Genomic DNA, 243,793 nt, shown 5'->3' on the forward strand with positions numbered 1-243,793 from the left:
TTGGTAAATTGGTTTATTATTGTCACATATACTGCAGTACAGTGAAAGACTTTGTTTTGCACGCTATCCATACAGATCACTTCATCACATCAGTATGTCGAGGTAGTAGAAGAGAAAACAATAACAGAATGCAGAATAAAGTGTTACAGTTACAGAGAAAGTGCAGGCAGACAATAAGGTGCAAGGCCATAACGAGATAGATTGTGAGATCAAGCGTCCATCTCATCGTGCTAGGGGACTGTTCAATAGTCTTATAACAGTGGGATAGAAGCTGTCCTTGAGCCTGGTGGTATGTGCTTTCAGGCTTTTGTATCTTCTGCCTGATGGGAAAGGGGAGAAGAATTAGTCTTGTGGTGTTTTTCTGAATTGTGCACAACTTTGACATTGTGATGGGACAGATCTTGTAACCTGTCATACAGAGAGCAGCTGAGGAACAGGGACATAAGGAAGCAGTTGAACAGGTAGAGGAGATGAGCACATTTCTTACCCATCCGTAAAGAATTCATCTGAATGAGATGTTGGTAACCACAATGACATCTCCCCATTTGGCAAAATTACCTTTCCTCCAATATTGACCTGTGTCTGCTTGGCAGGATTGCAAAAATAAAAGCTATCTCAAAATAAATACTCCAAACCCAATTTAGAAATGAAAATCTGTCACATTTCATTTAAATGTCAATTTTTCATCCTTCAGCATTGCCTTTATGTTTGCACTTTTGCTGCTATGCATGGTCACTCAGTAAACACAGCATAACCGCTGTAAGGCTGCTGACTTTCAGTAAGGCACAGGTGCAAATGTTGATGGTGCAGACAAACCAAGTTTAAAAGATGTTGGAACACATAGGTAATCACTATAGGTATTTTTTTTTACCTACAGCATTATAGGCTGACCACTATAGGTAATTTTTTTTTTCTTTTTCTATATTAGTACAGTGCTGCCAGAAATTTCTGCCTGATCTAACTGCATCTGCCTTAGGAGACCATAGATTTAACAAGCCGGAAAGAATTCTTTTCAAAATTTAACGCATCATTGCATAATGGTAGGTGGCCAAAGAAATCCTTGTCTTCAGGTAGAACGTCTTCAAGCTTTAAACCTAATGTTTCAACATTCAGAATCTCTTCTTGGAAAGGTTATGAAACTTAGAAACTGAACCGTTAAAGAAAGCATGGCTTTTGCAAGTAAACAAGATGCTAATTTTTAAAATATATACTGTTGTTCACTTGGCATACAGACAGAGCAATTTAATATTCACACTATATGGAGGTGTTGGGTTTGATTTACTGAGATTGTGTCTTGGGCATTGGGTTTTTTGAATACTCTTGCAACAGCCCTGTTTTCACCCCATGGTTTTACATACAACTCTTCATTTAAATGAGAGGTGTTTTCATAATAAAGTACTTCAAATTTTCATGGCTATAATGGAAATTAACCAGTAGATTGGATGGTATTGTTGGATGTGAGGATATGTGGGGCATGGGAACACAGCAAAAGAGGGTGGGTGCAACAACATTGCTGTACTTTTCCTGATACTAGGCCTGACTATGGGAATGACATGGTAAGGTAAATATGATGGTGCTGCTCTTTCCTTAGGTGAGAAAGAACCATTAAGAAGAGGTAGTTGGCTTTCTCCACGTGCAAGTTCACTTGCCCAGTGGTGCATTGAAAGATGGAAAGGCTGAATATTGAGCCTACCCATACAGACTGCTGTTGTAGTTTCCATCCCTGCCTATAGAAGAAGATCCATCAGTTAGAATTACATTTCCAATTCAGTCAATTGTGGTTGTACCAACTGTGCAAACATAGTCTTTGCACAGACATATGGATTCAACACACAGCATGACTGGCAGAGTTCTGAGCACCAGAAGAAAAAATTCTTTCCATTATTGCTTGAGGTAGCTCTACTCTAACAACACAGCAGGGGTATATTAATTAAACAAACTTTACCCTGAAAACATGGGTCTCCATAGTTCCTTAAATATGTCTATCATCTGCTTCTCAGGGCTACCTTTACTGTTTTACTGTTTATCTATCAAATTCACACCCGCTTCCGTGTGTAAATTGTGATTCTAATCTTTAGGATTAGAAAAGAAACATAACATTCAAAAAATGTTCAGAAACAAAAACTTCTCAGTTAGTGGCACATTTGGAAATTCAGGTCTGTGCTAAAAAACTCATTGCTAACAGCACAAACTTAGAAAGTGTCCCATTTAGTGTGCAGCCAGCAGTTGTGTAGCTTATATAAATTGTAATGTCTTTCTTGCAGTTTATAGCCCTTTTACAATGCTGGAGCCTAGAAATTTATCTGTGCTATTTTTCTGGCAGTAAAATGGTGTTAGTGTGGCGACTCACCGTCTAGTCGGGCGAACCGGCTCGGCAGTCGGGTCGCGCGGTGTCGGAGCGACGAGGCCCAAGATGGCGGCGGGCCTCGTCTTTCCGAGCGACGGGGAGAACCCGCGCGCGGGAAAGTCCTGATGACGTAGGACTTACGTCATTGCCGGTTTTTTGGGCGGGAGTTTTCTCCCTGAAAGGGCCCGCGCAAGGCGGGAAAATAAACCAGTTCTGTTTGGCAATCCTCCGAGTGAGTCTTGTTTTATTCCGCGGTAGCAACCGCTACATTGGTGACCCCGACGGTCCAAACGGCTTTTGGACCCGCGAAATGGATGACAGCGCAGCAGCCAACGCAGTGGCCCTCAAGCTGCCCACCTTTTGGACACTTCGGCCCAGCGTCTGGTTTGACCAGGCCGAAGCGCAATTCCACCTTCGGCAGATCACCTCCGACTCCACGAAGTACTACCATGTGGTTAGCTCTCTGGACCAAGAGACAGCTGCCCAGGTTGGAGACTTCATCCAGTCGCCTCCGGAGGAAGATAAGTACCCGGCTTTCAAAGACCTTTTGATCCGGACCTTCGGCCTCTCCCGTCGTGAGCGCGCCACCTGCCTGCTTCATCTGGATGGCCTGGGGGACAGATCCCCATCCGCCCTAATGAATGAGATGCTGGCATTGGCCAAGGGACACAAGCCATGCCTGATGTTCGAACAGGCCTTCCTCGAACAGCTCCCCGATGACATCCACTTGTTGTTAGCTGACGCCGACTTCAGCAACCCCCATGAGGTGGCCACCCGGGCAGATGTCCTGTGGAGGGCCAAGCGCGAGAGCGGTTCGTCCATCAGTCAAATCACCAGGCCGCGAGCCCAACGCCCGCCTCACCCGGCCCCAGCAACCGAGCAGCCACGCCCCAGGAACGCAGATGACGACACGGGTGACCAGCTGTGCTTCTACCATCAGAGGTGGGGTGCGGAGGCCCGTCGATGCCGCCCACCCTGCAAGTTTCAGGGAAACGCCAGGGCCAGCCGCCGCTGATGGCTACGGCGGCTGGCCGCCGACAGAGCCTCCTCTTCATTCAGGACAAGAAATCTGGACGGCGTTTCCTCGTTGATACTGGAGCGGAGGTCAGTATTTTGCCCCCGACAGGCCGCGACACTCGTGACAGGCCACCAGGTCCTCTACTCAATGCCGCCAACGGTACAACGATATGGTCTTTCGGCACCCGTACCCTTCAATTACACTTTGGCGGCAGCCGTTTTACCTGGACCTTTACCCTTGCCACCGTCGCCCGACCACTCCTAGGAGCCGATTTCCTTCGGGCCCACAACCTGTTAGTTGACCTGCGAAGGAAGCGGTTAGTTCACTCTAGCACTCTCCGGACCTATCCCCTGGGAGAAATCAGCCCACCAGCCCCACGCCTGGACTCCATTTCCCTTTCTGGCGACGATTTCGCCAATCTCCTAGCCGAATTCCCATCGATTTTGGCACCTTCGTTTACAAATTCTAGGCCCACACATGGGGTACGACACCACATCATTACCACAGGGCCACCCCTTCATGCCCGAGCACGGCGATTACCTCCAGACAAGCTCCGCCTGACAAAGGAAGAGTTCCGTCACATGGAGGAGCTGGGGATTGTTCGCAGGTCAGACAGCCCCTGGGCCTCCCCCCTGCACATGGTCCCCAAAGCCACCGGAGGGTGGAGGCCCTGCGGCGACTACCGCAGGCTGAATGACGCCACGATGCTGGTACACCCCAGGACTGACGTCCCGACTGCCCTCACGGTAGACGCGTCCAACACCGCGGTGGGTGGGGTACTGGAACAGCTACTCGAAGGCCGCTGGCAACCCTTGGCATTTTTCAGCAAACACCTTAGACCGCCCGAACTGAAGTACAGCGCTTTTGATCGGGAACTTCTAGCGCTGTATCTGGCGGTCCGGCATTTCTGATACTTTCTAGAAGGCAGGCCTTTCACCGCTTTCACCGATCATAAGCCTCTGTCCTTTGCCTTCTCCAAAGTCTCCGATCCCTGGTCAGCTCGTCAGCAGAGACAATTATCCTACATTTCCGAGTTCACAACTGACATCCAACATGTCTCCGGAAAGGATAATGTCGTTGCTGATGCACTTTCCAGACCAACCATCCACAACCTATCCTTGGGTGTCGACTACACGGCCCTGGCTGACGCACAGCAAGCCGACGACGAACTGCCCAGCTACAGAACTGCAGTCTCGGGTCTACAGCTCCGAGATTTCTTGGTTGGTCCAGGTCAGCGGACCCTACTTTGCGACGTTGCGACTGGTCAGCCCCGCCCTATAGTCCCTGCAGCCTGGCGGAGACGCGTTTTTGACTCAGTACATGGGTTGGCGCACCCGTCCATCAGATCTACTGTCCGACTGGTCGCCAGCAAGTTTGTCTGGCATGGCCTGCGCAAACAGGTCAGTGAGTGGGCCAGGACTTGTCTGCACTGCCAGACGTCAAAAATCCAGCGACACACCAAGGTCCCACCACAGCAGTTCGAGCCTACCCGTAGGAGGTTCGACCACATACACGTCGACCTCGTGGGCCCTCTGCCGGTTTCAAGAGGAGCCCGGTACCTCCGTACTATCGTGGACCGGTTCACGAGGTGGCCTGAGGCAACCCCCCTGACTGACATCACAACTGATTCCTGCGCCCGAGCGCTGCTCACAACTTGGGTCTCACGTTTTGGCGTTCCGGCCCACATCACTTCAGACAGAGGCACCCAATTCACTTCCAGTCTCTGGGCTGCATTAGCGAACCTGCTAGGGACGCAGCTGCACACCACCACGGCCTACCATCCTCAATCAAACGGGTTGGTGGAACGTTTTCACCGCCATCTAAAATCAGCCTTGATGGCCTGCCTGAAGGGTCCTAACTGGGTTGACGAGCTGCCTTGGGTCCTGCTCGGCATACGCACTGCCCCCAAAGAAGACCTCCGCACTTCGTCAGCTGAGCTTGTATACGGGGTGCCACTAGTTGTCCCCGGGGATTTCATACCTGCCCTTCGGGACCAAGGGGAACAACCCCCAGCAGTCCTGCAAAGACTGCGCGAGAAGCTTGGCGCCTTGGCCCTGATTCCCACCTCATGGCACGGTCAAGCCCCATCCTGCCAGCCCAAGGAACTACGGGACTGTAAGTTTGTTTTCGTTCGCAGGGGCACACCTCGGGCGCCATTGCAACGACCATATGAGGGACCGTTCCGAGTCATACGGAATAACGGATCCACTTTTATTTTGGACATTGGAGGCAGGGAACAGGTTTTCACGGCGGACCGCCTCAAACCGGCCCATTTGGATCTGCAACAGCCTGTTGAGGTTGCCACGCCGCGACGCAGAGGCCGCCCCCCTAAGCGGCAGCTGGCACAGCCCACGAACCTTGGGGACTGTCCCGCCGGTTCTGGGGGGGGTTGTGTGGCGACTCACCGTCTAGTCGGGCGAACTGGCTCGGCAGTTGGGTCGCATGGTGTCGGAGCGACGAGGCCCAAGATGGCGGCGGGCCTCGTCTTTCCGAGCGACGGGGAGAACCCGCGCGCAGGAAAGTCCTGATGATGTAGGACTTACGTCATTGCCGGTTTTTTGGGCGGGAGTTTTCTCCCTGAAAGGGCCCGCGCAAGGCGGGAAAATAAACCAGTTCTGTTTGGCAATCCTCCGAGTGAGTCTTGTTTTATTCCGCGGTAGCAACCGCTACATTAGCAATCTTCAAATGCTGTTTCAGAAAGCTCTTTAAAAATTTATGTAATACATTAGCAACAGCCCCAAAACCATGCTATAGGGGTGCACAGCCCTGACCTCAGAAAATAGTTGTTAGAGGTTATACCACAATACAGCCAGCATACCTCCTAGGCAACAGTGGAACTTGCACAAGCTTCTGCAGAACAATTATGCAGAAGGGGCAGCTTTCCTGAGCAGTGAAAGGGTGAGTGCAGGGTGTTCAAAATTTCTAGTATTCATAGAGGACACTCATGGTCTTATGGCGATCTCATGGCAACTTCCTTTCATGATTCGTGAATGCCATTTATTTCTTCAGCTGGCTTTCTCCTTTTTTAAAAACTCATTTCTGATGAGATGAACACGAAAATATTCCTTCTTGTGCAGGGTTTTTTTTGCTGGCATTTCTGGCTACTGATTATTGAGGGGCAACCTTTTATGTGCTATCTAGTGGTCTGGTAACTGGGATCCCAGTTTGGGTTAGTCTATGTGGAATTTGTTTGATAGAGAGTTGTGCAGCACTCTATGACTGCAGGAGAGTTATAGTGTCATAGAGTCATACAGCACACAAAAATATTTCAGATAAACTCACCCCCTGCCCCGTGTTTCTTTTCTGCTCCTACCAGCTGAACAATGTTCTCTCTTCCTTTGTTCACCTTTTCTATTCCTCCCCCCATCCCATTATACTAGATCCATTACCCTCACCCACCTGGTTCTGTCTGCCCATCACCCATACACCTATCCACCTGGGTTCCTTTCTCCATTGGCCTACCCTTCCTATCCCCTCCTCCCACCAGGCTCCATCTGGCTAATTGTTTTTTTGTTATCTTATTCTACCTCTCACCTACCAGCCTCTTGTCTCTACCTTCCCCCTCCCCTCCCCCCTACCTGGCTCCATCTGCCTAATTTTTTTCTTGTATCTGTTTCTACCTATCACCTGCCAGCCTCTGTCTCTGAACTCCCACTTCTCCCCCTCCCCCACCCCCCCCCCCCACCTGGCTCTATCTGCCCATCATCCCCCACCTCAGCTGATTCCACCTATCACCTACCAGTCCTGATGGCAGGGTCTCAAGCTGAAACGTTGACCATCCCTTTGCCTCCACAAATGCTGCCTTGACCCTCTGAGTTCCTGCAGCATAAAAAGGCCTTTTGGCCCACTATTTTCATGCTGGCCATCAAGCACGCACTTAAACTAATCCCATTTTATTCCCCCATATTTCCACCTACTCACTCTAGATTCTGTCACTCACCTATACACTGCAGGCAATTTATAGTGGCCAACTAATTTACCAACCTGTATGTCTTTGCGATGTGGTAGGTAGACAGAGCACTCTGAGGAAACCCACACAGTCACAGGGAGAACATGCAAATTCCACACAGTAAGCACACAAAAGTCAGGATTGAACCCAGGTCACTGGAGCTGTGAGGCAGCAGATCCACAAGCTGCACACTGTGCTTCTCGCTGGTGGCTGTGCCTTCAATTCCCTTGGCCCAAAGTTCTGAAATTCACTCTCTGAATCTCTCTGCACCACTTCCTGTCACTCTTTAACAGCTCTTTCTTTGACTGAGTTTTTGGTGGCTTCATGCTAATGTTATCTGGTGAAGCACCTTGAGACATTTTGTTGTGTTAAGGCTTCTTTAGACTGCAAGCTGCTGGATGGACAGGTGGCATTTATTTCTCCTATACACTGATCTGTAGAAATACAAAGGTAAGTGGGAAATTAAGCTGGGAGAGAGGAATCAAAATGTCTGAAATTGGATATGGATGGGTTAAGTGAGCAGGTAAAAAAAAGATGGCAGGAGGATTATAGGAAGACTTATCCACTAGGAAGAATAGAAAAGCAGAGTATTATTTAAATGGTGCAAGGCTATGACATTTTTGTGTTCAGAGTGATCTAGGAGTGCTTGTATAAGAAACACAAGTAAATAGCATGCAGGTACACAATGTAATTAAGATAGCACATGTTTGGTGGATTTTATTGCAAAGGCAAGAAGGAGGAAACTTTGCTGAAAGATTACTATCCTGTGCTGAGACCATTCCTGGAGAGCTGCATATAATCTTATTCTCCTTATTTAAGGAAGGATATACTTGCCTTAGAAGCAGCACAACAGAGTTCAACTAGATTGTTTCTTGGGATGAAATGGTGGAATGTTTGAACAGAATGGGCCTGTACTGTCTAGAGAGAAAAAAAGGTGAAATCATTGAGAAGTACAAGATTCTGAGGGGGCCTTTCTGAGAGGGCTTTGCAGGGTGGATGTTGCATGGATGTTTCCCTGGCAAGGGAGTTTTAGAACTTGACTATAAACTCATGATAAGAGGTCAGTTATTTTAGACATGAAGAGAAATCTCTTCTGTCAAAAGCTAGTGAATCTTTGGACCTCTATTTCAGAGGGCCATGGATAGTTGGTTGCTAATTACTGTATATTCAAGGCAGAGGCAGGTACATTTTTAGACCACAAAGGAATCCAGGTTTATTGCCCAAGCAAATGGAGTTGAAGGCAGAAATAAGACCAGCTATGATCTCATTACATTTTACTCTGTACTGTTATTGTTTTTACCTGTACTACCTCAAGGCACTCTGTATAACTCAATGTAACTGCACAGTGTAGTGAATTGACCTGTACAATCAGTATGCAAGACAAGTTTTTCACTGCACCTCAGTACAATTGACAATAATAAACCAATACCAATAATTGGTGGACCAGTACCAAAGGACCAAATGGCCGCCTCCTTTTCTTGTTGCATTCTCTGACCTTAAGGGTTTTTCTCATTTTCTTTAAACCTTTAGCTGTTGTGCTACTGCTAGGAATTTACTTCAGCTACATGACTCCCATTAGAGCCTGCTGGGTGCTTACAATGATTCTGACTCAGGGTAATGGGTTAGGGCAGAGACAATATTGGAGGAAAATCCCAATGTATACTTTAAGGACACATCAATAGTAGTGTGCAGATTAGCAAAGGAAAGAAAAGAAAATGATGTGGGGATGACAAAGATTACAGTTATTATTTTAAAAGGCTCTGTAAGTACAAACAAGACACCAGAGCTTTAGTCTGGAACTTTGGTGTAGAGGCTCTTTGCCAGAACAAGGTATTACATACTTGCAGTAATTGTGACTGATCCTTTAAATAATGCTTAAAACACTCAGCAGGTCAAGTATCACCAATAGAAAGAAAGAGAGAGTTAACATTTTAGGTCTCTTTCCATCATACCAGCATTTTCTATTTTCATTTCAGATTTCCATCATCTGCAGCTTTTTTTAAAATTTTAAATAACATGCAGTTTCAGCCCTCAGCATTATTAAATGTTTTTTTTTCCTGCAGGTGAAGACTGCCAGTTGTAATTTAGACTAACGTAGTTAGAAATCTTGCCAGAAATTAATTTGGAACATTACAATACTATGGATGTTAGTTGGGCAAGCAACAAGAAACTGCAAGTGTACACTAATTTCTTGCACCAAAAAGTTCATCCATATTAATGACTGGCATGAACTCAGTCAGAAATGTGCACAAAATTGGCTTATGCAGTATCAGCACATTTTTTATGTGAATGATAAAATTAATTAGGGGTTTGTGCAAATGAACTTCCAGGACTTTCCAAAGCATCTTTCAGCCAAAGGAGGATTTTTTGGAAGTATGGTCTCTGGAAATACATTAGCCTTAATATGTAAAACAAGCTCCTTCAGACACATACGTAGTCTGATAATCTTTTTTTAATGATCACAGTGAGATAAACATTAAACAAAAAGTGTACCATTGGATCTTTTGAGTCCAGCTCGGGTAAAAGGACCCTGATGGCAGTTATATACAGGCCTCCAAACAGCTGCCGTGATGTGGACTACAAATTACAACAGGAAATAGAAAAGGCTTGTCAGAAGGGCAATGTCATGATAATCGTGGGGGATTTTAACATGCGAGTGGATTGGGAAAATCAGGTTGGTACTGGATCTCGAGAGAATTTGTAGAATGTCTACAAGGTGGCTTTTTAGAACAGCTTGTTGTTGAGCCCACTAGGGGATCAGCTGTACTGGATTGGGTATTGTGTAATGAACCAGAGGTGATTAGAGAGCTTAAGGTGAAGGAACCCTTAGGAGGCAGTGATCACAACATGATTGAGTTCACTTTGAAATTTGAGAAGGAGAAGCTGAAATCCGATGTGTCGGTATTTCGGTGGAGTAAAGGAAATTACAGTGGCATGAGAGAGGAACTGGCCAAAGTTGACTGGAAAGGGACACTAGCGGGAAGGACGGCAGAGGAGAAATGGCTGGAGTTTCTGTGAGAAGTGAGGAAAGTGCAAGACAGATATATTCCAAAAAAGAAGAAATTTTCAAATGGAAAAAGGACACAACTGTGGCTGACAAGAGAAGTCAAAGCCAAAGTAAAAGCAAAGGAGAGGGCATACAAGGAAGCAAAAATTAGTGGGAAGATAGAGGATTGGGAAGCTTTTATAAACTTACAAAAGGTCATTAGGAAGGAAAAGATGAACTATGAAAGGAAGCTAGCAAATAATATCAAAGAGGATACTAAAAGCTTTTTCAAGTATATAAAGAGTAAAGAACAGGCAAGAGTAGATATAGGACCGATAGAAAACGATGCTGGAGAAATTGTAATGGGAGACAAGGAGATGGCAGAGGAACTGAATGAGTATTTTGCATCAGTCTTCACTGAGGAAGACATCAGCAGTATACCGGACACTCAAGGGTGTCAGGGAAGAGAAGTGTGTACAGTCACAATTACAACAGTGAAGGTACTCAGGAAGGTGAATGGTCAAAGGGTAGATAAATCTGTATTTATATAGTAGATAAAGGGTGCGAGGCAGCAAAAAGGAAATTAGAGACCTGTTAGCCTGACATCAGTGGTTGGGAAGTTGTTGGAGTCGATTGTCAAGGATGAGGTTACAGAGTACCTGGAGGCACATGACAAGATAGGCTGAACTCAGTATGGTTTCCTTCAAGGAAAATCCTGCCTGACAAACCTATTGCAATTTTTTGAGGAAATTACAAGCAGGCTAGACAAAGGAGATGCAGTGGATGTTGTTTATTTGGATTTTCAGAAGGCCTTTGACAAGGTGCCGCACATGAGGCCGCTAAACAAGATAAGAGCCCATGGAATTACAGGAAAGTTACGAGCATGGATAGAGCATTGGCTGATTGGCAGGAAACAGAGAGTGGGAATAAAGGGATCCCATTCTGGTTGGCTGCCAGCTACCAGTGGTGTTCCACAGGGGTCTGCGTTGTGGCCGCTTCTTTTTACGTTGTATATCAATGATTTGGATTATGGAATAAATGGCTTTGTGGCTAAGTTTGCCGATGATACAAAGATAGGTGGAGGGGCGGGTAGTGTTGTGGAAACAGAGTCTGCAGAGAGACTTGGATAGACTAGGAGAATAGGTAAAGAAGTGGCAAATGAAATACAATGTTGGAAAGTGTATGGTCATGCACTTTGGTAGAAGAAATAAATGGGCAGACTATTATTTAAATGGGGAGAAAATTCAAAATTCAGAGATGCAAAGGGACTTGGGAGTCCTCATGCAGGATACCCTAAATGTTAACCTCCAGATTGAGTCGATGGTGAAGAAGGTGAGTGCAATGTTGGCATTCATTTCTAGAGGAATAGAATATAAGAGCAGGGATGTGATGTTGAGGCTCTATAAGGCATTGGTGAGACCTCACTTGGAGTACTGTGTGCAGTTTTGGGCTCCTTATTTAAGAAAGGATGTGCTGATGTTGGCAAGGGTTCAGAGAAAACTCACTAGAATGATTCCAGGAATGAGAGGGTTAACATATGAGGAATGTTTGAAGGCTCTTGGGATGTACTCCTTGGAGTTCAGAAGAATGGGGGGGACCTCATAGAAACACTTTGAATGTTAAAAGGCCTGGACAGAGTAGATGTGGCAAAGTTGTTTCCCATGGTAGGGGAGTCCAGTACAAGAGGGCACAACTTCAGGATTGAAGGGCACCCATTCAGAACAGAGATGCGGAGATATTTCTTTAGCCAGAGAGTGGTGAATCTGTCGAATTTGTTGCCACAGGCGGCTGTAGAGGCAAAGTCATTCGGTGCATTTAAGGCAGAGTAGCCAGGGCATCAAAGGTTATGGTGAGAAGGCAGGGGAGTGGGGCTAAATGGGAGAATGGATCAGCTCATGATAGAATGGCGGAGCAGACTTGATGGGTCGAATGGCCAACTTCTGCTCCTTTGTCTTATGGTGTTATGGTATTGGAGTAGATTATGTGCTCAAGCCTCTGGACTAGGCTGAAGGGCCTGTTCCTGTGAGGTACTGTTGTATGTTCTGCGTTCTAGTTCTCTTGAAGTGCTTGTTCAGTAGATGCTGCCTGCTATTCTGTCCTTAATAAGCTCTCAAGATATCTACTCTTCATTGAATAGTGCCAATTTTAAAGACAGCACTTCCAATAATGCAGCACACCTTTGATAATGTGCTGTCATTTTGGCTCAGCTTCCTAGAATAGTGTTTGCCTTTTAAGTTACGAACAGAGTCAAATGGCACTCAGGAGGGGCTGATGTTTTAAGGTACAAATCTCAACTTTGAGTGGATCAGAAAACTGGGGATGAGCGGGCCATAAAGATGGGCTCCCCTGTGTGGACAAACCAGGGTTGGTCGGCATTGAGCTTTTATGACAGTGTCTTCAGAGTACAAACCCCTGCATATTGAAAGTACATTTGTGGAATTTTACAGTACCTGGTCGTTTTGTTTCCAAATTGGAAAAGCTACCACATTTCTTAAAATGAGTGGTAAAATGCCAGTAGATCCTCTGGATCACAGCAAACTTAAAAAAATTGCATAAAAATGAGCTAAATTTGGGAATCAGTTTAAGAGGTTGAGTACAGGAGCTCAATATCAATTTTTAGACTAACCCTGAGTGATTTTCCCTCCTCCTCTACTTAGAAAGATTCCTGTATGATTACTCCCCCCAGCCCTCTCTCACCACCACCTTATTTAATTTGAATAAGTTGTTAGTGCATGCAAAGCCTTTCTTGAGAGTGGCACTTTTGACTAGGTAGTGTGAAATCTGGAGGGTCAGTTCCTTCTGAAACTCTCTGTATGTGACATCCATCAATCCCTTCTCAGCAAAGGTCTCTTAGGTTAGTTAAATAGGACAAACCACTCAGAAAACCAGAGTAAGGATTAAGCAGACTTATATCCAGATATTGGTAAGGTTAGGTATCTAACTTGCTGGTAAAGCCTGACTTGCTTTTCATTCCTCCATTAATTCTCTTCCCCCTCCCCCAACTCCATCCACCCTCCAAAAAAAAAATTCAGATATATGGGAAAATTTGCCACAGTCTCTTCTTAAATACAAAGAGTATTGGGTGAAATATGATGGAAAATAATAGAGATGAGTATGAGATTGATCCTCATTCAGACTGTTGAACTACCTTTCTTATACAGCTTATTGTAATGGCCTTTGCTATCCATCATGTATGGGCATGTGACATTTCATAATACATACTGGAATTTTTTGGGAATTCTAAGAAATTGAAATGATGTCACTCAGTCTGACTTATAGATTTTCAATAAGACTCACTCCTGTTAAATGATGAAGAGATCTTGCAGCTGTATTCTTGTGTGAGAAGGAAATATGCATAGAATGCAAACTCAACAGAAATCAAACACCTGCCAAACATTGGCACACAAAGTTTAACTCAAACATTGACTTTTCATGTGTTGTATCTATAAAGTTATTGGCGAAACCTGATATACCACTGTCCTAAATATTTTGCAGAGTTCAAAGAACAGGAACTCGTACACCGCAGGAAGGACACACCTTTCTCACTCTTCAGGATATTTACTTTTAATTTTCTGATTTGCTAAATCAAAATTTCTCCCCTACTAAACCCAGCGGTTATTTTACATAGTGGGAGGTCTAGGCTCGTATTGTAGTGATATGTGGTGATATGGGCCCCCTTCTGATGACAGTATAGTTGTGGAATTTAATAGTACCTAGCTGTTTTTTCCATACTGGAAGAATTATCATATTTCTTAGAATGTAAGAGGGTGTTGAAATGTCAATAGCCCTTAAAGTTCACAGCAAACATGAGAACTTTTGAGGGTCAGTTTGAGTAAAGAAATTCAATATCAATTTTAAAACTAATTCCGAATAATTTTCCTTCATCCTCTGCTTAGGGGAATTCCTACATATACCCACCTGACCACTGAAAAGGTGGGCCAGTGTGAGGCATTACTCTTTTTCTTTACATTCTGGTTTTGTAATGAAAGTACCAGGACACAGATGTGATCCATTTTGCCACCGGTTCACAGACCCATCACATTGACTATAATGTGGAGAATTTCAAGGTGTTCTGTGTTACAAGTTTCAGGTAGCTTCATTAGTGGAGTTCCTATAGAATATGAAAATAATCTACCTAATTGCATGTGAAGGCAGGTTTACAAAATCAGTGTGTTTCACAACAGGGTATCTTGCTCTGCTGGAAAACACATTACAGTGTGCCCAGATTCTGCTCTAACTCCATCTACAAATTTGCAGATGATACCACCATTGTAGGCCGTATCTCAAACAGCGATGAGTCGGAGTACAGGAAGGAGATAGAGAGCTTAGTGGAATGGTGTCATGAGAACAACCTTTCCCTCAATGTCAACAAACAAAAGAGCTGGTCATTGACTTCAGGAAAGGTGGCGGTGTACATGCACCTGTCTACATCAATGGTGCTGAAGTTGAGAGGGTTGAGAGCTTCAAGTTCCTAGCAGTGAACATCACCAACAGCCTGTCCTGGTCAAATCACGTAGATGCCACAGCCAAGAAAGCTCACCAGTACCTCTAATTCCTCAGGAGGCTAAAGAAATTTGGTTTGTCCCCTTTGACTTTCACCAACTTTTACCGATGCACCATAGAAAGCATCCTATCTGGATGTACTATGGCTTGGTACGACAACTGCTCTGCCCAGGACCGCAAGAAACTGCAGAGAGTTGTGGACACAGCCCAGCGCATTACGGACACCAGCCTCCCCTCCTTGGACTCTGTCTTTACCTCTCGTTGTCTTGGCGAAGCAGCCAGCATAATCAAAGACCCCACCCACCCGGGACATTCTCTCTTCTCTCCTCTTCCATCGGGTAGAAGATACAGGAGCCTGAGGGCATGTACCACCAGACTTAAGGACAGCTTCTACCCCACTGTGATAAGACTATTGAACGGTTCCTTTATACAATGAGATGGACTATGACCTCATGACCTACCTTGTAGTGACCTTGCACCTTATTGCACTGCACTTTCTCTGTAGCTTTGATACTTTACTCTGTACTGTTATTGTTTTTACCTGTACTACATCAATGGACTCTGTACTGACTCAATGTAACTGCACTGTGTAATGAATTGACCTGTACGATCAGTATGCAAGACAAGTTTTTCACTGTACCTTCGTACAAGTGACAATAATAAACCAATACCATACTTTTCAGTCAGTTTGTTAAATTAACTGCAAAAATCTTCCAAGCTTACTTGGCAGTTTTGATACATTTTCTTACTTGGCCAAGTTCCTTGTTGGAAGAGTGCTTTGTAAAGTCTGCTATTTGTTTAGTCACTGGAAAAAAAAACCTTTTGAAAGATACAGGCGCCAAGCAATTTGAGCTTGAGCTTCTATTTGCACATTAAACCACATTATTATTGTTTTATTTTTCTCTGTTATCTTAACCCCAAAACATAATTATGTCAATAGTTTTATATAAATAGCAATATTTTAAGTGTTACTTATGTTCTGCAGAAAATTATTACAAAATATATGCCAGTTGAGTTATTGTCATTATTCATGGCATTGTTCGTACTTCTGTGTTAAATACAGCATTTTAATTCTTCCCAACTGTTCAGTTACCTCAGTGGAAATTGTAGGATTAATTGAGAAGTACAGATCAATTCACTGAGGGCTTCATGTCACTAGGAAAGCACCAAATATGAGTCCTGGTTTTTGATTTCAGTCAAAGTGATAATAGTGGAGCAATGTAATTGCCCAACTTTTAGGGTGCAGGGATATTCATTCAGGGTTCCAGTCTTTGCCACTATCCTACTGGAAACTGCACAAAGTGAAGAAAATAGCCTGGACGCTTTCAAGTTGTAATGTGAGTGGAAGTGAGACTGGGCAAGTGTTTCCCCCAACACCACAGCGTTTAGGAAGCTTCAGGATATGGTTACTTAATTCTCCAGAGCAGACCATCCTTGAACTGCACATAATTATATCATAGAAACAAAAAAGTGACTGAAAACACTGAAAATCTGAAATAGAATGTTGAAGGTTGGAAGAAATTCTCTTTAAAAATAATTCCTCATGGTTCAGGTCCAGGCTTGCTGCTCTGAAGCAGGCATTTTGCTCCAACACCAAAAAACAGAAAATACAGTTATACAATAGACTCTTACAGCCTGATTTCTTGCTGATCCAAGGTGGTCAAGCTTGACTTGTGTGGTCCTGTAAATTCTGCCCATTCCTGAAGCTTCCACCTCCAAGACTGCACCCTATTATCAAGCAATCCCTACTTGCATCTTCTCCAGCAAAGTACAGAATGACCACCTTTGATGTCAAATCAGTTCACATCATGCTTATAAATGGGTAGTAAAATGAGATTTCTCTGTCTGAACCACTAACCTATGATACTGCAAACACTTCTGTGTAGTAAAGGAAAAGGAGATAAAAAAAAACACGATGGTGCTGGAGGAACTCAGCAGGTCAGGCAGCATCCGTGGAGAAAAGCAGGTGGCCAATGTTTCGGGTCAGGACCCTTCTTCAGTTCTGAAGATAGGAAAAGGGGAAGCCCAATATATAGGAGGGAAAAGCAGAGCAGTGATAGGTGGACAAAAGAGGGGAGGCAGGGTGGGCACAAGGTGGTGATAGGTAGATGTAGGTAAGGGATAGGGATAGGCAGGTGCGGGGGAGGTGGGGAAGAGCAGATCCACTGGGGGATGGGTCAAAGGTGAGGAGAGAAAGGAAAAAAAGGTGGAAAAAAAGGGAGAAAAAAATCCTCACAACCCCCGCCACCATGCTACTTCTCTTCGTCCCTTTCCTAGCCTCTTTTTGTTTTCTACCTTCTTTTCCTTTCTCTCCTTACCTTTGACTTGTGTGGTCATATTCCTTATTCTTGAATTAATAAGAACCTAAGGGATAGGAGCAGAAATTGACCTTACTCTGCCATTTAATAAGATCATGTTTGAACTGATCGTTGGCCTCAGCTCCTCATCCTTATAACTCCTGATTCTCTTATAGTTCAAAACTTGATCTTTTTCAATTTTGTATATAATTACACAGCATCCACAGCTCTCTGTAGAAGATAATTCCAAAGACTGCCAACAATGAAAGAGGAAATTCGTCTCATTCTCAATTTCAAATGGGCGAACTTTTGTCCTGACACTTTTCCCCAATTCTAGATTCTCCCACCAATACAAAATCCTCATTGAGTGTCATCTCAGAGTTTTGCATGTTTCTATAAGATCACTTCTCACTCTTGTAAACTCCTAAGGTTATTGGCACAATCTACTCAGTCTTTCATCATAAGGCAAGACCTTCATCCAGCAATCAACGTAGTAAACCTTCTTTGTACTGCCTTCAGGGCAAATCTATCCTTCCTGAAACAATAAAGCCAAAGGTTTTTCCGGTATTTTAGGTGTGGTTTCACTTAAGCCCTGTACAGCTACGGCAAAGCATCCCTTTCGCACTCCACCCCTCTTGCAATAAAGGTCAACATTCCATTTGCCTTCCTAATTACGTGTTCTACCTGCATGATAACTTTCATGAACTAGGATTCCCAGATCTCTGACTCCCAGAATTTGTTGGTATCCTATCATTTAACTTATATTGTGCTTTTCACTAGGTTCACCAGGATGATGCTGAGTATGGAGGGGTTGGCCTATGAGGAAAGGAAAAAGAGGTTATGAATTCTACTCATTGGACTGTAGAAGGATGAGAGACCATATTATTGAAACATAAGACTCATAGTGGCTAGATAGGGTAAATGCTGAGAGGATGTTTGCTCTTGTGCGAGAGTCCAGAACCAGAGGGCATGGCCTATCAATAAAGGGGAGTCCATTTAAGACTATGATGTGGAAGAATTTCTTCACTCAGAAGGTTGTGAGTTTTTGGAACACCTCGGCAGAGAGTTGTGGGAGCAAAGTCCTTGCGTATATTTGAGGCTGTGATAGATTTCTAATCAATAAGGGAATCAAAGATTGTGGGGAAAAGGCAGGAATGTGGATGAAGAAAGCCACATCAGCAATGTTTCTATTGAAGGGCCTTGTAGACGTGATGTGCTGAATGGCCTACTCCTGGTCCTACATCTTATGGTCTTAGCAACCTATTTACCATCCTATTGGTTGCTTGTTTAACCTATTGATTTATAATAGGTTTACCATATAGATGGTAAATAGCTGTAACCATTGCTTACCAACCAGAAAATGACCCATTTATTAAGGCCTCTTATTTTAAATTAATGTTTTATTGTTAAAAACTTCCAGAACATTCAAAACATGCTGGAGAAATGAAAAATATATCCAATACCCAAAGCCTGGTGATTTTTCACAGGATCCTTAATAGTTTCTCATGTGTAATTCTGTTCTTGTGTCTATAATCAATGCTCTTATCTTTTGAAACTAAACCCATTGCAATCCTGTAATGGTTTTCACCCACTGTGAACATGTAACTACTTGCCTATCTTGAGGTGCATATTCACAGGGACTTACTTTCATTTGTATTCTGGACAGGCTTCATCTAGTTTTACCAGGTTGGTTTACAGCAATTCATAAATGTCTTCATACAGCATATCTAGATGTAAAGCGCTGACTCCAGTGTCTGCTGTCTAACTAATTTTCTGGGCTTGAAAATTATATGAAGCTAACAGTGTTCTTTAAGGCATCTGCATCAAGAGAAATGTTGTTTCCTATAAATTGTACAGATTCTAAGTTTGGAAGGTATGTCACATGGCAATGATAATTTCTGTGAACTTATTACAGAATGTGGATTCATTAATGTAATGTTATTCTGGAGTACCCAGTTAATGGTAAGTTCTATGGAATTCTATGCTTGATTATAATCTACATAAAGTACAGATGCAGGAAATTTAAAAATAGTAGTTCATGTTGTTATATCTAAAGGTTATCTAGCATACCACCCACCACCCTTTGGTGGCTATGCTGTGAACTATGGACATATAAGTAATCTAAAAAATTAACATATTGCACAAAGAATGATAACATGTTATCAGGGAAATACACTGCTCAATTATTACTGAATTACAGCTGTTCAATGAACAAAACCTTTGCTGTGTTAAGTCTGCCCTGGAACCAAGACTGCCAGTGATGCTGAAGTGCATGTGAGATACTTCATCTCATGTATACATACTTATGGAATTTCATAATTTTCCACTGAACCAAGGTGTGGCCAGTAAAATGCAGGGTTGTTGAATGACAGTTGAGAAGGTTTGGGTTTTTTGAAGAATAGCACTTGACAGATGCTTTCTATCTGAAATTGTATGCAGCACTTGTTGACAGCTTTTGTGATACTATTAGTGTCTTGCATGTTGACAACAATAATTTTCTTAACATCAACCAAACAAAACAAAACCTATGGAGATTAAGTACAGAATCTCACCAAAAAAAAATTGATAAGTCTTCTTGGTGAATTGGATGAGTATTGCTTAATTCAGGGATTTCAAGAAATAGGGTATGCAAGATAAAGTCTGTATAAGGTTAGCAGAATCACCCTCCAGCTTATTGGGAAGAAAAGGAAAACCAGAATTCCCAATGAAATAAATGACGACCAAACTTTAAAGTGCATAAGCTTGTAAAAGGCTGATGGTTGAGTTATGGGAACAATTCCATTCATGAATAACATGGTGTCTCTTGTGTGATAGTACACCAGTGTGCTGCAACTGACTTGCAACTTAGAGCTTTATTTGTTCACCCTTGATTAAATTGTTTGAGCACTAATGGACTAATATTTGTTTTAACAGAAGAACTGAAAATTATTTTGACTTTTTATAAATGCAGTGACTTGCCACTTACCAGAATCTAGTGGTCTATACAGTTGGTCATACCTGCTTCAACATCTGGTAGGTGATTGGACCAGCTAAGCTGCAATTTAATAACATCCAAGATGATTTTTTTTCTGCCTGGTCTCTGCTCTGAGCACATTCATCTTGTACTTGTGCAGCTAAGTCCAGGAGTGGAGATATGCCTTTAGGTGCCATTTAGAAAAAGAAGTGTAAAGGAAGATGATTTAAAGGAAACGCTGGTCTCTTAACCAGAGAGCTATTGCAGCTTTTTGGTACAATTATGACAGAAGGTAAGGATTATGGATAGAACTAAGTAAACCATCAGCAGAGAAGCAGGCCATTGGACTTAACTAGTCTATGCTGCCTTTTATATGTGTCACACCACCTATCCATCCATCCCATTTCAGTCTTCTGGTATATCTTTCTATTCTCTTTTCATTCATTTACTTGACCAGTTTCCTTTTGAATATTCTAAGTCTTTACCTTCAACCACTTCTAGTGGTAGCAAGTTCCACTTTGTAATCAAGCTGAATTTAGTGAACCCTACATTATGTCTAGTTAAGTTAGTCATGTTGTTTGGCACATGGTGATGGTGGATTTCAATTTCTCTGGAGGAACAGCACCTTATTTTCCGTCTTCGAATCTTGCAGCTTAACGGCATGAATATTGAATTCTCCCACTTTCAGTAATCCCCCCCTACTTTAGGTAATTCCACCCCCCCCCCCCAATTTTGTTACAAACCAGCAACAAAAGAAACACACTGAGTCATGATTCAGTGTTTAAAAACTGCTTTATTAATAGCTACTTATGATAATAAGAAAAATAAAAGTAAAAATGTTAGAATGTTAGAAATAAAAATGTTAAACATTAACCCCAAAAACTAAACTCGTAACGTGTGTGTGGCAAATTCCCAAACTCCAAGTCCAGGAATGGTTCTCAAAGTTCAGTTCAGCAGGCCATAAGGTGAAACGTGGTCAAAGGCTTCTTCAACAACCACCGTTGACTGAAGACAAAATGTAGATGTAGAGAGAAAAAGAGAGTAATTACGAAATCCAAATGTTCCACGATGGGACCCATATGACACTTCAGTGTCTACTCAGCAGTGACTACTCCCCACCCCCCCGCCCCCAACATGCTTCTTCTCTTCTTCCCTTTCTTAGCCTCTTTTTTTTCTACCTTTTTTTTCCTCTCTCTCCTTACCTTTGACCCATCCCCCGGTGGATCTGCTCTCCCCTCCTCTCCCCTCCCCTCCTCTCCCCTCCCCTCCTCTCCTCTCCTCTCCTCTCCTCTCCTCTCCAGCACCTGCCTATCACTATCTCTTACCTGCATCTACCTTTCATCACCCTGCCTCCCCTCTTTTGTCCACCTATCACTGCTCTGCTTTTTCCTCCTATATATTGGGCTTCTCCTTTTCCTATCTTCAGTCCTGAAGAAGGGTCCTGACCCGAAACGTTGACGGCCTGCTTTTCTCCACGGATGCTGCCTGGCCTGCTGAGTTCCTCCAGCGTCATCGTGTTTTTCATCTATTTTCCTTGAAGACCAAGAGGATATGGAATTGATAACTATGATTAGAACTAATTATTTGCATGGAGAGCAAGTAAGATAAGCAAATCAGATTCTTGATAAGCAAAGGGGTGAAAGTTTACCAGAGGCAGGAAGAAATACAAAGATGAGATTGCAATTAAATCAGTCCCAATGGTATTGAATGGTGGAGTAGGCTTGGTAGGCTGAGTTGTCTACTGCTGGTCCTGCATTCTATGTTCATGTATGGTTAATTATATGGAAAATAATCCAATATATATATTTAAGTTAGAGAAGGTTCCCTGAAATGTGAGCTTGGGGAACATTCTGGACTCTTGGAGATTTATACCTCGCATTAATTCCCTCTTCCCGTTGTCTGGAGATGTCCATCATTTAATCAATGCCTTCCACTTCTCTGTTATCACATTACCCCAATATACTTGAAGCTACAGCGCTGTTGTGATTTCCAATGGCTTGTGTAAAGTAGGATATCAATTTCTAAAAATTGTCAAATTGCCCTGGAGATAAGAAAATGCACTCCCGGGTTTCCCTAAATCATGTTCCTGGGAAGTATATATCTGTTGTTGGCTGTGGTAGCATTCGTTGCAACCAAACATGATATAAAGCTCTGAGGAGAACTGTTTAGATGTCTGGATGGATTTCTCAACATTGAAGCACTCATTAGCCAGTCAACAACAATGGAAGTATAGCACGACTAAAGGTACGTGCCAATAATGGAGAGGTAGGAGAATGCAGATAGGGTCAAATGAGCACTGTGCTTCAACAGTCCAGTAATAGGTCCTGAGGAGGTTTCCACAATGTTGATGCATGGCCATGTGAAAACCCACTTCTGTTGTGTCTGGCCACTCTTCTGTTTGATTGATCTGAGATAACTTGAACTAAAACCTGTGCACCTATGTGCTCATAGCATGTTTATGGAAGGGCTGATTTGTGGTCTCCTAGGTGAGTAGGTTTTTTATCCTTTGATGATTGGATTCGATGGAAGGCTGTCGCTGTTGGCCATTATTGTGTTTAGATACTTAAGATGGATCAGACTGAACCATTTGTTGTAAGTACAGTGGACTGGTTTAAGTGGATAAAAGGGACCCAAGTAATAATATCTATGAACCACATCCTAAGATAAGATATCTTTATTAGTCACATGTACATCAAAACACACAGTGAAATGCATCTTTTGCGTAGAGTGTTCTGGGGATAGCCCACAAGTGTGGCCACTCTTCCAGCGCCAACATAGCATGTCCACAACTTCCTAACCTGTACGTCTTTGGAATGTGGGAGGAAACTGGAGCACCCGGAGGAAACCCACGCAGACACGGGGAGAACATACAAACTTCTTACAGGCAGTGGCCAGAATTGAACCTGGGTCGCTGACGCTGTAATAGCGTTATGCTAACCACTAACACTACTGTTGCCTGCCCCAAAAACGGAGATTTCGGTATGTTTCTACCTGGTTTCGAACCAGGGGCCTATGAATCACATCCTTCTATGAACCACATCCTTCAGTCATCGCTAGCTAGATGTTAATACAATCATGTAATTCTTTCTTTGATCCATAGTGGTGTGCTGGTAGTTATTGATAGATATAGTATACAGAACTATGTTTATCATATGGTATGACTTTATCTTTGTTATGTTATTGTATTAGCCATTGCTTTGAGTCTTGTTTGTATCAATAAAGTTTACTTCTTGAGAACTTCTTTCCTGCTACTTATCTTACTAAAGAGCAAAATAGAAGAAGCTATAGTTGTTACAGTAGGTGGGTCGGGCTACTGTAATCATGTTACCATATAGAACTCACTGAACTTTGGCAGTGAGTTCTATATGGTAGCAAGCTTGAATATCAGTGATAGATCTACAGCTGAGTCCACAAAACAAAGGATCAGGATGTTCTTCTGTAGGGGTCTAATGATGTTGTAGATAGAACATTGCTGAGGTTTTCCTGTTAATGCCACAGTCCAACACCATCTCTTCCACCTTGACTTCCATTAAAGAACTTGTTCAGTAGGAGGCTGAATCATTATTCTGTGTCCAGGAAAAGAGTTGGGCCTGCATGTATCTGACACCTCTGCATTCTTCCAATTCTGACATCATTGGCATCGCAGGTCGACAGGGTGGTGAAGAAAGCTTTTGGCATGCTGGCTTTCATCGCTTAAGGCATTGAGTATAGAAGTTGGGATGCTATGCTGCAGTTGTACAAGACGTTGGTGAGGCTTCATTTGGAATACTGTGTTCAGTTTTGCGCCTGCTATAGGAAAGATGCCATTAAGCTGGAAAGAGTGCAGAGGAGATTTACAAGGATGGTGCTGGGACTCGAGGGACTGTGTTATGGAGAGAGGTTAAGCAAGTAGGGACTTCTTTCAGTATTGGTATTGGTTTATTATTGTCACTTGTACCGAGGTACAGTGAAAAGCTTGTCTTACAAACTGATCGTACAGGTCAATTCATTACACAGTGCAGAACATAGGAGAATGAGGGGTGATCTTATGGACATGTATAGAATCATGAGGGGCATAAATAGGGTTATCGCACACAGCCTTTTTTCTAGGGTTGGGGAATCAAGAACTAGAGGGCATAGGTTTAAGGTGAGAGGAGAGAGATTTAGTACAAACCTGAGGGGCAACTTTTTCACCCAGGATATGGAATGAGCTGCCAGAGGAAGTGGTCGAGGCAGGTACATTAACAACATTTAAAAGGTACTTGGACAGGTGCATGGATAGGAAAGGTTTAGGGGGATATGGGCCAAATGCAGGCAAATGGGACTAGCTTAGATGGGAATCTTGGTCAGCATGGACCAGTTGGGCTGAAGGGCCTGGTTCTGTGCTGTATGACTCTGTGATTCTATGTATATTCCTGATAGCCTTTGCTCTATTGTTGTTCACTGAACTGAACTCTGAGCTCTGGGATTCCTTCCTCCCTTCCTAAACTTTTCCATCTCTCTACCTTACTCCCCTCACTTTATTTAATATTTAAAGCCTTTCTCAAATCTTTTGGTCACCTGTCCTAAAGCCTAATTGTGTGGCTTGATGGTAATCAATTTTCTAATATCGCTCCTGTGATATGAATGCAAATTAAAAACCATTGCAGATGCTGCAAACATGAAAGAAAAATAGAAGATGCTGGAAACAGCTCAGCAGAGAAACACTGTGAAAGTTTTAGGTCTGACGAAGGTTCTTCAATATGAATGCAAGTTGTTGTTGTCCTTTGAGACGGGCAGTGACATGTATTTGCGACCAGGGTGACCACCCATCGTTCCTTGGGGCAATCCAGCCCTAATTACAGTCCTTCACTGTATTCCAGCAGAACAGCATTTGTCCATTGACTCCAACCCACAGACTTTTCCCTCCAAATGCTCCTTAGATGTCTCACTGACGAAGACAGTGGCTCTTTCTGTATTCTAACCTCTAACAAGTTTTGCACTTCGTCTGGACTGCCATCAATTATTCACATAGCTGGCTCTCCTTCAACCCTACTCAGCACTGCTGATGCCAACAAGGTAGACACTGGTTAACATTGTGGCAGGAAAACAAAACTTGTGAGGCTGACAGTGGTAAAAGTGGGATGTTGGAAGTAGTAGCAGTGAAGATGAGATACTGGGGGAAATGGTGGAAGTGTTGGGAACAGGATGCTGGAGGCTGTGCCTGTGCAGGAGTGAGTTGACGGAACTAGAGGCAAATTATGAAATGTGGTCATCTGTAAAATTACATCTCAGTGGCCCAACACCATCATTCAGCAAGTAGATTTCTGCTGCTGGAAAATATAGTAAAGTTATGCCTTAATACAGCAGTTAGATTATTTCTGTCTTCACGTTACAGCTACTTGAGCTGGAATTTATTAGAAACCTTGTTATCAATACAGAGTGATCAATGAGTCAGTTTATTTTTATCAGTGGAAATTTGTCTCCTCTCTTTCTGCAGGCATTAGCTTCTTTACTGGGTGCAATTCCACAGATATGATTGCATTCTGGAACAAGTCTGGTCAGCAATCTCACACAGTTAGTTCTTGCAAGCTAGTGAAGAAGTAAGGAAGTTGTTTAAATTTTAATCATAATCAGAACCAGGAACAGTGGGCTGCATAGTTTTACATTTTTGAACTGGTGTTTGTCATATAATTATCTATTGAACACTAGGTATTTGGATATTGGATTAAAAAATGCATCAGTTTTCTTGGCGTATGGTGAATATAACCAGTTTGTGGTTGTTTTGAAGTGTTTGTGCCAGTTTCTGGTGGAAGTCTTGCCTCTTGGAAAATTGGGATTGGCACATGCTGGCATGGTGTCATTTCCCTGATGTATTCCATGCAAGTGGTGATCCCATAATGTACCCAGGACAACTGACAGAAATGGGATCAAAATGTCATGACCTACAATGTTTCTCACACACAGTAAAACAAATTGCACAGTAGGAACCATCTGTAATTTAAATGGTCTTGGCTGGGATATCGATTTTTATTGTCATTGGGTCCCTCATATTGGTTTCCATGTGCTGCTCTTTTGCACTGACAAAGATCACCTCAGGGCAAGATACTGCAATCTGTGGTCTCAGTGTTATCAGGCTGCTCCATAGCCTGGAGGCCCATCACACACAACTGTCCTGTTTAATCCTTCCCTCCCTCCGGCCCACTTTCTTCCCTCTCTTGCCGTTTTTTGTGACCTCCCCCCATGCCCTTCCAAGCGACCACAGCATTCACTTGAGCAGCACTGACCTGCTTCCCAGCAGGCAGTGCACAGATGAGACAGCATCTGTAAGCTCAACAAGCAGCTGCTGTCTGTCAGTGTGCAGTTCATGTTCTGTTGCTCCTAAATGGGGGGGGGGGGGGGGGGGGGGGGGGGGGGGGGGGGGGGGGGGGGGGGGGGGGGGGGGGGGGGGGGGGGAGTGATTTCTTCCAGCAAAGACATCCAGATTTCTTGATTTTTGTTTGGTGACACTCTATTTGGCATCAGGGCATCATGCCCCAGTTTTCTAACTTTGTTTGGGGTCTAAAAACAGCAGCCGGAGTGCAGAGGCCAGAGCATTGAACCCACCTGAGCCTGTGATCACTTTAGACTTTGACTGAGTGTTCCACCAGCTTTGATTATGTGCTGTAGTGAGAGACTGGACATTTAGGATAACTAGCACTGGCAGAATCATTCCCGCTGCCCGATCTACAGGTACCTGCCCACCAGCAGCATCAGAAGCCTGTCCGTGATTCAATGTGACCACCTGCTTCCACCCTGCCAGTTTTAATCATCATTGCCTCTAGTGTCTGAGGAACACAAACACATTTGCTAAAACACATTAATACTTTTGCAGCTTATGGGCTACAACTGACTCAGTTCCTTGGCAGTGAGGCCCAGTTTGTTGACAGGCATTCCCATTTAGTGGGTATGGGAAATGACAAGTCTCACGTACGAAATTAGTAAACACGCAAACACTCTTCCTCCTGCCAGCACTCCCCCCCCCCCCCCCCCCACCTCCACCACTTATCCTACTTAAACATTTTGAAAAGATGGTCTTTCTATTCATTACCCCACAAAGGGAAATATCATTCAGCTACCCATTCAATTAGATATTTACTCATGGTGACATGGTGACTACACCAACAGTCACATTTGTGCTTATTGTGCATTCCCCAACTTGCATCCTTACATAAAACCTGGCCCTGTTATGTCAGTTCTGCCCTTGTATGACAAAAATGCTTTCAATTTATGAGGGACATATTAACGTGAAACGGCCATTTTATTTCCATTGAAAGTGACTCAGGAAACATGATGTAGCAAGGATTAGTACGTGTTGACAGGGTAAAATGAAGAGGGTAGATGGAGCTCATCTGTAGCACGAATATCAACGTACACAAGTTGGGCTCAACGACCTATTTTGTTGCTGTACGCTTAATCTAATTCTATGCAAATGTGCATGTACAAAATAAGCTAAAGTGAAACTTTAGTTCTGGCATTTTTAAAGATGCAGTTGTGTAAGGACTGCTTGTGATCTTGCTTCCCAAAGCAAAACAGACTTTGTTTTATTTATGTTCCCATTAACTCTAGGCCGGAAGCATTAAATGGGTGTGTTATAAACAATTTCACTGCCCGGATCAGGCATTCTAATAACTTCAGCTGGGTGGCCCTTAAAGTAGCTTTTCTTCTAACCTAGAGGGCGAGCTGTATTTTTCTTGAGAGACTGGATGCTGATTGATATAAGATGGGAGGAAGCAACAGAAGGGGGAGGGCGATTAATGGAAATGAACGGTAGAAAAAAACATCTCATGTATCCGGGCAGGCATAGGGGACCTCCTCTCTTCAGCACGTGATGAGCAAGAAAACAGTCAAGTGCGAATAAGATTGCAGCACCCAGCAGCCAAGCACATGCAGGCAGATGCCAGAGAAAATAGAAAACAGTGCTTGTCGAGGAGCTGAGTGTGACAGCACGCTCCAGTTAGTCAGCAGCTGGGCTGCACACTTCAGACAGCAGTTACCCGTGCTGCTTCCTCCACCCCCTGCAGTAAAAGCCAATAGGTGATTACACTAATTAACAGCCATGCGGGAATGATAACCTTCTCAGAGAGGATTAGCTGAGGGCACCAGCTGCCCTGGACAGAGATTCTAAGGAAGCAGTCAATGCCGAAGTGAATTGAGAGAAAAACAGCCATGAGGTTCCGGGAAAAACAGCAGGTACAAGGAAAACTTTTTAGACTGCGTGAAATACTTGGACAGCAGACTACGTTGCTCTAAGCATGAGTGAGTGCCTTGTTTTGCCTGTATTTAAAGGGTTCTTATCATTCCTAGCTTATGACTGAGTGTGGAACAATATTACCTCAATTAAACCTTCAGTTTCCTCAGCTGTTTAACTGCAGAGGGAAAATAAATTTGTGTAATCGATATTTTCCATGCTTAAGCAATATTGGTTGGCATTAATTGATTTCCGTCCAGTCCCTTTTTTTATTAATGATGATTTTAACCTTGCCCATTTGGCAACAACCTGGCAGTGACCCTCTGATCCTACTGCCATCTTACATAAAGTATTCTTAACCTGTTGTTGCAGGCTTATGGAAAACCCCTACAAAGGTTCCTGATTTTAATATGCATTATCAGACTCTGAATTCATAGGGGCTTCAATGTGATCATTGCCTGGACCTGCACAGAGAATAAAACCCCAGCTTCATCAATGGACCAAACAGGGGAAAACCTGATCCAGAACTGGCAGAGGCTTCAGAGGTTATTTACATTTGTTTGGATTTTTTGAAACAGTTCAAAAGTTCCTTCACTCCCATACACTGATGCTCTCTTGGCTGATTTCCTCCTCCATTCTATGCTTTTAGCTTACTGTTGGTAACTGTTCTGCTTCCTGAAGTTGTTCTCCCAGCTATCAGCCTGCTGAGGCTCCTTGCTCAGATCAGATAGAAGCTGACAGCCAGACTCTCAGGCTGTACACTGCAATGTTGAAATCACTTGATCCTTCAGAATTAAAATCTGATGTCCTGTGTCTTAAAAAGGCTGTGGACGTTCAGATGTTGGAGTAGTTGTGAGGCAGCAGAGTGGTGGAAGTGGTAGAACTGCTTCCCCACAGCTCCAGTGACCCAGGTTCAATCCTGACCTCTGATGCTGTCTGTGTGGAGCTTGCATGTTCTCCCTGTGACCACAGTTTTCCTCTGCATGCTCCAGTTTCCTCCCACATCCCAAAAAAGATGCAGGTTGGTAGATTAATTGGCCACAATTGCCCCTAGTGTGCAGATAAGAAAGAGAATCTGGGAAGGAGAGTTGAAGGGAACGTGGGAAGAATAAAATCGATTAGGGTAAGGTTATGTAACATTGATGCTCGGTGGTTGGCACAGACTCAGTGGACCAAAGGGCCTGTTTCCTGCTGTATATCTCTATGACTTTATGAATAGTTGACTACATATTCAGGGCTGGGATCGACAGTTGTTTGGACCAGAGACGATATAAGGATGAGACAGGAAAGTGGGCAAGGCACAGAATCAGCCATTATCTTAGTAACTGGTGGAGCAGATGTTTGGCCAGCTCCTATTTCTTATGTTCTTGTAAAACAAAATGGTGTTTGGGTTTGAGGGTGGAAGGTGCTTGGCATGGCTCAGACTGACAAAATTCAGTGGTCAAGGTGTTAAGAATAGTTGAGTTAATCAGAACTTGGGATCGAGAATTATGTTTAACTGTGACTGGGATTGTACTTTCATGAGGCTTTATATATGGGGAGGAAACGGAAAGTGAACAAGTTCATGGAATTCCATTGTCGGAACCTTATCAGGAGTTAACTTTACTGATTTCTTCCAGTGGTGTTACATAATAGTAAAAGGAGCCCTCCCAAAGGTATATTTAATCACATCTCAAGAAGTGTTGATTTCAAACTGAAATGCCATGTTAATGCCTTATTTTTGATTTCTAAAGTGAGTTTAGGAATAGTGTTTGTCAATTTTATGAATTTGCTATATTTAAGTGTTGAAGAAATTGAGTAATTTTATGTATAATCAGAGAGAGTGCACATTCTTTGATTTCCATTCTCTGCCAGGAATAAGGAGTGACTTCTATGAATTGTTTGTATGATGAAGAGGCTTAGTGCTCAAACTCATGCAAGAAGGTTGTGAACTTAAGCTGCAAAATAATCTCCTTGCTACAGTTGGGTGGGATTTGGCAGCTAATGGTCAGGTTTGTTAGCCAGTCAGTGTCACTGATAATAACCATGGAAAGGTTGCTGATATTAATTTGCTTTCCTTAAATGTATGAATAATCCAGGTACTAGGTACTATTACTAGGAAGGGACAATTCTAATTACTGCAATAAAGTGTTTGCTGTTTGGCTTAAATGCCGTGCAAAGTATATTACCTAGTGTCCTGGTTAATGTATGTTGCTAATGCTGATCTTTATTACCTCTGGATTTGAGTATGCTAGCACACTCTTCTGATGGGTTCTCTTGTTCCACCTTTCATAAACCTGACATTTAACACACATCTACCCACATCCCTCCTTCTCTCTATAATCTCACCTACCCCTACATCCTCCAAGGGAGGTCCATTTTTTGTCAATTCTGCCTTCTTGATTATGCCATCATTGACAAATGTGCCTTAAAGTGCCTAGTTCCTAATCTCTGGAATTCCTACTTAAACCTCAACACCTCTCTTTCCACTCTACAAATTCCCTTAAAAGCTGCCTCTTTGACCAAGTTTTTGGCCATCTGACCTATAATCTCCTTGTATTTCTTGGTGTCAAATTTTGTTTGATTAATGTCCCTTCATGCACCTTGAGATGTTTTCCTCCATTATATTTTCCTCTATTATAAATTTAAATTATTGCTGTTTCAAGGACACACAGGATGACATTATTTTCAGTACAAAGCTCCTTTTAGAGCATTGGTCATCTTTGTGATACCTAAAATCCCCGAAGGATGACTCAATCTGTAATTTTCCTCCTTCCCCATCACTTACCTCATAGCTGTCTCTAATTGTTGTCACTGTTCAAGGCCCCCATCCCCACTCTGTGATCCTTTGTTCTCCCCATTCTTCCCCAATCCAAGCAGAGCACAATGTCAGATCCCTTTTTCACCTCCCTCTGACCAAGCCCTGGCCCAATCTCTTCCCCTACAACTCAGCTCAAACCCAATCAGACCTACCACTGCCTGTCACCCTGAAGCCAGCTTCAGATCTGATTTCAGGGCTTCAAATTTTCATTCCCAATAGTTGGATGCACTAGAATCTCTTGGCCTGCATGTGGTTCAGGTATAATGCCTTTAATAATCAAAGAGATGGCCAAAACTTTATCCAGAAACAAACTTTGATCTTGTCAGCCCTCGGTGTAATCAATCCAAGGATTATATCAAGCAGTCTTAAGGAAATGGAATATGGTACCATTGAAAGTTCAAGAGAATTTAAAATAATTGTTTTTATATTAACAAATATTTATGTAAGTTCTAGGAGACCAATCTAGGACTCCTGGTGTATGACAGATTATTTTGGATGGGAATAAAAATATTTTTTGGAGAGGAAATGTTATTATGATAGTTGTCTGCAATTTTAACTTTAGTGCTGGAATGTTCTGAATCCTTAATGTTCAGCTTATTGATGGTACTGTATCAGGATCTCTCTCTGAGAAACCAGAGGATATCTCTATAATTTACTGGAGGATAGTTGATAATTTAAACTAACAAAGTACTTAATTAAATAAAAGAATTTACAGAGAGAGACAGAGCATTTCCATTTCTATGTGGCTACTCCCAGATAGGAACCATTTCAAACTGGTTCACCACTAATGACATAATGACTAAGGGCGGCACGGTAGTGTAGCAGTTAGTGTAATGCTATTACAGTGCCAGCGACTCGGGTTCAATTCCTGCCGTTGTTTGTAAGGAGTTTGTATGTTCTCCCCGTGTCTGCGTGGGTTTCCTCTGGGTGATCCGGTTTCCTCCCACATTCTAAAGACGTACAGGTTAGGAGTTGAGGGCATGCTATGTTGGTGCCGGAAGCATGGTGACACTTGCAGGCTGCCCCCAGAACACTTTCAGTTACGCAAAAAGATGCATTTCACTGTGTGTTTTGATGTACATGTGACTAATAAATAAATATCTTGTAACAATGGAAGAACAGATGTTTCAGTTTTTTAGCAGTCACACCAGTATCATATAAGCCAGATATGCTAAATCACTCCTTTAATAATGAAAAACAAACATCCATGATAAGTCCCTAACAAGTATACAGGTTTGGATACTGTTAGGGGAGAATGGCTTCTCAGGGAAAAGCAATAGCAGCAGCCAGATCAGTGGCACCATGACTGGCTTGTTGTACAGCACGGAGAGTCAAAGTGTAGGTGATAGGGGACTCAATAGTTAGGGACACAGACATGTGTTTCTGTGGCCATGAGTGAGACTCCAGGATGGTGTGTTGCCTCCCTGGAGCCCAGTTCAAGGATGTCTCTGAGGAAGCACAGATCATTCTGAAAGGGGAGGGTGAGCAGCCAGATGTTGTGGTCCATATTGGTACTAACGACATAGGCAGGAAGTGGGATGAGGTCCTGCAAAGGGAATTTAGGGAGTTAGGTAGAAAATTACAAAGCAGGGCCTCAAGGTTGTAATCTTGAGATTACTCCCTGTGCTACATGCTAGTGAGGCAAGAAATAGGAAGATGGTATGATTGAATGCTTGGCTAAAGAGCTGGTGTAGGTCGGAGGGCTCCAAATACCTGGATCGTTGGGCTCTCTTCCAGGGCAAGTGGGACCTATTCAAGAAGGACAGGTTACAGCTGAACTGGAATGGCACCAATATCCTTGCAGGGAGGTTTGCTAGTGCTACTCAAGAGGGTTTAAAGTAGTGTGGCGGGGGGGGGGAACCAGAACAGCAGGTCAGCAGGTAGATTGAGGAGAAGGTAGAGGTTAAGTCAAGTAAGTCGAAGAGGAAGAACACACAGGGCTAGGTTAATGAATACAACAGGATTGATGGTCTAAAGTGTCGCAAGGAATATAATGGGTGAGGCAGATAAGCTTAGAGCCTTGATTAGTATAAGGAACTACAATGTTGTAGCCGTTACAGAGAGGGACAGGACTGGCAGCTCAACATTCTCGGTTCAGATGTATCAAACGTGATAGAGAGGAATGAAAAAGAGATGGGGTAGTTGCATAACTGATGAGGGAGAATGTCACAGCTGCACTTGGGGAGGGCATCTTGGAGTTCTCATGCAGCAAGGTCATATGGGTATAGCACAGGAATAGTAAGGTGTAATCACAATGATGGGGTTATACTATGTGCCTCCCAATAGCCAATGGGACATAGAGGTAAATGGTCAGAGTCTTTTTTCCAGGGTGGAAATGTCAAATGCTAGAAGGCATCGGTTTAAGGTGAGAGTGGGGAATTTTAAGGGAGATGTGTGAAGCAAGTTTTTCATAAAGAGACTGGTAGTGCCTGGAATGTACTGCCAGGAGAGGTGGTAGAAGCAGATATGATAGCAATATTTAAGAACATTTAGACAGACACATGAACAGGCAGGAAATAGATGGGTATGGACCATGTGCAGAGAGATGGAATTAGTTGGATTGGCATTATGGTCAGTGCATATGTGGTGGGCCGAAGGGCCTGTCCCTGTGCTGTACCTTTCTCTGTTCTATGTTCTAATTGTCCAGTGAAGTACTTCAAAGTAGGGCTTGTGGTAATGTAGGGAAACATGGCAGCCAGTTAGCATATTCTCCAATAATTCTACAAGCAGAAGTGTCATTAACTGCTTTACAACTGTTAATTCAGGGATATGTGTCTCCAGAAACATTGCAAGAGCTCCCTTTATCTTCAGCAGAAAGCTTCATGGGATCTTCTACCTCAGTAGAGCAACACTATGACCACTTTGCACCATGATAGACTTTTTTTAATTCTAATTGTTTTCTTTCATGTAAAATTTTGTATGATTTATAACTTGTTGTGAATGTGTTTCTGATGCTATGTGCCTGTGATGCTGCTCTTGACTTTGACTTTAACCTGTGAAGATTGAATGTCAGTTCAATATTTTATGCAAAAATTGCAGTTCAGGTTATGACATTCCTTAAGCTTTGTACTGGACTTTTGATCTAGATTGTGCACTGAACTCTTAGAATTTTAAATCAATAGGCCACTTGCAATTTCAGGAATGCATGGGCAGACTGTGTACCTTAAAGGCCACCACTAGCTAAACAATCGAACATCAGACTTAGTTTGAGAATGGAAAGTGGCTGGTGTCAGTGAAACCCTTGGGGGAAAAATGGATTAAAAAAAGTAGTAGTTGTAATTCAATTTTCAACTATTTTATTATATCCCTAAGTTCTAAGACAACATACAAGCAATAAAGAATTCTAGAGCGCTATCGGGAGTTATCAGGACCTGGTAGTTGTAACAGCGCACATAACAAATATTGAAGCATTTGATGGTTCTTGCACAGTGAGGTCAAGAACCCAAGATAATGATTTGTGCAACTGTGCTTCAGCTCAAGTGCTTAGCAGCTCTATGGTACCTCACGTGAGTGGCATTTCTACATCAGCCTGTTGCACAGTGAATGTTAGCAACTCATCTGCTGAGGGAGACCCCACTTACTCTTGCATGAGCTTCCAGAGGTTGCTGGAAAATTTTCTATTATTAACAAAAAAAACTCATTGAGACGAGAGATTTTAGACTATTGATCAACTTTCATTTATTTGCTGGTGTTAGCAGAAAAGCAAATATGAGTACGTCAGTGCACTGGATAATGAAGAATGCAGTGTTTCTGGCAATAATATGAGAAATACTGGCCTGTCAAGTGTGAGATTCAGTAGTAGTGTGTGAGCCATGTAACATAGCCAGGCTTTCTCCTCTCCAAACCCCAGGCTAAACAAAAGCAACAGTGATAATTTTAATTACTGTGGTATGCAAAATCCATTTTCATGTGGCATGTGAGCAAGAAACAGCATTCTTCATTTAGCTAGAAGTATAATAAGTTCCAAGAAACATGTATTTTAAATTCTAAAACATGTGACTTGGTTTACAAAAATCATACTGCATTTGCTTCAGTTTTGTAAGCATATATATAATTGTGAGGACAACTGAGTTGTGCCCCTGGCTAACGTAGCAGTAGTGTCAGGTTGATTATTAGTGACCTTGGCTGACATGGCGGTGATGTTAAACGGCAGCTATATTCTTAATGTTGCAAAAAGAGCATCTTAAAATGAGGCACTGCTTGGGTTATGATAATGTTTGGGGGATATTTAGGAACAATCCGAATAACATGCTATGCACCAAGGACTTGGGGACATTTTGTGCTACTTAGTTTTCTTTCAGTTTATGTAAACAGGAAATTCAATCAGCAAGATTAAGTACTTGTATCAGGGTTACCAATCAAATAGCCAGGCTCAGTGGAGTCCTATCAGTAACGCCAACAAAATCTGGTTCCAACAAAAGGGAAAAAAAGGTTTACAGAAAGAAAACTGCAAAAAGCAGTGGCAACAGATTGCTTTCTGTGTTTCTCTGAGGATACTATGCAGCCTTAGGCCAGGTTGGTTCTGAAAGTATAAACACATGGTATTCAGCACAACCAATGGTGCTATGAATTAATAGATTTATTATGGCTCTTGCTTTGCAAAGTTAAAGAGAAAATTTCCATTATACCAGTATCAGTTTAGTAGAAGCTGGTTGTTGAAATTAGTCCTCATTCGCTTACACTAAACGTCCATATAAAGTAGCAGTTGTGAGTTGTACTTATATTGAAATGAGTGTGACCAAAGTTTGGAAGCGGGAAACAAAGAGCAGTTGCTGCTTTTTAAAAGCATTTAGTAAATGTCTGGGGACAACTTTTGTTAGTTATATCAAGGAAAATGTACCCCTTTCTCTACTTGGCTGCATCAAAAGAAATTTCATTCAATAACACCCACCAAAAGGGCAGCTAATACTTCCTGCTGAATTTAATGTGAATTAAAGAAAAACAAAGTGCATCAAGATTTCTGGAGCTGCTCAACTCTGATGTAAACAATTATGGAATAATCTGCTACAGGCCTGTGAACTTCTGAGGACTTTGTGTTCCTCAATTACTGGCATCTTACACTCACTGATTATCTTTACCTCATTTTTGGCGGCTGTCCAGGCCCAAAACTCTGGAATTCCCTCTCTAAACTTCTCCACCTATGTCTCCTTTTTTATTAGCTGTTCCTTAAAACTTACCTCAAGATTTTGGATTTCTTTTCCATTGGGCTGTTCCATTCTCTATGCTGCACTTATCTTTGTGATCCCATGGTTCTGGTTGTCATCATTGTTGCCATGACACTAGGAGGGCTGTGAATGACAACTCGGGCAAAATATACAAAGGTCCTGCCTGCACTCTACACTTTTGACTGCTATTGTCAAAGCCCTTCAAACACACTTTAAATATGTCTGATAATCAGGGATATTTATAAACTTTTTAAATATATATAAGTCATTTAAAAAGATTTAAAATGTATATGATACATTTACTGTAAATTACCTTTGTGCTAGAAAATTAATTAAAAATATTAATTTAAAAAAGGAAAACGAAAACAAACCACTTAGTTATGGTTACCTTTTCAATGAAGGTCTTTGACCCAATTCAAAATGATGCCACAAATGGCAGCCATACCTGACCTAAAATTGAGGAGCCAGATGCAGCAGCATCTGTCCTCCAGCTCATTTCTCACTGCCATATTGCAGTGCTTAGAAACAGAAGTCAAGAATGAACTGGCCTTTGCACTGCAGTTGACTGGAGTTTCTCTCTGGAACCTTGTCTGAAAATCAGTACAGTCTGGTTCAATGTCTCCTTTGACTCAGTCACAACTTTTGTCTGCATACGCTCCATTTGAAGAACCTTAGGATATATTATTACGTTAAAGGCAATATATTGTCAAGTTAAATTCAAATTTGTTTCTAACAAAGGATCACATTCCATTCTTAATCAAGTAACAGAAAATGCCTGTTTTCCCTTAATTAATAATCTATGAATTAAACTATAGGCTACAACTTCAATGCGTATGATTATCTGCAATATTGATTGTGCTAGAAGTTCCTGAATTAGAGGAGAAATTGCGGACGATTCTTATGGCATTGGTTTATTGCTTCAGTTCAGCAAGAGACCAATCCATAATAGTAAATTGTAAATCAGGTGTATTGGAAAAATTAAAAATAACTTCAATGATGAAAAACTGAAATAACAATGGAAAATACTGAAGTAAGTCCAATCTTTTACATCAGGCAATTGTCATCTTGCAGATCCTGCCTGGCTTGCGCATTTCCATATCATCCTGTTTTTATTCCAACTGTCTTTTATGTTGGCCTCAAGACTGCAAAAGCCCCAAGCCACTGGTGTTCTCAAATGATAAATTTGTGATTTCAATGCAAACCTACACTTATCACATGCTTTTCAATGTCCAGTGACATTACCAGATTACAGCTTCCAGAACCAGCTCCTTTATGGGCGATGGAACCTTCATTTGCAACCAATCAATCTTATGATGGACCCTTCATTTGTAACCCCAATGCTTATGGCTAGCAGACATCGGGACACTGGTAACTGGAGGAAACCTGAAAATTCTGGGAATACAGACGTATTGTTCACTTTAACAGCAGGACTGCATTATGAGTTCCTTATTTTCCACACAGCAGGGGTCAGATTGATTATCTACCGATGAGGAAAAACTAACAACAGGAGGCTGCATCTAAGGGTTATTGCGGCCAGGTTCTATCAGGAGAGTTTGGTGCTTAAAGAAGGAAGGAAGGGATGAATCAAGGCTTGATGATGGTAAAGGAATATCAGCCAGCTGCTTCCATTCACACTCTGCACCCATGTTTCTTTACCTTTGGTGAACATGATCTTCAGCGTTTAAATTTAATTCAAGTTTCCATTTATATTGTGAGAAGCTGCTTTATATATTATAATAGGGTCCCATTGGGTGCACTCATGCTATTCTGCCAAACACCATGTGATTGGTTTGATATATACTCCCAATCCAACAAACAATCTCTTGCTCATTGTGAGGGTTTATAAATAACCCTTATTTATCCTGCCCCAGATCACCTTTGATATTGAGAAAGGTACATTCAGTGTGATAATATATTACTGCCCCACCCAGGATATCTCATCAGATGCACTGTCTTACAGACTTGAAAGCTCATGGCATTGGGGAAATACATGGCCTACTCCTGTACGCAGTTCTTATATTGACATGTTGTTGTGTGCCTCCTCTAACATATCCCAGGGATATCTACAAAAGCATTGCAATAACATCTGTGTTTTTTTTAAGGATTGCTTTAATCTTCTGAAGCAATGAAGATGTAAACTAACACTTGCTGACTGTATTTGAAAAAGCTTCTGCATTTTGAAGGGTCAGTGCACAGCTGTTAATAACAGCAGCAAATTATTTACCTTTGGTTACGTCAGTTTGGAAATGTCAGATTAAATCGCAGAGACTGTGTCCAAGCATTAATTGTGTGAGACAGGTATCCAAAACCCTGAATCTACTGTAGTAAGATAAAATAGCTTTCTTCCTTACCTTAGTGAATTTTCTAGCAATACCAGCTACAGTAATCTCACAGCCAACTAAAATCCCTTCCATTGTAAATACAGATAGTGACTGTTGAAGGAATTGATAAAGAGTACATCACCACTGTATGTCCTATTCAAGGAATTGTTGTCTATTTTATCAAGGCTTTTGGCAGCTAAACAGACACATAATCCCTTGAAAAGGAGAAAAGCAATGGTGTAATATCTTAAAGGCTCATCACCATTCTACATGATTTGGAGTTGTATAGTGCCGAGTCCCAACGTACACACTGGCATCACTACTACTCCCCTATTAAAAGCTCCTACTGAGGAAGATGGCAAGAAAAATACTACCGTTCTTTATTGTTACACTTCATTTAAAATGTTTGTGTCCTGACTTTGGGTAAAATATTGTGTAGTTTGTGTCCAGTGCCTTCAGGACAGGCATCCAGGGTCTATGCTGGATGGTCACTTGGATGATGTAATAGAAGATTACTGACCCATTGGAATCTTCTTGTGGTTTGGGAGGGAGGGACAAAAATAGGACAAAATACAAACTTATGGAGGAAGTTATAGTTGGAAACTTCCTTCGACCCTCACAAACAGTTGCAGGGCAGCCAATATAACAGGAAGGAGTGAGCACCAGATAACTAGCTAGTCCTGGCTTGTGTCCAAATGTCCACACCCAACGGAATAGGGCCTATGGTATGTCCAAACCTAGATTTTGACCTAGAACTTCGCTGAAGGCTGTTAATTTCTCATTTCTGCACTTTACAGTCAGTTGCATTAGTTTATTCTTTTTGGGGAACCTTGCAACTGCAACCCCAGCTCCCTGAGGTGCCTCAAGAGAGACTGCAGATGCTGGAAATCTGGAGCAACACACACGAAATGCTGGAGGAACTCAGCAGGTCAGGTTGCAGCTATAGAGGGAAATGAACAGTCAACGTTTCGGACCGAGACCCTTCATCAGGACACTCGATAAAGGGTCCTGATGAAGGGTCTCAGCCTGAAACGTCGACTGTTCATTTCCCTCCTTAGATGCTGCCTGACCTGCTGAATTCCTCCAGCACTTCGTGTATGTTGTTCCTGAGGTGCTCATTCTGAGATGAGCTCCCGTCTGATTTATTGCAATATCAATCACCTGGTGTTGGTCACTTCAGCAAAAGCAGGAAAGCTGTGTTAATCCTTAGCAGAGTGGGTTTCCACTTCATTGCTATGCAAACAGCAGATTGTTATTAAGAAATTGTAGCACCTATATTTTCAGATACAAAACTGGCTTTAGCCTCAGTGAGTTACAAATGTAATTTGAGAATTCAAATGCATTTGATGAGAGTGAAAAGAGCTGAATTTCTATGAGGTATAGCAAACCTGTGCATCAAACTTTATCAAAAATGTCCAATAAACTTTTCTATCAAGATGTACAACTGGATTTTGAACAATGAATTGGATGATGTAAGAATGGATTGCTGAGACTTCTATGAATGAAACTTTGTATCTGTTTGAATATCCAAGCTTATATGAACAGAGTTACTGAGAGACTGGTCAATGTAATAGGAAATGCAACAACCTCGAATCTGAGGGGCCACTGAGCAAGCGGAAGCTGTTAGCATTGGCAGCTGATTCATTGCAAACAATTTAATAGATCAATTCAGTGCACAAGGGTCAGTGTACCTGAATCTATTCCCACGCATTACGTTTTAATTGCTGTTAGTCACTTGTAGAGAGTATAAAGCTCATTCACCAAGCTTTCACTGCAATTCAGATTTGTGTGGAAGGATTTAACTTTATTAACTTTGGCTATATTGAGCTTAATACTTGAACAACCATCTCGTCTGAAAAATTAAACAAAATCAACCATATGAAGTTTTACCTCATGGGTTACTAATGAATTCTGTTTGAATAGCTTTTGTCTTGAATACATCCTGGCTCTTTAATCAGTAGAAAATTACATGCTAGAATAGAGAAGGAGGACGATGTATAATGGTCAAATTTTCTGGACAGAATTAATGTTCCTTTCAGGAGCACCGAAGGCACAGGCTGTCATCCTTCCTGCCTTTTTCTGTTTTGTCTTTTTGACTTGATTCAGCTAATGTGCGTATTAAGGTTGATGTGGACTCAGTGGGTTGAAGGGGCTGTTTCTGCTCTGTATGATTCTATGACTTTAATGTTTTTTGAGTTTTGGCACATTTTGGCCTGAACTGCTGGGAGGACAACTGGAGGAGTTGTGATAATTTATCTGTGAAAGGACATCCTGTTACCATTTCCCCCAAAAGGAATGCATTTCCCAGTTGTTGTACTGATGTACTGCCATTCCCAAGTGCAGTGCTGCTGGCTGTGAATGACTTTAACATCATTGATATTGCATTCGTTGAACATTCCTGTGAACTTGTTCCTTCTTGTATCACTTTGATGCGAATGAAAAAGACTGAAAAGTAAGGAAGCCTGGCCATATTTTAAGAGGATTGTTTGAAAATTGTACATTTTGTTGATAAGTAGGTTAAGATGAGACTTTCTCAGCCTAGCTATTAGCAGGTGAGGGCACTTAACTGTTGTATCAGCAAAATGGGACTGAAATCATTGAATTTTTCCTAGCATTTTATAGGGTCTTCAACTGGGATCTGCAGAACTTAGAGAAGTAGTATGCTGTAGTTGCAACCAGCTCCTTCAAATGGATTGCTTTGAATCAAATCAGCCTGTAACCTCTATAGATGAGTAGAAATTTAACATGTACACTTATTAAAAAAACAGAAATGACAATTGCTAGGTTTGAGCTGGAGTTGTTGATCCTAACAGGGTAGGTGCTAGCTCCACCAACTTTCCAGTTCTCTCCCGTCACCTGTCTCCAAGCTCAGAGCTGATTCAAATGATCGGAAGACAGCAGACGAGCCAGGTCTACACTTGCTCAAGTAGATTTCCAAAGGAATGAAGGAGGGAAAATAGAACCATAGAACACTACAGCGCAGAAAACAGGCCGTTTGGCCCTTCTAGTCTGTGCCAAAACTTTATTCTGCTAGTCCCATTTACTGCACCCTGTCCATAACCCTCCAGACCTCTCCCATCCATGTGTCTATCCAATTTATTCTTAAAACTTGAGTGAGCCTGCATTTACCACATCACATGGCAGCCCGTTCCACACTCCCACCACTCTCTGAGTGAAGAAGTTCCCCCTAATGTTCCCCCTAAATCTTTTCCCTTTCACCCTAAAGCCATGTCCTCTCATACTTAACTCTCCTATTCTAGGTGGAAAGAGCCTACTCGCATTTACTCTGTCTATACTCCTCATAATTTTGTAAACCTCTATCAAATTTCCCCTTATTCTTCTACTCTCCAAGGAATAAAGTCCTAACCTGTTCAATCTTTCCCTGTAACTCAACTCCTGAAGACCCGGCAACATTCTAGTAAATCTTCCCTGCACTCTCAATTTTACTGATATCCTTCCTGTAGTTAGGTGACCAGAACTGCACACAATACTCCAAATTTGGCCTCACCAATGTCTTATACAACCTCACCATAACACCCCAACTCCTATACTCAATACTTTGATTTATGAATGCCAGGTTGCCAAAAGCCTTCTTTACAATCCTGTCTGTGACACCATTTTCAGGGAATTATGTATCTGAACTCCCAGATCCCCTTGTTTCTCCGCACTCCTTAGTGCCCTACCATTTACTGTGTATGTCCTACCTTGATTTGTCCTTCCAAAGTGCAACACCTCACACTTGTCTGCATTATATTCCATCTGCCATTTTCTGGACCATTTTTTGTCCATTTGGTCCAGATCCCTCTGCAAGCTTTGAAAGCCTTCCTCGCTGTCCGCAATGCCTCCAATCTTAGTGTCATCAGCAAACTTGCTGATCCAATTTACCACATTATCATCTAGGTCATTGATATAGACAACAAACAACAATGGTCCCACCAAGGTCCCTGAGGCCTTCAGTCTGAGAAACAATCATCCACTACCACTCTCTGTCTTCTCCCACACAGCCAATTTTGAATCCAGTTTACAACCTTTCCATGGATACCTAGTGTCTGAACCTTCTGAACTAGCCTCCCGTGCGAGACCTTGTCAAAGGCCTTACTAACGTCCATGTAGACAAAATCCACAGCCTTTCCTTCATCTACTTTCTTGGTAACCTCCTTGAAAAACTCAAAAGATTAATTAAACATGATCTACCATGCACAGAGCCATGCTGACTATCCTTAATCAGCCCTTGGCTGTCCAAGTACTTGTATATCCGATCTCTCAGAACACCTTCCAATAATTTACCCACTACTGATGTCAGGCTCACCAGCCTGTAATTAACTGGTTTACTTTTAGAGACTTTTTTAAACAACGGAACAACATAAGCTACCCTCCAGTCCTCTGGCACCGCACCTGTGGCTAAGGACATTTTAAATATATCTGCCAGGGCCCCTGCCATTTCTACACTAGTCTCTCTCAAGGTCCGAGGAAATATCTTGTCAGGCCCGGGGGATTTATCTACCTTTATTCGCTGTAAGGCAGCAAGCACCTCCTCCTCTTTAATCTCTATATGTTCCATGACACTAGTGCTTGTTTCCCTTCCTTCCATATACACTATGCCAGTTTCCTGAGTAAATAATGATGCAAAAAAACTGTTTAAGATCTCCCCCATCTCCTGAGGCTGCACACACAGACGACCACTCTGATCTTCTAGGGGACCAATTTTGTCCCTTACTATCTTTCTTACTCTTAATATACTCGTAGAAACCCTTCGGGTTTACCTTCACATTATCTGCCAAAGCAACATCATGTCTTCTTTTTGCCTTCCTTTCTTAATCTTGATAAGATTATCTTAATAAGAGCTTAAAGGAAAATTGGGCAGTGCTATAAATTTAAACTAAAACAAGAAGCTGCTGGAAATACTCAGCAAGTCAGACCATATCTGTGGGAAGAGAAACGGGGTTAACGTTTCAGGTTGAAGACCCGTCATACAAATTTAAACACTGCTCTTAGTCAGCTATCACATGGATGTGAGTGGGGTTTGTTTTGATTATTGTGATTCCCAGAACTGCACCATGCTGCATACCCAATTGAATTGAGAACTTACTGTATGGCAAGAACATTGTGGGCCGAAGGGCCTATACTGTGCTGTAGTGTTCTGTGTTCTATGTAAAATGACTGGGGTTGCTGCTGCTGTTCATTGTCACTGTGGAACTTTGATACCTGTAATGTGTACTTTATCTTTTCCATGGTATTTTTGTCCACTTGAACACTCATCTCTAGGTCAGGATTTTACATTTATCTGCACCGTGTGAATGTTATTAACAAGGGCAGTGTTTATCCCTCACTCCAGCATTGATTTGTTAAGGGAAGGTAGATCTGAACAACTTGATTAAGTTATTTTAAGGAGAAATCACACAGGGTTGACAAGGGCAATGTATTTAGTGTCGTGAACATAGATTTTAGCAGGGATTTCCACAGGATCCCATGTGATGGGCTGATTAAAAAAATAAAACCCCACAGGATGCAAAGGAGAGTGGCAAATTGGATCCAGAATTGACTCAGTGGCAGGAAGCAAAGGGTAATACATGACAGGTGTTTTTGTGACTGGGTAGCTGCTACCAGTGGAGTTCCATAGGTCTCAGTACTCAGTCACTTGCTTTTTGTATTATATATTAATGTATTAGACCTGATTGTAAGGTGGGGATATGATCAAGAAGTTTGCAGATGATGCAAAGTCTGGCCATGTGACAGTGGGGAGGAAAGCTTTATTCTGCAGGAAAGATGTGAATGGGATAGTCAGTTAGGCAGAAAATTGACAGATGGCATTTAATAGAGTGAAATGTATTTGGAGAGGTGATATATAACAAATAGAAGGATATTTAGGAATGTTGAGTAACAGAGAGACCTTGGAGCCTATATCCTTATGGGTAGCAGAGCGGGTCAAAAAGGTGGTTAAAAAGACATACAAGATGCAGAGACATAAAATATTAATGCAAGGAGGTTATGGTAGGATTGTATACCACATCAGTTTTGACACTACTTGAATATTATATGCAATTCTGGTCATGGCTCTACAGGAAAGATGTAATTATGCTTGAAAGAGGGTTGCTTTCTTTGGAACTGACAAGGTTGACTTAACTGAGGTGCATAAAATTATGAGGGGCCTGGAAGAGTACTCAGGAAGAACCCATTTTCCATCAGAGAGGGGACTAAAACTGGGTGACCCAGATTTAAAGTAAGTGGTAGTAGGATTAGAAGGGGATCAAGAAATACTTTTTCACTCTGAGGGTGGTAGGGCTCAAGAATTCGCTGCTTGAGAGAATGGTGAGATAGATATGCTCATCACATTTAAACAGTACTTTGATGTGTACTTGAAGAGGTGTGACCTGTAGGACTACAGACTGTGCTGCAAAATGGGATTAAGCTGGAGACGATGGGTCAAATGGTCTCTCACCGAATCGTATAATTCTATGATTTTTAACAGACTTCAAGGCCTCAGGAACTCTGCAATGATAGCTTTTCTTAGACAGGGCCTCACAGATAACCTGATAACTTCCAGCCAACAAGAGCTGGAGAGTGTTCATAGTGCGTCTGGACTACTCTGAAGTTCACCATGCTTAGGGTCCAGGAAGAAACTCTTGGCTTCTCTTTGGGAAAATACCAGGTCTGGTTTGATGAGAATGTCCAGGGGCTAATCAACCACAAACATAATGGATTGGAAACTACACCAGGTTTCAGCAAAATAAACAGCTCTGCAAGCACCTGAAGTTTGAGTTCAGACAGAAAAACTGTGAGTTAAAGAATAGATGGTGGATAAAAAGAGTGGAGAGGTCCAGCAACTTGCTGATGTCTATGACACTGTGTATTTTTCAGTGGTGCTCGAACATCCAAGGCCCATCCCCTCAAGAGCGTGGATAGAAGAGCAGTCAGTGCCTGCTGGAAGGAACACTTTGAAGGACCCCTCAGCCTTGACTCTACGTTTGATTTGAGCTTGCTTGATTCCAGCCTTGACTGATAAGAAGGCAAAAGGGCCACATGCCAATGGACTACCAACCATCTGGTCCAGCCTTGCTGCCATCCTAATTTGACAGGAAATTGAAAGGGCATATGAAGTTGAAAAGGCCTAGGGAGCAGTTGGTATTCCTGCTGAAATTCTAAAGCTGCTTAGGAAGAGGAGGACATGCCAGGAGACCTCAGAGATGCTGTGACCATCTTCAAGGAAGGAGACAAATTGAATTACAGTAATGATGAAGGGATCTCTGCTGTCTGCCACAGTCAAAATCTTTCCCATCATCTTAAAGTATCTTCTTCCAGTGGCTGAAGAGATGCTTCCCAAATCACGGTGTGGATTCCATCCATCTAGAGGCACAATCACATGATCTTCATTGCACATCAACTCCAAGAAAAATGCAGGAAGCAGCATCAACTGCCATATATGGCATGTGTTGACCTCATAAAAACCTTTGACCCTGTCGGTCAGAAGGGTCTGTGGAGCATCCTCAAATTTGGCTACCCACAGAATTTCATCTCCATCTTATATCTGCTACATAATGGTGTGGAAGGTGTGACCTTAACAAATTGGTCCACAACAGACTCACCTCAGTACAGACTAGTAAGCAAGGCAGTGTCGTTGCCCCAATCTTTCTTTTTGCACGGCTGCACCTCACTGTCGGCAGGCTTCCATCTGGAATGGAGATAATCTGCAGGACACTGCAAGTGCTGTAGATCTGAAATGAAAACAAAAAAGTGCTGGAAGCATTCAGCAGATCAGGCAGCATCTGTGGAAAGGGAAAGCAATTTAGTGTTTCAGGTTCAACACCCTTTGCCAAAATTGGGAAGCAGAGATCAAAATTAGGCAATTTTAAATTGCAGAGAAGGTGATAGAGGGACTGGGTAAGGCAAAAGAAAATATTTGTGATAGAATGAGACCAAGTCAAAAGAGTTAATGAGACAGTTAGAGGCTAATTGTTATTCTTTTTCTTGTAAAGTGTTGCTAATAGCATGGCTGTGGGAAATGTCCAGCAGGTCAGGCTATGTAGATGGAGAGAAAAACCATGCCAAAATCACAAATGGATGACTGGTAGAAATGATCACTTCTGTCACAGAACAAGAAAGTTACCTTAAGTTGGAGAATTTGATATTGAATCTGGAGGGCTGCAATGTGCCCATACAGAAGATGAGGTGTTGTTCTATAAGCTTGTGTTGGGTCTCATTATAACAGTGCAGGAAGCCACAGGTGGGTAGCTCAAAGTGGGATGAAGAATTAAAGAGGCCGGCAACAGGAAGTTCAGGGTCACTGCAGTGAATTGAACGCAGGTGCTCTGCAAAGTGGTCACCTAATCTATATTTGGTTGCTCCAATGTACAGGAGATAACATGGTGAATACCAAATACAGTACACTAAATGGAGGAAGTGCAAGTGAACTGCTGCTTTACCTCAAAAGACTGATTGGGGCTCTAGATGGTGGGAAGGGAAGAGATGAATGGACAGGTGTTCACCTCCTGCAGTTGCATGGAGTTACAAAAATAAATAAATGAATAGTGTAAAAAAAGGAATAATGAGGTAGAGTTCATGGGTTCATTGATCATTAAGAAATCTGATGGTGGAGGGGAAGAAGCTGTTCCTGAATCATTGAGTTTGGGTCTTCAGGCTCCTGTACCTCCTCCCTGATGGTAGTAATGAGAAGAGGGCATGTCCTGGATGGTGAGGGTCCTTAATGATGGATGCTGCCTTCTTGAGGCACCATCTCTTGAAGATGTCCTCGATGGTGAGGTTGTTCACTGTGAAGTCAAGTTCAGCCAGGCAAAAGGCTGTCATGCTGGAGCGGAATTGGTTGGCCCACATCAGTAGGGTATGAGGGCCCTTCACTTCTTTAATAAAGAAGTGGAGGGCCCTCATACCCTACTGATGTGGAATAGAGACATAGGGAGATTGTATGTCCATAGTGAAGATAAGCTGGTTGGGACCAGGAAATTGGAAATTATCAAAGCGGCAGAGGGCATCTAAAGTATCATGGGTGGTAGTGGGAAAGGATAGAGTTGGACTGCAGGACAAATGAAAAACTTTTCAACCTTAGTTGCCTTCACTCCATTAACCACCCCAACTTCAGTCAGTGAATTGCAGTATGAAAAGCATGTTTGAAGTTCAAGACTTCAAACTTGGCACAAACCTAATGACCTTCTGTTCCGTGCCCACCTATATGCGCAAACTGCAGTCTGACGATCACAAGATAATTACGTATAATTTCTTTTGTGCAGTGTTTAGGTTGCTAAGGATGAAAGTAGCGTGTGATGTGGAAGTTGCCACTGTGAAAATTCTGTCTTGCCTGATATCATGAGCCATGTTTGGGGTAGGCTGGGAGTAAAGGTTCCAGTCAGAACAAACCTTGCCAGAAGTTAGAAACTAATTTTCACACAATACTAGTAGTTTTTCGCTGCTTCCCACAGCCTTTTGAGTTCTGCTAATTTCTTAGCTTTTAATAGGTCTTGTTGTAGTTATCAAACTACGACTTTGACCAACTAGTGACATTTCTAACCAGGATATTGATGTTAATCTCCTTAATAAATTGAGTCCTGCAGCTAAATCTCTGGTGTCAAAGAAAATAATTGTTCAACCTCCTTATCTAATTTGTAGTTTGCCTGAATAGCTTCCTGCAGTTTTGTTATTCCTACTGCTTTTTTGCAATTCTTTTCAAATAACAAAAAAATTAAGTAAGACCAGAAATAGCAGAGGAAGAAAATGAATATGAAGTAACTAAATTATTTGACTCCAGAACATTTAAAAACTTTGAATTGAATTTTAGTCTAATTTCTCAATGAAGTTAGTTATTTGTGGATACAGACTGGGAAGGGCTATTTAAAGTAACTTGGAAGGGTAGTATTTCACTGTGACTCGGGAGTACTCTGGGAACTGATTAACCACAATGTTCACATGATTGAGAACATTCCTGTGGAACCATCTGAATTGTCCATAAGAGCTACAGATACATTGCTTTTGCCTGAGGGGCCAATGAAACATAGTTGATTGTAATCGGTTTGATGATTGTTAGCTTCTCCATAATATTCTCAGGAGGGAAATAGAGTGTTTTTTTAGAAATGGTTTGGCCACTAACTCTGTTTTTGTTCCTTATGCAGCTGCTTAATGTTGTAGTAAAGCTGAAGTACTGGTAGCTGAATACATTTGGCTACTTGTCATATTTTGAAGAAATATTGGAAATAAATGGTTAAATAATATTGTTGCCGTTGGGGAGGCTTGTGCTGTATGTGACAAAAGTTGCATCTACAGTGCAGAAAATTACTTTTGTTCTTTGTATCTGTGTGATTTGCACCATTGACATTGATTGTGGTCAGCTTGTGTGGATCAAGTAGGAACACTCAATTAGAACACACATGGGAGCAGGCTTGGGAAGAGGAACATGAACTTATCTAGTGAATGCTTAATATGGAATATGTATTTATTTGAATGAAGGCTCATAGGCAACAAATAACTTGGGTATGGTATTACATCCTCCACCATCTCACTGAATTTAATACTCCTGTTATGTAGTGAAATACTCTGACACCTGCAATTGTCACTCAGACAGCAGAGAGATTTACTCCTTTATTGAAGTGAGTTACTCCTGCAGAGACCAGAGCTTACTAAATAACTGACTATAATTGGACAGGACTTTTCAATCATAGTGAGGGCAGGATTATCTTGAATGCACACCCAAAACAATAGCAAAGTGAGGAGTGATCAGATCAGTTAGAATTTGAAATGCAGTGAAAGTTTGATTGGCATCCAATTGTGAATGGTGGTTGACAATTAAGCAACTCGCAGAGAAAGGAGGTTTTGAGTACATGGGCTCAGCATGTAAGTGCTAAGGACAAGGTTGAAGCATTTGTAACCACGTTTAGGTGGAAATGCCAAGTGACAGTACATCGCTGCTTACTCCTGAGATTCACACTGTCTTTGGCCAAATTGATTCATTCCATGTGATAGCTAATATGGATGCTGAATTTATGAATATAAATTCACATGAATGCTATAGGACCAGAAAACATTGGGCTGTGGAACTGAAGACTTGTGCTCCAGAACAAACCATGCCTCAACCAAGCTGCTCCAATACAGTTATAACATTGATATCCAGCCAACAATCTGGAAAATTGACCTGCATGTTCTGTCCACAAAATGCAGGACAAATCTAATCAAACCAGCCCACTTGATTGACACTGCTTCTATCTTCCTAAACATTCATGGGCTGTGCCACCTTTGCAACATATCTGGTACTAAATACTAGGTTGGCATCCACCAGGGTGCTTGAATTCACCAGGCATCCACCAGGGTGCTTGGGTGTTTGGGTGGTCCTTTCAAACAGCAATGGAGCTCCATACCCTGGGTTTTGTAGCCCTTTCAGGAGATAATGCTGCAGAGTTCTATTTTTTAAAAAAAGTGAGAGACAACTTGGCTCCCCTTCGATGGTAAGTGGCTTACAAATCTTGTGTGAATCTGCTCTAAAGTGGACATATAGGGGGACAAACACATTTGTTTCAGGGTAACAGACATGACTTATGATCTACTGCATGTTTGTCTTAATTCTGAGTGTCAGAAGGAAAGATCTTGCAATCTACCAGCACTTAAAGGGTAAAGTGCTACCTTGATATTCCAAAACTGTAAATCAAGTCTCTTTGATGTCCTTTTCCAGTCACCACCACAACAGTTCTGTCAGCCACTTTTTGGATGACACACAGGCAGGTGCACTTCATGGAACTGCTGCCTCACATCTCCAGCAACGCTGATATAAGAACATAAGAAATAGGAGCAGCAGTAGGCCACCTGGCCTGTCGAGCCTGCTCCGCCATTCAATAAGATCATGGCTGATCTGGTCATGAGCATAACTCTTTACCCCATAACCCTTAATTCCCCTACAATGCAAAAATCTATCTAACTGTGTCTTAAATATATTTGTGCTGTCTGTGTGGAGTTGGGACACTCTCCCTGTGACTGCATGGGTTCCCTGATGCAGAGTCTCAACCCAACCCTTTGTCTCCGTAGATGCTGCTCAACCCACTGAGTTCTTCCAGCAGATTATTTTTAACTAGGAGAATTACTCCCTGGTGCCTGGGTAGATATAGCCTCCTGCTTAGAGCCTAGCTACCAGACACGAGCCCATCTGGACCTGACTGGAAGTGTTGGATTTAGGTCAGGTGTATATTCTGATAAAACGTTTGGGTTTGGATGAAATCAGGCCATTCTGTGTTGACTTGGCTCCATGTTTGATCTGGGTCAGGATGATTTGCTTTGGAAGAAAGATGAGAATTCCAGGTGTGTAGTGCACCTTTAAGGACTGGTCCATATCATGTGGTATGACTCTGGTACGTGATTGTACATAGACACTGCTATTTGGTTGAGATTGGGTCAGATATGGGAAAAAAAGTACTCTGGATAGGTTGGTTCTGAATTGACTGTGGTCTTGTTGAGCAAGGGTCAGGTTTTAATTTTACACCTAAGCAGACTTCCACTCCTGCTGCAAGTCCTCCTTCTCTCCTTACTTGTGTTTGGTAGGTTCTCCTGTTCTGTGTAGCCTCTGCTCATTCTCCAAGTCCTCCTGGATTCCAAGGACAATGCTGATTGATTTATCCAAGTCCAGGAGCAACTAGTGCTTGCAGAAGTATTGTAGTCAGCAAAAAGTTCTTAAGTATCTGCCACATCGCACCTGTACCTTATTGAATTGGCAAAGAATGTTAATAAACACTATACATGTGCATAATCCTAGCAACAAGCAGAAGAAATCAGACAGTAACTTTAAATTGATGATCCTTCCATGCTATAGGGCTCACCTGTAGATGTATGGGATTAAGAAAGGGTGTTAGCTGGAACACAGTTCTGAAATGACAGTGATTAACAGTGTAATTTGCCTACTGTACATCCAATGGATTTTAGCTGTGTGTAGAGCAGGATCTTAATGGTTATTTAATTATACCCATGCATTTCATCATTAGTGAATCAGGATGATCCCTTCTCCTGACAGAGGTTGATAGTTTTATCGCATAGCAAAAATGCAGAGTTGTTTTTCCCTGTCAGCAAACACTTCCAAACAAAAAACTGGCAACTATGCAATGTGATGTAAAAGCTTGGTTATCCAGCATATGCTGGATTTGTCAGGTGCCAATCAAACATATATGCTAGTTAATCTGACGTCAGCATGGAGGATCCCTCAGCACTGCCCTGTTGTTGGCTCAAGGGTTCCCCTGGCACCGAGCCAATGTCCACTCTGTGGGGGTGAGGGTGGTGGTGGGGGGCAGGCAGGGGGACCCCACTCAGTGCCACCCAGAAATTGGCTTTGGGAGCTGTCTCTTACGCGTTGCTTGCCAAAGCATGCTGTTTAGTGAAGGTTTTTTTTTCCGTAATTGCACTTAACAGTGATGGAAATTTCTTGCTTCCTTTTGTTATCACATCCAAATGTATGAGAATATTTACTGAAATCATTAAAATGACTTTTCCAAAGAAAGTGGGGTTAAGTAAACATTATTCACTGTCCTCATGAGAAGTCTCTAATTTGTTTACATGTTATGGTAAAGAGCATGGTTGTTGAAAATCGTGCAATGCTCCTCATCCATATCCCTTCCTAAACAAAGGAAAATTTCCCAGACATTTTCCATGAATAGTCTGTCTCTTTAAAGGTTTATGTCTGGCCACGTATTAGCTTGAAATCTGGCTTTTTGCGTACTTTAGGATCTCCTATGTGCCAGGGCTTGCTTTGTCAGAATGCCAGATATCTATGCATCATCCAGTAACTAGTTACTAATACTTCTGCCCCACCTAGCCCACCCCTGCTGCACCTTCCTCTTTCTTCCTGCCTTTAAGCAGCTGTAAATCTACCTCCTGCCAGATCTTCTCACCATTAGTCTCTTATGCCTTCACTTTGCCCTCCAGGTTTTATCCCTTACCTTTTTCCTGATGAAGTAGAAGGATGGAGCATCTCAGAGCATTCCCATTGGTGCATTCCCCCACTTATTTACCAATACCTATTCTCTCACACATGTTCGTCAAGTTTACCTTGATTCTCCTGCCACCTAGCAACACTTACACACCCCAACCACCCTCTGGGTGAAAAATATTTTCCTCATCTCCCCTCTAATCTTTATACCAATTACTTAAAAACTATGCCTCCTAGCTTTTGATCCCTGTGCTAAGGGGAATATGTCCTTCCTATTTACTATAATTACTATTCACTGTACTGCTGCCACAAAACAGGAAATTTCACGACATATGTCAGTGATAATAAACCTGATTCTGATTTATTTAGTCTCCTTATAATTTCATACACCTCAATTAAGTCTCTCCTCAATCTCCTCTTTTCCAGAATGTAAGTCTATCCTAATAAAGGAGAATATTCAATATGACTCCTTTAATCACTTTATTGACTTGTCCTGCTGCCTTTAGTGATCTGTGGAATCTCCAAAGGTTCTCTGTTCCTCCACACACTCGATATCCTCCTATTTATTGTGTTCTTCCTTGTCCTGTTCTACCTCTCCAAATGCATTACCTCATACTTCACTAGATTAAATCCCATTTGCTACTACTGTCGTAGTCCTTTTGAAGTTTGCTCTGTATTTTAATTCTTTTATAATTCTACTGGCTCCAGGAGCTTTTGTACTTTGGCCAGTTGACCATTCTTCATGCTGGAATTCAGTAACTGTTGACAAACTGTTTGGCCATGATTTAAGGAGCAAGAAAGGTAGGTGCAGGATTAAGAATCATAATTAGAATCTATTTGGACTTTGGCCTGTTTGATCAGTTTTCTTGGTATAGAACAGTACAGCAAAGGAGCAGGCCCTTTGGCCTGTTGTGCCAAACTAATTGAACTAGTAATTAAGTGCCTAACTAAACTAATCCCTTCTGCCTGCACAATATCCATATTCCTCCATTTTCCGCGCATTCATGTGCCTATCTAAGAGCCTCTTAAACACCTCTATCATATTTCCCTCCACCACCGCCCCTGGCATTATATTCCAGGCACACACCACTCTGAGTAAAAAAAAACTTGCCCTGCACATCTCCTTTGAACTTAGCCCCTCTCACCTTAAATGCATGCCCTCTGGTTTTAGACACTTCTACCTTGGGGAAAAGATGTTGGCTGTCTACTCTATCTATGCCTCTCATAATCTCATAAACCTCTAACAGGTTTCCCCTCAGACTCCACTGCTCCAGAGAAAACAACCCAAGTTTGTCCAACCTCTTCTTATAGCATGTACCCTCTAATCCAGGCAGCATCCTGGTAAACCTCTTCTGCACCCTCCCCAATGCCTCCACATTCTTCCTATAATGGGGTGACCAGAATTGAATGCAGTACTCCAGATGCGGCCTAACTAGAGTTTTGTAAAGCTGCAATGTAACTTCCTGACTCTTGAACTCAAAGCCTTGACTAATAAAGGCAAGCATGCCATATGCCTTCTTTACCACCCTATCAACCTATGCAGCCACTTTCAGGGAGCTATGGACTTGGGCTCAATATCCCTCTGCACATCAACACTGTTAAGGGTCCTACCATTAACAGTGTACTGTCCCTTTACATTTGATCTCCCGAAGTGCAACACCTCACATTTGGCCAGAATAAACTCCACCTGGTATTTCTCCACCCATATCTGTAACTGATCTATATCCTGCCGTATCCTTCGGCAATCTTCTACATTATCCACAGCGCCACCAATCTTTGTATCATCTGCGACCTTACTAACCCACCCAGCTATATTTGCATCCAGTTCATTTATATATATCACAAACAGCAGAGGTCCCAGTACAGATCCCTGCGGAACACCATTAGTCACGGACCTCCAGCCAGAATAAGTCCCATCGACCACTACCCTCTGTCTTCTATGGGCAAACCAATTCTGAATCCAAACAGCCAAGTCACCATGGATCCTATGCATTTTAATCTTCTGGATGAACCTCCCATGAAGGAGTTTGTCAACACCTTACTAAAATCCATGTAGACAACATCCACAGCTCTACCTTCATCAATCACCTTTGTCACCTCCTTGTATCATTTCAGAAATCACAGGACTTTGAGATGGGTAGCTAATTGTCTGCCTCCTCTATTTCTGAAATTTCTCCTCTTAATCTTAATTAAATGGAGTGAATCTTACAAAATTAGGACCTGTTGTTTATTTTGCTGGTAGGCCTTCTTTTGAATTAACTTTCTGATAGTTTCCCTGTTAATACAGTTCCCTGTTACTGAGATTTGTCCCCTTTAAGACTTTTGAGCTGAAGGTGACACAAGGTTGCCTGAAACTTGAAAGAAATTAGTGAAATTTTTACTTATAATGGGCACTCTCAATATTGCAGCATTGTAATAAATGGAGGAGTTATGCAGACAAAAAAATTGCTCACTCAGCCTTTGCAGAAAACTGAAAGGAATCTGCTTAATTAAGGCAGCACAGCAATTAACTGCAATTTTAAAACTTCGAGGAGTGGTTGCAGTAATAATCCCTCTCTTGGAGGAGCAGTCAGTCTATAGTTAAATCTATTTTTGTTGATACAAATTAGCCTTGACTTTGCATTAACACAAACTGCATGATATAAATCAGGATTACAAGGCTGACATGAGATCAGCTCCAGGAGGTCTGTGCAGCCACATACACCTGTACTTTGGCTGTTACAGCTCTGCAAATAATGAGATGAGTCTGGTTGACTAATTCTAAACCATAATTCTTCTTCCCTTTGGAATGCCACGGTTTAATCCTATCACTTGCTTAGGAGCTACAACTGGGAATATTTGTACATATGTCTTTGTCCACATTTTCACCTCTCTTGACTTCTGTCATGCTTTTGCAAGACCATCACTAAAGTTGTACTTTAATAGAGCAACTTCACTCTATGCAATCCTATGGATACAGCATTATTATCCAAATGAAGAAGAGGACTGAAATTGCTGAGCTCTGAAGGAAACTGAATTTATGCCAAAGAAAAAAGGTGCTGAGCATGGTAAGTGTGGACAGTGCAGGTACTGGACACATACTGAACTCATGCATTACCAGGCCCGAATGTGGCATGATCAGGGAGCCCCCTAACTTTGATTCCCCACTTCTACCACCCCAAATTTCCACCACGTGCCTGATTTTCCCCCCTTTTGGTTCTGCCTCCCCTCTCTGAGAACCTCCTTTACTCCTGAGTCTCTCCAAACTCCCTCGCGCCTTTCTGCTGGAATCCTCTGCGGTGTACCCCCACCCCCACCCCTCCACTTCCCCTCTGAGATCTCTTTATTAGTAGTAATCCATTTTCCATGGACAAGCATTCAAATGCTGTTGTTGCTGCCTCTCTAACAAACAGCAGTCTGTGTAAAATGTGGTCAGGTTTAATGTCTCCTAAACTTTGCAAATCTGAATAACACCTTCTTAAAGCAGGGATGCCCCACTGTTGGGATTATTTTTGATGACTCAAGATTTGACATTAGTACTAACTTTAGCACACAATGTGTGTAATTTCTAGGCAGCTGTCTCGATGCCTAGAGAACAACTACATCCATATCTCGAATCATAGTTGCTGTTTTGTGTGCTTTCAAACATCCATTGATCTTTGTCCAATTATGATGCTTTTATATAAATATTTGCATTCTTTTCGCCTATTAACTAAAACTATCCCTCATTGATTCTGGGATATATATTGCAGGAGAAAACAATCCTGCACATATTTGAGAAATTTACGATCCTTCTGATGAGAGTTTGTCTAGTTATCCCAATCTCTCTTGTCAGCCAAAACTCCATTAAAAGCATCTGAATTTTGGGCTTGTTTGTCCCTTTTATGCATTTTGCAACTTCACGTCTGAAGTCAGGGAGCCTATAAATTATTCTCACTTGATCTTTTTTTCTTACCAAAGTAAAATGTCTGCGAAGTCTTACTTTTAACAAAGCTTGAATAATTCTGCATTCTACAGAACCCTTTAAGGAATTCCATTTAACATTGATTGAAAGTCACTGGCTTTTGTATGAGTTGAATAATGTCCGAAGAAAAAAATATGCATATGTTGTAACATTTGCAAATTGCACTCTCTTGAGAATTCCAAGACATAGAGAGCTATACATTTGTTCTTGAGTTTTCTCCTGACATGATATTTCCAGTCACTTCAGGAAAGCTGAATTATAAGCTCAACTGAAAAATATATTACCTGGTCTCCCATGTTAGCTGATTTGACTTGGGACAATATTTGAAGCACTGCTTTCAGCCTCATTTTAACAGGGCTATGGAAGATTCACACTGCTGATTGCTAGTCAATAACATTTGGTTTGGTAATTGGATGTTAAGTGAAGAAAGGTTTGAATGACTGTGCAGTAGAGGAACTTCTTGATCATTGAAAAACTTCATTACAGTATCTGTCTAGGCTGCAAACTTATGGGGAATTTTGTTTTTATATTAAAAATGTAAATGAAAATTGTGTGGTGAGTGAATATGGTTTACAGTAAAATACTGTGGGGTTTGATCTCAGCCCCCATCTAATTCCTTGGTCCGTGTGGGCCAAATGTGACACTTGCTTACCTGGCTCAAGGAATAAAAGGATGCCTACTGTCCATAGAGTTGTCCATCAGCACAGAAAGCACCTTCAGGATCGTAGGCAAGGAAGAAAAAAATAATGGAAATGATTGTTCTGGAGGAAAATAGCCACAGCTTTACTGCCATGACCTGAATCAAACATCCACATTGGAAGCTATCAGGCAATTTCCTGAGCTATATTAGAAGGAGCAGGTCACATTTCTAAAGATTTAAGATACAGAAAATCTCTTACTGGTAGAAAATAGAGGATCATGTGTATGCAGCACCAGTTATCACTGTAAATAGCCTGCTTAAAATTTTCCTGGAATAGAAAGCTGTTAAAGTAATTAATGGTTCATGATAAGTATAGAAGTAAGGTGGTGAGTGATTCAATTTAAGTTGACCATGTTTGATAGTTTTAGTTTCTATAGAATTGATGGTAGAAAGATATCAGTGTGGTATTGCAAGTAGCACAAATAATGTGTCAGCTATATAACATTTTGCAAGGGTCTGATGAAAGGTCAGCAAGCTGAAACTTCATCTCTGTACAAAAGTTGTCTAATCTGTTGAAAACTTCCAGCATTTTCTGTTTTTATTGTAAGGTTATTCCTGATTCTCCAATGACACAATTGTATTTACAAAGCATAAGAAATTATCAAAATAATGCAGTTGTCATTTTGAAAACATTTGTCCCATCTTCAACCTTGTGCAAAACAGTTATTTATGTTTTTCACTAAAGAAAATGGATGTAAACAATCAGTAAATTATTTCTTGGTGTTATAAAAATTGTGTGACAGGATTATAATTGAATAAATCAGAAGAGTTTCCCTTGTTTAATGACAACAAGTAAAAATAAAATTAAATTGATTAGAACATAGAACAGTACAGCACAATACAGGCCCTTCAGCCCACAATGATTGATGTATTAAATTGCTTACTGTTCTTTTGAAACGGCTCTAGCTTAGAAATTTAATCACATGGTAACTACTCAAAAGGGGGGTTCTGTCTGAGCTGTGACACACATGCTTAGAAATCATGGTAAGGCATTAAATGTTTGCTTTGTGATTGTTGCATGCCATTGCAACAACTGTTTTGTTTAAGGACCTGCAGCCCTGCTGAACCAGCATTGCACTTCCATCAGGCATTGCAGAGCACATGAAGTAAAATGGATTATTTGGATCAAGGCCAGATTTGGGGGGGGGGGGGGTTGTACGGGGGTGAAGTGGAGGACATTGAGGGGCAATGGTGCTTCAGTTTGGGCCAGGATGGGGTAGTTTGGTTTGGATCAATGATCAGAGGGGATTGTGGGAGGGAAGAGAGAGGGAGGTCATAATCAGATGATTAGGTCTGGAGTTTGTTGAAGGGAGCTAAAGGGAAGAGCAGAGATTTTGTCCACTGGGGAAATGGGTGGGGGGAGGAGGGGAATGAGATCAGTGGTTGTGGGGGGGGGGGGGGGGAAGGGGTTGATACCCTAAGTGCGGCCAAATGAGAGAAGATATGTCTGGGACCTGCCTTAGTTGGGTCTCAGTCTGACAGTGTGCAACAGAAACATGGTTATCCCTGAAGTAACCAATAATGCTAAGACAATATAGACTGACTTTCCCTACAACATTCCAAATGGAGCATTGCATAGGTAACACCATCATTTGATGGACAAGCGTGATTTATGTCCAGTCCAATTTCCAGAGTGACAGAAACCAAAATGGTTGCTATCACTTGTCATCTCCTTCAAATTGTATTTTCAGCTTGTTGAAAGTAACACCAGCATGTGATTGAATTTCTAGGCCATGTCCAACTCTAATGAACAGTAGTCAATTTAAATGTGCATTGGAAATGGATTTTTCATTGAAAACCAACATCGGATAAATATTACTGTCCAGTGATAATCAATATAAATGATTGTTATGCTTATGATCATTCTGATGATACTCTCCATATCTTTGTGAAATTTTGGTAATAGGAAGAGTTCACCATATCTGGATACAATTTTCCTCTTCATGGTAAATTAGCCATGGAAATAGCCTTTTTTCCTTTAATTGACATGCTTTAGGGACATTTGTGAGGCAGTCCTGGATGACCTGGGATTAGGATATATGTCCAAACAGCCCCTCCATGTCACTTTTCAATCCTGTGTGGGCAAATGTGACATTAGAGTTGAAATTCTCAGAAATTCTAATCTAAATTCTCACTTATTGCACAAACATACATTCAAATTGACTCCAAAGTTGCAGCTGTATCGAATCAATCCGCAGACAACAAATGGAAGAAATTCAGTGTTGATAAAAGTGAAAAATGTCTCCCTCCATCTTTGATGCCGAATTCACACAGGCCGGGAACAAATAATTGTCAATTAAATCCAGTCAAAGAGAATCTATTTTTATTGGTCTCCCGTAAGGCAAACAATTCCGTTCTGTTTAAGGGATGTCATGTCTTATGATAGATGTGAATCTGTACATCAGGAACACTTAATTCAGAGTAAATTAGCAACCAAAAAATTGATATTGAATTGTAAACAGGATGTGCAACTGCATTGGTTTATGCTGACTAAATAAATTGATGAGAAAAATAAAGTTTAGGGTGGAAAAGATGACTTTTTAATGCAGAAGATTCTGACATTTTCAATTGTGCTCTGGAGATTATATTCTATAATTATGTGAAACTAATGTTTTATGTATCTGGGGCTAGCCATGTTTTAATTACATCGGATCCCTTAACTTTGTTTAAAAAATTGCAATTATAATGCATATTTCACAATGTGCCAAAGCACTTCACAGTTGATGAAATACTTTTTAAGTGAAGTAACTTTTGCAAATGGCAACCATAAATGACAAATGATACAGTTGTTAATAACACAGAAGGTCATGGGAACTATCTTTGGCTTTGGTGTGCTGTTAAAGGGTTCATTTATTTGTTCCATTGTTTGGGTTAGAGGAAAATAATCGGCCTCTATTCCTGTAAATGTTTTGCAGCTTTCTGAAGTTTTAATATTCTTTTGGTATTGTCCTCCCATTTTGTATTTATTTTCTACTCTTACACTTTCCCCCTATTATTTGTAATTTGCTTTTTGAAAAAATTTGGTCTTTGAGCCTTTTTCTTTGTTGTCTGTGATTTCAGCAACTGGTTACTTCTTTTCATGCAAACAAGGTAGGAGTGTCATGTTTTGTTTTGGAGGATAGTGCATTAATGCTTGCGGGTGCAAAGACACAGTAAGTTGCCAATTTGTTATTGCAGAGAGCCAACTGATTCTATTTTAATTTTCAGGCTTTACTTCTGTACTATTGTACCACAAAAAAGGGGGAAAAACATATGTCGCCTAGAGACCACCCATCAACACAAGAAGGAGGGGTGCAAGGCAGGCAGAGTCAGGTTGCATTCAAAGCAGTGTCTCAGGGGCATGGAACTGGAGTCTTCCCCTGGTCTCTATGTTTACTATCTGCTGATAATGCATTTACTGCTGGCTGTGCAGAAGTCCTGATTAGGGATTTTTTTGTATAAATGTCAGCAAACCACAATTCCTTATTCTGTAAGGAAATGCACTTGAGACCTGAGAGATTAGAGTCTCCTTTTTAGGTAGGATCCAGGATGACTTGCTGACTGCAGTAACTATGGCTGAGACATCCCACTTTTAAGATATAATCCCAATGCCACAGCTAGCAGAAACAGCAGAATTCCATTTGATCCTTGCCTGAGCAAACATTACTTCAGCTCTTTCCCCTCTCATGTCTATTACCTGTATCAGCTGATCAATACAATGTAATATTTCACTGGAAAATGCTCCCAGTGTAGGAGATAAAAGCTTCTAAACTTCTTAGCACCTGTTTTTTGTTGTTGAATCATGTCAAGCCAATGCCAGGCTTCTCAGGACAAAATTCAGAACGGCATGGTAGTGGTTAGCATAACGTTATTACAGTACCAGTGACCTGGGTTCAATTCCCGCCGCTATCTGTAAGGAGTTTGTATGTTCTCCCTATGTGTCTGCATGGGTTTCCTCCAGGTGCTCTGGTTTCCTCCCACATTCCAAAGATGTAGGGGTTAGGAGCTGTGGGCATGCTATATTGGTGCCGGAAGCGTGGCAACACTTGCAGGCTGCCCCTCAGCACATTCTCAGTAACACAAAAAGACACATTTCACTGTGTGTTTCAATGTACATGTGACTAATAAATAAATACCTTATTTTGCAGCAGAGTCATTAAGGCTAGCTCATTGGATACACAAACACTCCAGGTGTCCAGACTTGCTGATTGCACCCTGTCACATAGCTCTTCTGTTTCTCACATCCCAGAGCCTTCTAGAAGTTTGCTTCCCTCAAGTATAATGGGAAATTGCACTTTTTGGTTGGTTTCTGATTTTTGAATAAACTGCTTTTTACTACACTGTGCTTCCACAGCCTTCCACCCCCAAAAATGTAGGTATAGTCAGCTACTCTATCTGCAGGTGGCTGTATGGGGGTCATGCAGCTAGAGTGAGCTTGTAGTGCTTGGAGTAGCACTTCTGTTCTTCATGGTCTGACATTTTTAATTTTTTTCCTGTGTCTTTACCATTTCTCACCGAACTTGCCAAGTGTGAAAACCACATGGGTCTCCAGGGTATCATTGGGTTCAAGTATCCAGATGTGAAAGGAGACCTGAGTGAAAATTTTAAAAAATGCAAATGCTGGAAATCTGAAATAAAAATGAAAATGCCAGAAACACCCAACAGGTTAGGCAGCATCTGTGGAGAGAGATATACAAATCTTAATTCCTCAGGTTGAAGACCCAAAAGGATCCTGCTCTTAGTCTCCTGTGGTTGATTGTGTTGGTGGAATCCTGGATTTCACTGGATGTGTGGGGTTAAAATCATATTCTGCAATTCCATTTTGACATTCAGAGTGAATAAATATTTATTTTTGTGCTTGAAGTAGGCATGTCTCATCTCAGCTTGCTCTCTTTGTGTTCTCCAGTTGTCTCTAATTTCTTCCCGAAGGCAGTGATTCATGCTCAGGTACGGTTTCACAAAAATTGGCAGCCCACAAGTTTTTTGAAAGTTTCTGTTTTTCATGCATGAAAAGCTAGACAATAGCTATCACAGATAATTTAACAACAGGAGATGTTAAAGCCAGGCCTGATTGTGTCCCTGCACAACCCAAACAGCAGGGATTACTGGATAGCAGTCAAAAGTAAAGCTCTGGCTCAAGGTTTCCCTGTCTGGCCAGGAATGTTGAAGCTAGTTTCAGTTCTTTTTCAGTATTTGCTGTCTGAGACTGGTGACTTCAGTTTGTGTCCAACTGTTCAGCACCTGGTTTATATTGTCTGACTGGAACTACAGTACTGCCTGACAAATACTAAGCTCATCTACCAGAGGTTGCAACTTACATTCCTACGGTACCGCAGTGTCCAGGCCTCCCAGTTCGGCTCCAGCCTGGATCTCTGGTATGTTCACTCTGTCCACCGTTGCTCTCTCTGGTTCACTCCACAGATGCTGCCTGGCTTGCTGAGTTCGTCCAGCATCAAAGTGTTTTTCATCTGCTTTGTCCTTTCCTTATATAACAACCCAGTTCCTATTGCAAGATGCCCTCTCTTTAGTGTAATTCTTCGGACTATTGACTGGGATTCTCACCTCCCTACATCGCAGGTAACAGCTTCAGCTCTTGTGATAGCTTCTGCCCACAATATAGTGCTCATGACAACGAAATGATTTTCAAAAGGAGGTACAGTTGCAATAACATAATGTGTAAATATAGAAACGGTGGAAAGTAATTCTGCCTGCATTGACATTTGCCCTAGAAATCCCTCATGGCCTGTTGGTAGTTCTCCACTGTCAAAGGTCTTTGTATTTTTTTTTGTGTCACAGGTGATCAAAGGCATTTAAATGCTTTTCAAATTGATTTGAATAGGCAAAAAAAGATGATTTAAAAGTGAAAAATAAATACATAATACAAATTTCCAAGCCTCCAAGTACAGTTCTTGTATCCACATTATAAAAAGGAGATAGAGGAACATTGGTATTGGTTTATTATTGTCACTTGTACCAAGGTACAGTGGAAAAACTTGTCTTGCATACCGATCGTACAGGTCAATTCATTACACAGTGCAGTTACTTTGAGTTAGTACGGAGTGCATTGAGGTAGTACAGGTAAAAACAATAACAGTACAGAGTTAAGTGTCACAACTACAGAGAAAGTGCAGTGCAGGTAGACAATAAGGTGCAAGGTCACAACAAGGTAGATTGTGAGGTCAGAGTCCATCTCATCATACAAGGGAACCTTTCAATATTCTTATCACAGTGGGATAGAAGCTGTCCTTAAGCCTCATGGTATGTGTCCTCAGGCTCCTGTATCTTCTACCTGATGGGAGAGGAGAGAAGAGAGAATGACCCAGGTGGGTGGGGTCTTTGATTATGCTGGCTGCTTCACCAAGGTAGTGAGAGATAAAGACAAGAGTCCAGGGAAGGGAGACTGGTTTCCATGATGCGCTGGGCTGTGTCCACAACTCTCTGCAGTTTCTTGCGGTCCTGGGCAGAGCAGTTGCCATACCAAGCCGTGATGCATCCAGATAGGATGCTTTCTATGGTGCATTGATAAAAATTGCTGAGTGTCAAAGGGGACATACAGAATTTCTTTAGCCTCCTGAGGAAGTAGAGGCGCTGGTGAGCTTTCTTAGCTGTGGCATCTACGTGATTTGATCAGGACAGGCTATTGGTAATGTTCACTCCTAGGAACTTGAAGCTCTCAACCCTCTCGACCTCAGTACCATTGATGTAGACAGGTGCATGTACACTGCCCCCTTTCCTGAAGTCAATGACCAGCTCTTTTGTTGACATTGAGGGAAAGGTTGTTGTCATGACACCATGCCACTAAGCCACTAAGCAAATAAATCCAAAAGAGTGAATTCAGGAGAAACTTCTTTACATAGATTGATGAAAATGTAGAATTTGCTACCGCGGGGAGTAACTGTGGCAATGTCAAAGGCATCTTTAAGGTAAAGTTAGAGAAAAGAATAAAGAAATATTTTGATGGATTGGAAAGGAAGGCAGGAGGAGGATCATTTGGAACATAAATACCATCATTGGACTTTTGGGCTGAATGTCTTGTTTCTGTGCTTTAAATGCTCTATAACAGTATCACAGAGGGCAGAATCTTGGAAAACAACTGACTTCCTCACATTTCTGCTGCAGTATTGCTGATCCCTTTAAGAACAGAATAGGGATAATATTTGAATTATGGTGGAAAGCTTATGAAGGACCTTCCTTGTTGACCATCTCCCAGGCAAAACCTTCTTCCTGTTAATTGTCTTTATATGGGATTTCTTCTGATCATCAGGAACCTTGTTTCAGCATCTTCCCTCTCCTGCAGTGATTAGTACCTCTGGATTTTATAGCTGGTTCCATCTGTGGAGCTTCCCCTGCATGTATAATTAAACACAGTGCAGCATAATGAGTTGAGTTTGAAATTATTGTGGCAGTGCTTCCTCTGGTGTCAAAATCATTAAGGAGGAAAATTTAGTGATCTTTCTTCAAATAATAACATTGTTCTATCAAAGCTCTGAAAAGGCAACAACTTATCTGCATCTAGTGCTAATATCTTTATTTTCCTACATCATTCATATTTTGGTTTCAAATAGCTTCCAGCCTCAGTCTGGCCCATGCCTACATTCAATATCTTCAAGTATGGGTTTGCCTGCCACATGAAACCACAAAACACAGAACTGAAGGTTGACCCACCCTAGCCTGTTCTGTTTAGTTTGTTAGATATGTAAGTGCTTTCAATATGGGGAAACTAGTGGTGCCAGAGTTAGTGATGCTTTTAATGAGAGATGAATTCCATTCACAGATGTTCTGATTTGTGTTTATTCAGTGCTGCAGACAATGTTTAACAACCTTTTCCTATTGCTGTGACAATATGACTGGGGCTTTGAAAATCTGACATTAGGAAATGAGTGTTATTTATGGCATTGCCAATGCTTTTACACTGATTTTTAACACTGCATTTAACAACTGTTCATTTGTGTGTTGACATTAGGGGTGTTCTCACTCCCTGCTGCTTTTCTAATCATTAAATGGATAGAAGGTTGTTGCTGAGGTCCTGACAGAATATTGTTAATTACTCGGTTCAGAGTGCATTGTCATTGGATGATGTAGATGGGAACCCAAGGCAGAAGAAGATCAAGGTTTCCTCCTCTTCCCTGGCTTGTCTCGATGTGGTTTCCATTTTGGTTTCCCTTGGCAGGAGTCACATTAAAATTGCAGTTCAAGCCTCGGTAATATAAATGGCAGGATGCTTAGGAGCATTGATGTACAGAGGGATCTTGGGGTGCAAGTTCACAGCTCCTTGAAAGTGGTAACAGAAGTGGACATGGTGGTAAAGAAGGCATACAGCATGCTTGTCTTGATCAGTTGGCACATTAAATATAAAAGTTGGGAAGTCATGTTGCAGCTGTACAAGACTTTGGTTAGGTTATATTTGGAGTATGTGTGCAGTTCTCATTGCCACAATATAGGAAGGAATTGGAGGCTTTGAAGAGGGTGCAGAAGAGGTTTACCAGAATGTAGCCTGGATCAAAAGCTGCGGGTAATCTGATAGAAGGATATAAAGTTATGAGAGGCATAGATAGGGTAGATGGTCAGAGTCTTTTTCTCAGGGTGGAAATTTCAAATACTATAGAGGGCATAGATTTAAGGTGAGAGGGGGAATGTGAGGCAAGATTTTTACACAGGGAATGGTAAGTGTCTGGAGTGTGCTGCCAGGGGAGGTAGTAGCAGCAGATGTGATAGTAACTTTTCAGAGACATTTAGACAGACACACGAACAGGTTGGAAATAGAGGGAGATGGGATCAGTTTAGAATAGCATCATGGTCAGCGCAGACATGGTGGGCTGAAGGTCTGTTCCTGTACTGCACTGTTCCACGTTCTGTGTTCTAAATGCACATACTTTAAGAGGATCCATGTTGTTGTCAAATGCTTGTACCTGATATCTGTTCAAAAGATTAGCTTAAAATTGAAATTTGCAGAATCAGTGGAGAAAAATCAGTTTTGCCATATTTAAAGTGGTCGGCATTAAAATACTCACCTAATCTATCTGCATCTGAAGAGAAGAAAACTGTGTTGATTGGCCAAATCATGCATTACATAGAACATAGGACATAGAATGTAATGCATTACTTGGCCTATGTCTCACATTTGCCACCCCCAATCTCTGTTACCTTCCAATTGCCCCGCCACACACAAAGTTCCCCATGACTGTGTGAACTAGTGCAACTGACCTGATTCCCAACTCGGACCTGAGACTCAGCTAGCAGGTCACTTTGAAGGCCTGTTGACAGCTTGTGCTTTCGAAGATCTGTTCAAGTATTTCTAAAAACAGTTGAAATATATTTAAACTTTTTTAATGAGATTTTTTTTTAGAAAACTGTTATATTTATTTAAAAACATTTAACGTGGATATTTTGTTTGGGAAGATTAATTTAAATTAGAAATAAAGAAAAAAGTCAAACCATTTACCTTCATGTATCTTTTCCATCCAGGTTGATGACCCCCTTTCAAATGAATGGAGTTGCATGAGCTATACCATCCATGGCATAGAGCTGAGGAGCCAGATACGAAGTGTATCCTGCCCCTCAGTTCAGTTGACTGAGCTCTTGCCTGGATTCAGAGCAGGAGTTCAGATGAACTAGGATCTGATCTCTCGCACATTCTGTACTTCTGCAGTGAGGTGCATTGGCTTGAAAGCTGAAGATGCCCTGTACAGCAGGGAGCACTTTGCTGGAAGTCTTCTTAGGAATTGCCAGCAAAAGGTGACCAATGCTCTGACAGTAGTCTTTCCAAATAACACTGATGTATCTTTTCAGTCTTCAGTTCTTGCTAGAGCTCTTGTTCATTTTCAGTTCTTTCTGGTGTTTGTTCCACATGTTGGGTTGGACATCGGTCTTTATTTATACCGGTAGCTGTTTCTTCTAGTTTGTGGTTAAATTTGAAATGAGTAAATATTTGTTCATAAAAAAACCATCATTCAGCTTGAATTGGATTTGTCCATGTATTCTGCTTTTTCATTCAGTTGCTCCTTCACGGTCAAATCATATTTTTATGGCAGGAAATTCTTCACATTTTTTTCTGAACCGCAGGCTTCAGACCAAAATAAATTAGTCTTCTGATAAACAGATTTTGAAATCGTGTGTTTTTCTTAAGCTTAAATGGTCTGTTCTGGCTTCTTTGGATAAAGTGAAGGTCTCATTACCAGCATGTCACAGTGATGTCCAGGACCACCTCCGCTCATTTTAGATTTTGTAAAATAATTCATCCACCACCCCCACTGCTCCTTAACTGTAGGGTCCAATGTGGCTTGAAGCATTTTTAAGAACTTTGAATTGAGAATATAGGAAATTGTTATACTCTATATTCTCTATAATTTCCAACTTTCTGCTCTGAGTGTGAAGATATGTGATTCTCAGCTGGGTAAAGCTTGATACGAGGTCAACATCAGTCGGCTACAGATAAGGATGATGTTCATGTGTGATTACACATGGTAATAGCTGACCTGAAGTAAATGCTTGAGGGATTACAGATTATTAATCGGAGTGGCTGGTTTCAACCATTCCACCCCACGTCCTTTCCAATCCAAGAGCACAGAGGGTAATCATGCCCGCTAAGCCAACACCTGAACAGACAACGGCTAACCTGGCACACATCACACTGGTAACTTTGACCTCCTTTGATCAGAAAGGAATTTAAATTTCAGGTAAAATGTTGAACCTAATCCCAATGCATTTCAGTGGCAGAAAAGTAGATTGGGCGAGCAGTCCACTCTTGAGAACTGGGTTGGTTGAAAGCAGCTGAGGAGATTGTCTTCATTTTAACAAGATTTCTAGTTTTAACTCATGTTGGTAGGGTTTCCCCGACTTTGGGAAACCTGGCAACTGCAAAGAGCGAGCAGGACTAATCTCCTGGGAAGTACCTTGCATACCATGTGAGGGTAGAGGTTGCATGACTGTGTTTCTCCAGGCCAAGGATGATAACCTGCAATCTCAGTATACGCCCCCCCACCCACTTCCCCATTGGAAGTGGGTTCAGGAAGGTTTCTAAAGATGTATGGGTAGGTTAATGTGGGTTTAAAATGGGCAGAGTAGACTTGTTGGGCTGGAAGGGCCTGTTACCGTGCTGTATAAATAAAATTTTAAAGTTTTAAATCTGTCTAATACCTGTAACGTTACCATATCGCCTCCATGACATCTGACCCTCATCTTCCTCGAAACCACTGCAATCACTGAGCAATTCCTGATCTTAGCTCACCGCAACCAGTATCTCACCGTCCAACTGTGCATTGGATGTTACATCCTGCCTCGAATCTCTTCCCCTGCCACCCCTCACCACCATTCTCCCAAACCACTACAACCTTGCCCCCCTGCCCCCCCCCCCCCCCCCCACCTTTGCACTGTTTTACTGCATAACTGCTGCATGTTTGTGTTTTAGGCAGAATGATTGGTTATCAGATAGGAAAACTAATGAAAAATTTAAAAAACATTCTGCAGTTCAAAAAAATGTCCAGCTTTCAGGAACACACACTTTAGGCCTCATCGTCAGTTCTGAAGAAGTAACCCTATAAATGTGGTGCCATGAAACCAGTTTGAGGAGCTGAATTCTTTCAGCCACTGCATTGTATCTTAAGATGAGAGGCTATAGTTTATCTTAAATTAGGGCCATGCACCGTCCTAGCTAATAATATTCAATGTTTTTTCAGTTGCTTTGGTGGTACTCGAGCAAAAATACTTGGAAGAATTTAACAGGGGCCTAAAACAACCGACATTTTTCAGATCAAACAAACAAAGCACTCTGTTCAACAAGACTTTCCCCTGGGTGCTTATTAGTGTTGTTTGCTGAAACAGAATCAGTTATTTGGCCACAGATCTGTCATTTCGCTTTTTCTGTTTTGAGAATTGCATATTTCATCTCACAAGTGTGAAATTATTGGCGTACTTAGTGGCTACAATTACCCATCAGGCATCACAAAAGAATGAAGTGGACCAATTAAGATTATGGTGGTAATATTACTGGCTTTTAAAAAATATATATATTTTTGTCAGTTTTTTCCCCACCACCCAAAGACATTGACTTCCTCTGGGTTACAGTCTCATGGATACCAGTTACAAACTGATGCTGAAGTACCAAAAGAGAGAAGTTTTTCTGCAACTGTTCAGGGCTTTGATGAGATTGCAGCTGAAGTACTGTGTACAGTTTTGGCCTCCTTATTTCAAGGTCGTGCAAAGAAGTTTCATTGGATTGATTCCTATGACAAAGTGAATTATCTTATGAGGAAAATTAAGCATATTGGGCTGTACATATCGATGTTTTCAGAGATGATTTCATTGAAATTTACAAGATTCTAACAGGGATTCTGAGGGGGATGACGGAAAAAAATGAGAAAATGTTTGCCCCAGTAATGGGAGATCTTAGAGCTATGAGGATTGCACTCCGGATAAATGGTTACCCATTTAAGATAGAAATGAGGAGGAATTTCTCTTAAAAGGTTGTAAATCTTTGGACTCCTCTACCCCAGAGAGTTGAGGAGGCTGAGTCATTAAATATATTCAAGGTTTTGACAGATAGACTCGAGGGAAATCAAGGGTTGTGGGAGTCTGGTAGGAAAATGGAGGAAACTGCAGTCAACAAGCAATTAGGTAGGCATATGGTGTGTTGGCGTTTATTTATAAAGGCTTTAAGTACAGGTGTAAAGAACTCCTACTGCAATAATATAGGGCCTTGGTAAGACTGCACTCAAAGTACTGTGGTGGTTTTACCTAAAAAAAAGGTATAGCTGCAAAATAAGGGGCCAGTTATTTAAAATTGAGTTATATTGAAACTGGCAAACTTCTTAAAAGGTTTGACATTCTAGGTGCAGGGAAGCTCTTTCACAATATTCAACCAGCAGAGGCTAATCTTTCTCTCACCTTTAGTAGCCATTGGCCATCACATTCAATGTAGCAAAAAAGGATTACAGCTTCTGCAGTCTCTTATGTCTTCACAATCAATAGTTGAACTGATTTTTATTTCTCTTACAATTGTGGCTAGTTCTGGTGGGCCTAATGGCTTGGCAGGCTGGATGCAGAAAAAATAATTCCTCTGGCTGAGGAGATCAGAACTAAGGGTCACAGTCTGAGAACAGCGGGGTTAAATGAGGAGAAAATTTCTTCACACAAGGGGTGGTGAATCAATTAACTCAATGCAGATTGTGGATTGATCTTTGGATTTTGCTGACTCTTATGGCTGAGTTACTTGATGGATAAACTTCGTGAGCTGTTTGCTGGATAATCCGAAACAGTTCACTTTGGATTCAAGTTATGCAGTTAAGAAATGCAGATTATGAAGGCTTTAATTTTTATGAAAAATGAATGACTAATTCCTGTGAAGCCTGACTCATTCCCCTTTATACAGATTCCCAGTGCCTAATTCTCCAGGTTGGGAAAGTGAATTAGTGAAAACTGAAGTATATTTTCTGAAACTTTTGTTTCCCACCGAATATAATTTGTACCAAGTCTGCAGAGAGCTAATCTGCTCCTAGCTCTGTTAATACCATGGTGTAATTGGCTAATCAGAAGTTTAGGTGAATGGACTTTTCAACCCACTGCTAACCTTTGGACTCCAACTGTTGCTCCCTTCCTGCTTCCACAGAACTCCTGTTCAGCATATTCTTTCAGAGGTGCAGGGAATTCACTAAGTAGGGAAATCTCTGGCAGGAACTAATAGCCTCCTGTTCTGTGTTGCAATTTGTTCCTGCAAAGTACAGGTTGATATTAAATATTGCACAGATTGGTGTAACTGATGTAGAACTGCAATACCCCACTGCCTTTTCACACATGGGAACTATCAGACTCTTTTTCTAGCAGTACTCATTAAAGCAACACCTTTAAGTTTTATTTGCAGTTGAGGACTGTTTCAAAAAATCTGTGGTATTTGGACCTGAGGAAATTTCAACACTATCTATCTGCTCAAGGGCTCTGTTCAGCATGGTTTGTGGTGAATTGGTCAATCTCAGCCAGAGCACCACCACAATTCAGAGCAAGGGAGTCCTTTCTTTTGACCCTTAGATCACCTTTATATTTTGAGACTTAAGTGAGTCACATCTGGCTTCAACAGAACATTGGGAGAGTATAATTCATTATTTTCAGCCACCTTCTTTAACATTGCTCATCATTGCTGTTCATTCATCTCCTTACCCGCCTTAGCCACAGACCCAAATGGGCTAACTTAAAGCATTTTAAAACATTTTTACCAAACGTCTTAACAGTTCACTTCTACTGCCTCAACAAGATAAGATCTTTATTAATCACAGGTACATCGAAACACACAGCAAAATGCATCTTTTTGCATAGAGTGTTCTGAGGGCAGCCCGCAAGTGTTGCCACGCTTCTGGTGCCAACAATTCATGCCCACAACTTCCTAACCTGTACATCTTTGGAATGTGGGATGAAACCGGAGCACCCAGAGGAAACTCACACAGACACAGAGAGACCATAGGAACTCCTTACAGACTGGCTGGAATTGAACCCGGGTCGCTGATGCTGTAATAACGTTACGCTAACCACTACACTACCGTGCTCTACCCAACCTCGTGCTACCTGCCACAGAAAGTCTTATCTTTACTTTTATGATCTTTGGTCTCCATTCTTTCCACAAGTTCCTCCTGCAACTCTTCTGCCTTGCCACTGTTTATCCACCTTTAGAAACTTTCACAAACCATATCTTTCCAACCCAAACTTTCTGTCACTACCCTATCCTATTTACTTGTCAGCCATCCTTCGCTGCTGAATCTTTCAACCTGTCTAAAGTGCAATGCTAATTTTCTATCCTGACTATCTTACATTGACTACCTGCCACCAACAAATTAACTTTTAAACCTTTATTCTCACTTTCAAATCTTTCCTCTGCCTCATCCCACTCTAACTCTGCATCCTCCTCCAATCTTGCATCCTCTCATCTTCAGTATCCATTTCTATCTCTGACTCATGTCATTTGTCTTGTTTGCTTGCCTTCAGCCTACTATTAATGGTAAAGCCTTCGGCTACCTCAATCACTCTCTGGAACTCGCTCCCCACCCCACCTCCACCATTTCCTCCAGATCTCCTCTGCCTTACCAATGTTTATCCACCTATTGAAATGTTCACAAACCATTTCTTTCCAACCAAAGCTTGCTGCACTTCTCCTAACCTTCTCTATTTACAATTTATGAACAACTATCACTATGGCTTTATTTGGGGCAGAGGCACTTTAAGTTTTTAAGTAAATCAAATTTGTTCTAATTTTGTAATAATTTCACACACCTCAGTGTTAAGAAATGGAAACGTTGCCCGCCTGCTTTTCTCCACAGGCGCTGTCTGGCCTGCTGAGTTCCTCCAGCATCACGGTGTTTTTTTATCTAGATTCCAGCATCTGCAGTCCTTTGCTGTTCTTAAGAACTGGAACATTTTGTGAGTCTCAAACTACTCCCAGAGGCTGGAGAAGAGTAGAATAGAGAGTGTCTCACTGGTTGGTATGGATTTGCATTCTCATAAGGGACTTTGAAGTCAAGCCATTCCATACTACCAGTGAAGGAAAGCATGTGACCGGCATCAGATACATTGCCTCTTTCTTTTATTACAGCATGACTACACCTCAAATTTAAGGCATTTTTGTGCATTTTGACAGGAATGTAGAAAGCGCAATATAAATGCAAGTGTTTCTTGCTTGGACTTGAACAGTTAGCTGTTCTGTTTGAGTAGAGCAAAACATTTGAAATTATTTCAGTTTATTTAAGGGGAATTCAGAGAGGATTTCTCCTGAAAAGTATTTCAAAGAATCAAATGTAAATTCCTAGCTGCCAACAGAACCAAAAGAAGTATGCTTTAAGTCAAATATCAAATTCTTAATTGCCCTCGGGAAGAGAAGTAGAATAAAATCATTTTATTTATTTCCACTGGAAAAGAACAGGTGATGCAAGTCAAAGCAGACGGTTGTGTCACTCCCTTCATTGTTCCATTGAATGCTGTTTCATGTTCAACTTGTAGTGTTCCCTCCAGGCTAACAGCTTCGTGTTCCTTACATTGTGAGTGTTCACATTCACCAAACATTTCATGCAGTGTGCCCTTATAGAGCCACATATGCTTTTGCCAATCACCTGATTTCGTACCATGACTAACTGTGGCATGTGATGCCCTCAGCACTAACTGAACATCTGCCTTGATCAAGTGAAGTCGCTGGGATCGATTTTGATTTTGTGTGAAAGTGCAAACTAGGCGAGAGTGATTTGTTCACCTGTTTTACAGCTCTCCCATTTTTACTTTATTTACATTGACTTAATTGTTCATTAAAATAAGAAGAGAAGTGGAAAATAAACAGTGTAGTTGGGCCTCTTAGTCTGACATCAGTAACAGGGAAAATGCTACCATCTATTATTAGAGCCATGCTAACAGGACACATTGAAAAGCATGAGATGTCTGGGAAGAGTCGATGTGGATTTATAAAAGAAATTGTTTTTGACAAGGCTTTGAGTTTTGATGTGTATGTATGGGTGAACTAGTGAAAGTAATGGATGTGGAGTTTCATTAAGCATTTGATAAGGTGCTATAGAATTAGGGTTCATGAGAGAGGAATAATATATGCCAAAATTGAGGGTTGGTTAAAGAGAAGGAATAAATATTTTCAACAACCAAAATTGTCTTTCTTTACGACAGGTATGAACACAGCTTGTGGAGAGTTTTTTGCCTTTATTATCTTTGCCAAGGCTTCTTGATGGGACAGTAGCTGCTGATATAAGCAGTTGAAGTGACCGGGCAGGAATGTGATGGGTGGAATGTAATATGGAGAAATGTAGAATTATCCTCTTTTATTGGCAACACTGAAAAGAAGAATATTTACACATTGTTCAGAGATTAGTAAATGTTGATTTCCCTGTACAAGGAAGTTAACAAGTGGGTGTATTGACCAATTAGGAAAGTAAATAAAATATTAACCTTTATTACAAGGAGGTTGCAGTATAAAAGTAAAGCAGTCCTATTATAATTATATGGGGTCTTGATGTGGACAGTTTTTGGGCTCCTGACCAGAGAACAGAAATGTGCGGCTTGGACTGTTTGATGCTTATGCTTCATTAGATTAATCTGTGTGCTGGGTGGAGTAGGATAGATCTTGTCCCATGAGAAGAGAATGATAAGAATGTTGACTTGGTCCACATCCTTGAGAGAAATAAGAAATTATTGAAGAATATAACATTTCCTTAAAGTGCTTCATGGAATGGATGCACAAAGGGTGTTTACTCTGACCAATGGGTCCAGAACTATCTTTGAGTTAAGATGTCGGCCTTTGATAACTGTAGTGAGGAAGAATTTCTTTACTTAAGTGGATGTGAGTCTTTAAGATTCTCTGCACTGGTGGGCTGGGGATGCTCAGTCGTTAAGTAAATCAAGCTATTGACAGAGTTAAGGGAATTGGAGGATGCAAGGATAGTGTAGGTAAGTGAAATTGAGGTGTATGACCTTGCTGACTGGCAGAGTGAGCATTAGAAGATGAAGGCCCAACTCTCAATCCTGTTGCTTATACAAAATGTGCTTTGATTCACTTATCCATTTTCTACTGATGAACAATGTCATAACTTTTTGCACCAACAAACAACCTGCCGGAGGAACTCAGCAGGTCGAGCAGCATCTGTGGGGGGAAAGGAATTGTCAGTGTTTTGGCTTGAAATCCTGCCATCAGGACTGTCCTGAAAAATCACAATTTTTGTGTGCTGTTCTCTCACTATACATTAAAATTTAAAAGAAGAAAATCATGGGATGCAAATGTATAGCTTCATTGCAGGTAATTCTGATGTAGCATGAGTTTGCTCAATGAATCTCTTACTGTGACCCCTCCTTCCTGACCCTCATCCAGGTGGCCTTAAAGGTTACTGGGGAAAATTTCCCTTATCTTTAGTTTCTGATAAGTATGAAACCTTGGGGCAAAAGCCACTGGGATATTGAAGTGACTCATTTTCAATTCCAGAGTCTGGACCATGGGAACCTGTGCTGCTGATTCTCACCAAAGCATCTGAAATATTGAGAGGGATAGACTCTTTCTTTGACAGGCACTAACAAGTCCTCAGCAGTCCCAACTACAGATTTGAATGGCTTACCGGCAGATTCTTTTTCTTAAGGTTAGGCCATGTCTTGAGCCTAATCCTCAATTGACCTCCTCCATAGAGGGATGTTCCTTAAATTAACGGTGGAAGCTTTACATCTCATCCATTTTGGCATATGGACTGCCATTGCTGTTCCAGGTTCTGATGTAGAACCAGGATTAGGAATTCCTGGTTAAGGAATTTGCTGTCCAATTCTTTCTGTACAATCCATTATTTCATAGCAGGTGTATGGAAGTTGCAATTCCAATCACAAACTGAGAGAAATGGCAGAGCCCCTATGTAACTGGGTCTCCATCTGTTTTTTTTTACTCTTTCATGTTCCACTGGTATCCTGAAGAGCTGGTCATTGTCTTCAGGAAAGGGGGCGGTGCACATGCACCTGTCTACATCAATGGTGCTGAGGTCGAGAGGGTTGAGAGCTTCAAGTTCCTAGGAGTGAACATTACCAATAGCCTGTCCTGGTCCAACCACGCAGATGCTATGGCCAAGAAAGCTCACCAGCGCCTTTACTTCCTCAGGAGGCTGAAGGAATTTGTCACGTCCCCTTTGACACTCGCCAACTTTTATCGATGCACCATAGAAAGCATCCTATCTGGATGCATCACGGCTTGGTATGGCAACTGCTCTGCCAAGGAACGTAAGAAACTGCAGAGAGTTGTTGACACAGCCCAGCACATCACGGAAACCAGCCTCCCCTGCATAGACTCTGTCTATACCTCTCGCTGCTTTGGTGAAGCAGCCAGCATAATCAAAGACCACACCCACTCGGGTTATTCTCTCTTCTCTCCCATCAGACAGAAGATACAAGAGCCTGAGGGCACATACACCAGACTCAAAGACAGCTTCTATCCACAGTGTTAAGACTATTGAACGGTTTCCTTATACGATGAGATGGACTCTTGATCTCGCAATCTACCTTGTTTGACCTTGCACCTTATTGTCTACCTGCAATGCACTGTGACAGTTTACTCTTTATTCTGTTATTGTTTTCACCCTGTACTACCTCAATGCACTGTGTAATGAACTGATCTGTACGAATGGTATGCAAGACAAGTTTTTCACTGTACCTCGGTACAAATGACAATGATAAACCAATACCAATAATAGGAGAGCTGTAGACTCCATGAAATTTTAGATTGCTTACATCTAAATGTTCACCATTGTATGGAAAATGATATAACACTCAGATCCTCATTCATATACCAGATTTTAATAATCCACAATCCCACTTGATAATTTAAGGGATGAAACTTTCTTTCACATAGACGCAACTGCTTGATTTTTTTTATTGTAGCTGCTTCATTGGTACTTCAATTGCAAAATGAAATGTCTCCTTTGGGAAAAAAAGTTGATGAGTTTTATCTCACAAGGCTGGGAAAATCCTTTGCTGAGCATATTCAGCTGTTCCCAATGTAACTTCTAGCTAGGTAATGCTTGTTTCTCTCTCTCTCTCTCTCTCTCTCTCTCCCTCTCTCTCTCTCTCTCTCTCACTCTCTCTCTCTCTCACTCTCTCACTCTCTCTCTCTCTCTCTCTCTCTCTCTCTCACTCTCACACACACACGTTATTTGGATATTTCCAGCTCTTGACATTGCATCTGAATAGATTCTTGTGATTTATGTTGTAGCTGACAGAAACTTGGAGGTGGCTTCAATGTCAGCGGATTGTCTCTGGTTTTTAAAGTCTTCAAAGATTCAGGGACTTAACAGTTTCTCCATCTGGGTTCTTTCTTTTTACATTACCTGAGTCCCTTTCTTTCCTATTCATAAAACATTGAAGGCACTTGCCCACTTGATCTCAGTGGAAGGTCATTTGATTACAATTGAGAGTTACCATTTTTTTAAAGCCAAAAACCAAAAAATAAACAGAAAATGCTGGTGATGCTTAACAAGTCAGGTAGTGTTTTTGGAGAAGGAAACAGAGTTAACATTTCAGATCAATAACCTTTTGTAAGAATGAAAAATTGAGAAAAAATCTTCTGTGCATTAGAGAAACTAAATACAGATTGGGTGACTGCTTCGCAAAACATCTCCATTCAGCCCGCAAGGGTGACCTTGAGCTTCCAGCTGTCTGTCATTTTAATGCTCCATCTCACTTTCATTCGCCCTCTGATCTTTGTGTCTTCGCCTTCCTACACTGTTCCAATGATGCCCAATGTGAGCCCAGGGAACTGCACCTCATCTTCTTTCCAGGCTCATTGCAGCCCTCAGGATTGATATTGAATTCAACAATTCTGGATTACCAGCCTTTCCTGTTTGTGTAAGAACTGGCCCAACAGATGTAAGGCCTTCCACCTTTAATGTTAACTCAGCTTTTCTCTCTTCACAGATGCAACCTGATCTGCTGACCTCTTCCTGCATTCTCTTTTATTTCATATTTCCAGGAACTGCTACGTTCTGCATCTTATAGATCCAGCAATTTTTCTCGACCATCCTCATTTGTACACCTCCAGATAGATCAGTTATGATTAACAAGTATTCATCATCCTTTCTTAGGTAGAACCAACAGCTTTTGGGAATCTTGGAAAACCTTGGTCTCAATCCTATCATAAACATTCCCTTTCTCCTGTCCACACTTCCACCCTCTGCAACTTAAAGCTCACTTGTCTTTCCTGTTCTGATAAAAGGTCATTGATCTGAACTGTTAACCCTGTTGCCTGACCTGCTGAGAGTCTCCAGCGTTATCCATGTTTACACCAGTTTTAGTGATTTTATTTCTCTCTCTCCCTTTTCCCTTTCTTCCCCTTACCCTTCCAAAACCTGAGCTGCTGTAGGACTTTGTCCATGCGCCTTTCCTTCTTGTATGAGACAAGATAGACAAAGGAAGAGCATCAATCCTGTTTGCTTGTTTTGGAGTTTAAAACAAGTTTAAAACTTGTCGAAGTAGTTTTTTCAGTCTTCCTTTCTTGATCTGCACCCAGTATTTTGATCATATGAAATAGAGCTTTGTGTGTACTAATTAGGGCCCAAGCACTAGTGTCAGCATCTGTTGTTAAAGTAGTCAGAAACACTTTATGCTTGGTTTTCCTGGTCTTGCCAGTACTCTATAAGATCCAGTGGAAGGCCACTGAACCAGAGGGATATTTCTAGTTTCTATATGTGTTACTGTGGATATAGGACCACCATTAGTAAAGCTTGGGCTAGTAAAGATCATTGGACTAATTCATTAGTACCAGCAATTCACCTTTATTGTAGAAGTGAGACACAAAGAACAATTAGGGGCAAGATTTAGAATTTCTTCCTTTGATGTGTATTTTCAGTTCTGCCAGTTTCAGTCAGTTTTCCAGTGAAAATGCCATTTCTTTACCAGTGTTTTAGCAGCCTGATCAGCTTAGCTGTCTTTCCTGTCTGTATGGATCACTGTCATAGTTAAGACAAAGAATGGGTTACTGGGGCTAATCCACAGTTCATTGCACAACCAAATCATTTCACTGGATGACAATAGGTTGCTGGTGGGATAACACCTGGAATACAATGTATGGTTTTGGTCTCCTTATTCAAGGAGGAATATACTTTGGGGACAGTTCAGAGGAGGTTCACTAGCCTGATTTCTGCGATGAAGTGGTTGTCTTATAAGGAAAGGTTGAGCAGGTTGGAGCAAGGATTCCAAAGAATAAAAGTAAAAATATAAATTCTTCTCTGAGGTTATGAATGTTCAACATTCTCTAAATTAGAGAACTGGGTCACTGAAAATGTTTAGGCCTGAAATAGACAGGTTTTTTGAACTACAGGGAATTGAAAATAATGGGGAAAAGGAAAGTAAATTGGTGGCAAGACCTGATCAGCCATGATCATATTGAATAGTGGAACAGGCTCAGGGATCTATGTGGCCTGATCCTCCTATTTTTTATGTTCCAGTTACCAACACTGAGGCTGGCTCCATTTCCCTCTGGGCCATGGTTATGGTAGAGTACTGGTTATCTTACTTTTAGTCTGGAGGCCTGGGCTTCCAGAGCCTGGGCTGGGCCTGGGCTAATAGTCTAGTCAGAATGTGGGTATAACCCCTACCTTGACAATTGGGGAATAATAATTTAAGTTCAATTTCTTTTAAAAATAAATGGGAATAAATAGCTAATAGTTATTTGATAAGTGGTTGATCTTCAGTGTCCTTGAATCTGTCCAAATTTTGGCAGTGGCACAGTCACCTACTTCAACAAATAGGAACGAGCTGTAAATGCTGACCATGTCAGCAATGTCCACATTCAGAGAGCCATCTAAAAAAAATAGTAAGGACATCTGGTGAACTTGAGCATTTTCTTAAGACATCTGGATCCACTATGATGATCTGCCAATCCAATGACATATCTGTACTGAAAGAGGTGTCTTTTCTGAACCCGATATACATTACTCTCATCCATCAATTATGAGAGTTACAACATTACAACTTAATTTAAGTATTCGTGTTCACTTTCACCAAATTTGCCACATTGATGTCTTCCAATAAATGGTTGTTTTTTTAGCTCCCATTCTGATTTTAAAAATTTGACAGAAGAGGAGATATTGGTACAGAAATTCGGGTTCTCTCATTTTATAGCAGCCCATACACAAGGCCTGTGTCACTTTTGACAGGCTGAGTAAACCCTTATTGTGTTCATATGAAAGTACCTGACTGGTCCTTTCTTTGCCCCATTAGAGTGGAGAAGATTTAAATAAACCTCATACAATTTTGGTTACATAAGTGGCACATGCATATGACACAATATGATGTTATGTATTTTTATGTGGTTGTAAACCTAACACATTGTGCAACATTTAAAATTTCAGCAGAATAATGCTCTTGAATAGATGCAATAGCGACATTCTAATGCATCCTCTCTTTGTAGACTCTTCTTCAGCTCACTGCCTCAGACTGGTGTGTAATTCTGCACCGTTGTTCCAGGATAAATGCTTTTCCAACTGAGATGCAGGCTATTTCTGTAAATGTTGTAACTATAGAGGAGAGTTTCAGGTTTAGATGGAATTAATGGATGAAGAACCACAGGCAGGGGCTAGAATTCCTTGATTTATGTGCTCCTAACAGTTGGCAGAAGTATCAAAGCTGAAATTCTCTTGTGTTCAGGCTTTACATAGTTATGAATCTGGTGAATAACATTTTGAAAGGATGATGTTTGTAACTTATCCTTTCGTTAATTTTAATGTTTACATTTTAGGGACGTGATTAAAAATAAATCACACCCTTTGGGGATTTGGATTGACGTGCTTCAAAGGATAAAATATTACACAATTGTAGCCTCCAATTAGTTTCCGTACTGTTATGTTTAAACAAGTTTTATATGTTAGTTTACTTTATCTTAATTGCTGTAATTAGAAAACAGTGGTCACTTACTTTTAAACTGAGCAATTTGTCTTCTTAATGTTTTTCTCCTTTCCTGTACTGAGGATACTGATGTATTTTGTGCAATTCCTCAACTGCCCTCTAGTCCCTCATTCAAATGATAATTCCTTCTGGTTGCCAATCATTGACATTAGAACCAGTTTTATTCTTGTGTATGTGCATGCATTCGTTCATGCCCCCTCTCCCTCAGGGTTTGAATTGCAGAGTGGAAATTATGGCTGAGTGTTCCCTTGGATTCCAGTGCCCCCATCCATTTTGACCATTGATACTCATCTGCAGTGGGCAGGAATCATGGGCTCAGCACTGCTCACCAAGTCCAGACTGCCACAATATTGAGGGAAAGAAAGTAGCTCCCAAATGTAGTGTTGATCACAAAGGACAAGGGAGTGGGGTTGGGGCTTCTATGGAAACTGTGTGATCGATCCCTTCACACTTGACCTCAGAAAAGTAATGTGAAACCTACTTGTTAACTCTTTGTCAACTCTGTCCCAGCTCATTGGACAGAGTGAACATGGAGATTTTAATCCTGAAATAGCATCAAGATTCCAGTGACATTATAGAACAACTCACATGTGTAAATCAGTTGCACACTCTCTTCAGGCAGCTGCCCAGAGCCCTGGTGGAAAGAGTTCTTCCATGCTGCTTGATCCATTATACCAGCAAGTTCAATAGTTAACTCATTCTGTTTGTACTTTATTAGTGCTGAGTTCTGAAAACTGTACATGGACCTTCTGACATCGCGCAGAAAATCAGCATACCAATTAAGTTTGAATACATCTCCTGCCCTATTTCTGCTGGAGTAAAAGGCAGTCAGTGGGAAGTAACCCTATTCAGGGGGACACACCAGTTGCCCATATCACCACCACGGGACACCTGCTCGCCTGTGCTGGTTGGAAACTTTAGTGCTTGCTAGTTCTGGTTGGAAGGTAGATAGTCTTTTGGAAAAATGAGTTTTTATTTCCCTGCAGCCAATATATTCCTTTACTTTGGTGCCTTGGCAACTTCCTTTGCCTAAACTATCTCCTTCCTCCTGATTGGGCCCCCTTGTGCACTTCTTCAGGTAGAAGGGATGCCTGTTTATCTCGCCAGCTTCTAATTTATTCCTGGTGCTACTGAGGTTAGTGAAGCAGATGCTCCCAGCATAAGGCATACTGTGAGACTTCCTACTAGCTAATGAAATGGGAAGGGTACATTTAGGCTGGGCAGTAAAGTCCAGAAACAATTATGCTCAAGTCTATTTTTTCAAAGGTTGTTGAGTAAGATCAATATTTAACCTCTGTGACTAATTCTCCTTGTGGAGATTCTGTGCTGACCTACTGCAGATTTTCTGGTGTAAGAAATTGTGGGGTCAATACTTCCAAGATTTAGACCCAGTAGAGATAAAGGAGTGGGAATATATTTCAAAGTCAGGATAGGCATGTGACTTGGAGGGGTGCTTGCAGGTGGTGGTATTCCCAAACACCTGTTATCCTTGTCTCAGTGGATTAAAGTTGTCAGCTTGGGAGGTACGAGCCTTCAGATTCATTCACTCTGGTAACATGACGAGAGAGTACCAGTAGGCCTATGGGATTTGCATGTAGTAAACAGTGGAGAAGAAATGCATCTTTGTAGGCTCAGTAGGCTCTGTTACAGGTGTGGTTGCTAAATTTGCAAATGATGCATAGATAGGTAGGAAAGTAAGCTGTGAAGACAAAATAAGAAGGCTACAATGGATAATGGGAAACAACAAGATGAGCCAGATGCCGAACCATCAGGTTTTCTGAAAAATCAGATAATGGATTATCAGGATTTTACTGTACAATGAATTTAAAATAGAAACAAAAACTCTCAAGCACCTGTGCTCTGCCATCAGTCAACAATGCCTTTTGGATGAATGACTTCTATGTTTTAGCTTGTCACAACAAGCTTGGTTTGCTTTTGATTTACTGTATCCTTACTGGGAAGAGATTGACTAGTTTCTGACTTTTCTTACCATCCTCAATAAAGTTAAGGGTTTGCTGTATCTCCACCTATATTTATTTTCAGGCATTGCAGGAGATATAGTACATAACAAAAGATTTCTTAGAAATCTAACCCCCTCATTAACTGGGGGAAGATCTTTATAGCAAGTAATTAGGAAAGCTAACAATGTTATTATTTATTGCAAAGGGAGTTGAATACAAACATAGGGAGGTTATGCTTCAGTTATCTGGTACGCTGCTGAGACCACGTCTGGAGTACTGTGTACTGTACTGGTCTCCTTATTTAAGGAAGGATGTTAATGCATTTGAAGCAGTTCACAGGTGTTTACTAGACTAAGACCTACACCTGGAGTAGGTGAGTTGTGCAAGATGAAAGGTTGGGATGGCTAGGATTGTGACTGCTGGAATTTTGAAGAATGAGAGGCAATTAATTGAAGCAGATAAGATTCTGAGAGGTCTTGACAGGATGGACGTGGAGAATATGTTTCTTCTTGCAGAAGAATCTAAAAGGAGACATCTCTGTTTAAAAATAAGGGGTTACCCACTTAAGAGAGAGATGAAGTGAAATTCTTTGTCTCCGGGTGTCAAGAGTCTTAAAGGGCAATGGAAGCAGTGCCTTTGAATGTTTTTAAGACACAGGTAAATGGATTCTTGATAAGTAATGTGGTGAAAGGTGCCAGTAGCTAGGGGTGCAGAGTTGGAATTACGTTCATACCAGCCACGATCATATTAAATGATGAAACAGGCTCAAGGGGCTGGGTGACATACTCCTGCTCCCAATTTTTTTTTATGTTTGTTAATTCTATAATCATGTTGTCTGTTTCTATCTGATGTTCAGTTTCATATCCTGGATGTGACTGTGCTAGAGAGTGCAAAGGAGAATCACTAGGATGTTGTCTGGATTGGAGGACTTCAGTTATGGGGAGAGATTGGATAGGCTGGGCTTGTTTTCGCAGAGCGAAGGGGCTATGGGATGACCTAATAGAAGTATACAAGATTATGAGAGGCATAGATAGGGTAGAAAGTCAAAATCCTTTTCCTGTGTTAGGGGCATCAAAAACAAGAGGACATGGGTTTAAGGTGAGAGGAGAGAGTTTTAATGGGGATCTGAGGTGTAAGTTTTTTATGTAGAGAATGGTTGCTAGAGGAGATGGTGGTATCACATACAATTACTATGTTTAAAAGGCGTTTAGACAGACACAAATATGGTCCTAATGTGGGCAACTGGGACTAGCGTAGCTGGGCATAAAGGTCAGCATGAACTTGGTGGGCTGAAGGGCCCATTTCTGTGTTGTATGATGCTATGACTCTTCATAACTTCAGTACACCTGAACCTCAAATGTATGGAAATAGATGAAGACTGATTTTTTTTTTACCCATTAATTACTTAACAAATGGTGAAATCTGATTGGCTAAAATCAAATGAAGCTCCATATTTGGCTGCAAATTGCATGAAAGGCAACTTTCTGGGTCAGGTTTACCTGAGCCTATTTCTCTCTGTTCCCTGGGTGCTGGGGAAAGGAAGGGTGATGGAATCAGTTCTCTGTCCAGTTTGTACTTGACTTGTGCTTCTCCTAGGCATTCACGGAAGACCTTGCCTGAACCAGGTTGAGGGCCTTTAAGTGAAATGTAAATGGTGCCTTGACACTATAACACCTGCCAAGGCCTTTTCTGGGATTGTACCTGGCAAGCAACTGTGCTCAGAATCACTCAAACAACTGGCTTTTAAGAGCTGTAGGGTGTCTCTTCTTTCCCATCCAAGAATTGGCATAATCAGCAGTTTCTACTTGCCTCTCGTAAGTATGTACTTTAATTTTATGGGACCGGGAATTCACTGAATGGACAGAGGCTACCAGGCTGCTATTTCTAACATCAACCAACAGGCTGAAAAAATGTTGGGAATTTCTTTTGCTCGTGGCTTTTAAAATCTGGATGCTGTACCAGCACTTGTGATAGGAGTGGATACACAGTCTGCTGAGAAACATGGCTCTCAATATAAATGGCTGCCCCCGGCTTTGACAGGAATGTTTATATTGTTGCCGGCAAAGGCATTGCTTGTGAAGGCAGCTGCAGAAACTGCTTCTTTTGATGGGTATTAGATCCTGCTGAATCAGCAAACCATCTCATTTATCTTGCTGTGCTGCTGGCATAATCCATGTGGTAAAGAATTTAAAATATAAATTTGGCCACTGAATGGTATATTGATTCTGGTAAATTAGCTTTCCCTACTCTTATAAGTTCTTCCTGCACAGAATGGAAAGAAGTTCTGTACCAATAGCAACGTCTCTAACTAATTAAAGTATGATGAAACAACAGTAGATCTCTATTAAGAAAAATAATTCATTCCGACTTAATACTGCTGGCAAATACTTACAGACATTATGCCATAACCTACCCTACAAAGTCAGCATAGAATGTCCAACTTCTGCCCTGAACTTGTCTGAATGTGCTTGGTCAGAGATTATTATGTATTCATGCTGCTTTCTGATGGGATTTCTGCTTGCTTTTTAGCACCCGCAGAATTATCCAAGTGATGTGGTAGCATGGTTATCACCAAAGCATCAAGAAAAACAGCAGACAACTTTAAAGTGGTAACAGAAAGCTGAAGACTGGACAAACTTATCCGGTTAGGTTTAAGCATTCACTAATTAAGCCACTGGAGGCCAGATCACACCCTTTGTAGTGCTGGTAATACTGGGGATTGGTAGGGAAGGCAATGGTCTCATCCTGCTTGATAGCATTTGCAAAAGTTTTACAGCTGAGCCCAATCTTCATCCAACAGTATGGGGGTAACTGGATTGCAGTCAGGGGTGAAACCCTCAATTAGTTTGCTTTTTCCCTCTTCCTAATCAGTATGTGTCAAACAAGTTGTTGCCAAATTATGGTGGTGTCCCAGCCAAAATCAAATAACTCAAGGCAGATCGGAGATAAAAAAAAACAAAAGTGTTTTCTGGTCTAGTTGTGCACTGGCCACAGCCTTTACTGAACATGCATTTGGGGGAGCTTCCAGGCCATTGGATAACCCACTCCTTTGCTGAGCAAGCCTTGGCCATCTGCTGATGCATGGTGCCCTCCCCTGGCAGTTCATTCCAATTATGAAACACTTTGTGGAAAATCACATGTCGAATGCTGACCCAACTCAATTATTGTTGGCGCATCTGTGACCGTCACTGAAATCAGTGGGATTTTACTCTTGCTGTGTTCAGTCTGTGACAACAGTGGGTTTAGCTCTGCATGGAATGACTCAACTCTGTTGCAGTTAGAAAGAATGGCAGCTGATGCAGTGCTAATAGGAAGTGCCTAGTGACAAGCCAGGAATGTCTGCTGTGAATACCTGTTGAAATTATGAAATACTCACCAGTGGTTTGCAGAATAAATCTTCCTGGTGAGTGAATTCAACCTGTCAGACTACACAAGGGAGTTCTGTGCAAACTAAATAGAAAGGACGTGGAGTTTTATTTTGGTTCAGTTATAAAATCGATAGAGGCAGACATTTAATAAAGGCTTTGTCATCAATGGCGACCATACAGATAAAAAAAATCTGAATAGTCAGTAGCACTGAACGGCTTTTGACGTCCACAATTGAATTAATAGTTTCTTAGTTCAATGAAAGTGCTATGCAATAGTGACCTCATACAAGAGGAAGGATTTTTCAAGCAAACTTCCTCTTCACCTACCCATTATCACCCCACCAACCCCCAACTGAGTGATGGGCTGTGAAATTCTTTATTGCTGTTTGGTGTAAATGCTGATGTGCTGCCCCTAATCCTGACCTCTCCACTTCAAAAATGTCTTGCAGCTGACATGTAAGAGCACTGCCATAAAATCATTATATCAAAAAAAAATTTAACCTTCTGATCCTGGTAGGAGTCAAAATCATCCAAGCTGGTATACTTAATCTCATTTGTGCTGATTACATGCTGGCCTTTATAAAGGGGTAGCTGACATCCGCTACTGTGGAACTCCTCTCCTTGATTGCCTCCCAGGGGTCACATCTCAGAAGGTTAACTGTCATTTCTTAATTCCTGGATATTCTGGCATTTTTCTGTGGTGTTTGGTTCACAACCTTCTGAGAATCATTTGTGATCAAGAATGGAAGTGTATATATTTTTTATTGTTTCTTTAACTTTTTCTATCTATTATCACAAGATCACAAGATAAGGGAGCAGAAGTAGGCCATTCAGCTCATCGAGTCTGCTCCAAGGAAAAGGGAAAAAAGAAAAAGAAATGAGAAATTAGGGGGGGGGGGGGCCGCAAAAAAAAACACACTATTCTAACCCCAATTTCCGGCCTTATTCCCATATCCCTTGATACCCCGACTATTTAGATATCTATCTATCTCTTCCTTAAATGCCTCCAATGATCTGGCCTCCACTGCTGTATGTGGCAAGGAATTCCACAAATTCACCACCCTCTGGCTAAAGAAATTTCTCCTCATCTCTGTTTTAAACCTGTACCCTCTAATTCTAAGATTGTGCCCCTCTGGTCCTGGACTCACCCACCAAGGGAAACAGCCTAGCCATATCTACTCTGTCCAGTCCTTTCAACATTTTAAATGTCTCTATGAGGTCCCCTCTCATTCTTCTGTACTCCAGTGAGTACAGTCCAAGAGCCAACAAACGCTTATCATACGTAAGCCCTTTCATTCCGGGAATCATCCTCGTAAATCTCCTCTGAACCCTCTCCAACATCAGCACATCTTTCCTAAGATATGGGGCCCAAAACTGTGCACAGTATTCCAAATGAGGCCTCACTAGTGCCCCGTAGAGCCTCATCAACACTTCCTTACTTTTATACACTATACCTCTTGAAATGAATGCCAACATAGCATTCGCCTTCTTTACCACCGATCCGACCTGGTGGTTAACCTTTAAGGTATCCTGCACAAGTACCCCCAAGTCCCTTTGTACTTCTATACTTTGAATTTTCTCTCCTTCTAGATAATAATCTGCCTGTTTATTTCTGTTTCCAAAGTGTACAACTGCACATTTCTCAACATTGAATCTCATCTGCCATTTCCTTGCCCATTCTCCTAAACTATCTAAGTCTCTCTGCAACCTTCCTGTCTCATCAATACTCCCTACTCCTCCGCCTATCTTGGTGTCATCCGCAAACTTAGCCACAAAACCATTTATTCCATCATCCAAATCATTAATGTACAAGGTAAAAAGAAGCGGCCCCAACACCGACCCCTGCAGAACACCACTAGTAACCGGTAGCCAACCAGAACGAGATCCTTTTATTCCCACCCTTTGCTTCCTGCCAACCAGCCAATGCTCCACCCATTCTGTTATCCTACCTGTAATTCCATTACCTCGCGTCTTATTAATCAGCGTCTTACGCGGCACCATGTCGAAGGCCTTTTGAAAGTCTAAATATACAACATCTACCGCCTCTCCCTTATCCACCCTACCTGTGATTTCTTCAAAAAACTCCAATAGGTTGGACAGGCAGGACCTTCCCTTCACAAAACCATGTTGGCCAGGACCTATCTTGCCTTGCGCCTCTAGGTATTCCGTAACCCCATCCTTGAGGTTCGATCCCAATAACTTTCCCACCACTGACATCAGACTAATAGGTCTGTAATTTCCTTTATGCTGCCTCCCACCTTTCTTATACAGCGGAACTACATTTGCGACCCTCCAGTCCTCCGGAACCATGCCGGAGTCTATCGATTCCTGAAAAATTATCACCAATGCCTCCGCTATCTCTAAAGCCACCTCCTCCAGAACCCTGGGATGCACCTCATCCGGTCCGGGAGACTTATCAGTCTTTAGCCCACTTAGTTTTCCTAGCACCTTCTCTCTAGTAATCTTAACTGAACTCAGTTCCATTCCGTGAGACCCCTTACTAACCGGTATATTGCTGATGTCCTCCACAGTGAAGACTGATGCAAAATACTCATTTAGTTCTTCTGCCATCTCTTTATCATCCATTATAATCTCTCCTGCACTGTTATCAATTGGTCCTATATGAACCCGTGTCTGTCTTTTAGTCCTTATATAGTATCCTTTCGAATGTTATCCCATCGTGATGGTGCCTAATGTGGTGGCATTGATGCTAATGTATTTCTGTGCCATTTAGTTGTGTATTGTTTGTTACGCATTAAGAAAAAAATCTGCCTTCTCCCTGTATTGTGACATATAAAAATTTTACTAGTTGTGATAGGGTTAAAAAAACTTTGTCATTCGAAGTACAATATTAGCACTGCCTCTTGCACAGTAATAATACACGTTAACATCAGCATCCTGAAGATAATATTGTGCTGAACATTGAGGCACAGTCCTAGCACACAGAGTTTGCTGCACAGAAGGGAAATATTGAGTTTTTTTTTAAGAATGATGGCAGGACAGTATTTATGTTCCTGTACCAGACAGCAGCACAAATTCCACCATGCAAGTTTTGAAATTTAAGTTTAAAGTAAGTCCAGGAAAATGATAATGAGAGCTGCTCGCTGCTTGTAAAAATCCAATAGATTTTCGCAACTGTTATCTTGTATCCAGCAGCTGATTTATAAAAGCACACTGTCTTATTATCTTCTTTCCAAGGAAATTAAATTTGGTTTAGGATGGAAGCAAAATATAAAGAGAGTAAATGACGATGTACTCAATAAATATAGTGGGGCTCAAGCATGAGGGTCACAATGCGCAATACATGGTGTTGCAACATAGTTTTAAATGCTCCCTTTCCCACCTGAGTAATTGCCACAACTGATACCAGAGGTCCACATTGACCAAAACAACAACTTGTGTTCATATGACCCCTTTATATACCTGGAAGGATAAATAGGGATCTATATTGTTACAGGCATAAGTATACTATTTGTACTTATTGTACCACATGACTCACTAGTGTATTGTGTTACTGAGCAGCACACAGTCTAAAGTTTGAAAGTGAACACAATGCAAGCCATGGATATGAAGTATGATCAAAACAGCATGATTGGGAGAATGGATCACAGAGGCAGTGGTCTGATGAGTAGAATTCCATCCCTCATGAATAAAGTGAATGCTGAATTTGACTAAAAAAGACACAATAATAACATGGTGATTATTGTACTGAGTGTATGAAGGATGGTGAAGAAGCTAACAATATTTTGAAAACCTTCAGAAAATTCAAGCAAAAATGTAATTATAGGTCACTTAGTTTACCTTTGATAGTGGAATCAAATTTTAGGGATAAACATTTGTTAAGAAAGTCACCGATTAATTGGGGATAGTCAATGTGTATTTATTAGGGGAAGAGGCTGATACGTTGGTCAAGTTCAGGAGATTGTTAGATAAGCATATGGAGGAATTTAAGATAGAGGGATATGTGGGAGGAAGGGGTTAGATAGTCTTAGGTGTGGTTTGAAGGGCAGCACTACATGGTGGGCCGAAGGGCCTGTATTGTGCTATAGTGTTCTATGGTAGATCATGTCTTAGTATCTTCAAATTTTTAAAGAAGTTGATAAGGAGGTTTGATCAAGCCAGGTGTAGTCTGTATGATCATGAATGGAAGGCTGTCACCAGTGGAGCTGTACAGGACTCCATAAGCAAAACAGCCCTTTGCTTTTGTAATTTATACTAATGACTAAGATATAGGGGGCATGATTAAGAACTATGCAGGTGATTCAAAAATTGGCCTTTTAGTTGACAGTGAGGAGGAAAGCTTTAGCATTCAGGATGTGTAAGTGGTCTAGTCATTTGGGCAGAAAAATAACAAATGGAATTTAATGGAACTCTGAGGAAATTTATTTGGGGAGGTGCAGCAAGATATACAATGAATATGCAACATAATAAATGCAGGGATAATGAGCACTGTGAACAAATAGAGGAATTTATGTCCACAGTTCTTTAAAAATAGTAGGACAGGTCAATAAGAAGGTTAAAAAGGATGGTGTCCTTTATTAGCTGAGGCATAGACTGTAGAGGTAGGGAGGTTATGCTAGAACCTCCCTGCTTAGGTTATGCTTGAGGACTGTATGCATGATCTGCTACACCATGCATACAGACCTGATCACAGCATTATAGGAAAGATGTGATTGTACTGGAGGCACTTGGAACAGAGGTGATTGATGGGAGGCTTAATTGAGATGTACAAAATTATGAGAGAAAGAGTAAAGAGAAAGGACCTATTTTCCTTGGCAGAGTAGTCAAAACAGAGAGTCAGAATAAAATCCTGACAAGATCTTCATAAAATTCAGGACACTCTTCAAATTGGAATTAAAGCATCAGTCCCACAGATATAAATTCCAAAGCAGGAACCAGGTGAACCTATTGAATTTTTTTTTACAAGACTTGGAAACAGAGCCAGTAAATGGAATATCCAGGAAATGGATAAAATATTAGTGGAGGAACTTGCATGGAGCTCCACATAACCAGATATGCTGAAAGCTTTAATCTGGATGGGGTTTGCGTGGGGAGGGGACTCACTACAGCATAGGCTGTGGGTATTGGCAGAACCCAGGACATTATAAGCAAATTAAGATGCCAACTACACAAACAAGCATCCTCCAGTAAGCCATGGAACTGGAAGCAGGATTAACACAGTTAAACAACAGAAACAAAAGAATGAAAACCTGACTGAAAAATTGCAGTGCATGAACTATGAGCAACTATATAAGTTCACAGAAAAAAATTCTCCCATATATGCATCAAGCTGAAGATTATGTGGTAAGCTCAACTATTGGGAGGTGTGCAAATGAAATGTGAAATTCAATAGAGGAAGTGCTGAAGGAAAATTAAAATGAGAAGGAAACAAGATCATAAGATTCATACAATATAAAAGGACAGAGTTTATGGACACACTAGAGATTGGAACCTTACATCTGCATAGATGTAGCAGATCATTGAGAAATGAAATTCACATCAATTTCAGAATAGGGAAGAGAAACAAAACCTGCAGCCTCATACTAAAACTGGATATGGATGTGCAAAGTAACATCATACCCTGAAAAAGAATGAATTTAGAAGGAAAAGGTCTTGAAACAAAGCAATGTAATGAAGACCATATGGTGGAGTTAAAATTCCAGTCAGAGGAATGCACATAGGGAAAGGTGTTAACTCCATGTTCCATGTCACTGAAACATAAGGACCTGAGTTTGAGAAGTTGTGAGGAGCTACAGCTGATCTCAGTGAACCACAAACCACATTGGAGGAGACAATACTGGCCAAAACGCTTTCTCTAATAAGAAGCAAGACAGATCTAATCCAAATGTACAAAAAATGTTTTAATGAAATGGTTGGGTACTATGAGAATTTTGGTTTTACTTAGGGATCACTGTTGAATCCCAAGTGAAACCAAAGATCCACCTCCATGTAGTTCCAATTGAATTGAGGAGAAGGCTTCAAAGGGAACTTGAGAGATGAAGCAGGAGGTGGTACTGGCCAAACCCACTAACTAGGTGAACTACATTGTGGTGAGAGAGTAGCCTAATGGAAGGCTAAGGATATCTGGTTCCAAAGATTTGAATCGGGTGATTAAGAATGACCACCACCTCAGTCCAAATTTGGAGGAAATCAGCAAAGTTTTCAGCAAAATTGATGCCTGAAGCAGGTACTGGAATCTTCACAGTTGACACCATTTTACAGACCATTTGGATTATGCAAGCTCGAAAGTCTACTTTCAGCTATAGGCTACACCAGGCTATGTTTTAACATAAAGTAGACAAGACTTACAAAGAAAGCAAGGGAACAGTTGGGAAAGTAGATGGCATCCAGGTCTATGGTGTGGATGAAATAGCAAATGACGCTCATCTCCTGAGGGTGATGGATAGAACCTGAAAGGCTGGGCTCAATCTTAATGCTGACAAGTACAGCATAAAGGAGAAAGAATGCCACTTCTTGGGAATGGTATACAGAGTTACAAAGCTAAGCCCTAAAAAAGTCATAGCAATCACTGAGATGAAAACACCATATGAGACGAAATAACTCAGAAGCTTTCTAGAGTTAATCCATTGTATGAATTCTTTCATTTCCTCACACAAGAGCCATAGGAATTACCACAGCATTTTGAATTCTGGTAACAAGACAAGGAATTCCTTTGAAAATGGTATGTGCCAATGGAATGCAACTCATCTTGAAAAAATTTAGAAAGTACACAGAGCCTTGTGGCTTTGTAATTATGACCACATCCTCGCAGCATCCAAGAGGATCTGGTTCATAAAGGTACTGTCATAAGGACCCTTACCAAATGGATAAAGATAAAGGAAGACACAAACCTAGCCTTAGTGTCATTCTGGGCTACACTTCTTAAAACTGGCATGCAATCTCCAGCTAAGCTACTAAATGGCAGAAAGTGTACGATAACTTTGCCAAAGTATATCCTCCGCCAGACCAAGAGAGAGTAAAACAAGAACGGATTGATGCACAGGCAGAGGAAAGCCAACATACAAAAACCATGATAACTCATTTCTCAAGTTGTCAGGAGGGCAATCAAATAATGTGCAGACTTTAGTTATGAAAACCTAATGAATCCAGCTACAGTTGTCAATAAGGTTGAGCATCATTTGAGATGAAACAGCAGCAGATAGGACAGAAGAGAATCCATCTCTGGCTTACAGTAGGAAAATAAAACAGGGCGAATCAGCTGCAACACCAGCAAATTTGAGTATAATTTCCCAGCCAACAGGAGTAACTGGCCCTTCATCATCAACATAATGCGCCATCTTATCACAGGGAGGGTTGCTTACATTCAAGTCCTTAAAATGTCAACTTGTCACACTTCTCAAATCATCATTCATGATACAAGTACTCCTGGAGTTTACTTTAACTTTTAAAATTGACAATCCAAGTTAAAATTGTACAAAAATACATTTTTAAAATCAAATGGATATATTATTGCAAGAATTAATGAACAATTAATATTGCTGTAAGTATTCTATTAGTACTTATCAATCACTGATGTAATATTTTCTACATAGAAAGTAGACACTCTATCTCTCATCGTGGCCCACAGTCTGAAAATGAATGCAATGTAAATCAGAGATTTGACTCAGAAAATGTGATTAAGAAACAGAGCTTTGTGGATAACAAGACCTAACTGTGCTTTTAAAACACTCCAATGGGCTTCACTTGAGTGCTGTTAAACAAGATTTCACAATTATAGAATGTTTGCTCAGGCCTTTACAAAGGACAGAGAAAGGTATTTCCATGCCCCTTACTGGGGAAATAGAAAAGAAAATACATCCTCCAAGGATTGTTTTGTCAGAACCACCAAGAATTATCTTAACAATCTCAGTTTCTGGATCAGTGACAAAGTGCGCAATGTGGACTTTGGCAGCTAATATCAAAATATTTCCAGGGCTCCATTCATTATTGTAAAGGGCATTTGTGAAATATCTTATTTATATCCTGCAATATATGATGGAAATCAAGACAGGGGAAAATTTTATTCTTATTACTAACACCAGATTTTGAGCAAGAGCTCCACATTGCACAATAAACCCTTTCTACTAAAGAAATCTATTATTGATGATATTGCTGTCAAATAATCTCACGCTTTCAGATTATAGAGAAGAATATTTTCTAAGACTGTGTTACACCTAATATAGCTACTGTATGTTATGTATGGTTTTACTTGGGTTTTTGTTTTACTTATTTTAACCGCAGTAAGAGTATGCTATGCCAGTGGATGTGGTGCTGAGCCATACCAATACTACACATCATCACGACTGAAGTGAATAAAAGAATATGTGAGGTCATTCATCAAATGACAGATGATCCTGTGCTGGAGTTTAGAAGTCTCTAGATTGTGTCGGGAGAAAGGGTCTATGACCCTCATTAGGAACAAAGCAGTTCTGAGGCTCTTTTGGGGCAACTAAGGAATCAGAATTGATCAGATGGCCATTGCACAGCTTAATTTGCAGAATTACTGACTTGAATAATAAGAAAATCCCTTCTAAAATTGCGTAAATGATGCCGTGCAAGTGTTGTTGTCTAATGCTTAAGTGAGAGAAAAAACAACCCTGCATGTGTTGTAATCATGAAAAGTTAATTTTATTGTACTGGGACCGACAATGAGCCATTTCCGAGCAGTTTGTGTGGAGCCAGATTGCTGGGCAACCATCCAGTGGCTTGATATCTCAGCATTAGTCAAGCCTTCCATTGCTGTAAAGTTCCTTTTGATAATAAGCAGTAACAACACATCAGTCAGAGAAAAACAGACCACAGAAGTTTGTTTACTGTTGTAAAACATAATATCCTGATAATTATCTGTAAAACTGTAGATTTCACCCTCCCCCAACCCTCAAGACATTCAAGATACCCCTTCCAGATATATTTAAGGTGGGGAAAGTAATGGGCAAATAAATGATCTTCAGCATAACCCTTGACATAAATCGTTCTTATTTCAGTCATTCCCACACTATCCCTTGTTAGAATTCTTTTGGAATGACAATGTACCTTTTTAAAAAAACTACTAATTTGCTGCTATAACAGTATGTTTTAAACCTTAACCTTAATTTATGATTGCTCCTTTCAAGACCAAGAGGGGTATGAAGCTCACATGACATTGCCATGTTAGGCCAATAGAGATTGCAGCTCCTGAGTCTTCAATTTATTTGCTTATTGCAGTCACTTCTGAACTTGCTGGGAATCACAACTGACCAGTAGGTGAGAGTATGGACTCTGAAAATTGCAAGCCAAGTTCAGCCAGCAAGTTTGGGACTTCACCGTTTGCATTGAGTTGTCTTGAAATGTATAAGGGCGGGATTGAGGATACATGCTTGCTTTTTGGCACAGAACTGCCAGTGCTTCCCAGGAAGTTCTGCCCAATGTTACCCAGTAGTCATAAAATTATGGGGTGGTGGCCATGAAAAAGTGGACAGCCAGAAAATAGTTTACCCATTAATGTGTAGTATAGTGAGGCAGGTACATTAACAACACTTAAAAAGTACTTTGACAGCTACGTGGATAGGAAAGGTTTAACGTGGGCAAGTGGGATTAGTTTAGATGGGCATCTTCGTTGGCATGGACCAGTTGGGCTGAAGGGCCTGTTTCCCTGCTTTAGAACTCTATGACTAGAATTGTTGAAGCAATATTTTACAGAAAACTTTAGCAGTCTGTAGTGGCTGATCTGCCACTGTGATTATTATCAATAAAAATCAGTGAATTAATTAGTGTTGAGGAATCTTTCTTGCCATCCCTTATTTTAATTCATCATAGGTAAAATATCCATTGTGGAGTAACCAAATCTATTAAGACATTTATCTGCATGTGTGCATATTGGTTGCTTCATTTTCTACATTAGAACTGAGACTGCACTTCAAAATAATACTTTGTTGTCTGTAAAGAGCTTTGGAATGTTGTGAAAGGCGCAATATAAATGTGAGTATTTCTTTCATTCATAAAGAAGTGTTCATAAATCTTTTAACTTTATAGAAAACGCAAACAATGCTTTTGAAAGCACCAGAAACAATTACATAAGAAAGTGAAAAAGCAGTAGCTGTTGGAAAAACACTGCAGGTCAGGCAACATTCTGTTGAGAGAGAAACAGAGTTAGAGAGGTTTAAGTTCTGAGGGAGGATCCTTGACCTGAGCCATTAACTCTCTTTCTCTTTCCATTGATGCTGCCTGAGCTGCTGAGCGTTTCTAGCATTTTCTGTTTATGTTCCAGATTTCCAGCATCTGCATTTTTTTAAATTTTCATCCATTTTAGAAAGTATTGTGCATATTTGATAGTGATTTTATTGCAGAATAAATTACCTTGAGCAAATGCCCAGAACTGTATCCTGGCAGAATTGCATCCTGCCACCTCAATTGTGTGACATTTTTGCCACAAATTGTATATCCCAGTAACAGCCATCTGTTACCATTTACTGTTCACATATTATTAGTGACTTTGTAAAAGCAATATGTCACTATAAATCTGCAAGAAGCTCAACAGGTTTTAAAATTCAGCTTGGGGCATAATGTTGCTCTGAGTTGCCATGGAAACTCATTGAATGCGAATGTGTATGAATATTAGTCTTTTGTTCCTGATGTGTAAAAGCTGGAAAAGTGGATTGTTCTCCTTGTATTCTATGGCAGCTCGCTTGAATTAGCAGCGTGACTGGCTCACTCTCTTTATCGCCACTGCAGGCAGCATTATGGTGGGTATTTTTAAGGCTTCTGTTGTTTGAAGTGTGGTTTCCTTTTCTTAGTGGCTTCTGTTTAGCAAGCATATCCTTTTCTCTTGTTGTGGTACATAGAGTGTCTGCAAATGTATATATAATGTTACATCACTGTAATTCAGACTAACCTACTTGGCAGTAAAAGGGCTTCTAGTATTAATCAGATCATGTTCTCAATAAAAAAAACAAAAACATTTCCTCTGCCTTCCCCCTCAGTCTCAGAGTACTTTAGCTACCGGATAGGGTTGGCATCCGTCTGGAAGTAATAAACCTATTTGTACTTAGGGAAGGTATAATCATTCTAAGTGATTGGCTGGCCAAAAATGTCTGTGAAATATAGTAGTAAGTATTCTTGGATTGAACTGCCACATGCAGGTAAGGGAAGTTCTAGTAAATAACATAGAGCAAATAACTTTGTTGTCATTGCCAAGGAGATTGGATATTTTTTATTCTTTTACAGTAGCAGTTGAACAAAGGGACACATACTTAGAAATTTGAATGGTACATAAAGTGGAATTTATCTTCATTTGAATTTTCGGTGCCATGTCTTCACTTGTTGTTAATCTCAAACTTTTTTATTGAGGATTACAATTGCAAGAAAGAATCATTTGAAGGATGTTTTAATATACTCTATCCCATGGCTGGAAGGCATTCAGCAGCTTTAGATCACTATTGGAACCTCTCAATGGATGAAAAGTTATATAGATCCTGATCTGTTCCTGCAATACCAAGCAAAATAACATACTTAGAACAATTCAAATATGGGAACATGAGTAGGCCAGTCAGCTCCTCAAGGCTGTTCTGCCAGACAATTTGATTGTGACCAATTTGTGCCTTGAGTCCTGAAAAATGTTGATTGTATCAGCATCAATTGTCTTTTGAAAGAATGAATCAAATTTCCACTACTTTAAGAGATTGCCTTTAAGAGTTAGGAAATAGGTCCCATAGATAGGGGGAGGTTACAAAGTTCTTTTAGTAAATGAGCTTTAACCATGAGTTGTAACACCAAATATGACAACCTGTTGTGTAGAATGATAACATTTTGAATTTGCTAAGCCTTTCTGCTCTATAAGGACCAATATCTGCTGTGGTATAAGGGGGAAAAAAACCCTTACAAATGACTTATTCAGATGGGTTTGTTAATTCTTTCAATTAAAAAGCAGCACTACTTGCATGTTGCTAATGGTTCCATTCTATACTCAGCATGTTGGTCACTTTACTGCTGGAGTGTTTAAGGGCTCCAGTAATGCGGGACACAAGGTAAGGCTGAGTAGGCTTATTTATGAGAGAAAATGATACAATTTGTGGATTGATACACTGTTAACCTGCACAGTGATTCCTCTTTCATGTAATAATTTACTGTAGTAATGGAGTTGAGGGATCCTTGATGCAGCCATATGGATTTTGTATTCAGCTCGATGAACCTAGATATGTTTGTTTCAATATTGCAATGAGTTTGTGTAAGCTAAAACCAACAAATAAGTAATATAGGTTTCTAATAAAACAGTAGAGCAGCAAAAAAAAGATTGTTTTTATCTCAAACTTTAGATTCAATGCTAGAAATATTCAGCGGGGCAGCTAGCATCTGTGGAGAGAGATACAGTCAACATTTCAGGTCAATGAACTTTCTGCTGAGTATTGCCAGTAGTTTGTGCTTTTATTTCAGATTCCCAGCATTTTCAGTTTTTGACTAGTTTGGTATGTTGTTTCCTAAGTGCAATCTGTGGCATGTAGAAAGTGAACGTTTACCATACTTAAATGGGCATGTCTTTTCTAGATAAACATTAAATAACTGAAGTCTAACAAGTAAAAAAAAGTGATATATATCTTGAAAAGAGTTTGAGATTTAAAAGTGAAAGGCATGAAATTTCTGTGTTGTCTCAATCTGTTATCTTTTAATGCATCGGACATGATGAATGGAATTGAGAAAAAATTTCCACTGTCACAAGAGGAATAACACTCAATGGGGTACTTCCTTTCTAGTTCATCTCCACAAATTTTCTTTCCCCTCCTGAGGCTGTTAGCACTCACCGGGATGTGATGCAATGGCCATTAAGTGTCTTCCAGTGTTTTGTAGAAATTGATTTAATTAATTTGTGCTCAGTGATAATGAGTGCTGGCAAACCATGCAAATATGGATTATTCAAAACCCAAGGCCAAATTTTCATTTAACATTCACACATTTTCTCAACAGTAGGAGATCATTGGTTAGTGTTAGAACTGACTCACATTCCTCCTTAACTAAACTGGACTTTTTGCATCTTCCCCAACCCAGTGGCATGTGGCTATTTGTCACAGTCCTAATGCTGACCTGGCTCAACTCAGAATAAGGGACTGAAGTTAAGAATCTTTCTGATCTATTTCACTGAGCTACTGACTAGATTAACTAATTGACATAATGCAGGAGATATTTATTGCAGTTCTAATTTCCATCACTGTGGGTTCCAGGTGCTGTGTCTGATATAATGATTAAGTTTGGTTTCTCCTAATAATTTAAGTTTGTGTCAAAGTAGGTCTGGTGTATTTCTCTGTTATGTTCAACCAGTGACTCTTTATTGGAGCCTGTTTTAAAAAAGTTTGACTGCTACATACATTTTGCAGATTGTATTTAAGTTTCAACGGCACTGTACCCAATTACCAGTGCCTTATACCTTGTCTCCCAGGGTACAGAAGTTTCCCAGTTATACATGTCGGTCTGAAAGGATCATTTCTGCAGAGAATATAGAAGAACCTACAAAATGTGAACTTTAGGCCACCACAAGACAGGAAGCACTTCTATCAAGTTTAGATTATAGGTTTTTTGTCAGAGTAGTTTAATCAGTGTTTATTTCACTTTTATTAGGCATATGGGGCCCGTATTCAATCCATTAAAAAGTGCATTGTACAAACCTCAAATGAAGAGAACTGATTCCTTTATAATTGTCAGTATTTCTTTTGATGATTAATGTTTTCAGTGGAATGGTGAATAATAATGAAGGGGCATTTTCCTTTGAGGAGAATACAGAATTAATGATTATTCTATCATTGCACCACTCCTTCCCTCAGGTATAGTGTATGACACAAAGGCAGTATCTCCAGGCAGATAGAGACAGGAGCAAGTATCAGGCAGCAGATTCAGCTTCAGTTAACCATCTGGTAGTTGGAAATTTTTAATCTGAGCTTTTGACTGGATATAGAAGATTTCTGGCTGTTGGAGGTGTCACAGTGGCTGGCATATTACGAATGTAATAGTGATTCAAAATTTATTTTTAAGTCTTTGTAGAAATATTTCCATAGCTAAGACATAAATAACCTACAAGGAGTATCCAGAAAATATCTTATCAAAATGTACAGTCAAACTTCTAGTGAACAGAATCTTTTGTGACCAGTCGATTGCTATATCATTGGGGCACACTGACCATTAACTATCACTTACGCTACACATGCTTATCATGGATAGTTGCCAATATTAGGTAAATGATTCTAAAATGCAATTGATTATTTTTGGAATGAACTTTATAATCTTTTCTATTAAACAATGTCCTAAACTGGTCTGTTGTCACTCAACTGTGGGAGTCTGCAGTATTGGCCAAAAATTGTGCTGGGACAAGATGCAGTGGGTCACAGACTGGTGCTAGAGTTTCTTGTGGCTCTGTTTGGAGGCATAACCTCTCACCACCACCAACAAAATGACACTGCATGCAAGGACATCCTACATCAGGAATTATTGCATCCTTAGTGTTGAAACATGGCAAACGTGTAGAATCTGATACATTATGTGAAATGAAGTACCCTGAGTCATATTGGTTTTCTGATGAGCAGAAGTTGGTGACAAAGGGGGTGGAGTGGAAAGGGAAAAGACAGAATCCAGATGGAAATTGTGGCTGGACTCAGAAATTTGGGCTAGTAGAGTGCATATGTGTGGATTTGATTGAGGAGTTGACCTCAGCTTTAATAAAGTGTGGTTGTATAGTGTGGACGCATTTCACTGTGTGTTTCGATGTACATGTGACTAATAAATATCTTAAAAAATGTCCACTGACATGGGACGTATCAGTGGACATGATCTTCATGATTCTTCAGAGATACATTGGAAGTCTCAGGGTCTGACCAGCAATCTTCATTTTAGACCTCAGAATTTCCAATAGCCTCAGCAGGCAAGTGCTACTTATACTGTAGGTGCCCTTCTATTGAGATAGGCCTCCCTCTCATTTGACAGAATTCTAACTTGTAGCTCAGCAAACTGAGTTGTGACTTCTGTTCAGTTAAACCTGCCAGATGTCCAAGCTCTATTTATTAAGTGTAAAACTTATTTTTATGGGACTCACTGTTGCTTTCTCAGTATTTCTTTAAATACTGGAAAATAGTTGGTAATTTAGACGGCAGTAAGGATAGCTTATTAAATAAAAGAAAAAACTGACAATGTCAAGATATTTCTTTCTGTGCCTTTTTTCACAGAAGCAGACAAACTCCAGAACTTTACACACTAAACATGGTTGGACTTACAAAGAGAGCAGCTTTTCCTCATACATTCAGTAAAGTGGTGCAGCTTTGAAACAGACATGGTTACATTCCTCCTTTAATAATAAAAGGCAAAGAAAAATAAGTATACAAAATAACTGACCAGTCTCTATGTGCTTGACTTTAACACAATGATTTCCAGAAACTTGGATTGACAGACAATCTGTCCAAATCTGGTTCTGACTGGTTGGGGTTCTCCAGGGGTCTCTGCAGAGTTAGTGGTGCACTGTCCAGTATTTCCATTAAGCAGGCCTATTAGGTTCCTCTGATATGGGACACCTTCCTCCTACATAACCTAATATGATGTGAAGTACTGTGTTTTGAGTCATCACTATTGTCTGGTGTCAGTACAATGTGAGGTTCAGCCCTATTGTTTCTCCAAATCATGATGTTGGTAGATCATTGGGATCTCTGTGTCAATGTGTGCCAGTCTTCTTTAGGACATCTCCAATTGTCTTTCTACACTTTTTTGAACTCTGCCCCATGAAAAATTTCAGCATTTTCATCAGTGAGTTGTGCTGCTGAACCAATTACGCACATTGAATCAGTACTCTTCAACCTGTTACAATGGATCTTTATCAGTCGCATCTGCTGTACTGTTCTTTATATGTTATCTTTCTAATCTGTTACAATGAAATCCATATCTTAGCTCTCTTGATTCTCTGGCTTCCTTCAGAGAAGCCCCTCCCAGCAGCCTTCAGTGTAGTATTACATGATTCAGTAAATGCTGGAAATACACCCAGCTGATCAGACAGCATCCATGGAGGGAGAAACAGAATTACTGTTTCAGGGCAGTGACCTTTTATTACAACTAGGAAAAGTTAGAAATCAAACATGAATTAACTTGCAGGGAAGGGGGAGGGGAGGAGAAAGCAAAGTAAATGAGTATCATAAAGTGGAGGTTACGCAATGGTGTGTACACACATGGTGGTGGTGTTGGCTGAGAGAGGCTTGTTGGTTTCAATGGGCTGTCTCAAAACTGATGTTTTGGTTTGTGAGAACATTACACATTACTCCCTAGTCAAGATGAAATGTCACTGGTTGATCTTGCACCAGCATCTTGGGATAGATACATCTAGGAGGTGCTCTTCTCACAAAATTGACCTTGTTTGGCACCAGGTATGTGGTATTTAATTGTTACACAGAATCTGATCCTGGCTCTGGCCCTGCATGGCTCATTTGACCCACTCTATGGACTTTCGATGTCCTCTTCACTGCGCACCGTTTGTAGAAATGGTTTTACAATCCACATTGCACACATATTTTTCCCCATGTGAAGGACATTACTTTTCAGTAACTCATTTTGTTATCCACAACACTTAAGCCATCTTGACAGTTCCTATCCTTTTCTGACTCTTGCCTAGCGTTTCACTTCATGTACTCCCTTACGTTGGCCATCAGACAATTCTAACTTGGTCTTAGCTGCAAAGTCATGCATGTGTGTATGCACTTTTTCAGAATTAACTCTGCCTGTCCAGCTGGACTACCAAATTCCATGAATAATCCAATCTCTGATGAGCGAGTCACTTCAAATCTTCAAGACTGAAATTTTCTGCTAATATCCTAAGCTTTGTCAAATAAGTATCAAAGGATTCTCCTGGCATTTGGTTGCATATTTGTTTCATTGCTTTATTTTTAGGTTGGTTGCAATATGGTTGTCATGCAAGAGATGCATTATCTAGGGCATTATGCCATAATAGTTTTCCCATATGACAATGAGCTACAATAACATTATTTTCATCTGTTTTAGTTTATCTACAGTAATCAGCTCAATATACAATATAAACACATCCCATGACTTTCTGCATTTTTTGGCAAATTACCTGTCTAGGAATCTAATGACTCAGGTATCTCTATTTCTTGAGTTGAATCACATAACTCACCTTCTCTCATTGGCATTCTGATTCAGAAACAGTGTAAATTTCATGTTTCATCAGCTGGCACTTCTATTACCACATCTCCCACATAAATTGGAAGCTAGTAGTTCTGGGTTTCCACCTAGATGGGGCAGTCCAATTCCCCACCAAAAGCTCACCGAGCCCCCTCTCCATTCATTGCATCATTCATCAATTCATTACACCATTCATCATTTATAATTGCTTGTGTTTCAATTGCTGTATTTGTTGATTGTGATTGGATAACTTCAGATGTCATAGAAAGTAAATCAATTACATATCAAAATTACCTTCAGACTATTTTATGAAAAGAAAATCAATTCTGATCAGTTTTAATGCTTCTCTCAATTTTTTTTAATTACAGAGTTGAGACTTACAAATGATAAGTCAGTGGAACTTGGTTGGATGAGTTCACAAATTGCAAGAGTTTTTTCCAGGGCACTTAATTTGTGCCATTAAAGCCTGGACATTAACCTAGTTGAGCAGATCAAACACCTATTATAGCAGCTTCTTAGCTATTATCCCACTGATTTCACCGGTATGGTCATTCTATCCAGTCTTCAAAATGTTGTCTAGGTGGTGGTCAGAAATTAAACATAGTATACAATTATCATGCAAATCGTCTTGTAGTCCAAATCAGAAACTATGAGATCTTGTGGCTGTTGTACAGAAAATGTAATTGTAATACATTTGGCTGTTCATTGGGAGCTTAAGGAAATGGGCAATAACAGAGGAAATAGCAAGGCAGGCTGGAGTATTTAGGCCTTTCAAAATAGTTGATTACAGATTTTAGTGAACATTAATTGGCATGGACAACCATCTGCTTCTTTCTGCTGGTGCAGGATTTCATTTATATACTCAATGAGTGGAATTTTATAAAGTGGTGGAAATTCTGGTGCACCAATCCAAAACATCACTGCTTTTGTTCTAATGTCTCAGCTGGTTGATAAATCGCTGAAGCGCAGACAAGAAAAGTCTCAAGTTTGAAATGTAGATCCAGCAATTCTACAGATGAAAAGGCAGGAGCAGTGCACAGTGGCCAGCAGGTGATTTTTTTTTGGGTGGAGGAAGAGCTCTTTGCTGAAAAATCCTATTAGACATGAGACTTCAAGTCTGACGCACAGTGGAACAGGCTTTATTTATCATATTCACTAGGCTTTTTCAGTACTTGTGGCACAAGTTGTTTGCTAAAGTAGACCTGCCTGAAGTGGTTTCCAAGCACTGTGGTCCATGGACTGGCACCTGTTTTAGTGATGGCAAAGCAGACTTTTCCATGGAGATCTGTTTCTGAATGAGTGGTTTTAGGCTGCATACACAGGAGTGAAAATTATGGATGTTACATCCAGATGTATGTTGTACGTCATTGATTGGCACTATGGACATCTGGGTGCCTCTGTGCATTAGCCCATCATAAGCTTGGAAGATCCAGAAGGAAAGTCAAATAATTTAAAATCCATGCAACAGATCCTTGATTTCAATTATTGATCATTTTATTTGCTGGAAATTCAGTCAACTAGCTACTTAAACATTGTGCTATTGATGAAATTTCCAAACCATGGCCTGTATGAAATTAATTGATTGTAGGGTCTGCAGCAGCAGGAGTTAATAGAAAGGAAATAAGGCAGTGTTCCCTGCTGGAAGTGTACACACTTGGACAATAGCTGAAAGCAGACTAGTGCATGACTTTGATCTCCATGTGGTTAAGATTTACAGTTTAGATTTACACCTGAAATTTGATCTCTTGGCTGAGAGACTGCAACAAGCCTCAGTACAAGTTGGTATCTTCAGGCTAGAAGTGACAAAAATTGGAACAGATGCAGCAGTTCATTCAAATGCAAACTGTATAACGACAGTCAGTTATTATAAAGACCACAGGTTGTATTTCATTAAAAGTCTGGATTTTCTCTCCCATCACCAGCTATTCTCATTTCATAGATTCATGGAGTTATACAGCATGGAAACGGGCCCCTTGGCCCAACTCATCCTTGCCGACCAAGATGCCCATCTAAACTAATCATATTTGCCTGTGTTTGGCCCATATTTCTCTAAGCTTTCCTATCCAAATACCTGTTGTAATTGTATACCTCTACCACCTCCTCTGACAGCTCATTCCATATACCCACCGCCCTCTGCTTGGAAAACCTGCCCCTCAGATCTCCTTTAAGTCTTTCTCCTCTCACCTTAAACTCATGCCCTCTAGTTTTAGTCTTTTTCCACAGGGTAGGGAAGTCTATGACCATCTACTCTATCTATGCCACTCAATCTTATAAGCTTCTATAACCTATCTGATTTCTCCTTACAGCTCAAGCCCTCCAGTCCAGGCAACATCCTTGTGAATCTTTTCTGCACCCTCTCCAGCTTAATCACATCCTTCCTATAGTGTGGTGACCAGAACTGCACAATATTCCAACTGTGGCCTAACCAACATTTTGTACAGTTGTAACATGACATCCCATTTCCTGAGATTCACCAACTTCTGCCTTAACTCTTTGATGATGCTTCTTATTTTTCCCCAATCACCTTTTCCCAATTCAGTGGTCGCCTATACTATCGTTCATTGTCTCCTCTATCAGACTGTACTCATTACTGTCCTTAAAAGTCTGAACTTGACTTTTCAGTTTTATAGTCTCTAATTTCTCTCCATCTAAGCCATCAAAGGTGGCACTTATCCTTGTATTACTCTTTACTTAACTGTCTTTGATTTCTAATGCTGCTCAGCACTACCACCATCTCTGTTCAGAAACCAATAACATTCAATGTGACTATAGTTGGAACATACTATATTCTCTTGATGGACTAATCAGAACTTAGAGTGACAGAGCACTACAGCACAGAAACAGGCCCTCCAGTCCATCTAGTCCATGCCAGCCTGGTCTTTTGCCTAGTACCATCTACCTGCACCTGGACCACAGCCCTCCATACCTCCCTCATTCTTGCACCTATCCAAACTTCTCTTAAATGTTACAATTGAACTCACATCCACCACTTACACTGGCAGCTCACCCCACATTCGCACCACTCTCTGAGTGAAAGTTCTCCCTCATTCCCCTTAAATATTTCACCTTTCACCCTAAACCTATGACCTCTCATTCTAGTCTCACCCAACCTGAGAGGAAAAAGCCTGCATGCATTCACCCTATCTATACACCTCATAATTTTGTATACCTCTACAAGATCTCGCCTCACTGCACTCCAGGGAATAAAGTCCCAACCTATTCAACCTAACCTTGTAACTCAGGTCCTCAAGTCCCGGCAACATCCACGTAAATTTTCTCTGCACTCTTTCAAGCTTAGATATCTTTCCTGCAGGTAGGTGACCAGAACTGCACACAATACTTTAAATTTGGCCTCACCGTATTATACAACTTCAACATAATATCCCAACTCCTGTACTCAGTGCCCTGATTTATGAAGGTCAATGTGCCAAAAGCTACTTTCAAGCCCAACTATCTGCAATGCCACTTTCAAGGAACTATGGATCTGTTTTCCCAGGTCCCTTTGTTCTACCACACACCTCAGTGCCCTACCATTCACTGTGCAAGTTTGTCCTCTAAAAGTGCATCACCTCACAATTTTCTGCCTTAAATTCCATCTGCCATTTTTCAGCCCATTTTCCCAGCTGATCCAGATCACTTTGCAAGCTTTGATAGCCTTCCTTGCTATCCCCTATGCCCCCAATCTTGGTGTCATCCACAAATTTGCTGATCCAGTTTACCACATTATCATGTAAATCATTAATATAGATGATAAACAACAGACCCAGCATTGATCCCTGTGGCACACTACTAGTCACAGGCCTCCAGTCGGAGAGGCAACCATCTACTACCACTCTCTGGCTTCTCCCACTAAGTCAACATTGAATCCAATTGACTACTTCATCCTGAATGTCAAGTAGCTTAATGTTCTGGAGCAGCCTCCCATGCAGGACTTGTCCAAGACCTTGCTAAAGTCCATGTAGACAATGTCTACTGCCTTCCCTTCATCAACCTTCCTGGTAACCTCTTTGAAAAACTAATAGATTGGTTAGATATGACCTGTCACACACAAAGCCATGTTGACTATCCCTAATCAGGTCCTGTCTATCCAAATAATTATACATCCTATCCCTCAGAATACCTTCCAATAATTAACTCACAACTGATGTCAGATTCACTGGCCTATAATTTCCAGGCTTATTCTTAGAGCCTTTCTTAAACAATGGAACAACCTTAGCTATCCTCCAGACATCCAGCACCTCACCTGTGGTTAAGGATGTTTTAAATATCTCTGCCAGGGCCCCTGCAATTTCTGCATTAGCTTCTGACAAGGGCTAAGGGGATTCTGTACCCTGAATATTTCACTCTTGAAGGCCTCCTACTTACCAAGCATTTCTTTGCAGGAAAACAACCCATCTCAATCCACGCCTGCCAGATCCTCTGTTGCCATCAAAATTGGCCTTCCTCCAGTTTAGAATCTTAACTCTAGGACCAGTCCTATTCCTTTCCATAATTGTCTTGAAACTAATGGAATTATGATCATTAGATCCAAAGTGTTCTCCTACACTCACTCTGTCACCTGCCCTTTCTCATTCCCCAAGAGGAGATCCAATATCACATTCTCTCTAGCTGGGACTTCTACATATTGATTAAGGAAACTTTCCTGAACACATTTGACAAACTCAATCCCATCCAGTCCTTTTACAGTATGGGAATCCCTGTCAATGTGGGAAGTTAAAATCACCTACTATCACAACTTTATATTTCCTGCAGTTTTCTGCTATCTCTCTACAACTTTGCTCCTCTAAATCCAGCTGACTATTGGATCTATAATATAGCCCCATTAACGTGGTCATCCCTTTTTTTATTCCTCAGTTCCACCCAAATTGCCTCAGTAGACAAGCCCTCCACTATGTTCTCTCTGAGCACTGCCGTGACATTTTCCCTGATGAGTAATGTCACCCCTCCCCTTTTAATACCTTCCCCGCTATCATGTCTAAAACAATGGAATCCCGGATCATCACGCTGCCAGTCCTGCCCTTCCTGCAACCAAGTCTCACTAATGACTACAACATCATAACTCCCATTTACAGATCCACACTACAATACTCCTTGTGTTGAAATAAACACAACTCAGAAAATTAGTCCCACCACATTCAAGCTTTCAGTTTCCACCTTTGCTTGAAGTTTTAACATCTACCACCCTGGTTCCCACCCCCCTGCAACTCTAGTTTAAACCCACCTGAGCAGCACTAGCAAACCTTCCCGCAAGGATATTGGTTCCCTCCAGTTCAGGTGTAAACCATACTGTTTGTACAGATTCCACCTGCCCTGGAAGAGAGCCCAATGATCTAAAAATCTGAAGCCTTCCCTCCTGCATTATCTGCTTAGCCACATGTTAAACTGCACTATCTTCCTATTTCTTGCCTCACTAGCATGTGGCGCAGGTAATAATCCTGAGATCACCACCCTGGACGTCCTGTCTTTTAATTTAGCAACTAACTCCCTGAATTCACTTTGCACAGCCTTGTCACTTTTCCTGCCTATCTCATTGGTACCAACATGTATCACAACCTCTGGATGCTCACTTTCCCCCTTAAGAATGCTTTGGACTCGATCCGAGACATCTGACCCCAGCACCTGGGAGGTAACATACCATCCAAGAGTCTTGTTCTCGTCCACAGAACCTCCTGTAAGCTCCCCTAACCAATGAATCCCCTGTCACTACAGCTTGCCTCTTTCCCCCCCACCCCTTCCCTTCTGAGCCAAAGAGCCAGAGTCAGTGCCTGAGACCTGTCCACTGTGGCTTTCCCCTGGTAGGTCATCCCCCCTACAGTATCTAAAATGATGTTATTGAGGGGAACAGCCATAGGGGTACCCTACACTGACTGCCTATTCCCATTCTCTCTCCTGACAATCACCCAGCTACCTGCCTCCTGCAACTTAGGTGTGACTGCCTCCCTGTAACTCCTGTCTATCAACCCCTCAGCCTCCCGAATGATCCGAAGGTCATCCAGCTCCAGTTCCCTAACACAGTCTGTAAGGAGACGCAGCCAGGTGCACTTCTCGCAGACGTAGTCATCAGGGACACTGGAGGTCTCCCTGACTTCCCACATCATGCAAGAGGAGCACACCACTGCACTGAGTGTCATTCCCACTGCTCTACCTGTGCAATAATAAAGAAAGAAAGAGAACTTAATAGAACCTCACCTTAGCCTCCACCTCTTCACACTTCACACCTAAGCCTCTTCACGCCAAAGCCTCAGCTCCCCACTCTTAGAATGGCTGCTCCACTTTACCCTACCTGCCTTTCATTGGCTGAGTTGCCACACACTTAGCCAATCAGAAATGACTTACTAAAAAAAACGCTGCTGGCTCCTCCCCTCTGCTGCTCTGGCTGCTGGAACTGCAAAAGAAAACAAGTCCCAACTGAAAAACAACTTTTAACTTCTGATGAATGAAACATAAACTCTGCTACTGCTTCCTCATATGATGAGTATTTAAGGATTTTCCATTTTTAATCACAGTTTCCACCCTCTAGCTTTAGTGTCCACTCCTTGTCCTTGCTGACATCTCTGTGGCTGTAGATTTAGTTACTCCAACTTTTTCTGCCAGCTTCCCTCTGCAGCCCACAGCTGTATCCCTGCCTCTTCTGCTCAGATCATTTCATCTGCTCCAGTGATGGGTCCATCTATGCCTAGTTAATCAGCAAGGCATATTCCATCTTCTCCCCTTATGCTGATATCTTTAAACATGGAGCCATTGTCAAACATAGTTCAGTGACCCTCAACATATTTCACCACCTCCAATCTTGCTCCCTTAATCATCACTGTGCTATCCAATATCTGCCTCATTCCCTCCTGGACAACTCAGAAAGTTCTTCATATTATTAGCAGCAATATGAAGCCACCTTCATCAGTTCCAGTCAAAAGCTGCAAAATTGCTTAATTCCACTTTTTAATCTGTTCCACAATTCACTCTACCACTGTTGAAACTTTCAGCAACCTTGAAACTTTCCTCCAGTGCTTTCCTGACAAGCTTCTGCAGTTTAGTACTACACTAACTCTTATTATTGTGGAGTTTGCTGGCCTGATAATCCAGTTCTCCACAGGTCTTGCAATCATGTCAGTGGGGTCCTTTGGCTCTTTCCTCCCCAGCTGTTGCAGTTGGTTCCAGCCCAGTGCCCAAACTTATGCCCTTTGCTCTTCAGAATTGGGTATACCGTGCTTGCTCATCCTCTACTGCTAAATCAGTAGTAGTGGGTTGCATTCTGAAATTCTCTTCCAAAATCCCTCTGCTTTGCTACTTCTTTGACTACCTTAGCTTAACCCATTAGTTTTTCTTCACTGTTCTTACTGTTTAGTATCCAGAAGCCCTGCTGCAAAAAATCTTGGGATGGTAAGGATATGAAAGATTTTCTGTGAATGTGTTATTGTTAAATGATGTGCAGTGGGAGCTACACCAGGATAAAGTCATGTAAAATTCTTGCAAAGTGCCACTTCTATAAATTTGTATTCTTGCTGTGAAAGTTTGACTTCAGGGAGCATACGCAGGAATCATTTTTGCCTGTGGCTGTTATTGGCGGAAGATGCAAGTGTTTTTTTTACATCCAGGGAACCATTGGATATCACAAAGAAGATTAATGACCTTAGTCATGCGCTGTTTATAGACCCCTCAGTGGGACCCTTCTTTGTTCTCAGAAGGGTGATAAGAGAGATAAGCTTGATAGAATTCCTTAATAAAACATTTAATTTCATGAATGTATTGCCAGATCATGAAAGAAAAAGGATGGAGCAAGCATCCAACCTTCTTTCTAGTTCAAACCAAAGAATTGAGTTCCATTTCAAATTCCAGACTCACTGCCACAACATCATAAGAATTCTGACCTCGTCTGGACTACACTCAGCTGCAACAGATTATACAACAATGAAAACAGAACACTGATAGCAGGTGCTCTTTTCTTGATGTGCCTAAGGAATGTCATGTTCTTCAATGCAGCAGAGTAAATGGAGAAAAAAGTTCTGAGTATAGGAGTTGTACAGCACGGAAACAGGCCCCTTGGTCCACTGAGTCCATTCTGGCCATCGTACATATCTATACTAATCCCATTTTCCCATACTCAGCCCATAGTCTTCTATGCTTTTAGGCTTCAAGTGCTCATCTAAATACTTAAATGTTGTGAAAAGAACTGTCTCCACCACCACCACAGAGTGTGCCACATTTCACCCATTCTCTGGATGAAAATATTCTACCTCAATTCCCTCTAAATCTCCTACCTCTTACCTTATAAACTATGCCCTCTGGTTATAGACCCTCTGCTAAGGGAAAATGTTTCTCATTATTTATCCCATCTATGCCCCTCATAATATTGTATACCTCAGGGAGGTCACCCCTCAGTCGCCTTCACTCTAAAGAAAGCAAACCCAACCTCTCCAGTCCCTCATTGCAGCTGGACTGCTCCATCCCAGGCAACATCCTGACGAATGAAAATCAAAAAACTGCAGATGCTGGAAATCTGAAATAAAAACAGAAAATACTGGAAATGCTCAGCAGGTCAGGCAACATCCATGGAAAAAGACACTCTTGCCTTTTCAGGTCTGGATCCATTCATCAGAACTGGGTTGAGATCCTCTCCCAGCTTCCCATTTTCTTTGTGCTCCCAGTTCTGTTGACCTGAAATGTTAGCTCTTCCTCCTTCCACAGAACGTCCTGATGAATCTCATTTACACCCTCTTTGATGTAATGAAATCCAATGAAATGTGGCAAACAGAACTACATGCAATACTCCAGCTCTGACCTAATTAATGATCCACAACCTCCTTGCTCTTATATTTTATGCCCCAGCTAATGACAGTAAGTTTCCCTTCTTCACCACCTTATCTACGTGCTCTGCTACATTCAGGACATAAATACCAATGTCCCTCTGTTCCTCAGTACTTCCTAGAGTCCAGCTATTCATTGTGAATATCATTGCCTTGTTAATTCTCCTAAAATGCATTATCTCACTTATTTCAAGATTAAATTCCATCTTTAATTTCTTTGCTCATCTTACTAATTCACCAGTCCCATTCTGTAGCTGAAGACATTCTTCTCTTTAATGAAAAGACCAATAACTTTCACAAGATCTGTGAACTTATTAATTATACATCCTGCATTCAGATCCAGATTGTTAATCTATAGACAAACAGCAAGGATCCCAGCAGCAATGGTTATAGGCTGCCAATCACAAAACAGCCATCTGCCTTCTATCACCAAGCCAACTTTAGATCCAAGGGCTCTTTTGGAGCAGTCTCCAATGTAGGACCTTGTCAAAAACCTTACTGAGTTCCATGTGGAATATGTCAACCGCAGTACTGATGTAGTCTACGTAGTTGTATCTCTCCCCAACCACCCCACCCCTTGACTACATGATATCAGGATCTCTAGGGGTTCCATTATTCCTTTCTATTGAGCCTGTATCTGCATTAGATTCAAGCATAGCACAACAATGAAAGTGAGGAAGGGAAGGCACTTTCCTGGACTCCTCCTCTTTTCTCTAATGGCTGGCCTTTGCACTGGAGTCTTTCGTAGACCAGTGGATGGTGTCCAGCAATCAGCAGTGAAGTAAGACTCCTTGTCACGGCAGCAGGGACACCAAACTACAATCAGGCGAGGCAGATGATCAGGCTGTGTTAGGAGTGGCGGATGGGTGGTGTATGGAAAGTTTCCTTGTGAGGAATAGTGCTGCTGTTCTCCTTGGTCCCCAAGATGATCTGTACTTATCCTTGTCAGTTAATTGCCTCCACCTCTAATCTGGGTCATGGGTAGAATTGGCCTCTCAGCGATTGGCAGATTTGTCATGGTGTTAACAATGGCTTTGGCCCATGGTTTTTGAATGTTACATTAGCCCTCGCCTGCTTTTGTAGGAATCTCAACTTAACAGGCTGAGTTTAGCTTTGTAAATGAATTAAGCACAGATGAATTATGCCATGCTGTGATCAGTTTGCTTAATCCTAATGGTTTGCTTCCAGCTAACCTATCTGGACCAGTGGGCTGGAGCCACAGCTTTATTAGTTATTCTGTTGGATGAACCTTAGACGTCAGGGTCTTCTGTACTATTGCTGTGCAGTAGCACCAGAAACCTCAACGCTGGGGCTAAGAGAGCAGCTGCAAACTCTGTCCCCCTGCCCCAGTATATGATTAAGAGGATGAACTGGAGAGGGAAATTGGTTATACTCCTCCCTCCAAAGGTGCAATGTGCCTCTGGTAGAAGGGGCTTGGAGAGTATAATCAGTCAGCCTAGTCAGTTTATAATTTTGTTAAAATGGTAAGATGTCCTTGCTGGGATTTGAGAGTGTGGATGAGAATTTTAACATTGAATGCAAAAGCAGAAGACATCTAATGGATGCCACTAATGGGTTCAGACTGGGCAAGACTCTGTGGAGAACAGGATATCAGCCAGTGAGCTCTGAATCAATGAGAGTTTGTGTGGTACGTGCTGAAAAAGCCAGTTAGGAAAGCATTGCAAATATTAAGCTTGGAGGTTACTAAAGGTTTCAACAATGGTGGGCGTGGTATCCGTTGAGTAAGGTTTATAATGGTAAACTAACTGTAAACGATGTTTATAATGGTGTGATGTCTACTAAGTCAGCTGTTACTAATGAAGCAAAATCCTTGAGCACAGCAGGGTTAGGGAACTGGACATTATGTCATTATTCACAGAGTACTTTTCAAGATTTTTGTCTGAATTAATTATTTTCATGTGATGGAAAGACCTGAAGGTCTATAGAGCTGTGCCAGGCCAATATTTGCACCCTGCAGTTGCTTTCACATTGTATTACTTTAAATTCTTGACATAATTATAGAGCTCCAGATTTGGAAAAGGTCCTTTTTAAAACAAATAACAGTTTTGTACTGCAGTTTTTGCAAGAGTCATCAAGAGCTTCTGATGGGGAGAATGTTGTGCTTTCATTCATGTTGTCTACAAACTGGAAACAAATATTCATAGTATAATGTGAAATTGGCTAAATATAATTGTGCAACAATGTTAGTGTGGTTTCTGTCTTTAAAAATATGTAGAATTGCGACCTGCACTAGTCTCAATGAGAGCAATACCATTGTAGTGCAGCTTCACCAATTTGCTGCACTGCACTCAATCCTTAAAGGCACAATTCCCTTGTATCCAGACTCCAGTAGCACCCAGATTACTTTGTTACAGATTTGCTTTACACAATGAAGCATAGAATTGCAATGCATTGTGTAACTTGCATTACATAGGAGGCTGAATGCAGATCATGACGGCGTGGTAGTGTATAGCGGTTAGCGTAATGCTATTACAGTTCCAGCGACCCAGGTTCAATTCCGCCACTGTCTGTAAGGAGTTTGTATGTTCTCCCCGTGACTGTGTGGGTTTCCTTCGGGTGCTCTGATTTCCTCCCACATTCCAAAAGACATACGGGTTAGGAAGTTGTGGGCATGCTACGTTGGAGCCATAAGCGTGGTGACACGTATGGGCTGCCCCCAGCACATTCTCGGACTGTGTTGGTTGTTAATGCAAAAAGACACATTTCACTGTGTGTTTCAATGTACATGTGTCTAATAAATAAATATTATTTTTATTAATTACAGTATTGAAATGAATTGATACTAGGTAGTTGCAGCAAAGGAGACAATGATAGTGCAAGGAGCTGTATTGGAATGTCAGGAAGTAACAAGTGAGGTGAGCCATGAATTGATGCTGGAAACCTGAAATTCACATTGATATCATTAATTTGGAAATATGAATTGTGACACAATTGTCAAAGTTTGCCACTAAATATAAAAGTAGACAGGGATTGCAGTTAAACAAGAACAATCTGAGCAAGTGAACAGGTAACAAGAAAAGTTGGAAGCTGGAATGAGAAATAATTAAATTAAGTGATGAGGCGAGGCATGGAGAAGAAATCTTTGTATTATGCACTAATTGGTGTTGACAAAATACAGGATACAGGACAGCAAACGGATTTTGAAAATTGGTAAACAATATCAATTAGTGTAGATCGATGGGCCTGTTATTTATCATTCGTTTCTTGTGGTTCAGAATCATTTGACTCTAGATTTCTTACTGAGTGGATTTCTTACTAACCAATTTCTTACTAACCAAGATTTCTTACTAACCAATAACGATAAATTTTTCAAAGCTTCCTTCATGCAAGTTGTCAATATTTCACAGCCATAATGACAAAACTGACACTAGCTAAGTCACATTCAGCAACTGGAACCCTTTCGTTTACCAACAGGTTGCTTTAGAAGTGAGAAATGGAAACTGATTGGCAGTCAGGGGAAACAAAGAGGGCAAATAAAAAGGAGAAATAAAAAGGAGAGAGGAAGGACCATAGGTGGGAAGATTTGGGTAGAAGCACCAGCAGGAACAATGTGTGGAGGAGCAGAGAGAAATGACACTGAACTAAAGTGTCAGGAAAGTGAAGAGAATACTAGTTTGAATTAGAAATAGTTCTGTGACAGCTTGAACTGAGAAGGGCAAAGAAGAGCAATCTGGAATGGAGAGGGAAATGACTAATTAAAATACAGGGAAGTGGAAGAAGAGTAGTGGTTGAGAAGGAGAGGAAGAAAGTGTCTGTTTAAATGTAACGATTAAAACAATAGAGTGCCTATTTCAGGGCCTTCACCTTGGCCATTTGTAGAGAGTGAATATGAGGGCATTTTGTTGCTAAGGTGCTTTCTAGCATGGCAATTGAACTCAGAACATTTGTAAACTGCTCATCTTCTTTGAGAGAAAATTCCAATATTATTTTACATGCAACCAGAAACATAATCAGGATAGGACACTACATTGACTTGTTCTTGAGGCATAGTTGACAGCTACATTGAGATTATACCAATGGATTACTTTAACAATTACTTTTCCAATAAATCTAACTATGTGGTGTTTCAAATCTAAGTGGTCTGCAGGCTTTTTATGTACTCCATTTGTTTAAGCATGTAAGCTTAGTACGTTCAGTACAGCTTTTTGAACACCGTCTTTCTTCTCCCCCTCTCTCTCCTTCTCTCATTCAGGGAGGGAAGCTGTTAATTTATTCATAAGCTGATTTCCTGTTTCCATTTCTTTGATACATCATTTTCTTAAGAGAATGTCTTTTCACAGAAATGCATTTACTTAACTGATGTTCAGGCAGATAAAGGCAAATCAATATTCTATCAGTGTTGACTGTACACTGTATGTTGACTCTACTGCCATTAGAATAATTGTGTGAATTATCTCTAAGGTAATATCGTAGTAATGGCTGGATAGAGCATCTGATTGTATGATCTTTCAGCAATGTATGCTACTGGGTGTTTAGTCCTGGGCTAGTTAGAGAACACACACACAACAGTACAGCACAGGAACAGCCCCTTCAGCTCTCGATGTCTATGCTGACCATAATGCCAATTTAAACTGCACATCTGCCTGCACATGGTCTACAATCCTCCACTCCCTGCCTGTTCCTGTGCATGTCTAAAGACATCTTAAATGTTGCTATCGAATCTGCTAAAGGTAATTGTTGTGGTAAAAGGAGATACTTTATTGCTGGTTAAATTAATGTTTTTATGTTCTTTTGTCAGTGAGAAATCTGCATGACATGTACCATATGAATTTTTATTTGCTGTAATCAAATTATATCGTGACACCTATTTTGTTACGTGAGGGGATGGTTCCCTCATGGCCACATCCACTTTATAATAATTTACTATTAGCAGAGTTAGGAAACTTATCAGGAGGTGAGAATTATCCTTGAGCAATACTACATAGGTTCTTTTAAGTACCCGAGATCCATTAATGGGAGTTGTTAATGACTCAATTCACATATGCGATTGAGTGGGTTATACAACTGAGCAATGTTCATTGGAGTGAACATCATCATTCCCATGGTATTAGACATTGGTGGTTCTGTGTTAGAGTGGTTAACCTAGAAGACAATACTGTAGAGACAGTTATTAACACTTAATATTAGTTATTAACTTATTTCTATATTATTAAGGTACTTTTAGGTCTCAAAGGGGTACATTCAGTTTCTGGCTGAAAAAAAATTCTGTGGAGTTCCAGCAATTCCAGGATCATTGGTTATTTTGGTTATAACAAGTACTTGAGGCATATAAAGACCAGATGCTGGTGTTTATCTGTGGAATATTTGTTTGTAAGAAAATGTAATTTCCAATCATATAGAGAGTGAAGAGTGAGAATAAATTAAAGGGCATGTCAGACCTTTAGCTGATTACAACTTAATGTATAGAGGCAAAAGAACTCTGGAATACACTTTGCACTTTGGGAGGACTAATGAGAGTAGGACATGCATCTTGAAAGGTGGGCACTAGGGAGTATTAAGGAACAGAGAGACCTTGATATATAAGTCTAAGGATTCTGAAGTTAGTAGCAGAGGTAGAGAAGGTGGTGAAGAAGGCATATGGAATACTAGCCTTCATTAGCCAGGCCTTAGACTATCAGAGCAAGGAGGTTATGGTACAGCTTTATAAAACATTGGCTAGGTCAATGTAGAGCTGGAATACTGTGCACATTTCTGGTCACCACACTATAGGAAGGATGTGATTGCACTGGAGAGGGTGCAGAGGAGATTCACCAGGAATGGATCTGTATGATTAAAGGAGGCTGAGTTTGTTTTCCTTGGAACAGAAGAAGCTGAGGGGGGCATCTGAACGAGGTATTAAAAACCACAGGTCGTGGGTTTAGGATAATGTAGAAGGAATCTGAGGAAGAACTTCTTCACCCAGAGGATGACTTGAATCTTAAACACCCTTTCTATGTGGGTGGTGGAGGCAGGTGCTCTCACAACATTTAAGAAGTATCCAGGTGAGCACTTGAATTGCCAGGGCATTAGAAGGCTACAGACTAAGTGCTTTAAATGGAATTAGTGTAGATGGGTAATTGATGGTCAGCACGGATGTGGTGTGCTGAAGGGCCTGCTTCTGTGTTCAATGACTCTGCTCCTGACTCTAAAGCTCATAGTATTACCATGCCAGAAATATTCATAGGGATGGGAGTCAATATGGCTTTGCAAATGCTCTGACAATGTAAAAGCAGAAGCATTTGCTCTTCCATATTTAACAAAATAATTTATGTCAAGTAATATTCAATTTTAATTAAAATTTATTTTTTGTTTCAATCATGCATATATTTTGTGGTTAGATGTATTTTTCTCAATTTTTCTCCATTTAATAGGTAAGCTATCAATTACAAGATAGATTCTCATTCGTTGTCCCAGTAGCATCCAGCTATATTTTTCCTTGAGCAAGATTTCACAATGCAAGGAATAAATTAATAACCATTAGTATTGAGGAATGGAAGTCAAACTATCAAGTGGAAATGGAAGCAATTCTTTCTTTATATAAACAGATTTTTCTTACAAGTGCTATTTAACAGATAACTTACGAGATCATTTCAAGAGATAAAAACATGGCTAGAAATTCCTGCAAAGCTGTTCATGCTTCAGAATCATGGTTTCTGCAGTGGAAACCACAGAACTGGATTTGTCACTTTTTCTGTCACGCAAAGATATGGCCAAATTCCAACTCCAGTCATCAATTGTACTATTCTTGAATAAGAAAGAAAAACTACCATCGCTTTTTGAATATTGATTGAGCAGCTTTCATGACTTCAGGATATTCTGAAACATTTCACACCTAATTGAATGCTTTTTGTAGTGCAGTCACTCATGGGAAACTTAGAAGCTAAATTGTACTCAGCAAGACTTCAATAACAGCAATGTGATCTGACTAAGTAACCTTCTTTGACCAAAATTTATAGAAGACAGTATGATTATCTCATATGACAAGCTAATGAATCTCCCAGTGATCTGTTTCTGGTTGTATTAGTTGAGCAAATTATTCTGCATAGGACACAGGAACACCCCTTGCTTTTCTTTCAATAATGCAGTACAGATATGGCCTCAGTTTAGTATCCCAGCTGAAAGTGGGCATGCTCAAAAAGGTAGTACTTCTTCAGTCTTTACCTGTAGCATGATTCCGGATCACACTTGAATGCACTTGCTTCTGGCTCAAAAGTGGTACTTCCAACAAATTGAGGCAGTAGTTCTATTTGATGAAAGATGGATTCTGAACTTACCATATGGATAAAGTTTAAGTTATTTCTTTTAAGTACTAATGGACCTCCTATTAGGCTGCTGATATAATGTCAGACAAAGTATGGAAGTTTCCATCTTTCTCCCTCAGTGACTTTGAGCTCTTCTGCCCACTTCCTAATTCGTGCTAAGCCCTTTTCACTCTACCCTGTGATTACTGACCTATTTTAACTTATGATTGAGCAATACCTTGAAATTGATTCTCTCATTCATGGGCTCAAATTCCTCTTGCCTCCCTCCTTTTCAACCCTGTGTCTGTAACTTTCTCCAGACCTATAACACTTTGGGAACTGAAAACTGAAAATGCTGGAAATATTCGGGAGGTCATCAACATCTGTGGTGAGAGAAACACAATTCTGTTTCAGGCTGATGTAGGAAAGTTTTCCGGTTCTGATGAAAGGTCACTCAACCTGAAGAATTAAATGTGTTCCTCTCAGTCTGATCTGCTGAGTATCTCCAGCATTTTCTGTTTGTATTTCAGACTTCCAACATCTGCAGCTTTTTGCTTTTCAATTAGTCTTTGAGAACTCTGTGTTCATAAATTGTGGCTGCTTATGCATCTAGGGTTTCCTTTCTCCAGTCACTGGCAATCATCAATTTGGCTGTGTCTATATTCTAAGCTCTAAACTTCCCTTCTTAATCCACACCACCATTCCACCTCTTAGCCTCCCTAAGATGCTCTGAAAAAAACTTCTTTAACCAAGGTTTTGCGAATATGTCATGTGCCTGTATGTCACTTTTTGTCAGATATTGCATTTCTGAAGTCACAGTGTCATCACTGAGCAATAAAGCACAGAAACAGGCCCTTTGGACCAACCTGACCAAGATGCCCATCTAAGTTAGTCCCATTTGCTCACTCTCTAAACCTGTCCTATCCATGTACCTGCCCAAGAGTCTTGAGTTATTTTACTATGTTAAAAGTCAACATAGTGCAATTTTGTTTGTTTTGGATGCACCTTTCTCACAACTGGGGAACATTAAACACTGTGGACCTGTGTCTCTTTAAGCACTTCTGTCCATAAGCAGCATAGGCACAGAATAGAACTTATTTGTGCAAGGAGGAATTTATTCTTCCTAAAATACAGAATGCTTCTTTGAATCTCTTCTAGATGCAGACACTTATTTCATGGAGGCAATCTGCTTTTATTACAGTTACCTGGCTGACCAGTGCTGGAATGGCGGATGTGTCTACCTGATCATGCTCCGTCGGATCAAACGCAAAGCTCCTCTTCCTCCTTCCAATGGCAGAAATGTTGAACCCAGGACAAGCGGCAGCACTTCTGATCCAAGCAGAAGTCCCGCACAAAATGGCAAACGGACTCGAAAGTTTGGTGTTGTCTCCCGTTCATCCCTCAACAGAGACAGCCGGGAGAGCCATGACTCTGAGCAAGAGAATGGATATCATATGTCTCTGGAGCACGAGTGTTCAAAAGTGGAAGCAATGGACCCAAATTGTGTCCCCAAAGACACTTGTACCACCGAGGAGCAGGATATAGAAAAGCAGCTTGCTAACGGGACTTCTACTCTATCAACAGTACATTATAAAACAAGATTTTCAGAAACTGGGAAAAGGGACTCTAAGCAGAGTGAACACTCCTCTCGGGTAAGATAGATTTCTATGCTCTCCTTTTGGGGAATATCCAAGGTGGAAATGGATTAAAATATTTCTTTGAATGCCCTCTTTTAATTTTAGTATTTTTGTTTTTATTTCTTAATTACTTCATTGCATAAACCAAATAATCAACAAATTAAACTTAAACTCTTGGTGCAGATCTTCTGCTACCCCGACATAACTACTGACTTAACCTGCAAGTTAACCTTGAGGAAATCCTGAACTAGGACTCCCAAGTCCCTTTGTGCCTCTGATTTCTGAATTTTCTCCCCATTTCGAAAATAGTCTATGCCTTTATTCTTCCTATCAAAGTGCATAACCCCACACTTCCCTACACTCTATTCCATCTGCAACTTCTTTGCGCACTCTCCCAACCAATCCAAGTTCTTCTGCAGACTCCCTGCCTCTGCGGCACTACCTGTTCCTCCACCTACCTTGGCATCATCTGCAAATTTGACCACAATGCCATCAGTTCCTTTATCCAGATCATTAATGCATAAAGTGAAAAGTTGCAGTCCCAACACTGACCCCTGCAGAACTCCGCTAGTCACTGGCAGCTGTCCTGAAAAGGACTCCTCTATCCCCACTCTCTGACTTCTGCCAGTCAGCCAGTCTTCTATCCATGCTAGTAATTTGCGTCTAACACCATGGGCTCTTATGTGGTTTAGCAGCCTCATGTGCAGCACCTTGTCAAAGGCCTTCTGAAAATCCAAGTAAATAACATCTACTGACTCTCCTTTGTTTAACCTGCTTGTTACCTCCTCAAAGAATTCTAACAGATTTGTCAGATAAGATGTTCCCTTAATGAAATCATGCTGACTTCATCCTATTTTATCATATACTGTACTTCCAACAACTCCAAAATTTCATCTTTAATAAAGGACTCTAAAATCTTGCGAATCACCGAGTCAGGCTAACTGGTCTATACAGTAATTTCCTATCTTTTGCCTCCCTGTCTTCTTAACATTCTCAATTAATCAGACCTATAAAAGTTAAAAATATTAAAAATCACTTAAAACTCTTAAAACATACAGTGAAAAAAGTTAAAAGATTAAAACACTTAAACTTCCTTAACAAATCAAGTATAAACTTTTACTTGCCTTTCTCCTGGCAACCAATTTCTCCCATTGATTTCAGAAGGTGCATGGTGTTTACACTGAAGAGTTGGAAAATCTGAGCAATCCCTGAGGAGCCCAGCTGGGTAGCACATAAGCCCCCACTGAGCAGAAAGTTGCATTACAGTTTCCACTTGGGAATTGCACAATTATGGATACAACCACCTACAAAACCATTGTGAATCTCAGTGGAAGATTTCACCCTTTATCTTCATCATTCAAGCTCCAGTCATAGATGGCATGTGGTCCCACATACCATTCAATATATTGCTTTCTTGACATGGCACTGAAGCAAAGTGCCTTTGGAGAAAAGTTAATCATATTTTATTAGGTGTGAAACTTCAGCTCATTTCGAGTAGCTTTGAATAGTGTTTAACATCTTTAGTAGACTTTTTTTTCTTTAAAACTCTTCTTTATAACTGTAGTTATTTATAATCATTGTAGAGATATAATGCCAAAGATAGACCTCCGCCTCTTCTGATTTTTGATGTTCTCCATTTCTATGCTAATTTTCTCAATGCATTCTGTTTCCCAAATCTGCAGTCCTGCATTACCCATTGAAATCAGTGGGACCTCAGATCCTGAGATCTTGAACCTTGATCAAGATCAAACCTGACACTGTAGTGGCTAGCTACATACTACGAAATGAAGGCACAGAGTCGCTGGTTTTGAAATCAGAGGTCGAATGCCGACCGGGGTGCAGTGCGCCTTTAATAGCCAAAGACTTCCCGCACTACAGTTCCCGGGCTGACGTCACATGCGGGTCACCTGACCTTCTCACGCGCAGGCTTTCCCAGCCCAACGCTGGGGAAGAAGGAGGACCCCGCGCCATCTTGGATCGGGGCCTCCGACGACGTCGCGATGTCGGGAGCCGGTTCAATGCCGGTGCGGTGAGTCGCTACATAACCCCCCCCCCCCCAAGAACCGGCAATACTGTCGCGAAAACCAGAATTAAATAAACTATGACTTGGGTGGCCTGCCCCTGCGCCGCGCTCGCTGTACCATGGGTTGGTCCAAGTCTAAATGAGCCGGCTTCAGCCAGTCAACCGTAAACACCTCCTCGCGCCCCCCAATGTCCAGCACGAATGTAGATCCATTGTTCCTGACGACCCGGAATGGCCCTTCATACGGCCATTGCAGCGGTGATCGGTGCGCGCCCCTCCTGATGAAGACAAACTTACAGTCTTGGAAGGAAGTCGGCATACGGGTCAGGACCTGTCTGTGTCGCAAGGTGGGAATCAGGGCCAGGCTTCCAAGCCGCTTGCGCAGCCGGTCGAGCGCCACGGCAGATCCTTCCTCTGGCCCCCGAGGGGCTGGTAGGAACTCACCCGGGACGACTAAGGGTGTTCCGTAGACCATCTCTGCGGACAAGGCATGCAGGTCCTCTTTTGGCGCAGCGCGTATCCCCAGCAGGACCCAGGGGAGTTTGTCTACCCAGTTGGGCCCCTTAAGGCGGGCCATGAGTGCTGACTTCAGGTGTCGATGGAACCTCTCCACCAGTCCATTGGATTGTGGGTGATAGGCGGTGGTGAGGTGGATCCGGGAACCCACAAGTCGGTGATGGCAGACCACAGGCCGGAGGTAAATTGAGCTCCCCTGTATGAAGTGATATGTGCTGGGACACTGAAACGGGCCACTCATGTTGACAAAAGGGCCCGTGCGCAGGACTGGGCGGAGGTATCTGTGAGGGGAATGGCTTCAGGCCAGCGGGTAAAACGGTCGACAATCGTGAGGAGGTACTGCGCTCCTCAGGAGACTGGAAGGGGGCCGACCAGGTCAACATGGATATGGTCGAACCTCCGGCGGGTAGGCTGAAAATCCTGCAAGGGGGTCTTGACGTGCTGCTGTACTTTCGAGGTCTGGCAGTGAGTGCAGGACCGGGCCCATTCGGAAACCTGTTTACGCAGGCCATACCAGACGAACTTCTCTGACGCCATCAGGACAGTAGTCCGGATGGATGGGTGTGCAAGGCCGTGGATGGCATCAAACACCCGTCTGTGCCAGGCAGCTAGGACGATGGGGCGGGGTCTACCCGTGGAGATATCGCAGAGCAGGGTGCGCTCACCGGGGCCTACCAGAAGGTCTTGCAGTTGCAGGCCCGAGACTGCGGTGTGATAGCTGGGCATCTCCATGTCCGTTCGCTGTGCCTCCGCTAAGGCGCCGAAATCCACCCCCTGGGACAAAACCTGGATGGTGGGCCGTGACAGTGCATCCACGACCACGTTCTCTTTCCCCGACAGATGGTGGACGTCAGTGGTGAACTCTGAGATGTACGACAAGTGCCGCTGTTGCCGTGCTGACCAGGGATCTGAGACCTTGTTGAAGGTGAAGGTCAACGGCTTGTGGTCAGTGAAAGCTGTAAACGGCCTGCCCTCCAAGAAGTAACAGAAGTGTCTGATGGCCAGGTACAACACCAACAGCTCGCGGTCGAAAGCGCTATATTTGAGCTCTGGTGGTGGAAGGTGCCTGCTGAAGAACGCCAGCGGTTGCCAATGCCCTTCGATAAGCTGTTCTAGCACGCCTCCGACTGCTGTGCTGGAGGCATCGACCGTAAAGGCAGTCGGGACGTCAGTACGAGGATGCACCAACATGACTGCGTCCGCCAAGGCCTGCTTGGTTTCGACGAATGCGGTGTGAGCCTCTTCCGACCAAACAATGTCCTTGCTTCCGCCTGACAGGAGAGCAAACAATGGGTGCATGATGCGGGCTGCGGATGGTATGAACCGGTGATAAAAGTTTACCATACCGAGGAATTCCTGTAGGCCCTTGATGGAGGTGGGTCTGGCGAAATGGTGGATGGCGTCGACCTTCGCAGGCAGGGGCGTGGCGCCGTGTTTGTCGATCCGATGACCCAGGAAATCGATTGTCTCCAGCCCGAATTGGCATTTGGCTGGGTTGATGGTCAGGCAGAAATCCCTCAGGCGGGAAATGAGTTGGCGGAGGTGCGTGAAATGTTCCTGGCGGCTCTTGCCGGCGATCAAGATGTCGTCGAGGTATATGAAGGCGAAGTCAAGGTCGCGCCCGACCGTGTCCATGAGCCGTTGGAAGGACTGAGCAGCATTCTTGAGACCAAAGGGCATCCAGACGAATTCAAAGAGGCCGAAGGGTATGATCAGCGCTGTCTTCGGAATGTTGTCTGGATGCACCGGGATCTGGTGATACCCGCGGACGAGGTCGACCTTGGAAAAAATGGACCGCCCATGTAGGTTGGCAGCAAAGTCCTGAATGTGTGGCACAGGGTGCTGGTCCGGGGTAGTAATGTCGTTGAGGTGTCGGTAATCGCCACAGGGCCGCCAGCCTCTGGCTGCCTTGGGGACCATGTGTAGCGGAGAGGCCCATGGGCTGTCCGACCTGCGGATGATCCCCAGCTCCTCCATTTTTTTGAATTCCTCCTTCGAGAGGCAGAGCTTGTCTGTGGGTAGCCGCCGGGCGCGGCATGGAGGGGAGGGCCCTGGGTGGGGATGTGATGCTGGACGCCGTGCTTGGGCAAGGTGGTGAAGAACGGGGGCGTTAGTATGGACGGGAACTCTGCCAGGACCCTGGCAAACTCATTGGTCAATGTGGTGACGGAGTCGAGGGGTGGAGCCGGCAGCTTGGCCTCACCCAACGAAAACGTTTGGAAGGTCCTGGCATGTACCAAACGCTTACCCTGCAGGTCAACCAGCAGACTGTTGGCACAAAGGAAGTCTGCCCCAAGGAGTGGTTGCGCGACGGCGGCCAGGATGAACCTCCAAGTAAAGTTGCAGGTGCCGAACCGGAGGTGTACCAACCGGGTGCCAAAGGTCCGAATGGCACTGCTGTTGGCAGCTCTGAGGGCGGGTCCTGGTGTGCAGTTGTGAGTCTCATGGCCGTTGGGAGGCATGACGCTGATTTTGGCTCCGGTGTCCACTAGAAACTGATGTCCGGAACGCCTGTCCCACACATGCAAGAGGCTATCCGGATGGCCAGCCACCGTAGCCATCAGCGGCGGCTGGCTCTGGCGTTTCCCGGAAAACTGCATGGTGGTCGGCATCTGCAGGCGTCAGCGCCCCACCGCTGGTGGTAGAAACACCATTGGTCGGTCGGTGTCTCAGACCTGGTGGTGGGTGGGGAGCATTCGATCGCCGGGTCTGGCCTGCTGGGCTGCTGGGTACGTGGCGTGGCAACACGCTCGACGGACGCCCCGATCTCCTTTTTCGCCTGCCAAAGGACATCCGCCCGGGCGGCCACCTTCCGGGGTTCACTGAAATCGGCATCCATAAGGAGCAGATGCATGTCATCGGGTAACTGCTCCAGGAAGATCTGCTCAAACAGCAGGCAGGGTTTATGCCCATCTGCCAGGGCCAACATCTCATTCATGAGCACAGAGAGGGGTCTGTCGCCCAACCCATCGAGGTGGAGTAGGCAGGAGGCTCGTTTGCGTCGGGAAAGGCCGAAAGTCTCGAGAAGGAGGGTCTTGAACTTATCGTACTTCTCCTCCTCCAGGGGCGCCTGGATGAAATCCTCGACCTGGGCGGTGGTGTCTTGGTCGAGGGCGCCCACCATGTAATAGTACTTGGTGTCGTCCCTGGTGATCTGGCGAACCTGGAACTGGGCCTCGGCCTGGTCGAACCAGACACTGGGCCGGAGGGTCCAGAAGGTGGGCAGTTTAAGGGCTACTGCCTGTACCTCTTGCTGTGCAGACATCATGGGTCCAAAAACGTTTGGGCCCGTCGGGGTCACCAATGTAGCGGCTAGCTACGCACTACGAAATGAAGACACAGAGTCGCTGGTTTCGAAATCAGAGGTCGAATGCTGACCGGGGCGCAGTGCACCTTTAATAGCCGAAAACTTCATGCGCTACAGTTCCCGCGCTGACGTCACGCGCGGGTCACCTGACCTTCCCACGCGCGGGCTTTCGCAGCCCAACGCTGGGGAAGAAGGAGGGCCCCGCGCCATCTTGGATCGGGGCCTCCGACAACGTCGCGATGTCGGGAGCCGGTTCGATGCCGGTGCGGTGAGTCGCTACAACACTACAATTTCTCAGTGGAAATGTTCAAGAATCTCAGCAAGACTGGGTTCCACCTCAGTAAATCTGAGACGTTCGTGATTACCTTCATGTGTGTGGAAGTCCCAGAATCAAAGCTGTTTGAATGTTAACTGCTAATGGTTTCATTTGGAATTGTTGGCAGTAGCCAAAGAGAGATAACTTAACAAAATAGCAGTGCAACTGGCTTCGTACCAGAAACTTAGTTTTCTTGTCCCCTACTGGAACTTCTGCTGGATTTGCTTCATATTGAATATTGAGTGAAGCAGGAATCAAACCCAAGTCTTCACACCCCGAGGCATTGATTAAATATTGTCCTGACACCATAGCGCCTGCAAATGAAATTCTTGTTGCTTTTTGTAGGGTGTATTCTATAAGATTAGGTCTAAGTGACAAGTAATAGCTGAGGGCAGTCTAAGAAGCAAAAGAACAGAGTACAATTTGTTCAGTTCAGTGAAGGATTAAGCCTGGTATGTAAGCACCCAAGGATATATTTTGTTGCTGTGTATTACAGAGAGAAAGTGCCATTTTGTATTTTTAGAATTATTCAGAGAATTTATTTGTATATTTATGGCATGTTGATATATTACTGCACTGGGGTTTTAAATACAGAGGAGAGAAGAGCCTCCTTTTACAATGGATGTCTATGAAAATAATTTTGTTCCTGTTTACTGATAACATGATTTATTCTTTGTAGGAGAATTTAAAGCAACTCAAGGCATGTATTTTGCAGTTGATGACTGATAGCATGCGCTGTGCCCAGTCCTGGGTGCCAATTCATTATTGTGATAAAAAGCTGCTAATTAATTTTATGTTTTTCTGGAGGTTAGATCCATGACCAACCATCTCAAAATGACCTACCTTGTCAAATAGCTTTTTAAATCCCTTGCACCTCCAATATTCTTATAACTAGGAAATGTAAGTTTCAGAGAAAATGAGAAACACATGCATATTTTTAATTTCCTTCCGATTTTTCAATTGGGTATGTTTAATCCATAATTCCTGGGAATTCCCAGATATTACCAAGAACTGAACTTCAGAAAAGGTGGAAATATACTGGAAAATTGGAACATCAAATGTAATTTATCCTAGACTGTATTCTAAAGTGTTTAATTGTCATATAAAGCACAGCATAAATGGAAGTAGTGTCTTGGCATTTGTTTAAATAGTAATGATAGTAATGTGATTTAAGCCCCAGTAGCACACATCTGTTTCCCACTATTTACCAAGATCAGCTGTGGTCAATATGTACTGTATTAGCACATTGTAAGTGGTTGGCATTTGCTACAGGATGTAAGCTGATTAATCTTAAGTGGAAGAAATGCACTCGTTTCAATTTCCAAGCCATTTTGATTACCTTTTCTGTGTCATTGGTATTTGGTTATAAGCTATTTTCTAGAGTCATAGCATACTACAGCACAGAAACAGGCCCTTTGGCCCATCTAGTCCATGCTAACCTGATCTTCTGCCTAGTCCCATCTACCTGCAAACGTACCATATGCCTCCAAATCGCTCTCATTCATGTACCTCTCCAAACTTCCCTTAAATGTTACAATTGAACCAGCATCTACCACTTCCGCTGGAAGCTCATTCCACACTCACACCACCCTCTGAGTGAAGAAGTTTCCCCTCAGATTCCCCTTAAATATTTCACCTTCCACCCTAAACCTATGTCCTCCAGTTCTAGTCTCACCCAACCTGAGGGGGAAAAAGTCTGCATGCATTCACCCTATCTCTACCCTTCATAATTTTGTATACCTCTATAACATCTCCCCTCATTACCCTGCACTCCAAGGAATGAAGTCCTAACCTATTCAACCTTTCCCTATAATGCAGGTGCTCAAGTCCCAGAAATATCCTTGTAAATTTTCTCTGCATTCTTTCAAGCTTATTGATATCTTTCCTGTAGGTAGGTGACCAGAACTGCACACAATACTCTAAATTTGGCCTCACCAATGTCTTGCACAACTTCAACATAACATTCTAACTCCTGTACTCAATACCCTGATCTATGAAGGCCAAAGTGCCAAAAGCTCTCCCCATGACCCTATCTACCTGTGACGCCACTTTCAAGGATCTATGGACCTGTATTCTCAGGTCCCTTGGTTCTACCACACACCTCAGAGCCCTACCATTCACTGTGTAAGTCCTATCCTGGTTTGTCTTCCTAAAGTGCATCACCTCACACTTGTCTGCATTAAATTCCATCTGCCATTTTTCAGCCCGTTTTCCTAGCTGGTCAAGATCATGCTGCAAGCTTTGATAGCCTTCCTCACTGTCCACAACGCCCCCAAACTTGGTGTCATCCACAAATTTGCTGATCTAGTTTACCAGTTTAGCATCTAAATCATTAAAATAGATGAAGAACAATAATGGACCCAGCACCAATCCCTGCAGCACACCACTAGTCACAGGCCTCCAATCAGAGAGTCCACCATCTACTACCACTTTCTGGCTTCTTCCACAAATCCAGTGTTGAATCCTATTGGTTACTTCATCCTGAATGCCAAGCGATTTAATCTTCTGGAGCAGCCTCCTATGCCGGACTTTGTCAAAGGCCTTGCTAAAGTCCATGTAGACAATGTCCACTGCCTTTCTCTCATCGACCTTCTTGGTAACCTCCTCGAAAAACTCCATAAGATTGATTAGACATGATCTACCACGCACAAAGTCATGTTGACTATCAGGCCCTGTCTATTCAAATACTTGTATATCCTGTACCTTAAAATACCTTACAATAATTTACCAACGACTGAAGCCAGGCTCGCCAGCCTATAATTCCCCATCTTATTCTTAGAGCCTTTCTTGAACAATGGAACAACATTAGCTATCCTCCAGTCCTCCAGCATCTCACCCGTTGCTAAGGATGTTTTAAGTATCTCCGCCAGGGCCCCTGCAATTTCTGCACTAGCCTCCCACAAGGTCCGAGGGGACACCTTGTCAGGCACTGGGGATTTATCCACCTTCATTTGCCTCAAGACAGCCAGCACCTGCTCTTCTGTAATCTGGATACGGTCCATGACCCCACTACTCTTTTGCCTCAGTTCTATGGTCTCTGTGTCTGTCTCCAGAGTAAATATGGATACAAAAACTTCATTTAAGATGTCCCCCATCTCTTTTGGCTCCATGCATAGATGACCACGCTGATCTTTAAGAGGACCAATTTTGTCCCTTGCTACCTTTTTGTTCTTAATCTATCTATAGAAACCCTTGGGATTCTCTTTCACCTTGTCTACCAGAGCAACCTCATGTCCTCCTTTTGCCCTCCTGATTTCTCTCTTAAATCTTCTCTTACATTCTTTATAGTTCTCAAGTGCCTCATTTGATCCTAACTGCCTATACCTGATATGTACCTCCTTTTGTTTTCTTTATCAGGGCCTTAATATCCATTGATAACCAAGGTTCCCTAAACCTCTTAGCCTTGCCTTTTATTCCAACAGGAACATACAGATTCTGTACTCTCAATATTTCTCTTTTGAAAGCCTCCCACTTACCAAGCATCGCTTTGCCGGAAAACAGCCTATCCCAATCCACGCCTGCCAGATCCCTTCTGATGCCATCAAAATTGGCCTTACTCCAATTTAGAACCAGATCCCTTCTGATGCCATCAAAATTGGCCTTACTCCAATTTAGAACCTCAACCTGAGGATCATTCCTATTCTTCTCCATAATTATCTTGAAACTAATGGAATTATACTCACTAGATCCAAAGTGTTCCACTACACACACTGCTGTCACCTGCCCTGTCTCGTTCCCTACAAGGAGATCCAGTATCATGCTCTCTTGAGTTGGAACCTCTACATATTGATTAAGGAAACTTTCCTGAACACATCCAATCCCTTTCCGATGTGGGAGCCCCAACCAATAGGTGGAAAGTTAAAATCACCTACTATCACAACCTTATTTTTTTTGCAACTGTCCACTAGCTCTCTACAAATTTGTTCCTCTAAATCCTGCTGACTGTCAGAGGTCTATAATATAGTCCCATTAACGTGGTCATCCCTTTCTTATTCCTCAGTTCCACCCAAATTGCCTCAGTAGACGAGCCCTCCAATATATCCTCTCTGAGCACTGCCTTGCCATTTTCCCTGATGAGTAATGTCACCCCTCCCCCTTTAATACCTCCCTCTCTATCATGCCTAAAACATCAGAACCCCGGAACATTGAGCTGCCAGTCCTGCCCCTCCTGCAACCAAGTCTCACTTATGGCCACAGTGTCATAATTCCATGTGCTGATCCATACTTCAAGTTCATCTGCCTCGCCTACAATACTCCTCATATTGAAATAGATGCATCTCAGAACGTAAGTCCCACCATACTCATCAACCAGTCGATTTCTGTTTTTGCTTATAGGCTTAACATCGGTTTTCCCCACAGCCACTCCACTTGCTGCCCTGCCACTCTGGTTCCCACTCCCCTGCAAATCTAGTTTAAAACCACCCCTGAGCAGCACTAGCAAATCTTCCTGCAAGGATATTGGTCCCCCTCCAGTTCAGGTGCAAACCGTCCCATTTGTACAGGTCCTACTTGCCCTGGAAGGGAGCCCAATGATCCAAAAATCTGAAGCCTTCCCTCCTGCACCATCTGCTTAGCCACATGTTAAACTGCACCATCTTCCTATTTCTTGCCTCACTAGCATGTGGCGCAAATAGTAATCCTGAGATCACCACCCTGGAGGTCCTGTCTTTTAACATCACCTAACTCCCTGAACTCACTTTGCAGGACATCATCACCCTTCCTGCCTACGTCATTGGTACCGATGTGGACCACGACTTCCGGTTGGTCACCCTCCCCCTTAAGAATGCTTCTGTACTCCTTTTGTACGTTTAGATTTGGCCACACAAACTCATCCCACGTAAGTTCTTATGGCTGACATAGAGAGGAAATGGTTTTGGTACCTGTTTGAATTCCAGTTGATCCTCCTGCCAAGAAATGAAAGGCAAGTGTACTTACTCCACCTTGTCATTCAACTCTCTTGAGTTTCTTGGAAGTGCATATAACATTGAGTTTTGAGCTTCTGCCCTCTGGGAGGACTAAAACAATGCTTCATTAGTTTTCTGAGACACATTAGTTGCCATGAGACTTCTTGAATGAGAGTGTGTTGTCTGAAAGAAAAACAAAAGATGCTGGAGGTCCTCAAGAGGTCAACCAGCAGCTCTGGAGATACAAATAGAGTCAATCTTTCAGGTCAGTGATCTTTCATCAGAATCAATTTGTTAGATTTGTGGTGTTTGATATGTTTGCAGAAGTAATCCAAAGGATTATTTAAAATCTTATCCAGTTTTTCTTAGGAATTTTCAACAAAAGATAGAGCTAAGAGAAATACTAAGCATTTTTTGCCATAAATGTACATTTTTATTCACTTAGTTGACTGTGTTGAAGTTTCAAATGCTCTGTCTAACCAGGCATGTCATGTGTCTAGGCTGCTAGAAAGAACTAGCACTTTAGTGCAAATTCAAAGAAAATATACATCTGTTGTGATGTCAAATAGTGCAAGTTAAATGCAAAATAATTCTGGCAGTCTAGTTCTGTAAAATACTTTGGCTGTTAAGCTTCCCCTATCCTTCTAAAGTAACCTCACCATGAGACTGGTTGTATCCTCAGAAAACTTAATTTGGTGAAAGCAGTTTTTCCCTATAGGTCTGAGATTCTCCAACCAAGGTTATAGCAGGAAAACCTTCTGAAATTTCATGTCATCTCAAAATGCAAGATGAGAATGGACTTAATAACAATTAAATTGGAATAATTTGGAATAATTTTATTGTAAAAAAAAATCTAAACCTACTACCAAGACCAAAGCTGTTTGGTTAAAAAAAAGACAAGAAAAACCCCACCCTAAACAGATAATAGTAATTAGCCAATATCTGTACTTTAACCACCAAGTCAAAGGTTTTGAAGATAGTTCTAAAAAGGTCCCCACAATGTTTGTAAGTCTAAATTAGATTCAGAAATTGAACAACAGATCTTCTCTAAATTTAGGTATCACATAACATCCTGTAGCCATTGGACGTGAGTAGGGGGAGTAACTTCCTTCCATTTAAGCAACACAGCCCTCCTGGCAAAAAGAGAAACAAAGGCCAATACGTGTAGCTCAGAAGTCTCCAAAATTATATCTTTTTCTCCTACAATCCCAAATAATGCAGTCAGAGGATTAGGCTTAAAATTTATTTTAAAAAGCACAGAAAATGTTTGAAATACCTCAATCCAGTATTTTTTAAGACTCAGACATGTCCAAAACATGTGGATTAAAGAAGCCTCTCCATTATTGCATTTATCACAATAAGGAGATGTATCCAAATAAAAACGAGATAGCTTGTCTTTGGACAGGTGAACTCTATGAACCACTTTAAACTGAAGGAGGGAGTGACTCATGCATAATGATGAAGTATTGACCAATTTAAAAATTTCACTCCAAGTTTCCTCAGAAATTGAAATCTGCAAATCTTGTTCCCAAGCATTTTTAATTTTGTCTAAAGGAACCTTACTCATTCCTAATAACCTACCATAAATATTGGATATTGAGCCATCATAAAAAGGCTTGAAATTAAGAATTACATCTTGTAAGTTCTTAGCAGGACTCATAGGGAATGTATGTAATTGAGATTGGAGAATGTCTCCAGTTCGTAAATATCGAAAAAAGTGGGTTTTTGGTAAACTATATTTAGTTGACAATTGTTCAAACAAAGAAAAATTTCCTTCAACAAACAGATCCTGAAAACAAGTAATACCCAATCCATACCACTTTTTAAAAACTACATCAGTCACAGAAGGTTTAAAAAAACAATTAGCAAAAATGGACTAGACAAAGAAAGTCTCAATAAACCATAATATTTTCTAAATTGTAGCCAAATCCTCAAAGCATATTTAACTACCAAATTATCAGTTAGTTTATTTAATGATAAAGGAAGTGAAGAGCCAAGTAAAGAAATAATAGAATTTTTTTTAACAGAATTAGCTTCCAAAGAAACCCATACTGGACAGGCCTCATGATTAATATAGTGTAACCAAAACGTAATACTTTGTATATTGACTGCCCAATAATAAAGCCTAAAATTAGGTAAGGCAAAACCTCCATTCTTTTTAACTTTCTGAAAGTGAACTTTATTTAATCTAGGATGTTTGTTTTGCCATATGTAAGCAGATATAATTGAATCAAGAGAGTCAAGAAAGGACTTAGGAATAAAAACAGGTAAAGCCTGAAATAGGTACGTATATAAATTTAGGTAAAATATTCATTTTAATAGAATTAATTCGGCCAATCAACAATATAGAGAGGGGTGACCAATTTGATAAGACCCTTTTCACATAATTCAATAAAGTAAAAGTTTTCTTTAAATAAGTGTTTATAATTTTTAGTAATTGTTACACCCAAATAGATAAAATGACTTCTTACAATTTTAAAAGGAAGGTTAGTATCATATGACATCAGATTATTCAAAGGGAAAAGTTCACTCTCGCGTAAATTCAATTTATATCCGAAAACTGGCTAAAACAGGAAAATGGAGAAAGCAAAGGAGGTAACGTGGTCTCAACATTAGAGATAAAAAACAATAAATCATTGGCATAGAGCGAAACTTTGTGGGTAATACCTCTTCTAAAGATACCAGCAATATCTGTAGATTCTCGAAGAGCAATAGCTAAAGGTTCTAAAGCCAAATCAAATAGCAAAGGGCTCAAAGGGCATCCCTGTCTGGTCCCACGTTGAAGTTTAAAAGGTTTAGAATTTTGAAAGTTAGTAAGAACACGAGCAGAAGGAGGTAAATAAAGTAATTTAATCCATTGAATGAAATCGGGCCCAAAGTTAAATTTCTCTAAAGTTTTAAATAAGTGGCTCCATTCAACCCGATCAAAGGCCTTCTCAGCATCTAGAGATATCACACATTCCGATATTTCCTTAGAGGGAGAATAGATAATATTCAGTAAACGACGAATATTAAAATGGGAATAACGATTGTTAATAAAACCAGCCTGATCATCTGTTATAATTGAGGGTAAAATATTTTCCAATCTGCGGGCCAAAACTTTAGATAAAATTTTAACATCAACATTAGGTAAAGAAATTGGTCTGTACAAAGAACATTCTGTTGGGTTCTTATTTTTCTTAAGAATAAGTGAAATGGAGGCTTCATGAGAAGATTGTGGTAACCTACCCAATTTAAAAGAATCCAGAAAAACAGAACATAAATTAGGTATTAGCAAAGAAGAAAAGGCCTTATAAAATTCTCCAGGAAATCCATCAGGACTCGGAGTCTTTCCAGAGTGCAATGAACGTATAACCTTGGCAATTTCCTCATAAGCAATAGATTGATCCAATTGTTTTCAGTTATCAGCAGAAAGTGTAGGAATGTTTAATTGGTCAAAGAAATTATTCATTGCGATATCGTCTTTAGGAGAATCAGAATGATAAAGTTTAGAATAAAATTCTCTAAAAGTATCATTTATTTCTGAATGATCAGCAGTCCTTTCACCATTAACTTTACAAATTTCTTTAATTTGCTGTCTAGCAATAGAAGTTTTTAATTGGTTAGCCAGTAATTGACCTGTTTTATCTCCATGAATATAAAATGGACTTTTATCTTTTAAAAGTTGACTCTCAATTGGATATGTTAGAAGGAGATCATATTTAGTTTAAAACAGGATTTGGATCCAAAGCATATTTTTGATTAGCTAAATCAATTCTCTCGCTGTTAGCTTTTTTTCTTAACGCTTGCCATATAAGAGATAATTTGTCCTCTAATAAAGGCTTTAAAAGTATCCTATATAATAAGACTGGAAGTCTCTCTCGGCGTATTCACTTTAAAGAAAAAATAATTTCTTTCTCCAAAAATTTTAGAAGTCTTTATCAGATAACAAATTTAAATTAAAACACCAAAGTCTGTTTGTTTGAGGGAGTCCGGGGAGGTTTAAGGATAAAAACACAGGAGCATGGTCTGAAAGAGCAATCTCTTTATATTCACAGGATCGAACTGATGGAATCATTTGATTATCAATAAAAAAAATAATCAATCCTGGAATATGTATGGTGAACATGAGAGAAAAATGAATATTCCCTGTCTTTTGGATGTAAAAAAAAACAGAACACATCAGTAACGCCAGATTTCATTAAAAACGATTGAGGAAATAAAGCTGATTTATTGAGAACTGCTGGTTTAGTAGATGACCTATCTAACCTTGAATATAACCAACAATTAAAGTCTCCTCCTAAAACCAGAGAATAACGATTCAAATCTGGCAAGAGTGCAAAAAATAATTCAAAAAATCCCGGGTCATCCATATTCGGAACATAAATATTGGCAAATACCATTAATCTATTATCTAATTTTCCTGATACTGTAACAAAACGACGATTAGTATCAGTTATTACCTTATGTTGAACAAATGAAACTGAAACCCCCCCCCTAGTTTTAGCTCGGAAAGAGGAATGAAATTGCAACCCTTTCCATTGACTAAAAAACGTGAAATATCACAATTACGTATGAGTTTCTTGTAAAAAGATAACTGGGACTTTGCATTTTTTAATATAGGCAAAAATCTTATTTCGTTTCACAGGGTGGTTTAACCCTTTCACGTTAAAACTAAGCAAATTAATCCATTTTAATATTGTTTAAATGCAATTTAAAAAGGGGATAATAAACAAACCATACTGGAATGTAGATTCAAACCAAACAGTGAACTTTCAGATATGGTAACTAAGCAACAGACTTGGCTGAGAGCCCAAAACAGCTTACAAGAAAGAACCCAACCCCCCCCACCACCCAAAGACAGAAAGCCGACCAATAGACGGCCAGCGGCTAAGACTACAGACAGCAAATTAAAACCAAACAATCCTGCTCCCTATGTTTCAAGGTTAGGTAATTCCAACCCAGTCAAAACAGTAAATTACAAAATAAAACATAGTTTCAAAATTATAAAATAACAAGTATCCTAATTAAATCTTGTTAATAAAAAACCTCAAAAGAATATATATAGTAACATATCAAAAAAAGATCAAAAATCAAAATACCTAGACATTTAAGATATTAGTAAGGGGTTACCAAAAGTAAAAACAATAAATGTTCATGCAGAAAAGTACAGAATCATTCAATCCTCAGCTTCCAGAAAATCCTGAACTTCTTCAACCGAGCAAAACCACTTCTGCGAGCCATTTTTCAGAATAATTCTAAGCCTTGCAGGGTAATGCAGAGAGGGCTTAAAGCCTTTGTTATAAAGTTCCGACATGACCTTTTTAAATTTGACACGTTCATTCATAACCTCGGGTGAGTAATCTTCAACAATTCTTATCTTGATGTCTTGGCAATTAATCATTCCTCTTCGACGGGAGTCACAAATTAGAAACTCTTTAATTTGAAAGTCATGCAGAGAGATAATGACTGACCTGGGTCTGCCTTCCATGGGAGGTTTGTACGATGGAGATCTCCATGCTTGATCAATCTTAGGTGGAGATTTTAAAGTAGGAAATAATTGAGCCAAAAGGTTTGCAAAGAATTCCGTAGGCTGGTTACCTTCAACTGACTCTTTAAGACCTAGGATCCATAGATTGTTTCTTCTACTTCTGTTTTCTAAGTCAATGATGTTCTGCTTTAATTTTTCATTAGATTTTGATTGCTTTTTATGAAGCTTTTCTAGATCATCAATTTTCTCATCCAAGACCGAAAGAGTTGCTTCATTCACTTTAATTCGTTCATCATGATCGTGTAAAGTTTTTTTTAATAGAGTTCAACTTGGAATTCAGCTGTTGAAATTGTTGTTGAAATTGTTGAAATTGCTTTGATGAATCATCTATATGTTTTCAAAGCAGTTGTAAAATAGATTCCAAAGATGCAGGAGGGTCATCTTCCTTGGTAATTTTAGTACCTTTGGCACTCCTTGAAGTCATAGTAGAGTCAAACCAGGTTGAAAAAGTTAGATAGAATGGGAGCAATGGCAAATAGCTGTTACTCCGTTAATGACCAGCAGGCTTCTCCTATAGTGTTAAATAATCTGTTTGGGATCTTTTTTACATAGATCATTTCAACAACTAGACTGTGTAAATACCATGACACATTTGAGTCCAAAACCATTTTTTTAACACAACAAAAGTTGGAGGTCTAGACTGAGCCCTGCAGAACTACAAACAATTTCCCAATCACTAAAAAAACCTTTTCTTTCTGACTCTGAATCAGATCTTTAATCCAACTTTCCACTTTCCTTTGGATCCCATTAACTTTTATTTCTTGATCAATCTGTTGTGTGAGACTTTCTCAGATGCCTTGCTAAAATACATGTATACAAGATCAAATCTTCTGTCCTCATTAGCACACATTGTACAATCTCAAAAATGCCGTTATGGTAGAGTGTATGACATGACCCCTCCTTAACAAATCCTTGCTGACTGTTGCTGATTATTCTTTGTCTCTCTAAATGATGATACACGTCATCCCTCAGAATATTCTTAAAAGGAGATTTTGAATACCAAACAGTATTGCAAAATTATATTTGGAGACTGCAGTTTCTTTCCTTGCTTCTTTTTTCTCCCCAAGACAGATGCTAAGCCAACTGGCCTGTGGTTTCCTGATTTCTGTCTCTCTCCTTTTTCAAATAAAGGATTACATTTTCTATTTTCCAATCTAATAGAACATTCCCAGAATCTAGGGAATTTTGCGCATCAGCTATCTGATTTAGATGAGCTCCCTCAAGATCCAAAGACTTGTAACCCAGTATTTCCAACAATTTGCCTAGGTAATTGTAATTTTCCTGAGACCCTCTTGTTCTTCCAATTCCTATTTACCAAGTATTTCTGGCATGTAATTTGTATCCTGTATTGTGAAGACTCATGCAAGTTAATTCACCTGTTACCTCCTTGTTTTCAATTATTAATTCCCCAGGCTCACTTTCTATTCAACCAATGCTCACTTTGTTAACTTTGCATTGTTAAGTATCAATAGAAACCTTGCATATTTTTTGTGTTCCAAGCAGCTCTCTTTTGAGGACATTGTGATTCTGCAACAGGATGCAGAGAGATTGAGTGATTAGGTGTAAACCTGACATGGAGCTTAATGTGGGGAAGAGTCAGGCCTTGCACTTCGGTAAGAGGAATCAAAAGGCAGATTATTACTTAAATGGAGTGAGACTGCAAGTGAGTGAAGTTCAGAGGGATCAAGGTGTTGCAGTGCATGAATCACAAAAAGTTAGCAGGCGTACCCAATAAATAGTTAAGACGGCAAGCAGCATGTTGGCACTTATCACAAAGGGGGTTGGAGTTTAAGAATAGGGAGATTTTGTTAAAGTTGTACAGGGTGTTGGTGAGGCCACGCCTAGAATACCATGCATAGGTTTGATCACTTCATCTAAAAATGGATGTAGTAGCAATGGAGGCAATCCAAAGGAGATTCTCCAGGCTAATTCCTGGGATGAGAGGGTTGACTGACCAAGAGAGGTTAAACAGTCTGGGTTTGTATTCTTTGGAGTTTAGAAGAATGAGGGGTGACCATATTCAAATATACAGAATCCTAAGAGGGCTTGACGGGGTAGATGTTGAGATGTTTTAACCAGTAGGAGAGTCGCCAATGAGGGGACACCACTACAAAATAAGAGGCCAGTCATTTAAAACTGAGGTGTAGAAATTTCTTCTCTCAGAGGGTTATGAATTTCTGGAATTCCCTGCCCCAGAAGGCGGTGGAGGCCAAGTCATTAGAACTATATAAGGAGGAGATCAATAAATATTTGAAAGATCAAGGAATTGAGGGTTATGGGGAACTAGCACAGATAAGGAATTAAGGCCAGCATAGATCAGCCATGATCATGTTGAATGGTGGGGCAGGCTTGTGGACCCTAGCAGCCTATTCCTGCTCCTATTTCCTTGTGTTCTTCCTGATTCACCAAATTCCAGTTCTTTCAACTTGGGAGAGGATGCACTGAAATAAAGCTCCACTCTCTGTGAGCCCATGTAGATTTATACTGCCAGCAACCCATGTTCAGATTCAGCTGATGGTAATTGCCACGTAATTGGTTCTAGTTGACTACCTAATTTTCTGTGAGTCTGGCAGGCAGCTTGTTTACCTCTGACTAATATTGTAAGTGAAGTTTCATGTTAAAGGTAAGAAATCTTAACGGTAAAATTTACCCAAATCATAAAATGAAATCACCCTCTTACAAATTTCCTTACTCACCAAATTCCTCTTCTTTACTTTTAGTAGAATCTACATTCTTGTTAAGTTTGCAATCTGCTACACATCTGTGGAGAAATTTTATTGCAAAAGGAAATAACTAAATATCGTCCCCAAAGGGAACTGAAATCTACAGAAGTATCTAACTGTCACCTGTCGATCTCCACTGAATCTCAGGCTGATAGTCAAGTTACAGACGGGGTTTCTTTTTAAAACATCTCGAATATAGTATTACTTGGTTTAACTACTACAAGATGAAAGAATACCTGTGAATGAGATTATCTGAAATCTGATCCAGACAGTCTGCATCTGCCATTGTGTTATAAACCTGGCAATAAGGAGGGACAATTATCTCCAGACACTCCAAATTAGCAAAGGGGTAATTTAATAGCTTTTAATAGATTTGCTGCTGCAACAACATCAATAATCAGGTTGAAATGCATATATGCCTATGGTGGATGGGAGCAAGCATGGCTTTCAATCCTTCTACCTCTGAATCATCAACAGTATCAATGTGTTTCCTTTGGATATACTAAATCTTACCTTTTCACTCATTAATACATTGGCATGTACGTAACAAGGAAGTCATCACATTATTGCATAGTAGTTCATTTAATAGACCTGCATTAAGAATCTTGATGAATTCAAATCTTGTCATGGAAACTGAATATTTAAGTTCAATCAATTAAATAAATCTGGAATTAAAATAAAGGCTAGAATAAATAATGTTGGCTATGAAGCCACTGGATTTTTGTAAAAACCTATCCACTTCACTCATGTCCTTCGGGGAAGGTAATCCACTGTTCCTATGTGATGACCCTTCCATGTGGTTGACCCTTAACTGCTTTCTGAATTTGACAAGCAAGTCACCAAGTCTGAGGACATTTAGGGTGGACAATAATTGCCATTTCTCTAACAACTTCCTATAATCAAGCAAAAAAAAAAGAGCTACATAAACTCTGTCTGAAGATACTCTTATATTTGGATTTTATGTAACTTGAAGTCTTGAAAAGCAGTTTTTTTCCACTATTTGTGACACAGAATATGATGGCACTGTGCCACAGAGCAGCTCTGCTTCATCTTTTGCTCTTATATTGCGACTTCCTTCAAAAGTCCTGGAAATGATGACTTCCAGATATTCGTCTCTTTGTATTATGCCTTACAAACATAATGAGTATTTCGTGAATCGAAGGAGAAAAGATGTATCAACTTACTTTGAATGTTGGAAAGCACTTCATCTGCCTGGGAAACAGACATCACCAACACATCCTGAGATGCTTTGGTAGAATATTTGTGTAGCATTCATGAAAAGAGGTTTCAAGAGGCTTTTAGAGTCATGGAATCATACAGCACAGAAACAGGCCCTTTCAGCCCACCTAGTCCACGCCGATCGATGCTAATAACATTTGCCCGCATTAGGCCCATATCCCTCTATACCTTTCCTATCTAAGTACCTGTCCAGATGCCTTTTAAATGTTGTAATTGTATCTGCCCCTCCTGCCATCGCAGCTCATTCCAGATAACCACCATCCTCTGAAAAACTGACTCTGCTCTGTGGGGTATAGCAACATGGTTTAACTCATCTATTCAACACTTCAGGATGTATGTTGATTTTGAATCACTGGGAATCTTCAAAGAAGATATGGGCTGGCCTATGAGGCAACTTATGACTCAGATGGATACCAATATGAACAGTATGGACAATATACTTGTATTTTTTTTAAAAAAGAAGCATTGCCATAAATATTTATTAACAGCGGAATAATATTATCTAATTCTTCCCTCTCTACCCTCCAGCGGGAAGGCTGCCAGATTTGGAAAATGCACATGGTTAAAGGTTCGGATGGACTTGGCATTCAGATCACAGGAGGCCGAGGATCCAAACGTTCTCCCCATGGCATCATTATTACATCTGTCGAAGAAGGAGGAGCAGCACAAAGGTAATCGGAAGCATTTGACAATGTTACGTTACCATGTTCTTGTGTTACTTAGTAGACTGCTTAGAAATATGCATGAAACAGTTCCAAAGAAAAAGAAGAGTGGTCATATACTTTATCACAGTTTCAGTTTTATGACATAATTTTGATGAGGTTTTGTTTCAGAGACAATTAGAATTTGTTTAGATCTCAAAGATGTAATGCTGATAGAGGACCTTGCATTTATATAGTACCCTTCTTCATCTCAGGACAGCCTCAACAGCCAAAAAAGTACTATTGAAAAGTTGTAATTATAGTAATGGAAGAAACATAGCAGCCAGTCTTTGCATAGACTTCCAACAGTTTGCAATGATCAAATCAATGGGTGCAGGATTCATAATGCAAACTGACATTCATTCATTCATTGGAACAAAGGCATTACTGATGGTTCAACTGAAGCATTGATTGTAGCATCCAGCCAGCACCAGCAACACTATTCATTGACTGAACATATCAGCAGTGGCCAATTTATTGAGCAGCTAGCAAAAATTAAACTTCAATTTAAAGGGAGACGGCTCAAGCAGGTGGTAGATTTAAGTGGGGATGTCCTTTGTGAAGATGTCCTGAGTGAAGCATAGATGTCTCGTAAGATTTTCCTTGCAGTGGTTCAGACAAGGAACACTCCCTGAACACCCAATCATGATTGCGGAATCACCTGAATTGACTTGTTAATCCACACTGTTATTAAAGTGTCATACAAAGATTTGTTCATGCACTGCCCCCACCTGCTGTTTTTCATTTACATGTTGCCCATCAGCCACATCACCTGAGGTTTAGGTATGAGGTTTCAGGGTACTTGGAAGCACGTTATAAAATAGGCTGAAGTCAGCATGGTTTCCTCAAGGGAAGGTCTTGCCTGACAAATCTGTTGCAATTCTTTGAGGAAGTAACAGGCAGGATAGATAAAGGAGAGTCAGTGGCTGTTGTTTACTTGGATTTTCAGAAGGTCTTTGACAAAGTGCTGCACATGAAGCTGCTAAACAAGATAGGAGCCCATGCTATTACAGATAAGGTACTAGCATGGATAGAAGCTTGGCTGATTGGCAGGAGGCAAAGACTGGGAATAAAGGGACCCTTTTCAGGTTGGCTGCCAGTAACTAATGGTATTCCTCATGGGTCAGTGTTGGGACCACTTCTTTTCACGTTATATGTTAATGATCTGGATGACGGAATTAATGGTTTTGTGGCCAAGTTTGTGGATGATACAAAGATAGATGGAGGGACAGCTAGTGTTGAGGAAGCAGGGAGTCTGCAGACAGACTGGGATAGGTTGGGAGAGTGGGCAAGAATAGCAGATGGAATATAGCGTAGGGAAGTGTATGGTCATGCACTTTGGTAGAAAGAATAAAGGCGTAGACTATTTTCTAAATGGGGAAAGAATTCAGAAATTGGAGGTGCAAAGGAACTTGGGAGTCCTAGTGTAGGATTACCTAAAGGTTAACTTGCAGGTTGAGTTGGTCGTAAGTAAGGCAAATGCAATGTTAGTATTCATTTCAAGAGGACTGGAATATAAAAGCAAGGATGTAATGCTGAGCCTTTGTAAGGCGTTGGTCAGACTGCATTTGGAGTATTGTGAGCAAGTTTTGGGCCCAGAGGAGGTTTACGAGAATGATCCCAGGGATGAAAGGGTTAATGTCTGAGACGCATTTGATGGCTCTGGGCCTGTACCCACTGGAGTTTAGAAGGGTGAGGGGGGATCTCATTGAAACCTACTGAATATTGAAAGGCCTGGATAGAGTGGACGTGGAGAGGATGTTTCCAGTAATGGGAGAGTCTAGGACTAGAGGGCACAGCCTCAGAATAAAAGAATGTCCCTTTAGAACAGAGATGAGGAGGAATTTCTTTAGCCAGAGGGTGGTGGATATGTGGAACTCATTGAAACAGACGGCTGTGGAGGCCAAGTCATTGGGTATATTTAAAGCAGAGGTTGATAGGTTTTGGTATTGGTATTGGTTTATTATTGTCACTTGTACCTAGGTACAGTGAAAAACTTGTCTTGCATACTGTTTGTACAGATCAACTCATGACACAGTGTATTGAGGTAGTACATGGTAAAAACAATAACAGAATACAGAGTAAAGTGTCACAGCTACAGGGAAGTGCATTGCAGGTAGACAATAAGGTGCAAGGTCAAACAAGGTAGATTGTGAGGTCAAGAGTCTATCTCATCGTATAAGGGAACTGTTCAATCGTCTTATCATCGTGGGATAGAAGCTGTCCTTGAGCCTGGAGGTATGGATCCTCAGGCTCCTGTATCTTCTGCCTGATGGGAGAGGAGAGAAGAAAAAATGACCCAGGTAGGTGTGGTCTTTGATTATGCTGGCTGCTTCACCATGGCAGCGAAAAGTATAGAGTCCATGGAGGGGAGGCTGGTTTCCGTGATGCGCTGGGCTGTGTCCACAACTCTGTAGTTTCTTGTGGTCCTGGGCAGAGCAGTTGCCAAACCAAGCCATAATGCATCCAGGTAGGATGTTTTCTGTGGTGCATTGGTAAAAATTGGTGAGTGTCAAAGGGGATATGCCTGAGGAAGTATAGGCGCTGGTGAGCTTTCTTGGTCATGGCGTCTACATGGTTGGACCAGGACAGGCTATTGGTGATGTTCCCTCCTAGGAACTTGAAGCTCTCAACCCTCTCGACCTCAGCACCATTGATGTAGACAGTTGCATGTACACCACCCTCTTTCCTGAAGTCAATGACCAGCTCTTTTGTTTTGCTGACATTGAGGGAAAGGTTTTTGTCATGACACCGGATCACTTGATTAGGTTATTGATTAGGTTATTGATTAGTAAGGGGGTCAAAGGTTACAGGGAGAAGGCAGGAGAGTGGGGTTGAGAGAGAAAAATGAATCAGCCATAATCGAATGGCGGAGCAGATGCGATGGGCTGAATGGCCTAATTATGCTCCTATGTCTTATGGTCTGAGAGTACAGTATCAGTTTCTGCACGTTGATGAAGCCCAACTCTGCTTCAGCACCAGTTGTGACTAACTTGTCAAAGTACTGAGATTGAACCCTTGTTTTGATCACTGCAACAAAATCTGATCCCTAGCCACTGACACCATTGGTCTCCTTGCCAACTATATGATGGTGACAGCCTTAATATTATATTTGACCCAAAGGTGAGCTTTGAACCACATATTTATCTGGTCCATCACCAAGCCTGTCAATTTGAACCCTGTTATATCATTTGATTCCAACCCTGCCTTAGCTCATCTGCTGCTGATACCTTCATCCATGGCTTTGTTTCATCTGGACTTGACTAAACCTGCACACTCTCAGCTGGTCTCCAAAGTTCTATCCTCCACAAACTTAAAGAAATCCAAAACTCTGCTTTTCGCGTCCTAACTTGCAATAAATTTGCCACCACTCCTGTTCTCCTAATTAAGCAATTCTTGGCAAATAAGGCCTGCCGCTTCGAGCCCTTCTCCCTCCTCCCTCTTCCAGTACCTTTTTTACAGTGTGCCCTTTGCACGTACTTCATTCCAAGGAAATGCCTATTAATCCACCCCAGCAGGGAGTAAACAGCTTGCGCAGAAGCCTTGATGTCAACAAAATGTCTTTCAGCACCTGTTACACCACTCCCTGTAGACTTTTGCAACTTGAACCTATTCCAGAAAGCACCAAACACTTGCAAGACTGAAACAAAAACATAAAAAACTGAGCAAGAGCTCATAAAGTATTTCTGACCTCTTTAAAAAGCACTGATGGATGGGTCCTTCCTGCAAGTTAGAAGGTGCTTAGCTGTATTTATTTAGGAGAGGGTATTTGCTGGAATATTGAGCTCCCAGATACCAATGTCCAATCAGCAATTGTTCTACCGTGGTGTCGTGATCTGCCAATGTTGCAGACTTCCTGAAGGTATCTAGAATGCACCTGCCAAGGCCTTCACCAAATGGCATTGGCATGACTTTGGCAAGATTGTGCATACAAGCTGCACAGCTACTTTTGATCTGTGAAAACTCCAGCAGTAGCCAAAAAGCAGGCACTCCCTAGTTAAATTTTAACCCTTTTCTTTTTTAGTGATACGATTTGAAGAATAAATGTTGCCCCACAAGTTTTAAATAGTGCCACATTCAACTAAAAAAATTGGCACTTCAGCTAGTTCCCTCAATAGACCATTGAAGTGTCAGACTAGGTAAGACTGAAATTTTCTTCAGAACCTTTCCCCATGAGATTCGCAGACAACTGTGGTTTGATCTTATTTTGTTTGCCTCAGCTCCTGGAACTAGACAGTAGATTAGTCATTGGCTTGTAGTAAATTAATGTAATCCATGAGAGCCAAACTGCCCTTCAAAGCAAACAGGAAATCAATTAAAAAGCTTGCATTGACCTTTGTTAAATGCTTGAACCTTTCTTGGTTTTTAAACAAACAGCAACAAGAAAATTATGATTGACAACGCAAGTTTAATTGATGTTTTTTTGAGGCTCAAATTTCCAGTTACTTGGCTGAAACTGCACAAATCCAGAAGAAATCTACAAAACAGTAAACATAACTCTAAGTTTTCAGATAGTTATGGATAAGGATAAGACTGGACCTTTGGGGAAAGTGCTAAATTAGGAAAAGGCTAATCACAGCAGTATTAGGCAGGAGCTGGGGAGAGTAGATTGGGAGTGGCCGTTATTGTATATGTCCACATCTGACATGCGGGAGTCGTTTAAAGGCCAGCTGGTCTGAATTCAGGACCAACATGTTCCTGTGAGGAAGAAAGACAAGGATGGCAAGGTTCGCGAACCTTGGCTGATGAGAGGTGTTGCAAATTTAGTTAAAAAGAAAAAGGAAGCATATGTTAGGTTTAGAAAGCTGAAATCAGACAGGGCCTTTTAGGAATATAAAGGAAGTGGGAGAGAACTTGATCAGGAGGGCTAAAAGGGGCCATGGAATGTCTTTGGTGAAAAGGATTAAAGAGAATCCCAAGGCATTTTATATATATATTAAAATCAGGAGGGTAACTAGGGAGAGGGAAGGACCACTCAAAGACAAAGGAAGGAATTTCTGGAGTCAGGGGAAATGGGCAAGCTATTAAACAAGTACTTTGCATTGGTATTCACCAGGACAAGGACATGGAAGATGACGAGATCAGGGAGTGGTAGGGAGGTTCTAGGGTATGCTGATAGCAAGGAGGTGGTGCTGGGGCTATTGAAGGACATTTAATATGCATAAATCACCAGGGCCTGATGGGATCTATCTCAGGTTATTCAGAGAGGCAAGAGAGAAGATTGCTGGGGCTTTGACAGAGATCTTTGTATCCTCTTTAACCACAGGTGAAGTCCCAGAGGACTGGAGAATATCCTTCTTGTTCCCCTGTTTAAGAAAGGCAGTAGTGACAAACTAGGAAATTATAGCCAGTGATGCTTACATCAGTGGTGGGGATGTTATTGGAGAAGATTCTTAGGGATTGGATCATCTCACATCTGGAAAAGCATAGACTTATTAGGAATAGTCAGCATGGCTTTATGCAAGGCAGGTCATGTCTTATGAACTTGACTGAGTTTTTTTGAGGAGGTGATGAAGATGATTGATGAGGGCAATGTAGTGGATGTTGTATATGTGGATTTTTGTAACACTTTCAACAAGGTCCCTCATAGTAGGCTGATCAAGGAGGTTAAGGCACATGGAAACGGTAGATTAGATTCAGAATTGGTGTGGCCATTGAAGATAAGAGGATAGTGTTGGAGGGGTGTTATTCTGATTGGAGGTCTGTGACCAGTGGTGTTCCACAATGCAATTATAACACTAAGCAGCAGCAAGTGAAGGAGCTCTAATAAAATTATATTTAAGTTTGGAATTATTTAACCCACCATGATGTTTTAATAGAATCTGTCAGATTTGTGGACTGACTGGGTGTTTTCCACTTTGGAATGGGGCACTTGCAGTCCTCTTTGCTCCCCTTTATGTATTTTCCAGCCACTTTGGGCGCAACAAACAATTTGTCTCTCTGCTGGGTTTGGGTTCCTTGCTGATACAGAATGGGCACCTGCTGGGATTCTCACCATTAAAAGATTGCCCATTGTGTGAATAAGAATACAATGGAGATGCAGTTTCTGAAGAAATGATGAGAGCAATGATGTCCCCAGAAATCAGAAAACTCCAGCTGAAGATATCTTTCGAGACTGAAGTCTTCAACAGTTGAGCTGGGACTGACTGAAAGGGTTGAAGTTTACAAAGTATCAATGTTGTCCACCGTGGGAACTCTAGTCCTACAGCACTGCTCCTTAGGACCTACCACCACCTTCCACTTTCTGCCCCAAGGCTGCGGTTGAAAAGATTTAAATCTGCTTGGTTTCTGGGTACCATGGCCACCTCCATCAATCTAGGAAGGATAGCCACTGTTCAGTGGGGCAACTGTTCAGTTCATCACTGAACTTTTCTAAGATTTTATGCCCAGGTAAATTAATAACATTAATAAACTATTTGTTTCTTAGCATGAATGAAAGGTAGCAGGTAATTTAATTCTATATTAAAGAGCTTAGATAGGGAATGATGGATTGATATCTATCACAAGCCACCATAAACCCTTAATTTGAAAGCCAAAAATTTGAGACACTGTGCTTATAATATTAACTTGGATTGGATGGGATCTTAGAATATTTGAAATCCAAGCCACTCCCTCCTTACAATTACCCATTTTCACTTTTATCAGGGACTGGGTGACCAACTCACTCTCTGGAGACAGGACTCTCAATTAAATTTATTACTCACATCTTTATCTCTCTTCCAGCTTTGATGCTGGCCAGTGAGGCTTTCTAACCCTCAGGAAATGACAACTAATCAGCTGGGCACTGCTGCTTGGAAGAGTTCTGTGTTTTACAAGATATTCAAGATCTAACTATTCTGTAAAAAAAAAGTGAACTGCCCAACTCTGAGTGAATTTTGATTTTGAATTCAGTCCAATGTTCATCATTATGGACAAGGAAAGCTATCTTAGACTCATTGGGTGCACCAGACTAATGCATATTTTGTGCATGGGCTGGACAAAGACAAATATGACAAGTCAGAGCCAAGATAGATATAAAAAAAAATCACCTCTTTTGTCATTTACTAATTATATAATTTGCAGTTACTGTTTATTCACAATGTATATAAAAAACATTTTAAGTGTTTAAAAATTTTGATATAAAACAGTAACAGAGGAAAACGTCGAGAAGCATAGTTATGATATTGAACTATTGTTCCAGAGATAGGAATTTGAAAATCAACAATTGTTGATGCTGGAAATCTGAAATCCAAGATAAAAGCAGATAGTGCTAGAAATACTTAGAAGGTCAGGCAGCATCTGTGGAAACTGAAAAAGAGTTAACATTTCAGATTGAAGACCCTTCATCAGAATAGGGAAAGTGGGAAAAAATTAGTTTTAAGTTGCAGAGAGGGCAAGGGGTAAACTTTGCAGACTGAACAGAAGTGTTCTGCAAAGTAGTGCTCATAAAGTGGTCTCTGTATTGGAAAGAAACAAACACAAAATGGGTGACTACTTTGCAGAACAGTTCTGTTAAGTCCTCCAACGTTACCTTGAGCTTCTAGTTCGCTGTCATTTTAATTCTCCATTCACTTCCACTCTGACCTATCTCAGTGTGGACTTCTACACTGTTCCAACTAAACCCAATGTAAGCTTAAGGAAGAGAACCTCATCTTCCGTCCAGGCATGTTGCAGCCTTTGGGACTTGATATCAAATTTGACAATTTCAAGTAATTCACTTTTCCTGTTTCTATCAGAACTGAGCAGTTCTGCTGCAAGATTTATGTATCCAATATCCATCTTGCCTGGGATGGAGCACTTCAGCTATGAGAAGAGACTGGACAGGTTGGGTTTGTATCCTTTGGAACGTGGATGGCTGAGGGATATTTGATTGAGGTATACAAAATTATGAGGAACATAAATTGGGTAGAGATGTTTCTAACCAGAGGGCATAAATTTAAGTAAGAGGTTTACAGGGGATCTGAGGAACAATATTATTTTTCACCAAGAGGGTAGTTGAATTCCAGAACCTATTGTCTGAGGAGATGGTGGAGGCAGGGTTCTGTCACAATCTTTAAGTGGTACTTAAATGTGTATTTGATATATACTTAATTGGCAATATGGACACAATGAACTGAAAGGCCTGTTACCAAATGACTGTATGATTCTGTAACTATGTAACTCAAATACTAACTCAGTTTTTTGCTGCACAGTCACTGCCTTTTCAGCTGGGTATTTCCAGCATCCTCCTTTTGGTTTCATGACTCAGCAACAGCTCCGACCTGCATCTCACAGCCTCAACTTGTCCCTTTGTTTTATCTCTCTCTAATCTCTTTAATTAATCCTTTCTCATTTTACCATTCTCATATGCTTTGTCTGTTTCCCACCACTCCCTTCCCACCTTATTCTTTGAATGCTTCCTGGATTTTGAGAGTTTTCTGTACCTGACATTACCATAAACCTTTTTGTATTTTGTTTTAACCTGTTTCCCTTGTCATATAGGGGAAGCCAATTTTGGTTTTCTTTCCTTTCTGCTTTTGTGAATGTGGAAGGGGTGGGGGGAGAAAAGAGAATGACTGGGGTGGGAGGGGTCTTTGATAATGTTTGCTGCTTTCTCAAGGCAGCAGGAATTGTAGACAGAGTCAATGGAGGGGAGGCTGATTTTCGTGATGGACTGAGCTGTGTTCACAACTCTGCAATTTCTTGCGGTCTTGGGCAGAGCAGTTGCCATACCAAGCTGTGATGCATCCAGATAGGATGCTTTCTATGGTGCATCGGTAAAAATTGGTGAGGGTCAATGGGGGCATGTCAAATTTCCATAGCCTCCTGAGGAAGTAGAGGTGCTGGTGTGCTTTCATCGCCAAAGTGTCTACGTGGTTGGACCAGGACAAGCTATTGGTGATGTTTACACCTAGGAACTTGAAGCTCTTGGCCATCTCCACCTCTGCACCATTGATACATACGGAGGTGTGTACTCTGCCCAGCTTCCTGAAGTCAATGGACAGCTCTTTTGTTTTGCTGACATTTGAAAGCTTTGCTTTTTCTTATTTCTTCTATCAGGGATGGAAGACTGAAATCTGGTGATGAGCTGCTGATGATTAATGGACAGTCACTGGTTGGACTCTCGCACCAAGAGGCAGTTGCCCTACTTCGGTCAGCAGCAGGACTTGTACAGCTTGTTGTTGCAAGCAGGGTAGGTGCTTCATTTGGGATAGATTTTTTTCCCAGGTTTCTCCCCCTCTCTCTTACTCTTAAAAGTACTCTTGTACAATCTTTAGGAATGTAGGATTCCCTGGGTTTGGTACATAATGGGTCAACATGCAGTAAGATAAAAACAGAAGATGCTGGAAATACTCAGTAGGTCAGGGGGAAGAGAAACAGAGTTAACATTTCAAGAACCGTCATCAGAACATGCAGTAAGATTGTAGGTCTGCAATACAACTCATTGCATTTTGTGTCCATCCATGTATATGAATAGAAAATTGATCAGGTTCCATTCTTGGTCAGGGGTCTTTCTTGGTGACATGTCTTCCATGCTATGCCGAAGTATAGTAATTCCTTATGGAAGAGTCAGTATAATAATGCCCCTGATTCATTTTAAACTTTGCTCTTCTGAACACTAGGGTCATTCCATTCATAATAGTGTGAAATTAAAAGCTGGACCTTAAATTTACCAAGGAGTCAAGCTAATCTCTTGCCATAACTTATTAAGAGATAGGAGGTGGACCCTGAAGCAATTAAGTAATTAAATGTTTTCAGCCAGTTGTGTCGTCATTGCTTCTTAAATGGCAACCCTCCTTCTTGACTTCAGCCTCAGCTCTTACTTTAAACCTTGTCTTATAATTATAGTAGTGAATATGATCATGTTAAAGCTTTTAAATCTGGGAATTTAAATGAAAGGTCAAGATACCTATTGATAAGGCACTACCAGGATGGGAAAATAGGGAGCAGCAAAGGTAAATTGAGAAATGTTTTTGTTTTTGAAATTTGTAGGTCATAGAAGAATCAAAAGGGAAATGAGTTGTTACACATTTCTGATGCTGAATGTAAGGGGATAGAGTAGGAAACATGCGTAGTAAACCTTGATTTCAAGATAATGAGGAAGCAGGAGAGTGGAAAACATTGATTTCAAAGTAGTGAGGAAGTAGTAAAGTGATTAGAATTTGGAAAGAACACAGGACGAAAATTCAGAACTGCAGTATTCAGTAACGTCAGAACTTAAGTAAAATAGAGGCAGTCAATAAAGTTACTAGTGGAAAAGAAGGGATTAAAGTAACACTAATTTGGCAGTAATAGCTACAAATGGAAGTCAGCAGATTTAATACACCGTTGATGCAGACACTCAGCCAACTGCCACAATCATAGGGTTTACAGCAAACTGTCCAAATGCCCCTGCTTCAAGTAGTGAGGATTTTTTGATATGAAAATCAAGGCCCTTTCACCCATGTACCACCTTGATTTTCTTTCTAGAAATAATTGGTTGCAGTTGCCTTATCATTCTCCTATTGATCCAGATCAAGACTTCAGTAGGGGTAGCCTCAAAAATTTTGATGGGGCCAGGAGGAGCAGGAGTGCTTCCAGTCAGTCTCCGTAATTTCCATATATACTTTTCAGCAATCAGTCCTCACTGTTGCCTTGAGTTAGATTTTTTGAGTTAGACTAAAAAATATGCATAGTCAGCCTTGTTGGATCTATGCACTGCAGAATCAGAAATGTTAAAGTCTAAGTGTCAGGGATCCAAAAGCCTTTGTAGTTCCTCTCAGTCCCACTGGAGTTGCTGACATTTCCTTGTTTGAAGTGTGGTACTTATTGGGCATGATGTAACACTAGATTAGGGTTGGGGTAATAATTAGGGTACACCTTATCCAGGATTGAACACTTCATTTGAACAGATGTTGAAGAATGCATAGAGGAGTTATTGGTTTCAATCATTACTCTCAAGGCTGAAAATGGTACTTCAGAGATTATTTACTCAGGAAAGTAAAGAAGAATTGCCCAAAATATATATTCTGACATATCCACCATTGTAGAGTGCACAGACCTCAGCAGAAACAAAATCTATTCTTTCAGATTTTCTATTTCCCTGCCTCCTTCTTCTACAGGATGAATCTGAAATCCATTTCCAGAAGTACCCCTCCACAAGTTTACCTGATTTGGTCACAAATTTTGCAGTGGCTGATAATTCCCCTTCTCCTACGGAAAATAAAGAAAATGTAAAACCAGAAAGTGGCGACGCCTCACCCGACTGTCATGTGCACCATGGTCAAGAAACTGTGAGTGTCAATATATAAAAGTATATGCTGTTTTACTTAAAGCATTTGTCTGAAGTGCCACAAGAAGGTGTAAGGAGAATTAGTTCATGAAATCATGTGAAATGCCACTGTTTGGTATTGTAACAAGGTTGTTATACAGTTTAAACTAGGCTTCTTAAAATAAAAAAAATAATTGCTCAAGTTCATCTGGATCAGAGCAATATCAACAATCTTACCTACTTGACGGATTCTGGTTCCTGTGCAAAATGCAGAGTTCAAGCAATGCACATCCATGCCAGAGAAAGGAGGTGAATAGCTGGTGCCAACCCAAGCACAGTCAGTTAAAGAAAAACACAGAGGATGTTCGAGATCCACGGTACAATTCACATAGACCATCCATATCCATGCATCTTTCTGACAGAGGCCTTGCCTGAAATTTTGGCCCATGTCTCCACTCTTGAACAAGCTGCTGCATTTTTTTTCTCCCTTCATAAAAGGCTTTGGTTAATCTCCTGAAGATTTCCTTTCTACTTTGTTCAGTACTATTCTGGGTAAGCCACGAAATATTGATCCAACTTTGCATTCTGTCCGATATATGGATAAGCATCTTCCTTCCATGTGCTTCGCAGTCTCCTGGTGAAACTAGTGAGAGCCCTGCATGGTTGGCAGGAAGCTATTAAAGTTAGTGAAGAGTATTCAACCCAAGATATAGTAAACACTAAGGGCTGGGATGAAGAGCTGTTTGACAGGATCAGAGAAATAAATCTAACTTATAAAATGCTGAGTCTTTCAAGATGGATTACTTGCTTTTATGAAGCACAGAAGGGGATCATTATATATATAAAAGATATGTAGCATGTGAATTAGATGTGTGGATGGCTCAAGTTAGTTTTATTAATTACTGCTGTATCAGAACCATGGATAACTATGCTGACCTTGTTAGATAAAAATGAATGTTTTTGATATTGAGAAATTAATCTGATATTAGGATACAGTGTGTACATTTTGGTGTATGTTGAGTATCAGTGTTATCAATGCAAAGGGATGAAATGAATATGTGTATAAATTGTTATTCCTCCTGGTGCTGTAATTTTTATTGTACCCTTCCTTAGCTGTCTACTGGTTGTCTTACAAGTCTTTTGTTGCACTGGGAATATCGTTTTCCTCAATCTAGTGCACATGCATGGCATTTCACACTACTGAGGGCAAATGATATAATTACAGCTTTGTCTGTTATGCAGTTTACAATGCCAAGACATAATAGTTATTTGTATAAATGGAATGGCTGACATACCACCTTTTAAATTAGATTTATTGATCTGTGCCTAATATAGAATCACTCATAACCTGTAATTGATTTCTTAAATGGAGATATATTCTAGCAAAACGTTGAGTGCCTTCTTTCTTTCTCCTTTCTCTGCACTTACGTTAATCTCTTACTTTTATACATCCACAGATGACTGTAGAATCCATTTTTCAATCCTTTGCCAGTATACTCATACTCTATCTTCCTTCTGTTTATTAATTTCTTCATCACTCAGCATAAATTCTAAAATATTCTCAACCTTCAAGCTTATTATTCCATTTGGCAGCTTCATAAGTATTTTTTCATCGAATATGAAAAATGAAAAAAGATGCAGATGCTGGAAATTTAAAATAAAATCAGAAAGTGCTGGAATACTCAGTAGGCCAAGTAGCACCTGTGGAGAGAGAAAAACAGAGCTAACATTATCAGGACAAAGACCTTTCATCAGAACTTGGCCAAACGCCACTGAACAACCATTCCTAATTACCCTTGAAATGTGTATCTCATCAGGCCATTTCAGAGGGAGGCTCAGAGTCAACTACATTAGTGTGCACCTGCAGTTGCAGTCATGCTAGATTTGGGAAGACTGAAAGATTTTCTTACCAAACGGACAGTCAGTGAATGGGGTTTAACAGAAATTTGGTAGCTTCATGGTCATCATTACTGAGGCCAGCTCTAAATTTATATATTTAATTCTTCCAGTATAAATTACCCAGCTTCTATGTTGGGATTTTAATTTATACCTCTGAATCAGCAGCCCAGACCTGTAGATTACTAGCCCATTACCATTACCTCCCTATTACATCATTATATGTTACCAGCGCATGATTCCTAAAAAGTTACTGTGCAGGTCCTGTAGGTAATTAGGAAAGCCAACAGAATGTTATCATTTCAGAAGAATGTTGTTATGCTGGGGAAATTGAATGCAAAACTAGGTATGTTGTGCTTCCATTAAGTAGGGCATTAGTGAGACCACATTTGGAGTACTGTGCTTAGCATTGTTTAAGGAAGGATATTATTGTGTTGGCAGCAGCTCAGGGAAGGTTTAGTAAGTTAATACCTGGAATGGGTTGCTTTATGAGGAAAGATCGAACAGGCAAGGATTGTGTCCACTGGAGTTCAGAAGAGTGAGAGGGATCTTGACAGAATAGAAGTGGAGAGGATGTTTCCTCTTGTGACAGAACCTAGAATTAGGGATGGAGACACAAGAGACTGCAGATGTTGGAATCTGAAGCAAAAGGAAAACTGCTGGAAGACCTCAGCAGATCAAGCAGCATCTGTGGAGGCAAAGAGAGGTTGACATTTTGGATCGAGATCTTGTATCAGGACAACTCAGAAGGCTAAGGAAATTCAGCATGTCCCCGATGACTCTCCCTCATTCTTACAAATGCACCACAAAAAGCGTCCTATCCAGATACATCACAGCTTGGTATGGCAACTGCTCTGCCCAAGACTGCAAGAAGTTGCAGCCCAATCTCTCACATAAACTGGCTTCCCTCCATAGATTCTGGTTACACTTCCCACCGCCGCAGGAAAGCAGCCAACATAATTCTTTCCTCCCCCCGTCCCATCGGGCAGAAGACACAAAAGCTTGAGAACATGTACCACCAGGTTCAAGGACAGCTTCTGTCCTGCTGTTATAAATGTCTTGAATGGACCTCTTATATGCCAAAGATGAATTCTTGTGGGACTGATGTGAGAGGAAAATGATGTACCCCAGGGGGAAACCCACATGGTCACAGGGAGAATGTGCAAACTCCACCCAGAGAGTATCCAAGGTCAGGATCGAACCTGGGTCTCTGGTGCTGTGAGGCAGCGGTTGCACCAACTGTGCTACTGTGGAGCTGGCAGAAATTATAAAGGATGATATGTTGAATGCTGGGTGGACGGTAGAGACCAGGGAAACTTTGTCCTTGTTCTGTCCAGGAGGAGAAGGGGTGAGAGTAAAGGTGCAGAAAATAGATGAGATCCAAACAAGGATTCTGTCTGATAGTGTAGAGACAAAGCCAAGATTAATGAAGGAAAACATTTCAGAGGCACCTTTGTGGAATGTCTCATCATTGTAGCAAATGTGATAGATGTAGAGGAACTGATACATGGAATGGAAAACTCAAAGGAGGCGGTGGGGAGGAAATATAATCAAAGTAGCTGTGGGAATCTGTTGTCTTGGAGTGGATGTTGGTGGCTAGCCTGAGATGGAAATGGCAAGATCCAGAAAGGAAAGTGAAGAGTCAGAGTTGGACTATATGAAGGTGAGAGCAGGATGAGAATTGGCTGCAAAGATGATGAAACTTTCAAGTTCTATGAGTAGAGAAAGCAGCATCTATGCAGTTACTGATGTATTAGAAAGAGTGGGGGAGTGGGCTCTTGAATTGATTGAATGAAACAAAGACTGTTGCATAAATCCCATAAAAAGGCATGGGTTACAGAGACAAAAGACCTAAATCTGATCTTAGCTGTTTCCAAACTTAACTTATTTCACCCTGTCAGAGAAGTTCCCTTTGTTCCACCCATTGCCCTCCCCCACCTTGTCTGCTACCCATGCTAATTTGTATATCTGTTTCTCAGTTCCGATGAAGGCTCCTAGATCTGAAACATTAACCGTTTCCCTTTCTACAGATGCTGCCTGACCTGCTGAGTTTTTCCAGCACTTTCTGTTTTTATTGCACAATTACTGATGTTCAGCAGAATGTTTCTTTAATACATATATATATGCAGACTGGTCAAGTCTTACAGGTTGCCTATATTTCTTACATTTTTTTATTGTTTTGCTGCCTCATGGCTATCCTTACTAATGGCTAATCTGATTATGCATTGAGGAGCATAGAAACCCTTCAGACAACCTCAATGTAATTGATTTCCTTGTAGTGCAGACTAGAATTGGTAATTAGAAAGGTATATATAAAACAAAATTTACAGTCCATTTGTTTGCGACCTCAAGCGATTAATACTTGTGCTTTGTTTAAATGTTTTACTTGCTTGATTATCATTATGAGGTGACCTACTCTGCTGGATGAGGAATGTTGCTGTCATGTGGAGAACATTAGATTCTGTGGTGATTCAAGTCTATGAAAGTCTGGCTGTGTTCTCCATCACTTTAGTTGCCACTAGGGCAGTCTGGCTCTGTAGGCTTTCTGGCACTGTTTTTGAAACAGATGATATGGAACTACGCAATTATAAGTTCACAGAATCCAAATCAGAATGAACTATGAAAAGCAGATTGTACCTGACAAATTTACTGGAACAGTTTGTGGAAGCAATAGAGTGAGTGGATATTACAATTTAATGAATTTTAGGATCACCTTGATTCATAGGAAACCCCTGGGATTCAGGAAGAAGTTGTTAACAGATTATTAATTGGATGCATAATGGGAAGCAGAAGATTGATAGCAATGGCAATAACTCTAGCAGCTGTGATCTAAAGTATTTATGAGGTAACAGGAGGCCCCGCAAGCCTGTTAAACATGTGTTTTGGGTCTTTGCTGTTAATATTATATTTAGTACATTGAGTACTTCCTAAGTACTATTTTTAAGGGCACCAAAGACATTATATATAGAGTTAATTACATATGAAGAGAATATTATGAAGTGTAATGTTTTTGTGTTTTCATGATTTTTCATCATCTTTGTACTTTCAATGTTTGTAGTGTTAAATAAAGCAAGCATCTCATTTCTTACATAATAATGAGCATTACATTTTGTTAAATACAAGCTTTAAGATCATTAATCAAGGATGGTAACCATACGTCATGTTCAGCTGGATGTAATCGGCTATTTAATCTGCAATATGATTTTCCTTTAAGTTGACAGATGGCAGTTTGTTGCAATGTATGAAGCCATTGCACTTTATTTTCATTTTGTCAAGCAAATGAATAAAATCAATATAAATACTTGTAAGGATAAAAGGGAAGGAGTAAAAGTGGGAATTGTGAATTAAAGGGAAAAAATGGTGCACATGCAAATTAAGTATGGCTGCTCAATGATTAAAGTAAACTTTTTATATACTCTGTAATATATCTGCAAAACATTACAGAAATTTTCTTCTAAAATATATTTTGTACCTCACATTTTTAGCAAAGCCTAATGAATGACATTACTCCCGGTATCCAATGGGTTTTTAATGTGCCAATTCCCTATTAAACAAACCAGTGAAATTGTAGGGTAACTATTACAAGCTTAATAAGATCCAAGTTAACCAGGAGTAGATTCACAGAGCATGTCAAAGAGAAGGTTTTACAAATTTTTATTTTGCAGTTTGGCTTTCAGTTAAAGAATAAACACTCCATTAGTAAATCATTATAAAGCATGAAGATAATTGATTCTGGGAGAGTCCAGTTGCAGCTCTTTTACAGCCAACATACTAATATCAAATGTCTCTGTCTTACAAAATAGGTCTTTCATCATTTAAATTTATCATGAAACTGATATTATTATCAATGGACAGTTCCATTCAGAATGCCATCATGTGAATTTATGTATTACCTTCATTCATGACGCCATAAAGTAGAATAATCCATTTAGAAAGAAGACCGTATCATTCAACCACAGACTATTAGATGTAGAATGAGCTTTTTTTAAAAAACATCATTTTAATAAGGGTCCATCTTTAGAAACTTATCAGAATAGTTTTCCTCAAGTTTTTATTTCATCCTAGATGATCATGGGGAGAGACCAGATTTTGTTAGAGATCGGTAGAAATTACCTTATTACTTTTGCTCCATTTCAGGTTTCAGAAACTGCAAAAGGAGAGGAACATGAGCATATAGAAGCACCTCTGCCATGTTGTCGAAGTCCAATACCAGGAGGTAGCATAATGAAATTCAGAAGTCGATCACAAGGTAGGCACTATAATTACATGTCAATCTCCTGTTAACAGTCTGATTTTAGTTTATATATTCCTCATAATTTTCCAAAAAGAAAATACCATAAGTTCTAGGGAAGGGAAGATGATAACTATGGATAAGATTCAAAGAAAACTGGAACATGGGCAATTTCTCAAGGAGATTAAAGTATTCAAGGGTGACCAGTATATTAAAAAAGCACTTCTGAGGTAAAGCACTGGATTTTTGGCATTTCCAGGGACTATAAATTGACTAGTTGAAAACAGATAGAATAGTCAGGTGTCCTTGTCCCCTACAGGACATATTAGATTTCTCTTCTGTTAATTTAAGTGGAAAGAAAATCAAACAAGTTTTGTTCCAATATGGGTTCCATCCTGTCACCTTTTCCTGTCTGACATTGAGGACAAAAACCACTGCTATAACCCATAAAAACTCATGTCAAGGGGATCAAAGGGAAAACACTCCAATGGTTAGATTCATACCTTGCACAAAGGAAGATGGTTATGGTTGTTAGAAGTTAATCATCCCAGCCCCAGGACATCACGCCATAAGTCTCTCAGGACAGGAGCCTGAAGACCCATACACACCCACAAGAACAACAGCTTCTTCCCCTCCACCATCCGATTTCTGAATGGTCCATGAACCTATGAACACTATCTCGTTATTCCTCTTTTGCACAATTTATTTATTTGTAACTTATAGTCATTTTTATGTCTTGCACTGTACTGCTGCTGCAAAACAACTTTCATGACATATCTCAGTGATAATAAAGCTGATTCTGATCTACTTTCCATAAGAAGGTCAGAAGTGGGTGTATTCACAGTTGATTGCACCTTGTTCAATTCTATTTGCAACTCCTCAACAAATGAAGCAGTGCGTCCCTGCATGCAGCAAGGCTGAAGTAACATTCAGGCATTTGCTGATAAGTGATAAGTGACATTCGCACCACAGAAGTGCCAGGCAAGAGAAAGTCTAACCATCTACCCTTGATATTCAATGGCAGGCCAGCCATGTCATTACCTGAAATCGTAAACTGTGAAGTTGCAATATTTTAACTGTATAATTTCATTGTTGCTTTTACATCTTCTAAACAAAAATCATTTACTTTATGTGGTTGTTCATGGCAAAGCAGTATTTAATGACTCTCTTATTGTCTTAAGATAATGGTGGTGAGCCACCTTCTTGAACTCTGTGCAGTGAAGGTACCTGCATAGTGGTATTTGTGCCTTTGGAATCAAGAGGTAAATAAATTTGCTGAAGGAGACTCACTCCTGATTCTCTGTGATGATATGAAAGCCAAGATTTTAGATTTTTCATAAAACTCGCTCTCATGTCATATGACCGAGCTTGACAGGAATGCAGTAAGGGGAACTCAGGCAAAAATTCCACAAGTATCCATAACTTAGTGTGCAAAATATTGTGAAACCCAAATTTCTGACATAAGTTCCTAGTAGCTGGAATTACCCCTGTGATTGTCACTGTCTACATCTTCAACAGGTGGAGGGAGCCGCTTGGAATCTGTTGGAGAAGATGATGAGCTGATTGTGGAAAATGGTGAAACGAGTAGTGAAATGTCAGAAAAGCCACCACGTGGAGGACGGAAACATTCACTTCCCCAGCAGCTTGATGCAGCCGGAACCAGACAGGTGAATGCTCACTTCCTCACTGTGTCTAGTTTAAACATTAAGTAATAATTTTGCCCAGTGTTTCCTCTCTGGATCTCTTAAATTTGCAACCAAGAGTGATAATTTGTACAGAATGGAAAACTGAATCACAGAACACTATAAATGTTTATTCAGCCCAAAGCATGTCTTTTTTTAGTGCCTTTATCATCCCGCTATGATTAGAGAGACATACCTTTTCTGTGATGATGTGAAAACTGAGATTTTAGATTTTTTATTAAACTCACCCTCATATCATATGAGGAGCATGTTGATCTGGCTGCTATAGTTACTGACCTATGCTCCCTTTATATGAAACATTGTAATTGGACATTGATTTTATAAAATTTACTGTTCTGGATCATTCTTCAGTTGGGAATACAACTGTTTAATTTTCTTTGCACTGTCTTGATTGATTGAGTGAGTTTCCTGAAATCTCAATTCTATTCTTAGGTTGAGGCTACATGATGCCACCTTGTTCTTTGTCTATCATTTACAGGAGTATCAAATAGTAAAAAAGTCAGCACGTTCCTTGAGTACAGTTCAAGTGGAATCACCATGGCGACTAGCCCAACCTTCAATCATCTCCAACATTGTTCTAATGAAAGGACAAGGAAAGGTAAGCATCTACTCCCATTATTTTTATCCTTGTAGTTTATATGGTCCTTGTTCTACCTTATTTCTTACCTCATAGCAGTGTTTTATACTCCAGAAAAAAAAGGTGATCTTTGATGTAAAGCACATTTGAATGTCCAGAGGTCCACACAAATGTGAGTTTTTATTTTAATTTGTAGCTGGGATGTTCCTAGTCCCCTTGCCCATGGAGGCAGGTTGGGTTGATTTACTCTAGTCAGCAAATAAAGACAAAATTTTGCCCAGTTCAGCCTAGAACAGGGATTGAAATATGGGTGTTTTCTTATCTGCACATTACATTAAGCTTTTAATAGTTTTCATTGTAAGTCTGCAAAGGCACATTAGAGGGCAGGTCCTCTGCTGCCACTGGATCACTCCCCACCTGCCCTGGGAGTACATTGCACTATACCTGTGGGTGCCGTCTTCTACTGGGAGCCTGGCTCCCAGCATGTCATCATGGTGGTGTGCAGTGCAGGGCTGTCTCAGCGGAAATGGCTGGTTACACTCATTGAAGTGCTTTGACGTTCTGTAAGATCTACTCGTCTCGCCAGCTGTCAAAACTATTGCTATTACTGAATGTTTGTGAACATCTTTGACATTCAGAAGGACTTAAAATCACTTGTGATCTTCCCAAAAAGTTTGACATTTTTTAGTTATTTAAATAGATTAAATTATGATGATGAATAGTCAGTGAAGGTTTCATAAGGGAAATCTTGCTTGAACCTTTGAGGATACCATGTGGCTTGGGCAGCATCTTTTAGGTGATATTCCCATGCTCCTTTTGTCCTTCTAGGTGGTTGAGGTCAGAAGTTTAGGAGGTTTTGAAGTAGTCTAGGTGAGTAACTGTAGGGCCAGGAGCAGCAGCAGAATTGTCATTGAGTAAAAGTTCCCCTTGGCATCATCTGAAGCTCCAAGGATTGGAGTGTATTTATTGATGATGGTGGGGTGTTGGCTCCGTGTTAGAGTGAGCTGAAGGTCATAAGCCATTTGTTAATTCCACAGGGAGAGTCACTGAGATGTTAGATTAGCTTATTATCGATGGTAAAGCTTACTCCATGAAGGTGACATTCATCTGGCTTGCCTCTCCAGAAGAATACGTACACACCTCCTTGTTCCTTTGACTCCATGGCAATTCTGCTGCTGCTGCTGGCCCACAGAGACTCGTGCTTGCCCGTATTGTCTTTCTGACCTGCTCTAACTCTATCCCACAGAGTGATGGTAGTGTTACTCAAAAGACAAAAGGCATGTTTGACATGAAGATGGGATTTTGTCTTCACTGGATTGTGTGCTGTTTACTGTTCCCAATAGAATTATGGACCAATGTTTTTGATATAAGGAGGTTAGTGAGGCTGAAGATGAATAGGTTCCTTCTCACCTGCCACAACCCTAGTCTGATAGATATGTCCTCAGGATTCAGTCAGTGGTGTGCTACCAAGCCATGTTTGGTGACGGGGATGGAAAGATCCCTCACCCAGAGTACATTCTGTGCCCTTACAACTCCTAATGTTTCTTGCAAGTGTTCCTTAGAGAGGATCTGTATTTATTCATCACTTGAGAGCGGGCACATAAGGAGAACAGTGAGTGATAATCAGTGGTTTTCTTGCCACAAAACTCGATGGAGTCCAGAGTGAATGTTGAGCACTCCCAGCCCCTCCCCTTCCTGACTGTATACCATTGTGATTCCAGCTTTGGTGAATCTACCCTGCTGATGGGATGGGACAATCCCAGGGATTGTGATAGAGAAGCCTGGCATGTTTTCGGTAAGGTGTGATTCTGTGAGAAAGACCATAGGTGGAAGGGCATGTTGTGACAAGGCCTTGTGATTCTCAACAGGATATAGATTGATTGATTGGGTGAAAACCTGGCAAATGGAGTTTAATGTGGGAAAGTGTGAGGTCATGTACTTCGAGTAGAGGAATCGAAAAATGGATGATTGTCAGAATGCACAGAGGCAGTAAATGAGTGAAATTCAGAGGGATCTAGGTGTCCTAGTGCAAGAATCACAAAAAATTAAAAGGCAGGACCAACAAGTAAAGAAGGCAAGTGGCATGTTGGAGTTTAAGAATAGGGAGATTTTGTTATAGTTGTAGAGGGTGTTGGTGAGACCACACCTGGGACACTGTGAATAGTTTTGGTCACTCTACCCAGGAAAGAATATAGTAGCATTGGATGCAGTCTAAAGAACATTCACTGGGCTAATTCCTGGGTTGAGAGGGTTGTCCTATCAATAGTGGCCAAACAGTTTGGATTTGTGTTCCTTAGAGTTTAGAAGAATGAAGGCTGACCTTATTCAAATATATAAGATCCTAAGGGGGCTTGATGGGCAGATACTGAGATGTTTTCACCGGTGGGAGAGCAATGAACAAGGGAGATGGTTATAAACTAAAGGGCCAGTCATTTAAAACTGAAGTGCATAGAAATTTCTTCTCTCACAGAGGAGGGAATCTCTGGAATTCTCTGCTCTCGAGGGTGCTGGAGGCCAGGACATTAGATATATTTAAGGTGGAAATAGATGAATATTTGAAATATTGAGGAATTGAGGGTTATGAGGAAGTGGCACAGAAGTGAAGTTGAAGCCAGCATAGATCAGCCATGGTGGGGCAGGCCAGAGGGGCCTGGTGGCCTACTCCTGCACACGTTTCCCTGTGTGTTCTTGACTAGCCTGTGGGACTGCTCTCCTAATCTAAATGACCTAGATGGTCTATAAGTGGATTTTGTATGGTTGGCAGGGCCAGGAATGACTTTGTGTCTGTATCCAGTGCCCACTGATTGTTTTAGTTTTATTCTTATATTGTTTAAACATAGCAGTATTGATATTATTGACTGCCTTGCTAGGTCAGTGTTAAGAGGTAATTATGCTGCTGCAGCTCTAGAGTCATTTATAGGCCAGCAGTGGGTGGGAGCAGCAGCTTTCCTTCAATGTAGGACATCAGTGAAAAATTAATTTAGAAACTTTGCTTTATTCCTTTTTTCCGCTTTTAATATCTTTATCCTTGATGGTATTCCACAAGCATTGAACTTGGTTTTTCAAATAATATTTTTGAATACCATGTTAATCAAAAATGTTACCTCTCTCTGTATATCCAATCCAGGTAGATAAGAGGAATTGCTGAAGAGTGTTCTTTCTTGAAAGGATGTAAAACATTTATCAGAATAGTGTAAAAATTGTGACATCTTAATTATTTCATGTTAACTATATTTTCCAGGGTCTTGGTTTTAGCATAGTTGGCGGCCAGGATTCTGCCCGAGGACGGATGGGAATATTTGTTAAAACCATTTTTCCAAATGGAGCAGCTGCTGCTGATGGAAGATTGAAGGAAGGTCTGAAATCTGATTCTTTAAAACTCATGTTAATAGCAAAATCCAAGAGGCATTTTACAAAGGCCATTTATCATTGCTTTTAAATGTCAACAAATTACTATTAAATTGCTATGTTCAATTGATATTACCATTGCTATATTTCCAATTCATTTACCATTGGATGAGATGTGTGTCTGATGTCTGTTTTATATGAACCAGCAAAATTGTGTCTCCAAATGTGATTGGTAATATGCAGTGACTTTTTTCCTCTGTAATCTCATCAACCAATCCCCAAAACAGAGAAGATTGAATGACAATAAATATTTGGTAGGTTAAGAAAGATGTATGTTGAAGAGACTCATTTAGGTTTACAAGAACAAATTAAAAGATTACAATACATTATAAATATCTGAATTAAGATCGGGAATGGGCTTGCAAGAATTTACTTTAGTAATTTTTCTGCTTTTTCAGCATTTGAATTTGTGCTCTTTGCAAATGCGTTTCAAAAAATTGGCCAGTAATATGGTAGTAGCTCTGCTCAGTTTTAGTTTTAAGATTTTGTAAGATAGTTTACAAAATGCATGTCAGTAGTTGTTGGGGAAAAGAAGCTCAGATTTTAAAAAACACAACATGTAAGATGAAACCATATCTTCATGGGTTGATACTGCAACCAAGCCAAATCTTATGACCTCATTTTTTTGTAAGAGTGCAGGCCTCTGTATTTGCCCCTGTGTGGTGAGCTGAATTTGTATACAGTAAACAGTATAGCTTTACATTTTTTACTCATCAAACGAACCTAATAAAACAGAATATTTACCATTTAGAAAATTACATTTTTGTTTCTCAGATGTTTCTATTTATTCTGAAAACATATGAGAGTACTTTCCCAATGTCTGTCGGAACTACCTGCACCATGAAAAAGTCTTAACTGCTTAAAATAAACAACTTACTTATGAAAGAGGTAACATGAAAAGCTGGTTTTGATATCTGGCAATGGCAAAGCCTTTGCCCAATACATTTCAGTATTAAATGAACAGGAGGGTTAAATGTCTTTCAGCATGCACTAACTTAGATTTTCTTTGCAGTATAATTAAAGTGAATATTAGAGCCAATGGAGTTTATTTTTTCACTCTTATCACCAATTTATATCTTGAACTTAAGTTTATTATCATATTTATGCAGTTTCATATAAATTACATTTTTAGCTCTTTCCTTGAATAATTATCCAGACAGATGGAGCAGTGACAGTAATACGTTCCATATAACTGCTTTTACTTAAAACATTACAGCTTATCATCCCCAAAGGTGCAGTTATTTTATTGATTCGATAAATTAATGACCCAAACCCATCTGAACCCAAGAGACTTGAAACAGATGGTGAAAGTTCCACCATGAGGAATTTATTATTAATTAGCACAAAAAGAAACAATTCATTTTCCTGGCACTCATTGCACACGATGAAGCCAATTAACTCTTTCAGGAATATTTTTTCATCTCCTTCCATGTATGTGTTGATGCTGCATCTAGACAGCAGCTGATCCCATTCAATCACAGTGAAATATAATGCTAAAAACAAAAAAAAAGTGAGTTCCACTTCATCAGAACTATTACCAAAATAGAACATCAAAGACAGACTAAAATACTAATAAGAAATGATAAAAGAATTACAGTATGTGACGAATATAAAAACAGATGGCCGTGGTTAATTTTAAAAGGAAGAATTAACAAAGTGAGCATTGGCCCAATAGAAGATAAGTCTGGGGAATTAATTATAGAAAATGTGAAGTAACAGATGAATTAACCAGGTACTTTGCATCAATTCTCACTATGGAGGATACAAGTAACATTCCAGAAAGAGCTGTAAATCAGGAATTGGAAGGGAGAGAGGAACTCAGGAAAATTATTTCCTTTAATGCAAAGAGCTTCACAGGTAAGACAGATGAGCTGAGAGCATTAATCAGCTCATGGGATTATCATATTATTGCAATCATGGGAATGTGACAGAGGGAAGGGCAGGACTGGCAGCTCAATGTTCCGGGCTTATAAATATTTCAGGCATGATGGAGAGATGTGCCAAAGGGAAGGGGGTGTTGCAGTACTGATCAGGCAGAGCATTGTGGCAGTATTCAAGGAGGATATCCTGGAGGGATCAACCAATGAGGCTTCATGGGTAGAACTAAGAGATAAGAGAGGGGCAATCACTTTGATGTGGTTGTATAATAGGCCTCCCAATAGGCAGCAGGAATTAGAAGAACAGACTTGTAAGCAGAGAGGTGCAAAAGCAATAGGGTTCTAGAAGTATAGGATTTAATCTTTCCCAATATTGACTGGGATTGCCTTGATGTAAGGGATGTAAGGGACTTAGATGGGGAGGAATTTGTAAATTGCACTCAAGAGAGTTTTTTGAAGCAGTTTGTAGAGAGTCCTACCAGGGAGGGGCCTGTACTAGACCTTAGGGAATGAAGATGGGCAAGTGAAAGAGGGTTCCACGCAGGAACCCTTTGGGGACAGTGACCATAGTTCAGTAGGCTTCAAGGTTAGTGATGGAAAAAAGTAAGGTTGGTCCTTGAAATAGGGTCTTAAACTGGGAGAAGGCTGATTTCAATAGTGTACAGGACCTGGTCAGAAGTAGATAGGGACAACTGCTAGAGGGATAAACAATATCTGATAAGTGGAAGCCATTTAAGAACAAGTTGGTAAGAGTTTAGAGTCAGCATGTCCCTGCAAGGCTAAGAAGCAAAGATGGTAAGATTAGGAAACCTTGGTTAACAAAGGATATTGAAGGGTTGATCAGGGAAAAAAAGGAAGCATATGTCAAGTATTGGAAATTGATATTGAATGAGTCATTTGAGCTTTATAGGGGATATAGGGGAGAACTTGAGAAAGAAATTAGGGGGCAAAAAGTGGCCATGAAATTACCTTGGCAGGTAGGATGAAGGGGAATCCTAAAACCTTTTTTTTAAGTATATTAGAAGCAAGAGGGTAGCTAAGGAGATAGGTCCCTTAGGGACCAAAGGGGTAATCTATGTGTGGAGCCAGGGGATATGAGGGGGTCCTAAATAAATACCTCTCATCGGTATTCACCAGGGAGAAGGACAAGAAGGCTTAGAGGCTTAAGGAAAGGCCACAATGAAATTCTGGAGCATGACTGCATCAGGAAGGAGGAGGTGCAAGAAATATTGCGGCGTATTAGGGTGAATAAATCCCCAGGGCCTGACAGGATCTATTACAGGATGCTAATGGAAGCAAGGGAGGCTATTACTGTGGCTCAGAGGGAGACTTGGTCATCTTTGTTAGCCATGCGTGAGGTACCAGAAGACTTGGAAGATAGTTAATATTGTCCCCTTATTGTAAAAGGACAGCAAGGATAAGTCTGGAAACTGCAGGCCACTGAGCCCCTCTCAGAGGACTGTGAACCTTAGAAACGCTCTTCCTCAAAGGGCGGTGAAATATTTTTAATGCAAAAGTAGATAGATACTTGATAAGTATGGGGTGAAAGGTTACCGAGATAGGCAAGAATGCGCAATTGAGATTCATCCATGATCTTATTAAATGTCCGAACAGGAATGAGTGGTTGATTCCTGCTCCTAATTCACATGCTCATTATACTGACATTACTCCACTATCCAGAGGGATTGATTTAAAATCCTTAAGTGGCTTAGAAGAATGCAAAATATACTGTGCTTTCCGCCATACAAACCAAATTCTTTACAGCTGCTACTTATTCCGGACAGCTCAAGCATTGTGGACACTCTGTGATTCAAGTTGCTTGGGTGTCATCAATTAGCCTGTGAGGCACTCTCCCAGAAGACTTGTATTTGTTGATCCCTGAGATCTTCCACATTGATTTTCTTGCTGAAGCATTTCTTTTGCCATTGTTGCTGGGGACAGGGTGATGGAAATAAGAGAGCAGTTTAGGTGGTGGTCAGTCCAGCATTCATCAGTGCACCAAACTGCATGATGTGGACATCCTTGTGTTCTCTCATAGTCCAGCAGGAGCCAGAGTCTGGAACTGAGGCAATGCCATGAGGTCTTGTGTCGATCTCTCTGAAGAAGTTATATCTGATGCTGCTTCTGGTATTCCTTCTGCATTCCTCATTGAACAAGAGTTGATCCTTGGTTTGATAGTCATGATAGAGTGAAGGATAGGCCAGGACAGATTGCAGTGCTGTTTTCAGTTGTTGATCTGTCTGAGTCTGTCTCATATGGCGTAATTGTGGTGCCACACAACACCATGGAGGCTATCCTCAATGTGAAGACAACAATAATGAATAAATGTCATCACTTCTTGTTTCATTGTTGCACCTCTGGCTTTGGTTGTTGAAGTAAATGTCACAACTACTGATTATTATTCATTTCTCAGCAGTGTGCTTAGATATCCCTAGATATTAATTCTTTTCAGAAAAGCATTTTAAAATTAATAATAACTATAAATCATAAATGGTGCTTTTTTTAAAAGGGTAAAATAATTTAATGATTGATAGGTCTGTACTGTATTCAACAGGAGATGAAATTCTAGAAGTTAATGGGGAATCTCTGCAGGGACTAACCCACCAGCAAGCCATACAGACCTTTAAGGTAAGGTATCATGTAGAATATAAAACTCTTAAGTCATTTCCATGGAAAATGGTGATTGGTATTCCACTTGCTAAATTTGAGCACAAGCCTATTTGATTAGCTTAAAGGAAAAAAAATGGTTAACAGGGCAATTTTATTTTCCAAGTAGACAGTCTGGAAAGTTGTAAAATAAAAGTAAATATTTGTATTGTCCAGCTTCCAATTCCTAGACTATTACTCGTTTCATCCACATTAGAAAATGTACTTACTCATGTCCAAGCACACATGATGTAAATCAATATAATGATGTAAATCTCCATCTTGAATATGTTTAAAAGCAAATCTTTATTTATTACAACTGACCAGTTAGGAATACTACAAACCAGGTGACCTCACAAAATTTACCTTTAAATATTAACTGCTTATTAGCTCATTCATCTGTCGATATTAATACATATTTTGTTCTGAACAGCAACTGAGAAAAGGAGTTGTGACCCTAACTGTTCGTACCAGGTTGCGTAGCCCTAGCCTTACTCCATGTCCCACTCCCACACTAATGAGCCGGTCCAGCTCTCCCAATTCGAATACCAGTGGTGGAACTCCACTACCAGGCTCAGAAGAGGGGGATTATTCTCGCAAGGGGCCAGGACCAAAGGATCGAATCATAATGGAGGTGACGTTGAAGAAAGGTAATGTTACTGCTCAGGGGACCAACAAAATAGCTAAAATTAAATCAGCTACATAAACTTTAAGGATTAGCCAAAGAAGCAAGAGGCAAAGGAAGTAAATACACTGGCAAATGCAGCCGCTAATTTTGTTTAAACATCTTCTTCTGGAAAGTAGGGCACCCTTCCCCACATGGTGAAAATATTGACTGCAGCACAACATGTGGGATAGAATAAAGGTTTATTCAGAAGCTAATGCCAACAGTAAGCAAATAACTGAAGTGTACTTCGAAGGATTACCTCTGCAAATACATTTCCTAACTTTGAGTATCATTTGCCAGGACAGGATACCAGGAATTCAGACTCCTAGACTGCCATCGCACCGCCTCTCCTCCCCAGTTTTCCATTCATCACAATAAATGGGCAGGGAGTCATAATACGTAGAAGTCTAAAATTCCTGAAAGATGCTACTATGATTGTAGGTGTGCGCAGGGAGACTGAATTAGAAAAAGTAACTCTCAGTCACACAGCTAACAGATTTTATGCAATTTTTCATGAAACTTACCAAGATTTTGGACTTAAATTAACCTGCACACATTTGTGTGAGGATTGTGAAACTTGACTTAACATTATAATTGACCATATACAAATTCCCATTACTAAATAAGTGGAGAATATTTCTATTGCTCTATGTATGTGATAGACATAAGGGAAAGTTTATGAAATTTAAGCACCTCCACAGACTTTACATGGCAGGAGTACATGTTGGGAGGACCAACAAGCTCCTCAGCATTTTGTTCTTAAAATTCAGGATGTTTATGTTGTAAATATTATTGAATATAAAGAGTATTCTGTTACACATTTATAATTGATTAAATCCTGAAAGAATTTACAATTTCTATCTTCTAAAAGAAATTATAGTTTCTAAACTAAATTCATAACAATTAACTGGCTATTAATCGGGACTTGTCCCTCTGCAGTTAAAGAAATAATAAACCGATACACATAAAATGAACACCAAAATACCAGAAGTTATTTCATTCAACCTCATCCAATCAGGCATTCTGTAGCCTTTATTTACCCTCGGTCCTTTTCAACTTTCCTACAAACCCCAGAAGGAGAGGGAAATAAAATCCTTAATCCACTCCTAAACAAAATTCCAGGGAATGTTTTTCTTATCTACAGCATAGAAAACCTGAATCCCAACCATTGCAAACCTATCTATTACTTTGTTTACTAGAGCAGGTTGGGAAACTACACTACTCTCAAAAATATGGTCAGGGAATACAGTCTTCCCAGCTAAGATCTCCCTCCTTGCTGAATGCTATTAAAATTATGTTTATGAAGTCTTGAAGATAATCTGTGTTACACTGAATACACTGTGTTACCTGCTGCCTGTGTATTGTTTCATTTCAGAGCCTGGAGTTGGGTTGGGGATTGGAGCCTGTTGCCTTACATTAGAGAATAGTACACCAGGAATCTACATCCACAGTCTCGCCCCAGGATCAGTTGCTAAACTGGATAGCAGATTGAGGTGAGTCTCAAACAGTGAAAATGTGTTCCAATGAGTTGTAAAATGTCCAGTATTTCACTTAAAAGAACTCCTTCCTATAAATGTCCTAAAAACCTTGTTGAAGGAGAAGTAAGTCATATCAATGATTTTCAGAAACTCATTGTAAATGCTTTTGTTTCCATTTTTCGCTTCACTTTGAAGATGGTGACTCAGACTGGGCCACAGTTCCACAACAGCTAATAATGGCTGATCCTTGTATGTTCCTCTAAGACAACTTTGCAAGTTTCCATTAAAAACAGAAGTTTTATTATTTTCCCCTCCCAAGTCTGATATTGTGGAAGATAATTGTATTCCACTTTTGCCATGTTGATCAGATGATATGACATGACCTGGAAGCTGATTGAGGGATCTCAAGGAGCCTCCACTTCGCTTCAGCTACAGTCAAATTCAGTTCATGTATGACTCTCCCACCGTAAGGAAAGCCATCAGTTCCTCTCCACATTTATGCTGGTGCAAAAAGGAAGGCAGCTTCCACCATGATCCTTCAGCTGCTCATAAACCATCCCCTTCACAGGACTCAACTAGTCTCACTGAAGATAAAAAAAGAAAGATCTGCATTCATTTAATGCCATCCATGATCCCAGCGCTGTTTTTAGCCAATCTGCTCATGGCAAACCACCACAAATAATCTATATTGGTGATACTGAAGCATCAACTGGGACACCAGCCATGACAACTACTATTAAAATCATTGGATCCGTTATGTCTAGTCATGAGGGCAGTGCAGCCCTGGTTATCCAAAAGCACAGAATCCCGTCATACTATAGAGCCAGCCTTGATTTCAAGCCTTTAGACTAAATTATTTCTGTGATCTTCAATGCTCAATGTAATAGAAGAACTGTTTTCCCACTGTTGTTGCTGTATGCTAAGAATGTGATAAGGCCCTTAAAATTATAATATGACCAATTCTTGCAGCAGACCTATGCATGAAATTGCTGTTTCTATAACAGATTTCTCTAATTTCCCAAAAGATCTCAAGCTTCATATTTTTTCCATAAAAGCAGTGTTAAGAAGCAAGCTGGATTCATAGGAAAATGCCAGAAGTTCTGCACAGAATTGCAGATGTTTCCCAGTATAGGTGTCATTAAGTTTTGGATTTGCAAGTTTGTGCATACAAACCTGGAAATCCCTAGCTTGTTGGCAGCTGTTTGCTGGAATTTACCTGAGTACATTCTGACATTGAACTCTTTACTGATTCCAGCAACAAAGTGCAAAATTGAAGTAATCTAAAAGCAGTTATACCTACCAGCACTAAGGTTGGGGAATCTAACCAAATTGCACCTTTATTCATTTGAATGGAGAGGGAATGGCTGTAAAGGGTCAAGGTAACTTAGAGTTAATTTACATTTTTTTAATTGTTTCAAATTTATTTAAATATTTTTAATTGATTTAAGTAACTTTAATGTAATTAAGAATATTGTGAACTTAGTACATCACATTCATAATACTTTGATAACTTTGAGGGCTTAGTTTGTTGTCATAATTTGTTCAGCATTTTTATGGGTGGGGCTTGTCTTGAACTCTTGAAAGGCCTCACCATTGGGAATGGAATCTGCTTTAGGTAGTAAGTTATCCCCGGGAGATCTGCACTTGGTACATCCAGGCTCGTTTATAGGTCAGCAGTGAGTGCGGGCACTCATAAAAAAACTTTCATTTTAAATAGTCAAAGGCATTGTTCGTCCGTGCTTTAAACCATCTAGCTGGAAAATATCAGCTAAATTTTAAATAATAAACTATCAATACCAGGCATTCTGAATTAGAATGGTGCCTGTTAAATTGGTACAACCATCTTTTTCTTTTTCAATCTTTTTATTAGTTTCCAAATTAATACAGATTAATATATAACATCGATGTTTGTACATGTAATACAAGGAGATCAAGAGAACGATCATGACATAGATAATCATAAAGAATAATAAAGTATTTAAAAAATCTGTAGATCTCACCATCTCTTAGTAAATGAATATAATATAAAAGGAAAGAAAAAGATTTATTGTGTATATAAAAGAAAAATAAACCCAAATAAATAAAAAAAATTATAAACAATATATCAAACCAAACTAAAAAGAAAAATTTCCAAAAAGGACCAAAAAAAAGAAGAAAAAAGACTGGACTGAAATGTCGTCAACTCCGTTCCCCTAAATTCGAAAGTTATTGAAAAGGGATCTATATCATATGAAAATATTGAATAAATGGACTCCAAATGTCTTCCAATTTAAGCGAAGGATCAACAGTACCACTCCTAATATTGGTACAACCATCTAATCCAAATTGAGTTGAAGTTTGTTAGTCCCCATGCATTTCACAACTTTGGTCATTTACCTATTTTGAGAGCTGAGATCAGTGGAGTTAAATTATTACCATGCAACCACAGCAGCAGAGGAGAAGTATGGTGAGCAAAATATCAACAAAAGACTCTCATTTTGCTCCAGAATAAACAAGGACACATGTCGGCATCACAATTAAATGTGTATTGCTAAAATAAAAATTGATTTTTTTATGCAATGTGATTTATGGAAGTATTGTCAATACCACGAGAAGCTTATGATTTTATGGGGCTTTTGCTGGCAGTTCAGGAGAGAACTCCTGGCAAAGTACTCTTAACGACTGTGTGTTCCTGACTTCTGCACTTGCCCATTGCAGCCATGAGTATGGAATGCACTGGAGGTCAGATGCTAGTTTATCTGTCTCAGTACTAACTCCAGGAGCAGGGCACCAACATCCTGAGTCAGATACACTTTGTATCCAGTTCCTCGGCATGGCAGGTGTAGGTTGTATATCCCCATCCATTTGCATGGGATTGTTGGCCTGGATGGAAAAGATAAGTGGGCTTATTTATTTATTAATTAATATTAATGTTTGAACTAATTCCATCAGTTAAATGCATGTAAAATATTTTTAACCTAAAAACATTAAAATAATGTTAATTTATTTCAACTATTTCAAATGTTCTCTAATTATTTAGAGACATTTAAAAGCAGTTTAACAGGCCTTCAAAGGCAATCAGGGTTGTGCATGGGTAGAGTTCTGCCACTCGAAGCCTGCTCTCATTTCATTTTGTGGGGCAGCCAGGACATTGCGGCCGGAAGCTTCATTAGATCTGCAGGGCTGCGAAAGGTTAGTGTACCTGCTGGGATTGTGCAGTGGGTTGACATTGTAGGGATTATGAACCTTAGGCACTGGCTGAGTCGAGCACAATCCAGCTCATTGATTTCGGCTAATTTTAATAAGAATGCTTCCTTTTTTAAGAATAAAGTATTGCGTTTCAGTTAGAGAATTTCTGTTGAGTGCAAACTGGATCTAAGGTGAGTGTAGAGTGGTGAACTTTATGCTAGGCTGTTGAGATGATGTCTGGAGCTTCCTGTTTCAGAGCATAACTATTTTCCTGAGCTAACCTGACAGAATGAGTGCTTGTAATGCAGCCTATGTGTTTTACTTGCTGTATAAAGGACCTGAAAGCAGCACAGCCAAGTGCAAATAGTTTTAGATTTCATTTGATTTCTGTCTTCCTTATGAAATGCCAGCCTCAAGAAAAATTGTATGGGATCAAACTACTTAAATGAGTTGCACATTGTTGTCATTTTAGTGGTTATATAATTTAGAAAGAATGGACTCTTTTACTTTCTTATGAATGGGCGCAGCAACATACTTCATGGTAAAACACTATCACTTTGTTGAGGTCTTTGGAGCCTGAAAATGGCAAATTAATGAACTTTCTTTGCCTTTCATTGCAGCCGAGGTGATCAGATTTTAGAGGTGGATTCAGTGAGTCTGCGACATGCTGCTCTCAGTGAAGCATATGCGATCCTAAGTGAGTGTGGTCCAGGTCCTATCAGCCTTATTATTAGCCGTCATCCAAACCCAAAGGTAAGAAATGTAATGCAAACAGATAGGTCTATTCAAATAAGCCCTACTCATTGAACTGAAATTAGCAGAGGTAATTGGGTGGGCAAGTAGTTACTCTGCCTGTTACACCACCAGAAGATACTCATCCACAGGCTTCTTTCTCATATGAACTGAGAGGAGAAAAGTTGAGGCCCATATAGTTTACCTACTATCCTGATGGTCACATGACAATGATTGGTGACTATTGCAATCAGCCTGTATCAGTCTATATAGACCCAAAGGTAAATAAGGAGAACTCCAGCCATGGAGACCGGGTGGGGAGTTATAGGTCCAGCGTGACTTGTTCCTCTCAAGCAAGCTCCATGTGACATACTTCCTGACAATTTACACAAGTCGTGTATCTCAAAATCTAATTTGCATTTCAATTAACAAATACTGATAATGAAGGGGTAAGGCAGGTGAGTAGTTGGTAGGTAGGCAAAGGTGAGGTTACCTGTTATCTGTGATAAATATTTAAGTAGAAAAACTAGGAAAAAACAAGTTATTAGTTCAGATGGAGGACATGGTGGTGTGCTGCAGCTGCTTGACGTGGGAACTCGTGGACCTTGCTGCGGTCCACGATGGCTGCATCTGCAGTAAGTGCTTGAGGCTGGAGGAACTTCGGCTCAAAATCGATGAGCTGGAGTTGCAGCTTCAAACACTGCGCAGCATCAGGGAGTGGAAGAGTTTTGTAGATACTGTACATAAGATGGTCACCCCCCCTTAGAGCAGGTACTTCTGGAGTCCAGGAAGTTGATAGAATGGTGACTGTCAGGGGAGGGAAAAGGAAAAAGAAAATGAACAGGCAGATAGCAGAGGACTCCGGAGGCTGTTCCCCTCAATAACAGGTTTTCCGCTTTGGAGACTGTTGAGGGAGATGACCTGGCGGGGCCTAGCAGCAGTAGCCAGCTCTGTGGCACTGGGACCGGTCCTGCTGCTCAGAAGGGAAGGGAGAAGAGGAAGGCAGTAGTGATAGGGGACTTGATAGTCAGGGAAACAGATAGGAGGTTCTGTGGCAGTGAGCATGAATCCCGGATGGTAGGTTGCCTCCCAGGTGCCAGGGTCCGGGATGTCACTGATCAGGTCCACAGGATTCTAGAGTGGGAGGGAGAACAGCCAGAAGTCATGGTTCATGTTGGTGCCAATGACATAGGTGGGAAGAGGGATGAGGTCCTGAAAAGGGAGTTTAGTGAGCTAGGCAGAAGGCTGAAGGACAGGACCTTGAGGGTAGCGATCTCGGGATTGCTGCCAGTGCCACGCGATAGTGAAGGTAGGAATAGGAGGAGATGGCAGATAAATGCGTGGCTGAGAAGTTGGTGCAGGAGGGAGGGTTTTAGATTTTTGGATCATTGGGATCTCTTCTGGGGAAGGTGGGACCTCTGCAGAGAGGACGGGTTACACCCAAACTTGAGGGGGGCCAATATCCTTGCGGCCAGGTTTGCTAGGGTGGTTCAGGAGGGTTGAAGCTAGATTGCGAGGGGGAAGGGAACCAAAGGAGTAGGTCAGAGGAAGAAGGGGATGGGGAAAAGTCAGATCTGACAGGTAGAGAGGCTTTGAGGATGGAGAAGCAGAGTACAGGCTATAAAAGTAGTAAGGTGGATGGGCTGAAGTGCATTTACTTGAATGTGAGAAGCATCAGGAATAAGAGAGATGAACTGAGAGCTTGGATAAGTACATGGGACTATGATATTGTGGCTATTACAGAGACATGGCTGACATCGGGGTGGGAATGGATATTGAATATTGCTGGTTTTCAGTGTTTTAAAAGGGATAGGGAGGGGGGGAGAAGAGGAGGAGGGGTGGCGATACTGGTCCGGGACACAGTTACAGCTGCAAAAAGGGTAGATAATGTAGAAGGATCCTCTTCAGAGTCAATATGAGTGGAAGTTAGGAATAAGAAAGGGGCAGTTACCCTTCTGGGAGTATTCTATAGGCCCCCAGGTAGCAGTAGGGATACTGAGGAGCAGATTGGGAGGCAGTTTTTGGAAAGATGCGAAAATAACAGGGTTATTATAATGAGAGACTTCAACTATCCAAATATTGATTGGCACCTACTTAGTGCCAAGTGTTTAGACAGGGTGCAGTTTGTTAAGTGTGTCCAGGATGGATTCCTGACGCAGTATGTTGACAGGCCGACTAGAGGGAATGCCATATTGGATCTAGTTTTAGGTAATGAACCGGGTCAGGTGACAGATCTATTGGTGGGTGAGCATTTGGGGGGCAGTGACCATTGCTCCATAACCTTTAGAATTGTCATGGACAGGGATAGGAGCAAAGAGGATGGGAAGATATTTAATTGGGGGAAGGCGAGTTATGAGGATATAAGGCGAGAACTTGGGAGGGTAAATTGGGGTGACATTTTTGAAGGGAAATGTACTATGGAGATGTGGTCGATGTTCAGGGATCTTTTGCAGGATGTTAGGGATAAATTTGTCCCGTTGAGGTAGAGAAGGAATGGTAAGGTGAAGGAACCGTGGGTGACGAGAGAGGTGGAACAACTAGTTAGGAAGAAGAGGGTAGCATACATAAGGTGTAAGCAGAAAGGATCTGACAGGGCTCATGAGGAATATAGAGTAGCAAGGAAGGAGCTTAAGAAAGGGCTGAGGAGAGCGAGAAGGGGACATGAAAAGGCTTTGGCAAGCAGGGTTAAGGAGAATCCCAAGGCTTTTTTCTCGTACGTAAAGAGCAGAAGGATGGCCAGAGTAAAGGTGGGTCTGATTAAAGACAAAGATGGGAGGATGTGCCTGGAAGCTGTGGAAGTGGGTGAGGTTCTCAATGAATACTTCTCTTCAGTATTCACCAAGGAGAGGGGTCTTGATGATGCTGAGGACAGTGTAGGTGAGGGTAATGTTCTGGAGTATGTAGATATTAAGAGAGAGGATGTGATGGAGTTGTTAGAAAATATTAGGACAGATAAGTCCCTGGGGCCTGACGGAATATTCCCCGGGCTGCTTCGTGAGGTGAGGGAGGAGATTGCTGAACCGTTGGTTAGGATCTTTGAGTCCTTGTTGTCAATGGGGATGGTACCGGAGGATTGGAGGGTGGCGAATGTTGTCCCCTTATTCAAAAAAAGTAGGGATAGTCCAGGGAATTACAGACCGGTGAGCCTTACGTCTGTGGTGGGTAAGCTGTTGGAAAGAATTCTAAGAGATAGGATCTATAAGCACTTGGAGAAACATGGACTGATTAGGGACAGCCAGCATAGTTTTGTTGCGAAGATCTTGCCTCACAAGCCTGAAAGGGTTCTTTGAGGAGGTGACCAGGAAGGTTGATGACGGTAGTGCAGTGGATGTGGTCTACATGGATTTTAGTAAGGCGTTTGACAAGGTTCCGCATGGTAGTCTTCTTCAGAAGGTCAGAGGCCAAGGGATCCGGGGAAGCTTTGCCGTGTGGATTCAAAATTGGCTAGCCTGTAGAAAGCAGAGGGTTGTGGTGGAGGGAGTGCATTCAGATTGGAGGGCTGTGACTAGTGGTGTCCCACAGGGATCGGTTCTGGGACCTCGGCTTTTTGTGATATTTATTAACGACTTAGATGAGGGGGTGGAAGGGTGGGTTAGCAAGTTTGCAGATGACACAAAGATCGGTGGTGTTGTGGATAGTGTGGAGGGCTGTAGAAGCTTGCAGAGGGATATTGATAGGATGCAGAGCTGGGCTGACAAGTGGCAGATGGAGTTCAATCCAGTGTGAGGTGGTACACTTTGGAAGGACAAACTCCAAGGCAGAGTACAAGGTAAATGGCAGGATTCTGGACAGTGTAGAGGAGCAGAGGGATCTGGGGGTTCATATCCACAGATCACTGAAAGTTTCCTCACAGGTGGATAGGGTAGTTAAGAAAGCTTATGGGATGTTAGCTTTCATAAGTCGAGGGATCGAGTTTAAGAGCCGCAAAGTAATGATGCAGCTTTACAAAACTCTGGTTAGGCCACACTTGGAGTACTGTGTCCAGTTCTGGTCGCCTCATTATAGGAATGATGTGGAGGCATTGGAAAGGGTGCAGAGGAGATTTACCAGGATGCTGCCTGGATGGGAGAGATTAAAGGAGCTAGGGCTGTTCTCATTGGAGAGAAGGAGGATGAGGGGAGACATGATAGAGGTATACAAGATAGTGAGAGGAATAGATAGAGTGGACAGCCAGCGCCTCTTTCCCAGGGTGCCAATGCTCAAAACAAGAGGGCATGGCTTTAAGGTATTGGGTGGGAAGTTCAAGGGTGATGTCAGAGGGAGGTTTTTCACCCAGCGAGTGGTTGGTGCATGGAATGCACTGCCTGGGGTGGTGGTGGAGGCTGATACATTGGACAAGTTCAAGAGATTGTTAGATAAACATATGGAGGAATTTAAGTTAGAGGGATATGTGGGAGGAAGGGGTTAGATAGTCATAGGTGTGGTTTGGAGGGCGGCACAACATGGTGGGCCAAAGGGCCTGTATTGTGCCGTATTGTTCTTTGGTTCTAAGGCTTTTCCACAGAGACCACCTCTTGTTAAAACATCATTTTTACTGAATGATATTAAATTTATTTCACCGCCCTATCAAGCCAATACCTCTCATCCACCATTTTGAAGCCCACCATATTGAACCAATAGACTGAAAGAGATACTGTGGCTAATTTTAACTGCTAGAGTTTCCTGTGGAAAATCACAACCTGTCTATGAGGAGGCTATAGGAATGAGGCAATTCTATCATATAGGTGGGACTGGGGGATGAATGGTTGGCAGGGAGTGGTTCCCTCTTCACTGTAGGTAATGATCCAAGGCAAACATTTTGTGTGGGTATGGTGAGCTTTCTATTGGGTCTTTCGGGAAGGAATGGAGGCAAGTCCTGAACAAGGAAAGGCTAAATTTTCCCGAGGTGTTCAGAAGAGCATTCCTACATACGGAGGAAAGTGAAAAATCTTAACCCCTCTGGGCCTTTTCATACCCAAAAGTGAAATGCTGGAAATCTAAAATAAAAATAGAAAATGCTGGAAATACTCAGCAGGTCAGGCAGTATTTGTGAAGAGAGATAAAGAATTAATGCCTTGGGTCAATGAACTTTCATCAGTTCTAATGAAAGGGTACCAATTTGAAATGTAAAATAAAAACTGAAAAAGTTGGAGATGGATCAGTGAGTCAGGCAGCATCTGTGGAGATGGAAAACAGAGTTAATGTTTCAGGTTGATGACCTTGCATCAGAACTTGAAATGTTATCTTTTTCTTTTGTACCAAATTTCTGCAGCCTGGCAGAAAGCCATAGCAGGTTTCCCTACTCAAATCTGAGTTAAAATACTGTCAATATCCATTTGCTGTCAGTTAAGACCCCAGCTTCAGGCCCTGCTTAGAAGAGTAAGTTGATATTGGACAGAGTAAGATCTAGATAACTTTCTGATGGAATATTTTAACTGCCCACTGGCCCAATTTTGCCAGGTTGGAAGAGTTATTATCGTCTTCTTTGATTGAGTGATGGAACACACGGTTACTAGCACTGTATGTAACTATTATTCATTCTTAGCTTGCTTTGTGTGAAGTTCCCTGTATCTTCCACTGTTAATTAAAAGCAATGAATCAGACGGGGATACTGAAGCAAATTGTAAAAGAAAAAATGTTCCAGTGCCTCTGTGCCAAGAATTATAATAAATTGCTTTAAAACACTAATGTTGTCTGAGAATTATTTTAAATACTTCTCAGCACAAGTTTCATATATTACCGTGATCTCCTCTTTATGAAGTATTGCTAATTATTTTTTCCATCTACTGCACAAGATTGAGATTTTCCAGCCTGGATAAACTATCACTGTAGATTTTTTACATTCTGTGTTTGAATATTTCAATTTAGATTGCACATTAACCTATTTTAAAGTCCAGCTGGAATATTGTTAAGTGCTGCAACTGTGCATAGTTCTTCGGTGCTCTCATAACTATAAAAGCTGCCATTACTTCACTGGGGCTAGTTTAATCTACCTGCACCATTTTCAAGTATTTGAAGCAGTCAAAGATTAATCACAGATTTTAATACCAATCCATTTAGTACTTAATCTTAGTTATTCTGAACAGGAATACTCCCAATAAAAGATTGTGGCAATTTACATTATGAAGACAAGATTAGAGGAGTCAAATGTGAGTAGTCCCTTTTTAATTTCTGATCACCAGATATGGAGATATTGATAACAGTTTGGAGAAGACTTTGCACAAACCTTGATTTCATTTTTGTAAGTCTAATTAAATGGAGAAGAATCAGAAACCAATGGTACAACTAATCATTATAAAATAATTACTACTTTTTAAGTGTTATCCTGTCTTATGGAGCTGCTTCAGTTTTTGACCTGGAAGAAATATGTTTGAGAAATGGCATTCACAATGCAGTACAAGGATTTTGGAAGCTACTGGAACTTAAGGAAGTATATTTTAAGAACAGGTTGGCTTGTATTCCCTTAAGGATAGAAGACAGAGTGGGGATCTGCTAAGACATTTAAAATATCTAAAGGATTAAATATTTATTAAATATCTTCTTATGGGGCAAGCTAGAATAAGGGGGCATAATCTAAAATATGGATAGGTCATTAAGGAACAGATATGGAAGGTTTTTGTTTTACACAAAGAACAGTAGGAATTTGTAACTCATATCCAAAAGTCCATGGAAGCTAGGAAATTAGAACTTTCAAGACAGAAAACAGGAGATTTTTATAGTCTAGAGCATTACGAGGTATGGGCCAAACAGGAGAACGTAAAATTGAGGATTTGATCAGGCATGACCTAATTGAATAATGGAAAAGATCTGAGAGGTTGAATGGCCTACTATTTTTCCTAATGTTTCTGTTCATTGGCCATCAAGATAAATGTACAATTTAGGTGTTAAGCTCCTTATAAAAAGTGTTTAATAAATTCTTGATGAAATGTCATGTGACACTGATTGTATTAGAGTGCAAATGCAAAACAAATTCACATGGTATATACATTTACAAATACACTTCACACATGAATGTCATTAGGTTTCATCATTGCAGCTTTCTTTTGAGATGCACTGCAAATTTGAAAGACAAGGCCATATGGTATATGGAGGAAGATGAAGCTTTTTGTCAGAGTAAATAAAATGTGTTGCAAAATGTGATAGGATCCAAACTTAACCAAATTTGATCTGTAAAGATTTTCAGATTAATAAATCTTCATTTTTCTTCCTTTAGGCTTACTCCTGAGGATGCTAACTTCTTGTGGAAGTTAGGTTCCATGGATTATAGTATGCTCTGCACACAATTATTATATGACTACACAGTGGCTGAATCCTAAACTGAAAATTCATGCAAGGCAGACCAATCAGAATCTCCAGCAGCCCAGTAGTGATTGAGGATTCAAATACTGCACATCCACCACCTTTCACAAAGGCTGAGGACAATTACATCAATAAGTCAGGAGAGTTTAATTAACTCAACAGAAAACTTATTGCAATGGTCTCACTCCATGGTGATCAGTGAAAATTCTGCTGAATTTTCCCAAATCTTGTGTAGTGATACTGATGGCATTTGTGGCTCCCTGCTGTATTTTGAGGGCAGATCAGTTCATCAGAATCAGTCCTTGAACATTCGTGTGCAATATTGTTCAGTACTCTTCAATAGCAGCACTGTGATGCAATTAACCACTGGGGCTACAAGGAAAAGAAGAGTGATATATGGGGTATCACAAGCACTTCACAAACAAATAATTATTTTTTTGAATGCTTTGATGTAGTGTAGGAAAACAATAACATGCTCTTCATATTGAATACAGACAATTGAGGCTGTTTGCACCATAACAACAGCACAGTCATAGCCCTATTCTTTTTTCATCTACATCCATGTTCTGACATCATTAGCTAGCAAACAGAGGGAGTAGTTTTAACTGATGCTTCCCTTTTTCTGGTTCAGAGATTCACAAGCCAATTATTGCCTTTACACAGATCAGATAATTTAGAATTTATATTGGGAATTTTATGATTGGTTTATTGGAAATGTTCTACAATTTCTAACTTTCATTGTTCTGTATATTTTATGGTGCATATCATAAAATAAGTATTCTTGATGGTATATGAATACTCAAAAACTTTCATGTAACTATGCAGAGAGAACTGTTCCTATTTGAGAGTAGATGCTCCTTGTAGAAGTGAAACAGCTTGTTTGTTTTAAAAAGATGTAATTAAGTTGGCATTAATGGACTGGATAGAACTGCCTCCATGCTACATAAAAAAAATTCTCCAATGGACAAAAACAGGATGATAATAACAATCCTATCTGTGTCTTAAAGGGACACAATCTTCTTTAAAACAATTTAGAAATTGTGCTGTTATGGCGATGAACCAGTGTCATTTGTCACCTGAATAACAATGTTTTTGTGCAACGTTTTTCACCATGGTTCAAGTAATCTCACCAGAGGGAAGAAAAATCTTTTATTGATGAATTGTTCCTTTAAGGCATTAAAGGGCTTTGTTAAATGGCCTTCCACTTGCCTATCAATAAAAAAAAGTGGAGTAGCAGACTTTTTAATTCCTGAGAATGAAGCAGTGGATTTTGAGTTATTTTTGACAGTAGTGACAGGAACTCCTAAATACACTTAGTCTGACATAATTTCTGGCAGTCTTTACTGTGTAGAATCCAAAGAGCCTGGCTAAGAGGAAATAACTAAAGTGAGACAGTAATGTGTTTAAAATCTGATTTTTAAACATACCTCTAATGATAAAAGGGAAACATTCTCCCAGTCAAGAAAAACTGTACAATAACGACAGAATCTAAGGACACCAATTCTGCTGTTCCAGACTTTTAAATATAACTGCCCCTCCCCCCCAAACAAACCATTAGGGAAAATAAGCATGTAACTGCTCGTAACACGAAGAATAATGGGTGGCTCAAGCACTGAATAATTAGTCATGTTTTCACACTTCATTAAGTGAGGTTTATGCAGGTGCATGAAATAGTATAATGTTCAGTTTTCATAGCCTTACATAAAGACTGTTTGTGAATCTCAATGAATGTAGGTTTACAGCTGGTTCTGCACAAAGTTCCCAGTGTAAGTTTGGTCTACCATAGAGTCCAGACTGGAAATCAAAACATAGATGTTTATAGTGTTAAAAGGGGATTGCATGGAAAATGCTGTCCATGTAAAGTAGTATTTTGAGAGTGAGATAGCACTTGCCTCCAGCTTGGTGTATGTCTCCCACAGAGTTGCTGTGGGGCTTCTCAAGGTAGATTGCACTGCTACATTAATAGAGCAGCTGAACTGTGTTAGTTGATATTAGATACCAATTTGCAGTTTTCTCACTTAAGCCTAGTATTCGCTTAACATCCATATAACATTTCTGTTGCAGCTTACTAAGATTTGGTCTCCTTGGAAGCAACCAGTTTCAGCAAAATACTTTTTTCAATGATGGAAATTGCTTTATTTGTTCCTAAGGAATAAGAAGGAGAGACGTACGTTCTGCCTGAGTCCTGCAGTAAGACTGTCAATACCTACTCGGGTTTCTGCTTTAGTACCCCCACACTTGATACCTTTACCATCCAGGTAGCAGGGTAACTAGCACATGGAAACAGCACCACCTTCAAGTTTCCTTCAAGTCGCATACCATCCTAGAAATATATTGCCAATCCTTCCTTGTCACTGGGCCAAAATCCTGGAAATCCCTACCTAATTAAATTCTGAGTATGGCCTCACCACAAGGACTACAATGGTTTAAGAAGTCAGCTCAGCACTGTTTCTAATGAAGGGTAGTTAGGAATGGGCAATGAATGTTGCCTTGCCCGTAGTGCTCACACACTGTGAATGCATAATAAAATAATATTGAGAGATGTTGAAATAGAAATTTTTATTTTGCAGAAATATCAATGAATTAAATCTGATCTGCCCTTTTATAAAGGTGGAGGTTTAAATGTTTCCTCACAGCTTGTAAGAGTTGGTGCTCCATTCTTTTTGTGCTAATTTAACAAAAATCTTCTAGTTGTTTCTGAAACTTTTAGAACCCTCATATCCTGGATCAAAACCTGTTACAACAATGCAAGCTCTGATTTTTTTTTTAACTTGTTATCCAGTATCCAGCCTTTCCCCATATTTTCAACTTTGTGTTTCTTTGCCAGGAATGCATTCCTCAGATCTGGGCTGACTCTGATCTATTCCTTTCGGACTCCATCCCAATCTGGATACTACCGTATTATTAACTTTTGTTGGCTTCTGATGCTTTGTGGTAAAGCTAACTTCATTATTCCCTCAACAGGTCCTTTGAATTTATGGGTGTGAACAACTATCAGCACTCCCCACCTCTTTTGGACCCCTGGATCACATAACAATGTCTTATGGTTGTCTCACTATACCTCCATTTTCTGGCAGTGTGGCACTGCTAACTGTTCCCTCTGACATCGAGATTCACCTACCCTCTACTTCTGCCTCTAAATGTGGATATTAGTTGGTGCCCCAGGGAAAGCTTGTTCCACCTTATCTAGAAGGCAACATTTTTCACAGCAGCATTTCCAGCCTTAACTTCAGACTCTCTGGTATTATCTTCTCCCTGTTTGTAATGAAGAAACATCTATTTTAATTTTTACTATGGCTGTGTACCTATATTTCCTCCGTAAGACATGGGAGCAGAATTAGGCCATTCATGTGCACATTTTGGCTGTTGCCACAGGCCAATGTCAATGCTATTTTCTTCTTGCCTTTCCACTTCTCTCCCTCCTGTCCTTCAGCTATGCTCTCCAACCCTCTGTGATCCTTTTCCTTTTTCTCCCGGGGCGGCGGGGGTGGGGGGGGGGGGGGGTTGTTGCAGGAAGTGGGTGGTGGGTATGGAAATGTAGAGGGTAAATTACCAAACCAAAAGCCTGGTGTGTAAATTTGCAGAATTGAGTTTAATTCCCACCATGGCAACTGAGGAATTTAATCTGGAATTAAAATTCTAGTATCAGAAACACTCAATATAAAACCATCAGATTGAACCAGATGGATTTTTCTGTCATTCATGTTCTTCAAGGAAGGAATATTGCAATCCTTATTTATGTGTGATTCCAGACCCACTAATGGTGGACTCATAACTGCCAACAGAGTGGCCTAACAAATCACTGGGTTCCCAGGACAATGAGGGATGGAAGGTCAATGCCAGTGTTGTCATAGTGGTCCCCTTATCCCAAGGCAATGCCCCCTATTTCTAGACTCTCCTACAAAGGGAACATCCTCAAACTGTTAAGCCCGCTCAGAATCTTTTGTGCCTCCCTGAGATCACTTCTCATTCTTCTAAAGTCCAAAGGGTTTAGCCCCGTTCTCAACCTTCTTTGCATAAGGCAACCTGCTTCGTCTCAGGAAACAATCTAGTAAATTACTACTACACTGTCTCTAAGGCATGAATAAGGAGACCAGAACTTCCTCTGTATTTCATCCACTGGCAATGGAGACCAAAATTCCATCTGTCTGCTGTATCTGCCTGTAATTTTTTTGTGCTTCTTGCATAAAAACACTCAGAGCTTTCTAAACGCAAACAATTTAATATAATCTCACGCTATTTAGAACATAGAACAGTACAGCACAGTATGGGCCCTTGAGCCCATGATGTTGTGCCGACCTATATAAATCTATTCCACAATCAATATGGAAATTTGGCATGCCCCCATTGACCCTCACCAATTTTTATCAATGCATCATAGAAAGCATCCTATCCGGATGCATCACGGCTTGATACGGCAACTGCTCTGCCCAGGACCGCAAGAAACTGCAGAGAGTTGTGGACACAGTCCAGCGTATCACTGAAACCAGCCTCCCCTCCTTGGACTCTGTCTTTGCCTCTCGCTGCCTTGGTGAAGCAGCCAGCATAATCAAAGACCCCACCCACCCGGGTCATCCTCTCTTCTCTCCTCTTCCATCAGGTAGAAGATACAGGAGCCTGAGGGCATGTACCACCAGGCTTAAGGACAGCTTCTATCCCACTGTGATAAGACTATTGAACGGTTCCCTTGTACGATGAGATGGACTCTGACCTCCCGATCTACCTTGTGACCTTGGACCTTATTGTCTACCCGCACTGCACTTTCTCTGTAGCTCTGACACTTTGTTCTGTTATTGTTTTTACCTGTACTACCTCAATGCACTCTGTACTAACTCAATGTAACTGCACTGTGTAATGAATTGACCTGTACGATCAGTATGCAAGACAAGTTTTTCACTGTACCTCGGTACAAGTGACAATAATAAACCAATACCAATCTAACCCTTCCCTCCGACACAGCCCATAACCCTCAATTATTCTTACATCCGTGCACCTAAGAGTCTTTTAAGTGTCCTCATTGTATCAGCCTCTACCACCACCCCCAGCAGTGCGTTCCAGGTACTCACCACTCTCTGTGTAAAAATCCTACCTCTGACATCTCCCCTAAACTTCACTCAACTTAAACGGATGTCCTCTGGTATTGGCCTGGGAAAAAGGTGCTGGCTGTCTCTCTATCCTTGCCTCTCATAATTTTGTACACCTCTATCAAGTTGCCTCTCATCCTCCGTCGCTCCAAAGAGAAAAATCCTAGCTTGCTCAACCTTTCCTCATAACACATGCTCTCTAATCCAGGGACCATCCTGATAAATCTCCTCTGCACCTTCTCTAGAGCTTCCACATCCTTCCTATAATGAGGCAACCAGAACTGAACACAGTACTCTAACTGTGGTCTAACCAGAGTTTTATAGAGCTGCAACATTACCTCACGGCTCTTGAACTCAGTCCCCCGACTAATGAAGGCCAGCGCATCATACGCCTTCTTAACCACTCTGTTTCTCCACATTGCTAAGAATCCTGCCATTAACCTTGTACTCTGCCTTCAAGTTCGATCTTCCAAAGTGTATCACTTCACACTTTTCCGGATTGAACTCCATCTGCCACTTTCCCACCCAACTCTGCATCCTATCTATATCTGGTTGTAACCTACAACAACCTTCTACACTATCCACAACACCTCCAACCTTTGTGTCACCTGCAAACTTACGAACCTACCCCTCCACTTCCTCATCCAAGACATTTATAAAAATCACAAAGAGCAGGGGTCCCAGAACAGATCCCTGCAGAACACCACTAGTCACCACTAGGTATTTATATTTAAATAATACTGTTGGAGTGTTCAATACTGACATTCAAATTGCTACCAAGGTGCTATATAAATGGACAATGTGTAGCTGAAGATATTTCATTTAAGTCGTTTTGGTCACTTTGACATGAAATGATTATGTAGTTTTGTGCAGTCGGTCCAACCAGGACATCTGTGTGGTAAGATTTTAATTGGTCATGCAAATTTGAATTCAGGCATAAAAAACTTAGTGGAACCTACCAGCATGTGAAGTTCCAGATGGAAACAGAACTTTGCAAGATCTGTTCTGTGATACACAGTGAAAGTTCTGTACACAGAAGTTATCTCACACTGTAATAGAAGTGTTTCAACCACATAGGGGATTCTTGCATGTCCAGTCAGTTATGCTTTTTATAATGTAGTAGTGAAATAGATAATTTGTAAAATACTATATCTTACATTCTATTGTTTAATGCAGGTTTCAGAACAGGAAATGGATGAAGTTATTTCACGTTCAACTCATCGGGAGAGCATAAGCAAAGATGGACAATCGTCACACACCCCAGGTATCAACAACTATTTCTAGCATTTGAACTTCCTCTTTTTCTCAAATTTATGTCCTGTTATGAAATACTTACTTAAACATTTTAGGAAGATGAGAGAAGAAATACATCTATTTTCTGACTTCTGAGCTGAGATTCTCACTGCAACTGCTGCTTGGTAGTATCCTGAAAATTATGTGAAAAAGAAATTATAGTCTCATTTTCACTTCAGCATCCGGGCCAGAGCTACTAGAATGTACAACAGTCTTTTCCCCCAGGCTGTCAGGCTCCTGAATACCCTGGAGGAAGTTTCAGACAAATGCTGCGTCAAAAGCCCTGGTTTGCACAACGGCGTATAAGAACTTTGGCTACTGCTGAACCTGTTTGTACATTAAGTGCAACACACTGAGTTCTGCATTTTCTTCATCCAACTAGGTTTTGCACTAACCCTGCACTAATTTTGTATTCTGTATATACCATTTCTTGCATTTTTTGTACTTGCAAATTTTTTTTGTCTGCGTTTATTGTATGTCCTCTGTTCTATGTATGTCCTCTGTTGTGAGAGTCTGGAGGGAAACGACATTTCGTTCCACCATGTGTCTTTATAGCATATGGGTAAATGACAATAAAGTATAACTTGACTTGACTTGAAAACTCATGCTGTAAGAGGTCTGAAGCTAACAGCTGTATGATATTCAGTAGAGTCCCATTTGGGAGAACAATGTCGTTTACCTGGTGTCACTGATATGGGCCAAGTGGAATGTATAAAATTATTTTTGAGGAATCAGGAAGAGCAAGAATGCTGCTGCTGTCCTAGCTTTCTCCTTGCTGATAGTTATCCAGCTTCTAGATCACCAATATTGCCCACTTAACATTCCACAGTCTGCTAGTGCTAAAGTCATCCCATTTGCACCATCAGGTAGACAGCTAACACCCTCTGCTAATCAGTTATAGTGCAGTAATGTAAAGATCTCTTTCCTGTGAGGTCCCAGTGTACCTCAGTCCCAACTACTGCTCCAAGTGTGAGATGTTTCTGTTTCCAGTCTCACTTTCCAATACATTCCAGCCTTTCAAATAAAAGCAAATGATTTGCCATTATAACTGTAGGCCTACATTGACTACAAACTGGATTAAGAATCCCAAAACTCATTTTACACTTCAAATTTAGAACCAGCAAACAAAAATTAATTTAATCTCAAAACCCTACACGCCATTCTGCACCCCATTCCATTTTCATTCCCATCCTTGGTGATCTACATTGGTTTCTCATCTTCTAAACCTCAAATTTATTACCCTTGTGTTAAAATCCCATTCCCGACCTTGCTTGTCATTCTAACAGAAGCTTCTTGCAGTTCTAAATCTACGTCAAACATGTGAATTCTCCCCTTCTACTGTCATCTGCACCCATCTCCCTACCATTAGTGCCATACTTTCAGATAGCTAGACCTCAACTCTGAAGTTCCTCCCTAATGAAGATCAACCCTGTGCAGATTTTCTAAAATGGAAGATGTTATTACCATTATATCAATGAGGGTTTTATCTTTTTAGTGTCAGTGGTAAAATACTTTTATCTTTATCAGCTTATCTTGTTTCAGCAAATCTGAGGCATTACGTTGATGGTAGGTCATTATTTTGTGTAGGCTGCAAAGGGACTGTGGTAAAGAAGAAAAAAGGAAATTTCATGTTTCTGTAGTTCCAAAACATATTCTGAGGCATCCAAAGAACAATAGAGGCATTGGATTACTCTGTTGTAATTGCAGTGCTGTATGTGATTAAACACTTCAGCCAATTAAGGTAAAGTTCCGCATACAGCAAGTGACTGAGTTGAAAGGCTATTGGTTCTAATGGTATTGGTCAACCATCATGTGTTTTAGAATGCAAGTTGCCCACAATATTAGAAATTTAAGGATATTTCAGGTTTCTGCATAGTTTCTAATATAACATTTGACAAAATTTATCATTACATATGGTCAGTAGTCCAGTTTATAGATTTCAATGTGACCAATTAACATTTTAATGAATGTGAGTTTTCAGAAGGAAGAAAGTTGCTTAGTGTCGCAGAGTAAATAAATTTCCTCTTCTCAATTTACTGTATTCAGGACCAGGTTAGTCCTGAACTAAGGCCAATATGTGGAGTTGTTACTTTGAGTATTACTGAACATGGTTTCGTAAATCTGACATATTTAGAGAAAAATCTTTGACTTGCAGCTGTAACAATTGAAAATTTGCAATGTTTTTTTTTTGCCTTTGCCCCCTGAGCTGTTCTTTCTATCCTAAAATTTTCCAAATGGATTTTTTGGCTTTGACTCACTTAATCATATAAACCATTCATCAGATAATTAAGTAAAGGAATAGACTTAAAACGCTATTTCATGAACCTTGAGTGAGTTTCAGTATAATTCTTGCATCCACATACATTCCTGCCTTACTGATGCTCAGTAGAAGAAGCTCTTGTTCCCCACAATTATTAGGAGTGAGGGCTAATGATTGTTTCTGTGTTGGACTCACAGCTGCAAACTTTGGTAGTGGACAAAGTCCAGGGATAATGAAGTGTGGCATTTAGTACCAAAGTGGGTGGGTGTGAGGAGAGGTAGGGTGTTGCTGTCAGTAAGCAAGAATGGAACTGGGACTGGGTGAGGAAAGGAAGCTGGAAATTAGGTAAGTGATTCAGAGGAACATGGGGCTGCATTTGAAATACTGCAGGCCTAGAAGGGTCAATGGTCTTGGCCAATTGGGAGTTGGTACAGACTCTGGAGAGTGCTGGGGGCTTGGTGCTGTGACATGGAATGGGAATGTTGGGGGTACACAGAGGATAATAGATAAATATTAGCCCTCACATTAATGTAGTTTGAGGCTGGCAATAAGGTTGTCCTGTTGTACAAGATATTTATAGAGGATACATCTGTAGAGTTTGTTAAAATGTACTTTTCCTACAGGGTTATCATCAAAGAGTCCATCACCAAGTGTAAGATCCAAGCAGGCTGATGGATCTTCTCTCAGTTGGACAATGAAACGTTTTCTGGAACCCACAAGCCGTGTAAGCAGTATTATATTTAATAGTTTGATGGGGACAAAACGAGGTGGTAAATATATTAATGTATTTTCCTTCTGCTAGACTGGAGATTTGCAAAATCTCTTCACCATTTGTATTTAATTTGAAAATGTTATTAATTTTCTTGCAGAGTTATAGTTTTTCAGTTCTGACAAAGGGTCTTCAAACTTAAATGTTAACCGTTTCTCTTTCCAGCACTGTGCATTCTCAGCACTGTCTGCTTTTGTTGTAGTTTTGCACATCTTTAGTGTATTAGCCAGATGGAGATATTCACAGCTTCTCTCAATGGTGTGTGAAGAATAAATGAATATTACAGCTAACACCATGAATAAGAAGTCTAATTCAGAATCAGAAATGTAAAGCAACTCGAGGAATTCAGTAGTTGAGAAAATCGTAACAGCCAAACCATTTGCATTTTTGAATTTGGGGTAATAAGTAAATTACAAATAGTTTTGCATAGATTATAGTCAAAAAGTAGTTGTTCCAGTTCATTTCAAATAGAATTTATTTTCGCACTAAGCTCGAAGTGATTTTCAAACATCAACAGCTTTATGTTGATGGATGAAAATAAAGAGATATTCACTCTGTGATTAAAAATGCCCACAACATCTTTGTGCACCTTGTCATTTTTTAAATTCATACGCCCTTTGTTTTGGATTTGATGTTTTTGTTTTCTGGTCGCTAGGTTCACTTGGAGACTATCAGTATTGCCCTTGAGTCCTCCAGTTATACAGTCAGAGTTTGAAGTTGAAATTTGACCTCAGTCATTTGCACTAAGTGGAGCAATGAGTACAAGTTGTACTCTGCTTCTGAAAATTAGATCCACTGAAGGCAAACTTTTGGCTCCTTATCTTCTGAGACTTCCATCCTTCTCATCACTCTTTTCATGCAGTTAAAAGTCTAGGTTTTGTGTGGAATAAAACAAATGCATAGAGCTTGTTAGTGTAAACCCAGTTGTAAGCACTGGGTTTGGATGTAAGCTATGGAAAACTGAGAAGTATCACTGGTCTCTGTCACATCTATATTGAATTTACTAACTTCAGCTGAGCACAGGAATGTTGCTGCAGATGACCTGGAGAGTTGAAAAATAATCTGAAGAGACCTTCATTCTCAAGGCTATCAACATGTGCCCACTGAAAACTCATGCATTAAATAGCTACTATCACTTATTACTCAGCCTCAGATGAAAAATGTCCCTTTGACAAAATATCACAGCGGGAAACCAACACAAGTTAATGACTTCAGGGAAAATGTACTGTAGATACTAGAAAAAAAGAAACAAGTTGAGTACAAAGGAAAGTAGGCATCAGATCATTGAAACACAAACATGGAGTATTATGATACAGTTCTTCAGACCTTGGTCCTAAATTTGGTTTTCATAAAATTTACATTGAATCAACTATCAGTTAATGCCAAAAATAATGATGTGGGTAAGGCTTCTCTCCACCTTTCCAGGTAGTAAAAAAAAATTCACTTTAATCATTACTGTTTGATGGCTTTTCAAGATAAAATGCAGTAAATATTATTATCACCCATAGTGATTTATATGTTGCTATAAACATGGTATGTCTTATTGGATCCTTATAAATACTTTTGAATAAAAATGGGCACCATAATTCAAGAATGTTTAACTATAGTTAATAAGAATCTTGTAATAAGATTTTATGACTAAAATTGTAAATAAGATTTTAATAAGATTTTAGTAAATCATTTTTTACAAATGACCACACATTAGATACCCATTTTACTCCTATGATACTTCATTCAGGTTACATTAGCCTTTAAATATTAAAATTATACAAGAAGAAAGAGAGTGGGCCCTGGTGATCTAATGTATTCTTCTTTCACTTCTCGATGTCTGCATCAGTTTAAAGGTAAAACTGATGTTAAACCCAACCAACCACAGCCAGTTCAAACTGGACTTGACCCAAATTCTTTTAATTTTTCCATACACGGGCCTGAACCAACCATCACCACAACAATCTCAAACATATTTTGTTCTGTTTGTTTACCAAATACTGATCAAAAACCATGGGCACCTGCAGTTTATCCTGACCTGGATAAAGTACTGAGACTGAATTGAGTCCAAATCGTTTATCAGAATAATTACCTGACACATGCAGACAGGTCCCATCAGGCTCGGGTAGCCAGGCTCTGCCTGGAAGCTCCGTTTAAATTGCATCTGAATGGACAGGATGAAAGCCTTTTCTCCCTGCTGCTGGCAAACAAAAACCTATATGAAATGACAACTTTAAGTGGCTATGTAACCATAGTATATACACTGGCTATGTCTAAAAGAAATGAATAGTCTTATTCAGCATACAAAAGAATATGGTTCAGTCTAGCAAGGTGGAAGACTGCTACAATTGAAGTTAAAGCACATTGCTTAAACATAGAAGAAGAGCTTCTGTTCATATGTGGTTTTGTGTTGTTACATAATTTAGGCATGCTAGGACAATGTGCCCAAAGTGTTGCATTCCCCAACATTAATTTTGTGTTGATAAAGTAATATTAATCTCTGCCTTTAGACACAGACACCATTGCCTAAAATAGTAAATAGTATAAGTGCTGTGGGATGATTGGAGGATAGTTAAATGCAAATTCTATGATTAGACACATAAAATCAATCCTAGTCACTTCAGTCATGAGGTTAATGGGCTTAATTGACATGTGAACTTCCAATTACCGCTGTGTGGCTGGTTATCACAATAATTGCTGTGGAAGTTTTGCATGCCTCAGGAACTTCTGACAGTGAAAAGTGAAGTAGGGGAAGGTGAGAGCTGCTGGCTGAAGCATATAACTGACTTTTATACTATTCCTTTGGGGCTGGAGAAACAATAGTGCACCTCCACACTCCTCAAGGAAGTCTTCAGCCTCCCTTCTGGCTCAATTAAAGACCATCCCCTTCCTCATCCCAGTGCTCCATTCTCTTGCTGCCTTCAGACTGCCAGAGACTGTTCCCAAGGAGTTCCAGCTAAAGCTTCCTGCTGCAGATTTACCTGCCCAGCAGCCACGTGTCAATCAGCCAGGCTGCTGAATGGAAATCAAGAAAAAACAATCAGATCTTCACATTTGGCAGAACCTGAGCATTCCCCACTTGTTCAATGCTATCCAGCTCCACTGCAGACTGCTATGACTTAGCGGTACCAATGAGTTCACTGAATTAAGCAGGGAAGTTCACGTTTGATGGACTTGTACAATCCCAGAAAAGACAGAGAATAAGATACTCCAAGCAAGTACCTGGGCCCACCTACAAAAGTGCAATAATTACCAGAAGAAGTTTGTTGTCCATAGAATTACAGATGGTCTGAACCCACCCAAACACCTAAAGAACTGAAGCATAACAATAGGTGTTGTGGGGATCTTTTGATCTCTTTTGTCCTTTTTGTTATTTTGGTAATCCCTCTGTGCTTAAGGGGGTCAACAAATTCATGTTTCATTCAAAGATTTTCCTGATAGAGGCAATACAACCCTTTCTTAATAACAGCAAATTGGCTTAAGATCAGAAACCAAAGGTACACTAAACAGCACCATAAAACATTGATACAATGTTTCAGTTAGGATTAATGCAATATACCCACTTATTAACACAGTGGTATCAGCACTAATAAAAAAACATTTCTTTATGGTCAGACATAATTACAGATCAAATTACACAGTCCTATAAAGGAGTTTTATATGACTACATTGAATATATAGGAGTGCTGGTTTAGTGGTCCAACAACACCCAGTTCCCAAGCTCAGGATAAAGGCAAAGGCAGTCATGATCCATTACTTGGGTTGCTGTCCCTATAGTCGCTATCCAGATATTTCCTGGGAACGCCAGATTAGTGTAATTGGGCTAATATATGCAACATTTAAGTTTGAAGGCTCTCAACCTTCCCACCCCACTTCATAACAAAAATGGCAAATTGTACGGGGATGTGTGCAGTAAGAGAGACCAATATAGAAGTTGTGGAGGTGAATTTTATCTGCCATATCTCTTGAAATTCCCTGAACTGATCCCTCCAGTTTGGTTTCTACCTTTGTCATAGTTTCTGTCTGACTTAGACTGTGGCAGGCGCTATGTCTTCACCATCCTGCAGCACTTGGCTAAGTGAACCAGTTCACCTTTCTCCAAAGTCCACCTCAGAGGTTGTGTTTTCGGTGTACCATCATTCCTTTGCACCATTTGCATCAATCCTATCTTTGGAATTCCTTTCCTTAGTCCCCTCCAAGTTTTCAAAACCTCCTCAAAATTTAAATTTGTGATGGCTTCGCTGAATCTTCCTCTTCCTGGCACTCTCTGCCTTCCTTCCATATCATATATTTCTTTAGGCTTTTTCATTACATATCTTAGAATATTAATTTACATTAATGTTGCTGTGTTAATTAGAATCTCCCAGATTTGATGACTGTACATAATGAGCATTTCCATTTTTCCCACATCAAAGTATTTCCCTTTGTAGGTCTGTATTCTGAACCTGCTTCTCCCATTTACATATCCTCTCAACCAATCTTCTATTTCTGCAAGATAAGTGTTTCACCGTACCTCGGTACAAGTGATAATAATAAACCAATACCAATACGCTTTTGTCATTTCATCTCTCCTGCTTTCCACTCTGATAGATTTACCTTTTATTCTCTCCTTCCCTTCCACCTTTCACTGTACCTTGAACCCTATATATTACTCAACTTTTCTCAGTTCTGATGAAAAATCAACAACCTGAAATGTTAACTCACTTTTTCTCTCTCCACTGATGCTGATTGATTTGCTGAGTATTCAAAGCATCTTTTGATTTTATTTCAAATTTCCAACATCCACAGTACTTCAGTACTCTATGTCAATATTAAATTGTTTTGTTACACCAAGGATAAGATCAAGAGTGCCAGGTGGAAAGGGCAGGTTAAAGATGGTAGCTGACTTGAATATAGTGCAAACATTGTGCCATGCTAAGTTCAGAATGTGTGGTAGAACTAAATGGTAGGGTTGAAAGAGGAAGCGGGTCTCTATGTAGGAGAGTGGGGAGCTAGATAAGTTGCAGTACCTCTATGGACAATTCCTTGTTTTGAACATCTGCTATTGTGAATCTAGGAAGGAGGAGATGAATAGATACAGGAGACCTCTGTGTTACGGCTGCTCCAGTTACAGAAATTCGCCCTTATAGAATTCACATATCACTACCCAAAAATTTGAGATACAGAATAAAATTCACTCTCACTGAAATTATGAGGAGGAAAAAAGTAAATATTTTCTCTGGAAAATCATGATACAGACCATTTTCTAGGAATGCAAAGACACCCCCCCCCCACCCCACCATAACATAAGGGTCACCAATACTGGCTGTCTGATGGTTTACTTGGTCTTGAAAGTTCCTTTCTTTTTGTTTCTTATTAAAAATCAACCTTTCTCACACTTATACACATTTAAAGGAAGTAGATTGAAAATGAGTACCATTGTGATAATTTTAAGAAAAGGAAAGAAACACATTTGTTTAATATACTGTCTTGAGTGATGCCATGGAAAGTTCTCCTGAGACTTTAAATCACAGCTGAGTAGCAAATTCCCATTGACTAGGCAAGGAAAACCAGATCAGGTTGCCATGGAAAATGTAATAGCTCTGATGTTCAGTGCAGTTTAATCGTCTGCTGGTGTAGTTGGCAACTGCTATGGAACTACATTTCAGAAGAGATGAGGACAAAATTTGGAACAGTAAAAGTAAACAAATTCACTGTTTGGTCCTTGTTCATCCTGTTTCATGAATACCTAGTATTTTGGAGTTCTGTCACTACTGTTAATGAATACTTCTGCATGTCTTATTTAATAAATAAATGAGCTTGAGAAGAGAAAATATACTTAACTCTGAAACTTCTTAAATGTCTGACTTCTCATTTTATAATTGGCTAGGTGTTCCAACATGCTGGCACAGACACAATGGGACAAGTAGCCACAACTCCCATAATGTATAATACTAAAAAAAAGATTAAATCAGATCCAAAATGCAACTGAGATTTGGCACTCTAATTTGGCATATCAATACCACTAAACAAACTTCTTGGATTCAGGCAAGTTGCTTTTTTGGAAACTTCTCTGTGGTTTCATTTCATAGCATTTAAAGACAAAAGACACTGTAGGTTTTTTTTTCCTCAGTAAAAGTTTTGATAATATAAAATACTTACAGATCCTACGTCACACCTTCATGATTAATGTCAGACTCAAGTTACTGCAGTGCTGATTGGATAAGCTGAAACATGACAAGAAGAGGGTAGTGTGAATTATGAACACAGACCTGTAGGGCTGAACAGCCTGTTTCTGTAATGTGGAATTCTATGTAGTTCTATTCTCTTTCAGCAGGGTTCCCTGAGTTCAGAAACAGAACTTTCCCAATACTTTTCCCATGATACACCTGGACAGTCTTCGTTCTCGGAAGCGATGGCAACAGTTTTTGATGAAGAACTACTGAGGCAAAAAAGCATAAACAACTCCTTGGATGATGGTATTGGCCCTTCAGGTTTGATTTATTCTAACTTAATGATACCACAATGGAAACAGATAGTGTGGATCCAGCTTTAAAATTATAGACTGTAGTCACTACCTATCTCGTGAGCATGAAATAACCATTGGAGATATTAATGGATAAAGGCTCAGATAGCATTCCTACATCTGTTGTTTTAATGGAGCTACTGTCCTGTTAACAGTAGACATATTAATATTTCTATTAAAACAAAGAGCGTCTCACAAGTGTGCCAACATAATAAGTGGTACTTCCTAGGTTATGAATGGATTAATGGAACTGTAGCAGAAAGTTATTGTTTTACCCCTGCTTCCTGCTAAAACAATAAAACAAAAAAAAGCTGGAAAAACACAGAATTCTATCAACAGCCTCATTAATGGTGAACAAGGGTAGATCTTGAAATTGTTGTGTGAGATCCTTGAATATGAAACTTCAATAATCTGAAATTTCTCTGCTATTAATATTAGCACCCTTAAAATTAGTGTATTTCATCTTATTTAAAATGTTAACAGTGACATAGTGTTGCTGCATTTGGTGCAGCTGTCTCACAGCTCCAGCAACCTGGAGTCAATTTTAATCAACGGTGCTGTATGTATGGAATTTCCACATTGTCACTGCGACCTCGTGGGTATCCCCTGGGTGCCCCTGGTTCCTCCCATACCCCAAAGACAAGCAGGTTGTTAGCTTAATTGGCCTTGGTAAATTACCCTTAGCATGGTGGGAAAGTCAAGGGGGTGTCAATGGATATGTGTGAAAGGATAAGTTACAGGGAAATGAATGGGAGAATGGGACTGCTGGGAATCCTCTAGAAGATTTTGATGAGGTGATTGTCCTCTTTCTTTATAATTATGAAATATGAAATGAATACAAAATCAAAAATTTTTTATTTCATGGTCAGCACAGACATTGTGGGCCAAAGGGCCTGTTACTGTTATGTTCTATGATATTACTTTGTGTGTCAAAGGTTTTCTTTTCATTTCTCCTGTTGAAATGGGACTGATAGGATTTCTCTTCAGGGAGCCAGCATAGATTTGATGGGCCAAATGGCCTCTGTGCCATAAGAGTTCTAGGATTCGTATGGGTAAGATTGCCAAATCATGTTCCTAATTTCACATTTTCCTTTAGAGAGCTGAAAAGCTGTGAGGATGTAGTCTGTGGAACAGAAAAGAACTTAAGAGAAAGGAGGAGGTAGAAAGTTGACACTTGAATTGATTTATGTAAAAAAAAATTGTATATGGTTCATGATCACGATGCCGTTATTGAAGATGTGAGAAAGAGCAAGAAAACAGGGATAAAGCTGATGGGGAAAGTTTTCCTGATTTATGTCCCCAGAGAATACCTATTTCCCAAACACAGATATCATGAAAAAGATAGTGTTCTAATGTTGTCCTAAGTTTTGTATGACTTCTTGACAAGGACAGAGCAGGGTCGGCATCTGCAAAGAGTCAGATTGCTAATATAAGTAAAGCAGTTTCCTGTCAATACAGCCCTGGAGGTACACAGAAAGTTGGAGTTTAGCCATGGACTTCCTCAAACTTGAGTGGCTGAGGAGGGTTGACCATTTTCTTTATTTGTATTCAGTTTATGAGAAAAACTTGTGGATATTTTTCGATGAAAATAACGGACAAATTACAAATATATTTCCAGTGCTGAAAGAAATTGCCGTATCTAACTCAGCTGAGGCCTCTGCCACTCTCAGCAGTGGGAAGGCTGCTGCACCTCACAGCAAACACGTGGAAGTTGCTCATCAGTCCAGCCTGACTGGGAGTCCCAAATCAATCCGCAGCCCTCTTCTGCGACAAAGGAGGGTCATTTGCTATGATGACATCAGTGACGAGGAGGACTTTGTAAAAGCTGAGGAAAATGTTCACCTGAAACAGTCACAAAGGGACACAGCACAGAAGATACCCAAAGAAGATTCAGATATCATCATAGCCACTTCTTCTGTTGAGGTTGATGATGAAAGCCAAGATGGTGAATTACAGAGGAACATCAGCAGTGAAGGTGCCAGGTCAATCTATGGCAGCTCACTGGAGTCCGAGGACAGCTCAATGGAGCAGATGGTCGACTCGCCCTTCATGCCGCTTAAGTTCTTTGAATCTTCCAGCTCCACTGACACTAACCACAGCAACCTTGGTGTGAAAGAGGGTCAGCTGGAGCCCAAGCGTTCACCCAAACTTGAACACAAAGCTGTCACCAGAGTAAAGAGCATGATGAGCATTGAGTGCCCACCCAATCTCCCACGGCAGAAGACTGAGGAGCATCATTCACACTCCAGCAAGCCTGTTGCAAGACCACTGCCCCACAGCAAAAGGACTGAATCTGCAGATGCCTCAGGACTTTACCAAACAGAAACCATACATCTCTTGCGCAAAGAGTCAGAATCATTCGGATTGGATTTGGAAATTAAAGCTTCTCCGCTGAGGATTCTGATAACCAGTTTACAACCAGGTGGAGTTGCTGAGAGAGTAAGTGCTAAAGTTCATCTCTTTGAGTCATTAATTATTGTTTAACTAATCCTTACCTCAGGATTCAAAATTTTATGTTTGTTACTACAAAAAGGAAGTTTCACGTGGCCAGTAAATCCGACAGAGCCCACGCCTGTTCAAAATCTTAGCCTACCATTAGTGTATTTGAGTAACCCCAATAATGACCTACTTTGAACTTCATGACATTGGGATTCTTGAGGAAGTCATCTGATCTCATACGTCAATTTAATACCTAGACTTTGGCCCCTTGGGTAATGAGCAATTCCAGTAACTCTATGATAATTGTGATGTTACTTTTGCTAGGAATCTAAGGGGAAGCTAGGTCCTGGAGATGAAGTTGTCTTGATTAATAGCATGCCAGTCTGCAACATGTCTTACCAAGAGACCTGCAGCTTTATGAACGACCTCCCACCCTCCATTACACTGGAAGTACGGAAACCAGTATCTGGTAAGTTCAGGTTTTCCACCATAGAATGAGTTTGCGATTGCGATTTACTTTAACATATAGGGATATGACTTAATGAAGAAGTGAATACAAACAAATCAAAATGCACAAAAGAAGGATGTTTTGCACTTCCGTGCAGCATTTGCTCAGTTTTGTGATTGCATCTTGAATACAGGCAGTAGTTTTACCTAACAGTTTTTCTGTTTGGCAGATTATTGCGAACAATGTCCCTCCTGGAGAAGAAAAATGTGTTACTTTTTTAATATACATCTTATGATCTTTGTAAGGCCTTTACTGGTCAGAAGTAGGAAATAGGCAAACCAATGGTAAAGAAATATACCAAAACACCTCAATTTTCTGCTGCAATTACACATTCCTGCTCATCTTTGTATAACAGCCTGTTTACGAAGCTAATGCCATAATGCCAGCTAATGACGTGTTTACCTCCTTAAATCCAGGAAGTCAATGGATGACTCCAGCATTCTAGCCTGTTTATGGCATAGTTAATATTTGGCTAAAAGTATTGTATTGTTAAAAGTTTTCTGATAAATTTAAGAATATCAACTAATTCTGGAATTACCAGCCTCTCAAGTGAATATAGAATGAGATTGTCATGATAAAAATTGCATTCTGTGTTCTCTCCCTCTCTCTCTCTTTCCCCTTCCTGCCATCCTACTCCTGCCTGCTAAGTTTCAAGAAAGGTCTGGTCTTCTAATGCATGAATTTCCTCTGACCTCAGACCAGCAACACAGATGTTGATAAGAACATAAAAACTGAAGCAGGAGTGGGCCACTCAGCTACTAGCATCTATTCTGCCATTCAATAAAATCGCAGCACATCCTTCATCTCAGACCCAGTTTCCTATATTCACCCCACACCTCCAGATCTGCTTATTAACTAAGAATCTAGTCATTTCTGTCTTGAATGAACTCAGTGACATGAACCTCTTTACCCACTTCTCACTCCTCTGTTGTGCAGAGATTTCCAAAGAGTCACCACCCTCTGAATGTAGAAACTTCTCATCATCACTGCCCAGCATGGCTGGCACCTTTATTTTGAGACTGTGACCTTTTATTCTAAGCACCCCAGCCCAGGGAATCATGATCCCCGCATCTACCCTATCAAGCCCATTAAGAATTTTGTACCTTTCAGTAAGATTACCTCTAAATGTTGTAAACGCTATAGGCACGCCTTACTTAATCTCTCCACATACAATCAACCTGCCATTTCCAGAAAGTAATCTGGTGAACCTTTGCTCCACCTTAAGTACATCTTTACTTAAGTAGGGAGACCTAACAGCACAGTATTCCAGCTACAGTGTCACCAGGGCTCTATATAAGATATCTTTATTAGTCACATGTACATCGAAATACACAGTGAAATATAACTGGAGTAGGACAGCTTTACTATTGTGCTCAAATACTCTAGCAGTAGAGGCCATCATACCATTTTCCTTCCCAACTGCTTGTTGAAGGCATGTGCCAATTTCAAGTGATTCATGTACCAGGACACCCAGGTCCCTCCAAAGGCCATCACCTTTCAATCTCTCACCACTTAAAGAATACTCCATCTTTCCATTTTTTTTTAACTGAAGTGAATGCCCTCATATTATTCCAAGTTATATTTAATCTACCATGTCCTTGCCTCTCATTACCTTGTCTCTACCCTTTAAGCCTCTCAATATCCTTGTTATACCCACACTGCCCTGCAGTTTTGCATCATCAACAGACCTCTGCAAATGCACCCTATTTTATCAGTGTTATTGATGCAAAATATACACTATATTAGAGATAAAGAGTAATATTCTCTGAAAATCATAAAGCTGCAGATGCTGGAAATCTAAAACAAAAACAGGAGTGCTGGAAACACTCAGCAGGCCAGGCAGCATCTGTGTGAAGACAATGTTCATTTATTTGGCTGGATGCTGCTCATGTGGCAATTGGTGTTGACCTGAAACATCAACTCTGTTACTGTCCCCATAGATGCTGCTTGATCTGCAGAGTGATTCTAGTATCGGCAGTTTTTTGTTCTAATGTGTGTCTGGTTATATGTATCCTGAGATGGGAAGGAGGCATAGGGTTGTGTTAGGTCTGAGCTTGGTGTGGCTTGTTCACCTCTCGCCATACACTGAATCCACTAATGTGCCAGAATTTCTATAGAAGTACTACTTGTATGAATCTATTATTTCTGAGTGTGTCTCCAGTTTGGTTCTAATCACTTAAGATTTTGTTAAATGATCTTGTGCAGGCAGAGTTGCAATAATATCAACAAAATGACAGGCATGTTCTGTCTTTCCAGGATGGATATCCGTAAATGACTATAAACCAGCTAGTTCATAATTAAATGATATATTATAGCCTTGGTAGATGAGATTGGCAGATTTTTCAACTGCAAATCACAGCTTGAATGTGTGCCAAGCTGTGTTATGGAAATACATGAGATGGAATAAAAGGATATTTGTAGATTATGTAAAGATTTGGCATAGGTGACCAGTAAACGTGGAACAGACTGGGACATTAGTTTTGGGCTGCCTATCTGGTGCACCCCTTTCTTGCTGGAGTCCACAAATTTGCTCCATCTTCAAGTCCTGATTGTAGGACCTGGGAACTGATGCAGAAAAGGACTGCTTAGTCTGGCTAGTATTTTGTGCTAATTCCAAGTCAGAAACTGGGAAGCATCATGCACATTAAATCTGTCAGCAACTTTTAGTTTTCAGCAAAGCTAGGTATTTTCTTAATTCAATTTTTGGATGTGCCCATTGCTGGCAAGGCCAACTTTTATTGTTCATTCCAAATTGCCTTTAAGAAGGTGGTGATGAGTTGCAGACCTTACGTTGAAGGTATTCCTGCAGTGCTTTAGGGAGGGGAGTTCCAGGATGTAGACACATTTACTATGAAGGAACAGCAATATATTTCCAAGTCAGGATGCTCTGAGACTTGGAGGAGAACCTGTAAGTGGTGGGATTCCCATGAGCATCACTTGGCCACCAATTGTGGTTTCTGTTTGCTGTCCTTGTTACATGTTCCTCCCTGCCTCCAAACAGCATTGACAAAAATTGTCCCAGAACACTCTTTGTCTGTTATGAATAATGAACGGACATTGAAGCTCCGTCAATAATAGAACAGGTATTTTTAGCATATTGGTTAAAGTTAATGGAACTAGCATTCAGAGATAGGGAGTATTTTTCAATGACATGAGTTTGAACCCCTCCACGGTGGCTGGGGAATTCATGTAATTAAATAAGCCTAGAATAAAAAGGCATTATCCATAACTGGGTTGTTATAAAACCTCCACTGGTTTACCTGTGTCCTCCAAGGAAGAAAATATGCTGTACTTGCGTGTTAAGACGCATAAATGTTGTTGATTCTTTCTGGAGAGAAGGAGGATGAGAGGTGACTTGACAGAGGTGTACAAGATGACAAGAGGCATAGATCGAGTTGGACAGTCAGAGACTTTTTCCCAGGGTGACAATGGCTAACACAAGGGGACATAATTTTAAGGTGATTGGAGGAAGATATAAGGGGGATGTCAGGGGTAAGTTTTTTACACAGAGAGTGGTGGGTGCGTGGAATGCACTGCCGGCAGAGGTTGTGGGGGCAGATACATTAGGGATATTTAAAAGACTCTTAGATAGGCGATCCTGCATGTGTCCCATTCAGTCCCTACATCTGCACCAACCTCTTGCAGCCTTTTGGGTCTAATTAGATTTGAGGCCTCGTCACAGAGCCTGTCACACAAAGTGAGGCAGTCTAGGAGTGGTGGCTAGGCCTCATTTGGTGGATCCTGACTGCCCCACATTACACCCTAAACTCAAAGACGCAATCAGCTATTTCTATAGGCCTTTGATAGGGAAGCTTAAAAATGACTTAAGTAGATTTAAATAATTAAAAACATTGAATATTATTGAAAACGTGCATTTAAAAGTAAATTAATTAGAACTATTGGTATTAATTAAAATAAAAACCACACATGCCTTCACTTACCTTTTCCATCAGGTCAGCAGCCCTATTCTAATATTAGCATCCCTGGATTCATAGGTGAGACCCAGGCAATTCTACCAGAGGTCAGATGAGTCAGATTCACACCCCAGTGGGTTAAAGTCAAAGTTGAGTTTATTGCCATATGCACAAGCACATGTATGCACAGGTGCAATGAAAAACTTACTTGCAGCAGCATCACAGGCACATAGCATCGTTCACAAGAAAAACATAACTTAAACATAAATTATACACAATGCAATTAGAACAAAAAAAAACAAGGTCTATTTTAGTGCAAAGTGATCAAAGTGGTCCATGTTTATGTACTGTTTCTCTTTATTACTCGATGAGACTAAAATGCATTTTCACCCACTATGTAAATGTTGTCTTCCCTCCAGCAGCAAACTGTGTGAGTGGGAGGCTGGTATAATCGGAGCCTTGGCTTATCCTCTCGTTCCACCATTTCATACTAGCTTAATATGTATTTTTGGATTTGAAACGTGACAATATTATTTAAAGTATATTTCTTTTCCACAGCTGTAGACAGACTATCCAGTATCATGTCATCCACCTCAACAGATCTGAGCTTGATAGAGCCTGAGAACTCCGAAAATGACAAGAATTTAAATATCAAAGGATGCTGTGAGGAAAAGACTGTGGACTTGCTGCAGAACATATGTACAAGCATGAAAAGGCAAACCCAGGGAGAACTTGGTGGGGATTCCGTGGAGAAGAAGCAGGAAACGGCACAGACTTCTCAGCATAACAGGAACAAATGTGATATCCCAGTAACAGACATTGATGACGTCGTTAATGACCTCAATTCTACTGAAGAAGGAATCCCAGATACATGGTCTCTGAATTCAAAAATCGAGCAAGATGTGAAAATTGCAGGTTCAATAAAAGTTATCAACACCAGAAATGATGTCAGCAGTAAATGTGAGTCCTTAAACAGCATCAAACAGGATATTCTTGATTATTCTGTTCTGAATTCAGTCAGCACGGGCAAAGTATTTTCAGTGAACAAAACCTGCCTGAGTAACTACTCCAGAAACATGAGTACTGAGAGGGAGGGGAAATCATTAAGTTCAACAGATTTCACAGAAAATAATAAACAACAGTCCATGTATGCTGCTGCTGTGGATTCTGATTCAGAGACTGAATCTTCTGATAGCCCTCAAGTATCTTGTAATAAAGTGGCAATGTCTTTGCCTGGTGTTGTTGCTTTCAGTCAGTGTGAAAACCTCAGTGTTGCTGATTCTGATACTGAAGAGGTTGAAATCTGCTACCCGCCCAGTGATCAAACTACCACATCAGAGCAATCTGTGCCTCTTCTGCCAAAATTGAATAAGAGTAATTTGCCAGTGAATAAGATCGCAACAGAAACAAGTAAAGTGACAATGCCAGTGGTCGGAAAAACACATTCGTATCTATCCTCTACATCCCATAAAAGTGGAGAGACTTTAGCCTCTTCTTCACTGCCTTGTACTTTTGATGAGAATACAACAGAGATTGCTGGACTGCTACCATATTCAGTCCCTGCTAGGCCTTCCAAACAGATCAAATTTGAAAGCAATGCCCTCCGTACTACTATGGATGTAAGTGATTCACAAATGGAAATTCAGGAATTTGATGCTTCTTCCAAACAATATCCTCCAACAAATATAAATCATGCTGCAGAAGGCACAGATGTAACCAGGAATCATGATCAAGAGTTGAACAAAAACCATTCTACTGGAAAGGTTGCTAGAGAATTTGTGGAAAAGGTAGTACACCACAATGATTCTGCCTCTTGTGCATCTTCTTTGGAACTGGGAAGAACAGACCATAATTTTTCTTCTTCATTAGATGCCTTGAATCATACCAAGAAAGCAGAAATTACCAATACAAGTCTACAATCTCAGCATCCAGTGCTTAAGCCTAGGCTATCTTCCACAAGTAAGTCCAACCAGGATGCTGCTGATACAGCTGTATCTGTAACTCATATCAAAAAGGAAAGACAAGCTTTGTCAAATTCTAGTCCCCAGCCACAAAGGCATTCCGTTAATCTGTCCAAACAATCTTTAGCAACACAAAATATAAAAGATAAGGGGCAGAGTGAAAGTGGACCATCTCAACTGTACACCAGAACTAAGTTTCAGGACAAAACCCAGAAGTTCCACTCTGCACCAAAACTAAAAGGACTCAGCATTAAAAGTAAAATCAAACCTCAGTCGGAAACCTGTGAGGAGAATGTATCAAAGTCAGATGGATCCAAAAATTCAGAGAAAACAGAAAAATATCCTGAAAACTCACCAGCTTTTGATCAGCTAACATCAAAACTCTTAACCAAAAGAGCATCATTAATATGTAACTTGAGAACAAATAAACAAGGTGAGAAAAACCAATCTGAAATGAAGCAAGAGAAAGAAATTAGTAAAGTTCCTGCATATTCTTCAGAAGAGATTTCGATGGACTTGCTACCAGACACCAGTCTCCAAACAAAGCAGCAAAATAAAGATGGAAACAAGTTATCTGATGTCACTAAAATTGATTTTAGCAATGAAAGACAAAAACAAGATTTAAAAGAAGAATCTAAACACCAAAAAGAAATTGAATTACAAATGACATTGGATCACAAACTAAAAGATGAAGCTCCTAATGAAATGCACAAGGTTATCAAGAAAAATGCATGGATTACAAGTTCTCACAAATCATTGGGGGAGTCAGGAAATTATGAAAGTGAGGAGAACATTACACAAGCATCCAATGAAAGATCTACTGAAATGTATGTCACATCTGTGACTGAATTGATACTTTGTGAGAAGGAAAGCTTAGTCAATAAAACCTTGGGGAAATTGTCACAAACAGCACAGAAAGTAGAAGAGAAATCAGAAGACAGAAAGCCAGAGGAGCAATTGACACCCACAGGACCTAAACCATTGAAAGACTCTCCTGTACACTTTTCGTGCAATAAAGTTGAAGACGATCAAGAATGCATGGCAACACAACGTAGCTTTATAGAATTAAAACTAACATCACCTTCTCTTGAGCAGAAAGAAGTTAATAACACGGCTACTTCTTCAGAACACTTAGATCACAAGTCACCTAAATGCCCCTTAACACCAGATAATGCTCAGAAACCAAAGAAAGCCCCAAAGCCTCCTGTGAAGTTAGACCAGAAACCAGATCAGCTAAGTAGTGAGGATACAAATGTTGTTAAATGTCCATCTGACCATGCAATCAAAGCTGCTCAAAAACAAACTCTATTACTGGAAAGACAAGTAAAATCATTTGAGACTTTGCAATTACACACTACTGTTAAAAGTTCAGATAATATTCAACCAAAAGTCGAAGTAACTGGAAGCTTAAGGAAATCTTTGAGTGAAGAGAAGCACTCCAGCACTGATTTTTTCTTCTATCTAAGGGACAAGGGCAAGTCAAGTATGGGAAGTTTTACCAATGAACTGAATTATCCACCAGAGAGTGGCTCTTTTTCTGTTAGACAGAGAATTAAGTCTTTCGAAAGCCTAGCCAGCTTTGACAAACCTGTTATCAGGAAAATAGACACACATTTATTGGACTCATCCTTTGTTAATTGCAACGCATGTTCCTCTGCTAAGCCAGCAATAGGAAGGCGAATATCAGGTAGCGCAATACCTTTAATGACATCCAATGCTTCATTGGGTCGAGATTTCGATACATCTCGTGTATTGAGACGTAGTTTGAGTTCTTACACTGAAGGCACCTCTGAAGTTGCCTTTACATCATTGCAATTAGAAAAGGCTCCATCGAGCTTAGCTTTACAAAGCTTTGAAACAAATTGTTCTGAAAGCATTACCAAGGAGCTTAAAAAGACCAATGAGTGTGATACCAGCAATGAAAAGTTTCAAGAGCAGGATTTCAATGCATGCAAGGTTAACAATAGTAAAAGTAGGTCATCAGTCAAACACCGACCAAATTCTTTGTCTCGTTCCAAGCTACGGGAGCTTAGAGCACTAAGCATGCCAGACCTTGACAAACTGTGCAGTGATTATTCTACTGATCCAATGACCCATAGCTTTAAAACTGAAATGGAGATTAAGCCAAGAAAGTCTAATGGTCCTGCTGCTGCTGAAAGCCTCACAAATATTTCCTCTGGAACCTCTTATGCCACTAATGGGTCTGGTTTAGTGAAAATTTATAGATCTGGAATTTTGAGTTTAAGGTCAAAGAGCAGCTGGAAAAACAGCACTGGAACACTGGATTCTTGGTCTGATGATGAATTGACGAACAGCGAGAAGTCTGAAAATAAACGGAGAGGTTGGTCTGTCAGGTTAGTGACATGAATTTCAGAGTGCAGTGTGACCTGTCATTAGTCTCTAAATGTAAAGAGCTGTCAAGAGTCTAGAAGGACATTTAGAAGTCAAAGTGCTGGAAATTTTGAATAAGATCAGAAAATGCTGAAAACACTCAGCTGGTCAGGTGAAGGGTCTTCAACATTTAACTTGAACTCTGTTTTGCTGTAAACAATCGCTGCGTGACCTGCTGAGTGGTTCCAGCATTTTCTGCTTTAATTTTAAAGACTTGTCCAAATTATCTAAATAGCACTTTATGATTCTTCAGCGATCTTTTTATTCCCCAGGCTGTTGATTGAATTCCCTTGTTTCGTTTTGGGTAAGTCTGTTACAAACCTATCAAAGGTCAGAAAGAAAAGCTGGCTTTGCAAACCTTAGGCTTTCATATCTTGCATTGGCTATTTTTAACATAACATACTGTATAATTGCAAATTATAAATCAGTATTTTTGACACTGTATAATTTCACCAAAAATAGTTTTCAGATGCAATCACTAGTGGGAAAGTCATGAACAAGGGGAGACAACAACAAAATAAGAGGCCAATCATATAAAACTGAGGTGCATAGAAATTTCTTCTCTCAGAGGGTAGTGAATCTCTGGAATTCTCTGCCCCAAGGGTGGGCAGGCCAGATTATTAGATTTATTTAAGGTGGAGATAGATAAATATTTGAAAGACTGAGGAATTTAGGATTATGGGGAACTGGCAGACAAGAGGATTTGAGGCCAGCATAGATCAGCCATGATCTTCTTGAATGTTGGGACAGGCTGGAGGGGGCAGGCCAACTACTCATCCTATTTTCTTGTGTGTTTTTGTGTGTTCTACATCTGCTCTAAACAAGTTGATTATCTTTTCCCTTTCTCTCCTGGTTGCCATGGATTATATTTGCTTAGAGTGAGTGTCTTGCCTGGGCTCACATGGCATCCATTCACAAGCACTCTTTTCAGAGGGATTCACTGAATAACAATCAGAGCTAAAGGGCCCTGCTGATCTTTCTCCTCAGTAACTCAAACTGAAGTCAGTTATAGTGCACGTTGAACAGCTATATAAGGATTTGTCACCCCACAGGATCAATACCATTGGAAGACTCTTCCTGTACTTTATGTAATTAAGTTGAAGATGATCAGTAATGCATGGCAACTCAACAAAGTAGAAAGCAAGTTCCTCAGCATGGTGACCTGCCTTCTTAAACTACTAGAGCACATTTGGTGAAGGTGCTCTTGTTGTAGTGTTGGGAAGGGAGTTCCAATATTTACTCTCAGCAATTCTGCAAGTCTTCATGCACCTGTGACTTGTTGTCTTGGACTTGGGAGATGCTATTGAAGAAGCCTTGGTGAGTTGCTGCTGTGCATTTTCTAGACAGTAGGCACTGAAGCCATTGTGCACCAATGGTGGAATGAGTGAATGTTGAGGACAGAAGATGGTATGCAATTTAGAAGGCTACTTTGTCCTGAATATTGTAAGATTTCTTAAATGATGCTTGAACTGCACTCACCTAGCTTGTGGAGGGTACCCCATCACATTCCTGACATTCTTTGCAAATGACGGATAGGCTTTGGCGCGTCATCAAGTGGGTGAGTTGCTCCAGGACCTTGCTGGAGCAGCTCTGAACTGCTCTTGTAGCCATGAGGATAGAAATTCATCCTTGGTCACACATGCACAGTATCTTATTGAAACTGAATTTCAGAAGCAAGTGTGGGCTCATGTTGAACTTTTAGCACATATTTCTCATATTTCCTTACCACATAGTCAAAGTCATGTTTATTGTCATAAGCACATGTATGCACAGGTGCAATGAAAAACTTATTAGCAGCAGCATTACAGGCACATAAGCATCATATAAGAAGCATTCTCGGGGTGAAGTATTTACACTCAGCTGAGCAGAGCATAGAGCATCCTGCAGCCTCTGAGGTGGACTTAACAATGCTGCCCTCTTTCCACCACATGCCCTTGCTCACTTTTGATGTAAAAGTCAGCAGATGAAAACAGCTATCTTTTCCCCAGATTTGTTGCAGTGCAAGTAGTGGAACTACTGCACATTAGACAAAAGCTCTGTGACTAAACACCATCACAATGAAAGATTTACTCTGCGGAGGAGGGGATTTATTGTCCTTCTGTGTACAGTGTCTTTCCAAGTCCTGTAAGCAGTTTTATCCCTCTATTTCTCCATTTCATCTTAATTGTCTGCATAAGTTTAAATTTTACATTTTCACCACTAGGCTGCTTCACTGCACTGACCTAACACAATGTTTAAGTAATAATTAGTAATAAAGCTGTTAATAATAATGTTAATTTAACTAGCACATTATCATTCTGATTAGATTTGCATCTGTAATTAACTATTTAGGAATAACTAATACAAGTACATGTCAATAAGAGCAGTAGACACTTTAATGCAGACTTAGAATATCTGATTGGAGGGAAGATCCACATTTCCTGTTAAGCAGTATATACCGCTCATCTGTTTTTGTTGGAATGAGGGATAGTGACGGTCACTTTGCCTGTACAGGGCAGAATAACATAAATTGAAATGCTTCTGGTGCATACTGTCATTGCACATGACAAGGCTGTCAAAATCAAATCCACACAAAAGCCAGCTGTCTACTAATGTCCTTTTTAATTATTAATTGCTTTCCTTGGACTCGAGTTATTCACTGGCCAAGTAGTTTGTGCTGAATCTGAAAGAAGGATTTCATTTTCAGCTTCTTTCCTGATAAGGATAGGTATTTAGTATCCTTTTGCAGTGTTCAGCTGTTCTGTTTTCACTGTTCTATAATATATGGACCTGGGTACATGGGAATTAAGAATATAGTTTACATGCAATCATGTAATAATACTGGTACCTTCAAGAAAGTTAGTGATTATTTTGGTTGGGGGTCTGTACTTTAAAACTTCAGGACTGACTTGTATTGTGCTGTACTGAATATTTAATTTTTATCTTGCATAGACTAAGGTATGACGAGAAAGACTGTTTATTCTTCCTGTCTAGGTTAACAAGGCCTTCTGCTAATTTTATTAATTACAATAATATAACTTAGGTTCTAGGTAATATTATGTTAAGGGGTACTGTACATGTAAGGTTGTACTTAAATTCATAGGCAATGAATATTTGTTCCTTGGCTGCTGAGCATAAACTTAAAATCTAACAGGATCTTACAAAAAAAAACTAAATTTGAAAAAACCTTTTTAAAAAAAAGTAACAGAAATTTGAATGCTAAAATTCACTATTCCTATTTAGTTTTGGTACTGCTTATTTTTACATCTGGTCATTGTAATCTTAATGTTGACACTTAGAAAGTACGTAGAAAGGAATACTGCTCCTTTAACATATTCAAATTAAATTCATTTCTCTTACTTAAATTGTAAAATGCGCAGGCAGATGTTCATGAAACTTAGAATTTCTTTTCTAGGGAGCCTTATCTCCCTGCTTGTTCTCCTTGAACAACCAGCTGTACCTCTTTGTAGGGATAGAATTCAGGCTGCTGTTCTGCATCTCCACAGAGCAACATTTCTGAGACAGATAAGTTGTGAGGAATCAGCCAGGAAACTGCAACCTGTCATTACAGATTATGTTACTTTTCAGTTTAAATGCACTGTGCTGCTGTTAGGATACGACACATCTGTGAGAAAGCATTATATGCTTGACAAGTTTTGTAATGTTACTGATTAATGACATACTTAATCCTTTAAAATATGTTTTTCAGTCTTGAAGATTTATCCCATTCCATCCTGGAGAAACAAAAAGCACAGGCGGTTTTGTCCTCACTAATGGCTAAAGCAGATATCACAAAAATAATCCAGGAAGCCAAGGCTGTAGCTGAGGTGAGTAGTTACAGCTATGTAAATTGCCAAAAGTAAGGGCTTGAGGCAGACATTGCAGATTTCTGTTTTGTTTCTGTTGTTTCCCAGCAGGTAGACTTTCTGTGGTAAGATCCACAGAAGTTGGGGTTGAAGCAGAAATTGCAGCAAAATATGTTTGAATGCACCAAGTTGCCAGATTTAACATTATTTATTGTTTTCTACCTTGTGGGAAAATTAAATGTCAGTAATAACATCTGTCATTTTAATTCCAGCTATTTAACCTAAAACCATAAATTTTACAACAGAGATTTTTTGAACCCTTGTATCTCTGTCAGCTCTTTGTTAGAGCAAACCAAAACTGATTCCATTGTTCTACCCACTACTATAGCCATGTATTATATTCCCCTTCAAGTATTAATGGCTTCCTTTTAAACATGCATTGATCTTCATTTTAGGCATTCCCTATTCTTTGAATTACACACATTACTAATAATAGATTGAGAGATTTCTCCTAACTTCCTGCCTTATCCTCTTTATTTTTTTTTCAGTTGTTAGTAAGTGTCCAACAAAAGGATGGACCTAGAGATATCTTTGGAACTACGGGACACCAAAAACATTCCAGATTAAGCAGCTTCCAATGTATGCCTGGGTTGAACAAATTGTTCACTGGTTAATTATTTCCCACTTGGCTTTAATCTGATGGAACATCCAAATTCAGGTTCACATCTGAACTATTTGAAAATTAATTTGGTGTAAATGAACCTTCTATGGAGAGCCCGCCTCCATTACTCAGGCCTCCAAATCAAAAGTAGCCTGTCAAATTAGTGTTAAAAGATTGCTGAAACTACAAAGTATACCAGATATGTGTTGCAAGCAACAAACTGCTGGAGGAACTCAGTGGGTCAAGCAACATCTATGGAAACAAAGGGATGGTCGATGCTTCGGATCAAGGCCCTTTATCAGTGAGTGTAGAGGGGAGATAGCAGTATACAGAGGTGAGAGGGAGGGGTGAGACAGGGGCTAACAGGCAATAGATGGAACCAGGTGAGGAAGGAGATGATGGGCAGATGGATCCAAGAGGGGAAGGTGGAGGTAAAGATAGAGGCAGAGGCGGGAAGGTGATAAGTGGAAACCAGAGGCTATAGTTGGTGGAATCTGATAAGTAAGGAGGATGATGTGGACCCAGTTAAAGGAATGATGAGGGGCAGATCTCCCCTCTGCCCAGATCCCTGTAATGTTGCTTTGAAATATATAGACCAAAGTGTACACTAGAGTGCCCAGAATATGAGCTTGTTGTTTCTTGTGTTTGAAGAGTGTCTCCGGGTTTGGACCACCATTTAAACTGAAGTGGTTAAGAGTGTAGATAATACAACCATTTTGCAAATTTGTGCAAAATAAATAATCCACTGCCCATTTGAATATAGATCAGCTTGTTAAATGACTGCATGTGGATCAGCTGACCAGAGCACAGACAAAAGATTTGAAATTGCTTTCACTGCTATATGGCAGCATTGCGCAGTGCAGCAATGTACTTTTCCTGGAGTAATTGTTTTTATAATTTGTTTTTTATTCTTACAGCTTTTGTGATTCCTTCTTTTGTAACATAACAAGCCACCAATTAATATTCATTCTGTACCCTGACAATGGCCTGGAAGATCATGTCAATTGAACACATTCCCTTCATGAAGCAAAGTTGTTCTCTGGCCTCTGAGTTACAGTGTCACATATATGTAGTAATAGTTCAGCAGGTAGTTTAATCTTACAGCAGTTTGAACTTCAGTCAGTTTCTACTGTGTATTCAAATTAACTTCCAAGATTTTGTCTGGCTAAAGATTAATTCAACCCGAAGGATAAAGAATGGAATGCCATAACACATCTGTAACACTTTAGAATGCTGGTGGTAGACCCAACAACAGCAGCACACCAATAACGTAGTTTTTTGCTTTGGGCTCAAATACACTGAGACTTGGACTGAATTGATGCATATAAATTTTGCAAAAGACTATTACAGAAGAATAGTATTTAAAGCACATTTTAACTGGAGTCAAGCCTAGATCATGGTGATCAGAGGTCTGTGTATGACTCATTGCCTCACCCAGTCTCTGTTCTTTCTTTTCTGTTGCACCTACTGCACTAATGGAATTAAACAAGTACAATTCTCGTGGTTAAAGCCTGATTAATCATTAACTGAAACTCGATCTAGATTTTCTGAAAAAATATCTAAAAAGAGCTGATATTTTTAAGTAGAATGGTTGAGGTAAAATGAAGCCATGCACCGCACTTCCATCCAATGCATTGCAAATGCACCCTCATGATAAGGCTGCATGACTGTGGAAGAAGTGTGCATGCTGCTTCCAGTAGTAGTTTTGATTCAGGGCACAACTTTGATCATTTGTGTTTGGTGCAAGCAGATTACCACAAAATTATTATTACTGAGTGGAAAATTGGAATTGCAGTGAACTAAAGTGTTCAAACTTGCCTGCTCAGCTATACAGAAGGCAGTTCAGTCATGCAGGACTCCAGGCTAGGGACTTTCACTAGGTTTTTTTTTACTGTCAATCCTTCTTATTAACGTTTTCTGCTTCACTGCTCTTGCAATGAACTTTGCCAAGTTTATCACAATTATCTCAGCAGATAGTTTGATCTGTTAAACATTACCCTGTAACACAGGATTCAAATTAATTTATAGAATTCTCTCCAGCTAATTATTGGTGGCTCAGAGTAGGGAATGGAAACCTATGAGAAGTTTTTACTGTGCTAGTGGTGACCATCAACATAGCATTAATGTAATGAAGGCAACATTGTTGTCCAAGGAGGGTTTATGTAATATCATAATAAGCAGATTCTATGAGGACTTGGAGAGGTAACTATGGTTGCAAAATAAATCAAAATACCATTTGGTTATGGGGGACATACAGTCACTTAATCAAGCTATGCCAACTCACCTCTCAAATCCATGACCTCTACTACCAAGAAGAACAAGGCAGCAGACACGTGAGAATACCACAAATTTATTGTGTTCAAGGTATATATGTTCTATCATACTACATTCCTCAAACATCACAAGTTAAATTAATGCAGAAATTAGATGGGTTAATGCCCATTTTTGAGTGAATAACTGGTGTTGATGATTTGATGACCAAGTTCCCTTCCAAGTTGCACACCACCCTGACTTGCTGGTTCTTCATCAGCACTGGGTCTAAGTCCTGAAACTCCCTGTCCAACAGTCCTGTGGGAGTATCTTCACTAGAAGGATGGCAACAGTTTATTACCTTTTCAAGGGCATTCAGAGATGGGCAATAAATGCCGGTCTTGCAGAATATAAAAAATGTGGCAGATGTAGGGTATTAGTATTGGTTTATTATTGTCACTTGTACTGAGGTACAGTGAAAAACTTGTCTTGCATACCGATCGTACAGGTCAATTCATCACAAAGTGCAGTTACATTGGGTTAGTACAGAGTGCATTCATGTAGTACAGGTAAAAACAGTAACAGTACAGAGTAAAGTGTCACAGCTACAGAGAAAGTGCAGTGCAATAAGGTGCAAGGTCACAACAAGGTAGATCGTGAGGTCAGAGTCCATTCTCATTGTATATAAGGGAACTGTTCAATAGTCTTATCACAGTGGGGTAGAAGCTGTCCTTAGGTCTGGTGGTACGTGCCCTCAGGCTCCTGTATCTTCCACCTGATGGAAGAGGAGAGAAGAGAGATTGACCCGGGTGGGTGCGGTCTTTGATTATGCTGGCTGCTTCACCAAGACAGCGAGAGGTAAAGACAAGAGTCCAAGGAGGGGAGGCTGGTGTCCGTGATGCGCTGGGCTGTGTCCACAACTCTCTGCAGTTTCTTGCGGTCCTGGGCAGAGCAGTTGCCATACCAAGACGTGATACATCCAGATGGGATACTTTCTATGGTCCATCGGTAAAAGGATACAGTAACTTCCAGGAAACCCTTCTCAAGGAGGCCCAAATAAATTACTGGGGAAGATCAAGGGGTATGCAATTAGGGGAGAAATTTAAAACTGATTAGAAACATTAGAAGTTAAAGACAGTTTTTCAGAATAGTTGGAAATGGACAAAGTATCTCAACAGGGTTGTGCTCAAGGACTGTTTGTATTCAGCCTGTGCATTGGTGATTTGATTGTAGTTTGAAGCAAACATCGGTGGGTAATTAGCCCAAAATGGAATGTGGCAACAGGTGTAGAAAGCTTCTTTAATTGGATGTTGCTGCTTTAAGCATCCTCAGCAGCTATATAAAAGCATTGTGGACTAACCTGCTGGCAACATTGAAAAATGGGCTTGTTAACACCAGGTGTTCACTCAAAAATTGGGTACTAAACAATCTAATTTCTGGAGCAATTCACTTGGAGTGGTTGAGTAAGTTATCATGAGAAGACACGTATACAATGTGAACACAAAATTGTGAAAGAAAGCTTGTCGGCCTCCTCTACACTCACATGTTAATCCATCGGGGTTATTTATTGCATCCGGTGCTCCTGATGCAGCCTCCTCTGCATCAGTGGGACCCAACGTAGATTGGGGGATCGCTTTGTTGAGCACCTTTGCTCCATTTGCCACAAAAGGCAGGTCCTCCCAGTGGCCAGCCATTTTAATTCCACTTCTCATTCCCACATTGACATGTCTGTCCATGGCTTCCTCTACTGTCACATTGAGGCCAGTCGCAGGTTAGAGGAGCAACACCTCATATTCTATCTTGGTAGTCTCCAACCTGATGGCATCAATATTGATTTCTCCAACAGTGGGTAGCCTCTCCCCTCTGTTTTCCTCCCCCCTCTTTGTCTTCCCTTGTTCCTGTGTCCCCTTCACCCCTTCTCTTCCCTGCCCACCTCCTTCCCTTTATTCCATGGCCTACTGTCCTCTCCTATCAGATTCGTTCTTCAGCCCTTTGCCTCTTCCACCTGTCACCTCCCAGCTCAACATCATTCCCTTTCAACCCCCATCCCCCACCTACCTGCTTTCCCCCTCTAACCTGCCCTCTTCCTTTCCAGTCCTGATGAAGGGTCTCAGCCCCAAACATCACCTGTTCATTTCCCTCTACAGTTGCTGCCTGATCTACCGAGTTCCTCCAGCATTTTGTGTTCATTGCTGCAGATTTCCAGCATTTGCAGTGTCTCTTGTGTCTTCAAACTTCATTTTGCACAGGTTTGAGACTATGGAATGGTCTATCACAAAAATGACCATGTTTATAGCTCCTTTAATGTAGCAGAGAGTTCCCAAAGATGCTTTGCAGAAGTGTTATCAAATAACAAAATTGATCCTAAGCCTCATAATGATAGGTTAGGAAATGTAACCAGGTGCATCATAAAGGGGGAAAGGGAGGTGGAGAGGTTTTATGAGGGAATACCAGAGCTTAGGACTGTGACATAACCATTCACAGTAATTTAGTTTGGGGATTGTGCAAAATTGGAGGAGTGCATATTTCTTCAATGATAACAAGGCTGAAGGAGATGAAGATTGAAATTATTGTCAGATTTTTAAAAATGAGGATTTTAAAGATGAGGCATTGGTTAACCGAAAGCAATTATTTGGGTCATGGATGAATAGGGCTTAATGCAGGTCATGACACAAGCAAGAGGGTTTGATTGACTTCCAGTTTCGAGAGTAGAACATGGAAAACCAACAAGTAATGCATTAGAATAATGAACTAATTAGATCTGGATGTAGCAAAACTCTCATCTATGAGAGTTTTAACAGCAGATAAGTTAAGACAGAACTGAGTTATTTGATGTTACGGAGAAAGAAATAGTCTGTTATAGGTATGCCACAGATGCAAGATCCAAAACTCAACCCAGGTCAGATATAATACTAATATCGCAAACAGTCTGCTTCAGTTTCAATTACCAGGAAGGAAAGTAGAGTCAGTTCTAAGAAATGGAATATTGTTGAGGACCAAGGACAATGCCTTCGGTTTTCCTGATATTTACCTGGAGGATATTCCTACCCTTTCACCCTAGATGTTGGAGATACAGTCTGACAGCTTGGCAAGTGTTGAGGAGTCAGGAGAGGTTGTGATGAGGGAGATCTGAATGTCAGTGTACACATTGCAATGCATGATGATGCCAAAGGGCATCATGTAGACGAGAAATGGGAAGAGACAAAGTATTGCTCTTTGGAGACACACAGAAAATATTGTGCATGTCAGAGGAGAAGCAATTACCATTGACTTTTTTGTCTAACACTGATAAGAACAGAACCAGGCAAATGCAGTGCAATCCAACTGGATGATGTAGAGGTGCTCTGGAAGAGGATGGTGCGGGCAGCTGTGTCAGAGGTTGCAGAGAGATGGAGACAGACAAGGAGCAATAGATTACTTTTATCAAAATCAGTGGACATCACTAGTGAGTTTGATCAGGGTTGTTTCAGTACTATGGTTGAGTTGTTGATCAACAGGTTAGATCATTGTTTAAGAATAGTTTAGATAGACAGTTGAAGAATTAGGAGAATAAGAACATGGAATATGGATTATAAAAACAAAAAATGGTGAAAATACTCAGGTCAGGCAGAACCGATGAAACAGAGTTACACTCCAATGACCCTTCACCAGAATTGAATTTAGTATTAAAATTAGAATTACTTTTTGAGTGGAAGGAAACATCAACACAAACTAGTCATGTGAAGTGACTGGTTTCTTTTATTTTGTTTTAGTATTTTCATAGAATATATTGCCCTTTTATACCCAGAGTGCACTCATTCATATTGAACTTTAATTGATGACATTCTTCCCACAGGCTTTATTTTGTTCAGTTTGAAACTCTAATTAAAAATCCCTTTGCCCTCTTCAACCACCACAGCAAGATTTTTTTTAGACAAAAAAAAATGAGGGGGATAAAAAAGAAACAGGATTTGATTACAATGTTCTTCCTTGAATTGAATACATGGAGTTCCGAGATTAGCACTTGTTTACATTAAGGGAAAGTATTGCATTGTTTCATAATACAAAATACAGTGAATTCTATTTTCTTTTTTGTTATTCTGTGAGAACAGAATAAAGGAGACATTTATATCATTGTGTTGGACAAAGATGAAGGTGCTGGACTGGGTTTCAGTGTCGCAGGAGGTGTGGACCAGGAGCAAAAATCAGTAACTGTAAGTGTTGTTTAAACTGACCATTTACTTTTAAGGTAAACTGTTAGTTTTATTCAATCAGTTTTTGCTTAAGAAAGCAGATACACAGTTTCCTGTCAACAGTTATAATAATATCTACTGGTGCCATCTACAGGATTGCAAATGCATTGCTCTGGAAGGAACATGATAGAAGTTATAAAATTATTCTGTTATAATTCTACAAGTTAACAAAAGAATGACCAAAAATTGTGAAAGGAGAAAATAAGATTTGTGGATAGGAATCCTGTTTCTTTCAGGTAGAAGGTCGGTGACTTTGTTAGATGAACTCATTAGAAGCTGGACAAGAATGAGACACCACTCACCATGCCAAAAGTTAGTCAAGTTTAAGTACACGTATGCACAGGTTTAGAGATATAGAGTTTTCACTTTTCTGCTGCAGTCTCTTTAATAGAAGAGGAAAGTTGTTTTTTTTGGAGCAGGGGCAGTGTAAAATTAGAGTTGAGGTCACCAATCCCCATAGGTTTATTTCGCAAGGGGTGGTAATAGAGGCAGATACATTAAGGACATTTAAGAGACTCTTAGATAGACACATGAATGACAGAAAAAAAAGAGGGGTATGTGGGAGGGAATGGTTAGATTGATCTTAGAGTAGGTTAAAAGGTCGGCACAACACCATAGGCCAAATGGCCTGTCCTGTGCTGTTACGTTCATTACAAAAAAATACTGACAGGAAAACAAGGAGTAAAACATGGTTTGATTTTTAATTTTTTTAAAAAATTTCTTAACAAGTCATTGGAGAGAGATGTTAAAATGTCTTAGAAAAATTAAAGTCATTCTAGATGAACCAGCTACTTAAAAACTTTTATTTGGATTTCTCACAGTCATTCCCATTGATCTTACACAGGCACTCCTTTTCACACACTGCGGCCCCAGTTCCCACATTCCTCTTCAATTAGCAGGGCCCTGGTTCCCACACACCAGGATCTGGTTCCGGTGTGTTAAAGGGAGCATGGGAACCAGGGCTCCCTTTAACACACCAAACATAGCCACAAAAAAAAAGAGTGCAGGAACTAAGTTTGCAGATGACACCAAGATAGGTGGAGGAGTAGGGAATATTGAAGAAACAGGAAGGTTGCAGAGAGACTTAGATAGTTTAGGAGAATGGGCAAAGAAATGGCAGATGAGATTCAATGTTGAGAAATGTGCTGTTGTACACTTTGGAAAAAGAAATAAACAGGCAGATTATTATCTAGATGGGGAGGAAATTCAAAGTACAGAAATCCAAAGGGACTTGGGGGTACTCGTGCAGGATACCCCAAAGGTTAACCACCAGGTCAGATCGGCGGTAAAGAAAGCAAATGCCATTTTGACATTCATTTCAAGAGGTATAGTGTATAAAAGTAGGGAAGTGTTGATGAGACTCTATGGAGCACTGGTGAGGCCTCATTTGGAATACTGTGTGCAGTTTTGGGCCCCATATCATAGGAAGGATGGACTGATGTTGGAGAGGGTTCAGAGGAGATTTACGAGGATGATTCCCGGAATGAAAGGGCTTACATACCATGAGTGTTTGTCAGCTCTTGGACTGTACTCACTGGAGTACACAAGAATGAGAGGGGACCTCAGAAACATTTAGAATGTTGAAAGGACTGGACAGAGTATATGTGGCTAAGCTATTTCCCTTGGTGGGTGAGTCCAGGACTAGAGGGCACAATCTTAGAATTAGAGGGTACCGGTTTAAAACAGATGAGGAGAAATTTCTTTAGCCAGAGGGTAGTGAAATTATGGAATTCTTTGCCATGTACAGCTGTGGAGGCCCAATCATTGGGGGCGTTTAAGGAAGAGATAGATAGGTATCTAATTAGTCAAGGTATCAAGGGATACAGAGACAAGGCCAGAAACTGGGGCGAGATAGGAATAGTTTTTAGTGTAGCTCATGGAGCGGACTCAATGGGCAGAATGGCCTACTTCTACTCCTTTGTCTTGTGATTTTTCATAGACCACAGCCCCAGTTCCCTCAATCCACAAACTCATTGAGTCCTTATTCCCGTGCTCCCTTGAAATCACCTGGTTCTATTTCCCACTAGAATTATTTCTGTACACAGTGGAATTTATTATTATTATTATTATGTGTGAAATCTTTTTAAAAAGTGTATTTAAAAGAGTGTTGGAGCATTTTATAGGCATAACATCTAATCTGGAAAATCTGCTGGCCCAACACTATGAAAGTCTTGATTCTGATGAATTAATGGAGTTTTATTACATTTTGAAATTGCTTGAGAATCTAATAAAGTAAAAAAACTGATAACACAGCATCTGATTCTTTGGAAACCCTGATGGTCCAGTATCATCATCACTGGTTAATTTGGAATGCAAGCTGGGTGTCCAGAGTGCAAGCAGTGTACACAGTCAGAGCCAGGTGTTGCAGAGTGCACTCGGGATCAGGATCTGAGCTATGGGTTGGCTGCAGAGCCGGAGCCAGGGTTGGGATCTGGAACTCCTGGGGTCAGGAGTGTGAGTAACATGTATATTAAAAGAAAAAAAGGGAAATATATTTGGATGTTAAGAGCAGTTACATCCAACAGTCCATAAAATCTACTAGTCTGGCACCAGCAAAATCCCAAAGGTACTGGATTATCAAGAGTTTTTACTGTAATTTTGAGCACAGTTCCCCTTCTGGTCTAGCCAATGGGGTGTTAGAGAATGCTGGATATTTTGCTGACATTTGTCATGACACCCATTATCAACAAAAAGTAGAGAAAACATAATTCCTTCCATTCAGCAAAAAAAACATTGACCATGGAAGTACAAAAACATTGATTCAGTTAATATTGCTAAGACATTAATGTTTATCCACTGGGTTTGAAAAGATTTCACTTGTTAAGCACCTACAACACACTCCAGCCTCCATGATATGTTGTACATGTGATTGCTTCTCCATATAGTTATTTTCTGGAAGAAAAACAATTGAATTCACAGTTTACTAGAGGATTTGATGGAAATGCAGTGCAGTTAACGTTTGGGATGAATAGTGCCCATGGGAGGGAAATCCCAACTAAAAGATTAAATTTAAGCAAAAGGGTCACAAAATATAGTGTTTGTCTGATAGGAATCTTAACATTTTCAAATAACAATATCTTAGTTATGTTTTATACTTTGTTATAGATATTCACTGAAATCAAACTTTTACTTGCAGATTCACAAAGTATTTTCGAGAGGAGTAGCAGCACAAGAAGGCACAATTCAAAGGGGTGATTACATCTTATCTATCAATGGGATCTCCTTAATAGACACTACACATGGAGATGCACTCAATGTACTTCACCAAGCCCGCATACATAAACAGGCCATCATTGTAATTAAAAAGGGAAGGGAAAAGGAAGAGACTTCATTCAAGGCAGATTCATCAATTTCTAAAGAAAACCACCTTCCAGCTCGAGGAGATGCTACCTTAAAGGAAGCAGGAACAGGTAGGGTATATCAGAAAGCAAGTATAGAAAACAATGTAATACAACAATCAAGGCCAATAACACCACTGTTTTAATGGCTAAAGGCACTGCTCATTAAAATACCAACTCGTGGTCCAGGAATGGTCTCAGATTCAGTTTGCAGTCTATACTGTCATAGTACTGATGGTAGTGAGAGCAGACGTTGTAAGAGTGGCTCAGTGTAACAGTGGGACTTTGAGGCATCGGCATGAAATGACAGGAAATAAGTAGAGGCTAGGGTGAGGTTCTGGTATGTTCTCTTTCTTTCTTTGTTATTGGCAGTCAGGGCAGTGATAGGCTCCTCTTGCAGGATGTGGGAAGTCAGGGAGTCCTCCAGTGTCCCTGATGACCACACCTGCAAGAAGTGCATCAGGATGCAGCTCCTTACAGACAGTATCAGGGACCTGGAACTGGATGAACTCTGGATCATTTGGGAGGCTGAGGGGTATATAGGTAGGAGTTACAGGGAGGCAGTCACACCTAGGTTGCAGGATGCAGGTAGCTGGGTGACAGTCAGGAGAGGGAAAGGTGATAGACAGTCAGTACAGAGTGCCCCTATGACCATTGCCCTCAATAACAAGTATAGCACTTTGGATGCTGTATACAACCTACCAGGGGAAAGCCACAATGGCCAGGTTTCTGGCACCAAGTCTGGCTCAGAAGCGGGGGTGGGGGGTGTAGTAGTGATAGGGGATTCATTGGTTAGGGGAACAGTCAGGAGATTCTGTGGATGAGAACAAGACTCCCAAATGGTATGTAGCCTCCCAGGTGCCAGGGTCAGAGATGTCTCGGATTGAGTCCACAGCATTCTTAAGGGGGAGGGTGAGTAGTCAGAAGTCATTGGCCACATCAGTACAAATTACAAAGGAAGGGCGGGCGATGAGGTCCTGCAAAGTGAGTTCAGGGAGTTAGGTGCTAAGTTTAAATTAGAGTTGCAGGGGATTGGGAACCAGAGTGGCAGGGCAGCGAGTGGAGTGGCTGTGGGGAAAAAAAACCAGACGTTAAGCGTATAAGCAAAGACAAATCAACTGGTTAGTGAATATGGTGGGACTAATGTTCTGAGATGCATCTATTTCAATGCAAGGAGCATTGTAGGCAAGGCAGATGAACTTAGAGCATGGATTGGCAAGTGGAATTATGATGCTGTAGCTATTAGTGGGACTGGCAGCTCAATGTTCCAGGGTTCTGATGTTTTAGGCATGATAGAGAGGGAGGTATTAAAGGGGGACGGGTGACATTACTCATCAGGGAAAGTGTCCCGGCAGTGCTCAGAGAGGACATACTGGAGGAAGTATGGGTAAAACTGAGGAATAATTAAGGGATGACCACGTTAATGTGACTATATTATAGACCTCCCAATAGTCAGCAGGATTTAGAGGAACAAATTTGTAGAGAGACAGCAGACAGTTGCAAGAAATAAGGTTGTGATAGTAGGTGATTTTAACTTCCCACATAATGACTGGGACTCCCATAATGTAAAGGGATTGGATGGGATACAGTTTGTCAAGTGTGTTCAGGAAAGTTTCCTCAATCAATATAGAGGTCCCAAGAGATACTGGATCTCCTCTTAGGGATCAAGACAGGGCGGGTGACAGAAGTGTGTGTAGGGGAACACTTTGGATCTAGAGATCATAATTCCATTAGTTTCAAGATAATCATGGAGAAGGGTAGGAATGGTCCTTGAGTTGAGATTCTAAATTGGAGCAAGGCCAATTTTGATGGCATCAGAAGGAATCTGGCAGGAGTGGATTGGGATAGGCTGTTTTCTAGCAAAAAGATGTTTGGTAAGTGGCAGGCTTTCAAAAGTGAAGTATTGAGAGTACAGAATCTGTATTTTCCTGTTAGAATAAAAGGCAAGGCTAAGAGGTTTAGGGAACCTTGGTTATTGAGGGATATTGAGGCCCTGATAAAGAAAAAGGAGGTGTATATCAGGTATAAGCAGTTAGGATCAAATGAGGTGCTTGAGTAGTACAAGAAATGCAAGAGAACACTTAGAGAAATCAGGAGGGCAAAAAGAAGACATGAGGTTGCTCTGGCAGACAGGGTGAAAGAGAATCCCAAGGGTTTCTATAGCTATATAAAGCGCAAACCAGTAGCAAGGGACAAAATTGGTCCTCTTGAAGATCAGTGTGATCACCTATGCATGGAGCCGAAAGATCTTAAATGAATATTTTGCATCTGTATTTACTCTGGAGACAGACACAGAATATAGAACTGAGGCAAGAGTGGGGAGGTCATGTACTGTATCCAGATTACAGAAGAAGAGGGGCTGGCTGTACTGAGGCAATTTAAGGTGGACAAATCCCCAGGACCCGACAAGGTTTCCCCCAGACCTTGTGGGAGGCTACTGCAGAAATTGCAAGGGCCCTAGCAGAGATATTTAAAAAGGTCCTTAGCCACAGGTGAGGTGCCAGAGGACTGGAGGATAGCTAATGTTGTTCAAGAAAGGCTCTAAAGAATAAGATGGGAAATTACAAGCCAGTGAGCCTGATGTCAATTGTGGGTAAATTATTGGACAGTATTTGGAGGGACAGGATATCTAAGTATTTGGATAGACACGGCCTGATTAGGGATTGTCAACATGGCTTTGTGCATGGTAGATCATGTCTAAGCAATCTTAGTTTTTCCTGAGGTTACCAAGAAGGTTGATGAAGGAAAGGCAGTGGACATTGTCTAAATGGACTTTAGCAAGGCCTTTGACAAAGTCCTGCATAGGAGGCTGTTCCAGAAGGTTAAGTCAACTGGCATTCAGGATGAAGTAGCCAATTGGATTCACCATTGGCTTAGCGGGAGAAGCCAGAGAGTGGTGGTAGATAGTTGTCTCTCTGACTTGAGGCCCGTGACTAGTGGTGTGCCACAGGGAGGAGTGCTGGGTCCATTGTTGTTTATCATCTATATTAATGATTTAGGTGATAATGTGGTAAACTGATCACCAAATTTGCTGATGACACCAAAATTGGGAGTGCAGTGGATGGCTAGGAAGGCTATCAAAGCTTGCAGTGTGACCTTGACTAGCTAAGAAAATGGGCTGAAGTGGCAGATGGAACTTAATGCAGACATGTGCTAGGTGATGCACTTTGGGAGGCCAAACAAGGGTAAGATTTACATAGTGAATGGTAGGGCTCATAGGTGTGCAGTAGAACAAAGGGACCCGGGAATACAGATCCATAATCCCTTGAAAGTGGCATCACAGATAGACAAGGTTGTAAAGAGCTTTTGGCACCTTGGTCTTCATAAATCAGAGCATTGAGTATAGGAGCTGGGATGTTATTTTGAAGTTGTAAAGACATTGGAGAGGCCAAATTTAGAGTATTGTGTGCAGTTCTGGTCACCTACCTACAGGAAAGAATCAATAAGCTTGAATGAGTGCAGAGAAAATTTATACAGATGTTGCTGGGACTTGAGTTATAGGGAAAGATTGAATAGGTTAGGACTTTATTCCCTGGAGCACAGAAGAATAACAGGAGATCTTAGAGGTATACAAAATTATGAGGGATATAGATAGGCTTTCTCCCCTCAGGTTGGGTGAGACTAGAACTAGAGGTCATAGGTCTAGGGGGCAAGGTGAAATATACACAGGGAATCTGAAGGGAAACTTCTTCACTCAGAGGGTGGTGCAAGTGTGGAATAAGCTGCCAGCAGAAGTGGTGGATGCAGGTTCAATTGTAACATCTGACAGATCTGAAGATGTTTATGAATGGGAGGAGTTAAGGGATATGTTCCAGGTGCAGCTAGATGGGACTAGGTGGAAGATCAGGTCGGCATGGACAAGATGGGCTGCATAACCTGTTTCTGTGCTGTAATACTCTGACTTCATGGGATAGTACAATTGTCATCAGTGCTCTGTGCAGGAGAGATGAGAAGTTGATCATAAGATGCAGGAGTGATTAATACTGTTTAACAAACTTTCTGCCCTAAAACTAACTTCACCTGTGTGAATTGCAATTCCTTCAGATAGTTATTTAAAAGTTCTATATTTTACAAAATCTTTTCTCAAATAGTTCTGCATTTCAATTTCTAACAATCACTTGCATATACAGTAGCTTAGTCTTCCTTTTAAACTCCATGAAATGCTTAAGTTAAAGATGATTGTCTTTACTCCTGGGACTTGATTTCTGATAGAATTTTTGAATGTGTTTGATTGTTTAACCTGCTTGATTACATCATTCTTGGTTGGTACTTGACTATAGCCAAAGCAGCCCAGGTGAAAACCACACCACAGCAGTTCTGGGATCATTTGACATCCATCTTTGGAGTCAGTGGCAAGCACCATCACTTTGATGCTGACCATAAAAATCTGCATCAGCAACTTTGGCATACGTTTATCCTGCATTAAACCTACCACTTGTGCTCCTGTCCAGTTGTTATCCTCGTTTCATTAAACTTTGTTATTTTGGATATACAGTACCTGTCAGATCATAAATGATTTTTCAATTGCTATTCTCCAGGGGTAGCAAGATTGCTATTTCCTCCACACCAACTGGATTATTTACAAAATGATACATTTGAACACTGCCTCACTTCCACCTATGCTCAGTGGTTTAGAAAAAGTATTATGCATAGAATTTTGGTTTGAACGTACTGGTTTTCCAGTTTATATTTACCCCCTCATGTTCTGATAGACTTGTTACAAACTGGCACTATCTGAAGATGAGCAACATGTTATCTTGGTGCTCTGAGCTATAGTCCCCCACTCAAATCACATCAAAAAAATTTTCGTAATTTATTCCTTTGGTATCTGTGAGGCTTTGAGTAGACATTTCCATCTTTATTCATTTAACATCAATCACTGAGCTTCAGAAAGGCTTCATACGTTGAGTATTTGAATACAAGTTCTTTATGACAGTCATGCAATTCTTTCACCCAATCTAGTTCTTTGAGCAACTGCTTAAAAAGCTGCATTTACAACTTGTACATGCTTGACTGTAAACCTTGCCCAATAGAAGGTGGAATTTCTATGTGCCAGCAATGAAATAATTGTCTTGTTGACCTGTGCAAGTGGTTGATGACCTCACCCTGTAGCCAAATAATACAAATGAAATAATGGACTGGATCACCTCACATGTTACACCCCATGGTCACGATTAACTTTTATAGCCATGCAGTTCTCAACATACTATGGCATCACTGCTGTGGCCCTTCTGTGAAGCACTGCAGTCCACAAATGCCAGTTTGGCCACAGTAGAAATGAAAGTGTAGCCTGCAGAGCACCCCAATAGCCTTCAGACAACTCATCCTGTCACAGGCCTTTCCACTTTCTAAATTTAGAAGCAATTGAAAAACCTCATTGAAACATGCAACATCTTGAGAGTTCAATAAAGTAGATAAGGGTACACAATTTCCCAGCTGATGTGCCTGGAACTAAGGATCAGAGTTTCAAAATAAGAGGTTATTTTGGCTGCGATAAAGTTTTTCCACACAGAGGGTGGAGAATTTTTGGAAGTCTATACTTTGTAGAAGTGTGGAGGCTCAGTCATGAAGTTCAAATCAAAGAGGTTGACAGATTTCTGGATATTTAAAACAAAGGAAATGTGGATAGGCAAGAAAATTGAGGTAGAAGATCAGCCATGATTTTGCCAAATGGTAGAGAGTCTCAAGGGCCTTGGTAGCCTATGCCCTGTTCAATAAGCTGGAGAGGGTGCAGAAAAGATTCACGAGCATGTTACCAGGACTGGAGGGCCCGAGTCATCAGGAGAGGCTGGGACCATTTTCCCTGGAGCATAGAAAGCTGAGCAGTGACTTTATAAAAGGCTTGTAAAATCATGAGGAACATTGATAAAGTGGATTGTCAGTCTTTCCCCTCCTTCCCCACCCCCGAGTAAGGAAGTCTAAATCTAGAGGATGTGTGGGGAAAGAAAGATTTAAGATGGACCCAAGTGGCTGGTGGCTCCCCCCACCCACAGTAGGTGGTGAGTATACGAAATGAATTGCCAGAGGAAGCTGTAGGAGGTATTATTACAATGTTCAACAGGCATTCAGATATACATAGAACAGTTTTAGAGCGATATGGGCCAAATGCAGGCAAATGGGACTAGTCCAGATAGACATCCTGGTCAGCGTGGGTGAGTTGAGCAGAAGGGCTCATTTCCATACTGTAATTCCATGTTCCCATTTCTTATATAAAAATTAATATCACATTAAACTTAAGCTGACTAAAAGCATTCAAAGAAATTAAAATAAAAAAGGGAAAGAAACTACCTTCACTTACCTTTTTAGCAAAGTTGGCAATCCCCTTCAGGGGAACAGAGTTGTGTTAGATATGCCAGCTATGGTTAGTTAAAACTGAGGGGCCAGGTAGGAAGTGTATTCTTCCCCTTAACTCATTATCTTAAAGAATGACCTTTGATTCAATAGTGTCCAGGACCTTACACCTGGATCTGATATTTCAGTATGTTCTATAGTTTTGTGCTGCAATTGCAGTCTGGCCCATTAAAAATAATCTTAAAATACAAACTGCAAAGTACATTGCTTTCAGTTAAAATTTTAAAAAATGAAATTTCACATAGCCACTGTTTCACACTAATTTCAACCCCAGGCAGGAATAAAATTAGATGTTACCATTAATATTTTGGTTATTACAGGCATGAAATTGGACCTAGTTGGAGCAATCACTGTGGAGCTGCTGAAAACCTCTGCTGGCCTTGGATTTAGTCTTGATGGTGGGAAGGCTTCAATTCATGGAGACAGACCACTCTATATTAAAAGAATATTTCAAGGTAAATAGTCATTCCTATGAACATAGAACATTATAGCACAGTACAGGCCCTTCAGTCCACAATGTTGTGCCAACCTTTTAACCTACTCCAAGATCAATTTAACTATTCCCTCCCACATACCCCATTTTTTTTCCCTCTCATCCATGTGCCTATTTCTTAAATGTCCTTAGTGTATCTGCCTCTATCACCACCCCTGGTAATGTGTTCCACACACCCACCATTGTGTGAAAAAAAACTTGCCTCTGATATCCCTCCTGTACTTTCCTCCAATCACCTTAAAATTATGCCCTCTCATGTTAACCATTTCTGCACTGGGAAAAAGGTCTGACTGTCCACACAATCTTTGCCTCTTATCTTGTACACCTCTCAGGTTACCACTCATTCTCCTTCACCCCAAAGAGAAAAGCCAGAGCTTGCTCAACACATCCTCAAGGATATGCTCTCCAATCCAGGTAGCATTTCAGGTAACTCTCCTCTGCACCCTTCCACATCTTTCCTATAGTGAGGCAACCAGAACTGAACACAATATTCTAAGTGTAGTCTAACCAGGGTTTTATGGAGCTGCAACATTACCTCATGGCTCTTGAGCTCAATCCCCGACTAATGAAGGCCAACGTGCCTTATCATCAACTTGTGTGGCAACTTTGAGGGATATATGGACTTGGACCCCAAGATCCCTCTGTTCCTCCACACTGCTAAGAATCCTGCCATTAATCCTGTATTCTGCCTTCAAATTTGACCTTCCAAAGTGAATCACTTCACACTTTTCTGGGTTGAACTTCATCTGCCACTTCAGCTCAACTTTGCATCCTATCAGTGTCCCATCGTAACCCTTGACAACCTTCTACACTATCCACAACACCACCAACCTTCATGTCATCTGCAAATTTCCTAACCCACCCTTCCATATCCAAGTGGCAAGCCAATTCTGAATCCACACAGCCAAGTTTCCCTGGATCCTATGCCTCCCAACATTCTGAATGAGCCCATCATGGGGAACCTTACCAAATGCCTTAGTAAAGTCCATATACACCACATCCACTGCTCTACCCACAATGTGTTTTGTCACATCCACAAAGAATCTAATCAGGCTCATGAGGCATGACCTGGCCCTCAAAGCCATCCTGACTATCCCTAATCAGACTATGCTTCTCCAAATGCTCATAATTTGGAGAATTATGAATCTTTTTTTAATAATTTGCCCACCACTGAAGACTCACTGGTCTATAATTCCCAGGGTTATCCCTACTCCCTTTCTTAAAAAAAGGAACAACATTTACCACCCTCCAATCATCTGGTACTACTCCTGTGGCCAGTGAGGACACAAAGATCCTCACCAAGGGCTCAGAAATCTCTTCCCTCACTTCCTGTAGTATTCTGGGATATATCCCATCTGGCCCCAGAGGCTTATCTTCCCTAATGTTTTTCAAATGTTCCAGCACATCCTCCTCCTTATCATCAACGTGCTGTAGCTTATCAGCCTGTCTTACACTGTCCTCACAAATGTCAAGGTCTCTCTCACAGGTGAATAATGAAGCAAAGTATTAGTTAAGGACCTCCCCTACCATCTCCAACTTCAGGCACGTTTCTTCTTCCATCCCCACATTGGTCCTACCTTCACTCAAGTTATCCTCCTGTTCTTTATATACAAGTAGAGCACCTTGGGGGTTTTCCTTAATCCTACTCACCAGGGCCTTCTCATGCCCCCTTCTAGCTCTCCCAAGTCTAACCCTAAGGTTTAGGAAGCAAGGATCAGACAGGGCTCTAGGGAGTTACAAGCTGGCCAGGAAGGAGCTTAAGCAAGCTTCTTTCCTCCTCTTCACTATATATTCCACATCTCTCGTCAACCATGGTTCCTTCACTTTTACCATCCTTTTGCCTCAATGGGACAAACCTATCCAGAACCCCATGCAAGTGATCTCTAAACAACCACATTTCCATTGTGCATTTCCCCAAGTACATCTCCCAATTTACACTCCCAAGTTCCTGCCTAATAGCATCATAATTCCCCCTTCCCTAATTAAATACCTTCCCCATACCATCTGCTCCTATCCCTCTCCAACGTAAGGGTAATGGTCAGGGAGTTGTGGTCACCATCTCTGAAATGCTCTCCCACTGATAGATCTGACACCTGACCAGGTTCATTGCTTAGTACCAGATCCAGAATGGCCTCCCCTCTAGTTGGCCTGTCTACATATTGTGTCAGGAATCCTTCCTGGACACCTAACAAATTCCACTCCATCAAAACCTTTTGCACTAAGGAGGTGTCAATATTAGGGAAGTTGAAATCACCCATGACAACAACCCTGTTATTTTTGCACCTTTCTAAAATCCACCTCCTGATCTGTTCTTCAGTGTCTGTTGCAATGGAAGGGGTTGGGCAGGGGTCTATAGAATACTCCCAATAGAGTGATTGCTCCTTTCCTGTTTCTGACCTCCACTCACACTGACTCAGTAGACGATCCTTCCAGAACACCTTCCCTTTCTGCAGCTGTGATACTACCCCTGATTAGCAATGCCACACCCCACCTCTTACCTCCCTCCCAGTCCCTTTTGATATATCTAAAACCCATAACATCTAGCAGCCATTCCTGTCCTTGTGACAGCCAAATCTCTGTAATGGCCACAACATCATAGTTCCATGTACTGAACCATGCTCTAAGTTCATCGCCCTTGTTCCTGGTGCTCGTTGTATCAAAGTAGACACACTTCAGACCCATCCAACTGACTGCAATTTTGCCCCATCAACTGCCTATCCTTCCATAGTCTGTCTACATGCTGCACCAACTTGTACACCAACTGCCCCATCCTCTGACCCATCACTCAGGTTCCCATCCTCTTGCCAAACTAGTTTAAACCCTCCGTAACAGCTCTAACAAATCTCCCTGCAAGAATATTGGTCCCCCTCCAGTTCAGGTGTAACCCATCCCTTTTGTACAGGTCATACCTTCCCCAGAAGAGATCCCAATGATCCACAAATCTGAAACCCTACCCCAACTTCTCAGCCACACATTCATCTACCAAATCAAGCAATTCTTACCCTCACTGGCACAGGCAGCAATCCAGAGATTACTACACTTGATGTCCTGCTTTTCAGCTTCCTACCTAGTTCTCCATATCCACTTTTCAGGACCTCATCCTTTTTCCTACCTACATTGTTAGTACCAATATGTACCACAACTTCTGGCTGCTCACCCTCCCCCTTTAGAATACTGTGGGCCTGATCTGAAACATCCCTGACCCTGGCACCTGGGAGTCTCACATCCACAGAATCTCCTGTCTGCTCCCCTAACTATAGTCCCCTATCACTATTGCTCTCCTCTTCTCCCCACTTCCCTTCTGAGCCACAGAGTCAGACTTAGTGCCAATGACCTGACCACAGCAGCTTGCCCCAGTAGGTCATCTCCTTCCACCACCCCCAACAGCATCTAAAGTATTATACCTGTTATTATGGGGAACTGCCCCAGGGGTACTCTGCACTATCTGCCTATTCCTTTCCCCTCTCCTCACAGTCACCCAGCTACCTGCCTCCTGCAACTTAGGTGTGGCTACCTCCCTGTAGCTTTTATCTATCACCTCCTTATTCTCCCATGTGTGGAAGGTCATCCAGCTGCAGCTCTAGTTTCTTAACACCATCTGTGTGTAAGGAGCTGCAGCTATCAGGGAGACTTGAGATCTCCCACATCAGGCAGGAAGAACACACCACAGACCCTGGATCCATTATCACTACTTTAGCTAGGCACTAATAGACAATGAAAGGAAAAACTTGCCAAAGCCTCAGCTCTCCAACTCTAACACTGGTCCGCTTTGCTTGACCACTTTTTATTGGTTGTTGCCGATTGGCTTATTTCCCATTCAATTATCACTTAACAATTTGCAGCTGTGCCTCTTATAGTGTCTGGAAATACCTAGAAAACTGGCTCCCACTTCTCACACCAAGAGTCCTGCTTCTCGCTCCAAGTCACAGCCCTCACTATCTGGGAAAAAAAACTGTATGAATGCTGTAGTTTTGGAAGATTTCCTTTTTGATTGGATGCAAGGCAAACAGAATGCCTGTTAATTGAAAGCTTCTAATTATGATTGCACTCTGTGCAATAAAATTAAAGATTGCTTTTTCCACTAAAGGGTGCATTAAGCCTCTTGCCCCCAGTACCTCCCACCACAAATATGGCAAGTTATCCTCTGCAAGTGCTACCTTGGAGGGAGCTCCAAGTAACAAAGGCTGCCCCCAGTCTTTCAATAATACATGTGCAATCTTACTGTGCACTGAATCCTGCCTGGCCTCAGGACTGACCTAACTATCGAGTCTGAAGGTGAAGTGCAGTAGGTTTGACAATAGCCTCAAATTCTGTGACAATATACCATGCATACAGGAGGGCAAGAACTTTAGATGACAACACAATAGACAGGGATCTACTCCACAGACTCATGAATGAATGGGCAAAGATTGCAAATATTCAGAGACTATTTGTCCCACGGGGATCAAGTTGTGCATTAGCTGTGAGGACTCTAGATGGAGCTCCATTCCACCACATGATGAAGATTAAGGCTTCTCGGTTGTAATTTTGGAACAAGGAGACAAATTTCCTTTCCTACTGGAAATAGACAGCGTCAAGCTTATTGTTGCCTCTGCCCTGAGCAAGATTCCACATCCACCACATTGCCGGAACTACTACCACCACCACCACCTCCTCCTCATGTAAGCAATGGAGGTGGGAGGAGGAGAGGAGGGGGGCAGGGGGAAGAAAAGAGAATAAGGAAAGCAAGTAAAATGTTCCCCAATGGAATTTCTTTCATGGGTTGCCAGTTATTACTGCTGCACATTCCAGTCTGCCTCCAACACTTAATCTTTTGTCAGCTTTCAGGTGTTTCTGTTCCAGCAAGTTTTATCATGGAATGTTATGGTACTGTAGTGGAGTGTCTGGTTTTTGTGCTCCTGGGTTGGCTGCCACCAGGTGACAGGAATTCTGCAGAGAATTGGATATCTGTAGTTTAAAAAGACCAATTTCTGGACAATGGGTGGGGCTTGACTGGATAGAGAATGGTAAACTGAATCACTGTCCTGCTGAAGCACCTTGCCACTGAGAATTCCACACACATTTCATAATCATTTTCAGAAACATTACTGTCATGACAAGGGAATGGTCAAGAATGAGATTTATGATTAAAAAGCTCAAGTCCAATCACATTGATCACTTTTTAAAGAGCAAGTTATTTCAAAATGGGCTATTTTTTTTTTTAAGTATCAGTGAAGTTTATTGCAATGTGATAAGATTTGTCCATTGAGATTCTCCTTGTGTAACCTTGTATCAAAGCGCAGCCAGATACAGCAAAACTCCAATAATCCACTATCCAAGTCATCCAAAATCCTGAGGGTTTGGCATATGGCTCACTGGGGCCTCCGTTCCCATGCTCCCTTTAAACTCACTGGGGCCCTGGTTCCTGCATTTCCTTTAAACTCACCTGCTTTTTTCCATGTGCCCTTCAAACTTACCGGCTTCAGTAGAAAATGTATTATTCTACTGTGTAACAGCTTTAATGAAATGGAATTGTGCTGAAGTATTAATAGGAATGAAGTCTAATAGTCTGCAAAATCTGCTAGTCCGGCACCACTAAACTCTCCAGCAGGATGGACTTTAGTGTACATTTGCAAAAGCATTGCTACACTGCTTCCTGTAATATCATTAAATCAAAACTTATATCCCTGTTCTACTCATCCTGCTTCTGAAACTAAAAGACCAAAAACCCCTTAAAATTTCTCACAGAAACACCAGAACATTCAGCCTATCAGGTCTCTAACTAGCAAGTATTATTCATATTTTACCTGTTATAACCCACAGGGGGCATTTCTGAGCAGTCTGGAATGATCGACGTTGGAGATGAATTGCTTGCAATCAATGGCAAGTTCCTGCATGGCCTCAAGCACTACGATGCTTGGAACATCGTCAAGTCTGTCCCTGAAGGGCCTGTTCAGTTACTTATCCGGAAAATTAAATCAGTTTAAGGACTAAAGTTTAAAATAAGCATTGGATGACCAATAATATCACTGGGCCAAAGTGATGTGGTAACCTAAATTGTAGGCAGTTTATTTAAATTCCAACAATGTTACCTCTAACTCTTTTTCCTTGAAGGGATGACGGTTAGAAAGATAATGAGAAGGATTTTGGCAGAATTGTGAATGAGTCAAGCCTTTTCATTAGAATTAGATCTGCTTTACAAGAAATGGTTAAGGAAAAGAGCCTTCTCATAATCTTTCATTGTATTCCATAGCAAACAGTGGTATTTAAATGATCTTCAAATAATCCTAAAATAAATGAACTTATTTTCAGTCAGCTCAGCACTGACGTGTGCACAAACAATTATTGCTCTTATTGAGAGATTCATGCATGAATGATAGGCACAGACAGTAAAGACTCCTTAATTTACTCAGTTCCATTGAGTATAGATACAGAATGGCAAGAGTCCAAAACTTAGGGGCTTTTGAATGTGTGCAGGTGTGCTATTTATGTTTAACTAGCTAAACTGGTCAGTTTAAACAGAGAGCACTGGGACTTAAATTGTTTGCTCATATAAAGCCAGCCCATTGACTGGAGTACTGATATGTAGCATGACCTGAATCAGAGAAAGCAGAATTACAGCCTATGTTGCAGGACTGATTCCTGGTCCCATTAATGAATCAGACTGGCTGGTAAGTTGAGCTAGCCAACAACAAGTTGTTTAGCTCACATTATTAGAGCACCAAGTCTGCCACAGAGAATTGAATGGTTCCAATTTTATGTCATTAGGCACATTAATCTTCAGGCCCTTTAAGTCCAAAGAAATTCTGCTTTATTACATCAAAGAACAAATGTCACCAGTCAGTTACTAAATAACAGATAAACTTGAGGCTGTGCCTAAGCACCAGCTACCAGGAACTACTTGAGCAATATTCACCACTTTTTTTTGACCAGGGTTGCCATACACCCTACCCCAATGAACTGTGGAAGAACTTAAGTTTAAAGGATACAATTTTAACTACATAAGCATTTTTCCCCCTCAATCATTGTAGGCACTGAACCTTGTATAAGTGAGCATATGCTGTGCTGCAGATCCTGCGGGAATGGTAACACATTCCAGCAGCCTGCCTCAGGGTTTCTTCATGAGCATATCACTACACAAATAAAACAGCATGCAATGTCAGTGATTACATAGAGCAGTTCTACAGTAACTGCACCTTCCTTTTTGTCTAAAAAAAAATTTGTTGTTTAGTGTTTCCAAATTGTAAATTCACTCCACTGATTTCATCTGTCATTATTGCCAAAAAAGAAAACCCGCCTGTGTGTCTCTATGAAGACATCAGCACCGGGGGCCCAAGTTGCTTGTCAATCTGATCTTTTTGCCTAGATTTACTATATGTTTTGTTGTGCAATTCTCTAAACTAGGACAGAGGGAAGATTCCCCAAGGATGCTTCATTGTAAAGATAAAGTTTTAGACCAGCATTATGCGAGGCAACCTCCTTTCCCCAAACACTATTATTTCAATCTGACTCATCATATGACATCAAGAGGTGGGTCTGAAGGTACCAATGGTCTGAACTATGCAAGAGACAGCAGAGGAAGTAAACCCTGCAGGTAGAGAAAATGGCAAAGTGAATGAAGCTAATGGAGATCAACTCAATGCTATTGTCATTTGATGCATAAGATATTGACAGAAATGAATTTATGCCTCATTAGAAAAGCAGTCATTTGTTTTCAGTTAAGTACCATGTATATATTTTCATATCATTGAGTCAGTTCTATAACAATTCACAGATCTAAAAGAAATCTAAAAATCCATCAACATCAAAAGCCAATATTCCTTTAAAATTTGTACCTGGTACTGTGTCATAAGATTGGTTCCCTACAAATTGCAGAAGTGCCAGATGCTTTGTTGTTGCAAGCGTTTTGCCAAGTGAACTATTAATTCACAGTACACATCATACAAAGATTTTTTAATTATATATTCCTTCAACCAATGTGGGCAGAGCTGGCAAGGAACCTTTGAATAGTCATTTCTTGCTACTTGAGAAGGTGTTAAAGTGGTGCAGTCCTAATACTAATGGATTTTCCCACAATAACCTCATGTTGTATACAGCAATAAAAGAACAGCAATACCCATTGCAGTGAAGTAATATCCCAAGGAACAATTAGATTAAATAAAAAGTTAAAGTAACATAGTGATATTAGGACCAGTGGCCAAAGGTTTGGTCAGAGGACTGGGTTTTTATAGTCTCTTTGTAGAGGAAGGTGGTGGAAAGTTTAAGGGAGGGAATTCCTAGAGTTTAGTGAACAAGTCATAAAAAACATTATACAAGTCACAAAGATAACCATGTAGAAATTCTCCAGTGTTTTATAAATAGCTTAAGAAGTCAATAGCTTTATCAGGAAGTTACTACGTTAAATGTGGTTTAAATGGCTGTACTACAACTCATTCCATCTAAAAACAAAACACTGAACAGACTGCTCCCACCAAAGAATCAAGAAACTAGATATAGCAAACAGTGACAAGTAATATCGTGAGATGTGGTTATTGTTATAAAAGATTTGTTGGAAACTCTTTCAAAATTAGGTACCTTATAAACTAAATTGTCCTAAAATAAAACAGTGGGCATTTGACCAACTGATTTTTTTTTAAAAAGTGTAGAATTTTGAATTTTCTATCTGGTTTTGCATACAAACTCATTAACATAGATGTTTGGAATGTTGCTCGAGGTCATTCAGGTTTCTGAGTATTTTGCTTGCTTGCAAACATTCTGCTTATTTGAAAAGTCCCTTTTTGCAGTGTGCTGGTTTAAACATTCTGATTTTACAGGCAAGACATTAATCAAAGTTCACTTCTATACCCAAAATGTTTAAGGATTTTTTAAAATCACATTTGTAGTGTTTGTGGGAGAGAAGTTTTATGGAAAACACTATGATTACAATTTTTTTTCATTTTTGTCAATCCTTTATACACAATTCCCACCTCAACTTACAAAATTAGAGTTTGTCTGGAAATCCTATGAGTGCAATACAAGGGTAATCAATATGTCATTTGTTTACATTTGGCAATCCTGCTATAGACAGACTTGTACACCAAATTTTACATTAAGTGACAAGTAAAATCAATTTATCATCTTCATTGATTTATGTTCAAATGACACATCTTTTTGCTCAATGTTGTAAATCCAATTTTGTATCTTGTTTTGAAAAGATAATTTGTAATGAAGATTTCAGAGTTGCAAATGAATTAAGTACTGTTCTGTAAAATCAGCACCTTCACTGATTGTGACATGAAAATTAAATTGTACACTTCTCATAGATTTCTCTTTAAATCTGCAAAAGGACCGAGTTATCATTAAATAAGTCATTTAAAAAGGTAACCTGAAATTTAGAATTTTAGACCAACCTGCTTATAATTTGAAATTAAATATTAGTGTGACAAACTGTAAAATACTGTTGTATAAATTTTTTTGTGTAAGAATATGACTGTTTTGTCAATAGTTATCTTACATGCCTTCAAGAAATATAGGGGGAAAAGGGTGCAATACTACAAGATGGACTGTATATTTTTTAAAGTGGCTTTGCACTCATTATTTAAAGCCAGGAAATCTGTAAACAGGGTTTTATAGTGATTCAAAATATTATTTTATGAAATAAAAATGCATCCTAATCTCACATTGTGCTGGTTACTTGTGTATGTATATGGAATTCCCGCTGAATTAACTTTTCTTAAAAGTGATGGTCTTGGAGTCAATTGAATGGAACTGGTACCAAAATTGTTATGAATTAATGATCTGGAGACAGAAGTTCAAATCCCAGCATAGCCATTGTGGAATTTGAATTCAGTTAATCAATTTAACTTGGATTTTTCCCTTACTAAAAAAATGTCAATAATGGCTATCAAAAAAAACATCATAATGTTCATTGAGTTCACCAACTAACATATATTCACTGCAAAAGTAGGGTGTTATGTACATGGCCTACATGCGAAACCAAACCCAAAACAAAATGGCTGATGATAACCACCAATCAAGCCGCATATTTGCGCCAAGCCACAGTGGAAAACAATACAACCAGACATTCCATGCTGCACTGAAAAAGGCACACCCATCCACCACCATCTGGAGATGCTTGTGGGAGAGCCATCTCATCTAGGCAACAGATTAACATAATGCATTCATATTTTCCAGCCAATATCCCAGTCTGGGTACATCCTGTCCTGCATTTAGTATAGTCACAGCAGAAGTAGCAGATGAAACAGAGGAAGGAACACCGACTGTGGGCCTACATATGGCACCAGGTCAAATATGTAAAGGAAACTTCCTTCTTATGGGTCTATGGCCCTCCCCCAACTGGTGATCGAAACTTCTCCATGTGACGCACTGAGAATAAGCATGAAGGACATGAGGTGCATTCCAGGTAGGTGACTGAAGACCAGCTCTGACAGACTTGGCTGCAGAAGGAAGAAAACCCTATTTAACCTCACTGACCCATACTCCTGCCACAGAGGCAACTACCCACAACTGTAATAGTAAAGTGATCAACCCCAGCCCTTGTTGCACATAGTGTGTTTGGTTTGACACTCTCACCACCCTGAACCAAATAGGTCTAATAGCTTAAGAGTGGCAATCAGCAGATTTACATTAACATTTTATCTATAATGTAATTCCAGAAAACCCCTATCAGGCAAGGGACCAACCAGGGTAGGGAGTGGGAACAAGTGTGCTAGGAGCAGCACCATGTACGAACTTGCTGAGATAAAAATACAGAACTACATACTAACTAATCAACATAAGCAGTAGGCTGTAGACAGAGCCAAGTGAGCCAAAACCAGTGGTCCACATCAAAGCTCTATAATCATGATGAGAACGACTAAGTAATTAGTAGTAGTAATGAGTATACCCATCCTCAATGACGGAGCCAAAAAAAAAAGCTAAAGACCAAGTATCATTGGAGATGATGATGGACAAGATAGAATTGTGTGGTATGAGAAAATGGGTTATGTGGCAAAGAATTGGAGGCCAGTTATGCTCCCCAATTTACCCAGAGAATTTCCCACTGGAACCTGTGTGAAACTCAAAAAGGCATTAGATAAGTTGATACTTGCAAGCTATGTGATTAAATGTACTTAGTACATAAAAAAATTTCATCCGTAGAACATGTTGTTCTGGACTTTCCAATCCAAGTCAGTATTTTTGTAATCTCATGGAGCTCTGCTGTGAACTAGTTCAGTTTTGTGGCTGCCAGTATTTCAGAGACAGATCAAGAATTGTCTGTTGTGGGACCCCAGTCCTATATTCCAGCTTCTCAGGACATTACTGCAGATGAATCCAGATAGAGGAGATGTCAGGGGTAAGTTTTTTTTTACTCAGAGCGTGGTGAGTGTGTGGAATGGGCTGCTGGAAACGGTGGTGGAGGCGGATATGATAGGGTCTTTCAAGAGACTGTTAGATAGGTACATGGAGCTGAGTAAAAGAGAGGGCTATGGGTAAGCCTAGTAATTTCTAGGGTAGGGACATGTTCAGCACAGCTTTGTGGGCTGAAGGGCCTGAATTGTGCTGTAGTTTTTCTATGTTCTATTTGCAAACATCTTCAACCACAAGTGAATGATCCATTCGGGCCTCCTGAGATTTCTACCTTCACAGAAACTAGGCTTCAACCAGTTAGAACCAGAAAATGACTGAGTGCATTAGATCTGACAAGGGCTATGGGTCCCAATAGTAGCTCCGGTGGTCAAGTATCATATTTCATAAATAGCTGCCCCTCCAGCCATGTGGATAGGGGATTGGCTGGCAAACTGGGCTTTTTGTAGACACAATTTGCAGACACAAATTGGACCTTTTTCCCCTGGTTGGCAAGGTGCTACAGAGATCAGAGTTGGGGCCTCAAACTTTTGCAATTTATATAACTGATCTGAGGTATTGTTACCAAATTTGTTGATAACACAGATTAGTAGGAAATTAAGTTGTGAAGAGGACATATGGCAAAATTAAACTGGTTTTATTGTCACATGTACCAAGGTACAATGTGTGTGTAAAACAAAACCTTTGATTTGCATGCCATCATACAGATCATTTTATCACATCAGTACATTGAAGTCACATATGAAAGCCACAAAGACATACAGGTGGTTTAAATCAGTGGGCTAAAGAAATCTGGCAAATGAAGTAGAATGTGGGAAAATGTGGAGTAGTCTATTTTAGTAGGAGAAATAAAACAGAAGCATCCAAGTTGCAGAGCTCTGAGATGCAAAGGAATCTGGATATCCTAGTGCATGATACATGAAAGTCTAGTATGCACGTACTGCAACTAAATACTAAGAAAGTGTTATGATTATTGCTGGGTGAACTGAATAGAAAAGTAGGAAGGTTATGCTTCAGTTGTGTAGGGCATTGGTGAGACCATAGTACTGGTCTCCTTATTTAAGGAAGGATGCAAATACATTGGAAAGAGTTCAGAGAAAGTTCACTGCACGGATTCCTGGATAGGATGAGTTGTCTTATGAGGGAAGGTTGGACAGGTCAGATTGAATCCACTGGAGTTTAGAAGAATGAGAGGCAACTTGATTGAAACATGCAAGATCCTGAGGTGTCATGACAAGGTACGTGTTAAGAGAATGTTTCCTTTTGTAAGCAAATCCAGGACTAGAGTTCACCATTTAAAGCAGAGAGAAGTAGTTCTTTTTCCCCCCTCAGATGGTCATGAGTCTTTGGAATTCTGTTCCTCAAAAGACAGTGGATGCAGAGTCTTTGAATAAGTTTTATTCAATATATGGAGGCAGCTAGATTCTTCCTAAGCAGGTGGATGAAGTGTTAGCCAGGAATGCAGAGCTGGGGTTACTCTCAGATCGTCCACTCTCATTGAATGGCTTAACTCAACTCATAGATATG

General features: G+C 40.7%; 1 protein-coding gene across 1 annotated transcript; it reads left to right on the plus strand.

Annotated features, from left to right (window-relative positions):
- Positions 1 to 120,407: 120,407 nt before the first annotated feature.
- Positions 120,408 to 240,514, plus strand: pdzd2 (PDZ domain containing 2). The gene is made up of 23 exons (XM_052034328.1): positions 120,408 to 120,605; positions 141,677 to 141,819; positions 150,868 to 151,000; positions 152,910 to 153,080; positions 159,092 to 159,203; positions 160,704 to 160,852; positions 161,367 to 161,486; positions 164,707 to 164,821; positions 169,305 to 169,378; positions 169,830 to 170,046; positions 171,439 to 171,556; positions 175,330 to 175,462; positions 188,980 to 189,067; positions 191,980 to 192,080; positions 198,427 to 198,586; positions 200,237 to 201,057; positions 201,382 to 201,526; positions 206,038 to 209,794; positions 213,520 to 213,637; positions 220,619 to 220,720; positions 223,896 to 224,169; positions 230,769 to 230,903; positions 236,744 to 240,514. The coding sequence occupies exons 1-23, from the start codon at positions 120,408 to 120,410 to the stop codon at positions 236,905 to 236,907; spliced, it is 7,548 nt and encodes a 2,515-aa protein (XP_051890288.1). The 3' UTR covers positions 236,908 to 240,514.
- The last annotated feature ends 3,279 nt before the right edge of the window (positions 240,515 to 243,793 follow it).

This window comes from Pristis pectinata, chromosome 2 (genome assembly GCF_009764475.1).
Source record: "Pristis pectinata isolate sPriPec2 chromosome 2, sPriPec2.1.pri, whole genome shotgun sequence".
Classification (NCBI taxonomy): Eukaryota; Metazoa; Chordata; class Chondrichthyes; order Rhinopristiformes; family Pristidae; genus Pristis; species Pristis pectinata.

Bases quoted from the DNA above. Each gene is read 5' to 3' on its own strand.
- pdzd2 (XM_052034328.1), top strand. From the start codon at position 120,408: ATGTCTCTGGAGCACGAGTGTTCAAAAGTGGAAGCAATGGACCCAAAT. The intron at 141,820-150,867 runs GTAATCGGAAGC...TTCTTCTATCAG, and splicing joins GAAGGAGGAGCAGCACAAAG to GGATGGAAGACTGAAATCTG. The intron at 201,058-201,381 runs GTAAGTGCTAAA...TACTTTTGCTAG, and splicing joins CAGGTGGAGTTGCTGAGAGA to GAATCTAAGGGGAAGCTAGG.